Source organism: Nerophis ophidion, linkage group LG10 (genome assembly GCF_033978795.1).
Source record: "Nerophis ophidion isolate RoL-2023_Sa linkage group LG10, RoL_Noph_v1.0, whole genome shotgun sequence".
NCBI lineage: Eukaryota > Metazoa > Chordata > Actinopteri > Syngnathiformes > Syngnathidae > Nerophis > Nerophis ophidion.
The window spans coordinates 175,001-395,000 of NC_084620.1; the positions used below are offsets into that span (position 1 = coordinate 175,001).

Consider the following 220,000-nt stretch of genomic DNA (forward strand, 5'->3'; position numbering starts at 1 on the left):
ACCCCACAAGATTTTAGATACACAAACAAGATCCCCCAACGGATCGTGGTGCCCTATCCACGGCAAATTTGGAGGGGTGGCCCTGATAGGAAGTTGATGTGTAATATGGAATGTAATCAGAATTATAGTTACAATATAGCTCAGGTAGTTGTGCTATTTAGCTCTGCCTTTCCGGTTCTGCTGCATTTTTTTCTGCCTTGCAAAGGCTTTTACTGTGTAAAAGTGACTCTTCCTGCTGATACTTTACTGTTCATTTAAGTGTGTAGGGTAACACCTGCTACTTTTTTATAACAGAAAACAATAATGATCATTTTGTGATCCATGTGAGTCATCCAGTACAAAAAAGTGACTTCTCTGCTACCCACCCCCCAAAACGCCTGAGTTGTTACCTCGCCTGCTGGATCTGACCCTTGTTTACTTCCCTCTCTTTGATGTAATTCTGTATGTTCCAGATCTGGCCGGTGCACCGCTGAATGATAAGCTCGTAGTAGCCGTCTTGACCCGTGGCGATCTCCAGACACCTCTTTGTCTCCCGGTTCTGGATGGACGTTCCCTGGCGCACACATGGTGAAGGAGGTCAGTGTATGTTTATGTGCTAAACACATTAAATAGGTCGTATTTTGGAGGGAAAAAAAAGTTGCCTCTTGGCACCTGTTTTTGTATATTTGGGATCTCTAAAAGTGCAGAAAATGTGAATTCAAACCTGAGAGGCGTTGAGATATTTATAAAACAATGTTGTCTTGTTCCAAACGAGCTGTTTTAAGTTTTGTGACGCTTACCAACTTGTGATCAGCCAATATCTCGGTGCAGAGTGGAGGTTTTCCAGGAGATATTTCTATTTTGTCCAACAGCAGTTGTTGTCCAAACCAACAAATATGTGAAGTGAAGTGAATTATATTTATATAGCGCTTTTCTCTAGTGACTCAAAGCGCTTTACATAGTGAAACCCAATATCTAATTTACATTTAAACCAGTGTGGGTGGCACTGGGAGCAGGTGGGTAAAGTGTCTTGCCCAAGGACACAACGGCAGTGACTAGGATGGCGGAAGCGGGAATCGAACCTGTAACCCTCAAGTTGCTGGCACGGCCGCTCTACCAACTGAGCTATGCAGCCCCTAAGCTAAAATGCTATTATTGTTTGTATAAACAGCACAGGTCATCTGAATAAGTAACAAGTGCACTTTTTGGGAAATTTTGCCTATCGTTCACAATCCTTATGAGAGACAAGAACATAGATGTTTCTTTTTTTTATTGTTGGGTGTGGGGATTTTAAAGATGATAGAAAAACGCTTGGAAAATGCGGCAAATGGGAGTCCCCTGTATTGCTGTGAAAGCCCTCTAAAACAATTTCAAAACCCTCCATAAGTGTTTTATGAACACACTAAATCTATATATAACGTAATTACCGAGAAATTCATAACAATGTTTAATATGTACAATATTTACCGTATTTTGGGATATTTATTTCTGTTACCATAGCAGCGCAATTCTGACTTCTAGATACAAATGTGTGTTCTACTTCCGGAAACAAACACGAGTGGGTTCTAATCATGGCAGACTTGGTAACAGACAATGATGACTATTTTTGGACAAATGAGAATTCACAACCTTATGTTTTTGAAGCTGAATGTATGGAGGATGAACTGCTGCTTTTAGAAGCCAGCACCAAGGGAGAGTCAGACGTTGGAGCAAACGGAAGCCGAGAGAGTGAGGTGAAAGTGAATCAAAGCTGCAAAATGTGGAATTTGAAGCCAAGCTATTTTGACATAAATAGAGTGCTTGCCCAAATAGGCCAGAAAAAATGTCCCCGGCCAGCTGGACCAAACAGACAACTGTCCATCGAGTGAGGTACACTTTAGATCCATCATGATACACACAGTACATCATGTGTGTTATTACAACTACAGTACACACACTGTCTGGCTGTGTACAAACAAAACATGAAATGTGGGCTAATACATTACAGGTACTGTAATATGATTGTTCATGTTTTTCACTCAGTACAGATTGGTTTTCTATCGCAGTGTTGTATATTACGAACTCAAAGCGCATTTTGTGTTGACATCAAAACGCATTTTGTGTTGACATAAAAGCTAGTTTATCTCTGGCCGTATTTAGCTTTTACGGCTAATACCGTAGCAAGCTAATGTGTTACTTCGCCAGAAAAATAGTTCCTCAGTGTTTGCTCTTACGATAACAATGTTGATATAGCTTGGTTATTATACCGGTTACAAATCATAAATGACATATTGACCCGTTTTGAATGCGTTATTAAAGTGTTTTAGTGGTAGAAACAATTGCTCCCATTAGCTGCATTGCTAGCCATCAAGAACAAGCCGATTTTTACATGTTAGACTGAAAAAAGAAACTTGTCTTTTTGTCTCTCACAATGATTGTGAACGACAGGCAAAATTCCTAAAGAACAAGTTCGGTTTTCCTTTAAAGGCCTACTGAAAGCCACTACTAGCGACCACGCAGTCTGATAGTTTATATATCAATGATGAAATATTAACATTGCAACACATGCCAATACGGCCGGTTTAGTTTACTAAATTGCCATTTTAAATTTCCCGCGAGTTTTTTGTTGAAAACGTCGCGGAATGATGACGCGTGCGCGTGACGTCACGGACTGTTAGGAAATATTAGCGCTGCACCACTAGCGGCTAAAAGTCGTCTGCTTTAATCGCATAATTACACAGTAATGTGGACATCTGTGTTGCTGAATCTTTTGCATTTTGTTCATTTAATAATGGAGACTATAAAGAACAATGCTGTTGGTGGATTGCAGCTGTCTTTAGCACCGAGACACAGCCGGTGTTTCTTTGTTGTGAAGCAGAGCGGTCAAGCGAACATGTTTTCTCTACGTCAACCAGCATGTTTTTGGATGGGAAAATTGTGATATATATCATACCGGAGACATTGGATTATTCGTCGTCCTGCAGCAGCTGTCAAAAAAGGCAGCTGTGAGCTTGGCTCCTCGGCTTCTCTCTGAGACACTGCGTGTTCACCGCAGCCATCCGACCTCGAGGTATGTCTTTACAATCTTTACAATCTCACTGAAACACTATTACAACATTAAGCAGATACGGGATCGTCCAGAATTATCCTAGTAAATGTGTCTAATTACATCTGAAATGGAGCCGTCGCTTTTTTTTTCTTTTTTTCTAGTCCTTCACTATCAATATCCTAATTCACAAATCTTTCATCCTCGCTCAAATTAATGGGGAAATTGTCGCTTTCTCGGTCCGAATTGCTCTTACTGCCGGTGGCTCCCATTATAAACAATGTGAATATGTGTGGAGCCCTGCAACTCGTGACGTCACGCGCACATACTTCCGGTAGAGGCAGGGCTTTTTTATTAGCGACCAAAAGTTGCGAACTTTAAATCCTTTCAGCAAAAATATGGCAATCTCGCGAAATGATCAAGTATGACACCTGCTATCCCCGTTTGAATAAGAAAATCTCATTTCAGTAGGCCTTTAACTTTTATGCTCCGTCACAATATAATCACCTGAGCATGGAGCCCAGCGAGACCAAAGCCGGACATGGAAGCACAGAGCCAGGCCAAGACACTGGCTGGCTCTGTGCTAGGATTTACTCAAAACTGAGGAATGACGTGGCGCAGTGGGAGAGTGGCCGTGCGCAAGCCGAGGGTCCCTGGTTCAATCCCCACCTAGAACCAACCTCGTCACGTCCGTTGTGTCCTGAGCAAGACACTTCACCCTTGCTCCTGATGGGTGCTGGTTGGCGCCTTGCATGGCAGCTCCCTCCATCAGTGTGTGAATGTGTGTGTGAATGTGGAAGTAGTGTCAAAGCGCTTTGAGTACCTTGAAGGTAGAAAACCGCTATACAAGTACAACCCATTTATTTATTTATTTAAAACTACAATATGACAACGGTGGATACAATGAAGCGGTAAATCCAAAAAGGGTAGATATATGACAATTTGCAATGATACGTTAGCACCATTGAAAGTAGCAAGTAGGACACTGGCACACACGTGTAGAGTATTTACAGCGCTTCACTTTCTCCACATTTTGTTATGTTACAGCCTTATTTCAAAATTGAAAAAATTCCTTCATTCAAACGCTAAAAACTACAGCATGTCTGACGGTGGCGAAGATGCAGTCGCCGGGAACTGCAGAGGGCAAAGGCATGGAGGAGGACTTTGGCATGTAAATAAGAGCACCCACACAGCAAAACGTCAGTGTTCAAAAACAAGAAAAAAAATACAAAAATTAGGGGTACCGTATTTCCTTGATTTGCCGCCAGGGCACTAATTAATTTAAAACCTCTTCTTATCAAAGGCATGCGGTAAACGTAAGCATGCGCTAATTATTTTAAAACCTCTTCTCACTCCGGCACTTACCAAAGGCATGCAGTAAAAATTTGAGTGTGATGTAAGCTTGGACCTTAAATCCTACTGAATAGCTCTTAATCTTCTTCCCTTTCTGCGATTTCAAATTACCGGTATCGAAATTAGCCTCCTCCATTTTGACAATGATGACAGGCGAAGTGTCACGAGTTTGACCAGGCGGTAATACTAAGCATGCGCTCATTATTTTGCGAAGCGAGTTTGACCCGGCAGTAATTCGAGGCAGGCGCATGCTATATGCCCTGCGGCAATTCGAGCAAATGCGGTATTTTATTTGAACTAAGCAAAATTATCTGCCGAATGGAACAAGAAAATTCTGCTTGACAAGACTTTCCAAAACAAGTAAAATTAGCAAACCTCAATGAACCCAAAATACTTTCAAATAAATATCCATTTCCATCCATTTTCTACCGCTTATTCCCTTTCGGGGTCGCGGGGGGCGCTGGCGCCTATCTCAGCTACAATCGGGCGGAAGGCAGGGTACACCCTGGACAAGTCGCCACCTCATCGCAGGGCCAACACAGATATCTCACTAATAACCAGTGCACTTTTCTTGGTAGAAAAAAATGGTAAATGGGTGGTACTTGTATAGCCCTTTTCTACCTTTTTAAGGAACTCAAAGCGCTTTGACACCATTTCCACATTCACCCATTCACACACACACATTCACACACAGATGGCGGGAGCTGCCATGCACGGCGCGCTAACCAGGACCCATCAGGAGCAAGGGTGAAATGTCTTGGTCAAGGACACAACGGACGTGACTAGGATGGTAGAAAGTGGGGATTGAACCAGGAACCCTCAGGTTGCTGGCACGGTCACTCTCCCAACCTCGCCACGCCGTCCCAAAATAAACTTAGTATCTTATGTAACGGTATCAAAATATTCCGAGACGATATTATCATGGTATTAAGGCTGCGGTACAATATTATTGTGTTATATGTCCTGCACCCCCCCACCCCAAAAAGACTTAAAAATGTTGTAGTGTGCAAAATTAATGTTTAGAATTGACACATTTACTGTAATTGAACATGAAAATAATGTTCTAATCATATTTATTACTACAAACTAGGGTTGTACGGTATACCGGTTCTGGTATAGTATCGCGGTACTAATGAATCAAAAACGGTACTATAATATATTTTTTTTTAAATACCTTTTTGCTCAATATCCATCCATCCATCCATTTCTACCGCTTATTCCCTTTTGGGGTCGCGGGGGGCGCTGGCGCCTATCTCAGCTACAATCGGGCGGAAGGCGGGGTACACCCTGGACAAGTCGCCACCTTATCCCAGGGCCAACACAGATAGACAGACAACATTCACACACTAGGGCCAATTTAGTGTTGCCAATCAACCTATCCCCAGGTGCATGTCTTTGGAAGTGGGAGGAAGCCGGAGTACCCGGAGGGAACCCACGCTTTCACGGGGAGAACATGCAAACTCCACACAGAAAGATCCCGAGCCTGGATTTGAACCCAGGACTGCAGGACCTTCGTATTGTGAGGCAGACGCACTAACCCCTCTCCCACCGTGAAGCCCAATATGTTGAACAATATTCTTAAATGAAGTAAATGCTAGTGCCATTATCTTGACATAATGATATGCGCTCGGCATCATGATTTTTTTTTTCCATGCTTGAAACAAGAAATTAGTACTTTGAAAAAGCAGTTTTATACTTGTGTTGATGACACAGCTTTGCAACAGATAATATTCTAGTTTCAAGCATGTTTTACTCAATATAGGTCATAAAATATCAGCTACAAGTAGAGATAGTTTAGGACCAAAACGCTTAAAACACTAACATAAAATCTGCTTTTTGAGAAGAATTATCTTATCAGACGGAAAATAAGCAAATATCCCCCTAATTTGAGATATTAAATCCTACTTAGATTTCAGTTTTTGCAGTGCATAAACGGCTTGTTTTCAGAGACAGTCAGAAAGCGGCTCGAAGATGGTCTGTGAAGCAAAATGTATGCAAAATTTGTTGTATAAACCACAAGGAAGTGTTTTAAATGTACAAACCCCGTTTCCATTGGGAAATAGTGTTAGATGTAAATATAAACAGAATACATTGATTTGCAAATCATTTTCAACCCATATTCAGTTGAATATGCTACAAAGACAACATATTTGATGTTCAAACTCATAAACTTTATTTTTTTTTGCAAATCATTAACTTTCGAATTTGATGCCAGCAACACGTGACAAAGAAGTTGGGAAAGGTGGCAATAAATACTGATAAAGTTGAGGAATGCTCGTCAAACACTTATTTGGAACATCCCACAGGTGTGCAGGCTAATTGGGAACAGGTGGGTGCCATGATTGGGTATAAAAGCAGCTTCCATGAAATGCTAAGTATTTTACAAACAAGGATGGGGCGAGGGTCACCACTTTGTAAGCAAATTGTCGAACAGTTTTAGAACAACATTTCTCAACGAGTTATTGCAAGGAATTTAGGGATTTTACCATCTACGGTCCGTAAAATCATCAAAAACTTCAGAGAATCTGGAGAAATCACTGCACGTAAGCGATGATATTACGGACTTTTGATTCCTCAGGCGGTACTGCATCAAAAACTGACATCAGTGTGTAAAGGATATCACCACATGGGCTCAGGAACACTTCATAAAACCACTGTCAGTAACTACAGTTGGTCGCTACATCTGTAAGTGCAAGTTAAAACTCTACTATGCAAAGCGAAACCCATTTATCAACAATATCCTGAAACGCTGCCGGCTTGGCTGGGCCCAAGCTCACCTAAGATGGACTGATGCAAAGTGGAAAGGTGTTCTGTGGTCTGACGCGTCCACATTTCAAATTATATTTGGAAAAAGAGGATGTGGTGTCCTCCAGAACAAAGAGGAAAATAACCATTCGGATTGTTATAGACGCAAAGTTCAAAAGCCAGCATCTGTGATGGTATGGGGGTGTATTAGTGCCCAAGGCATGGGTAACTTACACATCTGTGAAGGCACCATTAATGCTGAAAGGTCCATACAGGTTTTGGAGCAACATATGTTGTCATCCAAGCAACGTTATCATGGACGCCCCTGCTCATTTCAGCAAGACAAGTGTTACAACAGCGTGGCTTCGTAAAAAAAAAAAGAGTGGGGGTACTTTCCTGGCCCGCATGCATTTCTCCAATAGAACATGTTTGGCGCTTCATGAAGCGTAAAATACGACAGCGGAGACTGTTGAATGACTGAAGCTCTACATAAAACAAGAATGGGAAAGAATTCCACTTTCAAAGCTTCAACAATTAGTTTCCTCAGTTCCCAAACGTTTGAGTGTTGTTAAAAGATAAGGTGATGTAACACAGTGGTGAACATGCCCTTTCCCAACTACTTTGGCACGTGTTGCAGCCATGAAATTCGAAGTCAATTATTATTTGCAAAAAAAAAATAAAGTTTATGAATTTGAACATCAAATATCTTGTCTTCGTAGTGCATTCAACTGAATATGAGTTGAAAAGGATTTGCAAATCATTGTATTCCATTTATATTTACATCTAACACAATTTCCCAACTCATGGAAACGGGGTTTTTAAGTTAAAAATCATATTATGACCCCTTGTAATGCATACTGTCTCACCTGTTGGAAGTCCCACAACATGTGGAACTTCTTCTCAGCGGCCATCTTGCAGTCGTACAGCGCCGGGTAGATGCCTTTGCCGGGATCCACCAGGCAGCGGTTGTTGTTGTACTTGTGGGACTTGATGCCACCGATGTAAAGTTGTCCGTTGGTGCGGTAGTAGCAGCGCTGCTCCACAGAAGGAGGATGGTCGAGAAATGCGCACAAATAGAATAGGGGTGTGCGTGGGCGTGGGAGATCTTACCTGAGGGGCGAAGTAGTGGCATGAGTAGAGAATTGGGGTGCTGCCTGGAACTGGACCTTGGTCAATGCAGAGATCCGGCTTCAGCTTGTTTATCAACTGCCAATAGAAGCAGAATGGCTCTTTCAGAATATAGATCAGCGGTCGCCAACAATTTTGAGTCCACGGACCATGAATGGATTTACGTGGACCCCGACTTAAACAAGTTGAAATACTTATTCGGGTGTTACCATTTAGTGATCAATTGTACGGGATATGTACTGAACTGTGCAATCTACTAATAAAAGTTTCAATCAATCAATCAATCAAAAGCTTGTTTCTGATGGAGCGAGACAGCAGTAAGGCAAGGCGACTTATTTTTATAAACGTGACACTTTTTGTAAATCTTCCATTGTATTTAAAGATATATATTATTTGAATGGATACGGTACAAAAATTCGTATTATGTATTTTATTTTGGTGAATTGGATGTACCTTATTGTGAAGGGGCACTCGGCAGAATGTTTAAGTGTGTGTGTCGGACGTCGTCACTTATGAGAGGTGATGTTAGTACTACGTCGAAGTGTCACAGGGTTTTTTTTTAATAAGATGTGGAATTTTAGTTGTTTATGTGAGAGCATTTCAGTAGTGTATGTGAGAGCATTTCAGTAGTGTATGTGAGAGGTAATTCTGAATAATGTCCCTAACGGCCCCTCATAGTTTAAGGGGCCACCCAAGGATTGTGCAGTGTGTGATCTGAATAGTGTCTTCTACTCACTGCTCCGTACGCCAACAAGTCGACGAGAGGGTCCAACATGGGGTAAACGTTCTCCAGGTACCACTTAAAGGGCTTGCACTTAAGCTTCTCCCTCAGCTTCTTCCTCTCAGATACATCGCCGATGTCCTCGCCGTGATTCTGAAGGCACACACGGGGAAAATTAGGGATGTTTTATGCTGCCGATTCTAATATGGATTATCCGTGAGTGAGAGCTGCCGGTAACAAACTCTAAATTTTTTAATTTATTCGTGATGAGTGCTATTGACAGTGTCATAAAATCAACACAATGTTTAAACTAGTTTCTTATTTGCTTTTATTACATACAATTACAAAGTCAGTAGTATGCATCCATCCATCCATCCATCATCTTCCGCTTATCCGAGGTCGGGTCGCGGGTGCAGCAGCCTAAGCAGGGAAGCCCAGACTTCCCTCTCTCCAGCCACTTCGTCTAGCTCTTCCCGGGGGATCCCGAGGCGTTCCCAGGCCAGCCGGGAGACATAGTCTTCCCAACGTGTCCTGGGTCTTCCCCGTGGCCTCCTACCAGCTGGACGTGCCCTAAACACCTCCCTAGGGAGGCGTTCGGGTGGCATCCTGACCAGATGCCCGAACCACCTCATCTGGCTCCTCTCCATGTGGAGGAGCAGCGGCTTTACTTTGAGTTCCTCCCGGATGGCAGAGCTTCTCACCCTATCTCTAAGGGAGAGCCCCGCCACACGGCGGAGGAAACTCATTTCGGCCGCTTGTACCCGTGATCTTATCCTTTCGGTCATGACCCAAAGCTCATGACCATAGGTGAGGATGGGAACGTAGATTGACCGGTAAATTGAGAGCTTTGCCTTCCGGCTCAGCTCCTTCTTCACCACAACGGATCGATACAACGTCCGCATTACTGAAGACGCCGCACCGATCCGCCTGTCGATCTCACGATCCACTCTTCCCCCACTCGTGAACAAGACTCCTAGGTACTTGAACACCTCCACTTGGGGCAGGGTCTCCTCCCCAACCCGGAGATGGCACTCCACCCTTTTCCGGGCGAGAACCATGGACTCTGACTTGGAGGTGCTGATTCTCATTCCGGTCGCTTCACACTCGGCTGCGAACCGATCCAGTGAGAGCTGAAGATCCCGGCCAGATGAAGCCATTAGGACTACATCATCTGCAAAAAGCAGAGACCTAATCCCATGGCCACCAAACCGGAACCCCTCAACGCCTTGGCTGCGCCTAGAAATTCTGTCCATAAAAGTTATGAACAGAATCGGTGACAAAGGACAGCCTTGGCGGAGTCCAACCCTCACTGGAAATGTGTCCGACTTACTGCCGGCAATGCGGACCAAGCTCTGACACTGATCATACAGGGAGCGGACCGCCACAATAAGACAGTCCGATACCCCATACTCTCTGAGCACTCCCCACAGGACTTCCCGAGGGACACGGTCGAATGCCTTCTCCAAGTCCACAAAGCACATGTAGACTGGTTGGGCAAACTCCCATGCACCCTCAAGAACCCTGCCGAGAGTATAGAGCTGGTCCACAGTTCCACGACCAGGACGAAAACCACACTGTTCCTCCTGAATCCGAGGTTCGACTATCCGGCGTAGCCTCCTCTCCAGTACACCTGAATAAACCTTACCGGGAAGGCAGAGGAGTTTGATCCCACAATAGTTGGAACACACCCTCCGGTCCCCCTTCTTAAAGAGTAGTATGCAACAATTAACCAAAAGTAAACACTACTATATACAATTGTGTTAAATCATTTTGTTTTTGCCCTCAATGTCCTTCTGTGTCCAGGGAATTATTCCCCGAGTTTGAAAACATTAACCCAAAAAATATTTTGAGAAAATAAAAGTATCAATGTTATCACTCTAGTATCCATCATACACTGATACTACCTTTGGTAATAACATCACCAATTTATGGATGGATCCACCCTCTTACATGTCATGTATCAATGCTGACAGTTGAAAAGCCCAAATGATGAAAACCAGAGGACTGAAAGTGGAGCCTTGAGGAACACCACTAATGTAACTAAAGAAAATGAACAAATGAAATGTGTTATGTTATTCTCTCTCTAACTCTTATTACCGGTAATGTACTTATTCATTTCCTGTTAATATCTGCTTACTTTCTGCTATACCGTGCTACCATATACACTTCTTATTTCTTGGTGTTGTTTCAAGCAAGCTTAAGTAATAACAACTTGGTCTCTAAGCTTAGGGTAAAGCTTGGTTTCCTTTTTAGAAATAAAAACTACTTCTCTCTTAAAGCCAAAAAGAAATTGGTGAGAGCAACTATCTTGCCCGTAATGGATTATGGAGACATGCTTTATTTTAGTGCTTCATCTAAATGCCTCCAGTCCTTGGACACTGTTTTTCACTCAGCACTAAGATTTGTTACTGCCTGTCGTAGTCTCATCTGTATATGAAGTCAGAATTATCTTCATTGAGTGCACGCAAATACACACATTGGCTGACCTTAAGGCTCTGGATGCTGTGGGGCTGTCTTGGTTGACAAGACTCTGCAGCATCGCGTGGACATCGGGGGCGGTACCTCTGGATTGGCAGACCGGGGTGGTGGTTCCTCTCTTTAAGAAGGGGGACCGGAGGGTGTGTTCCAACTATCGTGGGATCACACTCCTCAGCCTTCCCGGTAAGGTTTATTCAGGTGTACTGGAGAGGAGGCTACGCCGGATAGTCGAACCTCGAATTCAGGAGGAACAGTGTGGTTTTCGTCCTGGTCGTGGAACTGTGGACCAGCTCTATACTCTCCGCAGGGTTCTTGAGGGTGCATGGGAGTTTGCCCAACCAGTCTACATGTGCTTCGTGGACTTGGAGAAGGCATTCGACCGTGTCCCTCGGGAAGTCCTGTGGGGAGTGCTCAGAGAGTATGGGGTACCGGACTGTCTTATTGTGGCGGTCCGCTCCCTGTATGATCAGTGTCAGAGCTTGGTCCACATTGCCGGCAGTAAGTCGAACACGTTTCCAGTGAGGGTTGGACTCCGCCAAGGCTGCCCTTTGTCACCGATTCTGTTCATAACTTTTATGGACAGAATTTCTAGGCGCAGTCAAGGCGTTGAGGGGTTCCGGTTTGGTGACCGCAGGATTAGGTCTCTGCTTTTTGCAGATGATGTGGTCCTGATGGCTTCATCTGACCGGGATCTTCAGCTCTCACTGGATCGGTTCACAGCCGAGTGTGAAGCGACCGGAATGAGAATCAGCACCTCCAAGTCCGAGTCCATGGTTCTCGCCCGGAAAAGGGTGGAATGCCATCTCCGGGTTGAGGAGGAGACCCTGCCCCAAGTGGAGGAGTTCAAGTACCTAGGAGTCTTGTTCACGAGTGGGGGAAGAGTGGATCGTGAGATCGACAGGCGGATCGGTGCGGCGTCTTCAGTAATGCGGACGTTGTATCGATCCGTTGTGGTGAAGAAGGAGCTGAGCCGGAAGGCAAAGCTCTCAATTTACCGGTCGATCTACATTCCCATCCTCACCTATGGTCATGAGCTTTGGGTCATGACCGAAAGGATAAGATCACGGGTACAAGCGGCCGAAATGAGTTTCCTCCGCCGTGTGGCGGGGCTCTCCCTTAGAGATAGGGTGAGAAGCTCTGCCATCCGGGAGGAACTCAAAGTAAAGCCGCTGCTCCTTCACATCCAGAGGAGCCAGATGAGGTGGTTCGGGCATCTGGTCAGGATGCCACCCGAACGCCTCCCTAGGGGGGTGTTTAGGGCACGTCCAACCGGTAGGAGGCCACGAGGAAGACCCAGGACACGTTGGGAAGACTATGTCTCCCGGCTGGCCTGGGAACGCCTCGGGATCCCCCGGGAAGAGCTAGACGAAGTGGCTGTAGAGAGGGAAGTCTGGGTTTCCCTGCTTAGGCTGTTGCCCCCGTGACCCGACCTCGGATAAGCGGAAGAAGATGGATGGATGGAAGGTTTAATACCTCCATACTTGTGTACGTTGTTACAAAGAAAAAAACAGCTCTTATGCGTTACGTTCTAACAATTTGTATGTTTTAACTGTTCCCCATGTACGGACTGAATTTGGCAAAAGAGCTTTTAGCATTGCTGCCCCTATGGCATGGAATGCATTACAGATGAAACTGAAACTCACTGAACTACTTCCATTTGGAGACTTCGGTTCTGTCCTGAGGGACAGACAGCAAGAGACTTTTGCACAGTGCCTGTGTTTTTAAAAGGTGTAAATCTTTATTGTGTTACAGTTCTCTTTGATGTATTTTAAAATGTATGTCTTAATGCATTTTTTTTTTTTGAAACTGCTCTGTGACATGTGCCGTTGACCTCTTGGCCAGGTCACCCTTGCGAAAGATTTTGATCTCAATCGGTTTCTTATCTGGTTAAATAAAGGTTCTAATAGCATGTTGGCTTCTAGATTGCTCTCGGTGTGTAACATGTTTAGCCTTGTGAAAATGATAAGTTAGAGTTAAAGGCCTACTGAAACCCACTACTACCCACCACGCAGTCTGATAGTTTATATATCAATGATGAAATATTAACATTGCAACACATGCCAATACGTCCTTTTTAGTTTACAATTTTAAATTTCCCGGGAGTTTCGTCTTGAAAACGTTGTGTAATGATGACGTGTACGCAAGACGTCACAGGTTTTAAGGAAGTATGAGCGCTGCACACACACACACAGCTAAAAGTCGTCTGCTTTAACCGCATAATTACACAGTATTTTGGACATCTGTGTTGCTGAATCTTTTGCAATTTGTTCAATTAATATTGGAGAAGTCACAGTAGAAAGATGGAGTTGGGAAGCTTTAGCCTTTAGCCACACAAACACACGGTGATTCCTTGTTTAAAATAAATGGAGGTGAAACTTTACTATGGTTCAGTGCGCGGTCAAGCGAACATGAATCACGACGGAATGTCAACCAGCAGTTTTTGGTGAAAAAATTGTGGTAAAAAGTCGCTTCTTACCGGAGAAAAGCTGAGCTTGTGCCGTCCATCGACTCCCCTGAGACATGGGCGTCAAGACACCCGTGGACGTACACCTCCGACTATCAGGTACTGTTAAACTCACTAAAACACTAGCAACACAATAAAAAGATAAGGGATTTCCCAGAAATATCCTAGTAAATGTGTCTAAAAACATCGGAATCCGTCCCAATGCAATCGGGGTTTTTAAAAAAAATCTTTTTTCTAGTCCGTCGTCAATATCCTCAAACACGAATCTTTCATCCTCGCTCGCTCAAATTAATGGGGAAATTGTCGTTTTCTCGGTCCGAAGAGCACTTTTTGTTGGAGGCTCCCATTAAAAACAATGTGAACATGTGAGGAGCCATCAAACATGTGACGTCATCGTCTGCGAGTTCCAGTAGAGGCAAGGCTTTTCTCTTAACACAGAAAGTTGCAAACTTTATTGTGGATGTTCTCTACTAAAGCCTTTCAGCAAAAATATGGCAATATCGCGAAATGATCAAGTATGACACAGAACGGATCTGCTATCCCCGTTTAAATAAGAAAATCTCATTTCAGTAGGCCTTTAAAGTACTAAGGATTGTCACACACACACACTAGGTGTGACGAAATTATTCTCTGCATTTGACCCGTCACCCTTGATCACCCCCTGGGAGGTGAGGGGAGCAGGTGGCCGCACCCGGGAATCATTTTTGGTGATTTAACCCCCAATTCCAACCCTTGATGCTGAGTGCCAAGCGGGGAGGTAATGGGTCCCATTTGTATAGTCTTTGGTATGACTCGGCCGGGGTTTGAACTCACAACCTACCGATCTCGGGGCGGACACTCTAACCACTAGGCCACTGAGTAGGTGATACTTAAGATTCGTAGATACTTAAGATGATAAGAACCGCAGTTAATTTGCCGCAATAGAGGTGATTATTATAAGGTCCGAGGAGCGGCTCCACGCTGTGTCTGGAGATTCATAATCAACTGCTAACTTTTCAGCCAGGAGACTAAAATAAATACTGTCAGCCAGAACGGATCGGCATTAATAGGCAATACCGATCACGTCCTTTTCAGAAAAAATCTGATTGAGGGCCGATCGATCAGAACAATTTTAGCGAAGATGTCCACCTTTCTTGGACCACAATGCTACTCTGCTCTTCTGGGAACACAAGATTTTGCAATGTCTTTAGCATTTGGTTCTCTGTCTTTTGAGATGTGACGACCAACCTCCAGTGGAAGGTTCCATGCGATGTTGACGTTGTGCTTGTATTCGTCCATCCACACCTCGGCCACCCGCAGTGCATTGCGCTTCATGGTGACGCTCAAGTCCGGCAGGTACGGCTTGGACGCCCGCTCGATGTGTGCGATTTTGGAGCAAGGGATGATTTCCACGCTGCCACCGCACAGCCAAACCTGCAGGACAAAAGGAATGTACACTACATGCAGAACAAAAAAGATTGGTATATATCCTGCGGCCTCATTTGTAAAGGTGGCTGTGCCGGAAACGGTTGCATCAAACAGGGTGAAATGTGGTTAAGTAACTTTCACACCACTTATATAAACATTTCATGCAGAAAAGGTTGCGTGCATCTATGTAGCTTTTTGACAATGTGTAAGACAAGGCAATTTTATTTATACAGCAGCATTTGCACAAGAGGCTGTTGGAGCCTATCTCAGCTGCATTCAGGCGGAAGGCTGGGTACACTCTAGACAGGTTGCCACCTCAACTGAAAGTAATTCCATAAAATCATTCATCCATTCATTTTTACCGCATGTCCCTCTCTGGGCCACGGGGGGTGCTAGAGCCTATCCTAAAGTTTAATTTGAATCCTGTGGTGGTTTGTCAATAGTGATATAAAGAATGGACAGTGGTGTGCCGTCAGGGTCAGCAAGAACTTCTCTGCTGGCCTAATAGAACCACAAATCATGATCATACAAACCCCGTTTCCATATGAGTTGGGAAATTGTGTTGGATGTAAATATAAACGGAATACAATGATGTGCAAATCATTTTCAACCCATATTCAGTTGAATGCACTACAAAGACAAGATATTTGATGTTCAACCTCATAATCTTTATTATTTTTTTTGCAAATAATTTACTTAAAATATCATGGCTGCAACACGTGCCAAAGTAGTTGGGAAAGGGCATGTTCACCACTGTGTTACATCACCTTTTCTTTTAACAACACTTAATAAACGTTTGGGAACTGAGGAAACTTATTGTTGAAGCTTTGAAAGTGGAATTTTTTCCCATTTTTGTTTTATGTAGAGCTTCAGTCGTTCAACAATCCGGGGTCTCCGCTGTCGTATTTTACGCTTCATAATGCGCCACACATTTTGATTGGAGACAGGTCTGGACTGCAGGCGGGCCAGGAAAGTACCCGCACTCTTTTACTACGAAGCCACGCTGTTGTAACACATGGCTTGGCATTGTCTTGCTGAAATAAGCAGGGGCGTCCATGATAACGTTGCTTGGATGACGACATACCGTATATTGCTCCAAAACCTGTATGTACCTTTCAGCATTAATGGTGCCTTCACAGATGTGTAAGTTACCCATGCCTCGGGCACTAATACACCCCCATACCATCACAGATGCTGGCTTTTCAACTTCGTGCCTATAACAATCCAGATGGTTATTTTTCTCTTTGTTCCGGAGGACACCATGTCCACAGTTTCTAAATATAATTTGAAATGTGGACTCGTCAGACCACAGAACACTTTTCCACTTTGCATCCATCTTAGGTGAACTCGGGCCCAGCCAAGCCGGCAGCGTTTCAGGATATTGTTGATAAATGGGTTTGGCTTTGCATAGTAGAGTTTTAACTTTCACTTACAGATGTAGCGACCAACTGTAGTTACTGACAGTGGTTTTATGAAGTGTTCCTGAGCCCATGTGGTGATATCCTTTACACACTGTCTGTTTTTGATGCAGTACCACCTGAGGGATTAACGGTCTGTAATATCATCGCTTACGTGCAGTGATTTCTCCAGATTCTCTGAACCTTTTGATGATTTTACGGACCGTAGATGGTAAAATCCCTAAATTCCTTGCAATAGCTCGTTGAGAAATGTTGTTCTAAAACTGTTCGAGAATTTGCTTACAAAGTGGTGACCCTCACCCCATCCTTGTTTGTGAATGACTTAGCATTTCATGGTAGCTGCTTTTATACCCAATCATGGGATCCACCTGTTCTCAATTAGCCTGCACACCTGTGGGATGTTCCAAATAAATGTTTGATGAGAATTTCTCAACTTTATCAGTATTTATTGCCACCTTTCCCAACATCTTTGTCACGTGTTGCTGGCATCAAATTCTAAAGTTAATGATTGTTTGGAAAAAAAAATGTTTATCAGTTTGAACATCAAATATGGGTTGTACTTGTGTAGCGCTTTTCTACCTTCAAGGTACTCAAAGCGCTTTGACACTACTTCCACATTTACCCATTCACACACACATTCACACACTGATGGAGGGAGCTGCCATGCAATGCAAATATGTTGTCTTTGTAGCATATTCAACTGAATATGGGTTGAAAATTATTTGCAAATCATTGTATTCCGTTTATATTTAATTCTAACACAATTTCCCAACTCATATGGAAACGGGGTTTGTATGTTCAGTAGAGATGCGCGGATAGGCAATTATATCATCCGCAACCGCATCGCCAAAGTCATCATCCACCCGCCGTCCACCCGAACCAACATTTTATCAGAACCGCAACCGCCCGCTGAAATACATCAGAGGTCAACCAATTTTACCACTCACAGAACTATTTAAACCCGTTTCACAGAGTAATGAAGACAATGGGAGCCGCTAACGTTCTCGCGAATATCCAACAGCGTTCGTCCTGATGATAAGAATTTGGGCGTACTGTGAAGCCATTGCCTTTGACACCTTCAACAACATGTACAAACCGATTGTTAGTCCGGCAACATGTTGTGTGCAGCTTCCGCAATTACACGAACAAGATTGAAAGGCATACTGGGTGATACAGAGTACACTGATGGTTGTGATATAAACAACTTTAACACTCTTATTAATATGCGCCACGCTGTGAAGCCACACCAAATAAGATTGACAAACACATTTCGGGAGAACATCCTCACAGTAACACAACATAAACGCAACACAACAAATACCCAGAATCCTTTGTATCCGTGATACACCCTGAATACATTTTACACCCCCGCGCCCCCAACCCCGCCCACCTTACCGACGCACGGGAGGGGGGGGGTTGCTGCTAGAGGGGTGTATAAAATAGTCAGGACTGTCATGGATACAAAGGATTCTGGGTATTTGTTGTGTTACTGGGAGGATGTTCTCCCGAAATGTGTTTGTCATTCCTGTTTGGTGTGGCTTCACAGCGTGGCGCATATTACTAAGAGTGTTAAAATTGTTTATATCACAACCATTAGTGTACTCTGTGTCACCCAGTATGCCTTGCAGTCGTGTGCGTACACACACAACATGTTGCTGGACTGACAAGCAGATCGTACATGCTGTAGAAGGCAACAAAGCCAATGGCTTCACAGCACGCCCTATTACTTATTATCTGGGTGACTGCCGGCAGTCTTTCCAGAGAATATTAGCGTCTCCTATTGTCTTCTTCGCTTTGTGACACGGGTCTAAAATGGCTCCTTGAATGGTAAAGGATACGATCCCAGAACCATGCATATCAAATATTTCCGGATGGTTCAACCGCCATCCGCCCGAATCTAATTAAAATCTATTTTTTTCGTCATGTCACCCGCCTGACCCGCGGTTTATCCGCGGACTCCGCGAATGAGACCGCAAACCGCGCATCTCTAATGTTCAGGGCACAAACACCCCCAACCCTCTGGTTTTGTCGTGCCTCCAACAAATAGTTAAAGATAGATAGATAGATAGATAGTACTTTATTGATTCCTTCAGGAGAGTTCCTTCAGGAAAAATAAAATTCCAGCAGCAGTGTACAGAGTTGAGATCAATTTAAAGAAAAAAGTAAAAAGTAAATAATGGGGGTTTAAAAGGAAACAAAATAGAGAAATATTACAAAAAGAATAAAAACAATGGGAATAAAAATATAACAGTAAAATAAGAATATAACAAGACAAAGTAGGCAGTAGTGACCATGTTATGAAAACGTATTGCACTGTTATTGTTTTGCATCCCCTGTCATCCTAGTACCCCCCGTCCCCCGTCCCAGAGAGGAGTTGTACAGTCTAATGGCGTGTGGGACAAAGGAGTTCTTGAGTCTATTAGTCCTGCACTTGGGATGAAGCAGTCTAGCACTGAACAGGCTCCTCTGGCTACTGATAACACTATGCAGAGGGTGACTGGCATCATCCAGGATGCTCACTAGTTTTTCCACAGTCCTCTTCTCTGCCACCGTCACCAGTGAGTCCAGTTTCATTCCCATTGTAGAACCGGCCCGCCTGATCAGTTTCTCAAGTCTGGAGCTGTCCTTCTTAGATGTACTGCCCCCCCAGCACACTACCATGTAGAACAGAACACTGGCAACCACAGACTGGTAGTACATCCACAGGAGTTTTCTACAAATGTTGAAGGAGTGCAGTCTCCTGAGGAAGTACAGCCTGCTCTGTCCTTTCTTGTACTGGTGGTCCGTGTTAACAGTCCAGTCCAGCTTATTGTCCACCCAAACCCCGAGGTACTTGAATGAGTCCACGGTCTGTACCTCAACTCCCTCGATCATAATAGGTTAAGTAAAGTGAGGTGCGCTAGTTTCATTCAGAACAGCATTTGCTGTTTTTATGCGGCGCCATGTCTCAGTTAAAAACATAACATCAAGACTGTAAGAGGAAATCAAATCATTAATTGAAAATGATTTGTGACTCAAAGATCCGACATTGAGTAACTTGCTTGTTTTGAGATTAGCTAGAGTTGTCCGAGACATTGTGTTCTTCAAAGGAATGTGGATTACGTTACTCTGATCTAACTGCTTGATGTGATGTTTATCTGCACAGAGGCCCTTTGCAACCTAGACAACAGCATTGACGCTGTTGTGAAGACAGCCAGGGTGGGGCAGCTTTGGTTAAATGAATAGGCTGAGGAGGAAGAGGGGTGCAATCTTTTTGGGGTGACAGAATCCTTGATCATGCCACGTCCGGAGTAAGGGGCATTATTTCAATCCCAGATTTCACCAAGCTTTCTAGATGAAGAGAATGACCGTGAAGCCTCTCTGGAGGGTGTAGATGCAGATTTGTGCTGAAGGCGGTGATAAGGGTGATGATGATAGAGGAGTTGCTGCATCACAATCCTATCTCAGGGATACTGATACTGACTGATACTTGACCGGATTCCTGTCTGAAAGGCTCACGCAAAGCCTTTCAGACAGGAATCCGGTAAGATCACCACCAAACAAAGCTCACACTCACATTAACACAGCGCTTCTCGATTATTTTCTGTTACGCATCCCCAGGAAGAAGAACACATTTTGCTTCCCCCTCCAACTCTGTACCTTAACTACAAATAGTAGAGATGTCTGATAATGGCTTTTTTTGCCGGTATCCGATTTTCCTGTATTGTCCAACTCTTAAATGCCGATTCCGATATCAACCGATACCAATACATACAGTCGTGGAATTAACACATTATTATGGCTAACTTTGTTGTGATGCACGGCTGGATGCATTAAACAATGTAACAAGGTTTTCTAAAATAAATCACCTCAAGTTATGGCAAAAAATGCCAACATGGCACTGCCATGTTTATTATTGAAGTCACAAAGTGCATTTTTTTTTTTTTTAACATGCCTCAAAAGAGCAGCTTGGGATTTGGGACATGCTCTCCCTAAGAGAGCATGACGAAGTTGAGGTAGGCGGGGTTTTCGGGTGGTGTATATTGTAGTATCACGAAAAAGTTAGTGCTGCAAGGAATTCTGGGTATTTGTTCTTTTGTGTTACGGTGAGGATGTTCTCCTGAAATGTTTGTCATTCATGTTTGGTGTGGGTTAACAGTGTGGCACATATTTGTAACTGTGTTAAAGTTGTTTATGCTGCCACCTTCAGTGTGACCTGTACGGCTGTTGATCAAGTATGCCTTGCATTCACTTGTGTGTGTGTGTGTGTGTGTGTAAAAAGCCGTAGATATTACGTGATTGGGCTGGCACGCAAAGGCAGTGCCTTTAAGGTTTATTGGCGCTATGTACTTCTCCCTACATGCGTGTACTACTCCATACAGCAGCGTTTTAAAAAGTTATACATATTACTTTTTGAAACCGATACCGATAATTTCTGATATTACATTGGAAAGCATTTATCGGCATTCCGATGTTATCGGACATCTCTAATAAATAGTATAATTTTTCTATAAAATTGCTATAAGTACACCTCTGCATGACATTGTATCCTTATTACTATTATATACAACCAAAAAAGAAATATAGATCCACAACAAAAATAACTTTAACAACGTTTTTTAGTCTGTATCAGGAAATAATTAAAATGAATCAGTTTGCCTTAAAAAACAAAAAAATTATAAATTAAAAAAAAAATCCCTATTCAAACTGTAAACATTTTGGACCAACTTGAACCATTTGATACTGAAAAATAAAATTCAATAAATAATAAATTCAGATTGACCAGCAACATTAACTCAGAAGCACAGTATGTGATAGGAAGGGTTTTAGGAACCTGCCAGTCAGGATTCAGGGTTAAATGCGCCAATAAAAGGAAAAACGTGGTGACGCAACATTTTTCTGATAGCTTCCGGCAATCATGTCTTGATTGCACTGCAGCACTAGGGACACCAAAACACTCAGAGCTCCGACACGCATTCAGCTATCTTTGACGCAAATGTAGGTTGGCACATGCACTTTTAAAGGCCTACTGAAATGAGATTTTCTTATTTAAACGGGGATAGCAGGTCCATTCTATGTGTCATACTTGATCATTTCGCGATATTGCCATATTTTTGCTGAAAGGATTTAGTAGAAAACATCGGCGAAAAAGTTTGCAACTTTTGGTCGCTAATAAAAAAGCCTTGCCTTTAACTGAAGTAAACAGACGATGTGCGCGTGACGTCACCGGTGTGAGGGCCCCTCACATCCTCACGTTGTTTACAATCATAGCCTCCAGCAGCATGAGCTATTCGGACTGACAAAGCGACGATTTCCCCATCAATTTTTTGCGAGGATGAAAGATTCATTGATGAAGAAAGTTAACGTGAGGCACGGATCAGCATCTACGCTCCGCTTGAGATGGTTTCCTGTGGACGGGACTCTGGCTGCTGTCTTGGATCCGCTTTGAACTGAACTCTCGCGGCTGTGTTGGAGCCACTATGGATTGAACTTTCACAGTATCATGTTAGACCCGCTCGACATCCATTGCTTTCGGTCCCCTAGAGGGGGGGGTTGCCCACTTCTGAGGTCCTCTCCAAGGTTTCTCATAGTCAGCATTGTCACTGGCGTCCAACTGGATGTGAATTCTCCCTGCCCACTGGATGTGAGTTCTCCTTGCCCTTTTGTGGGTTCTTCCGAGGATGTCGTAGTCGTAATGGTTTGTACAGTCCTTTGAGACATTTGTGATTTTGGGGCTATATAAATAAACATTGATTGATTGATTGATTAAAAAAATATATATATTAAAAAAAAGCGGCGGCAGTGGGTGCATTTCAGATATAATTAGACACATTTACTAGGATAATTCTGGAAAATCCCTTATCTGCTTATTGTGTTAATAGTATTTTAGTGAGATTCTACTGTCATACCTGAAAGTCGGATGGCTGCGGTGAACGCCAGTGTCTCTGAGAAAAGCCGAGGAGCCAAGCTCACAGCTGCCTTTTTGACAGCTACAGGAGGAGGTTCCATAATCTACTGAAGTGTCTGGTAAGAGTTGGCTTAATATCAAAATTTTTACATCCAAAAACTTCCTGGTTGACGTAGAGAAACATGTTCGCTTGACCGCTCTGTGTTAAAGCTTCACAACAAACAAAGAAACACCGGCTTTGTTTCGATGCTAAAGGCAGCTGCAATCCACCGCTTTCCACCAACAGCATTATTCTTTATAGTCTCCATTATTATTGAACAAATTGAAAAAGATTCAGCAACACAGATGTCCAAATTACTGTGTAATTATGCGATGAAAACAGACGACTTTTAGCCGTGTGTGGTGCTGGGCTAATATGTCCGCTACAACCCTAGACGTCACAAACACGCGTCATCATTCCGCGACGTTTTCAACAGGAAACTCCGCGGGAAATTTAAAATTGTAATTTAGTAAACTAAAAAGGCCGTATTGGCATGTGTTGCAATGTTAATATTTCATCATTGATATATAAACTATCAGACTGCGTGGTCGGTAGTAGTGGGTTTTAGTAGGCCTTTAAAGTGATCTGCTTTAGACTAACCTCATTGTGTCATTTTTTTAGTAAAGGATGTTGTGGTGGAACAAAATTAGAGGTCGATTAACAATTGATAACGACCAAGGTGTTAGGAACGCGCATGGCAGCCGTTTTCGTGACCCCAAGATGCAGGAACCGGGAGAGCGAAGAGAAGGTATGAAGAGTTTTAATCTCATGTAACAGAAAATGAAGCGGTCTTGAAAACAAAAGTTCCAAACAAAGTGTGTGATCTTCGAGCACTGAGGAGTACTCAAGTGAAAACATTAATAGACATATACTGATTGGCAGCAGGTGTGGACCAGCTGCCAATCAACAGCAGGTGAGGAGAAAACAATGCTACGGGGAACAAACAAGAAATTTAACAAAATAAGAGCCCTGACAGGAAGTAAATACAAAAACAAAGGAAAACCAACAGAAATGAAGTGACCGATCGTCACACGAGGTATTTGTCATTTAAATTTTTGTATGCACTAGGCTTCAAGTGATTATTTTCATAATATTTTATGTTTGATACAGGGGCGTCGCCAGACATATTTCACTGGGGCACGTGCCCCACTGTTGATCTGCAGTGTCCCAGTAAAAATGTCACCAATAAAAAAAAAAAAACGCTTCAGAGTTTTAAGTCTACATAACATAGACAACAGCGCACATACTACTTAGTATGGTCATTGATTGCTACTGTATTCACTCCACTAACAAAGAGCACATGGCTAATTAATATGGTAATTTATTCACGTGTGGATCTTCCGTTGAGAGAGAGAGAGGGGGGCTGCGAATCACTGCATGAGGTAGGTGACGTTAGCCAACAACCATTTGTTAATTACATTATTTTGATTTTGATTTGACTCAAACTGTAACTCCTAGATGGATTTAAGAAAGTTATTCGCCCGCTGCAGAGAAGAAGCAGCAGGAATGAGAGATGTAAGTGAAGTCCTAGCTAGCTAGGCAACATCATTGTCTTAAGTTGATGCTAAGTTAGCTAACGTTATTCCTTGTATCAAGACAAACATATTCATTTGCTGTACGAGCTGTCGGGGGAATTTCCAATGAACATGAAACATAATGTTGGTTATTGTCTGCTGGTTCTGCATCAATGATGATTTGGAGTAAGCATGTGTGAGTTGAGTGCTTCTCAAATGGTTTATCTTCAGGAAGAAAAACATTTTTCCATATCATCAAGTCGTGAGCCAAATTTTTAAATCATTCAAGTTTATTTCACAGAAAAATAGCACAGTAGACTCGTCTTGTTAATCGCTGTGACTTTGACTAAAATAATCTTGTTTTGTCACCAGAAAAATGGCTTCAGCTAAAGCATCTGCTTTTGTTTCCAGAAAAAATAGTAACATTTCTGTATTTGTTTGCAGAAAAATGGCTAAAAATATCGGGTTTTGTTGCCCCATTTAGATTTTTTAAAAATATATATATTTCCATGTCTGTCCTGAGTCCTCCTCCAACTTGTTAGTCGGTTTGCCTTTTGCTAAAATACTCACTAATAGTCGCTAGAAAAAAGGCTAAAATAATCTGGTTTTGTTGCAATAATTTGATTTTTTTCTCCCTAAACTTTTTTTTTTCATGCACACATCTGACTGCGACTCACTGAAAATGACACACAATCCACTTTTATGTCACGACCCAGCAGTTGGGAACCACTGGTCAACTGTATAACAGTTAGTGTAATATTTCCATGTCTGTCCAGAGTGATTGACCACTTTGCAAAAATGAAAAGGAGACGTTACAGTTTACTTCTCAGAAAATGATTCCCTGAACAGACACACAACAGTTGTTCATTTATTCTACTACTGTGGCTTTATTGTTTTGTGTATATTTTATAGTTTTGTGTATCTGAAATAGGATTAGCCACATTGCCATAAATGGAAATTAAATAGTATAAAAGAACCCAGGGATGTAGGGGTGCTTTATTTTTTGTTTTACTTTTGTAGATGTTAAATTTGCAGATGATTACTGCAATATTTATTTGAAAAAGATTCATTGCTCTTCCAGTAGCAGTTTAGAAGTCTGGAGTAAAAAAGTGCACAAGTAGGTCAAATGCATGAGTTAATTTCAGGTGGTTAATCAAAGATCCATACAACATAATCTGATATGATTTCATAGTTTAAAGCACTATTTATGTATTTTTCATGATAAATAAGTGCTAAAAATGATTTTGCTTGCACGCTTTGCATGCTCACATGAATTATTTGTGCCCCAGGTGTGCCCCAGTACAGTATTAGGTCTAGTGACGCCCCTGGTTGAAACCTGCACAGACCCTTTCGAGTCGCTGTCTCGGTATTTGATATTGGCAGTCCAACACCTGATTCTCGAACTCATCAACATAGTCATGAGCTAATTAGCGTGACCATTTATGGATGATTGTGGGAGGAACTCTTCTGTGCACAATTCACCGCAGGTGTGGGTTATAATAGTGCGCAGCATACTTTTATAAATCTGAATGTTCTTGTGTGCAACCCATTTGGTTCAAGTCCTGCTTTTCTGTTCCACCTGGGACTTGAACCTGAGGGAGGAGCATGCTAATTACTGAGCTAAAAGCCCCAGCTATAAACCCGATAGCCACCACTACTCTTGAGGTCGTCAGTGTGTGAGGTTACAACATGGCCCAGGAATGCCGGCTGGCCCCCGTTACACATACACACATTCTAGGGCGGTGGTTCTCAACCTTTTTTCAGTGATGTACCCCCTGTGAACATTTTTTTAATTCAAGTACCCCCTAATCAGAGCAAAGCATTTTTGGTTGGAAAAAAGAGATAAAGAAGTAAAATACAGCACTATGTCATCAGTTTCTGATTCATTAAATTGTATAACAGTGCAAAATATTGCTCATTTGTAGTGGTCTTTCTTGAACTATTCGGAAAAAAAGATATAAAAATAACTAAAAACTTCAAAAATTGAAAAATAAAAAAGTGATTCAATTATAAAAAAAGATTTCTACACATAGAAGTAATCATCAACTTAAAGTGCCCTCTTTGGGGATTGTAATAGAGATCCATCTGGATTCATGAACTTAATTCTAAACATTTCTTCACAAAAAAAGAAATCTTTAACATCAATATTTATGGAACATGTCCACAAAAAATCTAGCTTTCAACACGGAATATTGCATTGTTGTATTTTTTTTTACAGTTTATGAACTTACATTTGTATTTTGTTGAAGTATTATTCAATAAATATATTTATAAAGGATTTTTGAATTGTTGCTATTTTTAAAATATATTTTTTAAATCGCACGTACCCCTTGGCATACCTTCAAGTACCCCCAGGGGTACGCGTACCCCAATTTGAGAACCACTGTTCTAGGGTTTGGACTGACTACATTCAGTTCCACACACACTTTTTATAAATGAGGCTCTCGGACTTTAAGGTGATCTTACCCGGATGCCCAGCTCGACATTCTCCCCACCGTATATCTTCATTCCTCCGTCCAGACTTCCGATCTCTCCAAAGAACTTTCTATCTGCGACAAGTATCCCCATGATGGAGGGACTCCTTTTCGAACCATTGAATCATGAGGACACCATCATCCACTGACACTCCAAAACGAGTCAGAAACGACTCGGTGAGATTTTTCATGATGGACTCACTTGCCAGGCTGCGAATCGTCCTTGAGCTCGTACCACTCAGGCCTGAAGGACTCGTACATGCACCACAAGGCCCAGTCAAAGGCATCCGCAGCAGGACTGTAGCGGATCACCGTCAAGTCATCATAATTGACTTTATCAAAGACGGGTGTCACAATGACAGTTCGGTCCTCCTTGATGCGAGCCAGCAACGGTTCTGCCCTGAGTGTACACACACACACACACACACACACAACACACACAAGTTAACGTCAGCTGGAGCTTTACTTCAGTCTTTCTCAGTCTGAACCTGCCAGCCCTTCCGTTTTTACCGTATTGTGTCCCTCTTTCCCGTTTCCGTACTTCTACAGGCACAGCTTCAAGTCTACTTACCCTCGGATTTACTTCGTAACATCGACCTAACACACATTATGCAGCCTGTAAAAAGTCAGGCCTTTCAAAATAAAAGCATGCCTGCAAAGATATTAAGGTTGTCACGATGCCAGAATTTCAGTAGTCGATACCGAAACCAATGAATTGCCTCAAATCCAATAAAGACGCTGAGATCATTATCCATGCGTTTGTTACGTCTCGCCTCGACTACTGTAACGTATTATTTTCGGGTCTCCCCATGTCTAGCATTAAAAGATTACAGTTGGTACAAAATGCGGCTGCTAGACTTTTGACAAGAACAAGAACGTTTGATCACATTACGCCTGTACTGTATATACCTTTATATACATATATACATACATATATACCTATACTGTATATACCTTTATATACATATATACATACATATATACCTGTACTGTATATACCTTTATATACATATATACCTATACTGTATATACCTTTATATACATATATACATACATATATACCTGTACTGGCTCACCTGCACTGGCTTCCTGTGCACTTAAGATGTGACTTTAAGGTTTTACTACTTACGTATAAAATACTACACGGTCTAGCTCCAGCCTATCTTGCCGATTGTATTGTACCATATGTCCCGGCAAGAAATCTGCGTTCAAAGGACTCCGGCTTATTAGTGATCCCCAAAGCCCAAAAAAAGTCTGCGGGCTGTAGAGCTTTTTCATTTCGGGCTCCAGTACTCTGGAATGCCCTCCCGGTAACAGTTCGAGATGCCACCTCAGTAGAAGCATTTAAGTCTCACCTTAAAACTCATTTGTATACTCTAGCCTTTAAATAGACTCCCTTTTTAGACCAGTTGATCTGCCGTTTCTCTTCTTTTTCTTCTATGTCCCACTCTCCTTTGTGGAGGGAGTCCGGTCCGATCCGGTGGCCATGTACTGCTCGCCTTTGTATCGGCTGGGGACATTTCTGCGCTGCTGATCAGCCTTCGCTTGGGATGGTTTCCTACTGGCTCCGCTGTGAACGGGACTCTCGCTGCTGTGTTGGATCCGCTTTGGACTGGACTCTCGCGACTGTGTTGGATCCATTATGGACTGGACTCTCGCGACTGTGTTGGATCCATTATGGATTGATCTTTCACAGTATCATGTTCTCATATGTTCTCATAGTCATCAGTATCATCAGTATCACAGTATCATGTTCTCATAGTCATCATTGTCACCGATGTCCCACTGGGTGTGAGTTTTCCTTGCCCTTATGTGGGCCTACCGAGGATGTCGTAGTGGTTTGTGCAGCCCTTTGAGACACTAGTGATTTAGGGCTATATAAGTAAACATTGATTGATTGATTGATTGAATTTTCGGTACTCATTTGATACCGATTTTTAAAAAAAAAACTGAACCCATGTAAAGTAAAGTACGAATGATTGTCACACACACACTAGGTGTGGCAAAATATGTCCTCTGCATTCGACCCATCTCCTTGTCCACCCCCTGGGAGGCGAGGGGAGCAGTGAGCAGCAGCGGTGCCACGCCCGGGAATCATTTATGGTGATTTAACCCCCAATTCCAAGCCTTGATGCTGAGTGCCCAGCAGGGAGGTAATGGGTCCCATTTTTATAGTCTTTGGTATGAACTCCCAACCTACCGATCTCGGGGCGGACACTCTAACCACTAGGCCACCGAGTAGGCGTACTTTTAAAATCATTACTTTATTGGAAAGTATTTAAGATGACTGCGCTTCAACATCTTTTTGCACATAATTTAAAGAAAAGTATGAGCTGCCAAGATGCAAATACATTCAAAAAAGAACAGCGGTGTTCAAAACAAACATGACTATGTTTATAATATGATCATAAAAAAACAATAGCTGGTTTACATTCTAAAAACAACAGCAGTGATGTGGAGCCTTCAAGTATATAAAATAAGAAATATTGTTAACGTTATTTGAATTATAGTGATCTTATGTCATTTGGAATGAGTTAAACTAAAACAGATTTGAAGACAAATCTTGTGTGCACTTTTCTACATTTTTGCTGTTTTTTATGTTTACAGTATTTCATTTTTACAATGTGCCCCAGGTCTATAAACAATTACTTTTGGAGCTACCTACATTTTTTGCAGTATTTTCTGTTTTTTTTGTTTTGTTTTTTTTTAATCTAAATTGGAGAGGCATGTGATTTCTTTTTTTACTTGCTTGTTTTGGATAACTAAACCACATGTTCGCTTTAATTGGACATTGTTTTGGATTATTATGTACAACCCTTACAACAGTGGCAGTTTATTTTCTTTGGGTGATAAGTTTGATTTGCAAACTTTGTTTTGACATACGGCTACTACAGCTATACGTTCCAAAAAGGTCTTATTAAGTTCACTGCTAAGGCAAAATTTTGCCAAATGTCAAAAAAGTGTTTGTAAGCGTTGTCTTTCCGGCACTTCTGAAAGTGATAAATGTTGTGTTGCAACAAGGTTTCTATACCCTTTGCGTACGTTGGTAACACTCCCTCGGGGCTTGTGCAGGCGGATATTCGACACACTCTTCTTTTTCACTTCATCTCTTTTCAATTTGGATGCGTACAGTCCATCGCTACCACCCCAGATCACTTTAGCTATGTCTTTTATTCTCTGGTGTCGCTTTGTGATGCAGTTACGATGCACAGTTCAATCTTAGTTTCAATCAATAAATCAATCATGAAATTAAACAATGGATGTCCGCTAACTTTTTGCAACTCAACGCCAAAAAAACGGAAATGCTGATTATCGGTCCTGCTAGACACCAAACTCTATTTAATAATACAACTCTAACATTTGACAACCAAACAATTAAACAAGGCGACACGGTAAAGAATCTGGGTATTATCTTCGACCCAACTCTATCCTTTGAGGCACACATTAAAAGCGTTACTAAAACGGCCTTCTTTCATCTCCGTAATATCGCTAAAATTCGCTCCATTCTGTCCACTAAAGACGCTGAGATCATTATCCATGCGTTTGTTACGTCTCGCCTCGACTACTGTAACGTATTATTTTCGGGTCTCCCCATGTCTAACATTAAAAGATTACAGTTGGTACAAAATGCGGCTGCTAGACTTTTGACAAGAACAAGAAAGTTTGATCACATTACGCCTGTACTGGCTCACCTGCACTGGCTTCCTGTGCACTTAAGATGTGACTTTAAGGTTTTACTACTTACGTATAAAATACTACACGGTCTAGCTCCATCCTATCTTGCCGATTGTATTGTACCATATGTCCCGGCAAGAAATCTGCGTTCAAAGGACTCCGGCTTGTTAGTGATTCCCAAAGCCCAAAAAAAGTCTGCGGGCTATAGAGCGTTTTCCGTTCGGGCTCCAGTACTCTGGAATGCCCTCCCGGTAACAGTTCGAGATGCCACCTCAGTAGAAGCATTTAAGTCTCACCTTAAAACTCATTTGTATACTCTAGCCTTTAAATAGACTCCCTTTTTAGACCAGTTGATCTGCCGTTTCTTTTCTTTTTCTTCTATGTCCCACTCTCCCTTGTGGAGGGGGTCCGGTCCGATCCGGTGGCCATGTACTGCTTGCCTGTGTATCGGCTGGGGACATCTCTGCGATGCTGATCCGCCTCCGCTTGGGATGGTTTCCTGCTGGCTCCGCTGTGAACGGGACTCTCGCTGCTGTGTTGGATCCGCTTTGGACTGGACTCTCGCGACTGTGTTGGATCCATTGTGGATTGAACTTTCACAGTATCATGTTAGACCCGCTCGACATCCATTGCTTTCCTCCTCTCTAAGGTTCTCATAGTCATCATTGTCACCGACGTCCCACTGGGTCATTATTGTCACCGACGTCCCACTGGGTGTGAGTTTTCCTTGCCCTTATGTGGGCCTACCGAGGATGTCGTGGTGGTTTGTGCAGCCCTTTGAGACATTAGTGATTTAGGGCTATATAAGTAAACATTGATTGATTGATTGAATCAAAGTTTACTTATATAGCTCTTAATTAGAAATGTCTCAAAGGGCTCTAGGAGCCACAACGACATTCTCGGTTCAGATCCCACATCAAGGCAACAAAAAAACTCAACCCAATCGGGACAACGAGAAACCTTGGAAGAGACCGTAGATTTATGAGCGAGGGCGAAACTGAAGTGCCAAATAGGCACTTCCGACAGGCTGACACGACTAGATAAATTTGTGGAAACGCTGACTCATGTTTTAAGACAACCCGGCGTTCATCTTAGTCGCTGATTGCTCAGGGCTTACACGCCAAGAAAGGACGCAGCTCTACCAGAGAAAAAAAGTGGTGTCCAGTCTTTGGTATTAACGATACTGAAAAAAGCAGGTATGGATTTTTTATTTAGCATGTTGGTTTTGAAGTATCGATACTTTTGACAATTGTTTCACAGGCCACAATTCCAGAAAGCTCAGGGTGCCGGACTCCTCCCTTCACTATTAGTCTTATTTTGTATCTTATGGTGAACTAGCATCCTCTGCAGTGGACATTTGATTTTAGTCTGTTTTGTAAATTAAAGTCTGCAAAAAAAATTTGTCAAAGATCATCTCTATGACAGCACTTTAGTATTTTTAGAATCCGCTGCAAAAATGTTTCTCACAAATGTTTTGTACTGAACTGAACAGGATCGGTTCGCAGCCGAGTGTGAAGCGACCGGAATGAGAATCAGCACCTCCAAGTCCGAGTCCATGGTTCTCGCCCGGAAAAGGGTGGAGTGCCATCTCCGGGTTGGGGAGGAGACCCTGCCCCAAGTGGAGGAGTTCAAGTACCTAGGAGTCTTGTTCACGAGTGAGGGAAGAGTGGATCGTGAGATCGACAGGCGGATCGGTGCGGCGTCTTCAGTAATGCGGACGTTGTACCGATCCGTTGTGGTGAAGAAGGAGCTGAGCCGGAAGGCAAAGCTCTCAATTTACCGGTCGATCTACGTTCCCATCCTCACCTATGGTCATGAGCTTTGGGTCATGACCGAAAGGATAAGATCACGGGTACAAGCGGCCGAAATGAGTTTCCTCCGCCGGGTGGCGGGGCTCTCCCTTAGAGATAGGGTGAGAAGCTCTGCCATCCGGGAGGAACTCAAAGTAAAGCCGCTGCTCCTTCACATCGAGAGGAGCCAGATGAAGTGGTTCGGGCATCTGGTCAGGATGCCACCCGAACGCCTCCCTAGGGAGGTGTTTAGGGCACGTCCAGCTGGTAGGAGGCCACGGGGAAGACCCAGGACACGTTGGGAAGACTATGTCTCCCGGCTAGCCTGGGAACGCCTCGGGATCCCCCGGGAAGAGCTAGACGAAGTGGCTGGGGAGAGGGAAGTCTGGGCTTCCCTGCTTAGGCTGCTGCCCCCGCGACCCGACCTCGGATAAGCGGAAGATGATGGATGGATGGATGGATGGATGGATGGATGAACAGGCCAACAGTTGAATAGCCCAAATGATGAAAAATAGAGGACCGAAAGTGGAGCCTTGAGGAACACCACTAGTATAACTAAAGAAAATGAACACATGACTATTGACTGAATCTAAAGTAAACAAACTAGAGCAACACCTTTGTTACATAAATTCCGTTACAAACTGCCAAAAAGGAGGGGACTTAAGGGGGTGCCTGGAGGAACGCCTCAGTTATGTAAATCAGAAGTTTATACACCAGTGTTCTATGTTTGCTAGCAAGGTAAAAATGCCAATGCAAGGGTCTGCCAATGTGTTGACAGAAGTCAAAGTTCCTCTATAGCAGTGGTTCTCAACCTTTTTTCAGTGATGTAACCCCTTTGAATCTTTTTTTAATTCAAGTACCCCCTAATCAGAGCAAAGCATTTTTGGTTGAAAAAAAAGAGATAAAGAAGTGGCGGTTTAGCTCGGTTGGTAGAGTGGCCGTGCCAGCAACTTGAGGGTTGCAGGTTCGATTCCCGCTTCCGCCATCTTAGTCACTGCCGTTGTGTCCTTGGGCAAGACACTTTACCCACCTGCTTCCAGTGCCACCCACACTGGTTTGAATGTAACTTAGATATTGGGTTTCACTAAGGTCCTCCAGTCCTGGGTTCAAATCTAGGCTCGGGATCTTTCTGTGTGGAGTTTGCATGTTTTCCCCGTGAATGCGTGGGTTCCCTCCGGGTACTCCGGCTTCCTCCCACCTCCAAAGACATGCACCTGGGGATAGGTTGATTGGCAACACTAAATTGGCCCTAGTGTGTGAATGTGAGTGTGAATGTTGTCTGTCTATGTGTTGGCCCTGCGATGAGGTGGCGACTTGTCCAGGGTGTACCCCGCCTTCCGCCCGATTGTAGCTGACATAGGCGCCAGCGCCCCCCGCGACCCCGAAAGGGAATAAGCGGTAGAAAATGGATGGATGGATATGTAAAGCGCTTTGAGTCACTAGAGAAAAAGCGCTATATAAATATAATTCACAATTCACAAGTAAAATACAGCACTATGTCATCAGTTTGTGATTCATTAAATTGTATAACAGTGAAAAATATTCCTCATTTCTAGTGGTCTTTTTTTAACTATTTGAAAAGAAAAATATAAAGATAACTGAAAGCTTGTTGGAAAAGTGATTCAATTGTAAATAAAGATTTCTACACATAGAAGTAATAATCAACTTAAAGTGCTGTCTTTGGAGATTGTAATAGAGATCCATGAACTTAATTCTAAAAATTTCTCCACAAAAAAAAAATCTTTAACATCAACATTGATGGAACATGTCCACAAAAAATCTAGCTGTCAACACTGAATATTGCATTGCTGTATTTTTTTTCACAGTTTATGAACTTACATTCTTATTTTGTTGAAGTATTATTCAATAGATATATTTATAAAGGATTTTTAAATTGTTGCTATTTTTAGAATATTTAAAAAAAAATCTCACATACCCCTTGGCATACCTTCAAGTACCCCCAAGCGTCCGCGTACCCCCATTTGAGAACCACTGTTCTATACAACAGGAGCACTCTTCCGTTTTTAGGAATGTGCTGTAAAGATGTTTGTCTGTGAAGTTCTAAACTGAACTCAGGGGGGCCGGTATGGTGACATTCTTAGGCCAGATTTGTCTGGCCTCCCTGACAACTGATCAGGCGGGCCGGTTCTACAATGGGAATGAAACTGGACTCACTGGTGACGGTGGCAGAGAAGAGGACTGTTGACAAACTAGTGAGCATCCTGGATGATGCCAGTCACCCTCTGCATAGTGTTATCAGTAGCCAGAGGAGCCTGTTCAGTGCTAGACTGCTTCATCCCAAGTGCAGGACTAATAGACTCAAGAACTCTTTTGTCCCACACGCCATTAGACTGTACAACTCTTCTCTGGGACGGGGGGCGGGGGGTACTAGGATGACAGGGGATGCAAAACAATAACAGTGCAATACGTTTTCATAACATGGTCACTACTGCCTACTTTGTCTTGTTATATTCTTATTTTACTGTTATATTGTTATTCCCATTGTTTGTATTCTTTTTGTAATATTTCTCTATTTTGTTTCCATTTAAACCCCCATTATTTACTTTTTTTAAATTGATCTCAACTCTGTACACTGCTGCTGGAATTTTAATTTTCCTGAAGGAATCAATAAAGATCCATCCATCCATCTATCCATCCATCTAAGTCCCTAGTCCTGTCCATCCTTGTCACTCCCAACGAGAATCCAAACATTTTAAGCTCTGTGTCTTTTGGTTAGAGCGGCCATCTCCAGACCATGCATCAGTGCTAGTCTCACTATCAACTTTTAAATTTTGGTCTTCATATTTGCTGATCCTCTTAGTCACCTGACACTCTTCCTATTGCAGCCTGCCTGGCACGTGCACACATAGGGCCCTATGGGGGCTTGAGCCCCTGCCCTTTTTTGCCTCGTCTTAAAAAGTGCCCTATGCCTGAGTTTTTTTGTTTTCTTTAAACAACATTAATAAATTCCTGTTAGGGATGTAAAAAAACAAAACAAAACAAACAGCGGTACAAAAACTCCACGTTTTCTTGTAATACCGGGTTGTTTGAGCCAGTCACTTCCGACAGAGAGAGAGAGAGAGGAGAGAGAGCCAACTGCGGCCTGAGGAGACGTGACAGTGGAGCAACTTGAACCTGTGAGTTATGGTCTAGTCGCCGTCCACTTATTCAGCATCTAATATGGGTAATATTTCAGAAAAACGCTGTATTATTCTATTATTCAATGTGTCAGCTTCTGTTTATGACGGACATCGGAGCACAGCGCATCAATTCCGCACGGGACAGGAAGTAGTGTACAAAATACAAAATAAAACACCGGGTTAATTTTCAAAATAAAATTCACTGTGTTTACGGCGGATCACATTTCTCTCACAGTAGAGATTTAGATATAAAGTTGTATTGCGTTTCAGTTGTTTAGTCTGAGCATTAAGTGAGCAAGACCATAAATTACAACTTGATGAAGGTCCTGCAGTCCTGGGTTCAATTCCAGGCTCGGGATCTTTCTGTGTGGAGTTTGCATGTTCTCCCCGTGAATGCGTGGGTTCCCTCCGGGTACTCCGGCTTCCTCCCACCTCCAAAGACATGCACCTGGGGATAGGTTGATTGGCAACACTAAATTGGCCCTAGTGTGTGAATGTTGTCTGTCTATCTGTGTTGGCCCTGCGATGAGGTGGCGACTTGTCCAGGGTGTACACCGCCTTCCGCCCGATTGTAGCTGAGATAGGCGCCAGCGCCCCCCGCGACCCCGAAAGGGAATAAGCGGTAGAAAATGGATGGATGGATGGTGTTTTCATCAAGTTAAAGGAAGGACAGATTTTCACATTGAAGTTTTTTTCATTTGGATATTTATATATATATATATATTTTTTTTTCGAAGTTCATGTTGCACTGTTCAATGTTCAATATTAAAGTGCTTATCTTTAACAATAAATAGCCTAATAATAAACCAGTGTTTTGTTGCTTTTCATGTCTTCCAAGCCTATGATAATGTGAATTATTGTTGACACAAAAGAAATGGCAATCACTTTTACCTACGAAGGACACACAGCTAAGTAGTTAGCTTCCTATTAGCAAATTTAATTTTACACTAATTTCCATATTGTGTAAAAGACCCCAAAAAAAATGTCCTGCCCTTTTCTGACTTTGAGCCCCTGCCCCTCTATAATCACGTGCACGTCCCTGCAACCTTCCTGCACTCGTTTCTTTACCTCTTTTCTACGCTCAAGACGGCTGACCCAAAGTCCTTAAACTCCTCCACTTTCCTCCCCTCTACTTGTATCCTTAGGGCAGTGTTGTTGTTTTTTCACAGTAGAAGAATTTAAGCTCACCATTGCACGTGGACTTCAATGTGGGCGTCCAAGATGGCCACCACATCGCCCGTGGCCACCTTCCATCCCGATAGTCTGGCCTGAGTGAGGCCCAGCTGCTCAGTGTGCTGGACTCTCTTGATCAGGCCTGGACGATCCTCGTGGATGACCTTGATGTACGCTTCCAGCTTATCCTTCAGGTCCTCTGTGGAAGACGCACCTGGTGAGTATTTTGGTTGTCCAAGGATGTTCTGCCATGATCTACCGTTGGTGCTGTGGTCGTCCACCAGTATGATTTCTTTCAGGAGACGAGCGGGTGTCTTGTCGATGATGCTACGGATGGCTCGCTTGATGATGGACAGAGCTTCGTCAAGGTAGATCAACACCACACTCAAGCTGGGGAGATCATCCGGGTACTTCCTTTCAGCACATCTTGGAACAAACAAAACTGTGCTGTGAGATCATAGTGTTTTCCAATAAGATCACTCTGTATGTCAGCGACTGTGTCACAAACCTGGGGGTAAAGTTCGACTCAGATTTTAAATCCGAAAAACAAATCAGCAGCGTCGTTCGAAAAAGCTTTTATCAATTACGCCAAATAGCGAAAGTGAAACCGCTTCTATCAGGACATGATCTCGGGAAATCAATCCACGCCTTTATCTCGATTTGTTTGGACAAGTGTTTTTCAACCACTGTGCCGTGACACACTAGTGTGCCGTGAGATACGATCTGGTGTGCCGTGGGAGATGATCTGATTTCACCTATTTGGGGTAAAGTTTTTTTGTAAACCAGTTATTGTAGTTTGCAAATTATGTGTTGGTGTTTTCTAGAGCAGTGGCCCGATTGGTTCCGGGCCGCAGAAGAATATTTTATAAATTTCATATTAAAAAAAAATTATTATTATTATTTTTTTTTTAATTAAATCACCATAAAAAACACAATATACACTTACAATTAGTGCACCAACCACAAAAACCTCCCTTTTACATGACAAAAACGTCCCTTTTTCATGACAAAGAAAAAAAATTACAAATAAAATAAAAAGGCACCTGGCCACACCTGTTGCCAATCAGCCGCAGCTGAGGAGGAACACAGCACTCAGGGAACAAGACAGGAAGCTGAACAAATAAGAGCTCAAGACAAAAGATACTAAACACAGAGGAAACAGACAAATGCAGAGGAAAAAACTAAAACATAGACAAACTGTCAGGGGAAAGCCTGACACATGCAATACAAAACTTTTCAGATTATGGGGTATTGTTTGTAAAATTTTGCGGACAAAATGAATTTATTCCATTTTGGAATAAGCCTGTACTATGAGTGAAAATTTTCCGGATGAACTGTACATACTTTTATTATTTTGTAGTGTGAAATGATTTTGATCAAGGGAAATTAGTCAAACAGAGAGCTGTGAAAAACACTAACCTATTTATTATGAACAATCTGGAATGGATTTATGCTGTCTTTATGTTGAAGTGGCGAGGCATTTTTTAAATTTTTGGGGGGGATACTATTATAATCCCTGTTTTTCCACTGCAGCGGTTCCAGAGCCGGTTCAAAATAAGATTTCAGACAGAGATTTCTGTTCACCATTGCCAAGGTACCAGACGTTGCCGCCCACTTCTGAGTTTTTTTGGTTCAAATCTATTTTTTTTTTCCAGCACCGCAACCAAGCTGGAGCGGGGAGCCAAACCATCCGCATAATGAGGGAGCCGGGGTTATTTCTAGTAAATGCAGGCGATTTACCTCCATCTTGTCGCGACACAGCTCGAAACAAACTTTTTGTGTGAATAAAATGGAAAACGGCACAAAATCCTGGAAGTCCAAGGCAGGGGCGTCACTAGGTTTAGAATTACACAACGCTGAATTCATCTAAATGGTTGAAAGGGGCAGTGTAAGATATCTTTAGTAATTTTCCTGAAGGAATCAATAAAGTGCTATCTATCTATCTATATGGCCCAAACACATGAGGACAGTGTTGTTGCATGGAAAAGCTAGCAGGCAACTTGCAAACAAGGAAACGTTGCACAGATGATAGCAGTGTGAAGCAACTTGCACAGAACTACAGAGTTGACCTGAAAACATAGGCGGTAGGGGTGTGGGAAAAAATCGATTCGAATTCGAATCGCGATTCTCACGTTGTGCGATTCAGAATAGATTCTCATTTTTAAAAAATCTATTTTGGCCTGGGAACGCCTCGGGATCCCCCGGGAAGAGCTAGACGAAGTGGCTGGAGAGAGGGAAGTCTGGGCTTCCCTGCTTAGGCTGCTGCCCCCGCGACCCGACCTCGGATAAGCGGAAGATGATGGATGGATGGATGGATATTTTTAAAAAAAAAAATTTTTTCTAATTTTATTTTATTGTTTTTATTTTTATTTTGTTATCAATCCAACAAAACAATACACAGCAATACCCTAACAATGCAATCCAATTCCAAAACCAAACCTGACCCAGCAACACTCAGAACTGCAATAAACAGAGCAATTGAGAGAAGACACAAACACGACACAGAACAAACATAAAGTAGTGAAACAAAAATGAATATTATCAACAACAGTATCAATATTAGTTATAATTTCAACATAGCAGTGATTAAAAACCCCTCATTGACATTATCATTAGACATTCATAAAAATTTTTAAAAATAACAATAGTGTCACAGTGGCTTACACTTGCATCGCATCTCATAAGCTGGACAACACACTGTGTCCAATATTTTCACATAAATAAAATAAGTCATATTTTTGGTTCGTTTAAGAGTTAAAACAAATTTACATTATTGCAATCAGTTGATAAAACATTGTCCTTTACAATTATAAAAGCTTTTTACTCTGCTTGCATGTCAGCAGACTGGGGTAGATCCTGCTGAAATCCTATGTATCGAATGAACAGAGAATCCTTTTAAATCGGGAAAAAAATCCTTTTTGAATCGAGAATCGTGTTGAATTGGAAGAAAAAAAAAAATCGATTTTGAATCCAATCGTGACCCAAGAAAAGATATTGAATCGAATTAAATTATTATTAATTTATTTTTTTTGTCATGAAAAGGGGAGGTTTTTTGGGATGGTGCACTAATTGTAAGTGTATCTTGTGTTTTTTATGTTGATTTAATAAAAAAAAAATAATAATAACATTTTTTTTTTAAATCTTCTGGGGCCCGGTACAAATCCAGCCGCGACCCGGTGGTTGGTGACCACTGATTGATTGATTGATTGATTGATTGATACTGATTGATTTTTTTCGATTTGCAACTAAAATAACCGCTGTAGTGTCCAGATAACATCTACCGTATTTTTCAGGCTTTAAGTCGCAGTATTTTATTTTTTAAAATTATTATTAATTTTTTTTTTTTGTCATGAAAAAGGGAGGTTTTTTGGGATGGTGCACTAATTGTAAGTGTATCTTGTGTTTTTTATGTTGATTTAATAAAAAAAAAATAATAATAAAAACATTTTTAAAAAATCTTCTGGGGCCCGGTACAAATCCAGCCGCGACCCGGTGGTTGGTGACCACTGATTGATTGATTGATTGATTGATACTTTTATTAGTAGATTGCACAGTTCAGTACATATTCCATACAATTGACCACTAAAAGGTAACACCCGAATAAGTTTTTCCACTTGTTTAAGTCGGGGTCCACGTTAATCAATTCATGGTACAAATATATACTATCAACATAATACAGTCATCACACAGGTTAATCATCATAGTATGTACATTGAATTATTGACATTATTTACAATCAATCATTCACGTAAGAGACTAAATATATAAGATTTCATCAGATTTAGCAATTAGGAGTGACAGATTGTTTGGTAAACATATAGCATGTTCTATATGTTATAGTTATTTGAATGACTCTTACCATAATATGTTATGTTAACATAGCAGGCACCTTCTCAGTTGGTTATTTATGCCTCATATAACGTACACTTATTCAGCCTGTTGTTCAATACTCTTTATTCATTTTAAATTGCCTTTCAAATCTCTATTCTATGTGTTGGGTTTTATCAAATACATTTCCCCCAAAAATGCGACTTATACAGTGAGGCAAAAAAGTATTTAGTCATTAGAGACTTAGTGCAAGTTCTCCCACTTAAAATGATGACAGAGGTCTGTAATTTTCATCATAGGTACACTTCAACTGTGAGAGACAGAATGTGAAGAAAAAAATCCAGGAGTTCATTCAATGTCATGATGACAGAGAAAGAGGGATGCTTCAAGCTGACGACTCCAGAAAAAAAAAAAATCATATTTGAAAATGGCAGAGGGATTCTCCCCACGGATTATATTTTTCCATTAGTGATGAAGATGACGTGAAGGAAACCCACAATAATGCATAACTTTAGCCATATTTATACAAAAGAATATGTTTGGAGAAAAAAATGCCCCAAAAGTTAGTTTTTCGTTGTTTACTCTTTAAACCAAAATCATAACTGCTCTTTTCATTGAAGACGTGGAACACAAATTTGCACATAAACATTGCCAACTGTTCCCAAACGACGCACGTCATTGTTTTTGTCAAGATACAGTGGGGCAAAAAAGTATTTAGTCAGCCACCGAATGTGCAAGTTCTCCCACTTAAAATGATGACAGAGGTCTGTAATTTTCATCATAGGTACACTTCAACTGTGAGAGACAGAATGTGAAAAGAAAATCCAGGAATTCACATTGTAGGAATTTTAAATAATTTATTTGTAAATTATGGTGGAAAATAAGTATTTGGTCAACCATTCAAAGCTCTCACTGATGGAAGGAGGTTTTGGCTCAAAATCTCACGATACATGGCCCCATTCATTCTTTCCTTAACACGGATCAATCGTCCTGTCCCCTTAGCAGAAAAACAGCCCCAAAGCATGATGTTTCCACCCCCATGCTTCACAGTAGGTATGGTGTCCTTGGGATGCAACTCAGTATTCTTCTTCCTCCAAACACGACGAGTTGAGTTTCTACCAAAAAGTTCTATTTTGGTTTCATCTGACCACATGACATTCTCCCAATCCTCTGCTGTATCATCCATGTATCCATTTTGGTATAAACTCAACTCGTCGTGTTTGGAGGAAGAAGAATACTGAGTTGCATCCCAAGAACACCATACCTACTGTGAAGCATGGGGGTGGAAACATCATGTTTTGGGGCTGTTTTTCTGCTAAGGGGACAGGACGATTGATCCGTGTTAAGGAAAGAATGAATGGGGCCATGTATCGTGAGATTTTGAGCCAAAACCTCCTTCCTTCAGTGAGAGCTTTGAATGGTTGACCAAATACTTATTTTCCACCATAATTTGCAAATAAATTCTTTAAAATTCCTACAATGTGAATTCCTGAATTTTTTTTTCCTATTCTGTCTCTCACAGTTGAAGTGTACCTATGATGAAAATTACAGACCTCTGTCGTCATTTTAAGTGGGAGAACTTGCACAATCGGTGGCTGACTAAATACTTTTTTGCCCGACTGTATATAAAAAAATGGGTATTTCTGTCTGTCATTCCGTCATACATTTTTTGTCCTTTTACGGAAGGTTTTTTGTAGCGAATAAATGATGAAAAAAACACTTGAACGGTTTAAAAGAGGAGAAAACACGAAAAAAATGAAAATTCAATTTTGAAACATAGTTTATCTTCAATTTTGACTCTTTAAGATTTAAAATTCAACCGAAAAAAATGAAGACAAAAACTAGCTAATTCGAATCTTTTTGAAAAAATAAAAAAACGAATTTATGGAACATCATTAGTAATTTTTCCTGATTAAGATTAATTTAAACATTTTGATGACATGTTTTACATAGGTTAAAATCCAATCTGCACTTTGTTAGAATATATAACAAATTGGACCAAGCTATATTTATAACAAAGTCAAATCATTATTTCTTCCAGATTTTACATAACAAAAATTTTCAAAGAAATTCAAAAGACTTTGAAATAGGATTCAAATTTGATTCTACAGATTTTCTAGATTTGCCAGAATATTTTTTTTAATTTATATCATAATAAGTTTGAAGAAATATTTCACAAATATTCTTTGTCGAAAAAACAGAAGCTAAAATGAAGAATAAATCAAAATGTATTTATTATTCTTTACAATAAAAAAAAAAAACTTGAATATTAATTTAAATTGTCAGGAAAGAAGAGGAAGGAATTTAAAAGCTAAAAAGGTATATGTGTTTAAAAATCCTATAATCATTTTTAAGGTTGTATTTTTTCTCTAAAATTGTCTTTCTGAAAGTTCTAAGAAGCAAAGTACAACAATTTATGAATTTATTTAAACAAGTGAAGACCAAGTCTTTAAAATATTTTCTTGGATTTTCAAATTCTATTTGAGTTTTGTCCCTCTTAGAATTAAAAATGTCGAGCAAAGCGAGACCAGCTTGCTAGTAAATAAATGAAATTTTAAAAATAGACTCAGCTCACTGGTAAGTGCTGCTATTTGAGCTATTTTTTAGAACAGGGCAGCGGGCGACTCATCTGGTCCTTACGGGCGACCTGGTGCCCGTGGGCACCGCGTTGGTGACCCCTGGTCTAGACATTATTAATATGAGTATTACAAATCAATCAGATAGTGTTATGATGCGACTCCAGTTTGGACTCTCTGTGCTCCGGTCGCACAGGACGGGCGGTATAGCTCGGTTGGTCAAGTGGCCGTGCCAGCAACTTGAGGGTTGCAGATTCGATTCCCGCTTCCGCTATCCTAGTCACTCCCGTTGTGTCCTTGGGCAAGACACTTTACCCACCTGCTCCCGGTGCCACCCACACTGGTTTAAATGTAACTTAGATAAATGATAAATGGGTTGTACTTGTATAGCGCTTTTCTAGATATTGGGTTTCACTATGTAAAGCGCTTTTAGTCACTAGAGAAAAGCGCTATATAAATATACTTCACTTCACTTCACAATGACAAATAATGATGACTCCTATGATATATATTATTGATGTACAGTACAGGCCAAAAGTTTGGACACTTTTTCTCATTTCAATGCGTTTTCTTTATTTTCAAGACTATTTACATTGTAGATTGTCACTGAAGGCATCGAAACTATGACACCTGTGAAGTGAAGACAGTTTCAGGTGACTACCTCTTGACGCTCATCGAGAGAATGCCAAGAGTGTGCGAAAAAGTAATCAGAGCAAAGGGTGGCTATTTTGAAGAAACGAGAAAATAAAACATATTTTCAGTTATTTCACCTTTTTTTTGTTAAGTACATAACTCCACGTGTTCATTCATAGTTTGGATGCCTTCAGTGACAATCTACATGAAAATAAAGAAAACTCATTGAATGAGTGAGTGCGTCCAAACTTTTGACCTGTACTGTATATTATTCACCAAAATAGATGGATAAAAAATAAATAGTTGACAAACTAGCAGAAACTAATAATGTTTTAGGAACTCACGTCAACCAATGTTTCGCCACTGATCGCCAACACGCTTTTTTCGCACCTCCTGATACCCCAGCACCTCCAAAACCCTCAAATCTAGACTCCAAACATCCCAGAATAAGCTAATCCGGTTACTTTTAGACCTCCACCCCAGATCACACCTCAATCCAACCCACTTCTCCAAAGTGGTCTGACTCAGGGTGGAGGACAGAGTAAAACAACTTGCACTGAGCCTAGTCTATAAAATCCGCTACACCTCCTTGATCCCGAAGTACATGTCAAACTACTTCCTTAACGTAAATGACCGCCATAACCACAACACCAGGGGGAGCTCCACAAACCACGTTAAACCCAGATTCCGATCTAACAAAGGTCTTAACTCATTCTCTTTCTATGCCACATCAATGTGGAATGCACTCCCAACAGGTATAAAAGTAAGTGCATCTCTATATTCCTTCAAAACCGCTCTAAAACAACACCTCCAGGCAACTTCAACACTTTACTAATACCCTCCTCCATTCACATCCCATCTCCCCGGATTATAAACAACTCAAATGTACTTCTAATGTATATACTTGTTCTTATGCTATGTGAACTCACTATGTTCTCTGCTGGCTGTACATATCCTACTAAATAAGACCTACACTGTTTCAATGTCCACATTTCTCTGTTGATGCAATTGTTGATGACTGAAGTTCTGATATCAACCAAAGCTCCTCATCCCACCCCCCGGATTGTAAATAATGTAAATAATTCAATGTATATACTATGATGATTAACTTGTGTGATGACTGTATTATGCTGATAGTACATATTTGTACCATGAATTGATTAACGTGGACTTAAACAAGTTGAAAAACTTATTGGGGTGTTACCATTTAGTGGTCAATTGTACGGAATATGTACTGTACTGTGCAATCTACAAATAAAAGTATCAATCAATCAATTCAGAGCAGACATCGAGGCAAATGTCCCCAAAACTGTGAGACATCTTCTTTCATAATCTTCCCCGCAGTTAAGAAAATGTTGGCTCAGATTGCACAGAATCCTTGAAATTGCGAAAAATGCAACAGTTCTGAGACGACTAGAATTGAAGCATGTTTACTCAGAGTTTACTTGCGTCAACACTGCAGGACGTGCAACTGAGGTCTGGCTCCAACTTTCTAGTGAAAATGTGGATTGGATTTTCAGTTTAGTAATGCTGGCGTTAAGTTAAGTTAAAGTACCAATGATTGTCACACACACACTAGGCCGGGTGTCGGCAACCCGTGGCTCTAGAGCCGCATGCGGCTTTTTAGCGCCGTCCTAGTGGCTCTCTGGAGCTTTAACAAAAATGCATAAAAAATGGAAAACAAAAATTGTGTTAATATGATTTCTGTAGGCACAAATCTCCCTAATTGTTATAAGGCACACTGTTTACATTAAACATGCTTCACTGATTCGAGTATTTGGCGAGCGCCGTTTTGTCCTACTAATTTTGGCAGCCCTTGAACTAACCATAGTTTTTTTTACATGTATCAATCAATCAATCAATCAATGTATTTTATTTTGGCAATCTTCACATAAAACATAGAACAACAACAAGAAAAGAAAAAACAAAAACAAAAAAAAACACTCATTTGAGCAATGATTGAGCCGAAAGGGTGTAGGTTGTAGCAACGCTTATATAAACCTACCCCATCACAACAAGAACAAGGTTCAAAATATCCATCCATCCATTTTCTACCGCTTATTCCCTTTTGGGGTCGCGGGGGGCGCTGGCGCCTATCTCAGCTACAATCGGGCGGAAGGCGGGGTACACCCTGGACAAGTCGCCACCTCATCGCAGGGCCAACACAGACAACATTCACACTCACATTCACACACTAGGGCCAATTTAGTGTTGCCAATCAACCTATCCCCAGGTGCATGTCTTTGGAAGTGGGAGGAAGCCGGAGTACCCGGAGGGAACCCACGCATTCACGGGGAGAACATGCAAACTCCACACAGACAGATCCCGAGCCTGGATTTGAACCCAGGACTGCAGGACCTTCGTATTGTGAGACAGATGCACTAACCCCTCTGCCACCGTGAAGCCCAGGTTCAAAATATATAAAATCTAAAACATGCTTCACTTATATTACTTTTTTTTTTTAAACAATATATAAGCAACATATATGTAGTACACGTCTCATATACACAGTTTAACATTTAAATCAAACATATACATTTGTACACTTATATATATATATACACACACATATATATATATTATATATACACAATTCATTTAAATTCCATATAAAGTGGTAATATATACATTTTAATATAACCTATATGTATAATTATGAAATCATAAATTGTATTTATATACATATTATATATTATTGTCTTTCTAAAACAATGTTTGCTCTTCTTTCTTATATTTACTAATGATAAATGATTTAAAAAGCTTTTTAAACTGGTTTATGTTGGTGCTGTGTTTTATTTCATCCTTTAAACAGTTCCATATTTTAACCCCTGCTATTGTTATACTCATTCGTTTCTGCGTTGTTCTACAATATTGGATCTTAAAAAGTAGTTCTCCTCTTAAATTATAATTCCCTTCTCTTTGTAAAAATCTTCTCTGTAACCCTGTTGGAAGTAAACTTTCTCCGACTTTCTAAGATTGTTATGACGCTTCTTTTTCTGTCTCATTTTGTCCACCAAACTTATAACGTTGCGCATGAATGCACAAAGGTGAGTTTTGTTGATGTTATTGACTTGTGTGGAGTGCTAATCAGACATATTTGGTCCCTGCATGACTGCAAGCTAATCTATTCTAACATGCTGTTTAGGCTGGCTGTATGTGGATATTGCATCATTATGCCTCATTTGTAGCTATATTTGAGCTCATTAGGTGTCCTTTAAGTCCTCCTAATTCAATTTGTATCTCTGACATAGGGGTGTGGGAAAAAATCGATTCGAATACGAATCGCGATTCTCACGTTGTGCGATTCAGAATCGATTCTCCTTTTTTTTTTTTTAATTACATTTTTGACAAAGCTCAATTGCGAGCGCCTGGTGGTGTCCCCATGGGCTCACTACTCATAGGAGGGGGCATAGAGGTCGGATACAGTGTGAGCTTAGCGGCAGCCAAAGGCAGGGCCCTTGGCGGTCCGATGGCTACAGAAGCAGGGCTCTTGGGACGTGGAATGTCACCTCGTTACTCTGTTTTTATCTTTTGTGACAGAACAATCATCTTCACCTCAATAAACAAGTCTTCAAAACTCCTGATAAACCTGAAAAGCAAGTTAAGACAACAGCATGAATTGTGAGAGTGTATCACTGCATGCTGCACTACAGAAAATACCCTTTGTGGGATTTTTAATAGCATATTCTTGTACACAGCAAAAAGGAAGCATCCTAATGAAGACGTGCAATATTTGATGCACCAATACGACTGCATGGACACATAAGCAATGAATCAGGTATCCATCCAAGGACATGTCATGATGGGGAAACATACTACTATAATAAAAATTAGATCTGTCATTGGGCGATTTGTCATGATGCATACTACTATAATAATCATTTTTATTAACTGTCTATCTGTGTCGGCCCTGTGATGAGGTGGCGACTTGTCCAGGGTGTACGCCGCCTTTCGTCCGATTGCAGCTGAGATAGGCACCAGCGGCCCCCGCTACCCCAAAAAAGGGACTAAGCGGTAGTAAATGGATGGATGGATTATTATATCTGTCATTGGGCGTGTTGTCATGGTGGGGAAACATACTACTATAATAACAATTGTTATTATTATTATTATCATTATTATTATTATAGGTATCATTGGGCATGTTGTCATGGTGGGGAAACATACTACTATAATAATCATTATTATTATCATTATTATATCTGTCATTGGGTGTGTTGTCATGATGGGGAATCATACTACTAAATTAATAATAATAATTATTATTATTATTATTATATCTGTCATTGGGCATGTTGTCAAGATGGCGAAACATACTGTACTACTATAATAATTATCATTATTATTATTATTATTATTATTATATCTGTCATTGGGCATGATGGCGAAACATACTACTATAATTATTATTATTAATATATTTGTCATTGGGCGTGTTGTCATGGTGGGGAAACATACTACTATAATAATCATTATTATTATCATTATTATATCTATCATTGAGCATGTTGTCATGATGGCGAAACCTACTGTACTACTATAATTATTATTATTATTATTATTATTATTTCTGTCATTGGGCGTGTTGTCATGGTGGGGAAACATACTACTATAATAATAATAATTATTATTATTAATATATTTGTCATTGGGCAAGATGGCGAAACATACTACTATAATAATAATTATTATTATTATTAATATATTTGTCATTGGGTGTGTTGTCATGGTGGGGAAACATACTACTATAATAATCATTATTATCATTATTATATCTATCATTGGGCATGTTGTCATGATGGCGAAACATACTACTATAATAATAATAATAATAATTATTATTATTATTATTATGTCTGTCATTGGGCATGTTGTCATGATGGGGAAACATACTACTACATTAATAACAATAATAATAATAATTATTATGATATCTGTCATTGAGCGTGTTGTCATGATAAAGAAACATGCTACTATAATATTAATAATAATAATAACAATGATATCTGTCCTTGGGAGTGTTGTCATGCTGGAGAAACATATGACTATAATAATAATAATAATAATAAAAATGATATGTAGCATTTGGCAAATATTTTATTTGCACTTTTATCGCAATGCTTGTTTTCTGAAGAATAGAATATAATAGAAAGTACTTTGTTGATCCTGGGGGAAATTCAGCACCAAAGTTCGCTCATAATAGACAATAATAATAATATATAGCATATATTATATATATAATATATGAATAATATGAATATGTTCTACATTTAAGTGCAGTCAAGAAAAATGACGTTAGTGTGTATTTGCATTTTTAATAAAAGTGGTCAACACTAGAAAATGTGTGCTGTGCTTACGCACTTTATTTGTGGCCATGGAGGCAAGGATTAGTGATTTAGAAGTAGCTAAAACACTGCAGACTGCCAATGGACCATAGCCGCGAGCTAGCTCGCCATGTCCTACAGCACCTCTCCTGAAGGCTTTTCAGTGTTATAACTTCACTTTTATCGTTCCTTTTTTAAGCCAATATGTGTCCGTTCTCCATTTTCTGTCTACACACAGTGTCTGCTTGTAAGTACTCGCTCGTCTTAGTATCGCGGAACTATACTACACCGTGAACTGATTAACGTGGACCCAGACTTAAACAAGTTGAAAAACTTATTGGGGTGTTACCATTTAGTGGTCAATTGTACGGAATATGTACTGTACTGTACTGTACAATCTACTAATAAAAGTTTCAATCAATCAATTAATACTAATACAGGTATGCCGTACAACCCTTCTTTCTAGACTTAAACATTTCTAAAGATGACTATAGAGATCTACACACCTTTATCTTTAGAAAACCAACCGACTGCATTACGATCCTCAGAGTGAAAAGTTTCCATCCAGGCAGTTTAAAAGATAACATTCCTTTTCGATCCATTTCAGAGTTTTGAAAAAATGTGTGATTCAGAGGAAGATTTAGCAGGAATTGTTCAAGATATCAGTCAAAGATTTAGGACAAGAGGATATCAACAATAAACTATACTCAGAGTTTACAATAAAGCAAAATGTCTCCTAAGAGAACAATTGTTGGTTTCTAAACAGAAACATTCACAAAATTCTGATTAAATATACTTTGTGACACAATATAGCAGGGGTGTAACGGTACACAAAAATTTCGGTTCGGTACGTACCTCGGTTTAGAGGTCACGGTTCGGTTCATTTTCGGTACAACAAGAAAACAACAACTGTGGACCAGCTCTATACTCTCGGCAGGGTTCTTGAGGGTGCATGGGAGTTTGCCCAACCAGTCTACATGTGCTTTGTGGACTTGGAGAAGGCATTCGACCGTGTCCCTCGGGAAGTCCTGTGGGGAGTGCTCAGAGAGTATGGGGTATCGGAATGTCTTATTGTGGCGGTCCGCTCCCTGTATGATCAGTGTCAGAGCTTGGTCCGCATTGCTGGCAGTTAGTTGGACACATTTCCAGTGAGGGTTGGACTCTGTCAAGGCTGTCCTTTGTCACCGATTCTGTTCATAACTTTTATGGACAGAATTTCTAGGCGCAGTCAAGGCGTTGAGGGGTTCCGGTTTGGTGGCCACGGGATTAGGTCTCTGCTTTTTGCAGATGATGTAGTCCTGATGGCTTCATCTGGCCGGGATCTTCAGCTCTCGCTGGATCGGTTCGCAGCCGAGTGTGAAGCGACCGGAATGAGAATCAGCACCTCCAAGTCCGAGTCCATGGTTCTCGCCCGGAAAAGGGTGGAATGCCATCTCCGGGTTGGGGAGGAGACCCTGCCCCAAGTGGAGGAGTTCAAGTACCTAGGAGTCTTGTTCACGAGTGGGGGAAGAGTGGATGGTGAGATCGACAGGCGGATCGGTGCGGCGTCTTCAGTAATGCGGATGTTGTACCGATCCGTTGTGGTGAAGAAGGAGCTGAGCCGGAAGGCAAAGCTCTCAATTTACCGGTCGATCTACGTTCCCATCCTCACCTATGGTCATGAGCTTTGGGTCATGACCGAAAGGATAAGATCACGGGTACAAGCGGCCGAAATGAGTTTCCTCCACCGTGTGGCGGGTCTCTCCCTTAGAGATAGGGTGAGAAGCTCTGCCATCCGGGAGGAACTCAAAGTAAAGCCGCTGCTCCTCCACATCGAGAGGAGCCAGATGAGGTGGTTCGGGCATCTGGTCAGGATGCCACCCGAACGCCTCCCTAGGGATGTGTTTAGGGCACGTCCAGCTGGTAGGAGGCCACGGGGAAGACCCAGGACACGTTGGAAAGACTATGTCTCCCGGCTGGCCTGGGAACGCCTCGGGATCCCCCGGGAAGAGCTAGACGAAGTGGCTGGAGATAGGGAAGTCTGGGCTTCCCTGCTTAGGCTGCTGCCCCCGCGACCCGACCTCGGATAAGCGGAAGATGGTGGATGGATGGATGGAAGAAAACAACAAAATATACATTTTTTGGTTATTTATTTACCAAATTTGTGAACAATGGCTTTATCCTTTTAACATTGGTAACACTATAATAATTCTGCCCACGTTAATCCACATTAAACTGCCTCAAGTTATTGCTTTGATTAAATAAAATGACAAAACCTTTCTTCTACATATAAAAAGTGCAACATTAAACAGTTTCAAGTCAACTCATCATGCTTAATTTATTACAGCATTTGGGAAGCCTGTAGTTGACTTTTATTATGTAAATGTTATATTTTTATCAACATGTGATAGCAGGGACCCTGCCATTCAAAACTAGGCTGCTACATTACTAATGATTAATGTAATTATTGCTGAAAAAATAGTACAATAGCAATAGGAGAGTCTATTCATCCCTAAACACAATGGAATTCAATAAAATAACAGACATGGCTTTGCTGCCCCTAACACACACATACACACACACGCACGCACGCACACACACACACAGCAAAATGAGCTAACGTTATGCTAAAAGCTGATTAGCCTTCACCTCAAGCCTATAGTGTGAGCTTGCTGAGCTGCAGTTTAAGTTTCTAGAAAGTCAACGGGCTCATAGTGATGTTTGTAATATTTGTGAATATTTCTATAGGAAGTGTTTTTTCTAATTTGGGGTTAGTAACCTGTGCGTTGCTCCCCTGTAAACGAATATCTGCTCGGCGCTTAAGCATTGACAACATCGCTCTGAATACACACTGCTGATTGGCTGTTACATCGCTTTGTATGTAACCAATCCGATGGTTGTGTGGGCGGGACAATGCTTGCTGCTGAGACAGAGGCAGAAAGCAGAGCAGCTTGTGAAAACTTCTGCTTACAAACTCGTTCGATACGCCCGCGTGCCGAACCAAAACCCCCGTACCGAAACGGTTCAATACAAATACACGTACCGTTACACTACTACAATATAGTAATCAAGCAAATAAAATCAAGTAAATTGATTAAAAAAAAATAGGAATATACTGAAAAGTGATATCACTCTCAGAGAAGCTCTCCCAGATGCCCAACCATCAGGTTCAGAAGATCTCCAACTCTAACTGATAAACTTGTTTGAAGTCATCTACCCCTGATGCTTTGATTTTTAATGACATCCAGTCCGGCTCATTAAATATGCGAGATGGTCAAGTCAGCATCTGCCCTATGCTGGCGGTGTTCAACTGTTCAAATGGCAAAAAAGATAAACGTTTCTTCAGAGTTCCTCGAGAGGTTATCAAGAAGGGCGGAAGACTGCAAGATTTTACGAAAGACAACGACAAAAGTGGCTCTCCCTGCAGTACAAGGGAGCAGAGTCGAAGAACGCACACGTTTGCAGTGAGCACTTCGTTAGAGGTTTGTTTGATATATTTTTAACATGCTTTACTCGTTTAATATTTCCCACTAAAGTATTACCGTAATAATATTTGTATTTTCATTATTAACAGAGAAACCAAAAAGTCAGAGTCAATGATACCCTTTTAGGAAAGGTACTGCTTAGTCTCCCATCTTGTTTATACATATGACAACAAGACAAAAATCAAATACGGTGATGAGTCAGTAATTGTTAGTTTGTTAAATGGATATATCACGGGTGTCCAGCTGTCGGGTGCTATTTTGTTTACACTGAAGTGAAGTGAAGTGAATTATATTTATATAGCGCTTTTTCTCTAGTGACTCAAAGCGCTTTACATAGTGAAACCCAATATCTAAGTTACATGCAAACCAGTGTGGGTGGCACTGGGAGCAGGTGGGTAAAGTGTCTTGCTCAAGGACACAACGGCAGTGACTAGGATGGCGGAAGCGGGAATCGAACCTGCAACCCTCCAGTTGCTGGCACGGCCGCTCTACCAACCGAGCTAAACCGCCCCACTGAACGCAAGACGCAAAGTGAAAACATGAAATGCAACTTTACCCAAGCAAAATGATGCATATATTATTGGGAGAATCTTGATACCAAAGTCCTTGACCCAGCCACACAAATATAAGTAGTTGACCTCCATTATTTTCCATGTGATCATCGGTTACGACCATTTAAGAAGTCTGTGAAGTCTTGCATGAAGTCTTTATCATATTTTGGTGGCCGGTGCACCAGTATGCACAAAATCGGATTATCCAGTTTTATGATAAATGCCTTTAGCTCGAAACTGGAAAAATAATCCGTCGGTACCTGCCGGCAGATGAAGCTGGATTTGTGCACTGTTGCTAGCCCTCCACCTCGACCAGTGGTACGTGGCGTGCTCAAAAATGCGCACTCAGGTGGTCAAAGTTCTGAAAAGGCCGTAAACTCACCGGCTTGGAGCCACACACTGTTGTGTTTTGCTCAGATCAAATAGTGTCTGGCGGTCATATACAATTAGACCAGAGATATTTTGGCATAAAGCACCAATTAAAACTCTAATTAGCATTTATCTGAGCAGAGCAGACAGGCTGCATTTGAACCATGCTCAACATCCATCTTGGCTTTGTGGACCACCACTGTTTTTCACTCCCGTGAGTAAGGGACGTGACGGAATACAACAAAAGACCTGGCTCTCCACCAGAAAATGTAATCAGAAGTGTGGACATTGTAGTCACTGCAGTAAAATGATAAATGCTAACCCAGGGGTCGGGAACCTTTTTGGCTGAGAGAGCCATGAAAGCCAAATATTTCAAAATGTAACTCCGTGAGAGCCATATCATATTTTTTAACACTGAGTACAACTAAATGCGTGCATTTTTAAGTAAGACCAACATTTTTAGAGTATAATAAGTCTCTTATTCTTTTTAATAACATTGTTATTCTGAAGCTAACCAATAATAAATAAATTGTCATGTCTGTTGATCATGTTTTTGTTTGGCCATGTGCTGTTTGTCCTTTGGACTCTTTAAGTTCCTGTTTTTTTTCCACTCCCTTGTCTGGTTTCCTTGGTTACTCATTTTGTCCACCTGTCTCTGGTGGACAAAATGCCCGCTCAGCTGCTTCCCGAGCACTAATCAGACACAGTATTTAAGCTCGTCTTTGCCAGTCAGTCGCCCTGTGCTGACTTGTTTCATGCCTTGCCATAGTTTCGTGCTTCATGCCATGCCAAGTAAGTTTTGTTTGATTTATGTTCTTAGTCTGTTTATGCGTTAGCTTTGTTTTTTAGCCCAAGTTGTGCCTCCGCTGTGAGCGATTTTGGTTTGTATATTTTTTTAGTTAAAATTAAATCATGTTTTTACCTAAATGCCATGTCCCGAGTAGTCCGTCTGCCTTCCTGGGAGAACGGACCTCGCAACAGGAAACTTCGCGGGAAATTTAAAATTGCAATTTAGTAAACTAAAAAGGCCGTATTGGCATGTGTTGCAATGTTAATATTTCATCATTGATATAGAAACTATCAGACTGCGTGGTCGGTAGTAGTGGGTTTCAGTAGGCCTTTAAAGTTGTTATACGGCCACCTTCAGTGTGACCTGTATGGCTGTTGACCAAGTATGCCTTGAGTTATCATTAAACCAATTTAAAGATCACACAACCTGTCAGCATTTCTTGACATCTTAGAATAAATACCATTGTTAAACCCGTTCAACGCTATTTTACTATGTGGTTGGGCCGGTACATTGTTAATATGGAGGAAAAGCGGACGCCTGGACAGCATGCAGCTGTTAAGGGGTGAAGGTTTCAGGTGAGAGAGGACGTTAAAGGCATTGCCTTTAAGGCACGCCCCAAATATTGTTGTCCAGGTGGAAATCTGGAGAAATTCGGGAGAATGGTTGCCCTGGGAGATTTTCGGGAGGGGCACTGAAATTAGGGAGTCTCCCGGGAAAATCGGGAGGGTTGGCAAGTATGACCGATATCAATAAATACAGTCATGGAATTAACACATTATTATGCCAAATTTTGTTGTGATGCCCCGCTGGATGCATTAAACAATGTAACAAGGTTTTCCAAAATAAATCAACTTAAGTTATGGAGAAAAATGCCAACATGGCACTGCCATATTTATTATTGAAGTCACAAAGTGCATTATTTTTTTCCAACATACCTCAAAACGGCAGCTTGGAATTTGGGACATGCTCATGAGGAGGTTGGGTAGGGCGTGTTTGAGGTGGGAGGGTAGAGGGTAGCGGGGGTGTATATTTTTGCGTCCCGGAAGAGTTAGTGCTGCAAGGGGTTCTGGGTATTTTGTTCTGTTGTGTTTATGTTGTGTTAGGGTGCGGATGTTCTCCCGAAATGTGTTTGTCATTCTTGTTTGGTGTGGGTTCGCAGTGTGGCGCATATTTGTAACAGTGTTAAAGTTGTTTATACGGCCACCCTCAGTGTGACCTGTATGGCTGTTGACCAAATATGCCTTGCATTCACTTGTTTGTGTGTGAAAAGCCGTAGATATTATGTGATTGGGCTGGTACGCAAAGGCAGTGCCTTTAAGGTTTATTGGCGCTCTGTACTTCTCCCTATGTCCATGTACACAGCTGCGTTTTAAAAAGTCATAAATTATACTTTTTCAAACTAATACCGATAATTTCTGATATTACATTTTAAAGCATTTATCAGCCAATAATGTCGGCAGTCCGATATTATCGGACATCTCTAGTTCTTGATTTGATTTTTATTAAGGATCCCCATTAGCTGGTTGCCACAACAACCCACTAGTCTTCCTGGGGTCCACAACTCAATACAATTATAAGTAAAAGCATATAATTGTAACTACACAATACAGACAAAAATTTTAAAAAAATAAATACATCACTAAGAAAACAGGCAAACAATTTACAGTCACAGAATAATAATTACCATATAAATATAACTACACAATATAAAACCAAACATGAAAAAATCATCAACGAGCAAAGTAATTTGAAAACTCAGATAAAATGTTACTTTCATTTTAAAAACCTGTTTACTGTCATCGCCGGTGATAATTTGAGGCAGGTTATTCCAGAGCGATACAGATCTACGAATAAAAGATTTCCACAAAGCATTCTTCCTGGGACGAGGGAGTACAAAATGCCTCTCACTAGACCATGACATGAGAAAAGCAAGAGTTTTACTACCCGTTACTGATTTGAAAAATATAAGAGTATTAACTGACAACCTGCTCTGCACTGTTAGCCAGGAAAGAAAAGCATGCATTTGGTTTATATTGGTTCTTAAAGGCCTACTGAAATAAAATTTTCTTATTTAAACGGGGATAGCAGGTCCATTCTATGTGTCATACTTGATCATTTTGCGATATTGCCATATTTTTGCTGAAAGGATTTAGTAGAGAACATCGACGATAAAGTTCACAACTTTTGGTCGCTAATAAAAAAGCCTTGCCTGTACCGGTAGTCGCAGACCCGTGTGAAGGCTCCTCACATCCTCACAATGTTTATGATGGGAGCCTCCAACAAAAAGAGCTATTCGGACCGAGAAAACGACAATTTCCCCATTAATTTGAGCGAGGATAAAAGATTCGTGGCTGAGGATATTGATAGCGAAGGACTAGAAAAAATAAATAAATAAATGAAGTTCCATCCATCCATCCATCCATCATCTTCCGCTTATCCGAGGTCGGGTCGCGGGGGCAACAGCCTAAGCAGGGAAACCCAGACTTCCCTTTCCCGAGCCACTTCGTCTAGCTCTTCCCGGGGGATCCCGAGGCGTTCCCAGGCCAGCTGGGAGACATAGTCTTCCCAACGTGTCCTGGGTCTTCCCCGTGGCCTCCTACTAGTTGGACGTGCCCTAAACACCTCCCTAGGGAGGCGTTCGGGTGGCATCCTGACCAGATGCCCGAACCACCTCATCTGGTTCCTCTCGATGTGAAGGAGCAGCGGCTTTACTTTGAGTTCCTCCCGGATGACAGAGCTTCTCACCCTATCTCTAAGGGAGAGACCTGGAAACTCATTTGGGCCGCTTGTACCCGTGATCTTATCCTTTCGGTCATGACCCAAAGCTCATGACCATAAGTGAGGATGGGAACGTAGATCGACCGGTAAATTGAGAGCTTTGCCTTCCGGCTCAGCTCCTTCTTCACCACAACGGATCGGTACAACGTCCGCATTACTGAAGACGCCGCACCGATAAATGAAGTTAAAAAAAAAAAAAGGCGATTGCATTATGAGCGATCCAGATGTTTTTAGACACATTTACTAGGATAATTCTGGAAGATCCCTTATCTGCTTATTGTTTTAATAGTGTTTTAGTGAGATTTTAAAGATTGTAAAGACGTACCTCGAGGTCGGATGGATGCGGTGAACACGAAGTGTCTCAGAGAGAAGCCGAGGAGCCAAGCTCACAGCTGCCTTTTTTGATATGACACCCGCTGCAGGACGACGAATAATCCATTGACGTCTCCGGTAAGATATATATCACAATTTCCCCATCCAAAAAACATGCTGGTTGACAACAAAGAAAGAAAGACCGGCTGTGTCTCGGTGCTAAAGACAGCTGCAATCCACCGCTTTCCACCAACAGCATTGTTCTTTATAGTCTCCATTATTAAATGAACAAATTGCAACACAGATGTTCAAAATACCGTGTAATTACGCGATGAACAGAGACTACTTTTAGCCGTGTTTGGTGCAGCGCTAAAATTTCCTTACAGTCCGTGACGTCACGCGTACGCGTCGTCATTCCGCGACGTTTTCAACAAGAAACTCACGGGAAATTTAAAATTGCAATTTAGTAAACTAAAAAGGCCGTATTGGCATGTGTTGCAATGTTAATATTTCATCATTGATGTATAAACTATCAGACTGCGTGGTCGGTAGTAGTGGGTTTTAGTAGGCCTTTAATGGTGGTTCTGAACAACCCAGAACCAGCCTTGCTGCCCTGTTCTGGAAAATCTGGAGCTTACTGATCTCACCATTTGCAGCAGATGCCCAGACTGTAGAACAATAGTCCAGATGACACAAGACTAAACTCTTAACAATCTGACAAAGAAGAGGTGGATCAACAAAAGCAGAACATTTCCGGGAAGTACCAATAACCCTTCCCATCTTTGAAACTATATCACTGATATGACTTGACCAGGATAGAGTGGAGTCCAGCATCACTCCAAGGAGCTTTTCACTTCTGACCTGTTGAACTGTTGAAATACCTAGCCTCAGATCCAACCTTGGGTCACAAGATAACCCTTGCCTAGTCCCAAATACAATACATTTGGTTTTTGAGATGTTAAGGACAAGTCTGTTACATACTGTCCAGTCATGCACAGCTTTTAGTTCCTCACTCAATACTACATTAAGTACACTGCATGATGGTGCATCTTACAGGGGGGCAAAAAGGTATTTAGTCAGCCACCGATTGTGCAAGTTCTCCCACTTAAAATGATGACAGAGGTCTGTAATTTTCATCATAGGTACACTTCAACTGTGAGAGACAGAATGTGAAGTGAATTATATTTATATAGCGCTTTTCTCTAGTGACTCGAAGCGCTTTACATAGTGAAACCCAATATCTAAGGTACATTTAAACCAGTGTGGGTGGCACTAGTTTGTAGCATATTCAACTGAATACGGGTTGAAAATATTTGCAAATCTTTGCATTCCGTTTATATTTGCATCTAACAAAATTTCCCAGGTTTATTTGCTTTGTTTCTGGTTTTTCGATCCCCAGCAATTCCTAAATATCGGTGATGACGGTAAATTCAGTGCAACGGTACGTTTTCAGGGGAAAGAAAAACTGGTTGGGGATCTAAGACTCCCCCACCCAGGCCAGCACGTTGCCCTTGGCGACGCCGGTGATCTCACAGTTGAGCTTGTTGAGCCGCCCGTCCAGGATGAAGAGGGACTCCCTGGACGGGGTCATGAGGTACTGGCCGAAGACGCCGCCGCCGAGTACCACCCGGTTCTTGCTGCTCCACGGCCACTCGTACGTGAATGTGAAAAAAAAAATCCAGGAATTCACATTGTAGGAATTTTAAAGAATTTATTCGTAAATTATGGTGGAAAATAAGTATTTGGTCAACCATTCAAAGCTCTCACTGATGGAAGGAGGTTTTGGCTCAAAATCTCACGATACATGGCCCCATTCATTCTTTCCTTAACACGGATCAATCGTCCTGTCCCCTTAGCAGAAAAACAGCCCCAAATCATGATGTTTCCACCCCCATGCTTCACAGTAGGTGTGGTGTTCTTGGGATGCAACTCAGTATTCTTCTTCCTCCAAACACGACGAGTTGAGTTTATACCAAAATGGATACATGGATGATACAGCAGAGGATTGGGAGAATGTCATGTGGTCAGATGAAACCAAAATAGAACTTTTTGGTATATAAGGTTGCATCATCAGCATAAAGAACTAATTTGGCACGCCCGGTAGCCCAAGGTAAACCATTGGTGAATATGGAAAAAAGTAAAGGTTCTATTTTGGTTTCATCCGACCACATGACATTCTCCCAAACATCTACGTCAGTGGTTCTCAAATGGGGGTACGCGTACCCCAGGGGGTACTTGAAGGTATGCCAAGGGGTACGTGAGATTTTTTTTAAATATTCTAAAAATAGCAATAATTCCAAAATCCTTTATAAATAGATTTATTGAATAATACCTCAACAAAATATGAATGCAAGTTCATAAACTGTGAAAAGAAATGCAACAATGCAATATTCAGTGTTGACATCTAGATTTTTTGTGGACATATTTCATAAATATTGATGTTAAAGATTTGTTTTTTTGTGAAGAAATGTTTAGAATTAGGTTCATGAATCCAGATGGATCTCTATTACAATCCCCAAAGAGGGCACTTTAAGTTGATGATTACTTCTATGTGTAGAAATCTTTATCTATACCTGAATTACTTGTTTATTTTTCAACAAGTTTTTAGTTATATTTATATCTTTTTTTCCTAATAGTTCAAGAAAGACAACAACAAATGAGCAATATGTTGCACTGCTATACAATTTAATAAATCAGACAATGATGACATAGTGCTGTATTTTACTTCTTTATCTCTTTTTTTCTACCAAAAATGCTTTGCTCTGATTAGGGGGTACTTGAATTAAAAAAAAATTTCACAGGGGTACATCACTGAAAAAAGGTTGAGAACCACTGCTCTGCTGTATCATCCATGTATCCATTTTGGTATAAACTCAACTCGTCGTGTTTGGAGGAAGAAAAATACTGAGTTGCATCCCAAGAACACCATAACTACTGTGAAGCATGGTGGTGGAAACATCATGCTTTGGGGCTGTTTTTCTGCTAAGGGGACAGGACGATGGATCTGTGTTCAGAAAAGAATGAATGGGGCCATGTATCGTGAGATTTTGAGCCCAAACATTCTTCCATCAGTGAGAGCTTTGAATGGTTGACCAAATACTTATTTTCCACCATAATTTACAAATAAATTCTTTAAAATTCCTACAATGTGAATTCCTGGATTTTTTCACAGTTGAAGTGTACCTATGATGAAAATTACAGACCTCTGTCATCATTTTAAGTGGGAGAACTTGCACTTAGTCTCTAATGACTAAATACTTTTTTGCCTCACTGTATAAGTCGCATTTTTGGGGGAAATGTATTTGATAAAACCCAACACATAGAATAGAGATTTGAAAGGCAATTTAAAATGAATAAAGAGTATTGAACAACAGGCTGAATAAGTGTACGTTATATGAGGCATAAATAACCAACTGAGAAGGTGCCTGGTATGTTAACCTAACATATTATGGTAAGAGTCATTTAGATAACTATAACATATAGAACATGCTATACGTTTACCAAACAATCTGTCACTCCTAATTGCTAAATCTGATGAAATCTTATATGTCTAGTCTCTTACGTGAATGATTGATTGTAAATAATGTAAATAATTCAATGTATATACTATGATGATTAACCTGTGTGATGACTGTATTATGTTGATAGTACATATTTGTACCATGAATTGATTAACGTGGACGCCGACTTAAACAAGTGGAAAAACTTATTCGGGTGTTACCATTTAGTGGTCAATTGTATGAAATATGTACTGAACTGTGCAATCCACTAATAAAAGTATCAATCAATCAATCAATCAGTGGTCACCAACCACCGGGTCGCGGCTGGATTTGTACCGGGCCCCAGAAGATTTTTAAAAAATGTTTTTATTATTATTATTTTTTTATTAAATCAACATAAAAAACACAAGATACACTTACAATTAGTGCACCATCCCAAAAAACCTCCCTTTTTCATGACAAAAAAAAAAAATTAATAATAATTTAAAAAAATAAAATACTGCGACTTAAAGCCTGAAAAATACGGTAGATGTTATCTGGACACTACAGCGGTTATTTTAGTTGCAAATCGAAAAAATCAATCAGTATCAATCAATCAATCAATCAATCAATCAATCAGTGGTCACCAACCACCGGGTCGCGGCTGGATTTGTACCGGGCCCCAGAAGATTTAAAAAAAAAAATTGTTATTATTATTTTTTTTTTATTAAATCAACATAAAAAACACAAGATACACTTACAATTAGTGCACCATCCCAAAAAACCTCCCTTTTTCATGACAAAAAAAAAATTTTAATAATAATTTAAAAAAATTAAATACTGCGACTTAAAGCCTGAAAAATACGGTAGATGTTATCTGGACACTACAGCGGTTATTTTAGTTGCAAATCGAAAAAATCAATCAGTATCAATCAATCAATCAATCAATCAGTGGTCACCAACCACCGGGTCGCGGCTGGATTTGTACCGGGCCCCAGAAGATTTAAAAAAAAAAATGTTATTATTATTTTTTTTTAATTAAATCAACATATAAAAACACAAGATACACTTACAATTAGTGCACCATCCCAAAAAACCTCCCTTTTTCATGACAAAAAAAAAAAATTAATAATAATTTAAAAAAATAAAATACTGCGACTTAAAGCCTGAAAAATACGGTAGATGTTATCTGGACACGGTTTAGCTCGGTTGGTAGAGCGGCCGTGCCAGCAACTTGAGGGTTGCAGGTTCGATTCCCGCTTCCGCCATCCTAGACACTGCCGTTGTGTCCTTGGGCAAGACACTTTACCCACCTGCTCCCAGTGCCACCCACACTGGTTTGAATGTAACTTAGATATTGGGTTTCACTATGTAAAGCACTTTGAGTCACTAGAGAAAAAGCGCTATATAAATATAATTCACTTCACTTCACTTCACAGCGGTTATTTTAGTTGCAAATCGAAAAAATCAATCAGTATCAATCAATCAATCAATCAATCAGTGGTCACCAACCACCGGGTCGCGGCTGGATTTGTACCGGGCCCCAGAAGATTTAAAAAAAAAAATGTTATTATTTTTTTTTTATTAAATCAACATAAAAAACACAAGATACACTTACAATTAGTGCACCATCCCAAAAAACCTCCCTTTTTCATGACAAAAAAAAAAAATTAATAATAATTTTAAAAAATAAAATACTGCGACTTAAAGCCTGAAAAATACGGTAGATGTTATCTGGACACTACAGCGGTTATTTTAGTTGCAAATCGAAAAAATCAATCAGTATCAATCAATCAATCAATCAATCAGTGGTCACCAACCACCGGGTCGCGGCTGGATTTGTACCGGGCCCCAGAAGATTTAAAAAAAAAAATGTTATTATTATTTTTTTTTTATTAAATCAACATAAAAAAACACAAGATACACTTACAATTAGTGCACCATTCCAAAAAACCTCCCTTTTTCATGACAAAAAAAAAAAATTAATAATAATTTAAAAAAATAAAATACTGCGACTTAAAGCCTGAAAAATACGGTAGATGTTATCTGGACACGGTTTAGCTCGGTTGGTAGAGCGGCCGTGCCAGCAACTTGAGGGTTGCAGGTTCGATTCCCGCTTCCGCCATCCTAGACACTGCCGTTGTGTCCTTGGGCAAGACACTTTACCCACCTGCTCCCAGTGCCACCCACACTGGTTTGAATGTAACTTAGATATTGGGTTTCACTATGTAAAGCACTTTGAGTCACTAGAGAAAAAGCGCTATATAAATATAATTCACTTCACTTCACAGCGGTTATTTTAGTTGCAAATCGAAAAAATCAATCAGTATCAATCAATCAATCAATCAATCAGTGGTCACCAACCACCGGGTCGCGGCTGGATTTGTACCGGGCCCCAGAAGATTTTTTAAAAAAAATGTTATTATTATTTTTTTTTTATTAAATCAACATAAAAAACACAAGATACACTTACAATTAGTGCACCATCCCAAAAAACCTCCCTTTCTCATGACAAAAAAAATAATAATAATAATTTGAAAAAATAAAATACTGCGACTTAAAGCCTGAAAAATACGGTAGATGTTATCTGGACACTACAGCGGTTATTTTAGTTGCAAATCGAAAAAAATCTGAGTTATTTTAATGCTGATATCAAACCAATATCCCATATCAATATCATAGCAAGGCACAAGTTGTATAAATGGATGACTACAACACTTGGGAGATGAGTTCAGGTGCACTTAGTAAAACAAGGTGTCCGGAGGGAGGTGTCGTCAACGTTACCTGGCGGGCCTTGTGTCGGGTATCTCCCGGTTGAGCGGGAGTCTGTCGCTGAGGAAGGCGTTGTAACCGAATCTGCCGAACAGGTTCTCTGCCTCTTTCTGCTCTTCCTCCGACATCCCATCGCCCCACTTCTTGAACAGAGCCGAGTTGGGGAAGAGTTTCTTCCCCGCCACCTTCTTAACTACTTCGACTTGTTTCTCCTGGATTGGCGACTCTTTTCGTTCAAGTTTCTCCACCAGGTCGACTGTAGTGTAAAAGAAACATTTAGTGATTTATTGTATATCAGACACCTTTTTTTTATCCTTCATGAGTTCCAAGCAGACCAAGTGAGTCAACATTTCCTGCCAGTAGTGTTAATCATTTTAAATCATGCTCCTACCTGTTGATGGAGAATGCCATTCTTCATGGGCTATAAATATAAAAAAAATGGTCTTTGGCAAAATTTCGTGTGGAACAGCTTTTTAGAACACATGCAGGGGTCGGGAACCTTTTTGGCTGAGAGAGCCATGAAAGCCAAATATTTTAAAATGTATTTCTGTGAGAGCCATATATTTTTTAACACTGAATTCAACTAGATGCGTGAATTTTTAAGTAAGACCAACATTTTTAGAGTATAATAAGTCTCGTATTATTATTATTGTTATTTATTTTTATTTTTTTCCTGTCCAGCTTCTCAGGCAAATCATATAGTTGATGTAGATGCCCTGTTCAGGTTTACTTTACAAAAGAGTAGTGTAGGATACTTCTCTTGTTGCCTTATTTGAATTTGACTTTATTAAATGTATTTATATTATCATTTTGGTGCAGCCGGGCCGGAGCAGGAGGGGATAGAAAGAGGGGAAAAAAAGGAAGACGGGGCGGCATAGCTCGGTTGGTAGAGCGGCCGTGCCAGCAACTTGAGGGTTGCAGGTTCGATTCCCGCTTCCGCCATCCTAGTCACTGCCGTTGTGTCCCTGGGCAAGACACTTTACCCACCTGCTCCCAGTGCCACCCACACTGGTTTAAATGTAACTTAGATATTGGGTTTCACTATGTAAAGCGCTTTGAGTCACTAGAGAAAAGCGCTATATAAATATAATTCACTTCACTTCAAGACAGAGGGGGAAATTTTGGGGATAAGAGGGGGATTCGACAGATAAACAAAAACAACAACAGCAAATACAACAATAACAACAACAACAATAGAACAACACCAGCACATACAATATGTACAAATATGATGGTAAAAGTGATAGCAAATAAGCAGTTAGCGTAATAAATAATAATACAGTAATGACAATGAGCGTTTTTACACTAAAACTGGAGCAATACAAATACCAATAGAAAAAGCGCTATTAATCATGAACAAAACCAATAGTTTACCTTCATTATCAACAATACAGTTGTTCAAATGCAACAATATGTATACATAATGATAGCTACAAAGATAATAAAAAAATTTTTTTTTAAAAAGGAATACCGAAAGATCAATCAATCAATGTTTATTCATATAGCCCCAAATCACAAATGTCTCAAAGGACTGCACAAATCATTACGACTACAACATCCTCGGAAGAACCCACAAAAGGGCAAGGAAAACTCACACCCAGTGGGCAGGGAGAATTCACATCCAGTGGGACGCCAGTGACAATGCTGACTATGAGAAACCTTGGAGAGGACCTCAGATGTGGGCAACCCCCCCCCCCCCCCCCTCTAGGGGACCGAAAGCAATGGATGTCGAGCGGGTCTAACATGATACTGTGAAAGTTCAATCCATAGTGGCTCCAAGACAGCAGTGAGAGTCCCGTCCGCAGGAAACCATCTCAAGCGGATCAGCAGCGTAGAGATGTCCCCAACCGATACAGGCGAGCGGTCCATCCCGGGTCCCGACGAGCGGTCCATCCTGGGTCTCGACTCTGGACAGTCAGTACTTCATCCATGGTCATCGGACCGGACCCCCTCCACAAGGGAGGGGGGGACATAGGAGAAAGAAAAGAAGCGGCAGATCAACTGGTCTAAAAAGGAGGTCTATTTAAAGGCTAGAGTATACAGATGAGTTTTAAGATGAGTTTTAAGATGAGACTTAAATGCTTCTACTGAAAGATGAAAGGGAAGAGAGAGGCAACCTATATTAATCTTGTAGATTGTTATAGTAACAATGGGTTAAGCTTTGTCAATATGCCATGTGTTACCCAGTTTACCCTAGGGCAGGGGTGTCAAACTCAAATACAGAGTGGGCCAACATTTAAAACTGAACAAAGCGGCGGGCCAAGGTTGAACAAATTAACCTTTTAATAGGGACCCCAAAAAGTTTTGCATTGAATATTGAACAAGCAAGCCTTATATAACTTTATAGTGACATGCAAACTCGAGTCTCAAATAATAATAATAATTAAAAAAAAAATTAAATGGCCTATCAAATAAGATTTAAATAAAAATTTAATGCCTTTTTTCTATTTGCAGCCTTCTCAGGTAAATATCAAAACAAACTTTTTTCACAGGCTAAAAATAAATTTGAAAATAAAATAACAATAATGAATGAATCAAGCATTCAAGTCTTGAAGTGCACAAATAAAACGTTAATTATTGCTCAGTTTGCCTAGCTGATTTGCTTTAACACTAAATATGGAAAAAGCAACACTTATATATGCAAAATCTTAATAGTGGTGGTAGCGGAGGGTGTATATTGTAGCGTCCCGGAAGAGTTAATGCTGCAAGGGGTTCTGGGTGTTTTGTTTGTGTTGTGTTACGGTGCGAATGTTCTCCCGAAGTGTGTTTGTCATTCTTGTGTGGTGTGGGTCCACAGTGTGGCGCATATTTGTAACAGTGTTAAAGTTGTTTATACGGCCACCCTTAGTGTGACCTGTATGGTTGTTGACCAAGTATGCCTTTCATTCACTCGTGTGTGTTTAAAAGCCGCATATATTATGTGATTAAGCCGGCATGCTGTTTGTATGGAGTAAAAGCGGACGTGACGACAGGTTGTAGAGAACACTTTAAGGCAGGGCCTTTAAGGCACGCCCCCAATATTGTTGTCCGGGTGGAAATCGGTTGAAATTCGGGAGAATGGTTTCCTCGGGAGACTCTCGAGAGGGGCACTGAACTTCGGGAGTCTCCCGGGAAAATCGGGAGGGTTGGCAAGTATGAGTATTAACGGTGAATGCGGCTGTGGGGCGGTATAGCTCGGTTGGTAGAGTGGCCGTGCCCGCAACTTGAGGGTTGCAGGTTCGATTCCCGCTTCTGCCATCCTAGTCACTGCCGTTGTGTCTTTGGGCAAGACACTTTACCCACCTGCTCCCAGTGCCCCCCACACTGGTTTAAATGTAATTTAGATATTGGGTTTCACTATGTAAAGCGCTTTGAGTCACTAGAGAAAAGCGCTATATAAATACAATTCACTTCACTTCACTGTATAATACCGGCGGGCCAGCATTAATGTTAATTTGATATTGCCTCAAGGGCCAAATTAAATAACACGGCGGGCCAAATTAATTTACACGGCGGGCCACATTTGGCCCGTGGGCCAGAGTTTGACACCCATGCCTTAGGGCAACAACGTTGATATGTTTGATGAAACGTGATTATGTGTCTCGTATTATTTTTGATAACATTGTTATTCTGAAGCTAACCAATAATAAATAAAACTTCTTGATGGGATTTCTTGAACTGCTGGGGTAGAAAACAGATGGATGGATTAAAATGCATGAGAATTTTTTATATTTTCAACGTTGTTTTTAACACTTTAACACAGGGGTGCCCATTACGTCGATCGCGAGCTACCAGTCGACCGCGGGGGGGTGTGTCAGTCGATCTCCAGCCAGGCTTTTAAAAAAAATAGACCTAAAAATGAGTGATCATCAATCTTCACCAAGACGTCACTTAAATGACATTCACGGTACCGGAGGGTCTTGTGAGATGACGCTGGCTGCTGCAAGATCATTATTATGAAAATATGACCGAGAGGAAGGCGAGAAACACTTTTTATTTCAACAGACTCTCGCGCCGTACCTTCCGTCAAAACTCTAAAGGCCGACTGCACATTTCCTATCTTCACAATAAAAGCCCTGCTTCATGCTGCCTGCGCTTACTAAATACAGAGTTTCGGAAAACTGGCGTGCACAAGCGATCCCTCAGAAAGCTTTCCGAGACTCTTATTTAGTTAGCGGTGCTGGAACAAAATGTCCTCTACAATGTGTGACATCACGCGCATGCGTCATCATACCGCGACGTTTTAGCATGACACTACTCGCGAAATTTAAAATTGCAATTTAGTAAACTAAACCGGCCGTATTGGCATGTGTTGCAATGTTAATATTTCATCATTGATGTATAAACTATCAGACTGCGTGATCGGCAGTAGTGGGTTTCAGTAGGCCTTTAACCCCCAATTCCAACCTTTGATGCTGAGTGCCAAGCAGGGATGTAAAGGGTCCCATTTTTATAGTCTTTGCTAAGACTCGGCCGGGGTTTGAACTCTAACCACTCGGCCACTGAAAGAATATTGTGAAGATATGATTGAAATGAGAAAGTTCAGAGAAGAAATGAAAACTCCCAGTGAAGACAACGCAGCATTAAGACAGCAGATGGAGAAGCTGAAAGAGGAGAATGCAACATTGCACCAACGCTTGCATGCCAGGCAACAAGAGATCACTGATTTAGAGAACTTCAAAGAGGAGATGGCTGCATTGAGCCAACAGCTTAATGCCAGCTTAATCACCAATCTGCGGAATAGCAGTGTTTTGTAAGACATCAAAGAGAAAATGGATCACTTTACACGACAGAATGACATCATTGCAGGGCTGCGCATCAATCCTCAATCTTATGCAAGAGCCGTTGACAACAGACGACATGGACGCTGCTTCATTGGAGCAACAAGCGGTCCACTAAAGACGCTGAGATCATTATCCATGCGTTTGTTACGTCTCGTCTCGACTACTGTAACGTATTATTTTCGGGTCTCCCCATGTCTAGCATTAAAAGATTACAGTTGGTACAAAATGCGGCTGCTAGACTTTTGACAAGAACAAGAAAGTTTGATCACATTACGCCTGTACTGTATATACCTTTATATACATATATACATACATATATACCTGTACTGGCTCACCTGCACTGGCTTCCTGTGCACTTAAGATGTGACTTTAAGGTTTTACTACTTACGTATAAAATACTACACGGTCTAGCTCCATCTTACTTGCCGATTGTATTGTACCGTATGTCCCGGCAAGAAATCTGCGTTCAAAGGACTCCGGCTTATTAGTGATTCCTAGAGCTCAAAAAAAGTCTGCTGGCTTTAGAGCGTTTTCCGTTCGGGCTCCAGTACTCTGGAATGCCCTCCCGGTAACAGTTCGAGATGCTACCTCAGTAGAAGCATTTAAGTCTCACCTTAAAACTCATCTGTATACTCTAGCCTTTAAATAGACCTCCTTTTTAGACCAGTTGATCTGCCGCTTCTTTTCTTTCTCCTATGTCCCCCCCTCCCTTGTGGAGGGGGTCCGGTCCGATGACCATGGATGAAGTACTGGCTGTCCAGAGTCGAGACCCAGGATGGACCGCTCGTCGGGACCCAGGATGGACCGCTCGCCTGTATCGGTTGGGGACATCTCTACGCTGCTGATCCGCTTGAGATGGTTTCCTGTGGACGGGACTCTCGCTGCTGTCTTGGAGCCACTATGGATTGAACTTTCACAGTATCATGTTAGACCCGCTCGACATCCATTGCTTTCGGTCCCCTAGAGGGGGGGGGGTTGCCCACATCTGAGGTCCTCTCCAAGGTTTCTCATAGTCAGCATTGTCACTGGCGTCCCACTGGATGTGAATTCTCCCCGCCCACTGGGTGTGAGTTTTCCTTGCCCTTTTGTGGGTTCTTCCGTGGATGTTGTAGTCGTAATGGTTTGTGCAGTCCTTTGAGACATTTGTGATTTGGGGCTATATAAATAAACATTGATTGATTGATTGATTGACTTTCAGCAAGCAAAGGGATTTAATGACGATATCAACACCACTGATGCGTGCATTTCACTGAATAAAAGAGGCAACAACACCACACCAGTCGCCATTGTGAAGCTTGACAACAGGAAATCAGGGCGACGTGCCAAGAAACTTAAGCAAAGCTTAAGCCAGGAACAATGAAAGGCTAGTGACTAAATTGCAAGCTGTCGCATGAAGCGATCGAGACTGCCAGACATAGTGTGGCGCGAGGCAGGGATAAATAGCTCTGTTTAGTGATCGGGAGCAGGTAAGCATCCTGACCACTAATCAAGGGTTAGTGACAAAAATCAGCACCCATGGCAACTAAGAAAACCAACTAGAGTGCTGAAATAGAAACAAACAACTACTAAGGATATACAAAATTCAGCCTAACATGACCTGGGCAACGGATAATGACAAACTTAAGCAATAGGAAGCAATACGTAAAGATGGATGAACACACGTCTACAGCGCTACAAACCCCGTTTCCATATGAGTTGGGAAATTGTGTTAGATGTAAATATAAACGGAATACAATGATTTGCAAATCCTTTTCAACCCATATTCAATTGAAAGAACTACAAAGACAAAATATTTTTATGTTCAAACTCATAAACTTTATTTTTTTTGGCAAATAACTAATTTAGAATTTCATGGCTGCAACACGTGCCAAAGTAGTTGGGAAAGGGCATGTTCACCACTGTGTTACATCATCTTTTCCTTTAACAACACTCAATAAACGTTTGGAAACTGAGGAAACTATTTGTTGAAGCTTTGAAAGTGGAATTCTTTCCCTTTCTTGTTTTAAGTAGAGCTTCAGTCGTTCATCAGCCGGGGTCTTCGCAGTCGTATTTTACACTTCATAATGCGCCACACATTTTCGATGGAAGACAGGTCTGGACTGCAGGCACGTACCCGCACTCTTTTTTTTTTTACAAAGCCACGCTGTTGTAACACATGCTGAATGTAGCTTGGCATTGTCTTGCTGAAATAAGCAGGGGCGCCCATGAATAAGACGGCACTTAGATGGCAGCATATGTTGTTCCAAAACAAGTATGTACCTTTCAGCATTAATGTTGCCTTCACAGATGTGTAAGTTACCCATGCCTTGGCCACTAATGCACCCCCATACCATCACAGATGCTGGCTTTTGAACTTTGCGTTGATAACAGTCTGGATGGTTCGCTTCCCCTTTGGTCCGAATGACACGATGTCGAATGTTTCCAAAAACAATTTGAAATGTGGACTCGTCAGACCACAGAACACTTTTCCACTTTGCAACAGTCCATCTTAGATGATCTCGGGCCCAGAGAAGCCGGCAGGGTTTCTGGATGAAAGGCTTTCGCATTGCATAGTAGAGCTTTAACTTGCACTTACAGATGTAGCGATGAACTGTATTTAGTGACAGTGGTTTTCTGAAGTGTTCCTGAGCCTATGTGGTGATATCCTTTAGAGATTGATGTCGGTTTTGGGTACGGTGCCGTCTGAGGGATCGAAGGTCACGGTCATTCAATGTTGGTTTCCGGCCATGCCGCTTACGTGGAGTGATTTCTCCAGATTCTCTGAATCTTTTCATGTTATTATGGACCGTAGATGTTGAAATCCCGAAATTTCTTGCAATTGCACATTGAGAAACATTGTTCTTAAACTGTTTGACTATTTGCTCACATAGTTGTGGACAAAGGGGTGTACCTCGCCCCATCCTTTCTTGTGAAAGACTGAGTATTTTCTGGGAAGCTGTTTTTATACCCAATCATGGCACCCACCTGTTCCCAATTAGCCTGCCCACCTGTGGGATGTTCCAAATAAGTGTTTGATAAGCATTCCTCAACTTTATCAGTATGTGTTGCCCCCTTTCCCAACTTCTTTGTTACGTGTTGCTGGCATCCAATTCTAAAGTTAATGATTATTTTCACAAAAATTTTTTTATCAGTTTGAACATCAAATATGTTGTCTTTGTAGCATATTCAACTGAATATGGGTTGAAAAGGATTTGCCAATCATTGTATTCCGTTTATATTTACATCTAACCAGAGGTGGGTAGAGTAGCCAGAAATTGTACTCAAGTAAGAGTACTGTTACTTTCGAGATTTATTACTCTAGTAAAAGTAAGGAGTAGTCACCCAAATATTTACTTGAGTAAAAGTAAAAAGTATGTTGTGAAAAAACTACTCAAGTACTGAGTAACTGATGAGTAACCTGATTACGGCAACAAATAATGCACAAAAACATAAAAATAGCAATGAGCAAATTCAGAGCCAGGAATATCTCTTAAGCAACTAAAACAATAATATATATTAAATAATAGTACATTCAAATAAAATTAAAAAAAATGGCACATTGAGCCACAATAACTTAACAGCACCATAGCCTCAGTAGGCATTCATTGATTTGATTGATTGATTAAAACTTGTATTATTAGATTGCACAGTACAGTACATATTCCGTACAATTGACCACTAAATGGTAACACCCCAATACGTTTTTCAACGTTTATCAATTACTTAGTAAATGACCAAGTCGAGGTGATCTACCTCATATATACATACACACACACATCATTTATACACACACATATCATACATACACACACAAATCATATATATATATATATATATATATATATATATATATATATATATATATATATATATATATATATATATATATATATATATATATATGGGCTTCACGGTGGCAGAGGGGTTAGTGCGTCTGCCTCACAATACGGAGGTCCTGAGTAGTCCTGAGTTCAATCTCGGGCTCGGGATCTTTCTGTGTGGAGTTTGCATGTTCTCCCCGTGACTGCGTGGGTTCCCTCCAGGTACTCCGGCTTCCTCCCACTTCCAAAGACATGCACCTGGGGATAGGTTGATTGGCAACACTAAATTGGCCCTAGTGTGTGAATGTGAGTGTGAATGTTGTCTGTCTATCTGTGTTGGCCCTACGATGAGGTGGCGACTTGTCCAGGGTGTACCCCGCCTTCCGCCCGATTGTAGCTGAGATAGGCGCCAGCGCCCCCCGCGACCCCAAAAGGGAATAAGCGGTAGAAAATGGATGGATGGATGGATATATATATATATATATATATTTATATATACAGTATATCATTTATATTTATTTATTTTGCCGTTTTTGTTGACATGTTGAAGGTGTTTTAATGAATATACAAGCATGTTTAACTTATAGATTCCTATCTTTCATGAAGACAAGAATATAAGTTGGTGTATTACCTGATTCTGATGACTTGCATTGATTGGAATCAGACGTCCACGTTTTCAAATGGAGGAGAAAAAAAGTTCCTCTTTTCTGTCTAATACCACATGAAAGTCGTTGGTTTTTGGCATCTTATCTGTCCAGCTTCCATATTCGTTTTTATACACTTTACAAGAAATACATTGGCGGCAAAATCCGTAGTTTGCTAGCTTGTTTGCGCTGGCTTTCGGAGACTCTTATTTTGTTAGCGCAGGCGCGATGGAGAGGCGCTTTTATTGTGAAGACAGGAACTGTGCGATCAGTCTTTAGGCTTAGGACGGGAAGTACGGTTGAAATAAAAAGTGCCTTTTTTCCTTTACACTTTTTATTGATTGATTGAAACTTTTATTATTAGATTGCACGGTACAGTACATATTCTGCACAATTGACCACTAAATGGTAACACCCCAATACGTTTTTCAACTTGTATAAATCGGGTCATGTGACCGCCTGGCTCTGTTTGATTGGTCCAACGTCACCAGTGACTGCATGTGATTGGTGAAACGCAGGCATGCGTAGATTCTACTTTGAAGCTCTGTCATTAACCAAAACAAACATTAATAGATCGATAAAAAAAAAAGTAGCGAGTAGCGAGCTGAATGTAGATAAATGGAACGGAGTAAAAGTAGCGTTTCTTCTCTATAAATATACTCAAGTAAAAGTAAAAGTATGTTGCCTAAAAACTACTCGTAAAAGTACAATTTATCCCAAAAGTTACTCAAGTAAATGTAACGGAGTAAATGTAGCGCGTTACTACCCACCTCTGCATCTAACACAATTTCCTAACTCATATGGAAATGGGGTTTGTAAATATATTTTGTGGCATACCCCAGGGTTCAATACTGGGACCAAAATTGTTCATTCTTTACATAAACGGCCTTTGTAAAGTTACAAAAGTTTTAGCAACTGTTATGTAAAAGAATTGGGGTATGATTAAATAAGCTCTGCTTCTTCCTACTCCTTTTCGAACATGTTGAAAAGACAAACTGGACATTTTTATGTATCATGTTGTATGCTCGACTTGTCCAGGGTGTACCCCGCCTTCCGCCCGATTGTAGCTGAGATAGGCGCCAGCGCCCCCCGCGACCCCAAAAGGGAATAAGCGGTAGAAAATGGATGGATGGATGTTGCATGTTTGAAATACAGTCAGACTCAAACACACAGAAGCTAACAGGAATAATAAGAGAAGAAATGAACAAATTGAAAATATGGTTTTGACAAAAAAAAAAAAACATCTTGGAATCTCTGCAAAACTAAAATAAGGCTATTTGGTAGATGGGAAACTCAAACACAAATACAAATAGACGGAATAAATATTGAAAAGGTAAAAGAAAACACATTTTAGGGTGTAATAATAGATAATAAAATATGGATATTTCATGTCCAAAATATACAACATAAAGTATCAGGAAATACATCAATAATGAATAAAGCAAAATATGTTCTGAACCAAAAATCATTTCATATTTACTGCTCGCTTGTTACCATATCAGAGTTATTGTGCAGAAATATGAGGAAACAACTACACAAATGCGCTTAATTCATAAATGATCTTACAAAAAAGAACAATTTGAATAATGGATATAGAGAACATATAAAATTTAATTAATCACAAATTGAAATTCAATGACTTGGTGCATTTGCAAACAGCTAAAATTATGTACAAAGCAAACAATAACCTGCTACCCAAGAATGTGTACAACCATTCTTTTTAACACAAGAGGAGAAATATCACCTAACGGGAAAATCTCATTTAAAACATGTGTATGCATGTATAACACTAAAAATATTTGGTATGTCAAATTAAATTATGGAATGTATTCAACAAGGAAATCACTTTAAGAAACTGATCAAACAAGAATTGTTCACAAAGTACAAAGAAAAATAATTATGATAATCATCTTCAACCTAAAAAAAAAAAGATAATCTTTAAATTATCTCATAGGAGAATTCGATTATGAGAACTTTAATTAATGTGTATATGTTTATACGTCTAATTTATTTATGTGTGTTTACTTATTGTATATTCATTTATTTACGCATGTGTTCGGAGAAAAAACACAAATGGGCTAAAACTGCTATGGCATGAAAAGGGGTAGGATTAAATAAGCGGCATAGCTCGGTTGGTAGAGTGGCCGTGTCAGCAACTTGAGGGTTGCAGGTTCGATTCCCGCTTGTGCCATCCTAGTTACTGCCGTTGTGTCCTTGGGCAAGACACTTTACCCACCTGCTCCCAGTGCCACCCACACTGGTTTAAATGTAACTTAGATATTGGGTGTCACTATGTAAAGCGCTTTGAGTCACTTGAGAAAAGCGCTATATAAATATAATTCACTAATTCACTTCACTCTGCTTCTTCCTACTCCTTTTCAGACATGCTGTAATGAAACTATTGGAAATATGTGATGTATTGCATTGTAATTGTATTGTATGCGTGTTGCAAATAGCCTGAGACTGACTGACTGGCAAGTGATGGACTTACGTAGCCGGTCCATGCCCTGCTCCAACTTCTGCCACGTCTTTTTCTCCCGGGTGTAGATGTCGTCATCGTCCCTCTTGTGGCTTCCAAAGAAACTCAGGAAAAGGAGGGACGCCGTCCAAAAGACGGCCAGCAAAAATCCTTTGAGCCAACCGGACCTCATTGGGACCTCAGTTTGGTTTGCACTGGAAGTAGCGAAACACTCAAAAGAGACAGACACCTTTTGAATTTTACTGCTGTCCTCCTCACCCTCCTCCTAAGTCTACATTTCTAAATTCGGAGCATGCTCAGTGACAACCTGATGTTTTTATTTAAGGTGTCTCGCACCTCTGATGCCATGATAAACCTGTGGCAGTGAAGTGGGAGGGCACGCGCTCTGTAACCAAGACCTTTCCACTGAATACAGCAACCCTCCCTTTTGAGTATGTTTATAACTCTAACAAGGTATGCAATATCGTGCTTGTAGACCAATGCATCACACCAGGAAGTCCTGCAGGTGACCCCTCCCTGCATCCTTGTGTGCTGACGTTGCCCCCACCAAGTCACCAGCTGTCACTCATGGTCAGGCAAAGAAGACACGTTAATTGCAGTATAATTAAAGAACAGGTTTAGCAGGTGATTTTGCATCACCTAAGTTCTTTTTAAAGACCGGCCGGCATACCTGCGTGGAGCCCAGGGGTGTCACTAGACCTAATACTATACTGGGGCACACCTGGGGCACAAATAATTCATGTGAGCATGCAAAGCGCGCAAGCAAAAACATTTTTAGCACTTATTTATCATAAAAAATACATAAATAGTCCTTTAAACTATGGAATCATATCAGATTATGTTGTATGGATCTTTGATTAACCACCTGAAATTAACTCATGCATTTGACCTACTTGTGCACTTTTTTACTCCAGACTTCTAAAACTGCTACTGGAAGAGCAATGAATCCTTTTCAAATAAATATTGCAGTAATCATCAGCAAATTTAACATCTACAAAAGTAAAACAAAAAATAAAGCACCCCTACATCTCTGGGTTCTTTTATATTATTTAATTTCCATTTATGGCAATGTGGCTAATCCTATTTCAGATACACAAAACTATAAAATATACACAAAACAATAAAGCCACAGTAGTAGAATAAATGAACAACTGTTGTGTGTCTGTTCAGGGAATCATTTTCTGAGAAATAAACTGTAACGTCTCGTTTTCATTTTTGCAAAGTGGTCAATCACTCTGGACAGACATGGAAATATTACAGTAACTGTTATACAGTTGACCAGTGGTTCCCAACTGCTGGGTCGCGACATAAAAGTGGATTGTGTGTCATTTTCAGTCAGATGTGTGCATGAAAAAAAAAAGTTTAGGGAGAAAAAAATCAAATTGTGGCAACAAAACCAGATATTTTTAGCCATTTTTCTAGTGACTATTAGTGAGTATTTTAGCAAAAGGCAAACCGACTAACAAGTTGGAGGAGGACTCAGGACAGACATGGAAATATATTTTTTTAAATCTAAATGGGGCAACAAAACCCGATATTTTTAGCCATCTTTCTGAAAACAAATACAGAAATGTTACTATTTTTTCTGGAAACAAAAGCAGATGCTTTAGGTGTAGCCATTTTTCTGGTGACAAAACAAGATTATTTTAGTCAAAGTCACACCGATTAACAAGACAAGTCTACTGTGCTATTTTTCTGTGAAATAAACTTGAATGATTTAAAAATTTGGCTCACGACTTGATGATATGGAAAAATGTTTTTCTTCCTGAAGATAAACCATTTGAGAAGCACACAACTCACACATGCTGACTCCAAATCATCATTGATGCAGAACCAGCAGACAATAACCAACATTATGTTTCATGTTCATTGGAAACTCCCCCGACAGCTCGTACAGCAAATGAATATGTTTGTCTTGATACAAGGAATAACGTTAGCTAACTTAGCATCAACTTAAGACAATGATGTTGCCTAGCTAGCGAGGACTTCACTTACATCTCTCATTCCTGCTGCTTCTTCTCTGCTGCGGGCGAATAACTTTCTTAAATCCATCTAGGAGTTACAGTTTGAGTCAAATCAAAATCAAAATAATGTAATTAACAAATTGTTGTTGGCTAACGTTACCTGCCTCACGCAGTGATTCGAACCCCCCCCACCCCCTCTCTCTCTCTCAACCGAAGTCTCGATCCACACGTGAATAAATTACTATATTAAGTAGCCATGTGGTCACTGTTTCGTGGACTGAATACAGTAGCAATCAATTACCATACTAAGTAGTATGTGCGCTGTTGTCTATGTTATGTAGACTTAAAACTCTGAAGCGTTTTTTTTCATTGGTGAAATTTTTACTGGGGCACTGCAGATCAACAGTGGGGCACGTGCCCCAGTGAAATATGTCTGGCGACGCCCCTGGTGGAGCCGCTGGTTACACGTTGCCTGCAAGCTACACCTGCTGTTTGAGGTGGGAATTTCTGGTTGCCAGAGGTCTTTGATTTGTATTCCTCACATACCGAATGACAAATAAACATACATACATATAAAGACAATTCAGCGAACACATATCCATACCAGTGACGTGCGGTGAACTTAAAGGGGAACATTATCACCAGACCTATGTAAGCGTCGATGTAAACCTAGATGTTGCAGAAAAAATACCTTATATTTTTTTAACCGATTTCCGAACTCTAAATGGGGGAATTTTGGCGAATTAAACGCCTTTCTATTATTCGCTCTCAGAGGTTGTGACGTCACCTAGGTAGTCAGTCGGCCATTTTCTCAAACACATTACAAACATCGAGTCTAATCAGCTCTGTTATTTTCCGTTTTTTCGACTGTTTTCCGTACCTTGGAGACATCATGCCTCGTCCGTGTGTTGTCGGATGGTGTAACAACACGATTAGGGACGGATTCAAGTTGACTTACGTGGAGTGTGCTTTGATTAGCACGGCATGCTAATCGATGCTAACATGCTATTTAGGCTAGCTGTATGTACATTTGTAGCTATATTTGCATCCAGCCTTTCTCTCCACCCACATTTAATGCCAAACAAACACTTACCAATCGACAGATTTAAGTTGCTCCAGCGTCACAAGATGCGAAAGTCCCGATCGTTTGGTCTGCACATTTTACCAGCGATGCTAAGGCAGACATGGCACAGAGATGTATGGACATCCTGCGACACTCAATCGAAGGCGATCGCCGAATAGCGTCAATAGCTATTCGCTCAATAGCTTCAGTTTCTTCTTCAATTTCGTTTTCGCTATCTGGCTCCATACTCCAACCATCCGTTTCAATACATGCGTAATCTGTTGAAATCCGAGTCTGAATCCGAGCTAATGTCGCTATATCTTGCTGTGCTATCAGCCGTGTTGGCATCACTAAATGACGTCACAGGAAAAACGACGATGGATTTAAAGATAGCGAAAATCAGGCACTTTAAAGCCTTTTTTCGGGATATTCCATGATGGGTAAAATTTTTTTTTAAATATCGAAAAATAAAATAACCAACTGGGAAATGATTTTTATTGGTTTTAACCCTTCTGAAATTGTGATAATGTTCCCCTTTAACACCAGGTGAGGCATACGTACTTTTTTTTTTTTTCTAACTTAAATTCATATGTGCAGCTCTAGTCATTGTTGATTTAGGTTGCACATTAGAGTTGCAGGGAAATGTTGATTTAGGTTGCACATTAGAGTTGCAGGAAAAAAAAGGGAGTTATTCGCTTTCATAAAAATATTATCATAATGTTATTATGATATGATAAATGGGTCCGAAAACTATTTGATAAAGTTGTTATTAAATACTTTTTGGTCCCATTTGCTTTTAACAAAATAAATCAAGTATTTTGAGTGTATCTTACCTTTCTGTGTTTGTATCTGAAGCAGCAATAGCTATCCTACATGAAATCCTACTTTGTATGATCGCATTCATTTTGTCTTAAAGTCTAGTTTAGAGAAGTATTTCATCTTGGATACAGTATATAATCCTCCATATTGACAGAAACATTCATTTAATTCAATTTCATTCCAAGAAATTATAAACAATATACTCGCATCTGACAAAAAACACCCACAATCGCTGGCTTACTCTAATAAAAATGCCATGTTTGTTATTAATACAGTTAAAAAAAAAAAGAAAAGAAAAAAATGCTGGCTTCCGCTGGAGAGACCTGTGTCCACAAGCTTGAGCGCCGCCACTTCTCCCCGTGTGGCAAATCAGAGTACTGCTGAGGCATTGAACTGCAAGTTGACAATATATCGCCCCTTACCTTGAGGCAGAGGTACTTGCTGCCTCAAGACCTGCCTTTTCCACATAGCAACAAACATGGCCCCCTCGCATGCACACGCCCAATACACACTGTGTGTAGCCATGGAGGCACCGCCTGTGTCTGCCTCACTTCTCATCTGCTGCATTGTTTTGATCAGGAAACATGGAATTTTCACGATTTTGACCATGGAAATTTTTAAAATATACAGGAACCACACCACAATCACATAGAAAGCATAAACCAAAAGAGATATATTAAAACTTGTTTTATTTTATTACTTGTTTTTGGAACATCTCATGTTTAAGCCACCTGGTGGCAGGTGAGGCACTGCCTCACTTGCCTCCCCTGACACCACGTCACTGATCCATACATACCTGTGTGCATATTTCTACTCATACAAATACGCATCACCTTAAAAAAACAGCACACCGTTAAGCTTGAGCTATCATTACTATATCACCGTAATGTAAAAGGTCATGCATTCCTTTTTTACCTGTCTATTTATAATCTCATTATTATCTTAAAATATGTATTGTTCCATTTGAAATTATAATAACGGTTCCACCTCCAAAAACATGCACCTGGGGATAGGTGGATTGGCAACACTAAATGGACCCTAGTGTGTGAATGTGAGTGTGAATGTTGTCTATCTGTGTTGGCCATGCGATGAGGTGGCGACTTGTCCAGGGTATAAACCGCCTTCCGCCCAAATGCAGCTGAGATAGGCTCCAGCGACCCCAATAGGGACAAGCGGTAGAAAAAGGATGGATGGATTATAGAAGTAAATATTATTATCGATATTGTTATTACTACAAGTAGTGTTATTATTGTTTCAATTTTATTGTAAAAATGTTCATTATTAATTCTTTATTACTTTCTACTTCACTAATATGTTTTTGAATCATATTGTATCTGCTGAAATAGTTCATAATCTTCTTTATTGAAACTTTTTCAACATGTACTGGACATACAACAAAATGGGGAAACAATGTTTCCCCCTAAGTCATGGTACTAACTGTAAAAAATATTTGTTTAAGTCTTATACAAAAAAAAAGGATGAGAAAAACATTTGAATAGAGGTATTCAAAAATAACAGGATACAAATACGTGCATTTCAAAAGATGTGCATTTTGTATAAAAAAAAACAAACACAAATGTGCAAATATGTGCATTTTTGCTGCTGTGTTCACAATGCGCTGCACAGGCTTGCAGCTGTAAAGGGTTTTTTTTTAAATAATTTAGTATTATTTAAGTTCAAATGCAGACTAAATATTGCTTTTAAAGATAAAAGGGCACTGGTCTATTACAACCCAAATCTAAAAAACAGCATTGGTAATACATGGAGGCTAAAGCTATAATCCTTTAAAAAGTGGTTCTCAAAGCCTTTTCACTAAGTCCCACCTCAAAAGAAAACCTTGGCTCTGCGAGTCCCAAAAATGACCAACAATAAAATACGGTAGCGTTGTAGGGCTAACTATCCATTAAAAACAAGGCAGAGGCTTTATTTAGCGAGTACATTCGCTTTTGTTGGCCACTGTAACATTAAAACACAGTTTGAACAGTAACACTGTGGCAAAATAAAACACTGTACTTTAATCAAGTGTTGACGTACCACTAAGCAAAGCCAGCATACCAGAGTCTGAGAATCACTGCTCCTAAATACGGCAAAATAGCGTTGCGATGGCACCCTAGTTTGACTTCTTTTAATGGCATTAACCCTTGTGTGGTGTTCGGGTGTGTGGGACCCGTTATAATTTTTTATTAAAAGAAAAATGATACAATTAATAATTTTTTAAACTGAGACTCAATGACTTTGGCTCATTTTCTGTGAAGAACATATATCGGAATACATATTTAATGACCACACACCCTCCCTACACATTTCTATTACATGTAAGATGTCCAGGTCCACTGGACCCAGGGTTAACAGAAGTGTGATAATTGATGTTCTGTGTACCGCACACACACACACACACACACACACACACACACACACACAGCAGGCCTAGACAGAAAAACTCCAGAGTGTAGGTACACAGAACATCAGAGGGTCAAATGTGCGAGAAAATGAGAGCAGACAGTGTTGAAAATCAATGTTGCAACCTTGTGTGGTAACCGCAGGTGCAGAAACACATAAGAAGAATCCCTGTGGGATGCAAAAACTGGCAGGGAAATTTTCCATGCAACATTCATATTGTTCTTACTCAGCTAACGTTTGTGGGTCTGATGGACCCGTTGCATTTTGTGGCTTTTAATGCCTCACAATCAAACATGTTTATGCTAAAATACTAAACAGATAAATATCTGTTCAGTATTATATATTTTGTGGCATTAAAAGCCACAAAATGCAACGGGTCCATCAGACCCACAAACGCTGGCTGACTAACAACAATATGAACATTACACAAGGGTTAAAAATCCTATGAAATAATGCTGTAAGTACGGTTTAATTAATTACATTTAATCCATCTTGATTAAGGATTATAAATCATTTTCACATGTTAAAAGAAATATAAAAGATGGCATGACATTAGAACTACAAAATGGCTTCTGGATATGACGTAGGGATCATAACTCACTAAGATGTATTAGAACTACAAAAGATAGCGGATGGATATGACGTAGGCATACTTCCGGTTTCAAAAAAATAATGACACCTGTGACGCCATTGGTCACATGTTTAAGGCCAGTGTTTGCCAAAAGTGGGGTACGCGTATCCCCAGGGGTACGTTAAGGCCAACGCCGACCGGACGCGCAGCGACAATACAAAAAATTTGATCTCAGAAATAGCATTGGTACAGTTTCTCCATTTACATAGTACATGTACAATAAAACAACAACTGCAGGTTTTGCCGTAAAAAAAAAAATAGCAGCTAATTTGCCAGAATTTTACGGTAAATACAACAGTGGTACAGTTTCTCGATTTACTGTAATGCACTGTAAAAACGACCGTAGCTTATACGAGGATAAACAGCAGTTCAGTCACCTGAATTTTACCATAAAATAACAGAGGTACTCTTTTTTTTTTTTTTTACATTTATAATAATACACAGTGAAAACACAAAATATAGATATTGCGGTAAAAAAAACAAACTGGCAGCTCAGTCCCCTGAATTTTTTGTAAAAATAACAGTGGTGCTGTTTTTCCATTTTTAGTAATACACAGTAAAAACAACCACAGATTTTGCTGTAAACAAAAATAAACTGTTACTGTAAAAATACGTTTTTTTTGACAGTAAATTGGTGTAAAAGCCACCATAAATGTTACTGTAAAAATATCAATGGTAGCCTTTTTCCATTTGCAGTGATGTACTGTAAAAACAACCACTGTAGATTGGTAAAAAAAAACAACAACAACAACTTGGCACCTCAGTCACCTGAAAAATAACATTGGGACCATTTTTTCATTTCCAATAATACATTGTAAAAAAAACAAAAAAAACTGTAAATATTATGGTAAAATTCCAGCAACTAAGCTGGAAGTTGTTTTTTTTTTGCGGGGTAAAGTACTGTAAAAACAACCACTGTAGATTGGTAAAAAAAAAAACAACAACAACTTGGCACCTCAGTCACCTGAAAAATAACATTGGGACCATTTTTTCATTTCCAATAATACATTGTAAAAAGAAAAAAAACTATAAATATTATGGTAAAATTCCAGCAACTAAGCTGGAAGTTTTTTTTTTGCGGGGTAAAGTACTGTAAAAACAACCACTGTAGATTGGTAAAAAAACAACAACAACTTGGCACCTCAGTCACCTGAAAAATAACATTGGGACCATTTTTTCATTTCCAATAATACATTGTAAAAAAAAAAAAAAACTGTAAATATTATGGTAAAATTCCAGCAACTAAGCTGGAAGTTTTTTTTTTGTGGGGTAAAGTACTGTAAAAACAACCACTGTAGATTGGTAAAAAAAAACAACAACAACAACTTGGCACCTCAGTCACCTGAAAAATAACATTGGGACCATTTTTTCATTTCCAATAATACATTGTAAAAAGAAAAAAAACTGTAAATATTATGGTAAAATTCCAGCAACTAAGCTGGAAGTTTTTTTTTTGCGGGGTAAAGTACTGTAAAAACAACCACTGTAGATTGGTAAAAAAACAACAACAACAACTTGGCACCTCAGTCACCTGAAAAATAACATTGGGACCATTTTTTCATTTCCAATAATACATTGTAAAAAGAAAAAAAACTGTAAATATTATGGTAAAATTCCAGCAACTAAGCTGGAAGTTTTTTTTTGCGGGGTAATGTACTGTAAAAACAACCACTGTAGATTGGTAAAAAAAAACAACAACTTGACACCTCAGTCACCTGAAAAATAACATTGGGACCATTTTTTCATTTCCAATAATACATTGTAAAAAAAAAAAAAAAAAACTGTAAATATTATGGTAAAATTCCAGCAACTAAGCTGGAAGTTTTTTTTTTTGCGGGGTAAAGTACTGTAAAAACAACCACTGTAGATTGGTAAAAAAAAACAACAACTTGACACCTCAGTCACCTGAAAAATAACATTGGGACCATTTTTTCATTTCCAATAATACATTGTAAAAAGAATAAAAACTGTAAATATTATGGTAAAATTCCAGCAACTAAGCTGGAAGTTTTTTTTTGCGGGGCAAAGTACTGTAAAAACAACCACTGTAGATTGGTTAAAAAAAACCAACAACAACTTGGCACCTCAGTCACCTGAAAAATAACATTGGGACCATGTTTTCATTTCCAATAATACATTGTAAAAAGAAAAAAAACTGTAAATATTATGGTAAAATTCCAGCAACTAAGCTGGAAGTTTTTTTTTTTGCGGGGTAAAGTACTGTAAAAACAACCACTGTAGATTGGTAAAAAAACAACAACAACTTGACACCTCAGTCACCTGAAAAATAACATTGGGACCATTTTTTCATTTCCAATAATACATTGTAAAAAGAATAAAAACTGTAAATATTATGGTAAAATTCCAGCAACTAAGCTGGAAGTTTTTTTTTTGCGGGGTAAAGTACTGTAAAAACAACCACTGTAGATTGGTAAAAAAAAAACAACAACAACAACTTGGCACCTCAGTCGCCTGAAAAATAACATTGGGACCATTTTTTAATTTCCAATAATACATTGTAAAAAAAAAAAAAAACTGTAAATTTTATGGTAAAATTCCAGCAACTAAGCTGGAAGGTTTTTTTTTTGCGGGGTAAAGTACTGTAAAAACAACCACTCTAGATTGGTAAAAAAAAACAACAACAACTTGGCACCTCAGTCACCTGAAAAATAACATTGGGACCATTTTTTCATTTCCAATAATACATTGTAAAAAAAAAAAAAAAAAAAAAAACTGTAAATATTATGGTAAAATTCCAGCAACTAAGCTGGAAGTTTTTTTTTTAACTGTAAAATATTCAATTTTTTTTACTACAGTGTGTCTCAGCACGGAATATGTACTGTACTGTGCAATCTACTAATAAAAGTAAAAGTATCAAAGCACTATTGCACAAGTTTTAAGTCCAGCTGATGCATAATGATAGTGTTCAAGTCCACTATATGTTTTCCTAATATGAGATGCTTTTGCTCATCTACTGAAATAATATGCTGCTGTTGGATATCTCTTTGAAAACTTGAGCTGAACTGAAGGTGTGGTTCACATTTCTTTGCTCTCATGTTTGCTGGACATATGGCCTAAAAGAAGAACAAACACAGGGAGCTTTTAAAGGATGGGAATTGTTTGCTTATGGATTAATAGTCTTTCACTCCCATCAGGAGCTCTATCCTGGTTGTATCATGTGGTGTCATTTTAATAGGGGGTGGGCATATCGTTCTAAATGCCGATTGTATTAATACCAAGGTGGGTATCAGTATCGGACCAACACTCGTGTGATGGAATCAATACTTTGGTTGCAGTTTTTAGTCTGTAGTTCAACAGATTCCTTAAGAGTTCATGCGAGCACAGCATCTCTTCTACTTTGTCAGTGCAAACATTTTAACTCTCGCTCTCTCGTTGTGAAATCAATTGATAGCTTTAAATAAAACAAATATCCTGGAGTGGATGGTTTTACAACCGAGTCCAAGAAAATATTTTCCAAGGAGCAAGCTCCCTTCTTCCTAGACCTATTCCCTGAATGTATTGATAAAGGTGATCTTTCTCCAGCTTTAACACAAAGTCTCATTACCCTTACAGTGGGGCAAAAAAGTATTTAGTCAGCCTCCGATTGTGCAAGTTCTCCCACTTAAAATGACAACAGAGGTCTGTAATTTTCATCATAGGTACACTTCAACTGTGAGAGACAGAATGTGGAAAACAAATCCAGGAATTCACAATGTAGGAATTTTAAATAATTTATTTGTAAATTATGGTGGAAAATAAGTATTTGGTCAACCATTCAAAGCTCTCACTGATGGAAGGAGATTTTGGCTCAAAATCTCACGATACATGGCCCCATTCATTCTTTTCTTAACACAGATCAATCGTCCTGTCCCCTTACCAGAAAAATAGCCCCAAAGCATGATGTTTCCACCCCCATGCTTCACAGTAGGTATGGTGTTCTTGGGATGCAACTCAGTATTCTTCTTCCTCCAAACACGACCAGTTGAGTTTATACCAAAATGGATACATGGATGATACAGCAGAGGATTGGGAGAATGTCATGTGGTCAGATGAAACCAAAATAGAACTTTTTGGTAGAAACTCAACTCGTCATGTTTGGAGGAAGAAGAATACTGAGTTGCATCCCAAGAACACCATACCTACTGTGAAGCATGGGGGTGGAAACATCATGCTTTGGGGCTGTTTTTCTGCTAAGGGGACAGGACGATTGATCCGTGTTAAGGAAAGAATGAATGGGGCCATGTATCGTGAGATTTTGAGCCAAAACCTCCTTCCATCAGTGAGAGCTTTGAATGGTTGACCAAATACTTATTTTCCACCATAACTTACAAATATATTTTTTTAAATTCCTACAATGTGAATTTCTGGATTTTTTTTTTCGCATTCTGTCTCTCACAGTTGAAGTGTACCTATGATGAAAATTACAGACCTCTGTCATCATTTTAAGTGGGAGAACTTGCACAATCGGTGGCTGACTAAATACTTTTTTGCCCTACTGTATACCCAAACCAAACAAAGATTTGATAGTCATTGATAATTGGCGTCTAATTAGCCTTCTAAACAACGATCATAAGATTGTAGCTATTATTTTTGCTAAATGTTTAAAACTGTTTCTGGATTACATCATTGACGAGACAGTCAGGATTTCTGAGAGGGAGGAATATTTCAAACAATATCAAACTTGTACTTGACATACAGGATTACCCAAATGAAAGATGAAGGCTTTCTTGTTTTCTTGGACTTCTACAAAACCTTTGATATTATCTAACATGAATTTATCTTCAAATTTAAAGGCCTACCGAAACCCACTACTAGCGACCACGCAGTCTGATAGTTTATATATCAATGATGAAATATTAACATTGCAACACATGCCAATACGGCCTTTTTAGTTTACTGAATTGCAATCTTAAATTTCCCGCGAAGTGTCGTGTTGAAAACGTCGCGGTATGATGACACGTGGGTTTGACGTCTCGGGTTGTAGCGGACATTATTTTCCAGCCCGATCAGAGCTTTCAGTAGTCTGCTTTAATTGCATAATTACACAGTATTCTGGACTTCTGTGTTGCTGAATCTTTTGCAATTAGTTCAATTAATAATGGAGAACTCAAAGTAGAAAGATGGAGGTGGGAAGCTTTTAGCCTTTAGTCACACAAACACAGCCGGTGTTTCCTTGTTTAAAATTCCCGAAGATGAAGCTTTACTATGGAACAGAGTGGTCAAGCAAACATGGATCCCGACCACATGTCAACCGGCAGTTTTCGGTGAGAAAATTAAGTCGGCTCTTACCGGAGACATCAGCGGAGCTTCCCTCACACTCCTCCGACTTTCAGGTACTATTTAATCTCACTACAACACTAGCCACACAACAGGCAGATAAGGGATTTTCCAGAATGATCCTAGTAAATGTGTCTAATAACATCTGAATCGCTTCCACTCCAATCGCTTTTTTTTTCTTCTAGTCCTTCACTCTAAATTTCCTCATCCACGAATCTTTAATCCTCGCTCAAATTAATGGGGACATTGTTGCTTTTTTCGGTCCTAATCGCTCCAGCTGCTGGTAGCTATGATTGTAAAAAATGTGAGGATGTGAGGAGCCCTACAACCCTTGATGTCACGCGCACATCGTCTGCTACTTCCGGTAAAGGCAAGGTTTTTTATTAGCGACCAAAAGTTGTGAACTTTATCGTCGATGTTCTCTACTATATCCTTTCAGCAAAAATATGGCAATATTGCGAAATGATCAAGTATGACACAGAAAATGGACCTGCTATCCCCGTTTAAATAAGAAAATCTCATTTCAGTAGGCCTTTAACTTTGGCAACTTTTTCTGCAAAACTATTAAGACTTTGTACTGCAATGGTAAGAGCTCAATAAAGTTAAAAACTGGTACATCTCCAGGGTATATTATATATATTCATACATATATATATATATATATTCATATATTCTTCTTCTTTGGTGCTTAGTAACAGATGACCATGCTAATTTACGCTCTAGTGTCAGACACTTATTATACTGATATATTTTTTTATTTTAGTTATTTATTTATTTTAATTTTATAATGGTACTTTAATTATTATTAATAGATTCACCTCAAAGAACATTCACCTTTTTTGGTTTTATAATAGGGGTCTTCAAAGTTGTCCAGGCCAAGGATCCCCATATTGAGGGAGAGAAAGAGCAGGGACCCCCTACTTATATATGCTATATAAAGTTATGAAAATGTTTTTAAATTAAACTAATAACTAGTTGACCTAATTGTACCTCATTAATGCACAATACTAAGATGTTCAAATAATAGTATAATGCCCCTAATAGCTAGCTGGAAACGAGCGCATTAATCGCTGGGTATTTTAAACGCTAACAATAATATTCAATGTGATATTTATTCATGTTTGTAAGTATACATTTTTCAATCTGTCACGGGTAACATTGAGACTTGTATAATGTTTCGTACGCACAGGGAGCATGTCCACAAAAGCAGTCCAAGAAATACAACTAATAATTTTCAGTCATATTATGATAGTATATACCCATCCATTTTCTACCGCTTGTCCCTTTTTGGGGTCGCTGGAGCCTATCTCAGCTGCATTGGGACGGTAGGCGGGGTACACCCTGGACAAGTCGCCACCTCATTGCAGGCAGAGCCAACACAGACAGACAACATTCACACTCACATTCACACACTAGGGCCAAATTAGTGTTGCCAATCAACCTATCCCCAGGTGCATGTCTTTGGAAGTGGGAGGGAGCCGGAGTATCCGGAGGGAACCCACGCAGTCACGGGGAGAACATGCAAACTCCACGCAGAAAGATCCCGAGCCCGAGATTGAACTCAGGACCTCCGTATTGTGAGGCAGATGCACTAACCCCTGTACCACTGTTCTGCCCGATAGTATTTACATTCAATGATAAACTTGGCTAAAGTGCTATCATTGTTAGGATCCACCGCTCGGAACCTACATTATTTTGGTTGTTGAGTCCTTTTGTGTGTTTTTGTGGTTTGTTTTAGACTCTGTGCAATTCCTTGTTCAGTCTGTCTCCATGGTTACCTCTTTTGTTCCACCTGCACTGGCCGTGCAATGCACACCTGTTTATAATGATTGATTCTGTATTTAAAACTTCCTCCTCCCTTTGTTCGGTCTGGGTTCGTCACTTGCTTTATGCAACGCTCACGTTTTTTGATTCTCTAGTCCTTTTTGACTTGCTAAGTCCCGTCTTAGCTTTCGGGCGCTCGACACGCGCTGTTTGGACCTCTACTCAGTGCTAAGTGTTAGCCTAGCTCCCCGTGCGTTCGGCACGCCTTTCGTTTGTCTTTTTGTACCAGTGTTATTTTATTTTTTTGTATTAAAACCAGCTCTTCCCTGCAATTCCTGCTTGTCCTTGGTCCACTGCATCTGGGGGTGACATCTCCGCGCATCTCAATGCGCTTCGAACGTGACAATCGTTTGCTGACCACACACACAGCTAATGTGTTTGCATTACATAAAGGCCTGGTCGTTAGCTAAAAGCTGGATTAGGGCATGTATAATGCTTACAACCCTTGAGAAAGTTAGCACTCACTAGGCATCAGTGTAAAGAATGCAAACAAACCCTTTAAGCAGCCGATACCGATCAGTGGCTGATCGATTGGCGCATACCAATATAATATACAAGTATTTAAGAGGTCAATTTGTAGTCACATTTGCAACGGGAATATTAGGCACCAATACTGTAAGTGGTATATTTTGTTTAGAACTTTATTTTTCACATTGTACACATTTAAAAACCAATGTGCTGCATTTACTTGCATATTGGCTTTAAAACACACATCTGAAATAAAAAACTAGAAATTGCAAATCAATATTTACATGCATCTGTTAAAAACTAAATGATGGAACACGAAAATTATTACTGTCAGTGTCAGGTGGTGGTGAGGCCAGGGTGGAGAGGCTTGACTCGCACAAATCGGGACAGTCCTAGGCGCAGACCCTGACCCGGAGACCTGACTGGGGGACTCTGGGATGAAGACGGACATTTCCCGATTTGACCTGCAAAGATTTTATTTTTTATTAAACAGAAAAATATAGGTGTTTATGACTTCTAGGTTTGGCTCCTCCCATACCTGGCGGGTTCCATTTGGGAATTTTGCTGCCTGTTGGGCTTATTGAGACTGCAGGCTTAGGCACAGAGGCTGTCAAAGTTGGCTTTTTGGCAGCAAGTTTAAGTTTCGGGGGACTTCTTGCTGGTGTGGAAAGTGCTGTAGATAAAATAGCAGTAAGAGACAATAAATTGCGTTAGTTATTGCATTTTCCATTAAACTGGTCCTTAAGGTAGATTTTTATTGTGCAATACTAAGATATTCAAACAATGCAGTATAGCAGCAATAATAGCTAGCTGGCAATTAGAGCGCTAATTTCTAGCTATCGTAAATATGAAAATATAATCATTCTTGTTTGTATTTTAAACCTGCAAGGTACAGGAAATAGGGTGACCGGGTCACTGACACTTCTGAACGACACTACAGTGTGCTGACCAATGTTTGTGTATTTTAAGACATTTGAATTATTGGAAAAAATACTCGGGAGGGGGATCAATAAATTGTATAAAAAAAGTATAAACTAAAAATTTCACGACCACCCTGTTGAGTCCTCTGACTTCAATCACTTATAAAAAAGAATTGTTAATTTTGAACCTGTTGTTCTTGGCTGTGGTTTCAACTTTGGCGGTTCCTTTTTGGAGACTGAATGCCTCGAAGACTTTTCCTTCTTGCCTGTCGTCGTCTTTTTGGTTTTCTTAACTGTGAATTCCTCCTCATCCTCGCTCTCGGCCGCCTCGCTGAAAGCATCCTCACTCTCCGAATCTGAAAATCCAATGTTAATGCGCATAAATCCACCCATCAAAACTCAACTTGTGGATGCATGTACACTAGGTCTAGAACCTGGCGTCGGTTTTGGCTGGTAGTCGTCATCTTCATCTTGAGCGGCCTTTCTCAATCCGGCTTTTTTCTCCGATGAAATTTGATCCAGTCCTGGAAAAGGAAGCGGAATCAATAAATGACTTTATTCCTGCATTTTATGAGACTGTGAGTGTACCCAGGATCGACGAGTCTATGCTGCAGTTGGAGCGGTGGAGGGGGGCAGGGTCTGTGTTCTCATCAGCAGGGACAACCACTCCTGAAAAAAACAGGGTGAGTTTTTCTTTGTTTTTAACAATAACATTTGACACGATGCTCCACACCTTCACCAGTGGGAATCCCGTCTGTATTATTTAACAAGGAGAGCGTGATGGCAGCCTCTAGATCGCGGGCCAGCAGCTTCTCATCTAAAGGTTTTCTAAAAGAGGAACTGTCTTCATCAAATTGTTCCAATTAGCTTTCTTTGTCTATTTTTGTCACCTACCTGTCCAATTTCTGACATGGCGACTGTAAATTTGACTCTTGGCTTGAAGATTTCTTGCGCTCCAGTAGCTTCAGCCCCTCTTTGTTTTTTTTGCTGGGTGGGGGCTTCACACTGGCAAAATCATCATCTGTTGACAAAGAGTGCAGGTGTCTGTTTTATTGCGCTTGCGGCCCAAATCTGATATTAAGTACAATTAAATGAGATGCATTCAAAAATCAAATATATTTTTACAAATGTTTTAAATCATATTATTAAGTAAGTGTTAAATTAAGTAATATTAAGGTCTTATGTGAATTACAGTTCAGTATTTTCCAGGGTTTTACCTAAATTGCCAAAATACCTGTGGCAGCGTGGTCACAATGATGTCATCACATAATTTGCATAATTTGTTGTGATGATATGATTTTCTTTAAAAAAGGCCCCACACAAAATGTATACATACATTTAAAAACACATATGTTATTATTAATAGTCCTGGATGATATGGCCTAAAAATTAAAAAATGTATTTCCCCCCTACTTTTGAAAAAACAAAAAACAAAGAATACAAATGACAAAGATATTTTAAAACAAATTTTTCTTTCATATGATCAAAAATTGTTACTGCAATGTTACTGAAATAACACTGCATACATCATATCTTACTCTTAGCAAAATTCAAATGTGTATCATGTTTTTATTTTTGACCAGATATAATTTTTTACTTTTTATGCAATAATTTTAAAATAACTAAATTAAGACCTTCCTCTTGGAGACAATGCTTTTACTTGAATAAAATTATGAATGTTAACAACAATGTAGCGTTGCACATTGCATACAAATAAACTTCAATAAATCAATATAGACACCAATAATCATTAAATAGTAATACAAATCAATCCGATCAATAAAGTGAAAAACTAAAACTTAAAATAAAATAATTCTGTAAATAAAAATGTATTATTGTACATTATATGCCATCAAATAAAAAAGTAAAACATTGGGATGATTATATAGTTTGAGTGGAGGATTCCACCACAGGGTGGTGCTACCATATGAGGTGAAACGAGTGTAAAGGTGACTATATAGGTGTTATTTTAAATTCAATGTTAAACGTATTTCGAAGGTCTTAAACATTTTTTATTGCTCTAGCTATAAAATATTTGATTCATTAATAATAGCCCACTGCGATGAGGTGGCGACTTTTCCAGGGTGTACGCCGCCTTCCGCCCGATTGTAGCTGAGATAGGCACCAGCGCCCCCCATGACCCCAAAGGGAATAAGCGGTGGAAAATGGATGGATGGATGGATGGATAATAGCCCTGTTTTGTGAGAATGTGTTTACCACGGTCAGGCCTGTTAGCCGTTATAAACGAGGGAAAACTATATCCATTCATTTTCTACCGCTTATCCCTTTGGGGTAAAAAAATAAAAATATGATTTTTTTAAAATGAATGCCCGGTTTTGATGAAATACATTTTCTTATCAATGCACTTTAATTTTGCAAGGAAACATTTTCGGACCCATATGATTTTTTTTATTGGTTTCAGCTGGATAGAGTGCCCAAAATCAATATGGCGGCTTCTTGCTTACCTCAGACACATTTTAAAGTGCCCGGATGTTCCATATTCTGCTCATTCTATGGTACTAACATACTTGATATGGCACAATAAATATTTTGTTGTACTTAGCACACAACCTAAATGTTTTTTAAGAAATCCTCGCTTGATTTGTAGGTCATCATTTAGACTTGCTGGCATGTCTAGAATAAAAAGGGGACTTTAAAGGCCTACTGAAATGAAATTTTCTTATTTAAACAGGAATAGCAGGTCCATTCTATGTGTCATACTTGATCATTTCGCGATATTGCCATATTTTTGCTGAAAGGATTTAGTAGAGACCATCGACGATAAAGTTCGCAACTTTTGGTCACTAACAAAAAAGCCTTGCCTTTACCGGAAGTAGCAGACGATGTGCGCGTGACGTCACGGGTTGTAGGGCTCCTCACATCATCACATTGTTTACAATCATAGCCAGCAGCAACAATTTCTCCAATAATTTGAGCGAGGATGAAAGATTTGTGGATGACGAAATTTAGAGTGAAGGACTAGACAATTTAAAAATAGAAGATTGCAGTGGGAGCGATTCAGATGTTATTAGACACATTTACTAGGATAATTCTGGAAAATCCCTTATCTGCCTATTAAGTTGCTAGTGTTTTAGGGAGATTAAATAGTACCTGAAAGTCGGAGGGGTGTGTCGACGCCAGAGTCTCTAAGGGAAGTCACGGCAGCTGTAGCAGGACGGAAGCTCCGCTGATGTCTCCGGTAAGAGGCGACTTATTACCAAAATTTTCTCACCGAAAACTGCCGGTTGACATGTAGTCGGGATCCATGTTCGTTTGACCGCTCTGATCCATAGCAAAGCTTCATCTTCGGGAATTTCAAACAAGGAAACACCGGCTGTGTTTTTGTGGCTAAAGGCTAAGAGCTTCCCACCTCCATCTTTCTACTTTGACTTCTCCATTATTAATTGAACAAATTGCAAAAGATTCAGCAACACAGATGTCCAGAATACTGTGTAATTATGCAATTAAAGCAGACTACTTATAGCTTTGATTGGGCTGGAAAATAATGTCCGCTACAACCGGTGACGTCAAACGCACGCGTCTTCATACCGTGACGTTTTCAACACGACACTTCGCGGGAAATTTAAAATTGTAATTTAGTTAACTAAACCGGCCGTATTGGCATGTGTTGCATTGTTATTATTTCATCATTGATATATAAACTATCAGACTGCGTGGTCGGTAGTAGTGGGTTTCAGTAGGCCTTTAATCTCACCGTCGTCGTTTAACTCTTTGGACTCGCAGTAATTGACAGCCTTCGTCTTCCTGTAAGTAACAAACACATGTTTATGTGAAGTTATCAAGACAAATGAAGTGTTTATCTTTCTGTAAGTAACAAACACATGTTTATGTGAAGTTATCAAGGCAAATTAAGTGTTTGAGTGTGTTGACAAACCTCGACGGTCTGTCCATTTCTGCATTAGCCAAGTCACTCCACTGTCGACGGTGAGCCTGTTAGCGACCCCGTAACGTAAGGCTGCTGTGCCTTTCCCAGCTAAAACACCCGAGAATGGTGCCAATAGATTATTCAATGCGATAAAACCATATTTGGCGGACTTATAGCATTTTAGGGGTTCCTTGGCCTTCTTCGTTGTTGTTTTCAAGCCGCCCGCCAGAACGGAGAAGTGACGCTCTTGCTGACGACATCCGTTTGGATAGTTTCCCTCTGTAGAAAAATGGTAGGAAAATCAAAATATGCATTTATTTAGCAAAATACGTCTATGGCATGTGCTTTTAAGTAAATATGTAGTATATTGATATATATATATATATATAATTTTTTTTAATGCCGTGTCGAATCTGCTGCGGTGAAATAGGCTACCCCTAAAAATGCTCTGCCCAACCTTACTGAGCATGCGCACTCAGCGCATCAACAGTATTTTTCGAACAAAATAACCATAAAAAAGTTAATATATTATGGGTATTTTTAGCTTTTTTTTTACATGCCAGAAAACGAACCAAAACAAAAAACTGTATAACTGTTGATAAACTTAAAATGTTTTGCAATGTTTTTAAACCACTGTGCCGCGGCACTAGTGTTTGAGTTTGAGTTTATTTCGAACATGCAAGCATACAACATGATACATCACAATTTCCAGTTTCTCTTTTCAACATGTTCGAAAAGGAGTAGTGTCGTGAGATACAGTCTGGTGTGCCGTGGGAGATTATGTAATTTCACCTAATTGGGTTGCACACCAGTAATTATATTTCGCAATTCATGTGCCATCGTTGAGTGTCTGTACAGCGCAGGTAGATGATTGCTTTGTAGATGTCGGCAACAGGTTGTGTGAGACGATGATGGTTTGTCATGATAAAAACACGCAGACGACAGCGGGCGGCAGCGTGGAGGTAAACTGGTATCTAATGCTTAAACCAAAAATAAACAAAAGGCGAGTGCCGCTAAGAAAAGGCATGGCTATGCATAACCAAATTAAAACTGAACTGGCTACAAAGTAAACAAAAAAACAGAATGCTGGACTACAACAAAGACTTACTGTGTGTGGAGCAGCAGATGGCCTCCATAAAGTACATCCGTCCCCACAAATGTCCCCACAAAGAAGGATGGATAAAGAAATGTCTGCACAACTTAGATAGTCTCAATTGCAAAAACAAATCAGAGCCGGGGAATAGCGCCCAAGGAAGACATGAAACCGTTACAGGAAAATACCAACAAAATAGGAGCGCAAGACAAGGACTAAGACAGCAAAAAAGTGCAAATAAATCAGGGTGTGATGTGACAGGTGGTAACAGTACACCTACTTTGAGACAAGAGCTATAGTGATGCATGCTTGCTCATATTCAACAATTGCTAGAACAACTTTTTTTTGTCAATATCGGCTGCTGAGTTTCGGTTTTTAATTATATCTGCTGGTGGTGTCCCTTGGGATTTTTTCAATGAAAACAATGTGCCTTGGCTCAAAAAAGGTTGAAACACACTGTTACTGTATGGCAGAGGTGTCCAAACATTTTCCAGCGAGGACCACATAGAGAAAAATTGAAGGATGCGAGGGCCACTTTGATACATTTTATATATTAAAAATACTCAAACCAAAACAATGTAGGTGAACATATGCTAACATTTGAAAAACATTTCTACATCTTAGCTTTGTGTTATAGATAACAGAGCAGTAAAATCATTCATCCATCCATCCTTTTTCTACCGCTTGTCCCTTTTTGGGGTTGCAGGGGGCGCTGGAGCCTATCTAGGCTGCATTCGGGCGGAAGGCGGGGTACACCCTGGACAAGTCGCTACCTGATTATTCTAATAAGTATTTTATTTGTATTTATGTTAACTGTGCTCGAAAGCCGTGGTCCCCAACCTTTTTGTAGCTGCGGACCGGTCAACGCTTGATAATTTGTCCCGCGGCCCGGCTGGGTTTTTTATGTTGATTTAATAAAAATAAAAATAAAAACAATTATAAAAAATTCTTCTGCACCCTGGTAATTTGGGACCTCTTTAGTTTGTCTATAGAAAGTGTCGCGGGCCAATAAAAATTGCTCTGCGGGCCGCAATTGGCCCGCGGGCCGCACTTTGGACATCCCTGCTATATGGTGATACATAAGTATGAGTAACTAAAAAAAGACTGGTTCCACTATTTTTTTTGGGCCATTTTCTAAATCCGTCCATTGCTTAATGTCGCTAACTATCGGTATATGCATTTTTTTTATGAAGCAGCACATTTTTTTCATTCTACATATCGGCAGTTTTTGAGGGTGCCCCCTTGTGTACCAGTCATGTAACAGCAGTGACACAAATCCATTAAGTAGTACCACTGTGACTTTATTCTGACCTTTTATTGATATCCTTATTTATTACCAATTGCCAGTCACAGTTAATCTGTTATTTCGTGAGAAGTAGTAAGTGTGCATCTCAGTGTTAAGTACCTATTCAACATTAAGTATAATTGCATTTTTCTTTCTTTCAGAGTCCGCAGATACGATTTGGGTCAATCTATCACTAAGCGAATGGTGGCCTACTGCAGGACGCCCACCAGAGGGCAGCACCACTCTGAAGCGCCAGGCTCCTGTTTCGCAGAGGTACGTGCAAACCTGACGCGTCTGCGGCCGCCGGGTCGCCCACACTCATGGTGGATGCAATGTCGAGGGGGATCGCGCCTCGAGTCTTGTCATTTCCCCGTTTGGAGCGAGTGGGAGGTTTGTTGTCTGTGGTTTGTCACAAAATGGACCTGGAGGAGACGCTCGGGGATGTGATGGTCCGTGTCTAGCAAGACAGACACGCATGTCTGCGCCAAAATGCCCTGTGGTCAAGCATTCCGAAACTCCTCCAGAGTTTCTTACAGCCGTGACCAAAATACGAGATCCTGTCATGCAAACACTGCGGTAGCAATATCGTGCTTGTGTGCAGACGTCAATATGTTTGTTGTGTATTAATGTGGGCTGAATCCTCACTTAGCTTGATGAACAAAAATACATAATATAAATAAACATATTGACATATGTTTAACTTGGAACATATTTACATATGGGCTTCACAGTGGAAGAGGGGTTAGTGCGTCTGCCTCACAATACGAAGGTCCTGCAGTCCTGGGTTCAATTCCAGGCTGAGGATCTTTCTGTGTGGAGTTTGCATGTTCTCCCCGTGAATGCGTGGGTTCCCTCCGGGTACTCCGGCTTCCTCCCACTTCCAAAGACATGCACCTGGGGATAGGTTGATTGGCAACACTAAAAATTGGCCCTAGTGTGTGAATGTGAGTGTGAATGTTGTCTGTCTATCTGTGTTGGCCCTGCGATGAGGTGGCGACTTGTCCAGGGTGTACCCTGCCTTCCGCCCGATTGTAGCTGAGATAGGCGCCAGCGCCCCCCGCGACCCCGAAAGGGAATAAGCGGTAGAAAATGGATGGATGGATGGATGTATTTTTGTTAACATATTTACATATGGGGCTTCACGGTGGCAGAGGGGTTAGTGCGTCTGCCTCACAATACGAAGGTCCTGCAGTCTTGGGTTCAAATCCAGGCTCGGGATCTTTCTGTGTGGAGTTTGCATGTTCTCCCCGTGAATGTGTGGGTTCCCTCCGGGTACTCCGGCTTCCTCCCACTTCCAAAGACATGCACCTGGGGATAGGTTGATTGGCAACACTAAATTGGCCCTAGTGTGTGAATGTTGTCTGTCTATCTGTGTTGGCCCTGCGATGAGGTAGCGACTTGTCCAGGGTGTACCCCGCCTTCCGCCCGATTGTAGCTGAGATAGGCGCCAGCGCCCCCCGCGACCCCGAAAGGGAATAAGCGGTAGAAAATGGATGGATGGATTTACATATGTTTAACTTGGAACATATTTATATATGGGCTTCACGGTGGAAGAGGGGTTAGTGCGTCTGCCTCACAATACGAAGGTCCTACAGTCCTGGGTTCAATTCCAGGCTGAGGATCTTTCTGTGTGGAGTTTGCATGTTCTCCCCGTGAATGCGTGGGTTCCCTCCGGGTACTCCGGCTTCCTCCCACTTCCAAAGACATGCACCTGGGGATAGGTTGATTGGCAACACTAAAAATTGGCCCTAGTGTGTGAATGTGAGTGTGAATGTTGTCTGTCTATCTGTGTTGGCCCTGGGATGAGGTGGCGACTTGTCCAGGGTGTACCCCGCCTTCCGCCCGATTGTAGCTGAAATATGCGCCAGCGCCCTCCGCGACCCCGAAAGGGAATATTTACATATGTTTAACTTGGAACAGGAAATGATATCCGCTGTTCCCAAACAAAGACAGAGGATGGTAGAACACAACATATCCTTCTCATATTAGGCTTTAAATCCTTAGCACAGGGGTCACCAACACGGTGCCCGCGGGCACCAGGTAGCCCGTAAGGACCAGATGAGTCGCCCGCTGGCCTGTTCTAAAAATAGCTCAAATAGCAGCACTTACCAGTGAGCTGCCTTTATTTTTTAAATTTTATTTATTTACTAGCAAGCTGGTCTCGCTTTGCTCGACATTTTTAATTCTAAGAGAGACAAAACTCAAATAGAATTTGAAAATCCAAGAAAATATTTTAAAGAGTTGGTCTTCACTTGTTTAAATAAATTCATTTTTTTAAATTACTTTGGTTCTTATAACTTTCAGAAAGACAATTTTAGAGAAAAAATACAACCTTAAAAATGATTTTAGGATTTTTAAACATGTATACCATTTTACCTTTTAAATTCCTTCCTCTTCTTTCCTGACAATTTAAATCAATGTTGAAGTATTTTTTTTAATTTATTGTAAAGAATAATACATACATTTTAATTTAATTCTTCATTTTAGCGTCTGTTTTTTCGACAAAGAATATTTGTGAAATATTTCTTCAAACTTATTATGATTAAAATTCCAAAAAAACTATTCTGGCAAATCTAAAAAAAAAATTATAATCAAATTTAAATCTTATTTCAAAGTCTTTTGAATTTCTTTTAAAATGTTTGTTCTGGAAAATCTAGAAGAAATAATGATTTGTCTTTGTTAGAAATATAGCTTGGTCCAATTTGTTATATATTCTAACAAAGTGCAGATTGGATTTTAACCTATTTAAAACATGTCATCAAAATTCTAAAGTTAATCTTAATCAGGAAAAATTACTAATGATGTTCCATTAATTCTTTTTTTAATTTTTTCAAAAAGATTCATATTAGCTAGTTTTTTTCTTCTTTTTTTAGGGTGAATTTTGAATTTTAAAGAGTCGAAATTGAAGATGAAATATGTTTCAAAACAAAATTGTCATTTTTTTCCTGTTTTCTCCTCAAATGGTGTGCTGGATGCAATAATTTGCCATGTTATTGAATATTCAACATTATTGTATTTGAGGTTCTAAATGTGCTTGCATCCAGCACACCTTACAACGGTGGTAATAAAATATGCAACCTATGCTTAAAAGAGAAACTGTTTATTATATATCATCCAGACCTGTCATCCCTCAACAAGCGTGGTGAAATCATTTCAACATGCCGCCACAGACGGAAACACCTCCTAGGTAACACATGAGCCAATCACCACGCCCCTACGCCTGCCTGTACCCACCCACTCTGTGCCCTATATAAACTATTGTATGTGAATGCTTCCATTAAAATCTCCTGATGATTGAGGGAACCTCTCATGAAACAGTTCTGTAGAGATGAAGTAGTCTTGTTATTTTTCCCACACTTACATATTGCGCTCTACCACGGTATCGAGCACTATTCTCTGGATAATCCAATTTCTGGCAATTTATTTAAGTGTGTATCAAACTGGTAGCTCTTCGCATTAATCAGTACCCAAAAAGTAGCTCTTGGTTTCAAAAAGGTAGGTGACCCTTGATTCTAGCAAAATGTATGGAATAAATGTATGGCTGAAAAAGGGAGGCAGGTGCTTTGTAGTTCCAATGCAACTCAGTGTTCCATGTAATTTAGGAATGGGCGATATGGCCTAAATCAAATCAAATCAACTTTATTTATAAAACACATTTAAAATTTACCACAGGGGTCGCCAAAGTGCTGGACAATGGGCAGGTTAAAAGATAATACGAGGACCGAGCAAACAACACAACACAAACAGAACATGATAAAAAATAAATAAATAAAACATAAAAAACAGGTTCACAGGAGGTAATGGGGCGCCATTGCAGGATGGATATCACTCAGTGTTAAAAGCCAAGGAATAAAAGTATGTTTTTAAGAGGGATTTAAAAACAGGAAGAGAGGAGGCTTGTCTAACACTCAGAGGTAGGTCTTTCCAGAGCTTGGGAGCAGCAGCAGCGAAAGCTCTGTCACGTCTAAGCTTCAGCCTTGTGTCAGGGACCGTCAGTAGCAGCTGATCGGCTGATCTTAGGGATCGGGTGGGGCAGTAAGGCTGAAGGATGTCGGAGAGATATGTTGGCGCGAGGTTGTTTAGACATTTAAAAGCAAATAGAAGGAGTTTAAAATTGATTCGATAACGAACAGGGAGCCAGTGTAGGGACGCTAATATAGGGGTGATGTGCTCAAGTCTGTGGGTCTGTGTTAGCAGACGAGCAGCAGAGTTCTGCACGAGCTGCAGGCGGGCGAGGGAGGCCTGGCTAATGCCTACATACAAGGGCCTTGCAGTAGTCTAAACGATTCGAGATAAAGGCGTGAATTAATTTCTCGAGATCATGTCCTGACAGAAGCAGTTTCACTTTCGCTATTTGGCGTAATTGATAAAAGCTTTTTTGAACGACGCTGCTGATTTGTTTTTCGAATTTAAAATCTGAGTCGGACTTTACCCCCAGGTTTGTGACACAGTCGCTGAGATACGGGGTCAGAGTGCCGAGGTCAACGTTGGGGGAGGGAGCGCAACTTAGACCGAACAACATAACTTCTGTTTTGTCTTCATTTAGACTCAGGAAGTTAGCTGAAAGCCAGACTTTGATGTCGTGCAGGCAGTCAATGAGACGTTGAACTGTGTTATTTTGTGCCATGGGAAAATAGATCTGGCAATCATCGGCATAAAAATGAAATGCAATACCATACTTCTTAAAAATAGAACCAAGGGGGAGAAGGTAAAGGGCAAATAGGATTGGGGCAAGGATTGAGCCTTGGGGGACCCCGTGTGGTAGAGGAGCTGTGGAAGACATAAAACTGTCTATAAAAGCTATATAGCAGCCTCCTCCAATAACGATATATATCTCAATATATTATTTGGCATATAAATGACAATATAATCATTTAAAAAAAAGTTTACAAAGGGTCCTAATTTAGCTGCTGATATTTACAGGAACATGTTGTCTGCCTAACTGTGTTGGGCCAGCGATGAAGTGGCAACTTGTCCAGGGTGTACACTGCCTTCCGCCCGAGTGCAGCTGGGATAGGCTCCAGCACCCCCCGTGATCCCGAGAGCGACAAGCGGTAGAAAATGGATGGATGAATTGATATTGTGTCAGTTCGGTTTTGTTTGTTCAGAACTATTATTAATCCAATTCTTCATTTACTTTCTGTTGTAACTGGTTTCTAGCTACACTTCTCCATCCATCCATCCATTTTCTACCGCTTATTCCCTTTCGGGGTCGCGGGGGGCGCTGGCGCCTATCTCAGCTACAATCGGGCGGAAGGCGGGGTACACCCTGGACAAGTCGCCAGCTCATCGCAGGGCCAACACAGATAGACAGACAACAGTCACACTCACATTCACACACTAGGGCCACACTTCTGTTAAAGTCTAATACATAGGGTGTAACAATTTGTGCTAAACAAGAAATACAAGTGATGTGAATGAAGTGAAGTGAATTGTATTTATATAGCGCTTTTTCTCTGGAGACTCAAATCAGTTTTACATAGTGAAACCCATTATTTATATCTTAAAGCAACATTTAAACCACTGTGGTTGATGCAGGGAGCTGGTGGGTAAAGTTTCTTGCCCAACTACACAACGGCAATGACTAGAATGGCAGAAGCGGGAATCGATCCTGGAACCATTAAGTCGCTGGCACGGCCAGTTTACAAACCAAACCACGACGTCCCAATACAAATTATAAACATAATAAAACAAACACTTACTGTACGATGTCTGCTCGCATTGGGATGCCAACTAATGGTATGTTCATATCTTCCCGTTTAAAAGAAAAATTTATCATAATCCTTACACAGGTAAAAAGGGTGATACAACCATTTTTTCGTGTCTTTCTCACCATCTGTGGGTTTATGTTGAATGTAAAGTTGACAAACTTCTTGATTTATAGCAACAACCTTCTACTATCTAGGTAAGAGGCATGCCTTATAACATAGAATTAACTTCAATCAATCAATCAATCAATGTTTATTTATATAGCCCCAAATCACAAATGTCTCAAAGGACTGCACAAATCATTACGACTACAACATCCTCGGAAGAACCCACAAAAGGGCAAGGAAAACTCACACCCAGTGGGCAGGGAGAATTCACCTCCAGTGGGACGCCAGTGACAATGCTGACTATGAGAAACCTTGGAGAGGACCTCAGAAGTGGGCAACCCCCCCCCCTCTAGGGGACCGAAAGCAATGGATGTCGAGCGGGTCTAACATGATACTGTGAAAGTTCAATCCATAGTGGCTCCAAGACAGCAGCGAGAGTCCCGTCCACAGGAAACCATCTCAAGCGGATCAGCAGCGTAGAGATGTCCCCAACCAATACAGGCGAGCGGTCCATCCTGGGTCCCGATGAGCGGTCCATCCTGGGTCTCGACTCTGGACAGCCAGTACTTCATCCATGGTCATCGGACCGGACCCCCTCCACAAGGGAGGGGGGGACATAGGAGAAAGAAAAGAAGCGGCAGATCAACTGGTCTAAAAAGGAGGTCTATTTAAAGGCTAGAGTATACAGATGAGTTTTAAGGTGAGACTTAAATGCTTCTACTGAGGTAGCATCTCGAACTGTTACCGGGAGGGCATTCCAGAGTACTGGAGCCCGAACGGAAAACGCTCTATAGCCCGCAGACTTTTTTTGAGCTCTAGGAATCACTAATAAGCCGGAGTCTTTTGAACGCAGATTTCTTGCCGGGACATACGGTACAATACAATCGGCAAAATAGGCTGGAGCTAGACCGTGTAGTATTTTATACGTAAGTAGTAAAACCTTAAAGTCACATCTTAAGTGCACAGGAAGCCAGTGCAGGTGAGCCAGTACAGGCGTAATATGATCAAACTTTCTTGTTCTCGTCAAAAGTCTAGCAGCCGCATTTTGTACCAACTGTAATCTTTTAATGCTAGACATGGGGAGACCCGAAAATAATACGTTACAGTAATCGAGACGAGACGTAACAAACGCATGGATAATGATCTCGGCGTCTTTAGTGGACAAAATGGAGCGAATTTTAGCGATATTACGGAGATGAAAGAAGGCCGTTTTAGTAACGCTTTTAATGTGTGACTCAAACGAGAGAGTTGGGTCGAAGATAATACCCAGATTTTTTACAGAGTCACCTTGTTTTATTATTTGGTTGTCAAATGTTAAAGTTGTATTATTAAATAGAGGTCGGTGTCTAGCAGGACCGATAATCAGCATTTCCGTTTTTTTGGCATTAAGTTGCAAAAAGTTAGCGGACATAACTTTCACCAACTCTGACGCAGCTCAGCATGTCAATACTGTAGCTGTGTAAGCTACACAGGGTCTCGGCATTTGTGATCGGCAGATACTTTTTTACGAAAATACTGATTGGTGGCTGATTGATCGGCGCATCCTATCCAACCTAATTATTATGATCCGAACAACAGCAACGCACCGAAAGGGGTTAGGTCAGGGTTTTTTCATAAACTGTTCCATCAGTAGTGTGAACGCTTCAAAGTTAAAGTTGTTCCGTCTGTTTGATAAACCCTCACTGGTCAATAATTGCTTTATCTAGTTTTGACAGTTTAATATTCTTGTGGACCCTCGCTCATGAACAACTTATAATGGACTTGTCTGTGGGGAATTATGCTAATCAGCTGATTAGATGGTACATTGCAAGAAACACTGAGCGGTATGTATTTTTCCTCTGAAAGTACGCTTAGATTTGTTTGTCCATTTTGTGTATGCTCCTCTTCTTTTGTAATACATTTGGCTGGACTCCATTTGAAGAGCACATATACATTTCACAAACGAGCAAACAGCCCACAGACTGCTTTCTGGCCTAGTTGGCAGCGTAGTGGTCATCAGTTAATTGGAGCGTGTTAGTTGGAAGTGGTCAGGACGCAGCCCCCACACCCCCACCCCTCTCGACCACTCACATGTGAATGCCATCATTATGTTGTGCGCGGCCTTCCAGAGTGGTAGTTTGCATGGTTGCGCCTTCTTCCAGCGCCGGTGCCCTTGTATGGTTATTCCGCTGTTGTTATTTACATTGCTGCGTGGACTATTTTGCTCCCTCTCTGAGTTGTAACGTGGTAGCTTTTATTTGATTTTGTTTGTATGAATCGAAGAGGATGTCTATGGCACTGTTTAAGGTATTTTTTTTAGTGTCCTCTCTGGTTCTATGCCAGCTATTTACAAGCCCCCTAGACTAAATTTGGATGTATGAATTCTTGGCTGTTTCGGATATCCGGCCTGTCGGGGGTGTTATTTCTAACCTGGAAATGACCTTCACGTCAGATGTCCTTCTAGTGTCAGAATGGCGGCGACCACAGCACAGACAAGTCTTTGGCCGTGGGCAGACACATCTGTCAATCAGTCCCTTCCGGAGTTTGTTTTCAGAGACCTCGTCGTCTTAAGTGCATGTTTTTTTTTCTTTTTTCTTTTTAGGGACTACACACACGGCGGCCACAAAGCTAATTGCTAGTGTCATGAATGTCGTCTGGTGACTGCGCAAATGTATTGCTTCCATTCAAAACAGCATTGATTATTATTGTTATCGCCTTCATAGTGTGATTTTTATCATTATTAGCCTCAAAGTAAGTCCTAGTTTGCCCAAATCGAGCCCACATACTTCCCTGCAAAACTAATTTTAAACCTTTGAACCATTCAACCAAACTATCACTCTTGCTTTTCAAGAACTACCTCATTCTTAATAATTGGAAGGTAAATAATTAGTATCCCAAGTACTTATTTCTTAGCATTTTTAGCAAGGAATTTTTACATTTTTCACATAGTGTCAAAAGTCAGAATGTTTTTATAGATGTGGAAGTAGTGTCAAAGCGCTTTGAGTACCTTGAAGGTAGAAAAGCGCTATACAAGTACAACCCATAAAAGACTTTTGTCAATAGCATTCAATGCGTCCACGTTTTGATGCCAAGCATTCATTTTTAATTCCCAGTGAAGGAACATTGATTGTTACAATGTAGAGTCACAAGGCTTCTGGTTGGGATGTCCTAACACCTTTTTGGACAGCAGAGGAGGACAGAGAGCAGCAAGGAAGTGGAGGACCATCACATGCCAAAGTCTATGACTAGGTTTACACTGAAGGCCAAAGTGGCCCAAATCGGATTTTTTTTAGATCGGATTTTTCCCATCTGAATGTTTACACTGCAAGTAAAATGTGATATTTATCCGACTCCAGTGTTAACGCACACAGGCCCCAATGTGGCCCCAATGTGGCCCCAATGTGGCCTCAACGTCACTTGCATGCGCACTTCAATAAAGTCAAACTAGAAGAAGTTGACCGCGGGAAGGTCGCTAGTACTACAAAATATGATGAAGGTTGCAACACCTTAAAAATGAATGTTTCTTTATGTGGAAGTAAATGAAATTAATATAATGTGTGTACATGTATATTGTGTAATATATTTGGGTGTGTTGTAATCTTTTAATTACTGTTAAGTAGACGAGACACGGACATCAGCGTGGATCTACGGGAGATTTATTTTTCAACTCGCATGTAAGCAAATGTGCCACAGCGTCAATTCCGGTCTTTCAACAATCTGTATTTCTTCGGTATCAAAATATATACTCTTAAATTACACACAGCCTAATTTTTGCGCACTATTGACAAGTGATGCACCAATAATTTGGTCGTCCTAAACAGAAACCCAAACCGGATGTTGTGATAAAATATCCACTCACGATGGCGACTGCGTCTTTCCGGCGCACGCAAGTGACAAAGCTTGCCCAAATCACATTCAGATCACATTGCGTTTAGACTGCAGTCACATTTGAAAAGATCAGATTCAGGACCACCTCCTGATGTGTCCTTTTCTGATGCCAAAAAGTCAGATTTAAAGCACTTTGGAGCGTTTAGACTTGCAAAACAAAATCTGATCCGTGTCACTTGGTGACGTGATTTGGTGTGCAGTCTAAACAGGGACTTTGTCAAAGACAGGTGCGTCTCAACTTTTCCACTGGGTGCCACACATTGAGAAAATCAAAGCACACGGAGGCGAGTCCCTCCATTTTCTACCGCGTGTCCCTTTTGGGGGCACGGGGGTCGCCATTTTGACATTTTTCATTTCCAAACTCACTACAATATATAGATAGTTTTAACCTTTAGGGCTCCCCTCAATTTCTCAGTTATGAAAATGTGAAAAAAGTCAGATATTAATTTCATTTTGTCAATACTGAACCCTTTTTGTTAAAAAAAAACAACAACCCTGTTTTATAGCAACAACCCAAAATATGCTATCCTTTCCCACAAAAAATGTTAAGAGGAATTTTTGACTTGAAGTAATAAATCATTCGTAAGATTGATTTTGAGTCATTTTTTTTTTATCAAAGACATATTTTTTTTTTTTTTTTTTTTTTTTTAGAAAAAAAAATCTAACTATAATTCCCCAGGGATCCAAAAGGGCGCAAGTGTTAAAAATAAGTAATACCCTATTTTATATTTTACTTTCAACGCTTAAATCTTTAGAGCAACTTCAAATCCATTCGTTGATTATAAGGTTTTATTTTTTGTTGGGTGTTTTTTTTTCCTGTTAGTTTTTTGTCACAGAAAACTTTTTTTTATAGTGCAAACACAAAAAATAGGAAACATTTGTCCTTAATTTTTGGCAGTGTTTGTTGCATTTTGGTTGCTCTTGCTTAATTATAGAATATGGGATCAAGGAGGTGGTCAGCAGTAGAGGAGCAATGTTCATATATTTTAAATGTTCGGTGTTTTATTGATAATAGTTAATATTGTAAATCCCACGTTCGGTATTTTCGCCTACATTCGAGTGTCTTTTTCAGTAAAACATTAAACAGACCATATCCAAAACGGAATGAACTTTGGTTATTGTACTGAATTATATACATAAATTGTTTAAAAATATACAATGTAGGATTCACAATAGAAATTATTAAAAATAAAACACTGGATATTGACAATATGTGTTGTGCTCCTGCAGACCTCCTACATGATCAACCATGATCAACATCTTTTATCATCAAGCAAGAGCAATAAAGATGCAACAAACACAGCAAAACATAAACGCAAAAGGGTAAAAAACATCCACATATTATATATAATACCACTGTTCTGCAGAACTTTGATGTAAAATTCTGCCTCAGTCTGACACTGGCTATGGCTTTTTTGCCCTGTAAACAAGCCACGCCCACTCAGCTCGTTCCCAGAGCTTTGTATATCACTCATAAGTGCAGATTTTAACCATTGGAACCATTTCTTTAGTTTGAAAAGATCCAGCGGGCCTCATTGAAATTTAAATTATGTTGTAATATGCCAAGATAGCCCAGTCAAAACCGGTGCCACGTGACTTCAAATTTCACCTAATTTACTGGTTTTGAGACGGGATGGATTGATTCTGTCTCAATATACCGAAAGTGAGATTTTTTTGCTCTGAATTTTTATACAACGCTGAATATATTGTCAATTAAATTACCAGCATAATTTGATGTAAAAAAAAAACATTCAGTTCACAAAATGCAAAACCAAAAAATTAAGTTACACAAATTCGGTGTCAAAAAAAGCTTTCGACAAAATTGACCTCAATATAGCTCTATTCTAACTTCTCCCAAAGCCCTCTGTGCAAAACCTGGATATGTGTTCATACCCTCAACACCCTGCCTCCATGTCCCCCTACATATGAAAACCATGTCAGTAAGTTCCATCCATCCATCCATCCATCCATCCATCATCTTCCGCTTATCCGAGGTCGGGTCGCGGGGGCAACAGCCTAAGCAGGGAAACCCAGACTTCCCTCTCCCCAGCCACTTCGTCTAGCTCTTCCCGGGGGATCCCGAGGCGTTCCCAGGCCAGCCGGGAGACATAGTCTTCCCAACGTGTCCTGGGTCTTCCCCGTGGCCTCCTACCGGTTGGACGTGCCCTAAACAGCTCCCTAGGGAGGCGTTCGGGTGGCATCCTGACCAGATGCCCGAACCACCTCATCTGGCTCCTCTCGATGTGGAGGAGCAGCGGCTTTACTTTGATTTCCTCCCGGATGGCAGAGCTTCTCACCCTATCTCTAAGGGAGAGACCCGCCACACGGCGGAGGAAAGTAATTTCGGCCGCTTGTACCCGTGATCTTATCCTTTCGGTCATGACCCAAAGCTCATGACCATAGGTGAGGATGGGAACGTAGATCGACCGGTAAATTGAGAGCTTTGCCTTCCGGCTCAGCTCCTTCTTCGCCACAACGGATCGGTACAACGTCCGCATTACTGAAGACGCCGCACCGATCCGCCTGTCGATCTCACGATCCACTCTTCCCTCACTCGTGAACAAGACTCCTAGGTACTTGAACTCCTCCACTTGGGGCAGGGTCTCTTCCCCAACCCGGAGATGGCACTCCACCCTTTTCCGGGCGAGAACCATGGACTCGGACTTGGAGGTGCTGATTCTCATTCCGGTCGCTTCACACTCGGCTGCGAACCGATCCAGCGAGAGCTGAAGATCCCGGTCAGATGAAGCCATCAGGACCACATCATGTCAGTAAGTTGAAAAACAAAAACAAAAGTAAATCTGAAAAACAAAATATCGGAAATACAAACCTGTGACACTAACAGCCTAAAAGACCAGTTGAAAATACAGCTCAAAAGCGCTTATAAAATTGTATCTGTAGAAACAAGAATAGTGTTTATTGATGAATTCTTGGTAAATATTTACTCTACTTCCTGCTGCTTTTTCATGGGGCTACTTTTGAGTATCATTTGTTAGCTGCTCTCCAGGACAGACCGTGCACTAAAACCTTTAACTAACTCCCTGCGGGTGTAGATTTCAACCAGTGGAGGCCACGACAGAAATAAAATAGTCTCATCTTTGTTGTGCTGGCTGAGTGACAGCATCCCCTCTCTTGTGACCTCTCTCAGACATGCAACATTTCTGTCACTCCCGCTCCACCCGTCAGCCAAATTTCCTTGATCCACCACTCGTTGCCGCCTGCCGGCCGTCTCACAGCCTCTTCTGCACCGACGATGCGTTCGCCTCCAGTGTGGTTTTCATCCTTTCGAGGGGGTGAAAAGGCGTAAAGCGGCAAGCAAAATGTGTGCGTGGATTCCTTGCATTCTCCTGCCCGCTACACTGCGGCCTGGCCCGGTGTTGGGTTCCCCGGAGAGAAGCTAGAGGAGCCGGGGGGAAGGAATCGGCTGACGACTCAGCAGCTGACACCTCCTCTGATCTCTGTGTCTTCTCATAAACCAAATCGTCAACTTTTATGCAGAGCCGGTGTTAGTCTTCTAAGCCTGTATTTTCGCACATATCTGTAATGTTCATGGACCTTGATACAGGGTCGTAGTTCACCAAGCCAACCAGTCCAACTTGCCATGGTATCGTTTGGAATTGTAAATCCAACCATGCATTCAACATAGAAGAGACAGGCCACACATTAATCAAAAATACATCTTGCTTATTTATTACACAAAGACGACACACTTCTGGTTTCTTCTTCCCATTGTGGAAGTTACCAGATTTCTCTGTCCACCAACCGCCTCTTTTGGTGTCCTGACCACAGTAGTCTTCAGTAAAAACAAGGCTTTCAGATTTTAAAAACACTTGAGTGGTGGTGCACAGAGCTTATGTGTGGACATCGCTGCTTAGATTTGCACTCTCAAATGTAACACTTGCAAAGCCCTCTTATTAAGTGTTCAATCACACCTCATTGGACACCTGTTGCCACATCCTTTAGTCCCCTCGGGATGAGATTGTGATGACTCGGGCTGTAAAAGTGATCAATGTTCATCTTGATGGCTTTTACACCTGTCCGTCTTCGAGATAGTACAAAACTCCTAGTCATCACCTTGACAAAAAACTGCTGTGTCATGACTAGGGTGTAACAGTACAAGTATTCATAACCAATATTTTCGGTTCGGGACAGAGGCGACACATTAAAATAGAGGGACAGGAAGTGTTTCTGAAGCCAGACACATGCAGTGTACAAACCCCGTTTCCATATGAGTTGTGAAATTGTGTTAGATGTAAATATAAAAGGAATACAATGATTTGCAAATCATTTTCAACCCATATTCAGTTGAATATGCTACAAAGACAACATATTTGATGTTCAAACTGATAAACATTTTTTTTTTTGCAAATAATCATTAACTTTAGAATTTGATGCCAGCAACATGTGACAAAGAAGTTGGGAAAGGTGGCAATAAATACTGATAAAATTGAGGAATGCTCATCAAACACTTATTTGGAACATCCCACAGGTGTGCAGTCTAATTGGGAACAGGTGGGTGCCATGATTGGGTATAAAAACAGCTTCCCAAAAAAATGCTCAGTCTTTCACAAGAAAGGATGGGGCGAGGTACACCCCTTTCTCCACAACTGCGTGAGAAAATAGTCAAACAGTTTAAGAACAACGTTTCTCAATGTGCAATTGCAAGAAATTTAAGGATTTCAACATCTACGGTCCATAATATCATCAAAAGGTACAGAGATTATGGAGAAATCCCTTCACGTAAGCGGCATGGCCGGAAACCAACATTGAATGACCGTGACCTTCGATCCCTCAGACGGCATTGTATCAAAAACTGATATCAATCTCTAAAGGATATCACCACATGGGCTCAGGAACACTTCAGAAAACCACTTAGAGGTAACCCATTCTAACAGGCATATTTAGTCATCAAACAATGCTTCCACTACCAACTGCTATATAAATCTAATCTATTATTATTATTATTATTATTATTATTATTATTACAATAATAATAATAATAACTATTGTTGTATTTCCTCTGTGTACATGTAAACTTTTGTTTTCACTTAGTTTTCACTGAAATTGCTATTCTTGTTTTAATGGAATAAGCGGTAGAAAATGGATGGATGGATGGATGTTTAAATGGTGATGAAAACAAAAATGTAGGCTAACATTATTAGTGCCAATGTGAACTTCCTCACGCTGTAAGCTTAGTGGTTAGCAGACACTATCAATCAATCAATCAATGTTTACTTATATAGCCTTAAATCACTAGTGTCTCAAAGGGCTGCACAAACCACTACGACATCCTCGGTAGGCCCACATAAGGGCAAGGAAAACTCACACTCAGTGGGACATCGGTGACAGTAATGAGCCAGTGGGACGTCGGTGACAATGATGACTATGAGAACCTTGGAGAGGAGGAAAGCAATGGATGTCGAGCGGGTCTAACATGATACTGTGAAAGTTCAATCCATAATGGATCCAACACAGTCGCAAGAGTCCAGTCCAAAGCGGATCCAACACAGCAGCGAGAGTCCCGTTCACAGCGGAGCCAGCAGGAAACCATCCCAAGCGGAGGCGGATCAGCAGCACAGAGATGTCCCCAGCCGATACACAGGCAAGCAGTACATGGCCACCGGATCGGACCGGACTCCCTCCACAAAGGAGAGTGGGACATAGAAGAAAAAGAAAAGAAACGGCAGATCAACTGGTCTAAAAACTGGTCTATGAAATAAATATATTTTAAAATAATAACTTGTAGCGTCAATGACAAAGTCAACTCTATCTACACGAGGTAGCTCATTTTGACGGGCGTTTAACTTGAGAAAAGTGCTGATGCGAATGCGTGTATTAGTATCAGCATCATAGCATTAAGTAGGTCATTTTGATGGGTAGCTCACTTCGAAAGAAAACTGGAGCCCTGTTTGGGTTCAGGACTTTTTTACTATTGGGATATAGGGCCTGCCGGAAGTCTGCGCTCTTCAAGTGCTTTTCTAGTTGGGAGGAAAAAATTGCCCCATTATGCTAAACACATTGTCAACTGCATAGTATGCTGGCTCTCAGAAAGTTAATAGATATTACTCCGCTTTGTCACTTATAACACAAAGCTAAGATATTTATGTTTTGGGGATTGGATTATCGTCTTAAATGCACAAGCTGTCTCAAACATACCTAAAAAATTTTTGAATAGAATAGAAAGTACTTTATTGATCCCTGGGGGAAATTCAGCACCACAGATCGCTCACAATAAACAATAATAATAATAATAAATCATATATGACATACATTATATATAGATGAATAATATAAATATATTCTACATATATTCTACATTTAAGTGCAGTCAAGAAGGAACATATGCATTATACAGTCTGAATGCTATGCCTATTTTTATATTTTATTTGAAAATTGTATTTTGTGAAGAATAACCTGCCAATATTTTTTAAAAGCCATGAAAGGCTCACGGGGCGAACCTAACAGTGAATATGCCGCAGCGTTACACCCCTAATCATGAGCTGTTTGCTCGTGTAAAAGTCACCGCCACGTCACTCCTCCATTTGCCAATGGACACCTCTGCAAGGTGCACAGGCTGCTGCATACCCTTGAAGTGATGGTAGGAGTAGAAGGTTACTTTGGCTGCTGAATTAAACATCAGCTGACTCAGTGAGAATCAAGAACCCTCCCAAGCTCACTATTTGGACATCCGTTCTATTTTTTACTCAGTGTATTGATCTCTGCATTGCCGCAACCTGCAAAGTTTACGAGCACAGGCCACACATTGTAGTGCGATATTTCTATCTCATGCTTCTGTAACTGGCAGAACGATGGTTGTCTCACAGTCGGGAGATCCGGTTTTGAATCTACTCATGAACATCTCTGTGTGGAGTCTGCATGTTCTTCCCATGCTTGCATTGCTTTTCTTCTGGTACTTCGTTTCACATCCTCAAAAATGAGCATCTGTGGTAATTGCAGATATTGAATTGTACTTAAGTGTGAATGTGAGTGTGTGGTTTCAGTATTCCCCACATTTCAGCAATCAGTTTGTGGCGGTAGGGGTGTGACCGGGGCGATGTTAGAATGATGTAATAGTATAATTTGTGTAATGGGCTATGATGCAAGTATTTTTTAAAGGCATGTATTTTTTTTAAAACCACAAATCTGTTGTTCAACATATTTTTCTTTTACTATTACCGTATTTCCTTGAATTGCCGCCGGGGCGAATTCTCACTCCTGCGCTTACCAAAGGCATGCGGTAAAAGTAAGCATGCGCTAATTATTTTAAAACCTCTTCTCACGCCAGCACTTACCAAAGGTATGCAGTAAAAATTTGAGTGTAATGTAAGCTAGGGCTTCACGGTGGCATAGGGGTTAGTGCGTCTGCCTCACAATACGAAGGTCCTGCAGTCCTGGGTTCAAATCCAGGCTCGGGATCTTTCTGTGTGGAGTTTGCATGTTCTCCCCGTGACTGCGTGGGTTCCCTCCGGGTACTCCGGCTTCCTCCCACTTCCAAAGACATGCACCTGGGGATAGGTTGATTGGCAACACTAAATTGGCCCTAGTGTGTGAATGTGAGTGTGAATGTTGTCTGACTATCTGTGTTGGCCCTGTGATGAGGTGGCGACTTGTCCAGGGTGTACCCTGCCTTCCGCCCGATTGTAGCTGAGTTAGGCGCCAGCGCCCCCCGCGACCCCGAAAGGGAATAAGCGGTAGAAAATGGATGGATGGATAAGCTTGGACCTTAAATCCTACTGAATAGCTCTTAATGTTCTTCCCTTTATGCGATTTCAAGTTATTGACATTGAAATCAGCCTCCTCCATTTTGAAACTGATGACAGGGGAAGTGTCATTCGTGATGTCACGAGTTTGACCAGGCTTTAATACTAAGCATGCCCTAATTATTTTGGGAAGCGAATTTGACCCGGCAGTAATTCAAGGCAGGCGCACACTATATGCCCTGCAGCAAATCAAGGAAATACGGTATGTCAATTTGCTGTACATTTAAATATTGGCTGCTTATTTTATTACTAAAATGTAACACAGGCTGCACTTTGTATACCCCGGTTTTAAGTTACATTTATTATTATGCCCTCCCTGAATGTTGGAGTTTAGTTTGGCAGATAGGTAAACAGTTCTTTAACTTAGAGGTTAAAAATCTTCCAACTTTAGGTTTTTTATTGTTACCCCGGATTTCCAATAAATGTAACGACACCCGCACAGCGGCGGACTCTTTCGATTTTTATTCAAATCAGTGTGTCAGTTTCCACCGCTAAATACACGCAGAGCTTCTATATTTGCCGAACGCCGCAACAAATCCTTCAACTTAGCTAAAATCTGCTTGTGTTAGACAGGAAGTCATTCAGAAACACAAATATATTTTTCAGTTTACTTTCAAAATAAAATACTGTTTTCCAGCAGTATTTCATTTCACAACTTGAAAAGTCCTAATGGGCGGTGATGGACATGAAGTCAACTCGTCAAAGATTTTCAGACATAATTTCACCTCGTAGACACAAATGGATGAGGACATGCTGACTTTGGAGGTCCAAAATTAAAGAATAATATGCATTCATATCACAGGCAGCTACATGAAGATGTATGGGCCTGTGTCAAATACCAGCTGATACGGAGGCTCGGGAAAGCAGGGCAGTGGTTTTTGTGTGTTCATGAGGGAAAAACTGTTGTTACCGTTCAGCACCTGTTATTAAAGCCAGGACCACGTGTATTTGCTTCTGCTCCTCTGGAAGGACGGATTAAACTGTTTGTGGTTCGCTTTATTACAATTCCCCTTATCACATTATTACGCATGGATTCGCGAGACCTGGTAAAAGTCCACCTTATTTTTCTGCACGACCGAGTCGCAATTGTGGATTGCAGTTTCGTTCAGCAGCCCTTCCACATTTTAGTAATAAAGTCCCCTTTTATATGAAGTTGCTGTAAAACTAAACACACCAAGAAAAGTGGAATAATAGCCACATTAAAGGCCTACTAAAATAAGATTTTCCTATTTAAACGGGGATAGCAGGTCCATTCTACGCGTCATACTTGATCATTTCGCGATATTGCCATATTTTTGCTGAAAGGATTTAGTAGAGAACATCGACGATAAAGTTTGCTACTTTTGGTACTTTCTAAAAAAGCCTCGCCTTTACCGGAAGTCGCAGACGATGACATCGCAAGTGTGGGGGCTCCTCACATATTCACATTGATTTTAATGGGAGCCTCCAACAAAAACAGTGATTCGGACCGAGAAAACGACAATTTCCCCATTAATTTGAGCGAGGATGAAAGATTTGTCTATGAGGATATTGATAGGGACGGACTACAAAAAAAAAACGCGATAACATTGGGACGTATTCCGATGTTTTTAAACACATTTAGTAGGATAATTCTGGCAAAGTCCTTATCTTACTATTGTGTTGCTAGTGTTTCAGTGAGTCTAATATTACCTGATAGTCGGAGGTGTACGTCCGCGGGTGTGTTGACGCCATGTCTCACGGGTGTCAACGGCAGCTGTACGGATGACACAAGCTCAGCTGGTGTCGTTTTAACCACAATTTTCTTACCGAAACCTGCTGGTTGACATTCAGTTGGGGTCCATGGCAGCTTGACCGTGCTCTGATCCATAGTAAAGTTTCAGCTCTGGTAATTTTAAACAAGGAATCACCGTGTGTTTGTGTGGCTAAAGGTTAAAGCTTCCCAACTCCATCTTTCTACTGTTACTTCTCCAATATTAATTGAACAAATTGCAAAAGATTCAGCAACACAGATGTCCAAAATACTGTGTAATTATGCCGTTAAAGCAGACGACTTTTACCTGTGTGTGTGCGTAGCGCTCATACTTCCTAAAAACGCGTGACGTCCTGCGTACACGTCATCATTACACGACGTTTCCAAGACAAAACTCCCGGGAAATTTAAAATTGTAATTTAATAACTAAAAAAGCCGTATTGGCATGTGTTGCAATGGTAATATTTCATAGATAGATAGATAGATAGATAGATAGTACTTTATTGATTCCTTCAGGAGAGTTCCTTCAGGAAAATTAAAATTCCAGCAGCAGTGTACAGAGTTGAGATCAATTTAAAGAAAAAAGTAAAAAGTAAATAATGGGGGTTTAAATGGAAACAAAATAGAGAAATATTACAAAAAGAATAAAAACCATGGGAATAACAATATAACAGTAAAATAAGAATATAACAAGACAAAGTAGGCAGTAGTGACCATGTTATGAAAACGTATTGCACTGTTAATGTTTTGCATCCCCTGTCATCCTAGTACCCCCCGTCCCCCGTCCCAGAGAAGAGTTGTACAGTCTAATGGCGTGTGGGACAAAAGAGTTCTTGAGTCTATTAGTCCTGCACTTGGGATGAAGCAGTCTAGCACTGAACAGGCTCCTCTGGCTACTGATAACGCTATGCAGAGGGTGACTGGCATCATCCAGGATGCTCACTAGTTTGTCAACAGTCCTCTTCTCTGTCACCGTCACCAGTGAGTCCAGTTTCATTCCGATTGTAGAACCGGCCCGCCTGATCAGTTTCTCAAGTCTGGAGCTGTCCTTCTTAGATGTACTGCCCCCCTAGCACACTACCATGTAGAACAGAACACTGGCAACCACAGACTGGTAGTACATCCACAGGAGTTTTCTACAAATGTTGAAGGAGTGCAGTCTCCTGAGGAAGTACAGCCTGCTCTGTCCTTTCTTGTACTGGTGGTCCGTGTTAACAGTCCAGTCCAGCTTATTGTCCACCCAAACCCCGAGGTACTTGAATGAGTCCACGGTCTGTACGGTCATCATTGATATATAAACTATCAGACTGTGTGGTGGGTAGGAGTGTGTTTCAGTAGGCCTTTAAGTGTACATACAAGTTAAAAGTATGTTAAATCAACAATACAGATTGGTATAACCTGAAAACTAAAAAAGCAATACACCAATTACTTGTATTCCGTCACATGACTTCTTCCCGGAAGTGTAAACCAGTGGTAATCAACCAAGCTAAGATGGCTGTTGTGCAAAAAGAAGATACGAGCAAAAAATCTAACTATGCAATGGCATAGATCTCTATACTTAATCAAAAAAAGACGGGTCGAGTGATATCTGTTAATTGTGTACAGGGGGAAGGAGACGGCACAGACTGGAGGGACGGCATATATTTATTAATATATAGATAGATAGATAGTACTTTATTGATTCCTTATACACTATATATAGAAAAATAATGCACGAGGGTTTGAAGTGTGACGCTGGTTTAAATGTAACTTACTCATTGGGTTTCACTATATGAAGCGCCTTGAGTCACGAGAGAAAAGTGCTATATAAATATAACCCCCCTCCCCTTACAACCTCCAACAGTGTAGGTTGTGCGACTATGTGTGGAAATAAGTTGAGTGAGAGGCAGAAATCCAAGAGGGGCTAGGCTGGCTTGGAGGTCCATGAGCAGACGTGAGGTTGAGGGGAGGAGAGAGGCATGAAAAGGTCCGAGTCCAGGCGGGAGGTCGAGATCCAAGAGCCAGCCACGGAAGCAGAGGGAACGCGGGGAGACGAGACACAGCTTGTAATGTGGGTACAAAGGCAGGCTGCAGATGACAAGGCGGACATGAGACAATTCAACATGACTGGGGAAAACACACAGAGAGAGGAAGAGTGCATAGAGGTAGATATTTGCTTTCTTTACAGGAACAGATAACTAAGTTCTGGCGCGGGATAGCAGGTTGTGCTGGCTTATGAAGGCAGGTGTCATCATTAACCTCGGGTGTGATTGATTGCCCGTGATTGATTGCAGCTGCTTGCTGCAGCCGGACTGGTATGCGCTTGGTGCACTCAGCACAGCGCACACATGAATGCGCACTGATGTGTGGCCGGGCCATGACAATATCAAGGATTATCCGTTATTATTCTGACATATCGAACTATCTGGTGTTCCGGATGTCATGTTACACTACAAAACAGATGAAAACTTGGAAAAGCATGGAAGCTTACAACTGCCTTGTGTGTAGCTGCATCAAGGAAATTGGTATCAAGGTTGCATTTCATGATTTAACTTCCTGTCTACAGCCATGTTTGTTGCCATGCTGTTATTTCATGTGCTGTTTATGAGTATGCATGTTTTTCCCCCGCCTTTATCAAAATAAAACTATAGATGTGACCGTTGTGTATGTGCTGAAAACTTCATTTACGATTGCTGTCTTTGGTAGAAGCTTAACTCCTTAAGGTTTTGCTCACATTTGCTTTTTTTTATTTAGACTCGCAGAGTTGGTGTTTTACGAAACATCCATCCATCCATTTTCTACTGCTTATTCCCTTTGCGGTGGCCGGGGGCGCTTGTGCCTATCTCAGCTACAATCGTTGCAAAAATGTGTTTTATAAAATGCAAATGATATCAAGATAATACTTTGATGGGAAATACTACAAGCTAAAACTTTATCAAACAAACCTTCAACAAACTGATAACTACAAACTCGTACATTCTTCGACTCTGCTCCCTTGGACTAGAGTGCGAGCTACTTTTCTTGTCGCCTGTCGAAAAATCTAGCATTTTTACGACCTTGTTGATTACCTCTTGAGGAACTCTGAAAAAAACATTTAACCTCTTCGCAATTTGAACGGTTTGTACAGCCGAAAACAACACAAGCACAGGGTTTTTTTTCTTCGAAAAAGGTTAAATGGTGCAGAGTAACCATTGAGAACAGACGCTGACTTGACCACCTCGCATATTTAATGAGCCAGACGTGAGCTAGGCGTGACATCATGTAAATCCAAGCAACACAGGATAAAGGTTGACTCTTATTTTGCTAGCTTAATGCTAACATACAATGGATGGCCCCATTGACAACGGAATGGAAAACTTGTACAGTTAGCTGTGATGCTAGCGGAAGCGTGCGAGTGCTAATACGAGAGAAATAAGGTGCGAATCTGGTAACAAATGAAGGATTAATTCCCAAGAAAAACAGCAGGGGGTCCATCGTCTGGCGGTGGTTTGGCTTCAAGTGGGAATATGTCCAACAGACAACCGTAATTTGTCAAGTGTGGGGCAAAAGCGTTGCTACAAAAGGTAGCGTTCCTGCTAATATATAGCATCATTTGAAAAGTCACCTGCTAGAGCAGGGGTAGGGAACCTATGGCTCTAGAGCCAGATGTGGCTCTTTTGATGACTGCATCTGGCTCTCAGATAAATCTCAGCTGACATTGCTTAAAACGGTACGTAATGAATAATACCGCTGGTAATCATGATGTTAAAAATAACGTTCAAAATATAAAACATTCTCATGCATTTTAATCCATCCATCCGTTTTCTACCACACCTGTTCAAGAAATAAAAATGTTATTTAAAAAAGAATTAGAGACTTATTATACTCTAAACATGTTTTACTTAAATAATGCACACATTTAGTTGTATTCAGTGTTAAAAAATATGATGTGGCTCTCACGGAAATACATTTTAAAATATTGGGCTTTCATGGCTCTCTCAGTCAAAAAGGTTCCCGACCCCTGTGCTAGAGAATGAAGAGTGCTTATTCCGCATGTCAACATATCCATTCGGTGCCACACGCCCACACCATCAAAATGCAGAGGCAAACATTTCCAGATCAACACCGTATAAAAAATATAGTCAACAACAGAAAGAGATAATGTCCGCAATAACCTACTACATAGCGAAGGACATACACTATTTGATTTCCTATTATGCAGCTCATTTTTATTCGACAGTTATTGAAATATCTTGTGTGTGACATCATGAACAAAGGTGCACTTTATTTGTTTTAAACTATTGTAGTGGCGTTCTGTACAAAAAGTGCACTTTAATTTAGTGTTGTTTTGATAACTCATCTTAGTGACATCATGCACAAAAGTGCACTAAAAGCTTGTTTTAAAATGTCTCTGACAATCTTGCACTTTCTGTTTTGGAAATGACATGAATGTTTGTGCCACTGCTTAATAACTGTTTAATAAATACAGTTTTGGTCAATTCACTAAGTTGTGATTTCCTTCTCTGCATGAAAGTTTAAAATGAGCATATATTAATGCAGTATGAACAAGAATGTTTTAATGTAGACACATAGAATCATCATACTGCTGTGATTATATGCATCAAGTGTTAGTTCAAAGCTAAGCCAAAAGATCGAGATATATATCGTGTATCGTGATATGTCCTAAAAATATCGAGATATTTAAAAAAGGCCTTATCGCCCAGCCCTAACTTGAGGGCATACTATATGTTCATAAAACTATGTGGAAACAAAGACTAAACATTAATTTTGTGCTCCTAAGCAAGTCTGATGCTCAGCACTGTGTGCTGAATAGCCTGTTGCTCAAACCTTAAAGTCAAATTCCAAGACAAATAACATTGTGGTACATGAATAGCAGGAGATGTCAGCACATCGTAAAATCTTCAAATATTTTCACGTATTTTTTTACATGTAGCAGCCCTAAATCGACTTGTGGCGGCACGCCACATGTATATTAATGTATGGGAAACACTAGCTTATTTGTACAAGTTCTGTGACAGAATGTGTACCCCGCTTCTCCCCCAATGTCAGCTGGGATAGACTCAAGCTCACCCGCGACCTAACGACTTCCAGCGCAATGACTGCTTGTGTAACCATTACATCAATGTAACAGTTGTGCAGCTAATTATTATTGTCTATGTCAAGTATTCTGATGTAATTCCAGAGAAATCCCCCTCACAGCCAGCTGCTCCCCCAATACCTCCCCTTTAAAGCCGGACTTAATCAAACCCATTGCTTTGAACTTTGCATCCTGCTGGATGTACTAAGACTTTCATAATGTGCTAAAGCTGTGTGAATGCTAACTCCCCGTGGCCTATTTTCTCATTGATTGCATGTGTGCGCTAAATAGATGCAACAGAAGACAGCTGAGTTCTCTTTAATAGTGCTCTGACAGCGTCCATCACAACGGAGCATTATCATCATTTGTGTTTTAGCTCATTAGATTGTGCAGGCTTTCGTAATGTTGTGGCTTTAATCGTTAAGCACCATGCTCATTAAAAGTGTCCACTTTGCATCGAATCAGGTTTCGCTTGTCAATAAGGCTGCTTTTTTTTTGTCTATTCAGGCGCTGGGTGGCCTTGTGCAAAGCTGCATGCTGTGTGTGCAGAAACACAGAAGCGGACTGCTATCATTTTCACCACAAGGGGCAGGGAGCAAACAGGTAGAGACTTTTAGAAGGGACCTATGTTGAATTTTGTCTTTTCTGCATTATAAATGTTGTTACAATGTTTGATACTCGTGTTTGAACATGGCCAAAGCGTCAAATCATGAGGTTAATGCATGTTGGCGTGAGCTTGGCGGTATATTTGTATGTGTCTGTTTGCAAGGTTTTGCTGGGACGTCACTCCGAGGTAGATGTTCTTATTTAGACATTAAATAAAAATCTCAGCTAGGGGTCAAGCTCCTCCCCCTCACTTCCCTTTTTAGGCTATGTGGAAACACAAAAGAAAGTTGGATAAAGTATTATTTTCATCTAATCTTAGCAGAGGCATAATAACACTAACGTGCGACATGCAGTGACATAAACGCTGTTATAAAAAGCTTTTTTATGTAGCGTCGGATTCGAACAGCATGTGTGCAGTATGTTATGTTGTGACCGGGTGAATCTTATGTTTATGAAGTTTCTCCGTCCGTGTCTGGTGGGAAAAAATAGCGGTGACAACTTTAAAATATATATTTAAACGGTGTACAATTTCAAAAGATAAATTATGATACTTTTGGAGGAGTGGAGCGTGGTTTTGTTTGCACTCTGAAAACGCCTCCACAATCGAACGTCTTTCAAAAAAACTGGTTATTAAAGTGACTGTGGAGCCAAATTTATGCAAAATTTAAACCAATGCATGTCCAATACAAATTATCTAGACCAGTGCTTCTCAAACTTTTTTCACTAAGTACCACCTCAGAAAACACTTGGCTCTCCAGGTACCACCATAATGACCAACATTAAAATACAGTAGCGTAGTAGGACTAAGTATTTATTAAAAACAAGGCAGTAGGTATGGTGTTTTTGGGATGCAACTCAGTATTCTTCTTCCTCCAAACACGACGAGTTGAGTTTATACCAAAATGGATACATGGATGATACAGCAGAGGATTGGGAGAATGTCATGTGGTCAGATGAAACCAAAATAGAACTTTTTGGTATAAACTCAACTCGTCGTGTTTGGAGGAAGAAGAATACTGAGTTGCATCCCAAGAACACCACACCTACTGTGAAGCATGGGGGTGGAAACATCATGCTTTGGGGCTGTTTTTCTGCTAAGGGGACAGGACGATTGATCCGTGTTAAGGAAAGAATGAATGGGGCCATGTATCGTGAGATTTCGAGCCAAAACCTCCTTCCATCAGTGAGAGCTTTGAATGGTTGACCAAATACTTATTTTCCACCATAATTTACAAATAAATTCTTTAAAATTCCTGGATTTTTTCTTCACATTCTGTCTCTCACAGTTGAAGTGTACCTATGATGAAAATTACAGACCTCTGTCATCATTTTAAGTGGGAGAACTTGCACAATCGCTGGCTGACTAAATACTTTTTTGCCCCACTGTATATTGGAGTCATCATAGGTCCCCTTCCTGGGAGGTGCTACATTTGCTTGTTATTTTTTGGCAGCTGTTTACTAGTACCGAGGCGTCTCTATGCTAAAGGTTGGTTGCTATAGCGACAACAGGCTCTATGGGACTGCATGCTGGGGTGCTCTATGACGTGCTGGGAATCCCCCCGAGTGTACCAGCAGCTCCCTGCAAGATGTAACAGGGATGTAAAGGAGAGTGGGCCACACACAAATGTACTAACTCAATTCATGTGGAATATGTCACCATTTTTTTTTGTTTGGGAATCGGAAGCAAACGTGTCACCAGGCCAAGTATTTGCTCGTGTAAATGTCCTGGACAAACATGGAAGTTTCAACTTATTTTACACCATCCTGCTAAATAAGGCAACGGGCCGCTATCCCCAATTTGGATTCCGGAGATACAGTATACCCCATCCTTCCATCCGTTCCATGCCATGATCGCTCATCACCAATGAATGTCAAACACACTCCCCCGCCCATCCCCTGCTGCAGGTCTCCCATGTCAGCTAACCCCTCCCCTCCCGGAGGAAGACACAAAGTAAAAATCGAGATGCTCTCCATAATAAAAGCAGAAAGAAGTCTGACCTAATCGATGGGAAACTAATAACTAGAATTACACATCAAAAAAAGCTAAGAAAACAAGACAATGGATGGCATTTACAGAATATTGTAGCACTTACTTGGGGGTATCTCAATCAATCAATCAATCAATCAATGTTTACTTATATAGCCCTAAATCACTAGTGTCTCAAAGGGCTGCACAAACCACTACGACATCCTCGGTAGGCCCACATAAGGGCAAGGAAAACTCACACCCAGTGGGACGTCGGTGACAATGATGACTATGAGAACATGATACTGTGATACTGATGATACTGATGACTATGAGAACATATGAGAACATGATACTGTGAAAGATCAATCCATAATGGATCCAACACAGTCGCGAGAGTCCAGTCCAAAGCGGATCCAACACAGCAGCGAGAGTCCCGTTCACAGCGGAGCCAGTAGGAAACCATCCCAAGCGGAGGCTGATCAGCAGCGCAGAGATGTCCCCAGCCGATACACAGGCGAGCAGTACATGGCCACCGGATCGGACCGGACTCCCTCCACAAAGGAGAGTGGGACATAGAAGAAAAAGAAGAGAAACGGCAGATCAACTGGTCTAAAAAGGGAGTCTATTTAAAGGCTAGAGTATACAAATGAGTTTTAAGGTGAGACTTAAATGCTTCTACTGAGGTGGCATCTCGAACTGGGAGGGCATTCCAGAGTACTGGAGCCCGAAATGAAAAAGCTCTACAGCCCGCAGACTTTTTTTGGGCTTTGGGGATCACTAATAAGCCGGAGTCCTTTGAACGCAGATTTCTTGCCGGGACATATGGTACAATACAATCGGCAAGATAGGATGGAGCTAGACCGTGTAGTATTTTATACGTAAGTAGTAAAACCTTAAAGTCACATCTTAAGTGCACAGGAAGCCAGTGCAGGTGAGCCAGTACAGGCGTAATGTGATCAAACTTTCTTGTTCTTGTCAAAAGTCTAGCAGCCGCATTTTGTACCAACTGTAATCTTTTAATGCTAGACATGGGGAGACCCGAAAATAATACGTTACAGTAGTCGAGGCGAGACGTAACAAACGCATGGATAATGATCTCAGCGTCTTTAGTGGACAGAATGGAGCGAATTTTAGCGATGTACATATCGGAATTCGATTTATTGGCCGATTTTTTTTAACAAACAAGGAATTAGACTTGGTAGACTGTGCTGTCTTTGTTCGATGCAAGAAACAAATATAAACGCAACTACAACAAGTGCACATATTGGTCCAATATCAACACAAAACACGCATGAAATTATATTGGTTTGATCTAAAATCTCTATTATCTGCGATACAAGCAGTCCTGCAGCATATTGTGCAAAGCTGCACAGCCAGTTAAAATCTAAATGTCCTCCAAAAAGCACACAAAGTTGGTCTTTTTTCTATTTTAGTCTAGTCATTTACAAAAGGTAAACATGGTAGGCTCTAGGCCAGTGGTTCTCAAATGGGGGTACGCGTACCCCTGGGGGTACTTGAAGGTATGCCAAGGGGTATTTGAGATCTTTGAAAAATATTCTAAAAATAGCAAAAATTCAAAATTCCTTTTTAAATATATTTATTGAATAATACTTCAACAAAATATGAATGGAAGTTCATAAACTGTGAAAAGAAATGCAATATTCAGTGTTGACAGCTAGATTTTTTTGTGGGCATGTTCCATAAATATTGATGTTAAAGATTAATTTTTTTGTGAAGAAATGTTTAAAATTAAGTTCATGAATCCAGATGGATCTCTATTACAATCCCCAAAGAGGGCACTTTAAGTTGATGATTACTTCTATGTGTAGAAATGTGTATCTATAATTGAATCACTAGTTTATTTTTCAACAAGTTTATAGTTATTTTTATATCTTTTTTTTCAAATAGTTCAAGTAAGACCACTACAAATGAGCAATATTTTGCACTTTAATAAATCAGAAACTGATTACATAGTTCTGTATTTTACTTATTTATCTCTTTTTTTCAACCAAAAATGCTTTGCTCTGATTAGGGGGTACCTGAATTGAAAAAATGTTCACAGGGGGTACATCACTGAAAAAAGTTTGAGAACCCCTGCTCTAGGCAATGAGGAGCGAGTTGCTACACAACAGCTAAGCACACAATAGCACACAAGCTAGATGTGTAATAATGTAAGTGACTTTCACTGAACATTATTGCAGTCTTAAACAGCTATCCATCCATCGATTTCTACTGCTTGTCCCTTTTGGGGTCGCGGGGGGTGCTGGAGCCTGTCTCAGCTGCATTCGGGCAGAAGGTGGGGTACACCCTGGACAAGTCGCCACCTCATCACAGGGCCAACACAGATAGACAGACAACATTCACACAGTAGGACCAATTTAGTGTTGCCAATCAACCTATCCCCAGGTGCATGTCTTTGGAAGTGGGAGGAAGCCGGAGTACCCGGAGGGAACCCACGCGGCCACGGGGAGAACATACAAACTCCACACAGTAAGATCCCGAGCCCGGGATTGAACTCAAGACTACTCAGGACCTTCGTATTGTGAGTCACATGCACTAACCCCTTTTTCCACCGTGCTGCCTTAAACAGCTAATTGCATATATCCAGTAACAAACGTGTCCCCAATCATTCAATTTACTGTGTCATGACCTTAATTTAATGAATTATTGTGACCACCAAATGTTGCTAAAAAAAAAATTACCACTTCACATCCAAAAGCATTATTCTGTAATAAGGTTAGTGTTTTTCATACCTACTGTTGTTATCTAAATACTTTCACTTAATCAAACATTTTATTACATTTCACACTACAAAATAATAAAAGCATTTACTTTGATCTGTGCTGAAACATCAGATTAATATCAGTATCGGCTATTACTGATGGCTCCAATATAGGTATTGAAAGAGAAAAAAATGTATCGGGACACCCCCTTGATGTCTGTATTGTTCTTCAAAGCTGCTGAGGGTGTATTCATGGCATCTGGGTGCTGCATCTATATTAACTGACACTATACTGTAGTCCGCAAGTGTCCAAATTCTCTCCACTGAGGGCCGCGATAAAAACAAAAAAACAACTGACATACTGGGTTCAAACCGAGGTCCACAAATCCATACTTTTGAGAGTCTGTGCAAGCAGTGCAAGGCAATGAGCTAAAAGCCGTCTGCTGTCAACTCATTGTTCAGCACAGGTCTTAAGGTGTAGTGAAGCAATGTTTTACACATTTAAACCTTTTTGAAGATAAGGTCATTTTAGTCATTTCATTATGTGAATCCCAACTTACCTAACTATGTATTTATGAGAAGCATTGTATTTATTGGGGCTTCACGGTGGCAGAGGGGTTAGTGCGTCTGCCTCACAATACGATGTTCCTACAGTCCTGGGTTCAAATCCAGGCTCGGGATCTTTCTGTGTGGAGTTTGCATGTTCTCCCCGTGAATGCGTGGGTTCCCTCCGGGTACTCCGGCTTCCTCCCACTTCCAAAGACATGCACCTGGGGATAGGTTGATTGGCAACACTAAATTGGCCCTAGTGTGTGAATGTGAGTGTGAATGTTGTCTGTCTATCTGTGTTGGCCCTGCGATGAGGTGGCAACTTGTCCAGGGTGTACCCCGCCTTCCGCCCGATTGTAGCTGAGATAGGCGCCAGCGCCCCCCGCGACCCCGAAAGGGAATAAGCGGTAGAAAATGGATGGATGGATGGATGTATTTATTCTGCATAGATTTAATTCCATCCATCCATTCATTTTCTACCGCTTGGCCCTTTCGGGGTCGCGGGGAGCATTTGGAAAGTAGTACCCTGGATGCAGGGCCAATACAGATAAATAACATTTACACTCACATTTACACCATCCATCCATCCATCTTCTTCCGCTTATCCGAGGTCGGGTCGCGGGGGCAGCAGCCTAAGCAGGGAAGCCCAGACTTCCCTCTCCCCAGCCACTTCGTCTAGCTCTTCCCGGGGGATCCCGAGGCGTTCCCAGGCCAGCCGGGAGACATAGTCTTCCCAATGTGTCCTGGGTCTTCCCCGTGGCCTCCTACCGGTTGGACATGCCCTAAACACCTCCCTCGGGAGGCGTTCGGGTGGCATCCTGACCAGATGCCCGAACCACCTCATCTGGCTCCTCTCGATGTGGAGGAGCAGCGGCTTTACTTTGAGTTCCTCCCGGATGACAGAGCTTCTCACCCTATCTCTAAGGGAGAGCCCCGCCACACGGCGGAGGAAACTCATTTCGGCCGCTTGTACCCGTGATCTTATCCTCACTCACATTCACACACTAGGGCCAATTTAGTGTTGCCAATCAACCTATCCCCAGGTGCATGTCTTTGGAAGTGGGAGGAAGCCGGAGTACCCGGAGGGAACTCATGCAGTCACGGGGATCGAACCTATGACCTTTTGATTGTGAGGCACATGCATTAACCGCTTTTCACCGTGCTGTCCTAGATTTAAATTGATAACAGGAAGTGAATCAATGTGTTAGTAATTGCTATGAAGTGGAAAATGTGTTGAATTGAATGAGCGCTGCTTCTTCCAACACTTTTTCGGACATGTTGTAATGAGAAAATTGAAATATGAGTTGTATCATATTGTAAATGTTTGCATGTTCGCAATAAACAACACCAACTTTAAGTTTGTACGGCCACATTGGCTGGCATCAGTTACAGATGCTTGTTAAAGAAAATTGATATTTGAGCTTTTTTGTTAAGACTGATAAAGTTATTGGCATCCATCCATCCATTTTCTACCGCTTATTCCCTTTTAGGGTGGCGGGGGGCGCTGGCGCCTATCTCAGTTACAATCGGGCGGAAGGCGGGGTACACCCTGGACAAGTCGCCACCTCATCACAGGGCCAACACAGATAGACAGACAACATTCACACTCACTAGGGCCAATTTAGTGTTGCCAATCAACCTATCCCCAGGTGCATGTCTTTGGAGGTGGGAGGAAGCCGGAGTACCCGGAGGGAACCCACGCATACTTTATCATGATATATATTTTATAAAAAAAAAATAATTTTGTCTTTAGAATATGCCAAAAGCTATACTGTATTAAAAAAAAGCTGCGAACGAAAACAAGCCCCGGGCCACACTATGGACATTATTGGTGTAGTCCAGTGGTTCTTAACCTGGGTTCGATCGAACCCTAGGGGTTCGGTGAGTCGGGCTCACATATGCGGTCCTCACCAAGGTTTCTCATAGTCATCGTTGTCACCGACGTCCCACTGGGTGTGAGTTTTCCTTGCCCTTATGTGGGCTCTACCGAGGATGTCGATGTGGTTTGTGTTGTGGTTTGTTCAGCCCTTTGAGACACTAGTGGCGCAGTGGGAGAGTGGCCGTGCGCAACCCGAGGGTCCCTGGTTCAAATCCCACCTAGTACCAACTTGGTCACGTCCGTTGTGTCCTGAGCAAGACACTTCACCCTTGTTCCTGATGGGTGCTGGTTGGCGCCTTGCATGGCAGCTCCCTCCATCAGTGTGTGAATGTGTGTGTGAATGGGTGAATGTGGAAGTAGTGTCAAAGCGCTTTGAGTACCTTGAAGGTAGAAAAGCGCTATACAAGTACAACCCATTTATTTAGGGCTATATAAATAATCATCGATTGATTGATTGATTGATTAAGAACCACTGGTGTAGTCCTTCATTTCACTTAGAATTGTATATCAACAATTTGCATGTACCTTGTTTTTGATGACTATTAAGGTGAATAGTTAGAATAGGATGAAGGTGTGGTCATTTAAACTCACATCTAATATTAAAGGCCTACTGAAATGAGATTTTCTTATTTAAACGGGGATAGCAGATCCATTCTATGTGTCATACTTGATCATTTCGCGATATTGACATATTTTTGCTTAAAGGATTTAGTAGAGAACATCCACCATAAAGTTCGCAACATTCGGTGCTAAGAGAAATACCCTGCCTCTACCGGAAGTCGCAGACGATGACGTCACATGTTTGATGGCTCCTCACATATTCACATTGTTTTTAATGGGAGCCTCCAACAAAAAGTGCTATTCGGACCGAGAAAACGACAATTTCCCCATTAATTTGAGCGAGGATGAAAGATTTGTGTTTGAGGATATTGATAGCGACGGACAACAAAAAAACAACAACAAAAAACGCGATTGCATTGGGACGGATTCCGATGTTTTTAGAAACATTTACTAGGTTAATTCTGGGAAATCCCTTATCTTTCTATTGTGTTGCTAGTGTTTTAGTGAGTTTAATAGTACCTGATAGTCGGAAGGGTGTCTCCACGGGTGTCTTGACGCGCAGCTATAGACAGCACAAGCTCAGCTTTTCTCCGGTAAGAACTGACTTTTTAACCACAATTTTCTCACCGAAACCTGCTGGTTGACAAGTGGTCGGGATCCATGTTCCCTTGACCGTGCACTGATCCATGGGAAAGTTTCACTTCCAGGAATTTTAAACAAGGAATCACCGTGTGTTTGTGTGGCTAAAGGCTAAAGCTTCCCAACTCCATCTTTCTACTGTGACTTCTCCAATATTAATTGAACAAATTGCAAAAGATTCAGCAACACAGATGTCCAAAATACTGTTTAATTATGCCGTTAAAGCAGACAACTTTTAACTGTGTGTGTGCGCAGCGCTCATACTTCCTAAAAACACGTGACGTCTTGCGTACACGTCATCATTATACGACGTTTTCAAGACGAAACTCCCGGGAAATTTCAAATTGTAATTAAGTAAACTAAAAAGGCCGTATTGGCATGTGTTGCAATGTTAATATTTCATCATTGATATATAAACTATCAGACTGCGTGGTGGGTAGTAGTGGCTTTCAGTAGGCCTTTGAGGTGAATAATTAGAATAGGATGAAGGTGTGGTCGGGCTTCACAGTGGAAGAGGGGTTAGTGCGTCTGCCTCACAATACGAAGTTCCTGCAGTCCTGGGTTCAAATCCAGGCTCGGGATCTTTCTGTGTGGAGTTTGCATGTTCTCCCCGTGAATATGTGGGTTCCCTCCGGGTACTCCGGCTTCCTCCCACCTCCAAAGACATGCACCTGGGGATAGGTTGATTGGCAACACTAAATTGGCCCTAGTGTGTGAATGTTGTCTGTCTATCTGTGTTGGCCCTGCAATAAGGTGGCGACTTGTCCAGGGTGTACCCCGCCTTCCGCCCGATTGTAGCTGAGATAGGCGCCAGTGCCCCCCGCGACCCCAAAAGGGAATAAGCGGTAGAAGATGGATGGATGGATGAAGGTGTGGTCATTTAAACAGCATGAAGATGTGGCTCACTGCTGCCCCCTGTGGAACAAACCGGCACCACAAGGTGATTGTGCGGTTCATAAAGTTGTATGTCTCTTGTTCTGCAAATAATTAAGCGTGTGTTTTATTTTGAAAGGCAGCAGGGGAAACTCTCGCTCTGATAGTGTGTGTCTTGCCTGGCGAGGGTGTGAAGGTGCAGCACCCCCATCGTCCCCATCAGAAGTGCCTCTCCTGGGCTCCTGGACCCCTCTTCTTCCCCTCTCCTCCTCCTCCTCCCTTCTTCCACTCGTGACTCAGTTTTTAGTGGGGTGCTGCAGTGGGGGGGGTGCCGCTGCAGTCACGGTGATGTCATTCCGAAGGATGACCGCGTCAGCACGGCCAAGGTGAGCTCCCTCTGCGGTGTCCCTCCACTCGGCCGGCCGGCAAACGAGGCGGCGAAAGATGCTCGTCGCCACCTGCACCACTTCAAGCTCGGACGCGCTCCCTCCCTTCCGGACCCCGGGCCATGGGGCCCTGAGTTGCCTTCCCCCCCGCCAATGTCACAGGGCGAGAAGTAGGACGAGGTGCGTTTTTAGGGCAGGTGACCGCTCGCCCCCCCGTGTCGGACTGCGCAAAGGCGCCTCTGCAGCATGACGAGCGGGGCCAGCACGCTGCCGGCCACGCTTATTCTCTGGACGTGTCTCTGGGGGGTGGTGGCCCCCAGCAGGACTAATGGCACCGACTTGGAGCGGCGCTGGGAGACCTTGTTCTCCCGCTCCTACCTCGGCCTACCTGGAGGGCGGGCGCAGCTGAGCTGGCAGAGCGACTACCTGCAGGGCATCAAGCGGGTGCGCCGTCTCTACTGCAACGTGGGCATCGGCTTCCACCTGCAGGTGCTGCCGGACGGAAGCATCGGCGGCGCGCACCTGGAGGAGCCGTACAGTGAGTTGGCGCAGTCAGTGCGTGTGCGTAAAAAGTGCGGCACGCATGCGCGGAAGGAAGCGCACCTGCCAACGGCGACGATGCTCATGCTAACCGTGTGTCTTCAGGTCTCATCCAGATCTCCAGCGTGGACCGAGGAGTGGTCAGCTTGTTGGGCGTGAAGACAGAACTCTTTGTGGCCATGAGCCGCAGGGGGAGGCTCTATGGGACGGTAAGTACCAGGGGCTGTGAATCTTTGGGTGTCCCACGATTCGATTCTATATCGATTCTTGGGGTCACGATTCGATAATATATCGATTTTTTCCGATTTGATTCGATTCTCGATTCAACAGCGATTCTATATTCATTTAACACATAGGATTCACGGTGGCAGAGGGGTTAGTGCGTCTGCCTCACAATACGAAGGTCCTGCAGTCCTGGGTTCAAATCCAGGCTCGGGATCTTTCTGTGTGGAGTTTGCATGTTCTCCCCGTGAATGCGTGGGTTCCCTCCGGGTACTCCGGCTTCCTCCCACCTCCAAAGACATGCACCTGGGGATAGGTTGATTGGCAACACTAAATGGTCCCTAGTGTGTGAATGTGAGTGTGAATGTTGTCTGTCTATCTGTGTTGGCCCTGCGATGAGGTGGCGACTTGTCCAGGGTGTACCCCGCCTTCCGCCCGATTGTAGCTGAGATAGGCGCCAGCGCCCCCCGCGACCCCGAAAGGGAATAAGCGGTAGAAAATGGATGGATGGACATAGGATTTCAGCAGGATCTACCCCAGTCTGCTGACATGCTAGCAGAGTACTAGATTTTTTTTTTTTTAAATGCTTTTATTTCATTTCATTTCATTTCATTTTTATTTATCTAATTCATTGATGTGCATTTAGAACGATAAATAATTATATCACAATTATACAATTTAAATTCACACAATTCCTGAGAAGGAGCAGAATGAAGAAAATCTTATAATTTCCTGCCCCCTTTGACATAATACATTATCTTACTTCATGAATATCATTTAAGCCGACACATATATCCAAATGTGATGAAACAATCAAAAACAAAAAACACAAGAAAAACACAACAAGTGCAAAACTTCATAAAGTATAAACCAAACCAAGAAAATAATAGTAATAATATAATATACACCTCACGGAATGATACAGAGCAAATACCAAACCAGACAAAAAATAAGTAAAATAATAAATAAAAAACAAAATGTAGACACTTATGGCTGTCCATAGGATCTTATCGTTCTATCTTTATATATTTTTTTCAATTGGAATATATTTTTACAGTTTTTTATCTCGTTGTAAAGAGAATTCCACAATTTTATAATATGAGAATTCCATAAATTTTATAATTGTAAAGGACAATGTTTTATCAACTGATTGCAATAATGTGAATTTATTTTAACTATTAAACGAAGCAAAAATATGACTTATTTTATCTTTGTGAAAACATTGGACACAGTGTGTTGTCAAGCTTATGAGATGCGATGCAAGTGTAAGCCACTGTGAAGTGAAGTGAATTATATTTATATAGCGCTTTTCTCTAGTGACTCACAGCGCTTTTACATAGTGAAACCCAATATCTAAGTTACATTTAAACCAGTGTGGGTGGCACTGGGAGCAGGTGGGTAAAGTGTCTTGCCCAAGGACACAACGGCAGTGACTAGGATGGCGGAAGCGGGAATCGAACCTGCAACCCTCAAGTTGCTGGCACGGCCACTCTACCAACCAAGCTATACCGCCCCAATAGTGTGACACTTTTGTTCTTTTTTTAAATTATTTTTATAAATGTCTAATGATAATGTCAGTGAGGGATTTTTAATCACTGCTATGCTGAAATTATAATTAATATTGATACTGTTGTTGATAATATTCATTTTTGTTTCACTACTTTTGGTTTGTTCTGTGTCGTGTTTGTGTCTCCTCTCAATTGCTTTGTTTATTGCAGTTCTGAGTGTTGCTTGGTCAGGTTTGGTTTTGGAATTGGATTGCATTGTTATGGTATTGCTGTGTAGTGGTTTGTTGCATTGATTAAAAAAAAAAAAATTTAATTAAAAAAAAAAAAGAGAATCGATTCTGAATCGCACAACGTAAACGATTCGATTTGTATTCAAATCGATTTTTTCCCACACCCCTAGTAAGTACAGTCCGCCATGGTGGATTACAGCAGGGGCGGAGCTAAACAAGTAGCCTCCAGTGTCCCCTCAATACACATTTACAACAGGTAACTCTCCCCTTTTTATAGCATATCATCTCTATGAAACATAGATGTTTGAGGGGGAAAACACTCTACAATATATTTTTAAATACCGTATTTCCTTGAATTGCCGCCGGGGCGCTAATTAATTTAAAACCTCTTCTCGCTCCTGCGCTTACCAAAGGCATGCGGTAAAAGTAAGCATGCGCTAAATATTTTAAAATCTCTTCTCACTTACCAAAGGCATGCAGTACAAATTTTAGGGTAATGTAAGCTTGGACCTTAAATCCTACTGAATAGCTCTTAATCTTCTTCCCTTGATGCGATTTCAAATTACCGGTATTGAAATCAGCCTACTCCATTTTGAAAACGATAGTAGGGGAAGTGTCACTCGTGACGCCACGAGTTTGACCAGGCGGTAATACTAAGCATGCGCTCATTATTTTGCGAAGCGAGTTTGACCCGGCAGTAATTCCAGGCAGGCGCATACTATATGCCATGCGGCAATTCAAGGAAATACGGTACTTATAACGCAGCACCCATAAATAATTCACTGTGACATTTATGATGGTTGCTTTGACATTTTAGACCAGTGGTTCTCAAATGGGGGTACGCGTACCCCTGGGGGTACTTGAAGGTATGCCAAGGGGTACGTGAGGTTTTTTTTAAAATATTCTAAAAATAGCAACAATTCAAAAATACTTTATAAATGTATTTATTGAATAATACTTCAAGAAAATTTGAATGTAAGTTCATAAACTCTGAAAAGTTATGCAACAATGCAATATTCAGTGTTGATAGTTCAATTTTTTTGTGGACATGTTCCATAAATATTGCTGTTAAACATTTATTTTTTTGTGAAGAAATGTTTAGAATTAAGTTCATGAATCCATCTGGATTCTTGAACAATCCCCAAAGAGGGCACTTTAAGTTGATGATTACTTCTATGTGTAGAAATCTTTATTTATAATTGAATCACTTCTTTATTTTTCAACGAGTTTTTAGTTATTTGTATATCTTTTTTTCCAAATAGTTCAAGAAAGACCACTACAAATGAGCAATATTTTGCACTGTTATACAATTTAATAAACCAGAAACTGATGACATAGTGCTGTATTTTACTTCTTTATTTTTTTTTTCAACCAAAAATGCTTTGCTCTGATTAGGGGGTACTTGAATTAAAAAAAAATTCACAGGGGCTACATCACTGAAAAAAGGCTGAGAACCACTGTTTTAGACAAGTGCTGTCACTTACGACTACAGTAAATAGATGTCCATGTAGGTGCCTGACTACAACCACTGAGTGCAATAGCAGATGTAAAAAAAACATTACATAGCGTAACATGGACTGATATTTTTATCAGGGGTGTCGAAAGTCCAACTCGCAGCACAATGCAAAAATAGTATTGCAAAAAAAAGTAATTAAAAAAACACAAATAGGTGAAATTTAACAAAATGAATAACATAAAGCTGGCATGAAAGCTGTTTTTTTTTTTTTTTTTTAAATATATTTTACTGGGCTTCACGGTGGGAGAGGGGTTAGTGCGTCTGCCTCACAATACGAAGGTCCTGCAGTCCTGGGTTCAAATCCAGGCTCGGGATCTTTTTGTGTGGAGTTTGCATGTTCTCCCCGTGACTGCGTGAGTTCCCTCCGGGTATTCCGGCTTCCTCCCACCTCCAAAGACATGCACCTGGGGATAGGTTGATTGGCAACACTAAATTGGCCCTAGTGTGTGAATGTTGTCTGTCTATCTGTGTTGGCCCTGCGATGAGGTGGCGACTTGTCCAGGGTGTACCCCGCCTTCCGCCCGACTGTAGCTGAGATAGGCGCCAGCGCCCCCCGCGACCCCAAAAGGGAATAGGCGGTAGAAAATGGATGGATGGATGGATATTTTACTGGTATTGAAAGTGAAAAATGTGTAAATGGCGCCTGCATCGTTTGATTTTTGACAAATATGGTGGCGACTTGTCCAAGGTGTACTCCACCTTCCGCCCGATTGTAGCGGAGATAGGCACCAATGCCCCCCGCGACCCCAAAGGGAATAAGCGGTAGAAATGGATGGATGGTATTGAAAGTGAAAAATATGAAAATGGCGCCTGCATCCTTTGACTTTTGACAAATATGGTGGTGACTTGTCCAGGGTGTACAACACCTTCCGCCCGATTGTAGCTGAGATAGGCTCCAGCACCCCCCCGCGACCCCAGAGGTAATAACTGGTAGAAAATGGATGGATGGAGTTCTAAACTTCTATGATTGTTTTTGATATCCTGCTTTTTATCAGTCTGTGCTGCCAACTGTGACAATAAAGTTCTACTCATTACCATGTTTTTTTCGTGACTTTCTTTTTGGCCTTCTGCGTCCCCCAGAGGCTCTTTGGCGCGGAGTGCAAGTTCAAAGAGACGCTGTTGGCCAACAACTACAACGCCTACGAGTCGTTTGTTTACAAGGGCTTCTACGTGGCCCTCAGCAGGCACGGCCGGCCGCGGCGAGGCGACAAGGCCACCACCGCCTCCACCGCCACGCACTTCCTCCCTCGGCTGTGACGCCACCGTTTGCACATGTGGACTCTTTCTTTCCTCCAGGTAACACGCCGTATAGACGCCAATGTGACGAGGGGATTATAGGGGCACAAATACATAAATATATGTATATTTAGAGAGCCATCTTTGTACCGTACATTGCTGCTTCTTGGGCCTTCGCCGCTCGCTCGACTTTGCCGTGCGGATAAAAGTATTAGGACACATTTTCCTCCTGATACTTTTGTCCACAGAGTGTGGGTGTCGACATGGAAGAATTGCGACAGTAAAATGTCTTGAATTACCTCAAAGCAGCGACTTATACTAGATGAAGGATGCCTGATGAGTGAGTGTGAGCGTGTGACTTCAATGCACTACTTAGAGGTGCCTTGTAAGAGACTAGCATGTAAGAGACACCCGGCACAGTCAAAAATAGAAATGACGTTCCAGAGCCCGGGCCTCAAAGCAAGGGGGGGGGTTGAAAAGATCTCTGCTTCTTTGCTGTAATTGGAAGCATTAAGTCATTTATGGGGGAGAGCACAAGAAGAGTAAGACCTCCGTGGAGCTTCTATATCGGTCGGCAAAGATCAAACGTGAGCTGTAGAAATATTGCTTAGACGTGCTATTTAAAAAATGCAACTGTAAATACTGCGACCACTAAAGGCTTGAAAGGGACACATGTCACTGAAGAAGGAAGGGTGACCTTTGGCCTCCAGGGTGTATGAATTAGGGATGGGTTCCGAATTCTATACTTTTTTGGTCTGATTTAGGTTAAAAACAAAGAGTACCATGTTTCGATACCTTTGTTGCCCGTGACGCCACGTCTGGTTGCAGAGAATTTAAACACTTTCGAGCATACTACACCTTTCGGTAATGTTACAATTTTTCATGTCAACAACGCAAGAAGAAAATTCTTGAAAGTACAATTGAGACTCCACTTGTCAGAATGTGCTAGCTCGATACTAATTGGATATGCCTAATACATGCTACCGATTAGCATTAGCGATTTTACATGGCGATTTCAACACCTTCAAATTTAGTAACGAAAACTAGAACTAAGATGCACGTTACAATCGAACAGTTGATGCGTAATAAGTAAAATACTTAACAGTTTGTGCACTTTGTAGGTTTCAATAAAAGACAATACTGGCACATTCAACTTGTTGGCAAAGACTACCTCTTGATTGCGGCAACACACCAAGGACAAATTTAAATGAATGCATACTCGCAAATGAGACTCGAAGTGTAAGAAAACTGGATATAATATATATGGACAGCACAGTTTTATTATTAAACAATTAACATTTACTACCACAGGAACAAACACAAAAGTACGGAAAATTAGTACCGTCGAGTACCCAGGGATTGGTACTGTATCGGTTCGATGTGTAAGGTAGCCATTTCTGATGATGGGTGGTTTGTAGAATGCAGCAAATGATGTGCTTGCTAGAGAGGTAAGAAAATATAATATACAGTACATATTTCTTTTTCACCGTCTTCATCAAGCGTAAGAAAATTAAAACATTTGAGAATGAAAATAAAAATGTGGCAAAGTAGGTGCAGCACGTTAACTTCTTCAACCTCACTTCATCCGCTCTTACTTCCTGCCGGCGGACTCCAGGATGTTCTATCCATGACGCCCCCTCATCGATCAGAAAATAAACGCTGTCGAAGTCCGGATTATGAAGTAATGTCCCATATTTCATCATCCACGTCCTGTCCTCCTGCCGTCTATAAGCCTCAAAGCCGCGGAACGTCAAAAGACAAAATGATGCATGACGAGAGCACTTCTCTTGTGGAACTGCACCTTCTGCTTCTTGATTGTATCAAAATAAACTAAAGTCATCAACAAAATACCGGGGGGGAGCAGCTTTCAGCCTCGACCAAAAACGGACTGAGGAAGTTGTTTTTGTTTTGTTTGTTTGTTTTTTAAAAAGATTGTAAAACTTAAAGTACTGCTGCATGAGCCCAAATGAGCGCTGTCACCTCCTGCCTTATCGTTTGTGCTGCAAAGTCAACATCTTTATTTTTGTACATAATGTGCTGTGCACAGCCGTCCACTGTATTCCTGACAAACCAATAAAGTTTTTAATAACTCGCCGCTGACCTGGTTTGGGACTCAGCTGACTGACACACACTCTTACTATATTTGAAATCATATTCTACATGTCAATTGACACCTGATATGATGTACATACATTACTATTAGAAATGTTTTCCTTTAGTTAGATATTACATGCAATAAAATATATTTATGTATACTCAGTAGGTAACTATGTATTTATGGATACAGTACATTGATGATTCCTATCCCATTTTTCATGAGTTGAACTCAAAGATCTAAAATGTGTACTGTATGCACAAGACTTATTCCTCTCAAATATTGTTCACAAATGTGTCTAAATCTTTGTTAGTGAGCACTTCTACTTTGCCAAGATAATCCATCCCACCTCACAGGTGTGGCATATCAATATGCTGATTATTGCACAGGTGTGCCTTAGGGTGCTCACAATAAAAGGTCACTCTGAATTGTGAAGTTTTGCTTTATTGGGGGTATTGAGGGTTGAGAAAAGCAGTCAGTTTGTGGTGTGACCACCATTTGCCTCACACAGTGCTTCTTCGCTTAGAGTTGATCAGGTTGTTGATTGTGGCCTGTGCAATGTTGGTCCACTCTTTGATGGTTGTACCAAGTTGCTGGATATTGGCAGGAACTGGGATATTTTCAGCTTCCAGGAATTGTGTCGAGATCCTTGCAAAAGATCAGTTAAATAATACATAATGTTGGATATAGAGAACATACAAACCCTATATTTATTGAATTAATGATACTGAAATTCCACGACTGTGAATTTGCAAACAGCTAGAATTATACACACAGCAAACTATAACCTGAAACGTAAGGATATACAACAGTTCTTCTCGAAAAAAGAGAAGAAATGTAATGTTACAGAAAAATGTCATTTAAAACATTTGTATGCACGTTCAGCACTTAAAGGGGAACATTATCACCAGACCTATGCAAGCCTCAATATATACCTTGATGTTACAGAAAAAAGACCATGTATTTTTTTTAACCGATTTCCGAACTCTAAATGGGAGAATTTGGGCAAATTAAACGCCTTTCTGTTTATCGGTCTTTTAGCGTTGACGTCATCGAGGTAATACACCCGCCATTTTTGTTTTCACATTACAAACACCGGGTCTCAGCTCTGTTATGTTCCGTTTTTTCGACTATTTTTTGGAACCTTGGAGACATTATACCTCGTCGGTGTGTTGTCGGAGGGTGTAACAACACTAACAGGGAGGGATTCAAGTTGCACCACTGGCAAGAAATCTGCCGCCAGACCCCCATTGAATTTGCCAGAGTGTCTGCACATTTGACCGGCGATGCTAAGACAGACATGGCACAGAGATGTATGGATAACCTGCAGATGCATTTGCAACGTTTATGTCAACAAAATTACAATGGTGAGTTTTGTTGATGTTGTTGACTTATGTGCTAATCAGACATATTTGGTCACGGCATGACTGCCAGCTAATCGATGCTAACATGCTATGCTAATCGATGCTAACATGCTATTTACGCTAGCTGTATGTACATTTGAAACTAGATACCCACATTTAATGCAAAACAAACACTTACCAATCGACGGATTTAAGTTGCTCCAGTGTCACAAGATGCAAAAGTCCTGATCATTTGGTCCGCACATTTTACTGGCGATGCTAATAAGGCAGCCATGCTATGGGCCACTTCATTAGGTACACCCATGCTATGGCCGAATAGCGTCAATATTTGGTCACGGCATGACTGCCAGCTAATCGATGCAAACATGCTATTTACGCTAGCTGTATGTACATTTGAAACTAGATACCCACATTTAATGCGAAACAAACACTTACCAATCGGCGGATTTTAGTTGCTCCAGTGTCACAAGATGCAAAAGTCCTGATCATTTGGTCCGCACATTTTACTGGCGATGCTAATAAGGCAGCCATGCTATGGGCCACTTCATTAGGTACACCCATGCTATGGCCGAATAGCGTCAATATTTGGTCACGGCATGACTGCCAGCTAATCGATGCAAACATGCTATTTACGCTAGCTGTATGTACATTTGAAACTAGATACCCACATTTAATGCGAAACAAACACTTACCAATCGGCGGATTTTAGTTGCTCCAGTGTCACAAGATGCAAAAGTCCTGATCATTTGGTCCGCACATTTTACTGGCGATGCTAATAATGGACAGTCGCATCGCAAATAGCGAAAATCAAGAACATTAAAGCTTTTTTTAAGGATATTCCGGGAGGTGTAAAAAATTTTAAAAAACTTCGAAAAATAAAAAAAGCCACTGGGAACTGATTTTTATTGATTTTAACCATTTTGAAATTGTGATCATGTTCCCCTTTAAGACCTTCAGTATGTCTGTATGTGGGATTAAATTATGGAATTTATTGAGCAAAGCAATCAAAAATGTACTATGATTCACCTCAAGAAACTCTTCAAACTTAAAGTGTTTACAAAGTAGAAGAACCATGATAAACATTCAGAATTTTTCATGTGTCCTAATACTTTTATCCATCAATTCATTCATTCTCAAAATAATCTTACTCATCTCATTATATGAAATACAACTTACTTCACCAACAAAAGTTTTAACAACTGTTACGTAAAAGAAAAAGGGGAGGACTAAATAAGCTCTGCTTCTTCCTACTCCTTTTCGAACATGTTAAGTGAAACTGGAAATTGTGATGTATCGTGTTGTATGCTTGCATGTTCGAAATAAACTCAAACTTATCTCAACATGGGGCCGTGCATTGTCATACTGCAACATGAGGTGACGGTCTCGGGAGAAATGGCACAACAAAGGGGCCTCAGGATCTCGTCACGGAATCTCTGTGCATTCAAAATGCCATCAATAAAATGCACTCGCGTTCGTTGTCCATAACATACTTCTACCCATACCATAACCCCACCCCCACCATGGGCCACTCGATTCACAAGGTTAACATCAGCAAACCACTGAACTCAAACCACAGTGAAAACCAAGATTCATCCGTGAAGAGAACAGCTCTCTTAACTTGCCAGACGCCATCGAATGTGAGCAGTTGCCCGCTCAAAGTCGGTTACGACGACAAACTGCAGTCAGGTCGAGATCCCGATAAGGACGACAAGCATACCGATGAGCTTGCCTGTGACGCTTTCACACAGTTTGTGCAGAAATTATTTGGTTATGCAAACCAATTCTTGCAGCAACTGTCCAGGTGGCTGGTCTCAGACAATAATGGAGGTGCATCTGCTGGAAGTGTAGGTCCGGGGCTGGTGTGGTTACACGTGGTCTGCGGTTGTAAGGCCGGTTGGATGTACTGCCAAATTCTCTGAAACGCCTTTGGAGATGGCATACGATTGAGAAATGAACATTCGATTCCTGCAGTCAGCATGCCAACTGCATGCTCCCTCAAAATTTGAGACATCTGTGGCATTGTGCTGTGTGATTAAACTGCATATTTCAGAGTGGCATTCTATGGTGGGTAGCATTAGGCACACCTTTGCAATAATCTTGCTGTTTAATCAGCATATTGATATGCCACACCTGTGAGGTGGGACGGATTATCTTGGCAAATAAGAAATGCTCACAAACACAGATTTAGACCCATTTGTGAAAATTTTTTGGGAGTAACAGGTCTTTTGTGTGTAAGGTAAAAATTTTAGACATTTTGAGTTCAACTCGTGTGTGTGTGTGTGTGTGTGTGTGTGTGTGTGTGTGTGCGCGTGTGTGTGTGCGTGTGTGTGTGTGTGTGTGTGTCCATCCATCCATTTCCTACCGCTTGTGTATATTTTTTTATTCATTTATTTTTTTTCCAACAAAAAAGTTCTGGTGTCAAGTGATTTATTTTGGTAATTTTTTTTTCGTCTGAAAATATTTATTTTTTTTGCAAATATTTTTTTTTTCTTTTTTTCCGGGTGCAGATCCATTCTTTGCGTGGCGCAGTGGGAGAGTGGCCGTGCGCAACCCGAGGGTCACTGGTTCAATCCCCATCTAGTACCAACCTCGTCACGTCCGTTGTGTCCTGAGCAAGACACTTCACCCTTGCTCCTGATGGGTGCTGGTTGGCGCCTTGCATGGCAGCTCCCTCCATCAGTGTGTGAATGTGTGTGTGAATGGGTAAATGTGGAAGTAGTGTCAAAGCGCTTTGAGTACCTTGAAGGTAGAAAAGCGCTATACAAGTACAACCCATTTATCATTTATTTTATTTATTTGTGTGATCGCATCAAAAGAAACACATTTCTCCATACAATATTGCATATTTTAAATCGGTTATGTTCAAACTCTGAGCTTCACCCTCATTAATGTCAATTGAATGCAGTTCTTCTCAAACGGTGCGGCGGGAACACGGTGTGATGCCAGGGGGGTGCGTGTGTGAACATGCTTTATCAGTATCATGCATCACACACCATTTTTAAAAGATTTTTGCTACAAATTGTGCTCATTGTAGTCATTAATCCTGACTCTCATTTTGATTCAACAAATGTTCAGTACAAATTGTTTAATTTTTTATTTTTGTTTTGTATGTTAAAAAAAAAGTTAAAGTACCAATGATTGTCACACACACACTAGGTGTGGCGAAATTTGTCCTCTGCATTTGACCCATCCTCTTGTTCACCCCCTGGGAGGTGAGGGGAGCAGTGGGCAGCAGCGGTGCCACGCCCAGGAAACATTTATGGTGATTTAAACCCCAATTCCAACCCTTGATGCTGAGTGCCAAGCAGGGAAGTAATGGGTCCCATTTTTATAGTCTTTGGTATGACTCGGCCGGGGTTTGAACTCCCAACCTACTGATCTCAGGGCGGACACTCTAACCACTAGGCCACTGAGAGGCAAAAAGCATTGTTAAAGTATCTAATTCTCTTTTCCATCCATCCCATCCATTTTCTACCGCTTATTCCCTTTGGGGTCGCAGGGGGCGCTGGCGCCTATCTCAGCTACAATCGCGCGGAAGGCAGAGTACACCCTGGACAAGTCGCTACTTCATCGCAGGGCCAACACAGATAGACAGACAACATTCACACTCACATTCACACACTAGGGCCAATTTAGTGTTGCCAATCAATAATTCTCTTTTTGTTTATTAAATGTTAAGGTTACAATGTTATCCATCCATCCATCCATTTTCTACCGCTTATTCCCCTTTAGGGTCGCGGGGGGCGCTGGCGCCTATCTCAGCTACAATCGGGCGTAAGGCGGGGTACACCCTGGACAAGTCGCCACCTCATCACAGGGCCAACACAGATAGACAGACAACATTCACACTCACATTCACACACTAGGACCAATTTATTGTTGCCAATTGGTGTATTTATAACAATATTATGAATAAATGATACTATTGATAGTCGTTGGGTGGAGGGGGGAATGTTTCCTCCTATATTGAGAAGCACTTATTTATTGTATAGAATCACGGGTAATATTGTTTTTTTTTTCTCAAAGTGTCCTAAGAGGACAGAGAAATAGCGCCCTCTGCTGGACAAACCATAAAAGTGTAGCACAGGTAAACATCCATCCCATCCATTTTCTACTGCTTATTCCCTTTCGGGGTTGTGGGGGGCGCTGGCGCCTATCTCAGCTACAATCGGGCGGAAGGCAGGGTACACCCTGGACAAGTCGCCACCTCATCGCAGGGCCAACACAGATAGACAGACAACATTCACACTCACATTCACACACTAGGGCCAATTTAGTGTTGCCAATCAACCTATCCCCAGGTGCATGTCTTTGGAGGTGGGAGGAAGCCGGAGTACCCGGAGGGAACCCACGCATTCACGGGGAGAACATGCAAACTCCACACAGAAAGATCCCGAGCCTGGATTTGAACCCAGGACTGCAGGAACTTCGTATTGTGAGGCAGACGCACTAACCCCTCTTCCACCGTGAAGCCCACAGGTAAACAATCAATGTTTATTTATATAACCCTAAATCACTAGGTTCTCAAAGGGCTGCACAAACCACAACGACATTCTCGGTAGAGCCCACATAAGGGCAAGGAAAAACTCACCCCAGTGGGACGTCGGTGACAGTGACAATGATGACTATTGAGAAACCTTGGAGAGGACCGTATATATATAGGCAACCCCCAGGGGACCGAAAGCAATGGATGTCGAGCGGTTCTAACATGATACTGTGAAAGTTCGATCCATACCGTGAGAGTCCAGTCCAAAGTGGATCCAACACAGTAGCGAGAGTCCCGTCCATAGTGGAGGCGGATCAGCAGCGCAGAGATGTCCCCAGTTGATTCACAGGCGAGCGGTCCATCCTGGGTCCCGACTCTGGATGAGTGGTCCATCCTGGGTCCCAACTCTGGATGAGTGGTCCATCCTGGATCCCGACTCTGGGCGAGCGGTCCATCCTGGGTCCCGACTCTGGACGAGCGGTCCATCCTGGGTCTTGACTCTGGACGAGTGGTCCATCCTGGGTCCCGACTCTGGACGAGCGGTCCATCCTGGGTCCCGACTCTGGACGAGCGGTCCATCCTGGGTCCCGACTCTGGACGAGCGGTCCATCCTGGGTCTTGACTCTGGACGAGCGGTCCATCCTGGGTCTTGACTCTGGATGAGCGGTCCATTCTGGGTCCCGACTCTGGATGAGCGGTCCATCCTGCGTCCCGACTCTGGATGAGCGGTCCATCCTGGGTCACGACTCTGGACGAGCGGTCCATCCTGGGTCCCGACTCTGGACGAGCACTCCATCCTGGGTCCCGACTCTGGGCGAGCGCTCCATCCTGGGTCCCGACTCTGGGCGAGCGCTCCATCCTGGGTCCCGACTCTGGACGAGCGGTCCATCCTGGGTCCCGACTCTGGACGAGCGGTCCATCCTGGGTCCCGACTCTGGACGAGCGGTCCATCCTGGGTCTTGACTCTGGACGAGCGGTCCATCCTGGGTCCCGACTCTGGACGAGCGGTCCATCCTGGGTCCCGACTCTGGACGAGCGCTCCATCCTGGGTCCCGACTCTGGACGAGCGGTCCATCCTGGGTCCCGACTCTGGACGAGCGGTCCATCCTGGGTCCCGACTCTGGACGAGCGGTCCATCCTGGGTCCCGACTCTGGGCGAGCGCTCCGTCCTGGGTCCCGACTCTGGACGAGCGCTCCGTCCTGGGTCCCGACTCTGGACGAGCGGTCCGTCCTGGGTCCCGACTCTGGACGAGCGGTCCATCCTGGGTCCCGACTCTGGACGAGCGCTCCATCCTGGGTCCCGACTCTGGACGAGCGGTCCATCCTGGGTCCCGACTCTGGACGAGCGGTCCATCCTGGGTCCCGACTCTGGACGAGCGGTCCATCCTGGATCCCGACTCTGGGCGAGCGGTCCATCCTGGGTCCCGACTCTGGACGAGCGCTCCATCCTGGGTCCCGACTCTGGGCGAGCGGTCCATCCTGGGTCCCGACTCTGGACGAGCGCTCCATCCTGGGTCCCGACTCTGGACGAGCGGTCCATCCTGGGTCCCGACTCTGGACGAGCGGTTCATCCTGGGTCCCGACTCTGGACGAGCGGTCCATCCTGGGTCCCGACTCTGGACGAGCGGTCCATCCTGGGTCCCGACTCTGGGCGAGCGGTCCATCCTGGGTCCCGACTCTGGACGAGCGGTCCATCCTGGGTCCCGACTCTGGGCGAGCGGTCCATCCTGGGTCCCGACTCTGGACGAGCGGTCCATCCTGGGTCCCGACTCTGGGCGAGCGGTCCATCCTGGGTCACGACTCTGGACGAGCGGTCCATCCTGGGTCCCGACTCTGGGCGAGCGGTCCATCCTGGGTCTTGACTCTGGACAGCCAGTACTTCATCCATGGCCACCGGACCGGACCCCCTCCACAAGGGAGAGTGGGACGGAGGACAAGCTCCGGAAATACATGTTTAATTTTTTTCATACGCAACATTAAATCAATCTTATTAAGGTTTGATTATTCTCTCCCCCCCCACCCCCCCTCCTGGTGTGAGGAACAAGAACAAGATTTTTTTAAAGGCATTTCCAGCCGCAAGTGACTTAATTGTCCACAAGGGGGCGGCAGTAATGGCGAGTCCAAAAAAAGATGCGAGTTGCGGACCAGGGACGTAAACACGCCCAGGTGGAAGTGGTCCTTCCGCCGCTGCAAAGCCGCACATCTGCTTTCGGGGGCGAGTTGGGTGTTGTTGTTTTTTTTCCCGCGCCAAGGATGGGAGCAGGGGTGGCACCGCGCGGGTTCTTAAAGAGCAAATGTGCGGACTCTGAGGACAAGCAGACCTCTGCAGCAGGATGGAGGAGCACAGGACACCAGCAGCGTGGACGACCACACTCGCCCCGTGGATGCTCGTCTCGCTGGCCCTGGCGCAGGGCGTCCCGGGCGGGGTCGCGGCCCCCAACCCGTCCCCCCTGCTGGGCTCCAACTGGGGCAGCCCGCGCAGGTACGTCCACCTGCAGACCTCCACGGAGCTCAGCAACTTCTACTTGGAGATCAAGCCGGACGGGAGCGTGCGAAAGACCCCCAGCAGGGGTCCCTACAGTACGTGGTCACTCTTGCACGCGCAATCCGCTCATCTTTCAGCTGGTCCAACTCTTGCTTGCCGGCTGTTCGCAGGCGTCGTCACGCTGAAGGCCGATACCAGGGAGCGTCTCGCCATCCTGGGCGTGAAGAGCAGCCGATATCTCTGCATGGACTTGGATGGAACACCTTTCAGCTCAGTCAGTTCTCTTTGTTATCGATTTACAGCAATGTTTGTCTTTGCATTTCAAAACTATTGTCTGAAATGGGGGTACTTGAAGGTATGCCAAGAGATTTTTAAAAAATATTCTAAAAATAGCAACAGTTCAAAAATCCTTTATAGATATGTTTATTAAATAATACTTGAAGAAAATATGAATGTAAATTCATAAACTGTGGGGAAAAAAAATTACAACAATGCAATATTCAGTGTTGACAGCTAGATTTTTTTGTGCACATGTTCCATAAATATTGATGTTAAATATTCCTTATTTTTTGTGAAGAAATGTTTAGAATTCAATTATATTACAATCCCCAAAGAGGGCACTTTAAGTTGATGATTACTTCTATGTGTAGAAATCTTTATTTATAATTGAATCACTTGTTGGTTTTTCAACAAGTTTTTAGTTATTTTTATATCTTTTTTCCCAAATAGTTCAAGAAAGACCACTACAAATGAGCAATATTTTGCACTGTTATACAATTTAATAAATCAGAAACTGATGACATAGTGCTGTATTTTACTTCTTTATCTCTTTTTTTTTCAACCAAAAATGCTTTGCTCTGATTAGGGGGTATTTGAATTAAAAAAATGTTCACAGGGGGTACATCACTGAAAAAAGGTTGAGAACCACTGTTCTAAAAGAAGAAAATTATATTTATCAAATAGGAAAACATGATTTAATTTAAAAATAATTTTGAAAATATGATGAAAACATGTATTGCAGCGGATATAAAAACAAATGTATAAATGTAAAATATAAGATAAAACTAGATACAAATGAGGAGTAAAAAGGATAAATGTATAAAAAATATATAATATTAGTATAAGGCAGTGGTTCTCAACCTTTTTTCAGTGGCGTACCCCCTGTGAACATTTTTTTAATTCAAGTACCCCCTAATCCGAGCAAAGCATTTTTGGTTGGAAAAAAGAGATAAAGAAGTAAAATACAGCACTATGTCATCAGTTTCTGGTTTATTAAATTGTATAACAGTGCAAAATATTGCTCATTTGTAGTGGTCTTTCTTGAACTATTTGGGGGAAAAAAAGAAATAAAAATAACTAAAAACTTGTTGAAAAATGAACAAGTGATTCAATTATAAATAAAGATTTCTACACATAGAAGTAATCATCAACTTAAAGTGCCCTCTTTGGGGATTGTAATAGAGATCCATCTGGATTCATCAACTTAATTCTAAACATTTCTTCACAAAAAAAGAAATATTTAACATCAATATTTATGGAACATGTCCACAAAAAATCTAGCTGTCAACACTGAATATTGCATTGTTGTATTTCTTTTCACAGTTTATGAACTTACATTTATATTTTGTTGATGTATTATTCAATAGATATGTTTATAAAGGATTTTTAATTTCTTGCTATTTTTACAATATTTAAAAAAAAATCTCACGTACCCCTTGGCATACCTTCAAGTACCCCCAGGGGTACGCATGCCGCCATTTGAGAACCACTGGTCTAAGGAACATCAAATGTATTTATAATGTGGAATATGAGCCCATAAAAAAAAACGAGAATAAGTTTAAACAAGTTGGAAGAATGTAAGGAAAATATACACAACGGTTAATACTAAAGAAAATATACAATCATTAACATACCTACTGCATTCATGAAGTACTTTACCCACACTGTACTTCAATATAAAATATGAAAAAAACATCAAATGTGTACAGTATATACTCCAAAAGTCAAACATAATACTGTAGTTCTAAAATACGTCATCAAATATATTAATATAATCTACTTAGAAAAATGCTACAATAACTGAAATTATAATGACAAATCAAAACATTATTAAATATGTAGTCAAATAATATTAATTCTGATGTATTTATTTTTCATAATATTAGACAGAAAAGATGAGGGGGAGGATTTTAAGGATAATAGCAAATAAATCATGCAATATGGGACTAATATAATAAAATGAATAGTGTCAAATAAGAAATATATAAAAATAAGATGAGCAAAATAATACAGGTTCTAAGAATATGTTGAAAAATGCATGAATAAAATAAGAAAGATATAAAAAGGGCAAATGGATTTTAAATATAACAATGCAGTAGAATGAAATATGTTAAAAATAAAACATGCAAAAATGACAACGAAATGAAAGTTGTGTAAATAAAATTAGAAACATGGAAAAATAAATGTAAGATATTTAAATATTAAATTAAGTGAAAAGTGTTTGTAAAAAATTGTTGAAAAAAATCAAAGACACAAATATCTATATAAAAACATTAAATACGATGAAATATGTTCCTAAAGAAATTAAAAAAAAATAAAACCAAACAAAAAATAAATTTAAAATATGTAAAATTATTGAAATTTTTTTTTTAAATGACAAATGTAATGTATATAAAAATAGTGAATACAATTAAAGATGTTCATAAAAATATGTTGAAAGATAAAACCTATTAAAAGAAACAAATACATGTAAAATATATTTTAAACATCATTAAATGAAATGGAATGTGTTGAACATAAAACTTTAGATGTAAAATATACCAGAATGGTGAATAAAATGGAAAATGCTCATAAAGATGAAGTTGAAAATAAGAGATAAAAATATCAAATAAATGTAAAATATATAAGAATAATGAGTCAAATGAAAGACGTCCATACAGAAAGCAGTAAGACTAAATGTTGAAAATAAGACATACACGAAGCACAAATAAATGTAAAAATATTAAATGAAATAAAATAGGTTTTCTAGAGGCTATGTTTGAAAATAAAAGATACAAATCTGAAAGTGTTAATGAGCGAGTTGATGTTTTGCAGTCGGTGTGTCTCCGTGACGACTGTCTGTTTGACCACAAACTGCTGGAGAACAACCGGGACGTGTTCTACTCCAGTCGGACCGGCATCTTGTTCAACCTGGAAGGTTCCCGCCAGGTGTTCTCTGCGGGCCTCAACCTGCCGCAGACCTCGCTCTTCCTGCCCAAGAAGAGCACCGTGCCTCTGGAGCGCCTCCTGCTGCACAGAGAGAAGAGGAACCGCCTGCCGGACGTCGCCGAGGCCTCGGACTCCAGGGCCGAGCCGGAGCAAGAGGCGGAGGTCGGGGATGAAGCGAGGAACGCGTCCTGGGAGATCCTTCCGGACCCGCACGACCCGTGGAGCGTTCACTCGGCTAACCCCGCCAGCCCCAGGAGCACCGGGACCGTGGGATGACCTTTGACCTGTGAGTGTCTCCTTTTTGTCCTCACAAGTCCAAACTTTTATGAGCGACTTGACTCGGTGGACCCTTTTTTTTTTTTTTTTTTTTTTTTTGCACACTTCATGTACATTTAGGACAATATGACGCTTATTCAGAAGGAATACTTGATCAAAGGCTTGAGATGATTGTACATTTTCAGGCCACATTGGGCACACCTGCAACACCATGACTACGTTCACTCAATATTTTGAACAACACAACACTGCAACATACATTCATACACACACTTAAAGGCCTACTAAAACCCACTACTACCCACCACGCAGTCTGATAGTTTATATATCAATGATGAAATATTAACATTGCAACACATGCCAATACGGCCTTTTTAGTTGACTAAATTGCAATTTTAAATTTCGCGCGAAATATCCTGTTGAAAACGTCGGTATGATGACGCCCGCGCATGACATCACGGATTGTAGCGGACATGTTCTTCCAGCACCGATAACAGCTATAAGTAGTCTGCTTTAATCGCATAATTACACAGTATTCCGGACATCTGTGTTGCTGAATCTTTTGCAATTTGTTCAATTAATAATGGAGACGTCAAAGAAGAAAGATGTAAGTGGCCGCCTTTAGCAACACAAACACAGCCGGTGTTTCCTTGTTTACATTCGGCTCTTACCGTAGTTATGAGCGGAGAGCCTGCGTCGTGCGTCCTGCAGCTGCGGACTCTCTTGCCTCCTCCCATCGGCCGCCACCGACCGTCTGATGCTTACACCATGGAGGGGGGGGAAACAAAAAATCTCAGCCCGGCTGCCTTGCCTCGTCGAGAAACGTGGCTTCCCTCAGAAACACTGGAGGTCACCACACCCCTCCGACTTTTAAGTATGACCATATAATCTCACTAAAACACTAGTAACACAATAAGCAGATATGGGATTTTCCAGAATTATCCTAGTCCATCCATCCATCCATTTTCTACCGCTTATTCCCTTTTAGGGGTCGCGGGGGGCGCTGGCGCCTATCTCAGCTACAATCGGGCAGAAGGCGGGGTACACCCTGGACAAGTCGCCACCTCATCACAGGGCCAACACAGATAGACAGACAACATTCACACTCACATTCACACACTAGGGCCAATTTAGTGTTGCCAATCAACCTATCCCCAGGTGCATGTCTTTGGAAGTGGGAGGAAGCCGGAGTACCCGGAGGGAACCCACGCATTCACGGGGAGAACATGCAAACTCCACACAGAAAGATCCCGAGCCTGGATTTGAACCCAGGACTGCAGGACCTTCGTATTGTGAGGCAGACGCACTAACCCCTCTGCCACCGTGAAGCCCAATTATCCTAGTAAATGTGTCTAATAACATCTGAATCGCTCCCACTGCCCTCGCCTTTTTTGTTTTTTCTAGTCCTTCACTCTCCCTATCCTCATCCACGAATCTTTCATCCTCGCTCAAATTAATGGGGAAATCGTCGCTTTCTCGGTCCGAATCGCTCTCGCTGCTGGTGGCCATGATTGTAAATAATGTTCAGATGTGAGGAGCTCCACAACCCGGGACGTCACGCGCACATCGTCTGCTACTTCCGGTACAGGCAAGGCTTTTTTATTAGCGACCAAAAGTTGCGAACTTTATCGTGGATGTTCTCTACTAAATCCTTCCAGCAAAAATATGGCAATATCGCGAAATGATCAAGTATGACACATAGAACGGACCTGCTATCCCCGTTTAAATAAGAAAATCTCATTTCAGTAGGCCTTTAAATCCCAGTTGTTTGGAGCAGGTGTGCCTAATGAAAAGACACAAAGAAGTGATGTAAATATTAATTCGTACACTGAAAAGTTTTTGTAGATTTGACCGTAAAAAAGTGGCAGCTCAGTCACCAGAATTTACTAAACCAGAAGTGGAACCGTTTTTCCATTTACAGTAATACACTGTAAAAACGGTTGTAGATTTCACCGTTTAAAAAAATGGTATTTACTCACCATACATTTTACAGTAAGATTATGACTCTCACACTATTATGTTGGATCCACTATGGACTGGACTCTCACTATTATGTTACAAACTTCATTTCCATATGAGTTGGGGAATTGTGTTAGATGTAAATATAAACAGAATACAATGATTTGCAAATCATTTTCAACCCATATTCAGTTGAATATGCTACAAAGACAACATATTTGATGTTCAAACTGATAATCTTTTTTGTGCAAATAATCATTAACTTTAGAATTTGATGCCAGCAACACGTGACAAAGAAGTTGGGAAAGGTGGCAATAAATAATGATAAAGTTGAGGAATGCTTATCAAACACTTATATGGAACATCCCACAGGTGTGCAGGCTAATTGGGAACAGGTGGGTGCCATGATTGGGTATAAAAGCAGCTTTCATGAAATGCTAAGTAATTCACAAACAAGGATGGGGCGAGGGTCACCAATTTGTAAGAAAATTGTCGAACAGTTTTAGAACAACATTTCTCAACGAGCTATAGCAAGGAATTTAGGGATTTTACCATCTATGGTCCGTAAAATCATCAAAAAGTTCATAGAATCTGGAGAAATCACTGCACATAAGCCATGATATTACGGACTTTTGATCCCTCAGGCGGTACTGCATCAAACACCCGACATCAGTGTGTAAAGGATATCACCACATGGGCTCAGGAACACTTCATAAAACCACTGTCAGTAACTACAGTTGGTCGCTTCATCTGTAAGTGCAAGATAAAACTCTGCTATGCAAAGCAAAACCCATTTATCAACAATATCCTGAAACGCCGCCGTCTTGGCTGGGCCCGAGCTCACCTGAGATGGACTGATGCAAAGTGGAAAGGTGTTCTGTGGTCTGACGAGTCCACATTTCAAATTATATTTGGAAACAGAGGACGTGGTGTCCTCCGGATCAAAGAGGAAAATAACCATTAGGATTGTTATAGGTGCAAAGTTCAAAAGCCAGCATCTGTGATGGTATTAGTGCCCAAGGCATGGGTAACTTACACATCTGTGAAGGCACCATTAATGCTGAAAGGTCCATACAGGTTTTGGAGCAACATATGTTGTCATCCAAGCAAGGTTATCATGGACGCCCCTGCTTATTTCAGCACGTGTTACAACAGCGTGGCTTTGTAAAAATAGAGTGTGGGTACTTTCCTGGCCCGCCTGCAGCCCAGACCTGTCTCCAATCAAAATGTGTGGCGCATTATGAAGTGTAAAATACGACAGCGGAGACCCCGGACTGTTGAACGACTGAAGCTCTACATAAAACAAGAATGGGAAAGAATTCCACTTTCAAAGCTTCAACAATTAGTTTCCTCAGTTCCCAACCGTTTATTGAGTGTTGTTAAAAGAAAAGATGATGTAACACAGTGGTGAACATGCCCTTTCCCAACTACTTTGGCACGTGTTGCAGCCAGGAAATTCTAAGTTAATTATTATTTGCAAAAAAAAATAAAGTTTATGAGTTTGAACATCAAATTTCTTGTCTTTGTAGTGCATTCAATTGAATATGGGTTGAAAAGGATTTGCAAATCATTGTATTCCGTTTATATTTACATCTAACACAATTTCCCAACTCATATGGAAACGGGGTTTGTAGATCCACTATGGACCGGACTCTCACTATTATGTTAGATCCACTATGGACTGGAATTTCACAATATTATGCTCTCCAAGGTTTCTCATTGCCATCCCACTGGGTTGAGTTTTTCCTTGCCCTGATTTGGGATCTGAACCGAGGATGTCGTTGTGGCTTGTGCAGCCATTTGAGACACTTGTGATTTAGGGCTATATGAAAAAACATTGATTGATTGATTGATTGATACGGTGACTGAGCTGCCAATTTTTACTGTAAAATTTTTTTTTTTTTTTTTTTAATAAAAGTGTAATGCCTTGTATACTTTTTCTAGCGCTTCGAAACACACGAACACAACGGAAACATTTGCCATTTAATGAAGAGTATTTATTTATTTAAATACATTCTTTATTTATGCTATTTATACATACAGTATATAAGGAATGAGTGTTGGAGCAAAAATAAACTCAGAAAGGTAAACACAAAAACATGCTGCGTTCAAGTGAGTGTTCTTCAGATGCATGTACACAGCAGTATGGTAGTACTCGCCAGGTAGGTATAGTGAGTACTTCTAGTAATACTCACACCTGAAGTGTGATGTGCATGGGTAATTGTGGAGATTTTATAAACAGTTAAAGTGTACAGTACAATAAGGCCATCAACCAAAGTATGGCAAGTCCCTTCCTTCCTCTCTCCTACCTCCTTCATGCCTAAATACGTCCTGATTTACGACATCCCACGTCCCTGTGACAAGCACCATCTCTCCACGCTACATCCAAAAAAAAGAACTCCTAAACATTTGAACTAGAACCTTGTTTTTTTTTCACATTAAATTGTTTGAGCAAAACAAAAGTTTTTTTGCAAGTTTGCCTGTCAAGCACAATCCTTATGTAGGACATACTGTATGTCTGTCTGTTTTATGCATTCTAAATTGTAAAGACACTTTAGCAAAAGTCAGCTAACAATGCACCCGATAGGAGTCGCTCTATTCAGTCTATAGAGTGCTTTAAACAAAAAACAAACATCCAAAAGCCTCCATCGTCGTTTTATATACAGTGGGGCAAAAAGGTATTTAGTCAGCCACCGATTGTGCAAGTTCTCCCACTTCAAATGATGACAGAGGTCTGTAATTTTCATCATAGGTACACTTCAACTGTGAGAGACAGAATGTGGAAAAAAAAATCCAGGAATTTACATTGTAGGAATTTTAAAGAATTTATTTGTAAATTGTGGTGGAAAATAAGTATTTGGTCAACCATTCAAAGCTCTCACTGATGGAAGGAGGTTTTGGCTCAAAATCTCACGATACATGGCCCCATTCATTCTTTCCTTAACACGGATCAATCGTCCTGTCCCCTTAGCAGAAAAACAGCCCCAAAGCATGATGTTTCCACCCCCAAGCTTCACAGTAGGTATGGTGTTCTTGGGATGCAACTCAGTATTCTTCTTCCTCCAAACACGACGAGTTGAGTTTATACCAAAATGGATACATGGATGATACAGCAGAGGATTGGGAGAATGTCATGTGGTCAGATGAAACCAAAATAGAACTTTTTGGTATAAACTCAACTCGTCGTGTTTGGAGGAAGAAGAATACTGAGTTGCATCCCAAGAACACCATACCTACTGTGAAGCATGGAGGTGGAAACATCATGCTTTGGGGCTGTTTTTCTGCTAAGGGGACAGGACGATTGATCCGTGTTAAGGAAAGAATGAATGGGGCCATGTATCGTGAGATTTTGAGCCAAAACCTCCTTCCACCAGTGAGAGCTTTGAATGGTTGACCAAATACTTATTTTCCACCATAATTTACAAATAAATTCTTTAAAATTCCTACAATGTGAATTCCTGGATTTTTTCTTCACATTCTGTCTCTCACAGTTGAAGTGTACCTATGATGAAAATTACAGACCTCTGTCATCATTTTAAGTGGGAGAACTTGCACAATCGGTGGCTGACTAAATACTTTTTGGCCCCACTGTACACATACTGTACTGTAGTAACAACACCTTCATAATAACATGTCATATTTACCTGTTTTGCTCATTTTAAGCATACAGCTGCGTATTGATTTCATAGACGCATCACATTTGAAGTTCCTTTTTAACAAATATTGCTAAGGGCTGAACAAGATGTACAAACTACAAACAATCGCTTACTGTACAATGTCTGCTCTTACTGGGATGCCAATTCATGGGATGTTTATATCTTTCTGCTTAGATGAATGATTTATCATAATCTTTACGTAGGTTTAAAAAAATTTTAAAAAAAGGTTGCATGTCAAAGTTGACCAACTTGTCGGTTTATGTCCACATCCTTCTCGCATCCGGGTGAGGGGCATGATTTATAATCTAGAATTAACTCTCACCAATCAGAGGCGATACAGCAGCTCACCAGCTTTAGCAGCACAAACTATTTAGCTCTCTGTGATCAATGCGCCACTAATAATAAACCGTCTGCGTTAGCACTTACAATAACAACATATTGTAAATTCAGGTCAAAACATGTAAATGGGAGTATTTTTTTGAGGGATTTTATGGTTGTAAAAGTGTGCTCCCATTAGCTGCATTGTTAGCCACCTGGTGCTCGCCAAATTGTACGATTTAGAATTGTTTGACATTGATTTGATGAGCAAAAGTCCCAAAAGAAATTGCAGTTCCCCTTTAATAGTACACCATAACTAAACACAAGTAAAAACTACAAATACCTCTTTTAAATCCATTGGTTTTTGCTCTCAGTCCAGAGAATGTAAACAAAAATATTTGAAGAAAATAAAAATATCGATCTAATCACTCTTGTAAATAAAAATATCGATCTAATCACTCTAGTATCGATCATATACTGATACTGATTTACGAATCAACCCTTCTTCCCTTCACGTAAAGCCTGGCAGTGGCTGCTAAACAGCAACAGGGGAGACCAACAGTTGTTCTACTATGCTCTTTCTGACCCTCATTAAAGCGTTTATTCATTTCCTGCTAACATCTGCTTCCTTTCCGCTGTGACGCGCTTCCATCTTCACTTCTCAAACTTTATACTAAGCAATTGATTCAAGTTACTTTAGCAGCTAGCTTAGCCATTAGCTCCTTCTTGCTCGTCCTAGCCTCTTTGAGCCTGGTCTTACAGTCCTCCAGTGATAATACTACTTGTAAGAAATGCAGTTCATTTGCCGCGATAGAGGATTATTGACTTAGTTGGGGCCTCTTTTTCTTCCGGCCGGCAAACTGAGCATCGAAAATAGGAATTGACTTTAAAAAATGTGGACATTTCTGGGAAAACCCGAAAGTAAGCCCCGGTTCTCAACGATGCCCAAACCTTGTGTGTATTTTTCTTGTCTGTGCTCGTTAGTACAAGAAAACAAACATAGGTACAAATAAGCCACCATGAATCAGCTCATTTTTACTTAAAAATTAAAAAATATATAAGTTGATGATAATAAAGACGAGTGAGACATCCAAAGATGTATTATAGTGACCTTTTGTCTCATGTTTCCTTTTTCTATTTACGTAGGCAGTATTGTTCATCATTATTGTAGTATTTACTACATGCAAACTACTGCAACAGATGAGGTCATGTTGCATTGATTGCAATAAAGCGAGACAGATCAATAAATAGATGATCGATTATTACCCTGTGAGAATCTGGAACGCTCCCTGATGATGTTAGACGTCAGACGTGAGCTTTTCCAGGTGGTCCTTCCTGTTGGCGAAAATGCAGCGAGCGGCGTGTAGGACGGGCCCGGACGAGGACGCGCGGAGAGTGATGACGAAGCGGCTGATGCCCGTGTTTGGACACGGAGACAGCAGCTGAGACGTCTTGTAGGCGGCGGGCAGCGAGCAATTCAGATCATCCAGGAAGTGACGCATGGCCACGCGGATGTAGGCGCCGTGGCTAACCACCAGCACGTGGGCAGATGACTCCCCCGTGACCACCTCCGTCGAACCGGCGGGAGTGTCCTCTGATGCGGCTGTGGGCGACCCCCAGCCCCGCCCATCCTGCATCTTCGCAAAAAGAAGCTTCAGGAATTTTTGGAATCGAAGCTTTACCTGGAAGGAAGAAGCACGACATCAAAAGAAAGACATTAAAATAATCAGGCTGTCTTATATCTTATTATATTAATAGAATAGAACATACGTAAATATACATACACATTTATACACAAATACACATACCTGTATACAGTACACGTGTATGTGTGTGTATATGTGTTTGTGTCTGTATATAAAAAATATGTATATACATATGTATGTATATATACATATGTATATATATATATATATATATATATATATACATATACATATATATATGTCCCACGATTCGATTCAATATCGATTCTTGAGGTGGCGATTCGATAATATATCGATTTTTTTTTATTCAACGCGATTCTCCATTCAAAAACGATTTTTTTCCCGATTTAAAAGGATTCTGTGTTCATTCAATACATAGGATTTCAGCAGGATCGACCCCAGTCTGCTGACATGCTAGCAGAGTAGTAGATTTTTTTTTAAAAGCTTTTATAATTGTAAAGGACAATGTTTTATCAACTGATTGCAATAATGTAAATTTGTTTTAACTATTAAACAAACCAAAAATATGACTTATTTTATCTTTGTGAAAACATTGGACACAGTGTGTTGTCAAGCTTATGAGATGTGATGCAAGTGTAAGCCACTGTGACACTTTTATTTTTATTTTTATAAATGTCTAATGATAATGTCAATGAGGGATTTTTAATCACTGCTATGCTGAAATTATAACTAATATTGATACTGTTGTTGATAATATTCATTTTTGTTTCACTGCTTTTGGTTTGTTCTGTGTCGTGTTTGTGTCTCTTCTCAGTTGCTCTGTTTGTTGCAGTTCTGAGTGTTGCTGGGTCAGGTTTGGTTTTGGAATTGGATTGCATTGTTATGGTATTGCTGTGTATTGGTTTGTTGGATTGAAAAAAAAAATAAAAAATAAAAAAAAAAACAATACAAAAAAATGAGAATAGATTCTGAAACGCACAACGTAATCAATTCGATTCGTATTCGAATCTATTTTTTCCCACACCCCTAATATGTATGTATATACTGTATATGTATGTATGTATATATATATACTGTATATGTATATATATATGTATGTATATATATATATATATATTTGTATATATATATATATATATGTATATATATATATATATATACATATATATATATATGTGTATATATACACCGTGTATGGCAGTATTTTGCTCCACCTCCATCATACTTTACCAAGCCAGGAATCCTCGATTACATTTGTGAACGGAACAAAAGTTGGCAAGAACCAGGATAGCCCAGTGGTTAATTAAGACTGTTGATTTGGAATGATGGGTGCTCGGTTCAATTCCCACTGTGGGGGGCAGTATTTTGTTCTCCTCCATCATACTTTACTTAGCTGGGAATCCTATATGAATGGAAAAAAAATCTGGTTTTGACAAGACCCAGGTGGTTAAGACTGTTGACTTGGAATGTAGGGTGCTGGGTTCGAAACCTGGTTGGGTTGGTATAAACTTAGAAACTCTGGCTGGAGGCATCAAGGGTGACATATTGTGGCTCTGTCACCTCTCCTATGTAATGTTAACATAATTAATTCAGTTACATTTTTTTAAATCCAATTACAATGAACCTATCTTATTGTAGTCATACCCAGGAGAGCTCATTGGTCAACGCTATTTGTTATTAACGTTTTACTCCTATTCCCACCCACCTTAGGAATTACACTCACACACACACACACTCATAGGTAACCCTGAGGTGTCTTCATTGACTATTTGACAATTTATTTTGGGATTATTATTATCTTTAGCATTTACTTAAATGTTCAACTATATGTTAATCAAGCAAATAGCACATAACATTATTCTGTGTAGGGGAGATGAAACACCCTGAAATGTATATCGTCTTGACGCCATACAACCAAATGACTGATTACCTGTGCGGGGTATGAACCCAGTATCTCTGTATTGGAAGCCCACAGTGTTGACCATTGAGTTATCCTGGGTCCCCACCATGGCTGGATTTTTGCTCATATACAAATGTAATCAGTGAACTATGACAAAGGTGAAAGGAAAAACACATTTGTCTATGTGGTGGATTTGAACCCAGGAGCACTGACTGAGGCAGCAGTCTTAACCATTGAGCTATCCTGGGTCTTATTGCACCCACATTTTTCATAATATACAAATGCAGTCAGTAAACTGAAACAAAAACAAGATCTTCCATGGACTTTAACCCAGTGGTATTGAATGAGAGACAGCAGTCTCAAACATTGAGCTATCCTGGGTTCCATCAATGCTTGATTATTGCTCATATACAAATGTAATCAGTGAACTATGACAAAGGTGAAACAAAAAATATGATTTCCCAAGTCATGGATTTGAACCCCTGCGATGAGGTGACACAGTGACTTGTATATACAGTATATATACTTGTACCGCGCCTTCCGCCCAATTGTAGCTGAGATAGGCTCCAGCGCCCCCCGCGACCCCAAAGGAAATAAGCGGTAAAAAATGGATGGATGGATGGATGGATTTGAACCCCATAGTCGTCCAAAATTCAACCAGAAACTTGCTATAGAAGCTTGTGGATAGTTACCAAAAGCGCCTTATTGCAGTGAAACTTGCCAAGGGACATGTAACCAAATATTAACTTTGCTGTATGTATACTTTTGACCCCGCAGATTTGGTCTCATTTTCAGTAGACTCATAATAAATTCATAAAAAGAACCAAACTTCATGGATGTTTTTTTGTGACCAACAAGTATGTGCTCCAATCACTCTATCACAAAAAAATAAGAGTTGTAGAAGTTATTGGAAACCCAAGACACACACACACACACACACACACACACACACACACACACACACACACACACACACACACACACACATACACGCCATGTCTTTTCTTCGTTCTTCTGCTTCGTCTCTGTTATGTTTTTGAACATTACTACTTGCCGTAGTTTTGAAGCAGTGCATGATGGGAATCCCGATGTGTGTCAGTGTATTAACGTGCCGGCTGCAATAAACACACGCTGAGAAATAGCTCCGTGCCTGCCAACTTTATGGGTTATAGATAAACCTATGGATAACGGAGACATATATAATATTCTCCTTTTCAGGTGAGAGAGGACGCTAAAGGCAGTGCCTTCAAGGCATGCCCCCAATATTGTTGTCCGGGTGGAAATCGGGAGAAATTCGGAAGAATGGTAGCCCCGGGAAATTTTCGGGAGCGGCACTGAAATTTGGGAGTCTCCCAGGAAAATCGGGAGGGTTGGCAAGTATGCCTGCAGCACTCACTGTTACATCATTTGTAGGCGGGCGGCCCTGTAAAGACGATGTCGCGCTCTAGCGGCCACAAGGAAGACTGCTCACGTAAAGGCCAGGAAAGACATCATCTTGTGATTTTTAGCCAATTTATTGAGGAGAAATTGTTGAGGTACATTGTGTGGTTGCACACGGGGACAGTGGGGGAGGAATCTAGAACACAACCAACAACAACATTGTGGTGGTACCTCATAAATTAAAAATTCCACTTATTTTCAATGAAACTGCTGAAAATCAGTCAGATGAATATCAACACCAGCTTGGATGATCATTTAAAAACAACATATTTTTATAACCTATACAAACTAATAAACTCATGTACTAAAACTGTAGTTGTTGTCATTCATTTCCCCTGCCTTCATTGCAAATAATTATATGATAATAGTAATGTTATACTATTCCAATATTTACTGTTACTTGCTATAACGCAAGCAATGTGACACGATTAGAAAAGGACATCAATTGTGAATCGAATATTAATAAAGTAACTGCTAAATAAGAGATGTGTGGTGTTCCTGTAGGGATAGACCGTGAGGACTCTTTCTGGGACATCTTCTGGATTGTCTGCATGTTTTTAAAAAGGTACATTTCCTACCTCCAACAAGCATAAAAATGAATCCATCAATAACTAATAATTAGGAATAACAGCTTTAGAACGCTTGTCAACACGTAACACACCTCCAATGATCGGTCGGATCTAAACACAGGGAAAGTAGACGAATTCGGTGCCAGGAGATCTTAGCCACTTCCTCTGGAATAAGTTTAAAGACCAAGCAAACACAAAAAACAATTCCATATTCTTCTCTTAATTTCGTCATTAGTAAACCTTGCGCGACTGAGCAGCAGATACGTGGCGCAGTGGGAGAGTGGCCGCGCGCAACCCGAGGGTCCCTGGTTCAATCCCCACCTAGTACCAACCTCGTCACGTCCGTTGTGTCCTGAGCAAGACACTTCACCCTTGCTCCTGATGGGTGCTGTTTAGTGTGTGAATGGGTAAATGTGGAAGTAGTGTCAACGCGCTTTGAGTACCTTGAAGGTAGAAAAGCGCTATACAAGTACAACTCATTTAAATGTAAGGGCAGGGACAACTGATGTGACCAGGAAGTGTGCCGTAGGCTAGACTGTCCCAATTAATATCACTCCAGCTGCTATATATATATATATATATATATATATATATTAAATTAGGGTAAATTAAGATAACATGAACAATATGTTGCTATCTACAACTCATATTTTGTATTAACACTGTAACAACAAAAAAAGGGTTTGCATTTATTATGGGCTATTTACATTATGAAGTGAAAATTTTGCTCAATATTAGTATATTTTAATATATAATGTCATTATTACAAATTATTTTACTCACTGATCTACTGCAGGTCAGACCAATTCTTGTTGACATTTGTTAAACTAAATTATGTCTCAAATTCTTCTGGAGATATGAATTAATCTGCCTCTAATTGGCATGTGAAAAATGTTTTACACAAGTTATAAAAATAATACATATGTATAATATGTCTGTAAGCAGATGAAGCATCAATTTGATCACTATCCTAACTTCAGTATGAAGAAAGTTTTGACATAAAATATTATGCTGGCATTCCATACTGTTTTACAAAAAAGCTAAAAAATAAATCTATAAAAACTTTATCATTTCTCCCAACTTAACGACATATGTAACACTTTTTCAGCATATGGAAACCGTTTTTTGTTTTTAATTATTCTTAGGTGACCTGAAATATCTACCGTAACTAATGTAGCACACTTATCAATAATCAGTCAGGATTTCGCAAATACAGAGCTAAATTTTGCAAATCATCCACATTTTGGCCAATCCAGTTTGTGCCAGCAGCACTCAAACCCACCTCAACTGTCTAACCAATCAATAATAACAATAATAATAGTATAAATACAGCCTTTTGTGGTGTTGGTTTTCCAAACTTGTTTACACATGTGTAAACAATAAACATGCCAGCAGATGGAGCACACTGTTGGATGTGTCTTACAGTTAATGAACAAAGAATATATTTAAAATAACTTTAATATTAATAAGTACATATATTGTACAGTATCTCACAAAAATAAGTACACCCTTCCATCATTTTTATTACATACATCTTTTTAAGGGAGTATATTACAAATGAAACTTGGGAGATACTTTAGAGTAGTCTGTGTACAGCTGCTTTACAATGTGTGATCTCTATAAGATTTGTATTGTCTACTGGTCTTAAGTATAAATTATTTTTAATTGTAAAGGTCATACCAAAGACTATAAAAATGGGAGCCATTACCTCCCTGCTTGGCACTCAGCATCAAGGGTTGGAATTGGGGGTTAAATCAACACAAATGATTCCCGGGCGCGGCACCGCTGCTGCCCACTGCTCCCCTCACCTCCCAGGGGGTGATCCAAGGCATGGATCAAATGCAGAGGACACATTTAACCACACCTAGTGTGTGTGTGACAATCATTGGTACTTTAACTAAACGTTTAAAAGTATAATTACATTGTTTCTAATATCGGCCTTGCTGCAATGCAAGCGCCCATGTTATCATGGGCCAATTTAATGGGTACATACTCTTTTATTGGATGGATGTGCTTTGAGACAAACACCAAAAACACAAGACTACCTCCTCTTGTAGCTCAGCCATATTTTCCCTTTGCTGCATGTTTAATGTCTCATTTTGTTCACACACTTCTTTACTACGCTAACTTTTACTTTAACCCTCGTTAAAAAAATGTTATGTCCAATACGAAGGTCCTGAGTTCAATCCCGGGCTCAGGATCCTTCTGTGTGGAGGTTACATGTTCCCCCTGGGACTGCATGGGCTCCCATCGGGTAATCCGGCTTCTTCCCACCTTCAAAAACATGCACCTGGGGATAGGTTGATTGGCAACACTAAAGTGGCCTTAGTGTGTGAATGTGAGTGTGAATGTTGTCTGTCTATCTGTGTTGGCCCTGTGATGAGGTGGCGACTTGTCCAGGGTGTACGCCCCTTCTGCCCGAATGCATCTGATATAGGCTCCAGCACCCACCGCGAGCCCAAAAGGGACAAGCGGTAGAAAATGGATGTTATGTTCCCCTTTATTACTGATGTTGGATAATCATCTGTAGATAATGGTATTATTACTTTATCATTATTCTTTAAATATGATTATAAATGATAAATGGGTTGTACTTGTATAGCGCTTTTCTACCTTCAAGGTACTCAAAGCGCTTTGACACTACTTCCACATTTACCCATTCACACACACATTCACACACTGATGGAGGGAGCTGCCATGCAGGGCGCTAACCAGCACCCATCAGGAGCAAGGGTGAAGTGTCTTGCTCAGGACACAACGGACGTGACGAGGCTGATACTAGGTAGGGATTGAACCAGGGACCCTCGGGTTGCGCACGGCTGCTCTCCTACTGCGCCACACCGTCCCCCCAAGTGTTATGGTTCCCTTTATTACTGAAATAGGATAAGCAGCATCCTAGGGTCACGCTGCAAACAACACCAAACCTCGATAGAGGGCCGCCTAAAGAGAAAAGCTGCAGTCTGAGCGCCAGTTGTCTGCCTGCCACTAGTTTTTGACTTGTCTGGATTTAATAGCGTTACGTTCTTTCTAGATGGCAAAAAGTGCCTTTTGAAAAATGCACACAAAAAAGATTTGCTTTTGTGCTGCTCGTGTCATGTGATCCAAAAGTGATATATTTGTAGTAGCCAGGGCTCCACGGCTTTTGAAAGGACATTTTTGGGATCTTTAAAGAGACCCTGGTCTGAAGACCGAAGTGTAGGGCCACAACAAATGAGTGAAATAGGGCCCCACCATGCACTGTCTGAGAGACACAAGTGTCACCCCGGGTGAAGAGTCAGTTTAGCTAGAACCAACTAGCCCCTGGCTGTAGAAAAACACATAAGGCACATTTTCTCCAGATACTGTGCCAAAGGTGCACATGCAATCTACTGAGGTGGCAAGTTATAATGTGACACTTAGTTAAATCCAGATGAATGCATCTGCTAAATGTTGCTTATAAAGTACATTCATAGAATATATTCATAGAATGGCAATTTTCCACCAATCCGTGGCCTCTCAACTGCAAAGCCCTGCCCACATATCTGCTGCTCATGTCTACATATTTCATACTGCGGAAGAAGGAAACATGAAGGATGACAAATGAGAAATAATGCCGATTAAGTTGCTAATTGTACAAATGTTGGCTCAAAACGTGTGATGGTGCATGGTGTGTTGAATAAAGACGTAGTTGGAAAATTGTCAAAATTAATCTGTTCTAAAAAATATTTCTTAAACGTGAGCTAAACAATGACACCAACATCCAAGAGAGCTAAGCGGTTAAAAGCGTTGGCTTCCATAAAGGGGTAATGGGTTCCATTCCCAGTCAGGTCGTTTGGTAACTTAAAAATCTCCTAAGTTTTGTTTCGCCTCCAACGTAGTTTATAAAGACGGGTCTTCGGTTACATTTGTCATTGGTGCCTTGAATCTTCCCTCAAGAAGACGAAGGATAGATCAGTGGTTCACACTTGGACACCAACAAGAGGTACTGGGTTCAAATCCTGGTCCGGTACCGAGGTAACAAACAGAGCTCCAATGTGTTGTTTCACCTATATTGTAGTTTAACTGACACAGGGGTCCTCAATTATATTTGTCATTGGGGCCCGGAATTTTCACTTAAGAGCTACTGTGTTTTACATCCGTCATAGTTCACTGATTGCATTTGTATGTGAGCCGAAATCTTGTCTCAACAGGACCGAGAATAGCTCTCAGTCAGTACTACTGAGTTCAAATCCATAACTTGGAAGATCTAGCTTTCTGTTTGCATTAGAGCCAAAATCATACAGGGGTACAGGAGTACCTGCTTCAAATCCCAGTTGGTTTGATAAGTAACTTGGGTTCAAAATGCCAAATATCTGCGCAGATAATTAGCCCTGTCGACAATCGGTCGATCTCTAGTAAGTACTTCCATCCTGTACTTCCATCCACTTTTATTCTTTGGCTTTTAACACTACGTGAGTTGTGTGGTCCTCTGTTGTCCTCTGTTTTTTATGCACTTTTATTTTTATTTTACTGTTTTAATTGATTTTACCCTTTAAAATAGTTTTTAATCATATTTGTTTTTATATTGTTTTAATTGGTTCTATTTTTATTCATTTTTTGTTTTATTCAGTCATTGGTGGAGCATAATATTGTTTTTAACATGGCTGTGCAGCACTTTGGAAACGTTATTGTTGTTTAAATGTGCTATATAAATAAAGTGGATTGGATTGGATTGGATTGAAGACAACAGTTGTAACTCCATTGCCGCCATTTTTGCCCCGAATACTTTTGTGTGGTGGAGCGATGTGTTGTTCTCAAACAAACAACCTTTTGAACTGCTTTAAGTGAACCTTGAGAATCGATTACTATCCTATTGTACACATTAGTTCAGTGTTCACACAGAAGAGCCGTTCAAAATATATGATCATTCGGCCACAGAATAGCAGGTGTTTGCTTCACATCTTAGACGAGCCACCCCTGGTTTAGTGGTATGTGGGTAAATTAAGCAGTAACCCTCCTGATTGGTGGAATCTAGCCCTGCCCACAAACACCTCGCCACCAACCAGGCGAGTGGGCAGGTCAGAATGAGGGGTACCTGCCAATTGACAAACCCCGCCCCCAATTGCTTCTCCACTATTCAAGAGTGTGGTTGTGTTAGGGGCATGGTCACTTTTATTTAAATATCAGGGCACTGACTCACCTGCTCCAGAGTCTCCCCTCCTGGAGGCGTGTAGTCTTGGCACGACCGACCAGCAGCGTTGGCCATGTTCTTCATGTCCTCTTTGGGGCGACCTTCGGCGACCCCGAAACCCTAACAAGGAACAAACAAAATGGCGACTCAGAGGAAGCTGCTCACACTTACATACGAGCTTCAGGAGAACAGGCCTCACCCTTTCTCTTAGCAAAGGCTCCTGCTGCATCTCCACGCCAGGTGAGCAAGTGTTGTGAGCCATGATAAGTGTAGCGGTCTAGTGTGGAAATGAAAGTGTATATATATATTCGATATCATTTTATCATAATACAGTCAGACATCGGGAAAAGGTAAAGGTGTGGAGATACCTGCACGGCCCGCTGAAGGTTACTGGCGAACACCTGGTTAAATGGGACGTCTGCTAGGTAACGACCAACGGCTTCAGCCTGCTGCACACCTGTGTCTGATAGTTCGGTGTCCACACCTTGGCCTGGAACACAAAGACCATCAAGAACCCCCAAGTCTGAAGATTTTGTTCAGAAATATATGCCACAGGCTAGTAGAGGCTAATCTCCCATCTTTATTTATATTAATTTGCTATGTTTATATTTATATCTAGTGATATAATGTAAAAAATGAGATCGGTAGGTTGTGAGTTCAAACCCTGGCCGAGTCGTACCAAAGATTATAAAAATGGGACCCATTGCCTCCCTGCTTGGCACTCAGCATCAAGGGTTGGACTTGGGGGTTAAATCACCAAAAATGATTCCCGGGCGCGGCACCGCTGCTGCCCACTGCTCCCCTCACTTCCCAAGGGGTGAACAAGTGGATGGGTCCAATGCAGAGGACAAATTTCACCACACTTAGTGTGTTTGTGTGACAATCATTAGTACTTTAAAGGGGAACATTATCACCAAACCTATGCAAGCCTCAATATATACCTTGATGTTGCAGAAAAAAGACCATGTATTTTTTTAACCGATTTCCGAACTCTAAATGGGTGAATTTTGGCAAATTAAACGCCTTTCTGTTTATCGGTCTTTTAGTGATGACGTCACCGAGGTAATACACCCGCCATTTTCATTTTCACATTACAAACACCGGGTCTCAGCTCTGTTATTTTCTGTTTTTTCGACTATTTTTGGGAACCATGGAGACATCATGCCTCGTCGGTGTGTTGTCGGAGGGTGTAACAACACTAACAGGGAGGGATTCAAGTTGCACCACTGGCAGACCCCCATTGAATTTGCCAGTGTCTGCACATTTTACCGGCGATGCTAAGACAGACATGGCACAGAGATGTATGGATAACCTGCAGATGCATTTGCAACGATTAAGTCAACGAAATCACAAAGGTGAGTTTTGTTGATGTTGTTGACTTATGTGCTAATCAGACATATTTGGTCACGGCATGACTGCCAGCTAATCGCTGCTAACATGCTACGCTAATCGATGCTGACATGCTATTTACACTAGCTGTATGTACATTTGAAACTAGATACCCACATTTAATGCGAAACAAACACTTACAGATCGACGGATTTAAGTTGCTCCAGTGTCACAAGATGCGAAAGTCCTGATCGTTTGGTCTGCACATTTTACCGGCGATGCTAATAAAGCAGCGATGCTATGGGCCACTTCATTGGGTACACCCACGCTATGGCTGAATAGCGTCAAAAGCTATTCACTCAATAGCTTCAATTTCTTCTTCAATTTCGTTTTCGCTATCTGCCTCCATACTCCGACCATCTGTTTCAATACATGCGTAATCTGTTGACTCGCTTAAGCCGCTGAAATCCGAGCTAATGTCGCTATATCTTGCTGTGGTAACCGTCATGTTGTTTGTATTGGCAGCCCTGTATGACGTCACAGGGAAATGGACAGTCGCATCGCAAGTAGCGAAAATCAAGAACTTTAAAGCTTTTTTTAGGAATATTCCGGGAGGTGTAAAATTTTGAAAAAACACTTAGAAAAATAAAACAAGCCACTGGGAACTGATTTTTATTGTTTTTAACCCTTTTGAAATTGTGATAATGTTCCCCTTTAAAGGCCTACTGAAAGCCACTACTACCAACCACGCAGTCTGATAGTTTATATATCAATGATGAAATCTTAACATTGCAACACATGCCAATACGGCCGGTTTAGTTTACTAAATTACTATTTTAAATTTCCCGCAAAGTATCCTGTTGAAAATGTCGCGGAATGATGACGCGTGCGCGTGACGTCACCGGTTGTAGCAAACATGTTCTTCCAGCACCGATCACAGCTAAAAGTAGTCTGTTATTAATCGCACAATTACACAGTATTCTGGACATCTGTGTTGCTGAATCTTTTGCAATTTGTTCAATTAATAATGGAGACTACAAAGAAGAAAGATGTTGGTGTAAAGCGGTGTATTGCAACCGGCTGTAGCAACACAAACACAGCCGGTGTTTCTTTGTTTACATTCCCTAAAGATGACAATGAAGCTTTAATATGGAACTGAGCGGTCAAGCGAACATGGTTCTCTACCACATGCCAACCGGCAGGTTTCGGTGAGAAAATTGTGGTAATAAGTCGGCTCTTGCCGTAAACATGAGCGGAGCTTGTGTCGTTCCTCCTGCAGCTGTCAAAGAGGCAGCTGCGACTTTCTTGGCTCCTCCGTGGCTTCCCTCAGAGACACTGCCGGTCACCACACCCCTCCGACTTTTAGGTATGACTATATAATCTCACTAAAACACTAGTAACACAATAAGCAGATAAGGGATCTTCCAGAATTATGCTAGTAAATGTGTCTAATAACATCTGAATCGCTCCCACTGCCCTCGTCTTTTTTTTTTCTAGTCCTTCACTCTCACTATCCTCATCCACAAATCTTTCATCCTCGCTCAAATTAATGGGGAAATTGTCGCTTTCTCGGCCCAAATCGCTCTAGCTGCTGGTAGCCATTATTGTAAACAATGTGCGGATGTGAGGAGCTCTACAACCAGTGACGTCACGCGCACATCGTCTGCTACTTCCGGCACAGGCAAGGCTTTTTTAGTAGTGACCAAAAGTTGCAAACTTTATCGTCTATGTTCTCTACTAAATCCTTTCAGCGAAAATATGGCAATATCGCGAAATGATCAAGTATGACACATAGAATGGACCTGCTATCCCCGTTTGAATTAGAAAATCTCATTTCAGTAGGCCTTTAACTTTACGTCATGTCCGAAAAATGGTTCTCATGTTTTTTGTTTTTAAATATAAATATATAAATATATATATATATATATATATATATATATATATATATATATATATATATATATATCCATCCATTGTCCAACACTGGGTGTAGTACGCAGTGGTTTTATTGTGAAGGCCAGAAGTTTGCTCTTTGTGATTGGAGCATTTGGACAAAGCTCCACGCACACACAACCGACTTCTGCCCTTCACAATAAAACCGCTTCGCGCTACTTCCTTCGCTGCAACAGTACGAACAAAACAAATGTCTCCCAAAACGTCTTACACAAGACTTCAAATACAAATACCTTGCAATAGCTTGTCCTTGTTGTACTGTGTTTCTCCACTGTGTGAACACATGAAGGAAAAAAAAAAATCAAATTTAGCACAATGGCACGCTAGCGAAACAGACGACCTCGCAAAACATCAAACACGTGAAGAAGCTTCACTAAAAAGCGCCACCTGCGCCCTAAAACATGTTTTAATCGACACAATAGGTCATATAGTCATGTCTCAGATGAGAGATTTGTAATAAAAAAACACTTACTGGCGAATGAAGGTTAAACTAAACGTAAACATTTTCCGGCACTGAACTACTTCCTGGCTCGCTCCACGCAGCGAGATATGACGCAGCCTACTACGTCATGACGTACATCATCAGCGTGCGCCGCCGCTGCTCCATTCGTTTGCGCATGCGTACACGGAATACTGCCATGTTCCTAAAAATATCCCGGTTTTGCTGAAAATTTAACAAAATTAAGTGAATTGAAAGTATTTGGATAAACGAAAATATATTATTACCGTGGAATGTTAGCTTGTATACCACCGTAGTTAAAGTTAAGATAAAACGGGCTTTGATTGATTGATTGATTGATTGATTGATTGATACTTTTATTAGTAGATTGTACTGTACATCCATCCATCCATCCATTTCCTACCGCTTATTCCCTTTTGGGGGCGCGGGGGGTGCTGGCGCCTATCTCAGCTACAATCGGGCGGAAGGCGGCGTACACCCTGGACAAGTCGCCACCTTATCGCACATTTTCCGTACAATTGACCACTAAATGGTAACACCCGAATAAGTTTTTCAACTTGTCCACGTTAATCAATTCATGGTACAAATATATACTATCAGCATAATACAGTCATCACACAGGTTAATCATCATAGTTTATACATTGAATTATTTACATTATTTACAATCCGGGGGGTGGGATGAGGAGCTTTGGTTGATATCAGTACTTCGGTCATCAACAATTGCATCAACAGAGAAATGGACATTGAAACAGTGTAGGTCTTATTTAGTAGGATATGTACAGCCAGCAGAGAACATAGTGAGTTTAGATACCATAAGAACAAGTATATACATTAGAAATACATTTGATTATTTACATAAGGTTATTTATAATCCGGGGAGATGGGATGTGAATGGAGGAGGGTATTAGTAAAGTGTTGATGTTGCCTGGAGGTGTTGTTTTAGAGCGGTTTTGAAGGAATATAGAGATGCACTTACTTTTACACCTGTTGGGAGTGCATTCCACATTGATGTGGCATAGAAAGAGAATGAGTTAAGACCTTTGTTAGATCGGAATCTGGGTTTAACGTGGTTTGTGGAGCTCCCCCTGGTGTTGTGGTTATGGCGGTCATTTACGTTAAGGAAGTAGTTTGACATGTACTTCGGTATCAGGGAGGTGTAGCGGATTTTATAGACTAGGCTCAGTGCAAGTTGTTTGACTCTGTCCTCCACCCTGAGCCAGCCCACTTTGGAGAAGTGGGTTGGAGTGAGGTGTGATCCGGGGTGGAGGTCTAAAAGTAACCGTCCATCCATCCATCCATCATCTTCCGCTTATCCGAGGTCGGGTCGCGGGGGCAACAGCCTAAGCAGGGAAACCCAGACTTCCCTCTCCCCAGCCACTTCGTCTAGCTCTTCCCGGGGGATCCCGAGGCGTTCCCAGGCCAGCCGGGAGACATAGTCTTCCCAACGTGTCCTGGGTCTTCCCCGTGGCCTCCTACCGGTTGGACGTGCCCTAAACACCTCCCTAGGGAGGCGTTCGGGTGGCATCCTGACCAGATGCCCGAACCACCTCATCTGGCTCCTCTCGATGTGGAGGAGCAGCGGCTTTACTTTGAGTTCCTCCCGGATGGCAGAGCTTCTCACCCTATCTCTAAGGGAGAGCCCCGCCACCCGGCGGAGGAAACTCATTTCGGCCGCTTGTACCCGTGATCTTATCCTTTCGGTCATGACCCAAAGCTCATGACCATAGGTGAGGATGGGAACGTAGATCGACCGGTAAATTGAGAGCTTTGCCTTCTGGCTCAGCTCCTTCTTCACCACAACGGATCGGTACAACGTCCGCATTACTGAAAACGCCGCACCGATCCGCCTGTCGATCTCACGATCCACTCTTCCCCCACTCGTGAACAAGACTCCTAGGTACTTGAACACCTCCACTTGGGGCAGGGTCTCCTCCCCAACCCGGAGATGGCACTCCACCCTTTTCCGGGCGAGAACCATGGACTCGGACTTGGAGGTGCTGATTCTCATTCCGGTCGCTTCACACTCGGCTGTGAACCGATCCAGCGAGAGCTGAAGATCCCGGTCAGATGAAGCCATCAGGACCACATCATCTGCAAAAAGAAGAGACCTAAAACTAAAAGTAACCGGACTAACTTATTCTGGGATGTTTGGAGTCTAGACGTGAGGGTTTTGGAGGTGCTGGTGTACCAGGAGGTGCAAGCGGAATGGAAAAAGGGTTGAATGAGAGTTCCCGCTAGAATCTTCAAAGCGCTTTTGTTGACCAGAGAGGAGATTCTGTAGAGGAATCTCGTTCTTTGGTTGACCTTTTTGATCACCTTGGTTGCCATTTTATCACAGGAAAGATTAGCCTCTAGAATGGAACCTAGGTAGGTGATCTCATCTTTCCTGGTGATAACAATGTCACCCACTTTTATAGTGAAGTCACTGACTTTCTTAAGGTTGACGTGGCACCCAAATAGGATGGATCCCGTTTTACCTAAGTGTATGGATAGCTTGTTGTCAAAGAGCCAGGTGCAAATATTAAGGAGTTCCGCACTGAGGATTTGTTCCACCTGTGACTTGTCCTTGCCGGATACCATTCGCAAACAGGAACAATTCACAGTGGCATGCTGATGGCATGTCATTTACGTATATTAGGAACAGTAAAGGTCCTAGTATACTGCCTTGGGGGACTCCACAGCTTACTGAGAGGGGAGGGGACACCTCGACCACCTGTTTCCTCCCCACCAAGTAACATTGCATCCAGCTCGATGAGGTTTCATCGAATACGATTGCTCTGAGCTTATCCAACAGAATAGTGTGGTTAACGGTGTCAAAGGCCTTCTGGATGTCCAGCATGACCATGCCGCAGTATTTGCCCGCATGTTTGATGTGGTCGGTCAGATACAGAAGGCATGTGTCAGTGGAGTGGTTAGTTCTCAAGCCGGATTGGAATTTGTACATTAGTTTATTAGTAGCAAGGTATCTATCAACCTGTTCATAAACTATTTTTTCCATTACTTTCGAAATGGAACTGAGAATGGAAACAGGTCGGTAGTTACCAGGTTCTAATTTGCTTCCTTTTTTTTAATAAATAAATAAATAAATGGGTTGTACTTGTATAGTGCTTTTCTACCTTCAAGGTACTCAAAGCGCTTTGACACTACTTCCACATTTACCCATTCACACACACATTCACACACTGATGGAGGGAGCTGCCATGCAAGGCGCCAACCAGCACCCATCAGGAGCAAGGGTGAAGTGTCTTGCTCAGGACACAACGGACGTGACGAGGTTGGTTCTAGGTGGGATTTGAACCAGGGACCCTCGGGTTGCGCTCGGCCACTCTCCCACTGCGCCACGCCATCCCTATAAAAGGGGGTTACTCTTGCTATCTTGAAATCCTTGGCTCAATCCTTTGATTGAGAGGTTTATTATATGTGTGATTATTGGGGCAATGGTGGTGGCAAAGTCCATTAGAATCTAGAGGGGATATTGTCAAGGCTGGTGGCCTTGTTTGGGCGGAGCGCGCTCAATTTATTAAGCACCTCGTTAACAGACCATTTCTAATTTGACATTTTTCTTGATTACTCCTAGCTTTCTGTAGAAGGCTTTAATATTTTCTACACCAAAGCAACCAGAGTGATGGGACAGCTTGTTAACGAGAGGCAGTGTTGAAATTTAAAAGGAAAAATCAATGATGGGGGAAGATGAAAGTTGCTGACCTTTTTAGTTTACTCATCTATTTAAGATGAACGCTTCCTCCCACTTTCAAAGACATGCACCTGGGGATAGGTTGATTGGCAACACTAAAATTGGCCCTAGTGTGTGAATGTGAGTGTGAATGTTGTCTGTCTATCTGTGTTGGCCCTGCGATGAGGTGGCGACTTGTCCAGGGTGTACCCCGCCTTCCGCCCGATTGTAGCTGAGATAGGCGCCAGCGCCCCCCGCGACCCCGAAAGGGAATAAGCGGTAGAAAATGGATGGATGGACTTTCGCAAACCATTTTTTGAAATGGTAAAATACATTTTGTATCGTGGAAAATCTACCGTCGAGTAGGGAACGGAAGTAAGATATAAAATGTTTTAAACAACATTGTCATGGGTACATTTTTTTCATTCACAACTGATTAATTCTAAACAAAACCTCTCTTCCTAACCTTAAATAACCATTTCACTTGTCCTCCATACAATTCTTACAATTAATTAATGTACTAAAGCTGTTAAAAAAAACGACTGTTTTTATTTTTTTCTAATTGTTTCCCTTTCATTTACTAAGACTATCTCCCATTAGATGTATATTTCTTTGTGTATTTCCTTTTTTTTTTTACTATGGCCGTTTTAACAATTACATTTGTTATAAATGTTCTATTAAAACAAAGTTGAAAGTGGCTGACTTCTGACGCATGCGCAAACAGATTGGGCAGTGACATCATTTGTAGTTGGTCCTGTAAAGACAATGTCGCCCTCTAGCGGCCACAAGGAAGACTGCTCACTTAAAGGCCAGGAAAGACATCATCTTGTGATTTTTAGCCAATTTATTGAGGAGAAATCGTTGAGGTACATTGTGTGGTTGCACATGGAGACAGTGGGGGAGGAATCTAGAACACAACCAACAACAACATTGTGGTGGTACCTCATAAATTAAAAATTCCACTTACTTTCGATGAAACTGCTGAGAATCAGTCAGATGAATGTCAAAGTATGGAAAGAAAAACAACTTTGTTCTATTGGATGCATCTTACAGTACAGGGCGTGTTTTGAGCAGCACCACACATATGAAATGTTTTGGTTTATTTATTTTTGGGGGGAATTTGGTCGACATTTTTTTTTATTTAAAAAAAAAAAAGAAAAAGAAAAGATGAAGCGTCCCCCAAAATTCAGAAAGTGTGTGACGAATGTGATGAGGTAACGCCCTAATTTAACCTGAGGTACACAAACAATAACCAGGTAAGCAGCAAAAGATACAACTGATTATAAGAATACACGATAAAAGAATACAACACACGCTAATCCAAGAGTACTTCCAGTCCCGCACCAAACTGTGACCTTCCATCCAGTACACTCATAACACACACGACAAAAAAGCCAAGACTTGTAAGTATACAACAAAAACTCATGTATAATAGCAGCAAACGACTGAATCACAATTAGGCATCTTTGTTTAAGACTAGAAAAGAAAAGCTTTGTAGCAGCAAAAGAATGACTTGTATAAACGTGTCACTTTGGAATCAGCTTTTTCCCATTTTTCAAAGCATACACTTTTTTCAGGATTAAAGCATCAAAAAAAAAAAAAACATTGGGGTTCCACCCGCCCCCCACAAATGACCCCAAAAATGTGGCATTTTTTTTTTTTTTTTTTACGTTAACCTCATACAATGTATAATGGCACAAACAGAACGAGCCGACAAGAGTAAAATAGGAACACAGGATATTCAGAACTATAAGAAAGTTTGGCTATGAATAAATGAACAATTCAAGTAAGGTTAAATAAACATAAAAAAAAACTTAAGTCTATGATTGACTTGTCTTTTCTTAGTGTATGTTCCAGAGGAATATTCTGTGTAGTCGAAGCTTTCATGACCCCGTGGGAATCCAGCCCCCCCAAAAAACAAAGAAAATCAAATAACTTAAAAGAAAAAAACTAACCGAAACCAAAAACCACAAAATAAAAGACCCTAATAAACCAAAGGACTTCTCCTCAACAACCATCCCCTTACCATTCTTAAGGAGTGTTTTCAAAGTGCATCAATATCGTTCCTATCCTGCCTCGCTCTAATATTCCATTAAGTGGTGATAGGAGGAACTGCAGCAGAGCTAAACAGTATTCCAGGACATCAGAACCTGGAATTCTTCTTCCCCCTGCAGAGACTTTTAGCTTACATTCCTGCCTTTTGGCCAAGCATCCATCCAAACCTTTAGCCTTTTCTCCTCGCTTGTCACAACCCCAAACCCGCCTCACAAAACCTGCGCGTGCCCTTCGCCACCTTCACACAACCTGCGACTCATCCTTTCTCCGCAAACCCACATGCTAGCTCGTCCCGGATCGCCAACGTAACCACTTCCTGTGTGAGCAGGCCCAGCCTGCTGCTCCGCTTCCGCCTGACTCGTAGCAGCGCTACAGGTGCTAGACTAGATGATGGACGCCACCAGCCAGGGAGCTCCTCTGGCTTGCAACGCTCAGGAGGAACCCCTGGATTAAACTGACTGAATAACTGTATGCTTTAAATGCTAAACGAGTAACATAACTAAATACTAGCTCATATACACTATCAGTTTTTTGGTTGTCAAAGGAAATATATGTATTTCATAACAGTAAGCTATTTTTCTTCAAGTATGAAAATATATTTCAGGTTTCCGCAGTGGCAAACCTAAGGCACTATCAAGTTTCAAGATTCTTAAATACCTTGTTTGATTAAATGTGGCACGTACAAAACAGGTGAGGGGGTGGGCGAAGGGCGGGAGAACAAAAAGGAGAAATTTATTAATCGCTAAGAGTTCATAGATTGTCATTGGAGTTCATAAATTGACGTCGCGCACGTCTGTCGGGGTGCTGGACTGGTCCTGCTGCTCCCTTGACTTGGTGCCCCCGCCGGCCCGGTTCTCCTGCTGCAGGCTGGCGGCCAGCACGCGCTCGATCTGCTCCTGGCACGCCCTCAAACAGTCCTGCAACACATAGTGAGAGTTAGTCAACACGCTAAAGACTGGAATATACTCTGGCGTCTGGGAGCTTCCGTCCCTCTGACGGCGTTTTGATTGATATATACTTCTTCCATGGGGGGCGGTGGCGCCAGCCTTGTAATTCTATACAACACTAAGGGAGCAACCGCATCTGTCGTTGACTAGATATGTACTTTCTTGTAAAGAGTGCCGATGACCACATCTAATTCTCTGTCCACACTGGAACTAATCAGTCAGAATCATCAGTTTACTATTGAAGGCCAACTGAAATGAGATGTTCTTATTTAAACGAGGATAGCAGGTCCATTCTATGTGTCTTACTTGATCATTCCGCGATATTGCCATATTTTTGCTGAAAGGATTTAGTAGAGAACATCCACGATAAAGTTCGCAACTTTTGCTCGCTAATAAAAAAGCCTTGCCTGTACCGGAAGTAGCAGATGATGTGCGCGTGACGTCACCGGTGTGAGGGCCCCTCACATTGTTTATAATGTGAGCCTCCAGCAGCAAGAGCTATTCGGACCGAGAAAGCGACGATTTCCCCATTAATTTGAGCGAGGATGAAATATTTGTGGATGAGTAAAGTTAGACTGAAGCACAAAAAAAAAAAAAGAAAGAAAAAGCGGCAGCGGCAGTGTGAACGTTTCAGATGTAATTAGACACATTTACTAGGATAATTCTGGAAAATCCCTTATCTGCTTAATGTTTTAATAGTGTTTTAGTGAGATTGTAAAGTCATACCTCAAAGTCGGATGGCTGCGGTGAACGCCAGTGTCTCTCAGAGAAGCCGAGGAGCCAAGCTCACAGCTGCCTTTTTTGACAGCTGCTGCAGGAGGACGCATAATCCACTGATGTCTCCGGTAAGAGTCGACTTAATATCACAATTTTCCCATCCAAAAACTTGCTGGTTGACGTAGACAAACATGTTCGCTTGACCGCTCTGTGTTAAAGCTTCACAACAAACAAACAAACAGAGGCTGTGTCTCGGTTGCTAAACGAAGCTCCAATCAATCGCTTTCCACCAACAGCATTCTAATTTGACGTCTCCATTATTAATTGAACAAATTGCAAAAGATTCAGCAAGACAGATGTCCAAATTACTGTGTTATTATGCGATGAAAAGAGACAACTTTTAGCCGCAAGTGGTGCTGAGCTAGTATGTCCCCTCCAACCAATAACGTCACAAACACGTCATCATACGCGTCATCATTCCGCAACGTTTATCAAGAAACTCTGCAGGAAATTTAAAATTGTAATTTAGTAAACTAAACCCAGGCGTGTTGTCATGTGTTGCAATGTTAAGATTTAATCATTGATATATAAACTATCAGACTGCGTGGCCGGTAGTAGTGGGTTTCACTAAGGGAGCAATTGCATCTGTCGTTGACTGGATATTTACTTTCTTGTAAAGAGTGACAATGACCACATCTAAATGTCTGTCCACACTGGAACTAATCAGTCAGAATCATCAGTTTAATATTAATAGACGTTTTACTTATAAACCAGAAGAAAGTACCTTTGTGAAGATGTGCAACTTCTGAACAAGTCGCGGCAGAGGACGCTATTATTTGCAACACTAATCGGTCGATGGGACATGGTGCAAGGCCGAGCTATCGTGTAATTGAAAATAAAACTCAACTATTGTAACGACATGCTGATATTGATGTGTACGGTCATGTGTTACTGAGGTTTGGCAATAAAAGTTAAGAGTGTCGGACTTGTACTTTGTGTTGCAACAACACCGCTATATGAAAAACGCCGCATTCAGGAATTATTTTAAGAGCGCACAGAGATATAAAGTATATAATATCCATCCATCCACTTTCTACCGCTTATTCCATTTGGGGTGCGGGGGGCGTTAGTGCCTATCTCAGCTACAATCAGGCGGAAGGCGGGTATACCCTGGACAAGTCGCCTCCTCATCACAGGGCCAACACAGACAACATTCACACTCACATTCACACACTAGGGCCAATTTAGTGTTGCCAATCAAGTGCAATCCCAGGTGCATGTCTTTGGAAGTGGGAGGAAGCCGGAGTAACCGGAGGGAACCCACGCATTCACGGGGAGGACATGCAAACTCCACACGGAAAGATCCCGAGCCCGGGATTGAACCCTGACTACTCAGGACCTTCGTATTGTGAGGCAGACGCATTAACCCTTCTTCCACCGTGAAACCCTACATAATATCCATTTTCATGCAAATGTTTAATCACTGTTGCTTTTGAGCATTTCCGGGGCAAAGTCGGCTCGCCTGTGGTCAACAACCTCTTCTTCAAAAGCTGACCAATCACAGCCCTGCGGTCTGCGTCAACCTCAGATCTTTGGGAAGTGCAAGTAAACTACGCAGGGGGAGGGGGCAAGACAACGTCGCTTACGCGAGTTGCGGGACACGAGACTATACACCATGCTTAACCGTTCGGTCGACACGCTGGAAGATGCCGAGAATCAACACGCCAAGACTTACTCAGTCAACACCATAAGAGTTGGTCGACACGCCAAGATTTAGTCAACACACTAAGAGATGCTAAGCGTTAGTCAACACGCCAAGACTTAACCAACATGCCTAGTTGGTTGACACGCTAAGAGATGCTGAGTGTAAGTCAACACGCCAAGACTTAACCAACATGCCTAGTTGGTTGACACGCTAAGAGATGCTGAGCGTAAGTCAACACGCCAAGACTTAACCAACATGCCTAGTTGGTTGACACGCTAAGAGATGCTGAGTGTAAGTCAACACGCCAAGACTTAGTCAACATGCCCAGTTGGTTGACACGCTAAGAGATGCTGAGTGTAAGTCAACACGCCAAGACTTAGTCAACATGCCCAGTTGGTTGACACGCTAAGAGATGCTGAGTGTAAGTCAACACGCCAAGACTTAGTCAACATGCCCAGTTGGTTGACACGCTAAGAGATGCTGAGCGTAAGTCAACACGCCAAGACTTAGTCAACATGCCCAGTTGGTTGACACGCTAAGAGATGCTGAGCGTAAGTCAACACGCCAAGACTTAGTCAACATGCCCAGTTGGTTGACACGCTAACAGATGCTGAGCGTAAGTCAACACGCCAAGACTTAGTCAACATGCCCAGTTGGTTGACACGCTAAGAGATGCTGAGTGTAAGTCAACACGCCAAGACTTATCAACATGCCCAGTTGGTTGACACGCTAACAGATGCTGAGCGTAAGTCAACACGCCAAGACTTAGTCAACATGCCCAGTTGGTTGACACGCTAAGAGATGCTGAGTGTAAGTCAACACGCAAAGACTTAGTCAACATGCCCAGTTGGTTGACACGCAAAAGAGATGCTGAGCGTAAGTCAACACGCCAAGACTTATCAACATGCCCAGTTGGTTGACACGCAAAAGAGATGCTGAGCGTAAGTCAACACGCCAAGACTTAGTCAACATGCCCAGTTGGTTGACACGCTAAGAGATGCTGAGTGTAAGTCAACACGCCAAGACTTAGTCAACATGCCCAGTTGGTTGACACGCTAAGAGATGCTGAGTGTAAGTCAACACGCCAAGACTTAGTCAACATGGCTAGTTGGTTGACACGCTAAGAGATGCTGAGCGTAAGTCAACACGCCAAGACTTAGTCAACATGCCCAGTTGGTTGACACGCAAAAGAGATGCTGAGTGTAAGTCAACACGCCAAGACTTAGTCAACATGCCCAGTTGGTTGACACGCAAAAGAGATGCTGAGCGTAAGTCAACATGCCAAGACTTAGTCAACATGCCCAGTTGGTTGACACGCTAAGAGATGCTGAGTGTAAGTCAACACGCCAAGACTTAGTCAACATGCCCAGTTGGTTGACACGCAAAAGAGATGCTGAGCGTAAGTCAACATGCCAAGACTTAGTCAACATGCCCAGTTGGTTGACACGCTAAGAGATGCTGAGTGTAAGTCAACACGCCAAGACTTAGTCAACATGCCCAGTTGGTTGACACGCAAAAGAGATGCTGAGCGTAAGTCAACATGCCAAGACTTAGTCAACATGCCCAGTTGGTTGACACGCTAAGAGATGCTGAGTGTAAGTCAACACGCCAAGACTTAGTCAACATGCCCAGTTGGTTGACACGCTAAGAGATGCTGAGTGTAAGTCAACACGCCAAGACTTAGTCAACATGCCTAGTTGGTTGACACGCAAAAGAGATGCTGAGTGTAAGTCAACACGCCAAGACTTAGTCAACATGCCCAGTTGGTTGACACGCAAAAGAGATGCTGAGCGTAAGTCAACACGCCAAGACTTAGTCAACATGCCCAGTTGGTTGACACGCTAAGAGATGCTGAGTGTAAGTCAACACGCCAAGACTTAGTCAACATGCCCAGTTGGTTGGCACGCTAAGAGATGCTGAGTGTAAGTCAACACGCCAAGACTTAGTCAACATGCCCAGTTGGTTGACACGCTAAGAGATGCTGAGTGTAAGTCAACACGCCAAGACTTAGTCAACATGCCTAGTTGGTTGACACGCTAAGAGATGCTGAGTGTAAGTCAACACGCCAAGACTTAGTCAACATGCCTAGTTGGTTGGCACGCTAAGAGATGCTGAGCGTAAGTCAACACGCCAAGACTTAGTCAACATGCCCAGTTGGTTGACACGCAAAAGAGATGCTGAGTGTAAGTCAACACGCCAAGACTTAGTCAACATGCCCAGTTGGTTGACACGCAAAAGAGATGCTGAGTGTAAGTCAACACGCCAAGACTTAGTCAACATGCCCAGTTGGTTGACACGCAAAAGAGATGCTGAGTGTAAGTCAACACGCCAAGACTTAGTCAACATGCCCAGTTGGTTGACACGCAAAAGAGATGCTGAGCGTAAGTCAACACGCCAAGACTTAGTCAACATGCCCAGTTGGTTGACACGCTAAGAGATGCTGAGTGTAAGTCAACACGCCAAGACTTAGTCAACATGCCTAGTTGGTTGACACGCAAAAGAGATGCTGAGTGTAAGTCAACACGCCAAGACTTAGTCAACATGCCCAGTTGGTTGACACGCAAAAGAGATGCTGAGCGTAAGTCAACACGCCAAGACTTAGTCAACATGCCCAGTTGGTTGACACGCTAAGAGATGCTGAGTGTAAGTCAACACGCCAAGACTTAGTCAACATGCCCAGTTGGTTGGCACGCTAAGAGATGCTGAGTGTAAGTCAACACGCCAAGACTTAGTCAACATGCCCAGTTGGTTGACACGCTAAGAGATGCTGAGTGTAAGTCAACACGCCAAGACTTAGTCAACATGCCTAGTTGGTTGACACGCTAAGAGATGCTGAGTGTAAGTCAACACGCCAAGACTTAGTCAACATGCCTAGTTGGTTGACACGCTAAGAGATGCTGAGCGTAAGTCAACACGCCAAGACTTAGTCAACATGCCCAGTTGGTTGACACGCAAAAGAGATGCTGAGCGTAAGTCAACACGCCAAGACTTAGTCAACATGCCCAGTTGGTTGACACGCTAAGAGATGCTGAGTGTAAGTCAACACGCCAAGACTTAGTCAACATGCCTAGTTGGTTGACACGCAAAAGAGATGCTGAGCGTAAGTCAACACGCCAAGACTTAGTCAACATGCCCAGTTGGTTGACACGCTAAGAGATGCTGAGTGTAAGTCAACACGCCAAGACTTAGTCAACATGCCTAGTTGGTTGACACGCTAAGAGATGCTGAGCGTTAGTCAACACACCAAGACTTAGTCAACATGCCCAGTTGGTTGACACGCAAAAGAGATGCTGAGCGTAAGTCAACACGCCAAGACTTAGTCAACATGCCCAGTTGGTTGACACGCTAAGAGATGCTGAGCGTAAGTCAACACGCCAAGACTTAGTCAACATGCCCAGTTGGTTGACACGCTAAGAGATGCTGAGCGTAAGTCAACACGCCAAGACTTAGTCAACATGCCCAGTTGGTTGACACGCTAAGAGATGCTTAGCGTAAGTCAACACGCCAAGACTGAGTCAACATGCCCAGTTGGTTGACACACTAAGAGATGCTGAGCGTAAGTCAACACGCCAAGACTTAGTCAACATGCCCAGTTGGTTGACACGCTAAGAGATGCTGAGCGTAAGTCAACACGCCAAGACTTAGTCAACATGCCCAGTTGGTTGACACGCTAAGAGATGCTGAGCGTAAGTCAACACGCCAAGACTTAGTCAACATGCCCAGTTGGTTGACACGCTAAGAGATGCTGAGCGTAAGTCAACACGCCAAGACTTAGTCAACATGCCCAGTTGGTTGACACGCTAAGAGATGCTGAGTGTAAGTCAACACGCCAAGACTTAGTCAACACACTAAGTGATGCTAAGCGTTAGTCAACACGCCAAGACTTAACCAACATGCCTAGTTGGTTGACACGCAAAAGAGATGCTGAGCGTAAGTCAACACGCCAAGACTTAGTCAACATGCCCAGTTGGTTGACACGCAAAAGAGATGCTGAGCGTAAGTCAACACGCCAAGACTTAGTCAACATGCCCAGTTGGTTGACACGCTAAGAGATGCTGAGTGTAAGTCAACACGCCAAGACTTAGTCAACATGCCCAGTTGGTTGACACGCTAAGAGATGCTGAGTGTAAGTCAACACGCCAAGACTTAGTCAACATGCCCAGTTGGTTGACACGCTAAGAGATGCTGAGTGTAAGTCAACACGCCAAGACTTAGTCAACATGCCCAGTTGGTTGACACGCTAACAGATGCTGAGCGTAAGTCAACACGCCAAGACTTAACCAACATGCCTAGTTGGTTGACACGCTAAGAGATGCTGAGTGTAAGTCAACACGCAAAGACTTAGTCAACATGCCCAGTTGGTTGACACGCTAAGAGATGCTGAGTGTAAGTCAACACGCAAAGACTTAGTCAACATGCCCAGTTGGTTGACACGCAAAAGAGATGCTGAGCGTAAGTCAACACGCCAAGACTTAGTCAACATGCCCAGTTGGTTGACACGCTAAGAGATGCTGAGCGTAAGTCAACACGCCAAGACTTAGTCAACATGCCCAGTTGGTTGACACGCTAAGAGATGCTGAGCGTAAGTCAACACGCCAAGACTTAGTCAACATGCCCAGTTGGTTGACACGCTAAGAGATGCTTAGCGTAAGTCAACACGCCAAGACTGAGTCAACATGCCCAGTTGGTTGACACACTAAGAGATGCTGAGCGTAAGTCAACACGCCAAGACTTAGTCAACATGCCCAGTTGGTTGACACGCTAAGAGATGCTGAGCGTAAGTCAACACGCCAAGACTTAGTCAACATGCCCAGTTGGTTGACACGCTAAGAGATGCTGAGCGTAAGTCAACACGCCAAGACTTAGTCAACATGCCCAGTTGGTTGACACGCTAAGAGATGCTGAGCGTAAGTCAACACGCCAAGACTTAGTCAACATGCCCAGTTGGTTGACACGCTAAGAGATGCTGAGTGTAAGTCAACACGCCAAGACTTAGTCAACACACTAAGTGATGCTAAGCGTTAGTCAACACGCCAAGACTTAACCAACATGCCTAGTTGGTTGACACGCAAAAGAGATGCTGAGCGTAAGTCAACACGCCAAGACTTAGTCAACATGCCCAGTTGGTTGACACGCAAAAGAGATGCTGAGCGTAAGTCAACACGCCAAGACTTAGTCAACATGCCCAGTTGGTTGACACGCTAAGAGATGCTGAGTGTAAGTCAACACGCCAAGACTTAGTCAACATGCCCAGTTGGTTGACACGCTAAGAGATGCTGAGTGTAAGTCAACACGCCAAGACTTAGTCAACATGCCCAGTTGGTTGACACGCTAAGAGATGCTGAGTGTAAGTCAACACGCCAAGACTTAGTCAACATGCCCAGTTGGTTGACACGCTAACAGATGCTGAGCGTAAGTCAACACGCCAAGACTTAACCAACATGCCTAGTTGGTTGACACGCTAAGAGATGCTGAGTGTAAGTCAACACGCAAAGACTTAGTCAACATGCCCAGTTGGTTGACACGCTAAGAGATGCTGAGTGTAAGTCAACACGCAAAGACTTAGTCAACATGCCCAGTTGGTTGACACGCTAAGAGATGCTGAGTGTAAGTCAACACGCAAAGACTTAGTCAACATGCCCAGTTGGTTGACACGCTAAGAGATGCTGAGTGTAAGTCAACACGCCAAGACTTAGTCAACATGCCCAGTTGGTTGACACGTTAAGAGATGCTGAGTGTAAGTCAACACGCCAAGACTGAGTCAATACGCTAAGAGTTTGTCAACACGCTAACAGATGCTAGAAGTTGGCAGACACGCAGAGATTTAACCAACATGCTAAGAGATGCTGAGTTAGTCAGAGTTGGCAGATATTGATACTTCACATTTTCAAGATCACTAATTACATTTTTGATCACAATTATAATGAGACAAAAACATGCTGGCGGTGTAACACTATCAATTAAATATTTGAATTACTATTCTCTTTTTTTAATCTACAATATTGTGAGCAAAATAAAGTCAATAGTGCTAAAAAAAACAAAAACAAATACTCGGGCTGCATATTTTGGAAAAAACCCTATTTGCGATTTTTCTCTCCACAATTGCGAAAGCGATTCAATGTGCAATTTTTATATTTATACATAGATGCACTAAATTGTGAAAATAACGAGTGAGGGAAGACATGTTACTTTTAGACTGTCAATCAACGTTATTGTCTCATGATGCCACAATTAGAATATGCAGGTATTTACTTTAAAAAATATTTGGCTTTATGCAGACACTCAGAGCTTTTGTCTACAACAGTGGTTTTCAACCTTTTTTCAGTGATGTACCCTCAAGCATTTTTGGTTGAAAAAAAGAGATAAAGAAGTAAAATACAGCACTATGTCATCAGTTTCTGATTTATTAAATTGTATAACAGTGCAAAATATTGCTCATTTGTAGTGGTTTTCTTGAACTATTTGGAAAAAAAGATATAAAAATAACTAAAAACTTGTTGAAAAATAAACCATTGATTCAATTATAAATAAAGATTTCTACACATAGAAGTAATCATCAACTTAAAGTGCCCTTTTTGGGGATTGTAATAGACATCCATCCGGATTCATAAACTTAATTCTAAACATTTCTTCACAAAAAGAGAAAAATTTAACATCAGTATTTAAGGAACGTGTCCACAAAAAAATTTAGCTGTCAACACTGAATATTGCATTGTTGCATTTCTTTTCACAGTTTATGAACTTACATTCATATTTTGTTGAAGTATTATTCAATAAATATATTTATAAAGGATTTTTGATTTGTTGCCATTTTTAGAATATTTAAAAAAAAATCTCACGTACCCCTTGGCATACCTTCACGTACCCCCATTTGAGAACCACTGGTCTACATCATGCTCTTTAACGGTAGAAATAATCAATAAAAACTATACAGTGTTTATAGTGTAATATATAATAATGCAGGTAACAATTTAATAAAAATGTATAACGGCATAACTCGGTTGGTAGAGCGGCCGTGCCAGCAACTTGAGGGTTGCAGGTTCGATTCCCGCTTCCGCCATCCTAGTCACTGCCGTTGTGTCCTTGGGCAAGACACTTTACCCACCTGCTCCCGGTGCCACCCACACTGGTTTAAATGTAACTTAGATATTGGGTTTCACTATGTAAAGCGCTTTGAGTCACTAGAGAAAAGCGCTATATAAATATGATTCACTTCACTTCACTATAAACTATTTCAAATGATTGTATTTTTTGTTGACCATTGTACTGTAATTTGATCCTAAATAAAAAAACAAAAAAGTGGACTGTCATCTCTCAAATTTAACCTGAATACATTTTGAAATAAAATGCTACGTCGGATTGTCTGTTTTTTTTGTTGCCATTCTCGCTCGTTAGTCCGTGCATATGGGGTCATATTGCCTGGCCGATTCGAAGCTGAAACATTCGCGCAAATGGACACCTGGCTTTATAATCGTATTGTTTCTTCCTAATTTGTGTTTCTTTGCAGAACTTCTCACAAGTGAGTCGCGAGTAGGGAGGCAACGCTTGTGCTTCCTGTGTGTTACTGAACGTCCTCAGGTGCTAAGAGCGTTGCAGACCTCTTTCTGCCTGTTTGAAGCGTGAGACTAACAAAACAAACACACACGGACAAAGCAATTTATCAATGACTGCAAAGTATTTCGACTTCATTTTGGTTTATTGTTGGATTGATTGACTTATTGACAATGGGCCCAAGCCTATCCATCCATCCATCCATTTTCTACCGCTTATTCCCTTTTGGGGTCGCGGGGGGCGCTGGCGCCTATCTCAGCTACAATCGGGCGGAAGGCGGAGTACACCCTGGACAAGTCGCCACCTCATCGCAGGGCCAACACAGATAGACAGACAACATTCACACTCGCATTCACACACTAGGGCCAATTTAGTGTTGCCAATCAACCTATCCCCTGGTGCATGTCTTTGGAAGTTGGAGGAAGCCGGAGTACCTAGTCACCATTAAAACTTTTTCCAAGGAGCAAGTGGTTATTAACATACTGGCTTCCTACATTGCATTAAACACTTTTTTTGGCCAGGACGCAATGGATGCAAGGCTAACAGTTCTGAATGGCGAACATGTCTTGTCACTCAAATGCCAGTGAGGGCAGAAGGAAAAAAAACAAAACCTCCGCCTTTCACGGTTATTTATCACGCTAATTGAAACCTGTGTCCAATCATTGTCGATTTATCGTGCAGTCCTAATAAATACTACTATAAACTCCGATTGAAATCCTTTGTTTTAAGTCCTCCTTTGTCCAGGGACTTGTTTTCTGAGCTTGTAACAATAATCAAAAAAATAACAAATTGTAATAATAAAAAATATCTACCCAATAACCGTAGTTTTGACCATATACCTATACTATATTTGGTATCATTACGGTCAATATTTGGAATTATCCACCCACCCTTGTTTACATCCAGGAGTTTACATGAAATTAGAATGCCTTATTGTATCCTCCTATGGTGTGTAGTGTAACATGTTTAGCTATTCCTTGTCTTTTGGTGATAAAGAAATGTTTATTCGCCGCAACGGAGTAGAGCAGGGGTCTCAAACTCCATTTGCCTTGGGGCCACTGGATGCAGAAACTGGGTGAGGCTGGGCCGCAAGAAAAGATTTCTTAAAAAAAATCTAACATGCACTTTTTAATGAATTCACCTTCTATCAATGGCTTTCCCGCCCTAGCAACATACTTGCCAATCCTCACGATTTTTCCGGGAGACTCCTGAATTTCAGTGCACCTCCCGACAATCTACTGGTGCAACCATTCTTCGGAATTTGTCTCAATTTTCACCCGCCCGACATTATTAAGGGCCGCCGTGACTGCACTGCCTTTAACGTCCTCTGCAACAGTGGTTCTCAACCTTTTTTCAGTGATGTACCCCCTGTGAACATTTTTTTAATTCAAGTACCCCCTAATCAGAGCAAAGCATTTTGGTTGGAAAAAAGAGATAAAGAAGTAAAATACAGCACTATGTCATCAGTGTCTGATTCATTAAATTGTATAGCAGTGCAAGATATTGCTCATTTGTAGTGGTCTTTCTTGAACTATTCGGAAAAAAAGATATAAAAATAACTAAAAAACTTGTTGAAAAATAAACAAGTGATTCAATTATAAATACATATTTCTACACATAGTAGTAATCATCAACTTAAAGTGCCCTCTTTGGGGATTGTAATAGAGATCCATCCGGATTCATCAACTTCATTCTAAACATTTCTTCACAAAAAGAGAAATCTTTAACATCAATATTTGCGACTTGTCCAGGGTGTGCCCCGCCTTCCGCCCGATTGTAGCTGAGATAGGCGCCAGCGCCCCCCGCGACCCCAAAAGGGAATACGCGGTTGAAAATGGATGGATGGATGGATGGATTTATGGAACATGTCCACCAAAAATCTAGCTGTCAACACTGAATGTTGGATCGTTGTATTATTTTTCCACAGTTTATGAACTTACATTCATACTTTAATGAAGTATTATTCAATAAACATATGTATAAAGGATTTATGAACTGCTACTGTTTTTTAGAATGTTTTTATTAAATCTCACATGTCCCTTGGCATACCTTCAAGTACCTCCAGGGGTCCGCGCACCCTTAAAAGAAGACTACTGCTCCACCACGTCATCACGCACGCTTTTACATCACACAACCAATGTGACGTTCTATAACATGTTGTGTGAGACTTGTGCAAATTAACGTCAGTGGCTGCAAGACGTACTTGGTCAACAGCTATAGACGTCACACTAAGGGTGGGCGTATAAACAACTTTAACAGTGTTACAAATATGCGCCACACTTTGAACCCATACCAAACAAGAATGACAAACCCTTTTTGGGAGAATTTCCGCACCCTAACACAACTTAAACACAAGAGAACAAATACCCAGAACACCTTGCAGGGCTACAATATACAACACCTCAACCAACACAAATAGGGAGGGTGGAGTAATGGGGGGTTTGTGGAAGCGTGGGTGTGTGTATTGTAGCCCGGAAGAGTTAGGTCTGCATGGGGTTCTGGGTAATTTTCCTGGTGTGCTTATGTTGTGTTACGATGCGATTGTTCTCCCGAAATGTGTTTGTCACTCTTGTTTGGTGTGTGTTGACAGACTGCCACATATTTGTAACAGTGTTAAAAGTTTTTTTACGGCTACCCTTAGTGTGACGTGTGTAGCTGTTGATCAAATATATCTTGCAATAACACACTCGCGTCTCACATGGCCAGATGCAACATACAACTGGGCTTGCTCGCTGTCAATTCAGGATGTAGGGGGCGCTAAAGACGGTGCAATTGTGGCACTCCCTGAATATTGTTGATCTGGTAAAAATTGACAGGGGCTTCGAGAGAATTGGAGTCCTGAAATTCAGGGGTCTCCCAGGAAAATTGGGGGTGGGCCGCACTAACATTAAATTGTCATATCAAAGCGCGGGCCGCATAACAACGTCTCGCGAGCCGCAGTTGGCCCGCGGGCCACATGTTTGAGACCCCTGGAGTAGAGGGTTAGTGACTTGCACTATGGAGGGACGTTAGTCGCTAGTTCACTAGCGAGGGCTTGACATTGCATTGAGGCCACAATGGTTTGCTTGATGCTGTCAAAACACAGGGAGAATGTGTCATCAAAGCGTATTGTCACGATAATGGTCCTCCCCCTTTACCTTTCCCACCTTTTTAGGTGGCCAAATTAACATCTAAATCCTCAATATTGTGCAAACCCCAACGTCTTACAAAGCATTTTGACCACAAACCACAGGGGCGCCAGAAAGGATTTGGTAAAAGTGCAGAAAATGCTGTAAATTCTAACTTGCTTTGTCATGTAAATGTTTAACGAAACCTGTCAACATATTTACGATACATTTTACACCTAAAGGGCTCATGAGAGAACAATGCAGTCACATGCATGGCATACCAGCTGGGAATTATAAAAGCGGAGCTAGGTGGTCCAGAACAATGGTACCAGCCTCATGAGACCTGTGATGAGGTCCTTAGCCATCGCTTGTCCCAGTGGAGTTCCAGAAGACCCCATCGCTTGTCCAGGTGGAGGTCCAGAAGACCCCCCCCCCCTGCCCCCTGCCCCCACACGGTTTGGGGTGTAAAAAGTCAATAGGACAGTGTGAGCGGATGTTATTGGGCAGCTTGTCTTTTAGATCCCCCCGCCATCCCCCCAAAACCACCTTCTCTCCCTCACTCGCAGACGTGGGAGGTCGTGGGTCGGCCGCGAGCCGGCTGCTTCAAGAATGCACCGCCACTCGCAAAGGGGGGACAAAGGAGGTTCACATAACATTCCTTTGAAATGTACGGGTAATTGGAACCCGATGAAGCTGCCTGTTGTGACGGCGGAGGAGGTTGTGGGGCCCACGTCGCCATAGCAATGCGACCACAAAGCTCGGCGGCGGCGCTCCTCAGAAGTGTGGCCTTTTTAGGATTGGCGGCGCTCCGGGCGGCACAGGACGAGGTCGCTGGTGATGAGCGTTAATTGTGAGCTAAACATTGCTGCTAAGTTTTACTCGGACAAGCGATGATTTAGAGACAAAGCTTCCAAAAAAAAAGCAACAAAAGAAAGTAAAAAGATATTTTAAAGTAAACCTCGCAGGTCACAGTTGTCTCCAACTTTTCTGCTTTCATTAAACCACATAGCGTTGCTTTGTTTATTTACAAGGCAACCTCTTTGAGCTACCAATTTGGGACTTTGTGGCTTATTTTGACGTCTATTGATTTTTTTCCAGAAAAAGTGACAGTTACAGCATATCGCTAATTACATATATAATTCATGTGATCGCTCCTCCTCAGTCATATTCCATAACGACAGCTTTTATTAAAAAAAAGATGACTGCGATTGCTCAACAATTTTTTTCTAAAATAAGTGACAACATATCAGCACATGTCCTACAATAAATGTGACTTAAAAAAAAAATAATTCAGTACAATTTACTGCGATAGTTCCTCAGTTTTAAGCACATTTTTCTAAAAGCAGTTAATTGATATACAGCAGAAAGGCTGTGAAAAAAAATCAACCTAGTCCAAACCTGCAACACGTGTAAAAATGTGAAGTTAAGTGAATTACATTTATATAGCGCTTTTCTCTAGTGACTCAAAGCGCTTTTATATAGTGCAACCCAATATCTAAGTTACATTTAAACCAGTGTGGGTGGCACTGGGAGCAGGCGGGTAAAGTGTCTTGCCCAAGGACATAACGGCAGTGACAAGGATGGTCCAAAGCGGGGATCAAACCTGGAACCTTCAAGTTGCTGGCACGGCCACTCTACCAACCGGGCTATACCACTCCCTGCCAGTTATATGCCATATCCGACAGCTTTTATAAAACAACTCAGTCAAAATGAAAGAGAGTAGGTGACTCCAAAATGATTCATCAAGTTGTATACAGTAGATGCGGGATAATTTCTGCTATTGTTTTTCACAAGTTGTAAACGATAGTCATCTTTTTCTAAAAGAAGTCACAACTTGCAGCACGTCATAATATAAATTTTATCTTTTTTAAATAATTCAGTAGCAATACAATAGTAGGACCCCAGAGTAAGGAAATCCTCAATCTACAAAGGCAAAACCTGCGGTATACGTAATAATTAATTTGATTATATGCGATAATGTCACATTTCATTAAACAACTTATATAAAAGAAAAGTGACTCAAACGGTCCAAGTCAAAACCTGATGCACGTGTAATGATTGCTCCTTGCCAACTGTAGGAAATAGTCTCCTTTTCTGACAGAACTCATTTGAAGAGTAGTATGACTCTAAAACCATCGACAAAATCAAAAACCTGCTGCATGCTTGCTCATACAGGGAAGGTGTCATATGCCGCAGGTTTTTGACTTTGATTGCTTCACTGCCTTTTTGCACACCAGGAACAGGTAACTACGTTAAAAACCGAGGAGTGATTGCAGTAAATTATTTTTTGCATCCTTTCGGCTATTTGGATTGTCTTTTATTTTGACTAGTTGTTTTACAAAACTGGCGAGGAGCAGACACATTGATTATCATACGTGCTGCAAGTGTTGAATTTGTGAATTCAGTCTATTGTCTTTCTTTCTTCTATTTTGACAGTCATTTTTTGAAATGCGACAGTTAGTATGTAATTGGCGAGGAGCGATCTCAAGTCATTCTACCACTTTGCGATGCTTGTTTGTGTCAGTGTTTACCCTCCCACTACCTGTGCCCCCTCCACAGCTGCAAAGATAATAAGATGGGGGTAAAAAAATTTAGGAAGTAGACAAGTTTGAAAAGATGGCGGCTATAATAGCAGACCTCAACTGCATTAAAAATGTCTTGCTAAGATGAAGAATTAAGACTCCGGGTTCAACCACTGATTGCTTCGATAATTGATTGCCTACAAAACTGTGGGCCAAACTATACTATTGAACATTATGCACTTAAAAAAAAAAATCTGATCTCCATGGTGCGCATGTTTCTCCATTAGGAGGGGCAAAGAGCTCCCCAGCAGAAACTGCATGTGTGCGACCGCAAGAATGTGGGCTTGGAGTTTTAAGGACACATTCCCGCTCTGCCGCTGCTCTTTATAGCAGCAAAGGATAAACAGCTCCGAATCGCTCCTCTTCTCATATTGTCTACACTCGCTTACCACTTCTGTGTTGGTGATCTTGGCAAGCAGGTCGGTCAGGTTATCTCGAGCCAGTCTCTGGTCACTGTGGTCCAGCTGCAGGCCACAGACGGCGGCCCCCATGCTGCCGCTGGCGATCATGGAGGGGGGGTTCATGGCAAGGCGGTCGTCTGGTAGAAGAAGGAGAAGACTATTTAAGCAACGAGTCGCACAGCAGCAGTGCTTCACTTTCCCAGGGTCTGAATTTCCAAAACAGGGGGGAAATTGTATGTTTTCCCCCCTTGGAGAAAAAGTCATGATTAGAAAAACAGGGCAGGAATCCACAGACTTGCCGCCCGCGCCTGGGCTTCTGGGAACGAGTCCTTGCAGAGCACGTGCAGAAGGGCCTGAACGCACACGGATGGATGTTGCACAGACTACTGAAGCAACACAAGCCTAAAACCTGACAGTTATTCGCCCTTTTTGGAGAGTGCACGCATGCCCGCACGCACATTGCTTCCACTCTTTGTCACAAGATTTTGTCATGCGTCTGTGGGAAAATGTGAGCATTTGGGAGGTTACAGGTCAAGTTCTTCCACACCAAACACACCTTTTTGCACTTCTCCAAACTGTTTCATAAAGTTGAAAGTAGGGGTATAAAGATAACCAATACTAATGATAAAAAACGGTAAACTCCCAAAAGTTAACAGTGCTTTGATGGGCTAACATGAAAACAAGACACATTTTGTCTTTCCCTTTTAAGAAACCAAGTATCCCAATCTAAACTTGTCTAAACACATTGCTGTCTGAACAACCAAGCTATTCAATTGTGCACATTATATAACAATTAGAAGTACTTTGTAGGCAGATTCAACAATACCGCAATAATGTTGATCACATTAACTCTGATATGACATGATCATATCATTTAATCTTTACTTGGAAGCATACAACGTCATGCAGAACTCAATTGTAGTCTTAATTTAAATTAGAACATAAGAATTGAGTTTTAGGGTAGGGCTGCAGCTATTGATTGTTTTAGTAATGAAGTTTGTTCGATTAATCGGATAAAACACTTAACAGGGAAAATAGTTGATATAAACCTTTGTTCTCCCTGTCCTAACCTTCATTCTTTCTTTTAATAAATAAACATTTGACATTCAAATTGCACTTTTCACATGTTTACAATAGTAAACAGGAAAAATAAAACACTGTTCACTGCCACACACACAACCCTGCACTCATGTACTCTCTATTGCAGAGGGCGTGCAGAAACTATGTCCAAGTGTTTAAAGTTCCAGGCATTCCTTGCGGTCCACATTTAATAAATTATTATTTATGCTCATTAAATGATTAACAAAAACACCACAGTAAGAATCTTCGATTTTTTTCCCTAATGGCAGCGTTTCGCCTACATGATCGTGTCGGCTCGTTCCGGCAAAATAAAAGCTGCCCTACCTAAAAAAATGAGGGAGTTTTACATGAAAACAATTGTATGTAACAATGTATGAATGGATATATATATATAGACTAATATTGGCCCTCTATTGACTAGTAATGCACCGAGAATTCAGCTGCCGAAACAGCACTTCCAAAACCAAATGTGATGACGTAAGCCCGTGGTGTCCAAACTACAGATCACGGACCATGTGCAGCGAGTCGACGTCCTAAGTTTGGCCCACGCAATGTCATGAGTTTTAATAAATAATCTGGCCACCAGGGTGTTTCCAAATCAATTTTAAACATCTGACAATGTAATTGCTGCAAATCTTCCACTATGTTGTGGACAGTGTGAGTATTTCAAGTCAATGACCAGAAATGTTTACTTATTTCATTTCATTGATATATATGACCCAATCCAAACAACCTTCCCTAGTCATGGTGCGAAGAAAAAAAAACTGCAACCAACACAAAAAGTCAACACACATGGTCACAATATGGTTAAAGCACCATATAAAATTCAGAATTACACCCATTTAAATCCATGTGCTCCATGTTCGTCGTGTAGATCCAGCGACAAAAGTAAAGAGTCTTTAAACACGAGTACAGTATTCAATAATACCAGAAAAATAATCGAGTTTTGTGGATAGCCATTTTTAACAAAGAAAAAGTCACTAAAAGAAAGTATCTACAAACTTTAGAAATTCTCAAAAGGTCATTGTACAATAAACACCTGAAAAATAAAGCAAAATAAGAAAAAATACATTAAGAAATACATATATAATTTTTTTTAACATTTTAAAAGAAAATATATGCATCATGGCAGATAATGCAAATTGTGAAAACATCATATAGACCAAGCCCCTAGCCACGCCACCCCGGCCGCAAGTGTATTAGCAATCTGGGGGAAACTGAATCAAATTAATCAGTTTAATCAATCATTGAAGCCCTATTTTAGTGTTAAGACTGATAGCTTTCACCTAAAAGGTGAGGAGCTGTGGGGTCATGTGACAATTAAAACTGACTTCTTCAGGACTGTTCTCGTTAAACAGGTTCATATTATACCTGAATACTTATATACAAACTTATTTCTGCTTCCACACACACGTTCCCCTGTGGCTTCTTCTCTAAAGGGCTTCATGTTATTAATCCTTTGCGGACAAAAAAAAGTCAGACGCGTTGAATGGAGGCGCTAACATTATAAAAAGAGGCATTCTACAAAATTCCTGCAATAGAAACTTGCATTTTGAACTTTCAACTTGCAACATGAATAACCTAACGATGAATGTGTGTCCGAGTCATCGTGAGCCTTCTTGCTTGTCCCAGAACCAGCTGTTCATAAGACTACTTATAAAACTTCCAAACATTAACATTACTGTGCAACCACAGCAGTTTGCCGCTCTCTTTGCTCACTGTGGCCGCTTACAGGAAGCAGGCACAAACCACTAAAACACACCCATATACACAGTATATATATATATACGTATATACAAAACTACAATCTATTTGGGGTGAAGAGTTGGGGATATTGGGTCATATTTGGCTTAAAAGGCCATGACGTGTGTGCAGTATATTTTTATAGATGCTGTGGGAGTAGAGATTGGTACCTTCCACATTTAATCTGGATCTGGTACTCAACAGTACCAATTTTTGTTACTTTTTTGTGTGTTCATGTCGTAATCAATGTTAATTTGCTTAATAATAAAATATATTTTTTTAACATTTAAAAGTGGTTTAACTTAAATGTACTTTCCAGTTGGTATATTTCGTATCTTCTGAGTCTCATTTGCGAGTAAGCATTCATATCAGATTAAATCGAATGTGCTCGGTCTTGTATTTTGTTGAGTCCTACAAAGTTTTTATACTGTAAGTATTGTACTCACTACACAACTGTTTGATTGTAACATACATCGTTGTTGTAATTTCAATACCAAATTTGGAGGTGTTGAAATCATGTATAATCGCTAATGCTAATTGTAATCATGTGTATAGCATTTACAATGTGAATTAGCATCGATATAGTGTATTTTTAAAAGTGAAGCCTTACTTTTGAGAACTTTCTATCAGGCTTGCTTGCTTTGTTGTAGTGATGTGACAATATACAATACGACAAACTTTGGTCAAACTACCAACTGTTAGTATTAAGTTTTTTAATTAAAATGATCGTAAAACCATGATTAATGCCATTGATAAACTCAAACACTGGTGACACTGCTCATTTACTGAAAAAGCAAGCTAGCACTAGCTAACTTAAGTGATAACATGAACACAAGCTACATTATTGTCTTTTTCTAATAAAAAAAAAAACATTCCCTAATCCAAACTCATGCTGTCTGAGCAACTAAGATATTCAATTGTGTACATAAAACCTACAGGCTGTGTTCTCAGACCGACATATTGATCAATACTCGAAGCAATATGACAACAGGAAGTGTATATGTGTGATATCACATAAACCCGATGTGATGTACCCAACATGCTTTTTCTTTATTATTAAAAACACACAAATGTTTACAAAGTAAAATGGAAGAAGTTAACATATTTAAACATAAAAAATATATGGCTCTTGAGTAGCCAAAACAATATCATTATATAACATACTTTCTCTGCCAAGGAAGTATATTTTGTGGCTATTCATTATTTTAATAAAACTTGGTTGTAAGTGTGTATGAGCACTTTTTGAGCACATTCAACAACACTGTGATAATGACAGTGATGTGAAATTTTTGTATGAGTACATCCCTACTTTGTTGGCAAGAAAAAGTACAACATTAACTGGAGGCAGTCTGCTACAGGTATTTAAGGAAGTGTGCAGTCTGCAACCGGAAGTGGCGTCATGTGTAACAAAATCTATCAAAACATGGTACCATTTGATTTTACGTGAATCGATACACAGGGGTACAGACAGACTTTGTTCGGTATCTATAAAAGTACCAAACTCTGTACCCAACTCCATGTAGGAGGTACAAAAAGAAAGTAAAAAACTAAAGCAAAACAAATATGTCCAGAAATACAACTTTTTTTGTCTCTTCCTTTTGTAGCACACATGCTTGTCAAAAAGGGGAACGGCACTTTATGTGGAATTTTGCTTGTTGTTAAAATGTTTTATGAGAGACAAGTCAAAACATTTTTTTATTTGCATTCTAGTTTGTGATAATCGGCTTGTTCTAGGTGGTTAGCAATGTAGCTAATGGGAGAAATCCATTCTGCCTCTAAATTACTTTACCAATGCATCCATAAAAGCGGCAACAATACTTATATTGAGTTCTGTAACCTGTATAATAACCAAGCTGCAGAAACTTTATTGTAGTGACGCATCCCCGTGCGACGGCATTAGCTGTAAGCTAGCTTCTTGCCTCAGCAACTAATGGCTTTTGGGTTTGTAATGCACAACACACCACCAATATGTACTGACTGAAAAACATGAACTTATATTACGGTATGTGTAAAGTATTAACCCACATTTCATGTTTTGTTTGTACACTGCTAACTTGACAGTGTACTAACAAGCATGATGTGCTGCATGTATCATAATCAATGTTTGGTCAAGACGGGACGTTTTTTCCAGTTGATTTTGGGTAACCACGCCATTTATGTCGGCATAGTTTGGTTCCACATTTGGAGCTTCAATCTACACCAGTCTTCTGACTCTCTGTTTCGGTCTGCTCCAAAGTATCACACTGTCTTTGTGCTCGCTTCTATAACCAGCAGTTAATCTACTGTATGTTCAGGTTCAAAAATATAAGGTTATGAATCATGATTTGCCCCAAAAATAGCAATTTTTGTCATCTGTTACAAAGTTTGCCATGAAAATCAGATGTTTCTGAAAGTAGGAAGACATTTATTGCCGGAAGTTGGAATGGATTGATTGATTTTGCTATGGGAACAGAAATAAATGCGCAAAGTATATAAGTTTGCGTAATGCCTAAAATGACCAAAATACTTTATTGTTATGAACCTATCTGTTACTACATTATTATTATTATTATATGGAGAGTTCAATGTGCACTGAGAAGTCTGAATTTCCGAGTTCCGAGTCAAAATTTCCACTGGAACACCCCTCAAGGTCGGATTTCTGACTCGGAAAGTTTGAACATTCTCACTATCCCTGTGTTTATTTCAAAGATAGCTGCAATGGATGTAAACAATTATATCCGCTTCTTTAATATACGTTCTTAGCACTTCTGATTAGTTTTTGTCGCAGTAAATCAGCCATATACAATTTATTGTACATTAATATTTTGTAACTTCACTGTAGTGTAAACTACATTTATTTCATATGATATATACGTTATATACGTCCTGCAATGAGGTGGAGACTTTGCAAGGGTGTACCCCGCCTTCCACCCGAATGCAGCGGAGATAAGCTCCACCACCCCTCGCGGCCCCAAAAAGGGACAAGCGGTAGGAAATGGATGGCTGGATATACGTTCTACATCACTAGCAATAGCGTCTGTATTTTCTTTTCATCCACCGTGTTTGAAGGCGGCAGGAAGAGTCCGTATTTTTTTAATAAGTTGTTTGTATTTAGACAAGGCAAGTACCAAGATAGCTTTCCAGGATGTGGCCATCTTGATTTCCGACATTGTAACTGGAACGCTCACAACTCGGCTGTGATGTCGTTCCCAGCTACGACTTCCCACTTCCAGGTAAATGGAACACAAGCAATATACTTGCAGTGTGTACATAATGCGTTTAAGGATTTTGAATTTTTTTTTTGTGGGCTTAGAAGGCTATGATGGTGACTCCCGTTAGCCACATCTTAAAAGCGTTTGTATCATCTTGAGAATTAAAGAATAAATAAACACTTGTGTTCTTGTTTGTAAAGATTGTGAACGATAAGCAATAAACACAAAGCATGTAAAATAGCAGGCTTTCTAGCACTGTCTATTCATTTTAAATACTTGGTCAATGGATTTCAGTCCGTGCAGAAGTACTTTTTGAGCACATTAAACAATATCGCGATAACTGATAATTTAGGTCACAACAACGGTGATAGGAAATATTCGTACTAAGGGTGGAATTTGTATTGAACCGTTTCGGTACGGGGGTTCCGGTTCGGTGCGAAGGAGTACCGAACAAGTTCCACACAAACATGAAGTAGCCGCCTATGCTTAAGTCTTAACAAGTTGCTCCGCTCCGTTCCGCATTGTCCCTCCCACACAACCATCTGATTGGTTACAACCGTAGCGGTAACAAGCCAATCAGCAGTGCGTATTCAAAGCGCATCTCGAGCAGATAGGTCTTTAGCAGGGGAGCGACGGACTCTCCCCAAATTATACTAAACACTTCTACGTCACCTACTTTCTAAACATCACTATGAGCCCGTTGACCTTCTAGAAACAAACTGCAGCTCAGCTTACTCGCAGTCCTGGTTTGAGGTGAAGGCTAGTTAGCTTTTAGCCTAACATTAGCTCATTTTGCGGTGTGTGCGTGTTTGTGTGTGTGTGAGTTACGGACAGTGTTGATTGAAGTGTGTTAAAGCAGCAAAAAAGGACATTATATTAAATTAAGAGTTTCTGTCTCTGATAGTGTATAAAATAATGTAAGTGCATCATAAAACCTACATGAACTCCATGGTGTTCAGGGATGAATAGTCTCTCCTATTGCTATTGTACTATTTTTTCAGCAATAGTTACATTAATCATTAGTAACGTAGCAGCCTGGTTTTGAATGGCAGGGTCACTGCATTTTGATACAAATATAACAATTACATAATAAAAATCAACTACAGGCTTCCCCAATGCTGTAATAAATTAAGCATGATGAGTTGACTTGAAACTGTTTAATGTCGCACTTTTTATATGTAGAAGAAAAGTTGTGTAATTTTATTTCATGTAAGCAACAACTTGAGGCAGTTTAATATGGATTAACGTGGGCAGAATTATTATAGTCTTCCCAATGTTAAAAGGATCAAGCCATTGTTTACAAATTTGGTAAATAAATAACACAAAAAAATTTACATTTTGTTGTTTTCTTACTGTACCGAAAATGAACCGAACCGTGACCTCTAAACCGAGGTACGTACCGAACCAAAATTTTTGTGTACCGTTACACCCCTAGTTCATACATACATAAAGTTAAGTGTGAGGCTACATCAAGGCAATAACGGTCTCTGGCTGATGGGAGGGTCTTTACTGCACCCAAGTGACCTCCTTTGCTGCATTTCCTGCCATTGAGTTAGCAGGGAGAAGGTGGCGGCGGCACACAAAGCGTGACGTTAAACAGAGCGTTGGACCAGCGCTGCTGTCCAGGATATGAAAATATTAGTGAGATTCCAAGCACAGGCAGGGGAATGTTATAAGACAACAGAGAGAGAGAGGAAAAACTTAAGGGGGAAAAAAATGTTTATTTTGGACACGAGGCCGAGCAGGAAGGAAGATAGGAAGGGAGATCACGGGATCGTCGCCATGACTTTTTCAACCTGGAGGCTTCCCTGTCAACAAATAACACGGATGAGGAGGAGAGGAGGAGTTGGTGTGATAGGATAGGAGAAGGATGGACAGGGTGATTTCCAGGGCCTGCAGCGCAGTGAAGTCAGCTATTGTGGGATAGGAGAAGTGAGAAATAGGTCACATGTATGATGACTCATGACGGGGGAATGCTTGCACGCGTGGGAAAGCTTTCAGGGTGTTGGGGTAGGGGGAGTCTTGGTGAAGACCGAGGGTTAGGTCAAGGTGGGACTACCTGTGGCGCATAGTGCGATGAAGGTCTGCGTGTGCTTGCGGACCATGGCCACCTTCTCCTTGGGGAGGGGCAGCCGGCGTATGATGTGCTCCACGAAATCGTTGGGAATGACCGCCGCCATGTTCCACTTCAACTTGCCCAGCACCACCAGCTCCCAATCCTGAAACATCCAGGTGACACATGAAGCAGTCGCTGCACACCAACTACCGCTGCCGAGGCTACAGTAGGTGGCTATGTAAATACGGTCGCTTTTTGCAAGCGCTTTGTGTGCTCAACCCCGGTGTGTTTGGAGAAACGATGCCGTCACAAACTGGACCCGCACTAAATATGCAATCCAGTTTTTTTAAAATCAGTCCCTCCAGGATTTTACTGGCTTTTTTAAAATGTTTTAGCCCAAAATGCCAGAATTTGCGGCAGCTTTTTCAAAGAGTTCTTTTGAGCCAATACCATGGAATGTACTTTGTGAATTTGCAATTAATGTTTCAAGTTTTCATTGAAACCTTAACCTCAAAAAGCACAGGATTTCCACAAAAATTGGAAAAATATTGATGATGTGCTCAGAGTGGTTCATTTTCCGTGAAATTGCGAAATCCTGGAGGGACTGTTAAATGACGATTTAATTGCATCACAAAAACGCTGTCCTTTTACTCAAGAATTATTCGCTGCACTGTCAGCATGTTGACCGACAATACCATCTTACTCTCCCTACCCCAAGGCCGACCAGGGCGAGTTGGCTTCGATACCCTGGTATTTTTGTCCATTTTAACTTGCTTTTTGTTAGTCCCCGTCAAAAGAAGAACGGCAGAAAAACCTCTTCAAGTGTTTTTCATGCAGAACAAGACAAGGCGGAGTATAATAATCAAACAAACCACCTGATTTATTTGATATTGACACAACAGTTACATTGGACAAACCAGATGCACTGCCTTAAGTGTTATAGCAAGAAAATGCAATTTTTTAACACCTGTCCAAAGGATACAGAACATGTGTTAATGTTACAAAATATACAATGAATGAAAATGTACAATATATTAATAATGTGTACAACTTTGATCTGATTTCTGCCACAGTTTCAGATATCAGGTAAAGAGGTTTAGGTCTTTTTGCAATTTTAATTTGGTGGGAAGAGTGTTCCACAGTCTGGGTCCTTTAGAAGAAAAGGTGGATTGTCCAAAAGATACTTTGAACTTACGAACCACACAGTCAGTCCCCACTAACTGAGGATTCAGTGTCAAGTCTGCAAGAGCCTTGACGTCCAGCAGCGGCACATGATTAGTTGGACATTTAAAAAAATTTCAGTGAGCTAAAATTTACAAAATCTTCTAATGTAAAAAGCTTGTGTTTCGTAATGCCACCTCACAGGTTCTCTGTCAGATACCTTGATGGCCTGGTTGTACAGGTATATGACTGGCTTCAGGGATGTGGGTAAAGTTTGCGACCATGAGGTTAGACAATAGGAGAAGTGAGAATATATCGTTGCGTGTAAATACAACAGAGCAGCTTGACGAGACAGTTCTCTTCTAATGAAATGAAAGCAGTTTAAATTTGACTTGAACTTTTAGCACACATTTTTTACCTTGCAATTTAAATCTTGGCTGTGCGAGTGTATGTGTGTGTGTGTGTGTGGAAAAAAAAAACACAGATATTCGCCACCTCAATTCTAAACAAGAAAATCCAGATTTACATTTGCAGAATTGAGTAGCCAAAATGACTACAGACAGTTGAATTGCACAGTTTGTGTACTGCTTGATTGTGTTCCGAAATTAGTATCAGTCTGATATCAGCCCCCCAAAAAAACGTATTTCATGTAAAATGTCTTATATAAACTTCAAAACAGAGTCGGACAACGAGTTAACATTTTATTGTCTTTAAATAAGCACACAGGTTGGTCTTTTCTTGTATTTTAGTGAAGTAATTTACAAAAAGGTAAACATGGTAGGCTATGCATAGGCTACAAGGAGCTAGCAGCTACACAACGGCTGAGCACAAAATAGCACTTTCATTGAACAATAGTGTGGTCTAAAGGAGCAAATTGGTCAATATAAACAAGTATCAAACAATTATTGCTGCACAGACTAAGTCTCCAAGACGGAAGCGTATTACAATGTATTCAGTAACAAACGTGTTTGCATCATAAGCTTAATTGAATTATTGTGGCCACTTAGTATCACCAAAAAACAATTACCACTCCACCTACATTTACATACAGCATAAGTCCATTCCTGCCAATTAACAGTAATTAGATTAGTGTTTTTCCTAGCTACCATTGTTCTGTTTGACAAATGTCACTTGATCAAACTTTTACACTTACACACTACAAAATTAGGATGTAAGATTTCTGACATTGTGTTAGACTAATATCGGTATAGTGGTAGAAGTGAAAACCTAGTATCGGGACACCCTTAGTACTGTCAATTATTTTTTTTAAATATTGAAGATTGGAATTTCCCAAAGGAACAATTGAGTATGTAAATGCAAAACAATTATTACAATTGTGACACAGATGCTGTGCAACACACGAAAACTAAAGGAGAGAAAAAGACAAGACTTTCGGGTCGCTTTCAAAGCATTGATGACGGAGGAATGTCGCAAATAAAAAACCCAATTTCCTCCAACAGCATGTAAACATACTGAGCAAGTCCTTTAAATCCTTTATTCTATCGCACCACAAGCTCTCAGTATTTTATCAACTGCGTGCCTTTCTCATTCCTCACATCCTTTGTGTGCACAGCGGCGACATGTGACGAGCCGCTCCAAGGCAGCGAGCGCCTTCTTTCCTGTCACAAGTCTTAGCGTGCAGCCACCCCCCAACCGCTGACTCCACATGCGCCACTGGACTTTCTACATCGTAAAAAGATTACGACAAATATTGCTGCTAAGCTCGTTGATACCCATGACTAAGTGTGACACATCAAATAGTCATCGTGAACCCTGCATTTGCCTGGATGGTGTCAATCACTGTGTACTGAGTATTACTGCCCCCACAGGACTGGAATGGAACTGTAACGTACAACTGTTGAACACTTCACCCGCCGTTTTTGTTGCTAGTTTTGTCGTTGAGCACCTAATGCAAGGGTCTCCACTCCACCTGGTAGCTTGCGGGTAAGGATTTGGCAATAACCGGTTCCAATGATGGACTGCAGTAAAACCCCACCATGATTAGTATCACCGTTTTGAATTAAAAATTATCGTAATCCCGTAATAAATTACGGGATTACGATAATTCAATATACTCAGGCCCCGGTGAAACTGGGCATTTACCAAAGATGCAAGCTAGCGCACTAATGGCAAGCTTGTTTAAACGCTAATATGAATACAAAATTAATATTAGCGGCGTAGCTCGGTTGGTAGAATGGCCGTGCCAGCAACTGGAGGGTTGCAGGTTCGATTCCCGCTTGTGCCATCCTAGTTACTGCCGTTGTGTCCTTGGGCAAGACACTTTACCCACCTGCTCCCAGTGCCACCCACACTGGTTTAAATGTAACTTAGATATTGGGTGTCACTATGTAAAGCGCTTTGAGTCACTTGAGAAAAGCGCTATATAAATATAATTCACTTCACTTCAAAAGACATTGATGTATTTCCCCATTACAAACATCATACCAAATCTAAACTTGTATAAACACTTTTGCTGTCTAATATTCAAGGCTGTCATTGAACCTACAAGCTGTAGAACAGAGTGATAGATGTGAAGGTGTATAATGTACATGGACATGTCTACAACAGGAAGTCAATCTGCACGACGTCACATAAACCGGTCATGCAACCCTTGTTTTGTCTTTATTAAAAAACACCGCCTAAAGCCTTTACAAAGTAAAACGGAAAAATACCATGATACTTTTGGTCACAATCATATTAAATTTTCAAATCGTTGCATCCTTACTTGCGAGCTATCAGCAGCACGTCGCAGGGTCAGACAAATATGTACATTAAATAAATATGAGCCAATAGTCAAATCAATTAACAACATGGAAATAAACTATAACATTGTCGTAATTATGTCCGTGTTTGTTGTTTTTACGTCTCCAGGGTGCAAGAGGGTTCACTCTGTGCATCGCTCTCAACAACTAAGCATGTTTATTCACTAGCAGAAGTAAATGAAGGGAGTGAATCCTCCTGTCAGACGTCGACAATCTTTGTCTTGATGGGCGGAGCTGGGGCGCTATCTTACACACAAGCGGCTCGCTCGTGAAAAGCCCCGCAAGGTAACGAAATTTAGAAGGATAAAAATATCATTGCAAAGCCAAATGTTCCAGTGTGGGAATATTTCAGCTTCAAACCGAATGAGCAAGATGAGCCAAACAACACGGACGGATGAGCCAGTATATACATTCGTTGGAAAGTGATAGCAACCCAAAAAAAGACAAAAAACACGCGACTTAGTTTTTCCAACTGGGGAAAAAACTACACTTCAAGTTGTTCGATATTTATTGAAGTGCAAAAGACAAATTGAGAGTACATTTTATTTTTGTTTATTTATTTTGTATATTAAATTTGACCTAATTATAATGGTAAAACATAATGAGAAATTGCGTTTGAAATGGTAAATTGCATTATTATTTCATTAGCGCTTCTTTGGTCTTGAAAAAATATTGTTCACTAGAAATGATTTCATGGGACAATATCCTCCTGCAAAATGTTAATAATGGCTCAGGCCTAACATTAAGCACTTTTACATGTTCATATCGAATGACACAAAATGATGCAGTTACACTCTTTTCCAAAATAAACTATTTTTTCAGTTGTTAATATTCCAATGTGAAAAGAGTCCTATAAATGTTAGTGCTTATTGTAAACAAAAGTCACTGTCATAGAGCAGTGGTTCTCAAATGGGGATACGTGTACCCCTGGGGGTACTTGAAGGTTTGCCAAGGGGTACGTGAGATTTTTTTTAAATATTCTAAAAATAGCAACAATTTAAAAATCATTTATAAATAGATTTATTGAATAATACTTCAACAAAATATGAATGTAAGTTCATAATGTGAAAAGAAATGTAACAATGCAATATTCAGTGTTGATAGCTAGATTTTTTTGTGGACATGTTCCATAAATATTGTTAAAAATTTCTTTTTTGTAAAGAAATGTTTAGATTTAAGTGTCTGAATCCAGATGGATCTCTATTACAATCCCCAAAGAGGACACTTTAAGTTGATGATTACTTCTATGTGTAGAAATCGTCATTTATAATTGAATGACTTTTTTATTTTTCAACAAGTTTTTAGTTATTTTTCGATCTTTATTTTTCAAATAGTTCAAGAACGACCACGACAAATGAGCAATATTTTGCACTCTTATAGAATTTAATAAATCAGAAACTGATGACATAGTGCTGTATTTTACTTCTTTATCTCTTTTTTTCAACCAAAACTGCTTTGCTCTGATTAGGGGGTACTTGAATTAAAAAAATGTTCACAGGGGGTACATGACTGAAAAAAGGTTGAGAACCACTGTCATAGAGCACATAAGTTGAAGACCCTGGACATAAGACATTAATTAAATTGATTATTGTAGTGCACATGTAGACAAATGCAATGCATCCTTGTATTATGATACCTACCTATTTTTTGCCCTTATTTACACTCACAGGCATATTTTCAGGTGTATTTATACTCATTTGCATTTGTATGAATAAATGACATATTATTAGCACCAAAAGTGCATTGACGTCAAACATTTGAGACACTGTGTAGGTTTCTAATGGTATTGAGTCATTTGACTTTTAACATGACCCAAATTAACACCACTGTGTGTGTGCTGTATCTTCGCTGAGTCAAATAAGTGGAAAAAGGGAGATAAGTGAGGGAGGTGCCAAATGTGAATGTACTTCCTGTTATCAAGGGCAAATATTTGCCATCCAGCGATTGAAGTTAACGGCCACTTTGAGGATTTCATTCATGCTATTGGCACACATCCAGAAGTTGAATGAAACAAAAACATTATTCATGCTCCCTTTTTGCCCTTTTTATTCTGACAATATGAAAATTGTTGCCGGTTGTGTGAAGCCCACAGGCGGTAATAAACAACATCAAGCAGATAATGGACAACCTGTCACAGCATGCAGTACCAAACCTAATGCACACATGCTTGCATTTAACCCGCTTTAACCCAATGTGGAGTCTGCTGAATGAACGCGGTGCAGCTTTGGAGCAAATGCGCTCACTTCCTGGACAGATGCCCCCACCCACCCCACATCTATCGTCCAGCTGAAGAAGCAGGCTCTCCTCGGGCCATCCTGTGAGGATATCCAGGAATATGTAGGCTCAAACCATCAAATAAGTCACTTGTCATTTCCCTATACAGCTGTAGAGAGACACAATAGGACGGGACTTGTTTAATTAAAGGCCTACTGAAACCCACTACTACCCACCACACAGTCTAATAGTTTATATATCAATGATGAAATCTTAACAATGCAACACATGCCAATAAGGTTGGTTTAATTTACTAAATTACAATTTTAAATTTCCCGTGGAGTTTCCTGTTGAAACTGTCGCGGAATAATGATGCTTGTTTGTGACATTATTGGTTGGAGGGGACATTTTAGCCCAGCACCACTTACGGCTAAAAGTAGTCTCTTTTCATCGCATAATTACACAGTAATTTGGACATCTGTGTTGCTGAATCTTTAGCAATTTGTACAATTAATAATGGAGACTATAAAGAAGAATGCTGTTGGTGGAAAGCGGTGGATTGCAGCTGCCATTAGCACCGAAACACAGCCGGTGTTTCTTTGTTTGTTGTGAAGCTTTAACGCAGAGCGGTAAAGTGAACATGTTTTTCTACGTCAACCAGCAAGTTTTTGGATGGGAAAATTGTGATATCAAGTCGGCTCTTACCGGAGACTTGAGGGGATTATGCGACCTCCTCCTGTAGCTGTCAAAAAGGCAGCCGTGATCTTGGCTCCTCCATTGGCTTCTCTGAGAGACACTGGCGTTCACCGCAGCCCTCCGACTTTCGGGTATGACTTTATAATCTCACTAAAACACTATTAACACAATATGCAGATAAGGGATTTTCCAGAATTATCCTAGTAAATGTGTCTGAAAACATCTGAATCGCTCACAATGCCGTCACTTGGAGCAGTCGCCTTTTTTTTTTTGGTGCTTCACTCTAACTTTCCTCATCCACGAATAGTTCATCCTCGCTCAAATTAATGGGGAACTCGTTCCTTTTTCGGTCCGAATTGCACTTGCTGCTGGTGGCTATGATTATAATCAATGTGAGGATGTGAGGAGCCCCACAACCCGTGACCTCTTGCGCACATCGTCTGCTACTTCCGGTGCAGGCAAGGCTTTTTTATTAGAGACCAAAAGTTGCGAACTTTATCGTCGATGTTCTCTACTAAATCCTTTCAGCAAAAACATGGCAATATTGCGAAATGATCAAGTATGACACATAGAATGGACCTGCTATCCCCGTTTAAATAAGAAAATCTCATTTCAGTAGGCCTTTAAACATATGGCGTGTTACATCACAATTTGGCCAAGTTTAATCAGTTGTATGATTTAATACATACACAGCAACTTTGATGAAAATTGAACCATTACTGGAATTTTTTGGGCTTTTCTTTGCTCTGGTGCAACAAAAATAGACTTAGCATCTATGGAATTTCAGTCTGAACACTAGATGGCATTACACTCCTCCAGACCCAAGCAAGAATCTGGCCATTTTTTTAACACTGCACTTAAAAGGAAGACTGGAAGCTTCCCGTGAAAGCATTAGCATTAGAATATGACCCCTCCAATCAAGAAACTGCATTGATTGCCCCTGCCTGCAACAGTGTTAGGGTCTGCTTACCAGCAGCTCTGAAGGCGTGATGGAGTTGTCTGTGTACATGCACAGCTTCTCTGCTGATAGCGGCCTGCTGTCCTTTAACTTGGAGGCCAGGAAAATGCACACAGCAGCCAGCAGCTGCAGGAAACTTTTTCTTGTGGGCATCACTGCTAGGAATCTGTCCAAATAATTAATGGCTAAAGGGAAGACATCTTCATTGCTCCTCTCCTCCTCACACACCTGGAAATAAAAATATAGAAAATGTTAATGCACGCATTTTTAAGTGCATTTGAAACAAAAATGGATGTTAAAGACGAGGTTCATACAAAAAGCTGTGCAATAATGCACATTTTATTGTTGCCGACGAGGTCAATAGGAAGTCGTTAAGCAACACGCCTCGACATTTTGCTTCCTTGTTGCAAACATTAAAATAGCTTTGTCAAGACGTTTATGAATATTGTGCACACAATTCCGACAAAAAGTTCCTGTGAACCATGGGCGTTTTAAAACATATATATTACAATGCACAAAAGTGTTTTTTGTACAAATTGAGATGCGTGTCTCGTGCGGTTTGAGGAAGTTTCTTTTTTTTTTTTTTTTTAAAAGAGGTCATTTTAAAGTTGCTAGCAAATGTAAATAGTCAAGCTAGGCTACTTTTTAGAGGCTGAATTGTCTTCGTGGTGGAATTTCCGACTCTCCCACGCCTTTTGGTGAGTCATCCTCACCCAATTGTCACAGCAGTCCACACGAATGGGGAGAAAAAACATCCACTTGAGGATGAAAACGTGCAGCAACGTGGAAATCATGAACAACCAAGATAGCTTGTTAGCTTGTTAGCATTAAAACAGGCACAAACCTCGTGCATCCAGCCTGCAACCATTCGTCTCATATAAGGCTGAATTTCCTTCTGGAACCGCTGGATGTATGAGCATTGAGGTAAAAACCTGTCCTCGGTAGTTAATAAACTTTGCAACACTCTGTGATCATTGAGGATGTTCGGGTCAGGCTGGGCTTTCACCACCGAGTCCGACTCGAGGCAATAAAGCTCCATGACTCGGCACTCTTCTTTTTTCTCCTTCCGGTTTTTCAGCTAAATATTAGGATAACAACAATGCAGCTGAGACGATAGGCCGGAGGAGAAGAGTCCAAGTCGAAGCATGAGGCTGAAGCTGAGGCTGCAAGGTTTATTTCAGTCTTGCTGCCTCCCGGCTTGCTCAGCCCTTCTGCTTCTCCTGACCTCTGCCTGTCAAGCCTACCAGCGGCAGACGCGGGGTTTCCGGTAATGCCTTCAAAATAAGAGGCATTTAACATGCACATTTGTACGACTCTCACGAACCAAACCGCTTTTCCGGTTTTGTGTTCTACCGCGAATTGATTAACGTGGACCCCGACTTAAACAAGTTGAAAAACGTATTCGGGTGTTACCATTTGGTGGTCAATTGTACGGAATATGTACTGTACTGTGCAATCTACTAATAAAAGTATCAATCAATCAATCAATCCACTTAGAGCAGGGGTGTCCAAACTTTTTCCACAGAGGGCCGCACACGGAAAATTTTAAGCATGCGGGGGCCATTTTGATATTTTTCATTTTCAAACCATAACAATATACCGAATTTCCTTGAATTGCCGCCGGGGCGCCAATTAATTTAAAACCTCTTTTCACTCCTGTGCTTACCAAAGGCATGCAGTAAAAGTAAGCATGCGCTAATTATTTTAAAACCTCTTCCCACTCCGGCACTTATCAAAGGCATCCAGTAAAACTTTGAGTGTGATGTAGGGATACCATCATGAAAAGCACATTTAATAATAAAAAAACGTTATTATGGTCTTACCTTTACTTATAAATATAGTCCATGCCAGCTCCTTCTGATCAAAATAATCGATAACTTGTTTATAGATGTCTTCCTTATCTTTCTTCAGTTTTAAAAGTCTCTCTGTCTCGGTGGAGATCTTCCTTTATTACCTCCTGCTGCGATTGAAAGTCCAGTTTAGAAAACTGCTATCAGAAGGTCCGTCATATCCGTCCCAGCACATATCACATCACTCATTGTCACTTCTTCTGCAGCCAAGTAGTCGCAAGAAGGATCACTAGCGCCCTCTACCACCAGGAGGCGGGAGTCATTTAATGATTCATATTTGACTCACGCAGCTAGGTTATTGTGACGGTCTCAGGCCGTCGTCTTGGGGGTTCCCAGGACCACCAAGGAAGGACATGGCTTGAGCAGTTTGACTTTGTTTATTTTTCAATAAAACCTCAATCCAGGTCGCTCTTCCACTCCTCCTCTCCACTCGCTCGCCGTCTCCTCGCCACCATCGCTGCCTGTCTGTCTGACCGTCCCACAGGTATATTAATAAAACATAGCTGCTTACTGTTGTTTTTAGCATACCGATATTCAATAGCTTGGACCTTAAATCCTACTGAATAGCTCTGAATCTTCTTCCCTTTATGCGATTTCAAATGACCGGTATTGAAATCAGCCTCCTTCATTTTGAAAATGATGACAGGGGACGTGACGTCACGAGTTTGACCAGGCGGTAATACTAAGCAGGCGCATACTATATGCCCGGCGGCAATTCAATATGGATTTTTTTTTTTTATCCTTAGGGCTCCTGGGGAGCATAGAGGGTCTCAGTCACTAAAATGTTAAAAATAAGTCAAAATATTATTTTTTTTATTTTATTTAATGCTTACAGTAAATGTCTATATCAACTTGAGGTTGATATAAAGTAAAACAAATAAGGTTTTATGCCTTTTCTGTCAAAGACAACTTTGTTTTTTATAGTAAAACTGAAATATGCAGTATTTAGATAGATAGATAGATAGATAGATAGATAGATAGATAGATAGATAGATAGATAGATAGATAGATAGATAGATAGATAGTACTTTATTGATTCCTTCTGGAGAGTTCCTTTTTTGGCAATTAAAGCCCTCAAAGATCAATAATGCAGGACACCATTGATTTTAATTATTTAAAATGTTTGAGTAATCACAGTGAAAACTTAAATAAAATCCTACTAAATATATTTGAGATCCGAAAGGTTCCCCACTCATAATGTGATACATTTTTAGTTGTTGTTTTTTTTTTACTTTTAACACTCAAATTTTAAGATCAACTTCCGATACATCTGTTGATTTTAAGTTTGAACTATTATTTTGTTTGTTTTATGCTCTTTTGTCAAAACTTTGATGTTTTTATATGGCAACCACACAACATATGCAATATTTTTTCCCACCTAAAACATTTTAAAGTGATAATTTTTAAGTAATAATTCACTATAACATATATTTTTTTGTCCTTTTTTTTTTTAGCAATGGAAAAAAAAAGAAAATAAAGACAAAAGGAACAAAAAAAAACTGCCTGCATAGCAGCTTTGTGTCAACATTGCCACTTTTTCTCATTAGATTTCACCTCATTTCACTTTTTTAAAAATGTTTTATTTTTTATTTTTGCAATACTATCAATCTTGCAATTTTTGCAGAATGTGTGGCGGGCCGGTAAACGATTAGTTGCAGGCCGCAAATGGCCCTCGGGCCGCACTTTGGACACTGATGACTTAGAGATTTGGTTTATTAAAAAAGTCACAATACAAATTAATGAACATTTGACATGTAAATATGTTTCTAATTTCCATGTAAAGGCACCTGGCACGTTGATGTTGAAATGAAGACAAACACATTCAACATAGAGTACACAGATTCGCAATATTAAAAATGTTATGGCCTCCAGTCTGTCTTAATAATAATATATATCAATTGTCAGTCAAAGACAGGATTTTTTACCATTAGTATTTACAAGAATATATTAAAAATATGCGTCTATATGTTTTACGATTACAAATTAAACTGAATAAAAATTGTTGTTCGGCCCGAATAAGATGACTTGCGCTAACAACCGCACTGTATGCACGTGCACAGACACAAACAGCAGATGGAGAGATCTGCGATAATGATTAAAAAAAAAAAAAATGCTATGGTTGTTATATTAAATATATTATGGGTAAATCCATCCATCCATCCATCATCTTCCACTTATCCGAGGTCGGGTCGCGGGGGCAGCAGCCTAAGCAGGGAAGCCCAGACTTCCCTATCTCCAGCCACTTCGTCTAGCTCTTCCCGGGGGATCCCGAGGCGTTCCCAGGCCAGCCGGGAGACATAGTCTTCCCAACGTGTCCTGGGTCTTCCCCGTGGCCTCCTACCAGCTGGACGTGCCCTAAACACCTCCCTAGGGAGGCGTTCGGGTGGCATCCTGACCAGATGCCCGAACCACCTCATCTGGCTCCTCTCGATGTGAAGGAGCAGCGACTTTACTTTGAGTTCCTCCCGGATGGCAGAGCTTCTCACCCTATCTCTAAGGGAGAGACCTGGAAACTCATTTGGGCCGCTTGTACCCGTGATCTTATCCTTTCGGTCATGACCCAAAGCTCATGACCATAGGTGAGGATGGGAACGTAGATCGACCGGTAAATTGAGAGCTTTGCCTTCCGGCTCAGCTCCTTCTTCACCACAACGGATCGATACAACGTCCGCATTACTGAAGACATCCATCCATCCATCATCTTCCGCTTATCCGAGGTCGGGTCGCGGGGGCAGCAGCCTAAGCAGGGAAGCCCAGACTTCCCTATCTCCAGCCACTTCGTCTAGCTCTGGGTAAAATAAAAAACTATTATTAGGGATGCAACCATAAACGCTAATAATGACTCCCGACAGTATTACCGTCTTAAATTAAAATGATCAAAAAAACGTGATTGTTAACCAGACTTTGATGAACTTATGAACCGACGAGCTGTACTTTGCAAGTTACATTGAATGCTAAAATGAACACAGAAGACATTAACGTCTTAATGTTGTAGTCGTAATGATTTGTGCAGTCCTTTGAGACATCTGTGATTTGGGGCTATATAAATAATCATTGATTGATTGATTGATTCCCCTTAAATACCACACATTCAACAATACAGCAATAATAATGATAAGCATGACAATTTTGGTGTCAATAACCGTGATATGACATTTGTATATCGTTACATCTCCACTGTGGGCAGCATGGTGGTACAGGGGTTAGTGCATGTGCCTCACAATGCAAAGGTCCTGAGTTCAATCGTGGGTTCCCTCCGGGTACTCCGGCTTCCTCCCACTTCCAAAGACATGCACCTGGGGATAGGTTGATTGGCAACTCTAAATTGGCCCTAGTGTGTGAATGTTGTCTGTCTATCTGTGTTGGCCCTGGGATGAGGTGGCGACTTGTCCAGGGTGTTCACATCCTTCCGCCCAAATGTAGCTGAGATAGGCTCCGAGGCCCCCTTTACCCCGAAAGGGACAAACGGTAGAAAATGGATGGACATCACCACAATAATAAAGTAAGCGCCCTCTTGGCACCCGCATAACCATGGCAAACATTTACTAAAACAAACGTTCTCACAGGAACAGCGGAAAAACGTTACACGTCAATGAAGATAACGGGAAAACTTTCATCCAAAACTAAAACTACACAAGAAAATGTTTTAAAGGGGAACATTATCACCAGACCTATGCAAGCGTCAGTCTATACCTTGATGTTGCAGAAAAAAGACCATATATTTTTTTAACCGATTTCCGAACTCTAAATGGGTGAATTTTGGTGAGCTAAAAGCCTTTCTGTTTATGGCTCTTTTGGCGATGACGTCAGAACGTGACGTCGCCAAGGTAACACACCCGCCATTTTCATTTTCAATACATTGCAAACACCGGGTCTCAGCTCTGTTATTTTCCGTTTTTTCGACTATTTTTTGGAACCTTGGAGACATCATGGCTCGTCGGTGTGTTGTCGGAGGGTGTAACAACACTAACAGGGAGGGATTCAAGTTGCACCACTGGCCCGAAGATGCGAAAGTGTCTGCCGCCAGAATGTGCTGGAGTGTGTCCACATTTTACCGGCGATGACAGACATGGCACAGAGATGTATGGATAACCTGCAGATGCATTTGCAACGATAAAGTCAACGAAATCACAAAGGTGAGTTTTGTTGATGTTGTTGACTTATGTGCTAATCAGACATATTTGGTCACGGCATGACTGCCAGCTAATCGATGCTAACATGCTACGCTAATCGATGCTAACATGCTATTTACGCTAGCTGTATGTACATTTGAAACTAGATACCCACATTTAATGCGAAACAAACACCAATCGACGGATTTAAGTTGCTCCAGTGTCACAAGATGCAAAAGTCCTGATCATTTGGTCCGCACATTTTACTGGCGATGCTAATAATGCAGCCATGCTATGGGCCACATCATTAGGTACACCCATGCTATGGCCGAATAGCGTCAATATTTGGTCACGGCATGACTGCCAGCTAATCGATGCAAACATGCTATTTACGCTAGCTGTATGTACATTTGAAACTAGATACCCACATTTAATGCGAAACAAACACTTACCAATCAACGGATTTAAGTTGCTCCAGTGTCACAAGATGCAAAAGTCCTGATCATTTGGTCCGCACATTTTACCGGCGATGCTAATAATGCAGCCATGCTATGGGCCACATCATTAGGTACACCCATGCTATGGCCGAATAGCGTCAATAGCTTTTTGCAACGATAAAGTCAACGAAATCACAAAGGTGAGTTTTGTTGATGTTGTTGACTTATGTGCTAATCAGACATATTTGGTCGCGGCGTAACTGCCAGCTAATCGATGCTAACATGCTACGCTAATCGATGCTAACATGCTATTTACCGGCGGTCCTAAAGCAGACATGGCACGGAGATGTATGGATAACCTGCAGATGCATTTGCAACTATATTACGTTTCCTTCCACCCACATTTAATGCGAAAAAAACACTTACCAATCGAAGGATTTAAGTTGCTCCAGTGTCACAAGATGCGAAAGTCCTGATCGTTTGGTCCGCACATTTTACCGGCGATGCTAACGCAGCTATTCGGCCATGCTATGGCTATGAATAGCGTCAATAGCTATTCGCTCAATAGCTTCAGTTTCTTCTTCAATACTTTCATACTCCAACCATCCGTTTCAATACATGCGTAATCTGTTGAATCGCTTAAGTCGCTGAAATCCAAGTCTGAATCCGAGCTAATGTCGCTATATCTTGCTGTGCAATTCGCCATTGTTTGTTTACATTGGCAGCACTGTATGACATCACAGGGAAATGGATAGTTGTATCGCAAATAGTGAAAATCAAGCACTTTAAAGCTTTTTTTAGGGCTATTTGGGGACCGGTAACATTTTGAAAAAAAATTCAAAAAATACAACAAGCCACTAGGAACTGATTTTTATTGTTTTTAACCCTTTTGAAATTGTGATAATGTTCCCCTTTACGCATTTCAATAAGTGGAGTAAAAACGGATCCAAATTCACGTGAAAACTTCAATGACTTCCGGTTTTATGATCTACCATTCAGCTTGTGTTTTCACTTGTCATTTTTGGTTCGATTCAAAACTTGTCTATCGGGTGTGGTTAGTTTGGTTAAGTGAGAACACAGATCAGGCCCAAAAGAATGCTTCCATGCGTGTTATTGTGCCGAATCCCTTGAGAGTTGAGTGTGCGGAAAAGGTAATTATTACATTTTTGCTTCTTATCTGATATTGTGCAAGTCTTTTCAACAGGATAGAAGAAATTAATCCTCGGGGTAAACTTACATTAAAAAATAATCCTACATGAAAAAAACTATTAGCATATAAATATGTGGTGTAAATTATAAAACTGATCCATCCATCATCTTCCGCTTATCCGAGGTCGGGTCGCGGGGGCAGCAGCCTAAGCAGGGAAGCCCAGACTTCCCTATCTCCAGCCACTTCGTCTAGCTCTTCCCGGGGGATCCCGAGGCGTTCCCAGGCCAGCCGGGAGACATAGTCTTCCCAACGTGTCCTGGGTCTTCCCCGTGGCTTCCTACCAGCTGGACGTGCCCTAAACACATCCCTAGGGAGGCGTTCGGGTGGCATCCTGACCAGATGCCCGAACCACTTCATCTGGCTCCTCTCGATGTGGAGGAGCAGCGGCTTTACGTTGAGCTCCTCCCGGATGGCAGAGCTTCTCACCCTATCTCTAAGGGAGAGCCCCGCCACACGGCGGAGGAAACTCATTTCGGCCGCTTGTACCCGTGATCTTATCCTTTCGGTCATGACCCAAAGCTCATGACCATAGGTGAGGATGGGAACGTAGATCGACCGGTAAATTGAGAGCTTTGCCTTCCGGCTCAGCTCCTTCTTCACCACAACGGATCGATACAACGTCCGCATTACTGAAGACGCCACACCGATCCGCCTGTCGATCTCACGATCCACTCTTCCCCCACTCGTGAACAAGACTCCTAGGTACTTGAACTCCTCCACTTGGGGCAGGGTCTCCTCCCCAACCCGGAGATGGCACTCCACCCTTTTCCGGGCAAGAACCATGGACTCGGACTTGGAGGTGCTGATTCTAAAACTGATCCAAATGTACAGTATTAAAAACTTTTATATTTTATGTTCTTCCATTAAAGGTGTGTTAACACTTATCACAGTCACAGTATAGGCTCCAACACAGCTTCCAGGCAGGCATTCCCTTGTATGTTGTGTTTTTCCGCCATTTTTGGTTTTTATTTGATATTGTGTATGTATTTTGTGACACGAGGGAATAAATAGGTCTTTGGGAAATGTTACTAAATGACAAAAACTTTTAGCATATCAATATGTAATGTCAAATTATGTAATGAATCTAAATTTTCATGCAAACTTTTATGATTCTTTCCAAACTGAATCCTTACTTACGGTTTTATGTTGCTCCATTCAGGGCGCGTTCACCCTTGTCACTTTAAGTCCGGTTTGCTCTCTTTGTACCGATCATTTAGTCATGTGTGAATGCAGTCAGAACCATAAAAACACTTCCTAATCCAAATTCCACGCAAACCGCGTGTGTGTTGTGTGTGCCGTCTTTTTGAATTCAAGGTAAAAATGTGTTTTGCATGATGTCTTAATTTGATGTTTTTTGAACGGAAAGGGGAAGAAACAGTTTGGAAAAGTGCATTCAAAACTAAAAGCATGTCAATAAGTGGAGTAAAATATCGGAAAACAATGAGTAACGCCTCTTGCCCAAAGTCAGCAGGCACAAGAAATTAGAAAAACTTTGAGAACTTGTTGAATTAGGTTCTACAATGAGAAACTCACACATAACGTTGATACAACACGCTTTTTGACGACGTTTAATCAACGGTGTGTTCTGACATTGATTAGACTATTGATTTTGGTCATTTTCCAACCAGTATCCTACAACACAAATACAACGTGGAAACAATATGCTTTTTGACAACGTTTAATCAATGTTGGGTTACGACATTGATTTGACCATTGAACTTTGGTCATTTTCCAACCAGTATCCTACAACACAAATACAACGTTGAAACAACATGCTTTTTGACGAGGTTTAATCAGCGTTGGATTCTGACATTGAATTTTGGTTATTATCCAACCAGTATTCTACAACACAAATACAATGTTGAAACAACATGCTTTTTGACGACGTTTAATCAATGTTCTGCTCTGACATTTATTCGACCATTGAATTTTGGTCATTTTCCAACCAACATTCTACAACACAAATACAAGGTGGAAACAACATGCTTTTTGACAACGTTTAATCAATGTTGGGTTACAACATTGATTTGACAATCGAACTTTGGTCATTTTCCAACCAGTATTCTACAACACAAATACAACGTTGAAACAACATGCTTTTTGACGAAGTTCTATTTTGGTTTCATCTGACCACATGACATTCTCCCAATCCTCTGCTGTATCATCCATGTATCCATTTTGGTATAAACTTAACTTGTTGTGTTTGGAGGAAGAAGAATACTGAGTTGCATCCCAAGAACACCACACCTACTGTGAAGCATGGGGGTGGAAACATCATGCTTTGGGGCTGCTTTTCTGCTAAGGGGACAAGACAATTGATCCGTGTTAAGGAAAGAATGAATGGGGCCATGTATCGTGAGATTTTGAGCCAAAACCTCCTTCCATCAGTGAGAGCTTTGAATGGTTGACCAAATACTTATTTTCCACCATAATTTACAAATAAATTCTTTAAAATTCCTACAATGTGAATTCCTGGATTTTTTTTTCACATTCTGTCTCTCAAAGTTGAAGTGTACCTATGATGAAAATTACAGACCTCTGTCATCAATTTAAGTGGGAGAACTTGCACAATCGGTGGCTGACTAAATACTTTTTGACCCACTGTATCTATCTATCTAATCAATGTTGTGTTCTGACATTTATTTGACCATTGAATTTTGGTCATTTTCCAACCAATATTCTCCCACACAAATGCAACATGGAAACAACGTGCTTTTTGACCACGTTTATTCAATGTCCGGTTGTGACGTTGCTTTGACCTTTGAAATTTGGTCATTACCCAGCCAACAACTTGGATCCAACGTTGGACTTCAACGTTGTCTCAATTTACAAATACAACTATTTTGCAACGTTGTTTCAAAGTCAGTTTTAGTGTGAAGTGAATTATATTTATGTGGCGCTTTTCTCTAGTGACTCAAAGCGCTTTTACATAGTGAAACCCAATGTCTAAGTTAGATTTAAACCAGTGTAGGTGGCGTTGGGAGCAGGTGGGTAAAGTGTCTTGCCCGAAGACACTACGGCAGTGACTAGGATGGTGGAAGCAAGTTGCTGGCACGGCCACTCTACCAACCGAGCTATATCGCGCCACAAAGTTTAGCTGGGATTATATTGTATATATAAGTCTAGTTTTATCAAATTCTTGTGTCTGCTGGGCAGCTCACCTTTAGGAGGGAAAACACTACAGAAAATGGAAGAATCAGTGGGTCA

The 220,000-nt window shown here is 41.1% G+C and overlaps 6 protein-coding genes across 9 annotated transcripts in view; 2 read left to right on the forward strand and 4 right to left on the reverse strand.

Annotated features, from left to right (window-relative positions):
• The window catches only part of LOC133559959 (probable polypeptide N-acetylgalactosaminyltransferase 8), a 76,484-nt gene extending 1,092 nt beyond the window's left edge, over positions 1-75,392 (reverse strand). The window contains exons 1-11 of the mRNA XM_061911945.1: positions 74,986-75,392; positions 63,300-63,543; positions 36,671-36,837; positions 36,427-36,610; positions 26,836-27,033; positions 26,626-26,740; positions 15,121-15,306; positions 8,967-9,104; positions 8,213-8,308; positions 7,969-8,136; positions 1-553 (exon numbers count right to left, since the gene is read on the reverse strand). The exon at positions 1-553 is cut by the window's left edge and continues 1,092 nt beyond it. Coding sequence (XP_061767929.1) covers positions 386-553; positions 7,969-8,136; positions 8,213-8,308; positions 8,967-9,104; positions 15,121-15,306; positions 26,626-26,740; positions 26,836-27,033; positions 36,427-36,610; positions 36,671-36,837; positions 63,300-63,543; positions 74,986-75,145 — 1,824 coding nt within the window. The 5' untranslated portion in view covers positions 75,146-75,392 and the 3' untranslated portion in view covers positions 1-385. The remainder of the gene's footprint in view (positions 554-7,968; positions 8,137-8,212; positions 8,309-8,966; positions 9,105-15,120; positions 15,307-26,625; positions 26,741-26,835; positions 27,034-36,426; positions 36,611-36,670; positions 36,838-63,299; positions 63,544-74,985) is intronic.
• A 14,182-nt stretch (positions 75,393-89,574) lies between these two features.
• Positions 89,575-94,587, reverse strand: rad51ap1 (RAD51 associated protein 1). Of its 2 annotated transcripts, none has more exons than XM_061911952.1 (9): positions 94,235-94,587; positions 94,055-94,104; positions 91,234-91,360; positions 91,079-91,167; positions 90,928-91,008; positions 90,774-90,863; positions 90,528-90,695; positions 89,958-90,092; positions 89,575-89,883 (listed from the first exon to the last, which is right to left on the reverse strand). In XM_061911952.1, the coding sequence occupies exons 1-9, from the start codon at positions 94,249-94,251 to the stop codon at positions 89,756-89,758; spliced, it is 885 nt and encodes a 294-aa protein (XP_061767936.1). In that variant the 5' UTR covers positions 94,252-94,587; the 3' UTR covers positions 89,575-89,755. The 2 variants fall into 2 exon arrangements, with proteins under 2 accessions (XP_061767936.1, XP_061767935.1); XM_061911951.1 differs by having other exon boundaries at positions 91,073-91,167; positions 94,235-94,582.
• On the forward strand, positions 94,376-143,257 carry LOC133559963 (fibroblast growth factor 6-like). Of its 2 annotated transcripts, XM_061911954.1 has the most exons (7): positions 94,376-94,517; positions 96,765-96,876; positions 121,342-121,437; positions 130,772-131,556; positions 131,664-131,767; positions 136,115-136,330; positions 142,237-143,257. In XM_061911954.1, the coding sequence occupies exons 4-6, from the start codon at positions 131,265-131,267 to the stop codon at positions 136,289-136,291; spliced, it is 573 nt and encodes a 190-aa protein (XP_061767938.1). In that variant the 5' UTR covers positions 94,376-94,517; positions 96,765-96,876; positions 121,342-121,437; positions 130,772-131,264; the 3' UTR covers positions 136,292-136,330; positions 142,237-143,257. The 2 variants fall into 2 exon arrangements, with proteins under 2 accessions (XP_061767938.1, XP_061767937.1); XM_061911953.1 differs by lacking the exon at positions 142,237-143,257 and having other exon boundaries at positions 94,395-94,517; positions 136,115-138,370.
• Positions 143,258-146,308: 3,051 nt separating this feature from the next.
• On the forward strand, positions 146,309-150,245 carry fgf23 (fibroblast growth factor 23). Its single transcript, XM_061911846.1, has 3 exons — positions 146,309-146,795; positions 146,871-146,974; positions 149,794-150,245. Exons 1-3 carry the CDS (start codon positions 146,549-146,551, stop codon positions 150,181-150,183), a joined length of 741 nt encoding a protein of 246 aa, XP_061767830.1. The 5' UTR covers positions 146,309-146,548; the 3' UTR covers positions 150,184-150,245.
• Positions 150,246-154,117: 3,872 nt separating this feature from the next.
• tigarb (TP53 induced glycolysis regulatory phosphatase b) lies at positions 154,118-170,708 on the reverse strand. 2 transcript variants are annotated; one of them, XM_061911956.1, is made up of 6 exons: positions 170,596-170,708; positions 170,357-170,394; positions 167,210-167,331; positions 167,041-167,118; positions 166,851-166,961; positions 154,118-157,798 (listed from the first exon to the last, which is right to left on the reverse strand). In XM_061911956.1, exons 1-6 carry the CDS (start codon positions 170,625-170,627, stop codon positions 157,415-157,417), a joined length of 765 nt encoding a protein of 254 aa, XP_061767940.1. In that variant the 5' UTR covers positions 170,628-170,708; the 3' UTR covers positions 154,118-157,414. The 2 variants fall into 2 exon arrangements, with proteins under 2 accessions (XP_061767940.1, XP_061767939.1); XM_061911955.1 differs by having other exon boundaries at positions 170,357-170,404; positions 170,594-170,686.
• A 4,376-nt stretch (positions 170,709-175,084) lies between these two features.
• LOC133559969 (G1/S-specific cyclin-D2-like) lies at positions 175,085-210,439 on the reverse strand. Its single transcript, XM_061911964.1, has 5 exons — positions 210,029-210,439; positions 209,197-209,412; positions 201,397-201,556; positions 193,312-193,460; positions 175,085-177,230 (listed from the first exon to the last, which is right to left on the reverse strand). The coding sequence occupies exons 1-5, from the start codon at positions 210,221-210,223 to the stop codon at positions 177,084-177,086; spliced, it is 867 nt and encodes a 288-aa protein (XP_061767948.1). The 5' UTR covers positions 210,224-210,439; the 3' UTR covers positions 175,085-177,083.
• Between the last annotated feature and the right edge of the window lie 9,561 nt (positions 210,440-220,000).

Excerpts from the sequence above, each read along its gene's own strand:
- rad51ap1 (XM_061911951.1), bottom strand. Across the intron at positions 90,864-90,927 it reads CATAGACTCGTCGATCCTGG|GACTGGATCAAATTTCATCG; the intron begins GTACACTCACAG and ends TTCCTTTTCCAG. Across the intron at positions 90,696-90,773 it reads CCAGCCAAAACCGACGCCAG|ATTCGGAGAGTGAGGATGCT; the intron begins GTTCTAGACCTA and ends TTGGATTTTCAG.
- LOC133559963 (XM_061911954.1), top strand. The coding sequence starts at position 131,265 with ATGACGAGCGGGGCCAGCACGCTGCCGGCCACGCTTATTCTCTGGACG. Across the intron at positions 131,557-131,663 it reads GCACCTGGAGGAGCCGTACA|GTCTCATCCAGATCTCCAGC; the intron begins GTGAGTTGGCGC and ends GTGTGTCTTCAG. Across the intron at positions 131,768-136,114 it reads GGGGGAGGCTCTATGGGACG|AGGCTCTTTGGCGCGGAGTG; the intron begins GTAAGTACCAGG and ends TGCGTCCCCCAG.
- fgf23 (XM_061911846.1), top strand. The coding sequence starts at position 146,549 with ATGGAGGAGCACAGGACACCAGCAGCGTGGACGACCACACTCGCCCCG. Across the intron at positions 146,796-146,870 it reads CCCCAGCAGGGGTCCCTACA|GCGTCGTCACGCTGAAGGCC; the intron begins GTACGTGGTCAC and ends GGCTGTTCGCAG. Across the intron at positions 146,975-149,793 it reads ATGGAACACCTTTCAGCTCA|TCGGTGTGTCTCCGTGACGA; the intron begins GTCAGTTCTCTT and ends GATGTTTTGCAG.
- tigarb (XM_061911955.1), bottom strand. The coding sequence starts at position 170,627 with ATGTTTACGTTTAGTTTAACCTTCATTCGCCAGT. Across the intron at positions 167,332-170,356 it reads CAAGGACAAGCTATTGCAAG|GCCAAGGTGTGGACACCGAA; the intron begins GTATTTGTATTT and ends TTTGTGTTCCAG. Across the intron at positions 157,799-166,850 it reads GAGGGGAGACTCTGGAGCAG|GTAAAGCTTCGATTCCAAAA; the intron begins GTGAGTCAGTGC and ends TCTTCCTTCCAG.
- LOC133559969 (XM_061911964.1), bottom strand. The coding sequence starts at position 210,223 with ATGGAGCTTTATTGCCTCGAGTCGGACTCGGTGGTGAAAGCCCAGCCT. Across the intron at positions 201,557-209,196 it reads TCACGCCTTCAGAGCTGCTG|GATTGGGAGCTGGTGGTGCT; the intron begins GTAAGCAGACCC and ends TGGATGTTTCAG. Across the intron at positions 193,461-201,396 it reads CATCGCACTATGCGCCACAG|ACGACCGCCTTGCCATGAAC; the intron begins GTAGTCCCACCT and ends TTCTTCTACCAG.